Consider the following 244,845-nt stretch of genomic DNA (forward strand, 5'->3'; position numbering starts at 1 on the left):
AATTGGAATCCCCTGGTATGTTTCTAACTCTACTGTTTGAGGTAAGTCAGCTTGAGCATGTCCTGAATTGCACATCTCTTCCCTCTCTTATTCCCACTATTATATTTAACAGTGATCACTTTTCAGTTAAGTTTCAGCACTTAAGAAGAATTGTGTATTGATTACAGTATTCAACCAAAAGTATTAAGTAGAACTGTCCAGTTGCCCAAGGAACACCCTGGGAACCTCCCTCTATGCCTCCTCTCTCTCACTGCTTTTAAGCTGTGACAGCTATTCCACCACTGCTGCTGCTGCCGCTGGCCCTGAAATGTGGTCTCTAAAATTCCCAGGAGGCAGTGTCATGGTCTTCCAATTTTCAGGAGATCCCATGCTCTCCAAATTTGAATGCTTCAGAGGCCAGTATGGGTAGATGGAAAGAGGGCTTCTCCCATTCAGGCACACTCCTGGTAGAGCCTAACAGAGTGTCTGTGCTGACAGGTTCTGTGTGGCTAACTTCCCTTCATCCTTTCATGTAGGAGAGGGGCTGGCAAGGGTTCTGGTTTCAGCAATGTCATTCAGGCATCTATAACAAGTCCCATGAGCAGAGTAGCTCATAAACAACAGAAAGTTAATTCTCACTGTTCTAGAGGTTGGGAAGCCAAATCAGCGAACCAGTAGATTTGGTGTCTGGGAGGGTTTTCCCATCACAGATGGTACCATCTGGCTGTGTTCCCATATGGTGGAAGGGGCTAGCTAGCTCTCTGGACTCTCTTTTTATAAGTGCACTAATCTCATTCATGAGCCCACATGACCTAATCACCTCGCAAAAGCTTACTTGTTAATACCATCACGTTGGTGAACAGGTTTCAAAATACAGCTTTTTAAGGGGACATGAACAAGTACCATCATTGGTCAGAAATTTCATATTCTATTGTTTCTTCTTCTATGTAAAGCCCTGGGAAGGCCATCATAATATTAATCTTTTATTTCCCTTCCCATATTGTGTTAGGAGAGGAAACAGTAAAAGTTGTAGGCAGCTGGGGCTATTGGAGGTTGAAAGGCACTTGCTTTCCAAGATGAATGTTAGCTCTTCAGTTTGATCAATTGTCAACTCCTTCCAGGTTTTCCTTCTAAACAGTTGACCCGTTTCTCTTCGTCCCCACTGATACTACATCCAGTCGCCTTCATCCCTGGCATGGACTATCTGTAGCCTCCTACCTGATCACCTCTCAGCACCCAAGTTTGCTCATTATAATCCATTTACCACCTACATTCACAGTGGTCCCATCCACCCATGCCACTCCTCTACTTACAATGACAAAATTTCCCTGTTGCTTTCAAATGATGACCAGACTGTTTTCTGTTCACAATGACCTTGGTGGAAAGGCTCCAGTCTACTGCTACATTTCTCACCAACATCTTTTGCTTGCTACTCACCAGTCCTCATGTAAGCAATGCAATGTTCTGCAACTCCAGGACTTGGCAAATTTTGGTTCTTCTCATGAATATTTCCATCCTCTCCCTCCTCCCCATCATCTTCCTAATTCCTATGGTACTCCAGGCTGCAGTTGAGATGCCACCGTCTCCAGGAGACGCTATCAGAGTTCCAACACAAAATGAAGTTCTCTCCTTATCAACTCCCTGAGCACCTTGAAATGAACCCATGCCTGAGAACATGGGCACTGACTCAGAAAGACTCTAATGTAAATTCAGGTTTGGTTATGTGCTTGCTTTGTGATAATGGATCAGTTATCCCTTTTAGATGCAATTTCTAAAAAATGAGCATAACAGTAGTAGCCACCTCTATTTCTGCTATGTAAGTTAAACAATACATGTAAATTCCTATGTTCCAATGAATGAAGCACAGTGAGTGTTCATTAAATAGTTTCATTATTGAAAACCTTCAACATGCAGGCGGAGAATGTGTCTTCTTCACTAGAGCAGCATTAATGCCTAGCTGTAGGCTGAAAACATAATATATGCTCAATAAACCTTGCTCGAAAGGTGTTAAATTATTGTCACCAGAGAAATGCATCCTCCTTGAGGCAAATCCTGATGAGGATGGAACCATGTGGAAGAACTTAGTCATACCTCATGGTGGTATTTCACAGCTTTTTCTGGGTGACTGCAGAGCTGAGGACATAGTCATGGTTCTTCTGTGATTCCTTCATCGGGCCTATTTTAAATATTTTTTTAAAAAAATTTTATGTACTGGAGAGGCAAAGAGATAGAAACATAGACCGACAGACAGAGAGCTCCCATCTGCAGGTTCACTCCCCTAATGCCTGCAATATAAAGCTGAGGCTGCGTCAGGTCAGACTTGGGCTGGAAACTCCATCTGGGTGTCTTCTTTGCTTGAAGTGTTTAAAAAGGACAGGTACTGGCATTGTGATATAGCAGGTAAAGCTGCCATCTGTGATGCTGGCATCCCATTTGGGCACTGATTCATGTTCTAACTGCTCCACTTCCAATCCAGCTCCCTGCTAATGGCCTGGGAACACAGTGGAAGATGATCCAAGTGCCTGGAAGAACAAGTGGGAGATCTGGAGGAAGCTCCTGGCTCCTGGTTTTAGCCTGGCCCAGTCCTGGTCACTGGGGCCACCTGGGGAGTAAATCAGCAGATAGGAGATCTCTCTTTTCCTCTTCCTCTCTGTAACTCTGATTTCCAAATAAATAAATAAATCTTTCAAAGGAAGGACAAATGTTGGTCAAAAGTATTAAATGTATTGAGATATCTATATTTACCTATTTAAGACATCCATCTTTTGGATACTAAAAATCAAAGCCTACATTTAGTTTTCAATCCAATGAAATAATCTGACATGATTTTAAAAAAAATACAGGACACCCACTTTCCCTCGCTTCTTTACGTTTCCTGTTTCTCATTTAAACTAGTGAAAAAGAAATTTTCAACTGAATGAATACATAAGTATCCGTAAGTGATAATGTAGTTTACTTTTTATGGCTTGAAACGTTTGCCTTTATTGGATTTCCTTCGCTCCCTGTGTGAACGAGCAGATGCGTTGTGCCGGACCTGCCTCCAAGCAGAGAAAACAGCAGCGGTCATCTGAAGCATCTTTAACTCCCACAGGCTATTTCCTAGAGCATTTGCTTACCAGTTCCCTCTTTGAAAAGTTTTAAGAGAGCACAGCTCCAGCAGCACGCACCACGGAGGGTCCTAGCTGAGACGCAGAGGAGACAGGCAAAGGTTAACAAAAATACAAAGAAAGAAATTTAACTCATCCCATTTTACTGAAAGTAATTTCCAAGTCGTTTATCTGTTATGACGATAACTTCATCCAAGCATTTATTTAATAGTTAATTAGCAACATCTCCTAAAAGATTTCCGCAGCCTTGAAAACACCAGGCCATAATCCTAGCTAATAATATCAAACTGATGAGCAAAGGCACAGTACCTACGTTTTCAGCTGATGATGTGGCAAAGATCATGAAATTCTACAAAACTCAATCTAAAGAGAGTTATAAATTGCACAAATACCAGCTAATGGATAATGAGATTCTGTGCTAATGTTGATAATGTGCAATGTAAGTGTTTCCTGTTTCTTAAATAGGGTATCTTTGACCATTTAAACAAGTCTTTAGCACCAAGCATCCACAGACATGAGTATATTAAAAAAGCCATTTTGTGCATGCCGCTTAGAGGTAATGAGAAAGTGCTTCTCGATGGGACACGCATAGGAGGAGACATCAATGTCTTATTAATAGGTGAGAGCACGCTGAGTTAATAGTGCGTTGATAACTTATTTTTATTGTCCCCTCTTCACCACGCTTGTGTGATTCAGTGATGTAATATTAGCAAGAAAACAAAAAGCCAAACTAGCACAATTACTGTGTCATCATATTCTGCTATAAAAATGTGCTTGCCTTTCATTGGAAACTTTTTTTTATCCTTGAGAACATCATTTGGCCTTTTTCACAAGTATTCTGAGTCTAATGCATTAACCCCATACCACAAATTCTCTTGCCTATCTCTTTTCCTCCCACTCTTCTATCCAGCACCAAGTTCCAACATTGATTGAATGAAAAATCCAACATTAAACACCCTAAAAAGAATCCTGGCTCTTTATTGTCTAAGTATCCCGGTCACCAACACTATTCCCCCCCGTCTTTCCATTGCATCATCCGAGCAAAGGCTCAAAGACCCAGTGGAACCAGAGGAAAGAAGTTGGAGTGCCTTCATCTAAGGACTTGCAACTGGCAGGTCTTTACCCACCAATAACCCTGTTCCTCTTGATGCTGAACCCTTGGGGGAAACAGTAGCTGCCTTTCTGTCTAGTTGTAGAGTCACATGAGAAAAATATACCCATTAAACATGCATTTACTAAATACTCCATGTGGAAGATCTCCGGGGGCACTTGGTGGGCTGGGAAACTCCCTGGCTAATGGCAGTGCAAATTTCCCAGTTCTGCCAGAAAGGCAAATTACCTGACCAAGAAAACCCACTGGACTGCAAGAAAAGCAAAACCCACTGAGCAATCAAGGCTGCCCATCATATGTGAACCTCTCTGACTGTAGTCCTTGTGCCGCACACAGCCTCTCGCCATCCTTGTGTTCAGTAAATCTAACTCTGCTCGCTTGATCTGACTGCTCTCGTAGATTCTTTCATCCCCTGTGACACCAGCCCCAGTCAGTTGCTTCTTGCCATACTGGGTACTGCCAGACACTGATAGAACAAACACTGGATGTCACAAAGCTTGTCCTCGAGGGACTCACAGCAGAGAACAAAGGGGTAGACGTGTGAAGGAAGTGCATGGAAGTACAGGCAGAGGAGGCCAGGCGTGTGGCACCGTGGGCGAAGCCACCATCTGGGACACTTGCATCCCCTGTTGGAGTACTGGTGGGCATCCTCGCTACTCTGCTTGCAGCCCTGCTTCCTGCTAATGCATCTAGAAAGGCAACAGATGGTGGCTCAGGTGCTTGGGCCCTGCCACCGTTATGGGAGACTGGGATGGAGTTTTCCAATCCTGGCTTCAGATCTTTCTCTCTCTAAGTCTCTCCCTCTCCCTTTGTCACTCTACCTTATAAATAAATAAATAGATAGATAAATAAAGTGACTTTAGAAAAGAAAAAGAACAAATGAGAATTAACAGAAGGCAATAGCCGAAAGGAAGGAGGTATTCAGAAGAGGAAGATATCACACAGGTGGGAACGGTGGAAGTTTCCAAAGGTAGGATTTTGGCTTCTACCACTTCCCTTGAACGGTCACGTCAAGAACCCATAGGAAATATTCCTAAAGCGCACCTGTTCCCAAAGTGTTCTTCAGTAGCTCTCACATCTCACATCTGGTGCTGTCATTTATTTAGATGTCTACTTACTGTCACTGACTTGACTTCCCACAATAGAGTAGCTACCAGGTCACTTGCTTTCATTTAAAATTATATATAATCCTTTCCCTAATGTTGGTCAATATCTAGTGTTTTCCTTATGTGTTTTTTTGTTTTTGTTTTTGTTTTTTTGTTTTCTGTAAACTCAAAGAAAGCTGGACTTCAATTTGTTCACTCACTGCCGTTTGCCCAGTGCCTAGAATAGCACCATGTTCATCAAAGGTACTCAATAACACTTTGGAATGGATGAATGGTAAGTCCCAGGCTGGAATGAACCATTTTCCTTTTCTCAAATCTCCATATTCCACCCATCTCTCCACCACCCTTGCCAGTCTGGATTGACATCCAGTATTGTCCTCAGGGAAATAGTTTAATAGCTGGGAATGCACATCACACCTTCCCTAACCCCTTCTCAACGTGCTCTGATGCCTCACACAAACTGTGACAACTATGGCACTCAAGCTAGGTCTACACAAACAGCAAATTATAATAACACAATTTTAAAAATAAGTAATGCAGGGGCTGGTGCTGTGGCATAGTAGGCTAAACCCCCGCCTACAGTGCTAGCATCCCATATGGGCCACAGTTCAAGACCTGTCTGCTCCTCTTCTGATCCAACTCTCTGCTATGGCCTGGAAAAGCAGTGGAGGATGGCCCAGGTGCTTGGGCCCCAAGCCACCCATGTGGGAGACTCAGAAGAAGCTCCTGGCTCCTGGCTTCAGATCAGCTCAGCTCTGGCTATTGTGGTTATTTGTGGAGTGAACCAGTGGATGGAAGACTTTTCTCTCTGTCTCTTCCTCTTTCTGTCTGTAACTCTACCTCTCAAATAAATACATAAATAGTCTTTATAGATAAATAATGTAAACTAATGAGGAAATGAATTCTGGTATTTAGGAAAGTTATTTTGCTGTATACTTATGGTATTTTAGTTCAAATTTTATGGGGATTTAAAGTCTGGGTGACATGTTTTGTTAATTTCCCAATATTTTATGTCAAACAGGAGGACTGCCATTCTGAGAAGAGGGAAAATGGCACAATTATATTTCATATGCTAGTGGCAAATGTCCCCTGAATACTATTTAAACCTAACTATCTAGCAATAATAATCAGCATTACAAATGACATATTGTCTGTGCATTAAACTATCTTTCTAAAAATTAATCCTTGAAATGTATTGCTATTTTTATCATATTTTTGATTGTGCTTATCTATCCAGTTGGATTTTGCAAATATTTAGAGTACTCCCAGACATTCTTAGGTGGCCAAAAGGGACATAATGTGTGTGTGTGTGTGTGTGTGTGTGTGTGAGAGAGAGAGAGAGAGAGAGAGAGAAGGAGAAGAACAGAAAGATAGGGTCTGGCATTGTAGCATAGCAGGTAAAGCCACTGTTTGTGACCCCAGGCTGTCATACAGGCACAAGTTCAAGTTCTAAGTTCCCCACTTTCCATCCAGCTCCCTGCTAACGGCCTGTGAAAATCAGCTGAGAATGTCTCAATTGTTTGGGTCCCTACACCCATGTGGGAGACCTGGATGAAGCTTCTGGCTACTGGCTTCAGTCTGGCCCAGCACAGGCCATTGCTGCCATCTGGGGAGTGAACCAGTGAATGCAGGATCTCTCTCTGTCTCTCCCTCACTATTAACTCTGGCTTTCCAAATAAATAAATACATCTTTTTTTAAAAAATAAGAAAAAAATAAAGATGAATAAAATCTCTGGTATCTTCCCATGTGTTCAAAATGTTGTTTTATAAACATCCCAATATCCAAAATGAAATGGGGCGGGGGGGTTAGCTCTGTGCGTAGTGGTTAAAGCTGCTGCCTGCAGTGCCAGCATCCCATATAGGTGCTGGTTCAAGTCCCAGGTGCTCCACTTCCAATCCAGCTCTCTGCTATGGCCTGGGAAAGCAGTAAAAGATGGCCCAAGTCCTTGGGCCCCTGCACCCATGTGAGAGACCTGGAAGAAGCTCCAGGCTCCTGGCTTTGGATAGGCACAGCTCCAGCTGTTGCAGCCATCTGGGGAGTGAACCAGCAGGTGGGAGACTCTCTCTCTCTCTCTTTCTCTCTTTCTCTCTCTGCCCTTACCTCTCTGTAATAATAAATAAAATCTAAAAAACAAAAACAAAAAAAACAACAACAACAACAAAAAAACAACGAAATGGGGTAGAGAAAGCTGTCCCTTAGAAGCAAAAACACACGCTGCCCCATGCACACTCACACAGCCCCAAAATGGCTGTGGCTCTACTTTGCCTGTTTGTCTTCTCTATGGGAAAATTAGCTGAGCATCTGTTGCACTGAGCTCACCCACAAAAAAATGGCCTCTCCTGCTCCAAGAGAAAATATCCACAGAAGGCTGGAAATTAAAACAACTAAAACGAAGACTACAGAGTCTTCGAAGTAGCCTACATTAACGCCGACGACAGTCAGTCATTTAACTGTTAAATTAGACTGGGGCTGCCATGGATTTGCAAGGACAGATGACTGAATGACAAGTGTTAATAAACCAGGAGAGGTGTAAAGTGAGCCATAGGGAAGCAAAGGAATGCAAAGCAGATGGACAATTGGGTCTGAACAGAAGGAGAAAAATAAAATTTTCGATTGATTTTTTTAAAGCTTTCTTTCAGAAAGCTTTCTATTGTCCTTCTCTTTCAAGTTTGCTGTCAAAAAAATAGGGAACAGTGGCGGCTGCTAAGATGCTACAGATAAGAAACGCTTGGTAAGAAGGCTACATGTTTTCCAGAAAACCTCAGAAAGCATTGCATCGCTTTCAAAGCCGAGTTCCATACACAGGCATAAGATCCTTTTTTCTTGTAATTTAATTTTCTTTTTTTAAGATTTTATTGATTTATTTGAGAGGTAGAGTTACAGAGATGGGGAGAGACAGAGATAAAGGTCTTCCATCCACTGGCTCACTCCCCAAATGGCCACAACGGCTGGAGCTGAGCCAGTCCAAAGCCAGGAGCCAGGAGCTTCCTCCAGATCTCCCACACAGGTGCAGGGGCCCAAGCATTTGGGCCATCTTCCATTGCTTTCCCAGGCCATTAGCAGGGAGCTGGATTGGAAGAGGGGCAGCCAGGACTCAAACCAGCACCCATATGGGATGTCCGCACTGCAGGCTAACAGCCTACTACACCACAGTGCCAGTCCCTGTTATAAGATTCTAAACCCAAACCTAGGCCAATGAAATTAGTCAATTGACATAGCCTACATGCAGTTTGTTAAAATTTTTTAAATTATTATTCATTCACTGCTGTGCAGATATGAATTATCTAAGGGACAGTCCCATAACAGCAAGAACAAACTTCTCAATTTGAAACTATGTATTGAATGGATGTACAAATATTAGTTGAATGAGTGTAAGAATGAAAGTATTTGTTGACTGACTGGATGAAATGGGTCATGCAATTGTATTCAGCAGTAGAAGCTGAAATTAATTTTTTGATGACATGGTAAACCTCATATACAATATTACCATTGTACAAGGACACCCTTAGGGGCTCAAGTATGAGTGGAGATCACAGCTTCACTTAGGTATTCCTCACCTGGGGCATGAGAAATAACAAAGCAATCTTCCTGAGGTGCCTTAAAGCAATGGAAGGTACTCCTGCTAGCCACGTGGGAGGCCTGGATGGAGTTTCAGGCTTCTGGCTTCAACCTGGCCCAGCCCTGGTCTTTGTGGGGAATGAAACAGCAGATGGAAGACCTCTCTCTCTCTCTCTCTCTCTCTCTCTCTGCCTCTCTGTCTCTCCCTCCCTCTGTAACTCTACCTTTCAAATAAATAAAAATAAATCTTAAAAGAAAAAAAAAGGGGACCAGTGCTGTGGTGTAGTAGGTAAAGCCGTCACCTGTGGCACGGGCATCCCATGCAGGCACCAGTTCAAGTCCCAGTTGCTCCACTTCTGATCCAGCTCTTTGCTAATGTAGAAGATGGCCCAAGTCCTTGGGCCCCTGCAGCTACATGGGAGACCTGGATGAAGCTCCTGGTTCCTGGCTTTGGATCAGCCCAGCTCCAGCCATTGCAGCCATTTAGGGAGTGAACCAACAGATGGAAGATCTCACTCTCTTTGCCTCTGCCTAAGCTATGTAAGACCAAAGCTGTTGGAGGACTGTGTTCTCTGTCATGTGCTTGGTCTGTGTGCACACTGGCAGTTGGCCACCTCTGAGAAGTCATTTCCCCTTGAATAAATTCATCTTGGCTGTGAGTTCGTATCCTGTCTCTTCTCTGTTCTGCTTGTTTTCCTTACACTCCCACACCAGTAACATTGCTTTGAAGAAAGAGGCGCCCTTTGGTTTTGTCATAAAAGGTAGCATCATGTCAGAGCACGTGGGACAGTGCCAGCATGGGAGCTACAGCCAGCTGGTGCACGTGGGAGCAGGCAGCCCAGGCACTGCCAACAGCAGCACGAGCAGGAGCAGCTCGCCATCAGTCAGAAGACACCCTCGTGACAGCCCTGGCCCCGGCATGGCGCAGCCTCCCGGCTTATTCACCAAGCCACAAGTGCAGCGCCAGCAGCCCGGGCACCAGCAGCAGCGGCTGTGCGGTACGCTTTACTCCACACAGTGTGTTAGTCTCAGGGCTGTAGACTCTAGCGACACATAACACGCATGGTACACGTGGTCTCTGTCCTTGTGGCATTTGCATTGGCAGGTGAAATAGTATTCTAGGGCTGCCGTAACGAAATGCCACAACCTGGGTGTCTTGAACAAGAGGAACCCACGTCTCTCAGTTCCGGAGGCTGAAGCCCCAGATTAAGGCGTCCGTAGGCTGGCTGCCTCTGAGGCTGTCACAGTCTCTGCCACGCTGCGCTCCTAGGCGGGACGCTGCAATGCGGTGCTCCTCAGCATAGGGAAGCAGCAACTGATGTCTGCTTCCACCTTCTCATGATGTTCCCCACGTGTGCATATCTGTGTCCACATCGCGCCTTCTTGTAAGAACACCACGGGGCCAGCTTTGCGACACAATAGGTTAAGCCCCCACTTGTGACCGGCATACCGCATCAAACACCAGTTCAAGTCCTGAGTGCTCCGCATATAACCCAGCTCTCTAATGATGCATCGGGGAAGGCAGCAGCTCAAGGCCCTGGTACGTGGGCCCCTGCCAGCCATGTGGGAGACCAGGATGGAGTCCCAGGCTCCTGGCTTCTGCCTGGTCCAGACTTGGCTGTTGTGGCTCTTGGAGGAGTGAACCAGCAGGTGGAAGATCACTCTCTGTCCTTCCCTCTCTGTTGCTCTGCCTTTCAAATAAATAAAAGTAGCTTTAAAAATATACACACACACTAGTCATTGCATTTAGGGCCTACTCTTCTCTAGTATAACCTCATCTTAACTAGTTACATCTACGAGGACCCTACTTCCAAATATAAGGTCACATTCTGAGTTACTGGGGTTAAGACTTCAACAGGTGAGTGGGGAGGAGAAGCACAATTATAAAGAAGGAAAAAATGATTTCCCCTCTACCTTTCTGAGTTCTTATCTGAGACCCATTTTTTTAAAGATTTATTTATTTATTAGAAAGTCTACGTTACAGAGAGAAAGGGAGAGACATAGAGGCCAGAGCTGGGCCAGACTGAAGCCAAGAGCATGGAACTCCATCCAGGTTTCCCACATGGGTAGCAGTGGCCCAAGTACTTGGGCCATCTTCCACCATCTTCCAGGTGCATTAGCAGAGAGCTGGATCGGAAGTAGAGCAGCCAAGACTTGAACAAGTACTCCGATGTGGAGTGGCAGCCTTGCAGGCAATGGCCCAGCCATCTGTGGCTCCTTACTGGCCAGACCCTAGGACCTGTTTAATAAAAGAGAAAAACTGACGGAGCTCTAGCAGCATGCTTATGATACATACACAAAGGAGAACACTCAGGGAAAGAGTAACTCAAAAAGGTGCCTTGGAACTCCAGCTATGCTGCATCTTCAACAAGGACTATAAACCCCTAGAGAAGAAAACAAGACAGAAGAAAAGGGCCTTAAGTCTCGCCGGCGCCGCGGCTCACTAGGCTAATCCTCCGCCTTGCAGCGCCGGCACACCGGGTTCTAGTCCCGGTCAGGGCGCCGGATTCTGTCCCGGTTGCCCCTCTTCCAGGCCAGCTCTCTGCTGTGGCCCGGGAGTGCAGTGGAGGATGGCCCAAGTGCTTGGGCCCTGCACCCCATGGGAGACCAGGAGAAGTACCTGGCTCCTGCCATCGGATCAGCGCGGTGCGCCGGCCGCAGCGTGCTGGCCACGGCGGCCATTAGAGGGTGAACCAACGGCAAAGGAAGACCTTTCTCTCTGTCTCTCTCTCTCACTGTCCACTCTGCCTGTCAAAAATTAATAAATAAAGAAAAGGGCCTTAAGTCTCTAAGGGCAGTGAACTGTGGGAAGGCAGACCTCTGGGAAACTCATGGTAGACACAGGCCAGTTTAAGCTTGCTAGGTAAGTGTCCCAGGCTGTCCCCAGGCAGTCACAAGTCTAGAGCTTTCTCCAGCAACCAAGTTTTGCCTTTCCTGGTAGAGAGGGGAGGATGGACTCCTTTGTCACTTATGCTCTGCTGTGAGGCAGACGGGAGAGGGCACAGTGCTTTTCTCACATCCTATTCTTCTCAAGTGATTCCCACTCAAAATATCCCGATGCCAATGTGGCATATTTTTTAATTAAAAAAATAATTTCCTTTATTTGAAAGTCAGAATAACAGAAAGAGAGAGAGATTTTCTATCTACTTGTTCACTCCCCAAATGACCCAAACAGCTAGAGCTGAAACAGGATAGTGCCAGGAACCCAACACTCTATCAGCATCTTGCACAGGGGTCTTAGGGACACAAGGAGTTGAGCCATCACCTGGTGCCTCCCAGAGTGAGCATTTGTAGGAAGCTGGATCAGAAATGGAGCAGGGACTCAACCCTAGGCATTCCAATCTTGGATGTGGACATCCCAAGCAGCGGCTTACCCGCTGAGCCACATGCCTGTCCCCAGATTTTTGGATGGGATTTCCTACTACCTTCACCACTCAGCCCAGGAGCGTAGGAGAAACACTTGAGGATCTGTAGCAGGACAGGGGGAATGGTGGCCACCACATGAAGTCCAAGGAGGTCCTGTGAAGAGGTCCTACGAAGCATATGAAGCCAAAAGACAAAATACTCTTTATTGCTCTTTTTCATTTAAATATTTACTCATTTATTTGAAAGGCAGACTTACAGAGACAGAGAGGGAAAGATAGAGAGAGAGAGAGAGACAGAAGTCTTCCATCTGCTGGCCACAACAGCTAGAAGTGGGCCGATTAGAAGCCAGGAGCCAGAATCTTCCCCTGGGTCTCACATGTGGATGCAGGCATTCTCTTGGGCCATTTTCTGCTGCTTTCCCAGGCCCATAGGCAGAGAGCTGGATCAGAAGTGGAGCACTTGGAACTTGAACAGGTGCCCATATGGGATGCCAGTGTCCCAGAAAACAGCTTTACCCTCTGCACCACAGTGCCGGCCCCCTAGCTAATTTTTTTAAAACTAGGATTATTTTTTTAAACGTTCCAACATCAGCTATTTGTAGCAGACACAAACTAGAATAGAGCGGCCACTCGATCCACAATCATTTCCCAAGGGCCATGTTTCCTTCCCTGTTCTTGGCCACAGGGGTGTGCAGTTGAGCTAAATTTGGTTAATCATGAACCCCTCACCCCTGACCAAGTAAGTGGACACATAACCTAAACCAGAGCAATCACAATCTCCCCCACAGAGAGCGGGCACTTGGTGCAGCAGTGGAGATGCCGCTTGGGATGCCTGCATCTCCTATCAGAGAGCTTGAGTCGTGGTTCCACTCCCAACACCAACTTCCTGGGAGGCAGCAGGTAACCAGGACTCAATTTGGTCCCTGACACCCACACCTGGACTGAGCTCCAGGCTCCTGGCCCTGCCTCTGCTCTTCAGGGAGTGAACCAGTGGAAGGGGAAAAAAATATCTGTCCATCTCTGTCTCTCCGTTTTTCAAATAAATAAAAATTTTCAAAAATCGCCCATCATGTATCAAAAGAGGGATGGAGGCAGGAAGAACAGCATCCGGTGTGTGGCAGAGCTGCCAGGACCTCCCTTCGCAGCCACACCCTAGTCACCTTAGAACAAAGGTGGCTCTCAGAGAGAGGTGGAGGAGGGGAGCATAGGGGCGGGAGGAAGTCCTGGTAGCACAAATGTTTCTGATTCCCGTCATTCCTGGAGCCAGCTTGAGCCCCGGCCTTCCCAAGGTTCAGTTTCGCAAGCCAATAAAGTCTCCAAGTGCTTAAGCAAACTCGTAAATTCTTTACTTGTAACCCAGGGTCCTGAGTGTTACAGCCAGCAGAGTCAAGTTTAAACTCAGCTATTTCTGGGTTTTCTGTCCTGTTTCTCTGAAATTCCACTGGGATGGCTATGATTCAACCAGCAGTGATTGGACTGTCTTTAAAGACAGCTACAATTTCACATTCCTCGTAGACTCCAACTGGTAGCAGTGGTGAAATGTGTGGGCTCTTGAGTCAGAGGCCCCCATCAAATCCCAGCTGGAGCCCTTCACGTGAGCATTAAACCCTGTGTGACGCCTACAGAGAGGGGCCTGTTCCAATGGATCCTCTTGACCCTTTTTGTGGACTGCTTGTAGGTTGACATGTCACTAGTCAGCGGGTCACAGAGTATGATGTCAAGATGTCAAGCAAACTCCTATATTCCCTTCAAGGCCACCATTCCCCAGTTTTCCCCCCTCCTGTCTTGTCCCTTCTGATACTGTTGTTAAACTTGATCCAAGAAGCCACAAACACAAGAAAGAATAATGCAGAGGCAGGTCCAGCAGAAGACACAGACTGGAGGGACATGACAACTGCGTAAGTTTCTTGGGACTGTTAGAACTTCCAGGAAGAGAATTGAAACTGGTTCTTTTCCGATAGGAAGAGCTTTTTAAAATATTTACTCTAATGTTGGCTTAGCAGTTTTCAGAGGAAAGTTTTCAGGAAATCCTGCCCAGCTGTGGACACGCAGAAGTCCCCCATGAGTAAGGTGCTGTGTGACTGCGGTGCACAAATAAGCACAAGTGGGATGTTGCCGACAGGCCCGGCTGCCCTATCGCACCTGCGGCATTATTAATAGCGTCCTGACAATTCCACGGGGTTATCACATGTGATGGGTTTCCAAGGCCACCTCTGAGACCCGAAGGTTTCACAATCCCAGTTAGCAGGCTGCACCGAGTCACTGCCATCAAGCTTTATGGTGACTGAGTCATCTCTTAGGAAGGAGACACCTGATGGAACAGGGACATAGGCCTCAGCCAGTCCAGCTCCTTGCCCGAAAAGAGATGGCATCGCAATTTACCCCTGACTCCTGCATCCTTTCAAGAGACCAGTTCAGTCTCACCCCTGTACTGTTCCCCACCCCACCCCTGCATTCTTCTCCAGGTCTGAAAACCAGCGCCAAACTTGAAAAACCTGTATGGAGAAACTCAGCTTCCCTCCAGACACCTAGCATGCTCTGAGATAAAAACGGGCCCCGCCCGCTGAGGACTGTGCCCTCACAGAGTCCTGCCCGAGAGCACGCCGGCCGCTAGACACTCCTGGGCTGTGAGCGTGCGTCCTGTCTCCTCTCCGTTCCGCATCCCTTTTTCTACAATATTTTTGACCAGAAGCTTGCAGAAAAGTCTAGGTCTTGAGGGCCTGGGATGATTTTTTTTGTCTTGTTTGTTATATAATTATAAAAAATTTAATTAACTCTTTATTGTGGCCTTTGGAGTATGAACACAAGCATGTAGTACCTGACAGTACTCAAAAAAGGGAAACTGCCCACACGATCTAAGCGAGGTGCCTATATGAGGAACTTAGAAGTAAGATCCCTTTAAAACAAATTCCTCTCCAAATTAGTTGTCCTAATTAAAATTACTGGAATAAATGTGAAAAAAAGGTCTAATTTACAAAATTAAAAATGAGACTCCATCATTTGTAGCAAAATGGTTGGAACCGGAGGACATCATGTTGCGTAAAATAAGCTCAACCCAGAAATGTATGGAGTCAGACGGGTTAATAGTCAGGGGGTCGCAGTGGAATTTGGGATGTAAATATTTGCTTCCTTCCACAAAAGGTTATCTTTAGCAAGAACACAGGGCTCCCTCCCTCCTTGGAGTCTCCAAATTGACCATGAGAATAGCAAGGGAGCTCCTCGTGAGCTCAGGGCTTATTGTGAAAGCAAGTTACCTACCCAACCCTTAGCAGGCCAGACAGGATGCAGAATTGATAATGAGGTCTTCTGATGTTTTGTTTTGTTTTGTTTTTGTCCTCTCCTGGTACCTAAATGCCAAGCTAATCGTTAAGTTGTTTTTTTTTTTCTTTGAAATTGTACTTAAATTCCGACTGCCACCAGTCCCCCTGGGGTTTTCCTCTCTTGGAAGCCCCCTCCATTCTAACCCAGGCCCTGGGAGGTAGCAGTGATGGCTCAGGTAATTGGGTCACTGCCACCCACATGGGAGACCTGGATAAAGTGCCCAGCTCCCAGCTTGGGCCGCTGCCCAGCCTTGGGTGTTGCAGATATTTGGGGAGTGAACCAGTGAATGGGAGCCCTCTCTCTCTCTCTCTTTCTCACTCTCACTCTCTCACTGTATGCGTGTGTGTTTTAAATATATAAAAATAATTTAAAACCAGAAAGCAGGTATTAGAAAGGCCTTACACAGGCCGGCGCTGCGGTTCACTAGGCTAATCCTCCGCCTGCGGTGCCAGCACTCCAGGTTCTAGTCCTGGTTGGGGCGCTGGTTCTGTCTCGGTTGCTCCTCTTCCAGTCCAGCTCTCTGCTGTGGCCCGGGGAAGGCAGTGGGGGATGACCCAAGTGCTTGGGCCCTGCACCCGCATGGGAGACCAGGAGGAAGCACCTGGCTCCTGGCTTTGGATCAGCACAGCGTGCCCGCCGCAGCGGTCATTTGGAGGGTGAACCAACGGAAGGAAGACCATTCTCTCTCTCTCTCTCTCTCTCTCTCACTGTCTGACTCTGCCTGTCAAAAAAATAAAAAATAAATAAATAAATAAAGAAAGAAAGGCCTTACACAGGTCCAAGGACAGGTCCTTGGATTGGCAGGTCAAATGACACACCTTGGCAAAGCAAACTGCTCAGTCCGAGGAACTTCTTCGGACTCTCAGTCAAATTGCAAGACAGATGTTTACCTCCCTTCTTATACTTCCCAGCATAACTCTCTTCTTTCCCAATTGTTCTGGGGGTGAAGGTTTGCTTTTGCTTGGCTATGCTTGATAACTCACCACCTTACAGCTTCCCATGTGGGTTCAGTGGAAGTTGTATTAAAAAAAATTCTTTTTATTTATTTGAAAGTCAGAATTACACAGAGAGAGGAAATACAGAGAGAAAGGGGTCTTCCATCCAGTGGTTCACTCCCCAAATGGCCACAATGACCAGGGTGGGGCTAGGCCAAAGCCAGGAGTCAAGAGCTTCATTGGGGTCTCCCTCGTGGGTGGCAGGGGTCCAAGCACTTGGGCCATCTTCTGCTGCTTTTCCAGGGCATTAGCAGGGAACTGCATTGGAAGTGGAGCAGCTGGGACAAGAACTGGTGCCCTTATAGCATGCCAGCAGGCAGCAGCTTTCCCACTGTGCTAGAACGCTGACCCCATAGGGGTATATGGAAGGTCCTCCAGCTGTGCCACCTCCCACTGCTGAATCAGGGTTCTTCTTAGCGGGTGACTCGCTGAGTGCAAGCAGAACAAGGTGAAGGCCAGACCGACCTAATTCTAATACTTGTCCTCTGTCAAATAAGGAGAAACAATATCACCCATGACAAAAACTGCCTAGAGGCTTAAACAAGAACAAACATAAAATTCTTTACATGGAGTCTTAACACACACACACCCCACCCCCAAGTACAGCACCTTCCTTCCCCTCCAAAAGCTCTGGGTTCCCTTCTGAGCAGTGAGTAATGATCCCAAAGCTAAAGCACCGTCCATCTTGCGTGCTCTGTTTTCACCTTCCAGACTAATTTGCAATCCAATCTCACAAGTGTTTAGGTGACCAGTGATTAATGATGCTTTTCCAAAACAGCTTTTCCAGCCATCTGAGAGCTCTAAAGAACACTCCCTGTAATCAGGAACTCTAAGGATGGCAAGCTCCTTTCCAATGTGAGCTAGATCTCTGCATTGGAATCAGCATTAGGAAAGGTTGCTAGTGCAGTGGCTTTGACAATCAAACTGCAGTGGTGGACTTTGGTTTTATGTTCTAGGTGCCAAAAATAACTGTCCTTTCTGCAGTCCACATTCTTATTTAAATACCATTAGTGGTACTGAAGATAGTCTAATTGGAGCCCTATTCTTCCCAAGGCCTAATATCAGTAGAAATGCAAGAACTTCAAGGTCATTTGAACGTTTAGATTAAACAATGTTCAACCTCTTAGCCAATATTTGAGAAAACAGATTATCATTAATATTCCCAGGTACCAAAAAAGAAAAAGGGAAAAAAAGGAGTTGTATGAGAGTCTGTGAGTATCTACCTAATAGCAAACCATTTTGTCCATGAAATGTGGTGTGGTTTGAAATTCTATGTAAGAAGTGAAATTTTAAATTGCAATAGTGCACTACTGTTATGGTTAGGATAATAGTTGGATGTCCTCTAAGGATCCAAAAGTTCTGTGTCCGTGGTTATTGGGTTAATTATAGATCCTAGGCAGAGGAACCAGTGGGAGATCCTTGGGTGAGTGGGGTTTGGCCTCAGAAGGTGTTCTCTGAAGAGGGCCACTTCTTTCAGCTGTTTTGCCCAGCTTCTTCCCTCCCTCCTGGCTCACCACTTGGTCCTTCCTTTGTGCCTGCTTCACCAGATGCTGGACTGAAAGGCGAGCTGACCTTAGAATGTGAACGTCTAAACAGGAAGCTAAAAGAAAACTTCCCTTCTAAGTTGCTCCTCCAGAAGCAACATCTTAAATAATGTACAATGTCCCAAACTAAAAATTCTTCAAGAATCTCATAATTTTAAAGCAAGTGGCCCACATGAATTGAAAACTGTCATCGTGCTGTAACCACACGGAAGTGCCACTTTAGCTGGTTTCCAGAAATACCCACTGTTCCTTTTCAGTCAGAACTGGTAGAAACAAATGGCATCAGAGACTTAGAGCCATATGTCTCCCAAGCACAACTTAACAGCTTGCTGTGCTGTAAGGAACCACAAAGCACCAGTGTGGGAACAGGTCTGTAGATCATTCAGACCCATCCCCTCATTCTCCAGGGTGGAAAAATTCCATTGAAAGGGTCTAACCTCTGCTTTGAACTAGATCAAATGTTTTTGAAGTTCACCCACTAGGGAGGCAGTTACTGAATTACCCAAGGACATGTATCTTGAATAATCACAGGGAACAGAGACTATAGAAAAAGTAATGGAAGGAAACTCTACCGGTGCTATATCCAAGGAGGCACTGGTCATGATAGGCAGGAATGCCTCCACTTCCACTCACTTTGAGGATAACTGGATGTGGGATGAGAGCTCTCATGGAACTGAAGAAATATTCACTACCAATCAACATTACTGTAAACTATTATATGCTCTCATCATAACCTTTGGAAATAACTATAAAACAAATATCCTCATACCATTAAAAAGCTTAAAATCTGAAACTAACAGGTAACCAAAATTTGTACTCAATATAGGTACATGACATTGATGAAAATCATTTTACTAAAACAGATAAAAATATATATGGGCCTTCAAAATATTCATGGAAATATGCATGGATATCAGTTTTCCCACTAAAATAAAATCTTACTAACCTGTTACAACACGTCTGAACAGGATGTAGCTTGAGGCACTAAGAACAAGACGATAGTTTGAAAACAGGCTCTATCAACATGAATTCTGCTCAAACTGAAATAAGAACAGACATGCTTAGGTGGAATAATGGTAAAATCATTAATGTTTTATGAAAAGCACAATCAAAACAATGGCTGCCAAGAGGTAGAAGTGGTCAAGTCAAAGCAAAAGGAGTTGGTCAAGAGCAAAGGTCACAGCCACATTTTCTTCGGGATGCACGAGGCATTTTGCTTATTGACTTTCTGAAGAGCTGAAAGATGACAACATCTTCCTGGGGTGACAGTGTCTGTAGACTGGTAATCAGCATTTTAACAGAAAAACGCTTGGGCACGCTTCACCAAAGAGTCAGGACAGGACAGCTCTGCTACTGCTGAGATTCCACATGGAAGATCATGTTTCTGGGGACTCACTTGACCCCCAGAGAGAAGGATCAGTAGTTTGGAAAGCTGTCTCTAATTGTTGTGCTCTCTTTTATTGACAGCATTACCCTCCCAGTGGAGTCTGAATTGCTTCCTCTCATTAAAAAATACAAAAGAAACACAAGCAACATTTCATCAAATTGACTTTTACCAAAATGATGATTTATAGTCCATCCAACTATTGACAGAAAAGATTCATTTTTAGAAAAATGAGGTGGTTGTGATGTAACTGAGATGAAGTCCATGAAGAAAGATCTTCGTAAATTTCATTGGTTGGCTGTATTGTTGAGTTAATCTTCAAAAAGCATGTTGCTAAAAGGGAAAGAACAATTGATGACTTAATTTCTAAATTTAAAACCTGTCATTTAAATGAATCACAATGGAACAGTCTGATTTTTAAATGAGGTCCCCACCAACAGTCTCCTGGCCTCCCTCCCAGCTAGCAAGTGACTCCTGTTCCCAGTCTCCAGGAAGATACTCTGGCCTTTCAGACTCACATTAATCAGATGCTAAGACATCAGGGTGAGCACACATTTTGGTCTCATAAAAGTCAGTCTAAGTCTGATCTGAATCTGGAGGCTCTGTTATCAGCAAATTACTGTGAAAAATGCGTAGGCTAAGGAAAACATAAGTTGATTCCTTGCACCTGGGGGTATCTTTCAATGACTCACAGGCAAAGCAGTTCTCTTTATGTTATGGGGTGAGTGTGTGTGTATTTTCCACTTGATATCCCTTCCAAGTCCCTGACATTCTGAAAGCACCCCCCAACACCCTTATTGACTTAGCTCCCTTCTTTCTCTCCTCTCTCTCTCTAACCATTTTTCTTTCATTTCTTCCAATTTTCACTTACAAAGTCAGAGCCCTTGTAAAGCTCTCACATTTTCCAGTTTCCAGGAGAATATTCTGGCTGTCCCATCAACCCAGATATCTGGTCCTTTCCTACCTACTTGTCTACTTGCCTTATACCAATTGCTAGCTTACCACTATTGGTCTAGGAGATCAGGTCCACAGGTACAGCTTCCATTAAGTTGACAATCCACTACATAGGTTGACCTATTTCTTTTATTTTTGAATCATAAGTTTTAAATCACTGTTTAAAAATAAATAAATGGGGCCAGTGTTGTGGCATAGCAAGTTAAGCTGCTGCCTGCAATGCCAGCATCCCGTATGGCCTCTGGCAGATCTGGCTCTTCCACTTCCCATCCAGCTCCCTGGTCAGGAATCTGGGAAATCAATGGAGGATGGCCCAAGTGCTTGGGCCCCTGCACCCATGTGGGAGCCCTGGAAGAAACTCCTGGCTCCTGGCTTAGCTTGGCCCAGCCCCAGCCATTGTGGCCATATGGGGAGTGAACCAGCAGATGGAAGATCATCATTTCCAAAGGAAATTCCATGCAAATTAGAGGGACCAATGTGGAGAGTATGGACATGCACAACTCAGGACCCCATCAGCCCAGAGACTCAGCACAAGCTTTTGAGTGAGGTGAGTCCAGACTGCAGCAGCCCAAACCACTGGTGATAAAGCTTGTGGGAAGAGCCTGGTGCAAGTCTGGCTTGGAGCCCTGGGGCAGACAGTGCACCTGCCAACCTAGAGGGGAAAAAAAGCAGCACCTTTCTCTCTCCCCAACCACCCTACACCAGTGTCCTATGACAAGTTGAGAGTGTGCCAGTGCCATTTTGGACATACTTAACAGCTGAGCCAGCTAGTGTCTACACACTCAGTAACCAGCTGAGAAGAGACCTCTGAGTCTGGCTGGGAGCATTGACAGGGAACTAGCTACTTGTGACTATGGGAGGCTTGTGCCTGGACTGAGAAAACACTGTGGCTGCATGGTGGAGTGCAGGGTATGGCTGGGACTTTGGGCAGTCACTGTAGGTGGTTCCACATGCTCAGGGATCCCTGATTCCCTGGTGAGGGTCATTGCTGTGGGATCCATGCTCAGACCAAGGACTGCATGGATCCTTTGTGTGGTTCTTGTGGCAGCATGGATGAATATTATACCCAGTGGGGCTAGTGCTCCTCATTTGAGGAGAGGATGTGAGTGTGAGAATATACCAACAGAGCAGAACAAACCTCCCCTCTGATTTAAAAAAAAGGGGGGGGGAGTTTACCATGCCTAACTTGGGGGTCACTTTAGGATATTCCACTCACCCTAGAGCACTACACAGAGCTCCCTGACCACACCCAGCACATCCCTCTGGGAATTCACTGAAAGAGGGGACACTTCAATAAGCCACAGAGGCATAGTCCAGAGATAAGACATCATAGGAGAAAAAAAAAGTATCTCCACAAATACCTAATAATAAATTAAGCAATTCAAGAAACAAGAATAAGGAAGACAACATGACGTCCCCAAAAGAACACAACACTTCAATACTAGAATGTGTAGATGAAGAGATTAAAGAAATGCCAGAAATGGAATTCAAAGAATTGATTGCAGGATTACTTAGAAGTAATCAGAAAAAAATTAATGAACTAAGGAAATCTGTACATGACATGAATGAAAAATTTTCTCAAGGAATTGAGATTTTAAAGAGAAATCAAAATGAAATATTGCAAATGAATAAATCCATTGAACAAATAAAAAATGCAGTGGAAAGCCTTAGCAACAGACTCAGTGAGGCAGAAGAAAGAATATCCAAATTAGAAAACAAATCTCTGGGAAATTTACAGTCAGACCAAAACAAACAAACAAACAAACAAAAAAAAAAAAAAAAAAAAAAACAAGGAATTAGAAAACTAAAAAAGTAGTGTTAATTTAAAGGATACTATCAAATGACCCCAACATATGGGTCTTAGGAGTTCCTGAAGGCATGGAAAGAGAAAAAGGATTAGAAGGCCTTTTCAGTGAAATAATTATAGAAAACTTCCCATTTGGAGAAAGAAAGGAATGTCCAAGTACAGGAAGCACATAGAACTCCTAATAGACATGACCAGAAAAATCTTTACCACAACTCTCCGCAGTAAAACATAAAGAAAGGATTCTAAAATGTACATGAGCGAAACACAAGATCACTTTCAGAGGATCTCCAATTAGACTCACAGCTGATAAATGGAACTACATCAAGTTGAGAAGTTTCTGTATTGCAAAACAAATACTCAGCAAAGTGAAGAGGCAACTGACAGAATGTGAGAAATTATTTGCAAACTATGCAACTGATAAAGGATTAATAACCAGAATAGAAAAACAGATCAAGAACTCCACAAGAACAAAACAAACAACCCAGTTAAGTAATGGGCCAAGGACTTAAACAGACATTTTTCAAAAGAGGAAATCCAAATGGCCAACAGACACATGAAAAAATACTCTGGATCACTAGTCATTAGGCAATGCAAATCAAAATCACAATGAGGTTTTACCTCTCCCCCATTAGAATGGCTTACAAATGTTTGTAAGGATACATGGACAAAGGTACCCTGATCCACAGTTGGTTGGGATGTAAACTAGTACAACCACTGTGGAAGACAGTATGGAGATACCTTATAAATCTGAATATAAACCTACCTTATGACCCAGCCATCCCACTCCTGGAAACTTAGCCAAAGAATATGACATCAGCATATGAAAAAGTTCTCTGTATCCCCATGTTTATGTTTATTGCAGCTCAATTCACAACAGATAAGATATGGAATCAACCCAAATGCCCATAAACCGAAGACTGGATAAAGAACTTATGGGATATGTACACCATGTAATACTACACAGCAGTGAAAAAAAAATGAAATTCGTTGTTTGCAACAAAATTGATGAAACAGTACACATCATACTTAGTGAAATAAGCCAGTCCTAAAAGAACAAATACCATATGTTCTCCCTGATCTGTGATAACTAATAAAACAACAAAAAGATAATCTATAGAAGTCAAATTGACATTTTGTGATGCAATTTCTTTGAACAGCCCTTGTCTCGACTATTGAGGAAGAGGTTTTTTTTTTTTTTCATACTATTTGTTGAACTCTTTACTTAGTATAGAGTTAATCCTATGTGTATAAAGTTAATTAAAAATAGATCTTAGTAAAAAATAAGAATGGGAATAGGCGAGGGAGGAAGAAGAGGGGTGAGAATGCAGGTAGGAGGGTGGGTACAGGGGGAAGAATCACTGTTTCTAAAGTTATGAGATGCATGAAGTTTATAGTCTTCAAATAAAAGGCTTCTGGTGAAAAATTCATCTGCTATAGATTTATTGAACCACGAATCCTGCCTGCAGTTGCCTTGGCAGGGCCAGACCAAATTATTTTACCTGCCTCATATGACCCAGGTGCTAGACTTGCCTACTCTTGCTAACCCTGTATTTGGAAATCTTGCCTTAGAGTAACTCCACATGAAACCACAAGTAGTTAGAACTTTCTTTAATAGAAAATTTCTCCAAACACATTCGTACCCCTTTCCTACAGGTCTGACCTCAGCCACCTCTCTAAGACATTTAGAGCAAAGCACTTATAGGCCACCTCTCCTCAGCTTCGAGAGGGTTGGGAATTGTTGGAAAAATCAATTGTGCTTTTCAGGAAGGTCAAAGACTACCCACATTCCAGAAATAAAGCACATAACTATATACAATTTGGGATTTGGTTCCAGGAGGATTATGAACTGCCCCGGAAGACTCCATGGGCCCCAGTTTCAGAATCACTGATTTGTGCTGCAGACAACAGGAAATAATAGTCACAAATCAGTTCCAGGGTAGGAAACAAAAAGATGAAGATAGGGGCGAAAAACTATATCAAAAAAGTCCTAATTATTCTCCATATGATTTTATCAATAGGTTTTGAATAATCAAATATCAGAATCAACTTACAGTTTCCAGAGTCATAGCTGTTGTGTTAGAACTCGTCTTCTTACGATATTTCTTCCTGGTACAGTAGACACTGACAAGAGTGACTATTAGCATTGCAGCAAACACAGCGGCAGTAGAGGAAGCAGCAATGACAATGGTGTCTCGGGTTGAACCTCTCTTTTCACACCTTTCTCCTGAGTACCACCAATCCTTCCCTGATGGACACCTACACGTTGAGAACATGACTCAGTTATGAGTTGACCTAACTTTGGAAATCATTAGCACTAAAGGTGCTGATTATCTTTAGTCTATTTGATCACCAATAAGTCATTGACGCATGGAACTATTTCACCCACTCTGGACCAGAGGGAGACTGTTAGACTGGCACCAGGAGGCCATCAGGTGAAATAGAAGGGAAAAATAGAATTATTCCTAAGCTAACTCCAGAATAGCAGCTCCAAGGTAGAAAAGGGAACAAGCAAAGGTAAAAGAGAAAGTTTAGTTCTCCATTTTCTGGCTTTACACATTGGCCAAGATCTTCTCAGAACTTGTATCTTCATGTAAAAAATGGGACAGTCACACTTAAAAATCCCAACTATTATGATGACCTAATCATATCTGTAACTCATGAGGACTTTTCCTGGCAATTGGAATGAATGTGCTATTTTTTCATAAATAAGTTCATTGGACTTGTGGTTATCCAATGTCTCAAATGAAGAGCAAAAAATTAAATAATTTATGAATGGCTCTGAGATGAGAATCCACTGATGTCATTCATATGAATTATCAGTATTTAGTCCTACATTATGGGAATAAAACTTTTAAAAAACGTATTTTATTTATTTTAAAGGTAGAGTAATAGAGAGAGGGAATGAGACAGAGATCTTCCATCCACTGGTTCACTCCCCAAATGGATGCAATGGTTGGGGCTGGGACAGGTTGAAGCCATTAGCCCTGTACTTCAACCTGGTCTCCAACATGGGTGGCAGGAGCCCAAGTAATTGGGCTATCTTCTGCTACATTCCTAGGGGCATCAGCAGAGAACTGGATTGGAAGTGAAGTGGTCAGGACTCCAACCAGCACTCCAACATGGGATGCCAGCATTGCACGCAGTGGCTCAACCAGCTGCACCACAATGCTGTCCCCAGGAATACAACTTCTAACAAGAGAGAAAGCTTGCTTCTAAGTGACCACTTACCTGCACTCAGCTTTGCCGTTTCTGACAGTGCAGATGCCGTCATTCTCACATGTGATTTCTGAGCAGAGGTCATCAACGCTAGAGGTTGGAACTGGCTGATTTTGTGTGGAATTGAGATGAGAGACGTCTAAGAAGGGGAAGAGAAGAGCATGGATGGAAATCAGCCTTTGCTTCAGCAATCATTTGATTTTTAAGTTCAAAAATAAAAGGTGTTTGGGTTTCAGGTGTGTAAGAAATTCAGTTAACCTTAAAACTTAGTCTTGCAGCAGTCACAGGCAATGAAATTTCAAGAAGTAGGCAAAGGGAACCAAGGCTGCTGCAGCTAGAGCTTAACCACACACTACCTGAGCTGTCAGAGTTCTCAGGGGCACCAGCTCCTGACAGCAAAGAAAACTAAAGCTCAGAAGTATAAAGTAATTAAGGGTCTTGCTGAAGGTCATGGGTCTCTTGCCTAGTGGAGCAAGTTGGAGATTTCAAGGAAGACACCCAGCGTCTTGCCAAGTATGATGTTTAAACAGTGTTTTTGTTGCTTCTGATCAAAATAGAATCAAAGAAAGTTAATGAATCTGTGACCTTTTCCCTGTTACATAAAATGTCTTCTCTGTTATTTTCAAGAGAAATGAAGCCAGTATACAGAAGAGCAGTTACGTTTATTGCAGTACAATTCCCAATAGTCAAGAAATGGACTCCTTCTAGGTGTCTGTCAGCTGAGGAATGGATAAAGAAAATGTGGTTCATATGTGTATACACAGTGAAATATTACTCATCCATAAAAAATGAAATCCTGTCATTTGTGACAACGTGGATGGACCTAAGGGATGTCAGGCTAAATGAAATAAACTGGGCACAGAATGACAAATTCCACATGACCTCACTCATATGTGAATCTAGAAAAGTTGATCTCACAGAAGCAGAGAGTAGAAGAGTGGTTACCAGAGGTTGGAGAGAATGGAGGAGAGGGAAGGATGGAGAAACACTGGTGAACAGGGAGAACGCTACAGTTAGATAAGAGAAAGAAGTTCTGGTGTTCCTGTGCACAGCAGGGTGACCACAGACACAGACACGGTATTGTATATTTCAAAAAGTTAAAGGAAAGAATGTTAAATGTTCTCATCACAAAGAAATGATAAATGTTTGAGGAAATGAATGTGCTTATCCTGATTGGTATGTGTATTAAAACATCATATGGTAATCCATAAAAATTTCCAATTGGATGTGTCAATTAAAAAATACAAAAATAAATAAATAAATGTTTTTTTCTCTTGACTGAATGTGTTTTCCAAGAAGTGTAATCTAGATTTACTGTAATGGACACTGAAATAAAGCTTTCATGATTTTTAATTATTACACTTTTCATCACAAAGAAGATTCTGATTCCATAAAATACAAGTGGGTCTCTAAGAGTAAATGAACGAAAATCCTACTACATACAATATGGAAGCAACCATAATTCTAGAAAATATGCTTATTTGCTGCCACGGGTAAGAAATTACCATTATAGAATAGGTTATAGAATAGATTCATATTATTACTGTCTATATTTATGTATAAATGTGTGTCTATGTGTGTGTATGTACATGTATTTGCATGTATGTCTGTATATGTGTGTATTTCTGAAACAGATTATAAGACAGTCCATTTCAAGGTTAATTTCATGGCTTGTGAGATATTTTTATTTCTGTAATCCTGGAGTATAATCCTAGGGAGGAACAGCTGCATTTTAACTTATTTCTAAGTAGATTTTCCTATCTCAAGTATTCTACCACTGTTCCACATGTAAGTAATTAAATTATTTATCCTAGGACTCTCACTGCTTTAAATTAAATTATTTTCATATTGTTAATGCTTCATACCAAAGGAAAATTCATTCATGTCCATTTTCTCCCACATCTCTACATGATATATCTAATAATGAAGCCTAGAACACAGTGAATAATTAATGACTATTATAATAATGAAGCCAGCGCCGCGGCTCAATAGGCTAATCCTCCGCCTATGGCGCCAGCACACCGGGTTCTAGTCCTGGTCGGGGCGCCGGATTCTGTCCCGGTTGCTCCTCTTCCAGTCCACTCTGCTGTGGCCCGGGAGTGCAGTGGAGGATGGCCCAAGTCCTTGGACCCTGCACCCGCATGGGAGACCAGGAGGAAGAACCTGACTCCTGGGTTCGGATTGGTGCAGCACACTGGCCGTAGCAGCCATTTAGGGGGTGAGCCAACGGAAGGAAGACCTTTCTCTCTCTCTCTCTCTGTCTAACTCTGCCTGTCCAAAAAAAAACAAAAAACAAAAAACAAAAAACAAAACAAAACAAAAAAACAAAAAACAACCCAATAATGAAAAGGACAAACTTTTTTTCTTGACATACCTTCTACCGTCAGTAGGATAAAAGCATCATCTCCTTTTATAAAATCTCTGCTTCTCAGCCTCTCATAGGTTATAAAGGCACTGGTTCCATAGCCTCTACCTCTGCTATATTCTGTTCCATTAGGGAAAACCACCACTTGTCCCACTCTGGAAGGCCTGTCCCACAAATAGTTTCCATCATCTGAAAAAGCAATTTATATTAATGGACCATGTTTAGCATCATCATAGCTTTTGGTGGCAGGAAAGAACAGATGATGTGAAGGATAGAGCCCAAAATAATTAAGTGATGCTATTGACTTGTGATATATTCCCTGTAAACTACGGAGGATTGGTCATTTCAACTGTCCAAAGGAAATGAAATTGCCTGGCAGGGAGGGGCACACTCTGGGACATAAGTGAAGAGATACTCACACTTTCCTAGGTTTCCAAGGAGGGATACATTACATCTGTACTTACTGGCCAGTATAAAAACACTCCTGACTATTAGAATCTTTCCTTAGTGACTTCTGAGTTACAGATAGTCCTTTTAACTGAGTTAAAGCAATGCATTGATGAGAGACTATTTAATATTAACAGAACAATTTATCTCATTAACTGAATTATTAATATTACAAAGTCAAGTTGTTCAGGAGTAGAAGATAACAAGAAGCACGAATTCTGGGAAAAGGTGATAACCTATTCAACTCTGAACCATTTTCAATGTCATTCAAGAAAAAACATTTTGGGAAAAAACGTGAAGAAGTTCTGTTTGTCAAATCCCTACAACTCCCATTGTTATTATTATATTTTTCCTATCAGATGGTTATTTTTCTTTATCAACTTTCTCATACATAGAATTCATTTTGGCATGCTAGTCAATATGCCATAACTTCATTTTTTTCCTTTATTAGGTTCACATAGATAAAGATTATTGAAATTAGAAGTATGACCATTGCTTTCTGAAACTGTTTCCTTTTGAGATTAGAGAGTCAGGGCATGATGTCATTATTTGCAAGTTCTCTAGGGTTCTTCAATAAAAGGTTGTAATCCATTCCCACACCCTTCCCAATAACACTCCAGTGCACCTGCCCAACATCTTCCTTGTAGTCAAATATCACCACCATTCCAATAACTGATTGTTTCAACAATCCCAGCATATGAACAAGGCAGTATGCATGAGAATTCAAGATCTTAAGCTTCCGTACTGACCAGCACTAGTTCTCATAATAAATCTATAGGATTACTATTACAACTAAGAACACTGGGGTTCCAAAAGATTATTTTTTCAAGGTCATCTTGAACCTAGGCATGTCAGACTAGACTCAACTCTCCTGGAAGAACACTAGGAATTCAAGGATCATCATCAATGCCTAAAAATACTGTCAATATCTTCCTTATTTTCAGAGACTCTGTCCTTAATCATTGAAACCTTTCCCCTAAATATTTTCTATGTTTGGGATTCAGAGTTCAAAATTTCCTAGGTAATTGTGCAACCTTTGTTCCCAATTAATCTGATCCTCCTAGAGCAATGGTCCTATCAGAGCAGTAAAGAAAATGAGTCACGAACCGGTGGTCATAAATGGATCTGTAGTTATACTCCGCTGGTTGGACATACGCTGTTGAATATCAGGATTTTGATCCAAAAATGTCATTGTGGCTTGCTGCCAAGGACATGGCCACTGTAATTGATCATCATTGGCTCCAGAGATCAAGTGGAAATATATCCCTACATTAGTTGTAGATTCTAAATTTAAGTAAATTTGATAGGCATAACCTTTAGGAGAATAAAATGGAGGGCTATACAGACTTCCATTTGGGCTGCCAATGAACTGTGTGAAATTCCTTATATGCCATATGTTATGAGGACATCGTGTTTCTGAAAGATTGATGTCATCAATAGACAGACCACCCAATGATGCACCAGAGCCTCTGCGTCCTTCAAACACCACTCTAAATGTGTTGGCCACGTTCAATGTTACATGGTAAAGTTGCCAGCTCCCAACTGGTATTTCTGCAAAAGAGTTATCATGTTAGTTCAAAGAAGACAAAATACTATGAATTATGTGCAAATCAACATTAGAGTTCTAACCTTGGTAGACAAATGATCACCCAAGGGCTGCTGAGTCCTACAGGTTAGAGGTACGATTTTCTCCCTCTTTTGGCTAAGATTCACTTACTTCAAAGTATTTCTTTCTGCTCAGACTGGTCTCTAGATTATCTGAATTCTTTCCTAGTTGTTTCTCAGAGAGGTCACCTTTTCCCAGAAATATGTGAGCAAACACCAGTTTAACTCTTGAGGACTCTACGTTCTGCTTATGAGCTACCAGCCATCCTATATTAGTTAAAAGTCAAGCAAACCCAATATTCTAACTCCTATACCCAAGATTCCTGTGATGCTCCACCAAATCTTCATGAGCATTTTTATAGTTTGACTGGAATACATTCCTCACATGTAAAATTTTCAATTAACTTTTTGGCATTATTAAACAAGAACCCACCAAACTCTAGAAAGCCTATAATGTATTCCTTAGATCATTTACCAGGGACTCAACATCACAAGTATTTATCTGATATTTGGTACCACTTCCATTATCTCCAATCTACACTTCTTTAACCAATATCTCAATTCATTCAACCCAAAAGGTCTCATGGGATGCCACCTTTTTTTTTTTTTTCATCACATACTAAAATAATCAGTACACTAAAAATCTTCAGAAGCCTCTAGGTAAATAATATCTGAGGAATTCATGCCAAGCTAGTTGTTAATGCAATGATTTAAAACTTAAATATATCAGCACTTAATGCAAAACAAAATTGGTTGAAAACAATAAGAAATTTCCAACTTATGTAAATGCTGTTGTCTATGTACAGGTTCTAGACTGAACAAGAACCTTCCATGAGAACTTCCACCAGTTACTATCAGTACTATCAGTTTAAGTCCTGAACTCCTAAGAAAGTTCCTTGAGTGCCTTTTATATTGTTGTCTATTAAGAATAGACTACAGGGCTGGCGCCACAGCTCAATAGGCTAATCCTCCGCCTGCAGCACCGGCACACCGGGTTCTAGTCCCGGTGGGGGCGCCGGATTCTGTCCAGGTTGCCCCCTTCCAGGTCAGCTCTCTGCTATGGCCCAGGAGTGCAGTGGAGGATGGCCCAAGTGCTTGGGCCCTTCACCCCATGGGAGACCAGGAGAAGCACCTGGCTCCTGGCTTCGGATCAGCGCAATGCGACGGCCGCAGCGCGCCAGCCGCGGCGGCCATTGGAGGATGAACCAACAGCAAAGGAAGACCTTCCTCTCTGTTTCTCTCTCTCACTGTCCACTCTGCCTGTCAAAAAAAAAAAATAGACTACAGATTACTCAAGGAAAGATCCCTCTTCTAAGCCTGCACAATAATAAATAAGTATATAATTTTTATGGTAATATACATTTAAATACACAATAATATAATGTTTGTATTACTATATATGGCTTATCTATAGGGCTTCTATATATAAGAATCATATTTGATGCATAATGTATATCAAATATAATAGTATATTATATAGGATTTCCTATATAATAGATACACAACATGTGTATAGTGTTAGTGAGAATGAAGAACCTTATTGTTCACAGGTATTCACAAACAAAAATATTAGATATTTTTCTCATTGTTAAACAGAGGGAAAATGGCATGATGTATTATACATTATAGATCCATTTTTAATATTTTATAATAGATTTTACTCAATTCGTTCAACCAGAAAGGCCAATATGTGGAGGAGGCAATAGTCTATTTACCAGCCCACACCTCCCCACTTGTTCACCACGTGCTTTAGTAGGTGACCATCATGGCCTACCTCTTTGACATGAGATTGGTATGCAAGATGGGTGACTACTCTCCACTCAAGAATCACTACACAAGTTTTATTTAACTCAAATCATAATGATCATAATCCTTCACTGGTATTTATTTTTTTAGTTGTAAATTAAAAGAACAGTCCCTTTTCCAGTCTGAGGAGATACTAAGAGGTAAGCTTGTAAAACAGCCAAAGGACCTGTCTATGTGGACAAAACCATTTGGGATAAAATAAGAGGTCCCCAACAATGTTCAGGGATAGGCCCAGTACTATTAGTTCCTCTGTTCTCTGCTACATAATGGAGCTACACTGAGCCAGAAACTCTGCAGATTTTGCCTAAGCCAGTTCACAGTGTGTTTTGATTACATGACAAAGTGAACTCCATGATACCTGAGACTGAGTTCCAGTTTCTTAAGCAAGTGTCGGATAACACAGCCTACAAAGACTCCTCATTTGTGTTCCATGGCATAGTAATGATTTAGTGGTCCAAATCTCATTGTAAGTTGTTGTATTAAAAAAAAAAAAAGCTGAGATCACCTCATTCTGAACTTGAACAATAAGAATCTTGATCATGGGGCCAGCATAGCCAGTTAAGCCACCATCCGCAGTGCCAGTATCCCATATGGGCACTGGTTCCAGTCCTGGATGCTCCACCTCAGATCCAGCTCCTAGCTAATGTACCTAGAAAAGCAGTGGAGGATAGCCCAAGTGCCATGGGAGACCCGGAAGAAGCTCCTGGCTCCTGGCTTCAGCCTGGCCCAGCCCACATGGTTGCAGCCATTTGGAATTGAAGACCTCTCTCTTTCTTTCTCTCTCTCTCTCTCTCTCTGTAACTCTGTCTTTAAAATAAAATAAATCTTAAAAAAAAAAAAAAAAAAAGGAACGTTGATCTTGTACCTTTCAGTTCTTCCACAAGGGTTAAACTACCATCCACATTGCCTGCAGGATACTCCCTGACGTAGATGTTCAGTTGATCATCTTCACTTCCACTGTTATATAAAAAGAATTGCAAGCACTGAAATCCTCTTTTTGGGTACAGTGTTCTACTTTCCAGCCTTGCTGTGGCCCCCACATTTACAGAGCTACTGTCGAAATGCATGAAGAAACCAGAACCTGTTCAGAGGGTAAAAGCAGAATTGAGAGAAAATAGATACTGGGTACAGCAATGTGTGTTTGCAATGGCAGTGGGAAATTCTTTACATGAAGTATAACTAGCATCAAGATATAAATCACAAGGTAGAAAGTTCAGAAGCCTAAGCTATATGTCTGGCACTTGGAAAAGCTAGCTGGTTGACATAATGGAATAAAACTGAACATTTCCATCATTCAGAAATTGTTTACTTACAGTAATTGGAGTTTTCAGGTGCATGCTGATTTTTGCTTACCTTGATTTCTATGAGCTGTAAAGATAGAGCAAGCTTAAGCATCAATTGCTATTTAAAAAAAAAAAATCCAGCGGTGAGCCTTTGGCACAGTGGTTAACATGCCAGTTGGAATGCAATTGGAGTGACTGAATTCAGTTCCTACTTCCAGTCCTGATTCCAGCCTACCACCAATACAGATCCTGGAAGGCAGCAGATGATGGTTCAAGAAGTTGAGTTTCTGCCACCATGTAGAACTACGCTGAGTTCCTGCCCCCTAGCTCCAGACCCAGCCCAGCCCTCCAGCCATTACAGGCACTGGGGCAGTGAACTGGTGGATAGGAACTCTCTCTTCTCTGTTAGTCTCTGTTTCCTCTCTCTCTTTCTGCCTGTCTCTGTGTCTCTCCAGTGTGAGACTTCAGGTTGTGCCTAAACAGCAGACAAAAAAGGAGACTCTGCAAGGAACAGTTTTCAAATTTTCTCAATCCTGCTCCAGTTCCCAGCTGAAATAGCTCCCACTTGCAAATGCTAAAGAGTATTCATCTCCCTCCATAAGCATGAAAACAGAATTGGATATTAATTCAGAAGGAGGGTGTGAAACTTTTTTAGGTGTAGTTTTGTACACTGTAATTAAAGGTGAAGTTGTAAGTATTTCTAGAGAAGTAAACACCCTTTGTGAGGGCAGGAGAAAAAGCTCAGCCAGAAAACTAGGGCCTTTGCTGCCATGCCCATTGCTGAACATTTTTTATTTTTATTTATTTGAAAGGCAGAGAGACAGAGATAGACAAGCAGAGAGATCATCCATAAGTTGGTTCACCCTCCAAATGCCTGCAACAGCTAGGGCAGGGCCAGGCCAAACCCAGGAACCCAAAACTCAATTCAGGTCTCCCACGTGGGTAGCAGGAACTCAAGTACTTGAGTCGTCACATGCTGCCTCCCAAGAAGCGCAGTAGCAAGAAGCTAGAAGTGGAAGTGGAGCCAGTACTTGAACCCAGTCACTGATATGGGATGTGGGAGTTCCAAACAGCATCTTAATGTATCAAATTTTTAAAACAATTTCTAAGTTGTTTTTGCATTAAACTACCAAAAAGAAAAGTAACTCAATTTTCAGTAGATATTGGAAGACTAGCATTATGGTGCAGCAGGTTAAGCTACTGCATGCTACTCTGCCATTCCATGTCAGAGGGCTGGCTCAAGTCCTGGCTGGTTTGCTTTCAATCCTGCTTCTTCCTAATGTGCCTGGGAAGGTAGCAGATGATAGCCCAAGTACTTGCCCCTGCCACCCACTTGGGAGACCAGAATGGAGTTCCCGGCTCCTATTTCCTTTTAAGATTTACTTGTTTGAAAGGCAGAGTTGCAGAAAGGCAGAGGCAGAGAGAGGGAGAGGTCTTCCATCTGCTGGTTCACTCCCCAGATGGCTGCAACAGTCAGAACTGAGCCGATCTGAAGCCAGGAACCAGGAGCTTGTTCCGGGTCTCCCATGTGAATACAGGGGATCAAGGCCTTGGGCCATCTTCTACTGCTTTCCCAGGCCATAGCAGAGAGCTGGATTGAAAATGGAACAGTCGGGACTTGAACCCGCACCCATATGGGATGCCCGCATTGCAGGTGGCAGCTTCACCTGCTATGCCACAGGGCCGGCCCCTCCTGGTTTCTTTTTGGCCCAGCCCTGGCCATTGTGGCCATTTGGGGAGTGAACTGGTGATTGAAAGATCTTTCCCTCCCTCTCTCTGTGTTACTCTCCTTTTCAAAATAATAATAATAATAAAGTACAGCAACAACCAGGTAAAGTCCACATTTTAATATTAAAATTATATTCATTAGATTGGGAATAACTAGAGTTGGTAATTTCAAAGGTTCTTCCCAGTTCTTTGCTTCCTTTGTCTGGAAACTCAAACTTTTAAAACACCTCTAAAGGAAGGCAGAACTAGCAATTCTGACCTGAGTTCTTTATTCTTCAAATTTGTTTATTTGATTTTAAATATTTTTTTATTTTCCACCTTAAGCAGGTGCTATGATTTCAATAGATTCCCCTAAAGTTCCCGTATTGGAAACTAAACCTCCAAATTCATATGCTAATGGTATTGGGAGGTGGGGCCTTTGGGAGGTGATTAGGATTAGATGAAGTCTCTACCCTTCAAATAAAAGAAAAAAATTTAAAAATTTTAATGAAAATAAAATGTTTATAAACAGAAAGACTAATAAAAATGCATGTGCATTGAAACATGAAAATGAAAGCAAAAGCACATTTTAATTATCAAAGACCTCAACCCCCAACTGGATCATTTGAACTATCAAGCCTTATATACATGCCGTCAGAAATGAGGAAATAAAATAAAATCTGGTACTTGTAGCCAAAGGACTACTTAATTCAAGACAAAATTAAAATGAGAAAAAGTATTCATCTGAAGAAAATTAAATAAACTGTGCTTCCTACCTTCAGAACATGTAATCACAGTCAACTACAATTCTGACACTGAATAATACAGTCTAGAGCTGTCCATTGGGAGGACATTGTATTCTGTAAGCTACTAGAAAACACTGCTACCCGTGAGCTAAAAGTCCTTCCAAGAGGTACTGTCCTCTCATGCTGTGGTCAAGAACTGACAGAGGCATCACAGAACCCTGCTCAGACATGCGGAAAGAAACAAACTGAGAAAGTAAAAGCAAAGAAATTAACTATGTTCTTTTAAGGCACAAGACCTACCTATTCCCTAGGAGCAATCTAATGGGTGATCGGTAATAATTCTGGTAGAAATTAGAGATAAAACCCCCATCTTTCATAATGAGAGGAAAGGCTCGAAGCACTAAATGAGAAATCTAGAATTAAATCACTCCTGTTACCTTCACACTGGCCCATGTTGGAATGATCGGTCTCCGGCCCCCCAGAAGCCCGAGAAACGCGTTGCCAGTCAGCAGCATCTCCTGAACCTTGGATCATGCCACACACATTTTCCAGTTCAAAGTTGCACGAGTCCATAAAACTCAGGGAAGAAGCTACAAAAGGCAGAAAACAATTATTGATACTCATACAACATTATCTGCATGATACCAGTGAGTGTGTCACAGGAGTAATAGGACAAGCCAGGATGGTGCTAAAGGTGATGATAGCTTCAACACCCCTCCTTGTTTGCAAAGGCTAACCTAGGGATGAGTAACTGTGGATCTGAATAAACTGCCCACCCCCAGTCTATTTTTAATTAATTGTCTATTTCTGTAAGTCTGCACTCCCCTAGTTATCTTTCTTTTTCTTTAACAGGCAGAGTGGACAGTGAGAGGGAGAAACAGAGAGAAAGGTCTTCCTTTTTCCATTGGTTCACCCCGCAACGGCCACTGCGGCCGGCGCACCACGCTGATCCGAAGGCAGGAACCAGGTGCTTCCTCCTGGTCTGCCATGCGGGTGCAGGGCCGGAGCACTTGGGCCATCCTCCACTGCCTTCCCGGGGCACAGCAGAGAGCTGGACTAGAAAAGGAGCAACCAGGACAGATTCTGGCGCCCCAACTGGGACTAGAACCCGGGGTACCGGCACCCCAGGCGGAGAATTAGCCTATTGAGCCACGCCGGCCATTCCCTAGTTATCTAAATTATTAAGCCACAATCCAGATTATTTGATCCCATTTATATTAAACTATAGATCACATTTTAGCTGAAAAGAGGTTTGGGTAACAAGTTGGTGTAAATTTGCATTAGTAACAACTTTGAAAACCTGCCTGGGGCATATTCTTACAAGGCTTAAGTTGTTTTTAGATCGCAAAGCCAGACCTTGTGAGAAGAAAGGTAAACTTCCAACTTGCAGTTGGAATCTAGGTGCTATTCTAACTCAGTTTTTTTTTTTTTTTCTGGATATTAAACTTCTATAATCTCAGAAAACCCCAAATGGCACAGATCATCATTTTTCCTACATAGTGGAGGAAAATCAAAGTCATTTCAAAGAACCTGTCACATACTGCAGTTATACAATCGATTCAGCTTTAAGAGATCATAGTCGCTGAAGTCCATTCGTTGGCCAATCACATCCTCAAAGTCTGAGATCCTTGTTACAATGGTTGGCTCTGTTCCATTCTGGAATGCAGTTTTACTGTAGTGCATTACTGAAGTGTAATCATAGGGGACATTCAGAGAATCTGATACTTCGTCATCATAGATGTTAAAATTGTGTTCTCTGCCTACATAATACATTAAAAAATCCAATTACTTCATGTACACAAAATTCAATTTCTCTTATTCAAAATGCTGTTTACTTAGAAATGGAGACTATAATAAGCTAGAGCAACCTTTGCTATAACTGATCCACTGTATTTCAAATGTTTTGTATATTTGTATCTTAGAATATAATACCCAAACTTAGAATTGCAATGCCAGCAGTCATATTGAACACATTTAAGGTTCCATTACAGCCCAAAGTTCATACATTAGCATTTGGTCTAAGGCTCTAAGAACTGCTAACACGAAGGAGAAATCTAAAAATGTGATTGAGGGGCAGGCATTTGGCCTAGTGGTTAAGACTGGCATCCCATATCTGAGTACCTAGGTTGGAGTCCTGGCTTCACTCCCAATTCCAGCTTTTTTTTTAAGATTTATTTTTTTATTAATTTGAAAGGCAGCAGTACAGAAAGAGGAGGCAGAGAGAGAGAGAGAGAGAGAATCCTCCATCCACTGGTTCACTCCCCAAATGCCCACAAGGGCCAGGGTTGGGCCAGGCCCAGAGCTTCTTCCAGGTCTCCCACATGGATGCAGGGGCCTAAGCACTTCTGCTGCTTTCCCAGGTGCGTCAGCAGGGAGCTGGATCAGAAGTGGAGCAGCTGGGTCTCGAATTGGCACTCATATGGGATGTCAGCATTGCAGGCGAAGGCTTAACCTGCTACTCCACAACGCTGCTCCCCCACCCCCTTGTTCCAGATTCTTGGTGAAGCACACCCTCTGAGGCAACAGTGATAGCTCATGTAATTGGGCTCCTGCCACACCCCTAGGATACTGAGTTGAGTCCCCAGGGCCTGTCTTCAGAGCCACTGCAGACATCTGGGGAATGAACCAGCAGAGATCTCTTTCTCTCTTTCTGTGTGTTTGTGTCCTTCTCTCTCTCTCTCTCTCTCTCTCTCTCTCTCTCTCTCTCTCTCTCTCCCCATCTTTCTCTCTGCCTCTTAATTCACAGAAATACATTTCTAAAAAGTGCAGTTGAGAATAGTCAGGTTCACTGGCCAGAGATGATAGAAGATTGGGGGCATCCACAGCTAATAGAGATTAAAGTCAGAGGATGCTGGGAGGGTAGTGAGATGGGACCTGGTAATGACCACATAGAGTAGGAGGCATTGGAAAGGACTGACATAATCAGGGCTTTTATGGTTATTGGAGTGGGTGTACTTAAAGCATGGTGACTGTTGTATGATAACGTATTGTATATTTCTAAGCTGGTGAGTGAGTAGATTTTAAATATCATCACAAAAAATGGTAAGTAAGGTGCTGTATATATGTTAACTAGCTTGTTTTAATAATTTCATAGTATGTACTTATTTCAAGACATTATATTATATCCTATAAATATATGCAATTATGATTTATTAATTTAAAATAACTATTTTTAAAATAAAAATGAATTCATTTAGAGAAGATACCAGAATTCTTAGCACCCTACCAATGGGCAACCTGAGAAGGGTCAACATTGTGAACACCGTGAGATGGATCTGATCTCCAAATCATACATATTATCAAATGTGGACCTAAGTTTCTACCGAAAATAAGACTGTGGGAATCCTAAAGAATGAGGTTGTGGATGAAAGCCAAACACTTCTTTTGCTCTAGAAATCTGTTAGCTTGCTGCTATACAGCAGTATAAATGTAAGTTGAATTTCCTTAACCTAGGGTTTCCCAAGCTAAATTGACCACAGATTCCTGGTCACCCATGAACATGCCTTGGGACAGCACACCACAGGACATGCTCTGGGAAACCAAAAATCAGTTTCTAAGATCATATGCAGTTCAAAAGTATGGTACTAGAGTTCTGGGAAGCTAGTATCCCAAGAACTTTAAGGCACTTCAACTCATTGAATTAGAGCTAAATGAAGTGGGACATTGAAACATCTGAACTTATCAAGCATTAACAGGTGGCCCAAATGGCAGAAGAGAATTCACAATTAGAAACTCAGTCTTCAAAAATGTAAAAAAACCATGTATAGACCTGGCCTGGTCCAGACCTAGCTGTTGTGGGCATCTAGGGATTGAAGAAGCAGATAGAAGCTCTTTCTTTGTCATGTCTCTGTCTCTTTGCTTTTCAATATGAATGCCTTAGCATTCATATCTCAAGAAAAAAAAAACAAAAATATACTTGTTAATGTTATCACTATTGAGCAATTCACCAAAAAATATATTGCTTATCTTGAGTTAATCCCATCACTTATATTTAATATTTTTTATAAAATTTAATCACTCAGTAAAAACTATCACAAAACAAGTATTTGATTATTCTCGATATCCTTAATTTTAATTTTTATCCCTAATCATAATTTTTCAAATATACATTATGAATATAAGAAAACAAGAGAAATGTACCTGACAGAATTCTGTCCCAAATTATGCTGACATAGTCATCCCGATCAGAACGGGATTGCTCGTGCCAGAATCCCAGCGCATGGAGAAACTCGTGCTGAACTGTAGCTATTCGGTCACAGTTGGCCCCAATGGAAAGTTCTTGCCTCCCAACATGCCTATTTCCTACATAGGACCAGCAGCTTTTAAGAGCATTTACAGGAGAAGGGGGAGAGTTGTTAGAACGATGTGCATTGAGGTCTTAGAGCAGAATCCCCACTGCCCAGTCCACTTGGTCACCCAACTAAATCCTTTCCTCAAGTGGACACTGCGTTTCTCTCATAACCTGGGTGAGCGAAGAATACCTCACAGACCAGATAACCTTTGGAGAACTTTTACTAACACCAAATATGTGTAGGAGCAAGTCATCCCCCAGTCAGCATAGCCCTGTTTTTTCCTGGAAATTTCAAAGGCTTTGAAATCAGCCTTGGTATGTCTCTCCCCATCCACAGGTGTCTTACAGGGAAGCCACCACTCGGAGTTGCTGAGCTTCAGTCAAATGGCTTGTTACGTTCTTAACTCAAGTAATAAGAGCAATAATTTATTTAACAGCTAAAATAAATTTAGATATATGTGCACAATAAACATACATGTGTACATATGTATTTTACTTGAAGGGGGAAATAAAGACCATGTAAATTTCAAGCAGCCTGAAACTCACCAGGTTGGGTTTATAATCCCACTCACCTTGTCTTCATCTTGGTAACGTGGTTGCATATATGATAATATTCTTTTTTCTTTTTTTGAGATAACCTATTTGTAATTTATATTATTCTCAAAGACTTAAAGTCTCCACTAAATAAAGAGTTCAAATAAAAAATAAAAAGATCATAGTCCAGTAGGAAAATAGGCAAGGGTTATAAACAGTAATCAAATGAAAAGATGTTCAATTTCACTTATACAAAGTTTAAAATAGCAACAAAATATTAAAACTATTGTGATATAATTTCTCTCAATTTGTTTGACAAATTTAAAACAAAGTTTAACAAAACACTGTATTTGCAGCAAAACTGATATACACAGACTTAAAATATTTTTTGTATGGCTAGAAAAACCATATTCACTGTCTTTCACTCTCCAGAAAACAAGAGGAAGTCCCCAGCCCATCCTAAAGGTCAAGGTCTTGGACAATTGCTGTGATATAATACCCCTTAGCACCCTCAGGAGACAAGCTCATCAACTTACCCGCTGCCCTTAATCACTGATATATAGTTAGCTTCTCCAGACCAAGGCTTGAAGTCAATGCATGTTTTTAGACGGTAGCGTTCAAATGCATTAAGGATCACTCCCTTAGCATTTATATCTAAAGGAAAAAAACAAAAAATACCCTTGTTAAAGTTATCACTATGGAGCATCTCACCATGTAATATGTTGCGTGAGTTAGTCTCATCACAAATATTTAATATTTTATTTTTATAAAATTTAGTAACAGTAAAAATTAAATATTGTGTAACAAGTATTTGACTATTCTTGATATCCCTAATCTCATTCCCTATTCCTCTCGAGCCTATTAGTGATATATACCTAAAAATAAACATTTTTAGGAATGTTTAGGAGTTTCCACTTTTTAATTTAAAAATTCATTTATTTGAAAGGCAGACAGAGTTAGAGAGAGAGAGAAAGGGAGAGAGAGAGAGATCTTCTATATGCTGGTTTACTCCCAAATGGCTGCAATAGCTGGAGCTGGGCAGATCAGAAGCCAGGAGCCTCTTCTGGGTCTCCCACGTGAGTGCAGGAGTCTACATTTTTGGGCCATCCACCACTGCTTTCCCAGGTGCATTAGCAGGGAGCTGGATCAGAAGTGGAGCAGCCAGGACTCAAACCAGTACCCATATGGGATGCCCACAAACCCGTGCCCATAAGGGATGCTGGTGCAGGCAGCTGTTTAACCTGCTACAGCACAGAGCTGGCAAGGGAGTTTCCGCACCTCAGGGAATATACAGATAATATCACAGGCAATCAAAATATAGTCACCATCACGTGCTTCATCCGAGAGGCTGCAATACATACTTAGAACCCTACAGCATGGCTTTTAATCTGAGAACTTTGAGATGGGAGGGTCATGAGTACCCTGAGATAGTACGTAAAATACATCTCTATCTGTACACCTGCAAACACAAAGTGCATTTTCCAGGGATCATTTTGATGAGATTCACAAGTAAGTTCAGGGCTCCAAATAGGGTTAAGAGCAATTGCTTTGGAGACAAATGTGAAGCCATGGGGTAGATGGATGTGGGCCTCAAAGAAGGCAGGGTTATGAAAACAACAACAACGACATGCAGGAAAAGAATCTCCAGGGGTGATGGAGAGGAAGAGGTGCATGTGGAAGAATCATCACAAATAGTGATGGTGCTGGTGAGATGAGGCAGGGCTGCCTGCCAGGAGCTGGCAGATGGTAGGACACAGCGGGAAGTGCTTTGGAGCCAGGCACACCTGAGTCCTGCCCCAAGCTCCCCACTTCCTTTGGTCCTATAATCTTTGCCAGTTTTATTAACCTTTAGAGCTCTGGTGTTATCATCAGTTTAGTGAGGACATAAATCCCCCTTTCAGGGGTAGTATGAGGGAAAAAAGAGTAAGGAAGGTAAAGCCCCAAGGAAGTTGAGCACCTGTTGAGCACTAGCACCTGTTTACTCAAACCACCTTCTTCTTGATCTCCTGCAATCAAGCAACAAATCTAACACCTGTTTCCTAAATCTTTTTTTTTTTAATTTTTTTAGCGATTTATTTATTTATTTGAAACTCAGAGTTACACAGAGAGAGGAGAGGCAGAGAGAGACAGAGAGACAGAGAGAGAGAGAGAGAGAGAGAGAGATCTTCCATCCAATGGTTCACTCCTCAATTGGCCGCAACGGCTGGAGATGCAGCAATCCGAAGCCAGGGGCCAGGAGCTTCTTCCAGGTCTCCCACACGGGTGCAGGGGCCCAAGGACTTGGGCCATCTTCTACTGCTTTCCCAGGCCATAGCAGAGAGCTGCATCAGAAGTGGAGCAGCCGGGTCTCGAACTGGCACCGATATGGGATGCCAGCACTTCAGGCCAGGGTATTAACCTGCTGTGCCACAGCGCCAGCCCCCTAAATCTCCTTTAGATTTATCCACTTTCTTCTATCTCCACTGAGAGTCTTCATTCCAAACTTTTCATTTCTTCTTTGATTTTCCCCAATAGTTTCCTAACAGGTCTCTCTACTTTTTTTTTTTTTTTTTTTTTTTACTCCATCAATTACATGTCTTCTATACTGCAACTAGTGTGATTATTCTAAATGCAATTATAGGGGCTGATATCGTGGCACAGCAAGTTAAACCACTGCCTATGATACTGGCATCTCATATCAGAGTGTCAGTTCATGTCCAGATTGCTGCTCTGCTTCTGATGCAGCTCCCTGCTAATGCACTTGGGAAAGCAGCAAAAGATGATCCAACTCCTTGGGTCTCTGCACCTACTTGGGAGACCAGGATGGAGTTCCAGGCTCCTGGCTTTGGCTTGGCCCAGCCATTTGGAGAGTGAACCAGTAGATAGAAAATTAATCAGCCTCTCTCTCTCTCTCTCTCTCTCTTCTTTTCCTCCTCCTTCTCCTCCTTCTCTTCCTCCTTCTCCTCCTCCCCCCTGCCTTTCATATAAATAAAATAATTTTTTTAAAAAATGCAATTATATTGGGGCCAGCACTGTGGCATAGTAGGTAAAGCTGCTACCTGTGGCCCCAGAATCCCATAAGGGCACTGGTTTGTGCTCCAGCTGCTCCACTTTTGATCTAGTTCCCTGCTGAGGCACCTGGGAAAGCAGTAGAAGATGGCCTAAGTGCTTGGGCCCCCAAGCCCATGTGGGAGACCTGGAAGAAGCTCCTGGCTCCTGGCTTCAAATCAGCCCAGCTCTGGCCATTGTGGCCATTTGGGAAGTGAACCAGAGGATGGATTCCCTCTGTTTCTTTCTCTCCATCTCTCTCTCTCTCTCTCTCTCTCTCTCTCTGTAACTCTGCCTTTCAAATAAATAATCTTTTAAAATGCAATTATAACAATCTGACTCCCACAACAAAACATTTGGTCATTCTACCATCAGTACACATTCCAAGTTCCTTACTATGGGAAGGTCATTCTCAATCTGGGTCACACCAACCTGTTCATTTCAGTAGCTCCTACTCCCAATCAAAATCCAAAGTAAGGTCTCCTTTCTCCATGTTCCATAAGCCTAGCACACCCTTCCCTTGCTCAGACTGTACTAAACCTTATGGTGCCTTTATGCCAGTTAGAAAGATACACTCCATCTGGGCAGACACAGCAAGTGCTGGCTGGCCGGAGGGATGAACAGTGCTTTCAAATGCCTATTAGTGAACAGAACACAAACCGCAGTCCACTTGCCCCACCTTGTAGGCACCTATGTACATGGGTACAACTTGCATCATCTCCATGGCAGCCCCACCACATGGTGTCACCTGCTCCTGAATGCCTATGCCTTTACATCCAGGTTGAGACAAATATCCCTCCAGCGTGCTCCTCTGGCTCTTTGAACATACCATGAATCATGATATTTTTCCATATTATTTTAATTCATGTTCAGTTTCACTTAATGTCCTCTGGAATGCATAATCTTTAAGGAAAACACTGTTTTCCCCCCAACAAATGTTTCCCAAAGATCAATTCTCAAACTGATGCTAGTCAGTGATTTCATTGTCACCAGTCACTAAATAAAATGACAATCATGTTTAGAGTTACCCATTACAATGAAATTTTTTCTATAGAAAAACATAGCTTTAGATTAGATTCTTTGGACTTTTGAGAAATTTAATACTAAACTTATAACATTATTTTATGAATTGATGGTAAAATGGAGGAAGTTCTTGTTGTCATTTAATAAAATAAACAAAAAATAAATCTTGGCTTAATAAAATCAAATGTTGGTAAAACAATACCAGTCCCTAAACTTAGTTCTTGATTAACTATTTTGGATATTTTTAAATCATAAGTAAAATCTGAACAAATAGTAAACACTGCTTTAAAATAAAAAGTAACTCCTTAAACTATATCCCTTTTGTCTAGCATAGAGTAGAATCTACATAAATGTTGGTTGAATTAATCACTGTGTTGGTCAAAATGCAGCAAATATTTCAAACACAATCATTAAGGTTCTTTTCATTTTTCATTTTGTTTACTTTTTAAATGAATCTGCAGATCCACAAAAAGGAAAAAAACCTTAAATTTCATACAATCCTTCCCTTAAAAACCACTGTACTCATATGCTGTCAGGAACATCCACTAGTTATAGATACTTCAAGGTGCATACTAACCCAAGCTGTCTTCTAGAACATATGGAATGGTGTGAGGCCATCTATACATTTCTCCAATGATGGAATTTCTGTCTTGTGCCTGTTAAATAAATGTTGAAGAGGGCTAGTTAAATGAATTAGGCAAAAACATACAAAATAATCAATAGTTAATCTAGAAATAAATGGGGTTTAAAGCTCACCCAGTTCAGTCAAAACAAATTTTGTATTTTATCGTAATCTAACAAAGTTTCTAGGGAGAAATCACTAATTTCATTAATTTAGTTGATAAAACTGGAGAAGGAATCATGTAAAAAATGATTATTGAAAACTGAACTATCAATATTTATAGACTCATAGGATAGAGTTTCCTACACTAGAGATTAAAAATATATGAGAAGGAGGTGATAGCAAAGAATCAAAAAATCTATAATTCATAATATTAGAAAAAGTCACCTATGAGCTAGGTCAATTTTCCAAATTTTCAGGAGATCTTAAATGCTCTAGAAAATGAATATTTCATTACTGTGTCTGTCCCATCAACAAACTAAATACTATTCTATAGAATAGGGATCCCTTGGTAATATAGCTACCAAGATCTCTACCATCATGGAGCTTATATCTAGAGCAGGAGACAAAGAATGTGTAAAAAAGTGAAAAAACCCAAGGTGAATTTAAAAGTTGCAGAGAAAATAGAAAAAAAGGATAAGGGGAAGAGTAAAGGGACGTGGAGCAGAGAAGTGGTCAGCACTGGCCTCCCTGCAGGGATGACATTCAAGATGCAATGGGAACCACAGGAAGGAGTTCGGATGGAAAGGGGCCTTGTGGTGGGAATGTGCTTGGAATGTTGTGTGTGTTGGGCCCAGGAGCCTAACTCATTAGTTAGGAGAGAAAATGTATGAGAGGAAAGAAGAGCAGAGATGAAGGAGAGGGAGGCAGGAGTTAAGGGCTAGGGTTATGTGTGGAATTCCTCTGACTGTGATGGGAGCTGTAGAAGGGTTTCAAGCTAGGAAGTGAAATGGTGTTACTGACTATTGAAAAGATGACTTTGCTGTGGAGGGTAGGGACAGGTATAGGTTAGAAATGATTAAAGAAGAGCAATGTTTAAAATAGAAAAGACAAATTAGGAGACTATTAGAAAAACCCAGGCAAGAGAGGATGGAGCTTGAATTAGGCTAACAGAATGGTTGGAGATGTAGGGTATATAGTGTGTTGGAGACAGAAATAACAGAACTTGCTGATGGGCTGGACAGAGAGTGAGGAAAGGGAAGACGTGAATGGGACTCATTTTATTTTTTCCCATGGGGTGGGGGTGAGGAAGGAACATAGAACTTACAAAGGTGAGAAGGGAGAGAGGAGGAAGGCTTTGTCGGACAAGTCAGGATACACTCCATCAGAGGATATCTTAGGTCTGCCATCTTGTAGACATTGAAATGGCGCTAGCAAGCTGACAGCCGGGTAGATTGCTCTGGCGCTCAGAAAAAGGACAGGACCAGAGTTATGCTTCTGGAGTCAGTGGCATAGAGATGGCATTTAAAGCCCTAGCCAAGGTGAGATTGAGAGGAAGAGTACACAGATCAAAGAACATGATCAAGGGGCTGGCATTGTGGCATAGTGAGTAAAGTCAGCATGCCATATGGGCACTGGTTCAGGTCCTGGCTTCTCCACTTCCAATCCAGCTTCCTGCTATCCTGCCTGGGAAAGCAGTGGAAGATGGTCCAAGTCCCTGGGCCCCTGCCACCCATGTGGGAGACCTGGAAGAAACTCCTGGCTCCTGGTTTCAAACCGCCCACCTCCAGCCTTTACGGCCATTCAGGGAGTAAACCAGTGGATGGAAGATCTCTCTGTCTGTCTCTCTCTTTTTTCCCCAAAGAAACCTTTTATTTAATGAGTACAAATTTCATAAGTACAACTTTAGGAATATAGTGATTCTGTCTCTCTTTTTCTCTCTGTCTCTCCTCTTTCTCTGTAAATCTGACTTTCAAATAAATAAATAAATCTTTTTAAAAAATAAAAGAACATGGTCAAGACTCAGCCTCCAATCCCACAGCTGTTTCTTGCAGGGAAGCTCCTGGTGAGATTTGGGGTGATATAATTGTGCTTCAGGTGTGGAGATGTAAGGGACTCAGGTGTGTATCTGTGGGACAGTAGAATTTTACAAAAACAGGCTATTTGATTATTGTTAGATAAAGAGTGTATAAATATTTAAACTATTTTTAATGTGTAGTTCTTTTTAAAAATGTTTATTTTAAAGGGAGGGAGGGAGGGAGGGAGGGAGAGAGAGAGAGAGAGAGAGAGAGGTTCTATGTGCTAATTCACTCCCCATATGCCCACAATAGCAGGGCTGGCCAGGCCAAGACTGGAGCCTAGAATTTCATCAGGATCTCCCACATGGGTCGCAGGAACCCAAGTACTTGGATCATCATCTAATGCCTCCCAGAATGCATTAGCAAGAAGCTGGATAAGAAATGGGGGAGCTGGGACTGACGCTGGCACTCAAATATGGAATGCAGCTGTCTCAGGTGGACAGCTTAATCCACTGTGCCAAAGTACCTTCCCCAAAGGTGCATTTATTTTTAAATTAAGTGGTTCTTGTCAAATTGTCTTCTCTATTTTTTAAGGTTACATACTCTCCCATGTAATAACATAAACACATTCGTAAACAAGCCCCTTTTTCTCTCCATCAGCACCAAAAGTGATAGTAAGTTTTTAGATCTTTTCAATCTGGCGGACAATGAACTATATCACGTCTTTAAAATAGTGTTTAGGAAGGCAAACACTTGTGCCCCTTGTCTCTACACATGTGGGCCATGTTTGTCCGCGGGTCCTGGTGACTCTGTCAGGTTCAGCACTCCGTGCAAAGGTTTGGGAGGACCTTTATCTGGCAACACTATTTTTAGCTGAGTTCAAGGGAGAAGTCACAACATGTGTTTCTTGTGGTGAAAAGCCTAATTCAATGCAAATGTTCACAAAGTGAGTTTAATATTGTTTCCACTAGGTTGAAATCAGTGAGGTTCTATTTTAAAATGAAAAGGCTATGTTACTCCAATAATGAAAAATCAATCAAATCAATAACATTAAGACACATGTAGTTAAGTTAAAATTTGAGTAATGAAAGATGAAGTCATTATTATATGAATCCCGTCAAGTACAATGCACTTGAATAAATGTGCCACCATGAGTCTGTGCTTGGGCTGGGCTTATCAAAATCCATGCTGTCCAGTCATCCTCAACTACTCTGTATTTAGCTTGTAGTGATTAGTAAAAGGATCTTCCTTGCACTGTTTCAACTCACCCCAAGTTTGATGTCTCCCTCAAAAAGATCCAGTCCCAAATCTAGAAGTGAAGTTAAAAATTCAAGTTAGCAAAATGCATTCAAATTCTCCATTTAATATAGGATATAAAAAATAATCTACAAACCTTCATTGATATCAAATATGTCCTGGTCAATTCCACCATCTATATCTTTAACTAAAAAAAGGAAAAAACACATGATATTATATTTATGAAAAGAGAAAATGTTTGTAAATTATATAATCAGAAATAAGCAAATTTCTTTTACCTCAGGTAAGTAACTACTAGATTCTAAGTCAATATACATTGATTGATTGATTGAGAAACATCCATGAATAAGGTTGGGGGAAAAGGGCTTTTGCATGTGTGATCTGTCCTATCCACATACCTTGAAAATCAAAATTTGATTTCAGCGATAAAATATCGATAACTCAGTATGTGAATAAGCCTAATTTGGGAGACTGGACTGGATGACTAAATTGAATAGGAAATAAATGTTTAAATTTATCAAACCAATTTTCTCATTTATTTCCCTTTCTAGTAGTATACTTAGAACTCCCAAGCAAAATACTTGAACTAAAATTGAATTGTTCTCCTAAGTTGCAAGGGGGTAAATCACATGGTATGCAATTAATTAGGAGTGGACTCTATTATCAGGTTTATCTGATTTGACAAACAAGCAGAAACAGTAATAGCAAGCACAAGTAGGATGTCTATGTGTCAGTCACTGTGTTTGGCCTTTCTTATAACACTGTATGCATAGTTTTCTGCTATGTGTACCCCAAAACACAGACAATAAAAAGCCCCTCAATAAATGAAAAGAAGTCCGTGTTTGATCAAAATTCAAAGCAATATTATGCATATGAAATTATGCTTAACATTAAACATGTCCTAGCTGCTTTTGTCGTTCTGTTACCCACACAACCTAGAGAAAAACTCAAAATATACTCACCAAAGTCTTCTGGAGTTGGCTGGGAGATAAACAAATTTTAAAAAAAAGATATTATCATTATGTCCATGTATAAATGACATTATTGGTTCCACTTTATATCTAAACAATGATTTTCTGCCATATATCCAAGACAGCTAAACTGGAGACTAACATGACTTTTTGAACAAATGGCCTCCTCATTTCATACAGAAAATGAAACTGCCCATTAAATTAATTTGAAGGTAAAGAAAGTAAGAAAATTACTTCAAAAGTAAGAACCCAAAACTAGCTTTCAAATAAGTGTTCACTTTAAACATGATATTCCATGATTTTTTTTTTTTAGTTTTTTAATGTTTTGAAAAGTAGAGAGACAAAGAGAGAAGAGACAGAGACAGATCTTCCATCTGCTGGTTCGCTCCCCAGTGCCTGCAACAGCCAAGGCTAGACAAGGCCGAAGCCAGGAGCTGTGAACTCATCCAGATCTCTCACATGGGTGGCAGGAATTCAAGTTTGAACCGTACCTGCTGAATTGGAAGCAAAGCAGGGACTTGAACCCATACATTCTGATATAGGATGTGGGTGTCCCAAACAGCATCTAAATGGCCTTGCCGAATGCCCACTCCTACACATGATTTTCTAAAGAATTCATGAAGCAACATTTGAAAAATCTAATACACTCACAATGTTGAAACTTTATTATAATGTATAACAATACTTTTAAAAGAAGTTTTATTTAAGAGATAATTGATCTTGTTCTACTTTCATATTTTTCCCGTCTGCCTGCAATGATAGTATCAAATATTTAAGAAAAAAGGTGAGAATAGTTTGTGATTGAACTTTTTCCCCTGAAAATAGACTAATGAAACTCAGACAACATGCCTAATGGAAAATCTAGGTAAACCTTGGAAATTTCTTAGTGTCATCTAGTAAAAAAGTTAATGATACCGACAGGCAGTAATCTGGGTTGTATTACTGGTTCTAGTAATTAATGCTGGTTCAGTGCACCTTCCTGGAACTCAGACTATCTATAAAATACAGTCAATACTTGCTCTGTGTGAATGCTATGAAGGTTTTATGATATAATGTGAAAGTCCTCTGTAAACAGTAGTAACTTTTCATGTAAGTGTAAAGCACAGTTGTATTCAAATACAGCTTATGTATCTAAGTACTAGAGTCATCCAGAGTATTTAGCAAGATATGAGGATGAACTGTTTGGATAGTTACTATTATTTTTGACACCAACGAGTGCCTTGGTTGTCTCACATTATAGCCATGCATAAGCCTACACTCACAGAGGAATGTCATTGTACCCCTAGAATAAGGGTGTCATGCATTTGTTCCCAATTACAGTTTTAATGTGCATTAAACGGTATCTTCCTGGCGCCGCGGCTCACTAGGCTAATCCTCTGCCTTGTGGCGCCGGCACAGAGGGTTCTAGTCCCAGTAGGGGCGCCGGATTCTGTCCCAGTTTCCCCTCTTCCAGGCCAGCTCTCTGCTGTGGCCAGGGAGTGCAGTGGAGGATGGCCCAAGTCCTTGGGCCCTGCACCCCATGGGAGACCAGGATAAGTACCTGGCTCCTGCCATCGGATCAGCGCAGGGCGCCAGCCACAGCGCACCAGCCGCAGCGGCCATTGGAGGGTGAACCAACGGCAAAGGAAGACCTTTCTCTCTGTCTCTCTCTCTCACTGTCCACTCTGCCTGTCAAATAAATAAACAAATAAATAAAAATAAACAGTATCTTATTTGCAATGTTCTAATCCCTATTCATGGAATATCAGCTCAATCTGATAACTTATTTCTAAATAACTAGAGGATTTGTCCTCAGGCACTTGAAACTTTATTTAAAATCCCTGGTTGGTTTGTGGTAAAAACTACCTGTCACTGTGGAAAGCTTAGTCTAAATTGATGAAGAAGCAGAGAGAAATCACATTCTACCCAAACATATACCGACTGCACCTGTGACACCCATCTGTCTCTTCACGTATGACTCAAATTACTCCAGCAACAATCTACATTTCATCCAGCAGTAAAAACAGAAGGACTCAAAACTCATGTTTCCTATCTCATCAAGAGAAAAGTTGCTACACAACAAGGAAACTAAAGAAAAGCATAACTTGTGGTCAACCTCTCTGATTCTCTCTGGTTAGGCTACTTCTTACTTCCCTATACACCCTACCAGCCCCTATTCACCAAAATATTCATCATTTGAAATTAACATTTTGAAATTTATAAAACACAAAACATAAATAAACAGTCGTCCTTTAACAATCAGAATCAACTGCTCTAAATTTTCCTAATATAATAAAGTAACTGTTTTCTATACATTGATTCCTTACCAGGCCAGAAGCCACCAGAAGAGCTGCAAAGAACAGAAGCCAAGCCAAATACCATGAATCCATGTTGTAGCTTCCAGATGAAAGTTGCAAACTGACATTCAGCATAGAGCTGACTTTTTAAAAGGCAAACATCTTAACTTATAGCCTTTGATCTCCATGATCCATTTTGCAAGTCAGCTCTTTGCTGTAATAATACCTCCAATCACAGAGTTAAAGTCCAGGATCCTTAACACAGGCTGTAGAGTGGCATTGGGTGTTTGTTTGTTTTTTAAATTGTCAATAGTCTTTATCCATCTATCTATCTATTTTCATTTTACTTGGAAGGTAGAAGAGGGAAGAGAGAGAAAGGGAGAGGGGAGAGAGATCTCCCATCCACTGGTTCATTCTCCAAATGCTCGTAACAGCCAGAGCTAAGCCAAGCTGAAGCCAGGAGCCCAGAACTCAAGGACCCAAGTACTTGAGCCATCACCTGCTGCCTCCTGGGTATGCACAAACAGGAAGCTGTGTCAGAAGTCGGGGAGCCATCCCAAGATGTGACTTAGCCACTGTAACACCTGTCTCCATGTCAGCCTTCAACAACTAACTGCCTTGCTGAGACCTTTTAATGAAATACATTCTCTAGTGTTTATGTACTGATCTCCAAGCTGTTAAATACCATTTGAGCAAAAGATAATATTGAATTACCTTCTAACATTGATTCTTCAAATAGTAAACATTTATGCAGTTCCTCCTGTGCACATAACCCTGCACAGCTTTACTATGTCCAGTTATGTTAACTGCTTTTAATCATTCATATAAATTTATTGTCTATAATTTATCGAGCTATAAAATCCATAAAACACTGGAAATTGGGCACACTCATGTTCAGATACAAAGTAGCAAAATGGCAACGTATCTCACTTCTGAAAATTCCCACAAAGCAAATACAGGTGGGAGTTAGAGTGAGAAGGGTAGAAATGTTCACTGGTCTGTGAATGAAATATTCATAAATGTTCCTAAGGCACCTCTCAACTTTTTCCTTCTTTTCTTTGGGTATTTCTCTTTAGAGACAACATATTCTTTAACTCAGTTTCCAACTTCTCACTTTCAACTTACTTGGGGTGCAGGATAGTATTCTTGAAATACTAATCCTCCCCTCAACATTTTCCTTCTCGCCAGATTGGTTTTTATCCCATTTTAACTAACATAAAGGATACAAAAAGACATGGAACATAGACAAAGGACTTGAGAGGATGCTTCTCAAGTACAAGCCAATCCCACCTTCTGAGGGCAGGAGGAGAGTTGACAAGGGAAAATTAAAAATGGATCAATTTGGGGCTGGCGCTGTGGCACAGCAGGTTAGAGCCCCCAGGATGGAGCTCTGGCATCCCAAATGGGCGCAGGTTCGAGTTCTGGCTGCTCCACTTCCAATCCAGCTCTCTGATATGGCCTGGGAAAGCAGTAGAAGATGGTCCAAGTCCTTGGGCCCCGAATTGGTTGTAATTAAATTTCTACCACCTGTGCGGCTGGAGATGTAAAACAGTAACAGTCATAGAAATATAAAGAGATTTGTTATGCACATCTGTTTCTGCAAACTGAGATTTGTAACTGTGATGTCTGTCTTCAGATCAGCTCAGCTTTGGCCATTGCGGCCACTGGGGGAGTGAACCAGTGGATGGAAGACCTCTCTCTTTTTCCCTCTGGCTCTACCTCTCTCTGTAACTCTTTCAAATAAATAAAATAAATCTTTTTTTAAAAAATGAATGAATTCCTCACTTACTCACTGACATCCTCCAGATGACTTGTAGAAGTCAAAATCAGGTGGGCCTCTCTCTCCTGGCTAGAGGCAGAAGGAAGTAACAGAAGCAAGCATGTCTTGGGAGGAGAACAATAACACTGGTGTGGTCTAAAATGGCACAAAAAATATCAGAGAAACTGCCAGGCCTGAAGGGTCATGTGGCTGGGAGTAAGGACGACTCCCGAGCAGGCTGCATGGAATGGCTACCAAGCTGGCAGCTGGCGAAACTTCTGCATCCTCTTGAGATCTCCGTTTTTCTCTTAAAGCTTTCAACTGATTGGATGAGGTCCAAACCACTCGCAGATGCTTTAGAGGATGATGCCCAAGAGGCTAGATGCCCTCAGGCATCAGATGGGAACTTGAAACCTTGAGACCATTAAGCTTAGGCACACACTTACAGATAAAAATGGGAATCCCAAATTGGTTGTAATTAAATTTCTACCACCTGTGCGGCTGGAGATGTAAACAGTAACAGTCATAGAAATATAAAGAGATTTGTTATACACATCTGTTTCTGCAAACTGAGATTTGTAACTGTGGTGTCTGACTGCATTCTGTGCTGGGGCAGACAGGTCATATTTGAAGTTAGGGAAAGTGGAACCAGGGAGAGCAGAAAGCAAGTGTTCCTGGGATGTCAGCCTGCTCGGAACCCTAGTGACAGCGCATGGGCAGGGCCTCCCTTGAAATCTCATGGAGAGTCACTGAGGTTAGCAAGACTGAAATCCAGTAACAAAGCTGCCTTTTGCCTACAATGCAAGGACACCCTCTGCATTTTCCTCTCCTGTGGGCTTGTCAGTGAAGCTGTGACACAGAAGCTAAGCTTGACTAATCTGCAGTATCACTCTCTGGCTTCCACCTCACAGCCTGCCCCAGGAAGCCTTCACAGGCTTCTTCCAGGCTTTTGGAGGCTGAACCCAGGAGCTCCTCTTCGCCTCTGGTTGATGGCCTACTTCTGGATTTCATTTCTCGGCTTGAGATATTAACCTTTTTTAATGTCCTGAGATCCCCTGGAACCTTCCAGAAAGCATATTTCTGTTAGGTTGGAATTCTTCAAACACCCCTGGAATGTGAGTATGTTATAGACCTGAAGACAGGAGAACATGAATGTGAAAAGCTTTCTAAGAGGAAATAGTACAGGCATTGCAACGAAAGATCAAAAAACTTTATATAGTTCTTTTCACAATGCCCATTTGCTGTATCTGATTCTCTCAAAAAATAAATAAAAAGTCTTTGTAAGTTATCTCATGAGTTTCTCCTTGGCAGCTCTTTTTGAAATCTTGTAACATATTGAGAAGGCACACATATTTGAATGTAACTTAAATTAAATGGATCTGGCAGAAAGGAAAGAATGAAGCTGGAGTGATTATAGAAATCTCTGGGCAGCTGTGTGAGCACATATTCAACAGGGGTCCTGTCATGTGCCTTCTGCCAGTGACATCTGCATTGCCTGGCATTGAGCAGACTAACTCTCATTTTCCGCACAGATCTTCCAAGCCCCCCCCCCCAATTACCATCTTTCACCCATTTTTCGAAATTGTGGAATGTTACTATATTAGCGTTCTCCAGTAAAGCAGAACCAATAGGATTTGTATATATATATATATATATATATATATATGTATATATATATAGGCATCAAAGACGTATTTTAAGGAATTGACTCACATGGCAGCAGAGGTGAGCAAGTCCAAACTCTACAGGGTGGCCTGCAGGCTGGTGGCTCAGACTGGAGCTGGTGCTGTAGCCAGAGCACGGAAAGCTGGCAGCTGGCGAAACTTCTGCATCCTCTTGAGATCTCTGTTTTTCTCTTAAAGCTTTCAATTGATTGGATGAGGTCCAAACCACATTATGGAGGGTAATCCATGTTACTGAGTCTCTGATTTAAATATTAACCTCATCTGTAAAATCTGCACAATGACATTTAGACTAGGGTGTGACTGGGCACCATAGTTTAGCCAAGTTGACACATAAAATTAGCTGTGAATCACTTTCTTTGCCCGTTTTATTTACCAAACTTTCGGTAATCACCTGTTTATGGACAGCTCCTGCTCAACCTGAGGTTCTTATCCTAATCACTCAAGACAATTCGCTTGACTACCAGTCACACACCTGGCTTAAGGCACAGGCTCTATCTATTGTTGTCATATCTATATCTATACTTCAAGAACCCAGTTGACCAAGGCAGTGAGGAAAAATTCTGTCCCTGCATAGGATGAACCCCCTTCAATTCCTACACTAACATTACATAAGGAGCTGTTTTGCTGGGAGCCAGGCCACAAAGAAACAGTGGGAAAAAATTCCAACAGTTTGCAAAGGCAAGCAGCTTCCCCCAGCACTTACAGAAGGATCACCAGGTAGCCTGTGAAGTTTGATGACCTTAATCTAGTTGAGCTGTCTTCAAGCTGTTCCGCATTTACCCCAACCTAAACAGGTCTAAAGGGAGCAGGAGATTGACTCTATGGGAAATAGTGGCAATTTTGGCTGTTCCCAAATTGATACCTCTGTGTCTGCCTCATGGGACTGTTAAACTCCTTCAAACTCAAGTCGAGTTTACTCCCTCCAAAACCTAGACCTGCCAATACCTGGAAGAAGAAATTAATTACTCCTGCTTCTGTGCTGTGATTGCCTTTTTATAAGGCACTCATTACTCAGGACTATATTTATTTATTTACTTATACATTTGCCTATTCCAGTATTTAGGAACCAATCTCATTGAAATTTGTTACCCCAGTGGTTGGCACATGTTGGGTAGCTGTTCACTGAAAGAAATGGGAATGAACTTTGAAAGTCAGTATCTTCCTATGAATTTTTTCATCACCTACCTCATCTCTGCTAGACACATATACCCTAGAAATAAGTTCTAACAACCAAGAAAATAAAATAGTTTGGTCTGTCTGTTTGAATTAATATTTCCCACAGGGAAGGAACGCAAGACTATTGTGATGTATTTTTATGGCCTTCCTGTGTATTCATCACTGCTTACGTTCCACATTGTGCCAAATCAGACTCATGTGCAAACATTCTCCAAAGGTTGTGCGGATGACTTCCTGAAGGCAAGAACACGAAGCACAAAAGTAAACAGAGTGGCACACATGGTACCAGACCAGGCTGCTGCTCAGGAGATGAACTTGACTCCTGTACGATGTGTTCCTAAAGCGGCAGAGGGTCAATGGCATTGTCGAAGCACTTGTCATACCTAGCAAGAGAAAATCACTGATGAAAGCAAAGGAAATTTGAGAGAAGCATCATCTGCTTTCCCCCTTTTCTTCTCTGGGAGCCAGGTATTAAACTACAGAAGCACTTAACCGGGGCCATTTCAACCAACAATACAACTGGGAAAGAAAAGACTGAATTTGTGGTTCATTTCCCTGTGGTCTACATGAGTACAAATGGTCTCCCAAATATTCTGACGTGTGTGTGTTTGATTCTGTCCTTTCTGGTCACCTATGCATTCTTCTGCTTGCCAATAGCTTAGAATGCAAATGCTCAAACTTTTTTCTCTTGAGGACTCGTTTCACTCTGAAAAAATAATTGAGGACCCTAAGTGGTTTTTTTTGAAAGATTTATTTATTTATTTTAAAGAGTTACAGAGAAAGAAGGAGGAAGAGAAAGAGAGAGAGAGATTTTCTATCAGCTGGTTCATTCCCCAGGTGACCACAATGGTCAGGGCTGGGCCAAAGCCAAAGCCAGAAGTTTCATCTGGGTCTCCCACATGGGTGGCAGGGGCCCAAGCACTTTTTCCATCTTCCACTGCTTTTCCCAGGCCATTAGCGAGGAGCTGGATTGGAAATGAAATAGATGGGATGTAAACCAGCACCCATGTGGGACGCCAGCATCTCAGACAGTGGCTTTACACACTACACCACAACACTGGTTCCAAAAAACTTTACTTTGATAAAAATTAATGTACATTTTAGTGTACTTTTTATTATCAATTTGTAATCAATATTGACTGATAAGAAATTAAAACAGAAAAAATTTTAAGATTATTTATTTGTGAGTCAGAGCAAGAGAGAGAGAAGAGGGAGAGACACAGCAAGACAGAAAGAACTTCAATCTGCTGGTTTACTCAAATGGCAGCAACAGCCAGGTCCAGGCCAGGCCAAAGCTAGGAGCCAGGGACTCTAGGAGCCCAGGTACTTGGGCCATCTTCTTCTGCCTTTCCAGGTGCATTAGCCTGAAGCTTGTTCCGAAGTGGAGTAGATGCAGCTCGAACTGGTACTCAATATGGAATGCCAGCATTGCAAGCAGCTGCTTAACCTGCTGCACCACAATGCTGGCCTCTAAAACAGGAAAATTTTCAATATTTATTTATTTGTTAAAAATAGCAACTGAAGCCAGTGCTGTGGCACAGAAGGTTAAGCCTCCACCTGCAGTGTCAGTATCCCATATGAGCACCAGTTCAAGTCCTGACTGTTCCACTTCCGATCCAGTTCCCTGCTAATGACCTGGGAAGCAGTAGAAGAAGGCCCAAGTGCTTGGGCCCCTGAATACATGTGGGAGACACAGAAGAAGCTCCTGGCTTCAGATAGGCCCAGCTCTGGCTGTTGCAGCCATTTGGGAAGTGAACCAGCAGATGAAAGACTTCTCTGTCTTTCCCTCTATCTGTCCATAACTCTGACTCTCAAATAAATAAATAAATCTTTAAAAATATAGCAATTATTTGGGGTCAGTGCTGTGATGTAGTAGTCTAAGCCTCTTCCTGTGGTGCCAGCATCCCATATGGGAGCCAGTTAGTGTCCTGGCTACTCCTCTTCCCATCCAGCTCTCTTCTATCATGGGAGACATGGAACAAGCTCCTGGCTCCTGGATCATTTGGGGAGTGAAACAGAGGATGGAAGACCTTTCTCTCTGTCTTTCCCTCTCTCTGTAACTCTATCTCTCAAATTAATAAATAAAAACTTCAAAAAATGTATCAGTTATAAACCTATTATACCATAATATAAATAATACACTATAATTAAAAATAAAGTATGCATTCAAAAATAAATCTAATGAGAAGAATGGTATTATTTTACATTTTTACAAAAATTTTAAAGTCTGGCTGAATAGAAGACAGATTTTCACATCAATCTATGTCAAGGTGTCATGATTTAAGTGGCTGAAGAAAATTTAGCCTCAAAGAGAAATGTAGGTGAAAAAGGGAAGAGGATTCTAACAGCGTTTTAGACAGTTGGCTCTTCTGCTTAAGTTCTACCCAGCAAGCGTGGATTGTTAAACCAAGAAAGGAACTGTTTGTATTCTGTTACATTCAAATCCGGACTCTCTTGCATCTGAGTGCCTCTTTTCTCCATGTAGGATTTTGTAACATCCTCCATTTGTCCTTAGAAAACCTAGATTCACTGGGTTGTACAGATCTTCCAAATGTTAACACATTTAATGACACCTCATCAGATAAGCCACTTGGTAAGTATCACCACCAATCTCATCAGAAAAGTTTGTAAGGACTTGGGCAACTGTCAAGTTCATGGTGACAGATACAAGTTTTCTAAAATTCTAACTTTCTCTGGAAAGCTCAACTCTTATCATTGCCAATAAATACTGTCAGTTGGATCTCCTGACATTTCAGGCTCACCCATTCATTTTCAAGAAAATATCTGCCAAGTGCCTAACAACCATAGTTTGTCTGTCAGTTGTTCTTTCAGTAAATATGGCATTCCATGAAAAAGGCAGTTTGCTCAGTCACATCTCAATTTAACAAGTGCGTTTCCTCCAAAGATCGTACTTTCATATGCAGCACAAGTGGTTTCTGTGTACTTCCCATTTAGTCACACAGAATATTAAAAAAGATGTGCACTCAAGGATCTAGATTTAATAAAATTAATTTGTTTCGTTTCATCAGGACAATTAAAGCAAGATCAGTTTTTTAAATTTTTTATTTATTTTAATTTTATTTGAAAGACAGAGACAGAAATACAGAAAGAAGCCTCCCATCCACTGGTTTACACCCCCAAAACCCACAACAGCCAGAGGCAGGCCAGACCAGACCATGCCAGAACCAGGAGCTGAGAACTCAAACTGGGTCTCCCTTGTGTGAGAGAAAGGGACCCAAGTACTTGAGCCATCGTCTGCTGCTGTCCAGGGCACACATTAGCAGAGAGCGGGAATGGGAAATGGAGTTACGACTTGAACCACATCCCCCAATATATGGGACTGAGGATATTCCAAGCAGCAACTTAACTACTGTGCCAAACACCCACCTCTGAGCCTGTTTCACTGTCATTTTTACTAATACATGGCTATGAAAAATACAATGACTGCGATTGACACAGCATTTTCACCAAGAAGTAATTGTCAACAAATTTAAAAGGCCCAAATGTCAGTATTGCCATTAAGATAAGTTTGACCTGTGTCCCCTTGAAAGAATCTCAAGGACACTCAAGGGGTCTGTGGGCCACATCTTGAAAATGGTTTCATTCTGGGGATGGGAGAAATAAAACTGGATTCAAGCAGTCTAGGATTAGAACACTTAACTAAGAAGTTCAGCAATTTATTTGCTGAGAATAGGAAAGTTAAACCCACAGAACCTCAACTTTCTTATGTGTTAAATAGGAATAATAAAATAAATAGGACTAACATATTAAAAATTATAAGGTAAATACCTAGAATATAGATCAAATCCCACAATACGGACTGGGGATATAGATGTAAGGGAATTCATGTGCAAGGGAGTTATTAGAGAAAACTAACATTCTTTAGTTAACATATTCATGTATCCAATCAAAACTATTTACTTTGGGGGCAGGCATTATGGCCTTGCAGTTAGTACACCAGTTAAGATACTCAGATCCTATATAGGAGTGCCTGGGTTCTCTACCTTCTCCAGTTCCTGACTCCAGCTTCCTGCTAATGCAGACCCTGGAAGGCACCAGTGAAAGCTAAAGTAGTTGGATCACTGCCACCCATGTGGGAGACCTAGACTGAGTTTCCAGCCCTCGGTTTCAGCTCCAATGGCTGCAGGACTGAGCGTGTGTGTGCTCTCTGCTTCTCAACTTACACACAGATGCATGTGCATGCACGCACACACACACACACACATGCAGAGCACACCTGGCACTATGCAAATGAAGGAGATACAGAAACAAATGACATGATCTCTGCTCCTCAACAGATTTCAGGGGTACAACATTTAGTTTGCCTGTAAGGACTCAGTGCACCTGAGAAAGGTATACGCAAAGTTCCAAGGTCAAGCAGGAAATACTTGCTTATAGTAGATCTGGATCTAGGAAGTCTGTTTAAAAGAGAAGATGGGGGCTGGTCTTGTGGCACACTGGGGTAAGCCACAACCGTGACGCTGGCATCTCAGTGGAGTGCTGGTAGTAATCCTGGCTGCTCTGCTTCTGATTCAGCTCCCTGCTAACGTACCTGGGAAAGCAGCAGAAGACGGCCCCTGTACTGGGAGCCCTGCCACCCATGTGGGAGACCTGAATGAGGCTCCTGGCTCCTGGCTTCAACCTGGCCCAGACCTGGCTGGTGCAGCCATTTGGGGAATAAACCAATACATGAAAGATATCTTTCTCTATATATCTCTTGCTGTCACTCTGCTTTTTCAAATAAAAAAAATAAGTCTTTGAGAGAGAGAGAGAGAGAGAGAGAGAGGCCAGAGGGACAGAGACAGAGAGATATGAACTCTTGGGCAAAGCCTAGTTTTGACAAGGTTGACTGGGTGCCAAGGTGCCTGATGGGTTAAGGGGGAGAGAGGGAGCCCCACCATTGTGAATGGCACGCTGTACCCCGGATGGGAAGTGGGTTGTGAAGATAGTGTCCTGAGTACGGGATGTTCAGATCACCACCACCATGGTAAGAAGCAGCAGCTGATTCCTCTGTGCGTGCACCATGGGAAGCCCAGGATCTCTGACAACATTCAGCTGTTGGATGACTGAGGTGCCGCTGTGAGGACTGGGCCTTTGAGTTGCTGACTTTTCTCTGAGTGGTCAGAAAGGCAAGGTGACCACAGAGCAAGTGAGATGCTTTGGTAGAAGTATACTAAATTCAGCCATTGGTAAGGGCTTCCGTGGAATTTGCTACCAGATGAGAGAGCTGAAGGATTATAGTAGGGCCCAGAGCATGAAGAACAGACACGGGAGGTTAGCTCACCATTTTTTTCTGACAAACAAGAAGCACCGGCTGCTCCTCCATCTTCATCTGAGAGAGGAAAGAGGGAAAACAGAGACAACGAAGAGCCACAGAGAAGGTAAACACACTTAGAGGTAGAGAATTTTTTCTAGCACTACCGGACATTTCAGGTCTGAGAAGGTAAAAATAAACATTGGCCTTCACAAATGGCCTAAAAACAAGTGCTGTATAGTGACGTGACTCCATCTGCTTCACTGTGCTGAAAGCTTCTGAGGACAGCTTTACCATAGATGATCTTGCACTAATGTAGGTATTTCCCAACATGGAGTTGTGAGAAAGGGGAGGATTTGGAAAGGGAGGTAGGTTTCACGTTCAGACCTTTTTGGCAGGTGAGCCATTATCAAATGTTTGGATAATGTTTGGGGGAATGATGGATAGCTGCGTTAGTGGGCGATTTGTGTGAAATGTGAACTTTAGAGCCAAAGATGAAACAGATTTTAGAATAAAATGTAAAATTTCCATTTAGGGTGCTTCAGGAGAGCTGACTGGAGGTCATTTTATCAGCAAATGGAGAGCACTAATCAATTATGGCTTTGGTTTTGAACAAGAGATTGGAAATCACTGTGAACATCTCAGTACTCTGTTTGAGGAAAAGCCTCTTTCCTCAGGTGCCTGGCTCCACTTCTGATTCCAGCTTCCTGCTAAGGCATACCCAGGAGGAAGGAGATGATGGCCAACTAATTGGGTGCTTGTCACCCACATAGGGAACCTGGATTGAATTCCTAACTGCTTTTGGGAGAATGGACATTTTGATGATATTGATTCTTCCAATCCATGAGCATGGAAGATTTTTCCATTTTTTGGTATCCTCTTCTATTTCTTTCTTCAAGGTTTTGTAATTTTCATCGTAGAGATCCTTAACGTCCTTGGTTAAGTTTATTCCAAGGTATTTGATTGTTTTTGTAGCTATTGTGAATGGGATTGATCTTAGAAGTTCTTTCTCAGCCGTGGCATTGCCTGTGTATACAAAGGCTGTTGATTTTTGTGCACTGATTTTATACCCTGCTACTTTGCCAAACTCTTTTATGAGTTCCAATAGTCTCTTAGTAGAGTTCTTTGGGTCCCCTAAGTAAAGAATCATATCATCTGCAAAGAGGGATAGTTTGACTTCTTCCTTCCCAATTTGTATCCCTTTAATTTCTTTTTCTTGCCTAATAGCTCTGGCTAAAACGTCCAGAACTATATTAAGTAGCAGTGGTGAGAGTGGGCATCTCTGTCTGGTACCAGATCTCAGTGGAAATGCTTCCAACTTTTCCCCATTCAATAGGATGTTGGCCGTGGGTTTTTCATAAATTGCTTTGATTGTATTGAGGAATGTTCCTTCCAAACCCAGTTTGCTTAGAGTTTTCATCATGAAAGGGTGTTGTATTTTATCAAATGCTTTCTCAGCGTCTATTGAGATAATCATATGGTTTTTCTTCTGCAGTCTGTTAATGTGGTGTATCACATTGATTGTTGTGCGCACATTAAACCATCCCTGCATACCAGGGATAAATCCCACTTGGTCTGGGTGGATGATCTTTCTGATGTGTTGTTGCATTCTATTGGCGAGAATTTTATTGAGGATTTTTGCATCTATGTTCATCAGGGAAATTGGTCTGTAATTCTCTTTCAATGCTGCATCTTTTTCCGGCTTAGGAATTAAGGTGATGCTGGATTCATAGAAAGAATTTGGGAGGACTCCCTCTTTTTCGATTGTTCTGAATAGTTTGAGAAGAAATGGAGTTAGTTCTTCTTTAAATGTCTGGTAGAATTCAGCAGTGAATCCATCTGGTCCTGGGCTTTTCTTTGTTGGGAGGGCCTTTATTACTATTTCAATTTGTGTCTCAGTTATGGGTCTGTTTAGGTTTTCTATGTCTTCCTGGTCCAATTTAGGTAGGTTGCATGTGTCCAGGAATCTATCCATTTCTGATAGGTTTCCCTGTTTGCTGGCATACAAGTCCTTGTAGTAATTTCTGATGATTCTTTTTATTTCTGTGGTGTCTGTTGTTACGTTTCCTTTTTCATCTCTGATTTTATTGATTTGGGTCTTTTCTCTTCTTTTTTTAGTTAGTTGGGCCAATGGGGTGTCAATTTTGTTTACTTTTTCAAAAAACCAGCTCCTCATTTGGCTGATTTTTTGTAATTTTTTTTTTATTATTCAATCCTGTTGATTTCTTCTCTGATTTTAATTATTTCTCTTCTCCTACTAGATTTGGGTCTGGCTTGCTGCAGATTTTCTAGATCCTTGAGATGAATTGAAAGCTCATTTATTTGGTGCCTTTCCAATTTCTTGATGTAGGCACCTATTGATATAAACTTTCCTCTTAACACTGCTTTTGCTGTATCCCATAAGTTACAGATTCAATGCAATACCAATCAAAATACCAAAGACATTCTTCTCAGATCTGGAAAAAATGATGCTGAAATTCATATGGAGACACAGGAGACCTCGAATAGCTAAAGCAATCTTGTACAACAAAAAGCTGGAGGCATCACAATACCAGATTTAGGACATACTACAGGGCAGTTGTTATCAAAACAGCATGGTACTGGTACAGAAACAGATGGATAGACCAATGGAACAGAATAGAAACACCAGAAATCAATCCAAACATCTACAGCCAACTTATATTTGATCAAGAATCCAAAACCAATCCCTGGAGTAAGGACAGTCTATTCAATAAATGGTGCTGGGCAAATTGGATTTCCACGTGCAGAATCATGAATTAAGACCCCTACCTTACACCTTACACAAAAATCCACTCAGCATGGATTAAAGACTTAAATCTATGACCCGACACCATCAAATTATTAGAGAGCATTGGAGAAACTCTGCAAGATATAGGTACTGGCAAAGACTTCTTGGAAAATACCCCAGAAGCACAGGTAGTCAAAGCCAAAATTAACATTTGGGATTGCATCAAATTGAGAAGTTTCTGTACTGCAAAAGAGACAGTCAGGAAAGTGAAGAGGCAACCAACAGAATGGGAAAAAATATTTGCAAACTATGCAACAGATAAAGGGTTGATAACCAGAATCTACAAAGAAATCAAGAAACTCCACAACACCAAAACAAACAACCCACTTAAGAGATGGGCCAAGGACCTCAATAGACATTTTTCAAAAGAGGAAATCCAAATGGCCAACAGACACATGAAAAAATGTTCAAGATCACTAGCAATCAGGGAAATGCAAATCAAAACCACAATGAGGTTTCACCTCACCCCAGTTAGAATGGCTCACATTCAGAAATCTACCAACAATAGATGCTGGAGGGGCTGTGGGGAAAAGGGGACACTTAACCCACTGTTGGTGGGAATGCAAATTGGTTAAGCCACTATGGAAGTCAGTCTGGAGATTCCTCAGAAACCTAACTGCTGGTTTTGACCTGGCCCAGCTCTGGCTATTGCAGGCATTTGGTGGGTGAACCAGCAGATGGGAGGTCTCTCACCTCTCTCTTTCTCTCTGCCTCTATGCCTTTCAAATTGAAAAGAAAAAAAAAAAAGAAAGAAAAAGAAAAAAATCTCAGAGGTTTGAGAGTCATTGATGCCTATAATTCTCTCACCAGAATAACTCACAATGGTGGAGCCATCCCTCACCTCCACTGATCTTAACTAGGTATCCACAGCCATGGATAGAATTCACTGGTTCTGTACATTAGCTAGAATAAATAATTACATCTTAATTTCATTAACCTGTAATTAACATGTAGCATTTCTATTCGTTGTGAAAACAGGAGGCAGGACATGATAGCAGTATAAATATCTGTGACTTTGTCATGAATAAAAATAACAAATATTTTCCTATCAGATCACAGTAGGTACTGACATCTCAAAATATCATTGATGTTAATTATTGCTCTGAGATTATGCTGGTTATTAGACTTACAGCTGTTTAATATAATACTTTATTTGTGATATTACTATGTCACAAATTTATTCTTTTTACTAATGGTATTTCAATGTGATTCACTTTCTTTGTAATCCTATCTATTTTGTGCATTTAAGGCATTATTCTGGGACTGGTGTTTGACACAGTGGTTTTTGTTTTCTGGTTTTGTTTTGTTTTGTTAAGGTTTATTTATTTATATGAAAGGCAGAGTTATAGAATGAGAGCATCCACAGGTCCGCTCCCCAAATGGCCACAGTAGCCAGAGTCTGGGCCAGGCCAAAGCCAGGAGCTCTATCTGGAACCTTCACAAGGGTGGCAAGGGGCATAAGTACTTGAGCCACCTTCCACTGCTCTCCCAGGTGATTAGCAGGGAACTGGATCAGAAGTGGAGCAGCTGGGACTTGGGATTCAAACTGGTATTGTAGGTGGTGGCTTAACCCGCTGCACCACAACACTGGCACCCTTGACACAGAGGTTTAGACTCTGTTAGCAATGCCTGCATCCATATTGGAAGTGCCTATGGGTCCTGGCTTTGCTTCCTGTTTCTGCTTCCTGCTGATGCCTCAAGTGAGGGCTCAAGTAGTTGGGTACCTCCCACCCACTTGGGAGGCCTGGGTAGAGTTCCAGGTTCCTGGCTTCAGCCTGGCACAGCTGTGGACATTTGAGAAGTGAGCTAGTAGATGGAAAATCTCTCTATTCCTTTCTCTCTCTGCCTTACAACTAAGTAAAACAAGAAATAAAAATAAATTAAGGCCGGCGCAGCGGCTCACTAGGCTAATCCTCCACCTTGTGGCGCCGGCACACAGGGTTCTAGTCCTGGTCGGGGCGCCGGATTCTGTCCCGGTTGCCCCTGTTCCAGGCCAGCTCTCTGCTGTGGCCAGGGAGTGCAGTGGAGGATGGCCCAAGTGCTTGGGCCCTGCACCCCATGGGAGACCAGGATAAGTACCTGGCTCCTGCCATCGGATCAGCACGGTGCGCCGGCCGCAATGTGCTGGCCGCGGTGGCCATTGGAGGGTGAACCAACGGCAAAGGAAGACCTTTCTCTCTGTCTCTCTCTCTCACTTTCCACTCTGCCTGTCAAAAAAATAAAAAAAAGAAAAAGAAATTAAAAACACATAATTCTGATAAGAGATCCATGGCCCAGACACTTTAGGGTACCTCTTTCCAGTGCCCCGGTATTCCCTGGATCACACTGAGTTCTCTCAAAGCTCTAAGCATTCTATGTGTGTGACAGTTCTAGGAAGCAGCCCAACCCATCAAGAGCAGGACCAAACAGGCTGTTTTCTCCAATAGGCACCATAGAAACAGGCAGAAGGCCAGTGAGCTCCAACAATGCCATCTACAGAAATGCTTGAAACAGACCTAGGGGAAAGAAATCATTTGCACTAAACTAAAAAATAAAGCTACAGATGTGAAAACAATAAATGTCTAATTAAACATTCTAACAATATCGCAAGTCAAGCTCATCTGTTGCGAAATGTAATATTCATAAATATGTTTGTATTTGAAAAAAATTAGATCTGATTTTCTCACTTTTCAAGAAGTCTCAAAGTAAACATGATTATGAAGAAAGGCAATAAAAAATTAAAGGTTATTCATAGCTAAATATTTGCCAAGCAGAATTATGAAAATATACCCAGTGTTTTATGGAGGAATAAAATGTATTTATGATTGTGGAACGTCATGCATTTTAGAATGTTTGAGAGGATGAGGGGTGGGGATCCAAACCGAGAGGGCAGGTCCCAAGTTTCCAAGGTCTCAAAACCACACTGATGGGAAGTTGTTACCTGTTCCCTCTGCCCCGGTGAGGATCACAGCCGGCATGCCGTGGGAAGATTCCTGACATTGGCGTCCCTTCCTCCTCCCTCTCATGGCTTTCCTAATCCTCCAGCCAGCCTGCCTCACCCCGTTCCAGGGCACCCAGCTGAGACAGAGGCAGGAGTCCCAGGCTCCACTGTCCTTCCCAGGATTGCGATGGTGGGCGTTCAGGCTTCGGTGGGAGGGTAACTGGGACTTCTCTGACCATCGCTCCACTTGATGGAGGGTGCCTGGACCAGTGTGGCCTAAGACTCCTCTGTGTCTGCTTGTCTTGTTCTCTTCCCATTAGAAACGCTGCGTGTCTGAGCCCCCTCCTGCTCACCTGCCTAAACATACACACACACACACACACACACACACACACACGCTGTGCTTGTCACCTGGAGTACTCACAAGTTGCACTGAGGGGAGAAATTGTCCTACCTGCTCTTCCATCCACCTGTGCCCATTTGCTGTGCCCAGTTGCTAGCCTTGCTGCTCTTCTCTTTCTGGCTTTACCATAATAATATAATAATGCTTTCTATAGTTATTTATAGAGTACAACTTCTATCTAAATTGCTGCTATAAAATATTTATTTATTTACTTATTTGAAAGTCAGAGCTACAGAGAGAGAAGGACAAAAAGAGAGAGTCTTGTGTCTGCTGATTCACTCCCCAAATGGCCACAATGGCTGGCCAGGGCTGGACCTGGCCAAAGCCAGGAGCCAGGAGCTTCTTACAGGTCTCCCACATTTGTACAGGGCTCAAGCACTTAGGCCATCCTCAGCAGCTTTCCCGGAGTATTAGCAGACAGCTGGATTGGAAATGGAGCAGCCAGAACTAAAACCAGTGTCCATGTGGGATGCCGGCATCACAGGCAGCTTTACCCACTACACCACAATGCCAGCCCCTCATGTGTTTCATATATACAGTTTTAAGAACATAATGACCTCTCTCTCTGTCTCTACCTCTCTCTGTAACTCTGTGTTCCAAATAAATAAAATAAATCTTTAAAAAAAAAAAAAAAGAAGGGGGGGGGCGGGGGCGGCGCTGCGGCACAGCAGGTTAAAACCCTGGCCTGAAGCACCGGCACCCCATGTGGGTGCCGGTTCTAGTCCCAGCTGCTCCTCTTCCAATCCCACTCTCTGCTATGGCCTGGGAAAGCAGTAGAAGATGGCCCAAGTGCTTGGGCCCCTGCACCTGCGTGGGAGAAGCTCCTGACTCCTGGCTTTAGATCAGCGCATCTCCGGCTGTTGCGGCCATCTGGGGAGTGAACCATTGGATGGAAGACCTCTCTCTCTGTCTCTACCTCTCTCCTGTAACTCTGTCTTCCAAATAAACAAAATAAATCTTTTTTAAAAAAAGAACATAATGACACTTCCCATTGTGTCCTCCCTCTCTTCCTCTGTTGCTGTCACCCTTCCTCCTCCTTCCTTTCTTATTTTTTTTTATTTTTTGCAATGACATACTCTCAACTTACTGCATAATCACAAGCTTAATCCTCCACTAAATAAAGAATTCAACAAGTAATAAGTAGAAAAACCACTGTTCCAGAGTATAGACAAGGGCTATAAACAATAATAAAATATCAAAATATCAATTTCATTCGTATACATTGCATTTTTTTGTACTCTGTATTTTAGTTACCACAAATCAGGGAAAACATATGCTATTTGTCTTTTTGGAACTGGCTAATTTCACTAAGCATAATGGTCTCCAATTGCATCCATTTTGTTGTGGAAGATGGGATTTCATTCTTTTTTATGGCTGAGTAGTATTCTATAGTGTATGTGTACAATTTCTTTATCCAGTCATTAATTGATGGATATCTGGGTTGATTCCATATTTTAGCTGTGGTGAATTGAGCTACTATAAACATGGGGGTACAGATAACTCTTTCATGTTCTGATTTCATTTCATTTGGGTAAATTCCCAGGAGTGGGATGGCTGGGTCACATGGTAGATCTATTTTCAGATTTCTGAGGAATCGCCATCATGTCTTCCATGATGGTTTAGATTCCCACCAACAGTGTATTAGCTTTTCTTTGGCATATTCATATTGTCATATTGTGCTTTTGAGCCACTAATAAATTTAAAATAAGGGTAATTTGAACACAAGCACCATGATTCTGAAACAGCCAATCTAATCATTGAGATGTCTAAGTGACTACCAGGAGGAAAGTGTCTACGGTGTGATGTGCTGTACAAAGGGATGAAGGATCAAGCAGGACAGCAAGACTTTATCATGCTACTCAGAATTGGACAAAGCGGGTCTACAGAGGATAGAAAAGACATGGAAGTTGTTGGCACAGTCCACATGAGTGAGAATTTGGGTGGTGAGAGGACAGGAAATGGTAGGATGGAAACTTAAGCAAGTCTAACAGGAAAGAGAAAGCCTTAGGCATGTTGGCAACAAAGATGAAGCCAGTGACCATGGGGAAGAAGAAAGTAAGGGTGGGAAGACGCAGGAAGGTGGGGAATAGTGGGGAAGGGAGGGACTGGAGGAGCTGTCAGACCATTTGTTGATCCCCACAGAAGGGGAAGCTGTCAACTGGTGGAAGATCTCTCTCTCTCTCTCTCTCTTGTTCTGCTTTTCAAATAAATACATACATAAATCTTAAAAAAAAGAATGCCTTTCAACAGGAGGTATTAGAAAGAAAAGAAGTACAGAGTGACACAGAGAGGAAGAGAGAGGGGAGTGGAGGGAGAGAGAGAGAGAGATTGAGATTTTCCATTCACTGGTTCACTCCCCAAATGCCCACAATAGCCAGGGCTAGGCCAAGCTGAAACCAGGAGCCCAGAACTCCATCCTGGTCTCCCAGGTGGGTGGCAGAAGCCCAGGAACTTTGGCCATCTTCTCCTGCTTTCCCAGGAGCATTAGCAGGAACTGAATCAGAAGTGGAGCAGCTGGGACTCAAACTGGTACTCATATGGGATGCCGGTACTGCAGGTGGAGGCTTAACTCTCTGAGCTACAATGCTGGCTTCTTTTTTTATATTTCTTATTTTAACATTTTATCAGATATATGCTTTGAAAACATTGCTTCAAGAGTATAGATGTATTTACTTACTTGAAAGGCAGAAATACAGAGAGAGAAGGGGAGAGAGAGAGAGAGAGCACTTCCACTTGCTGATTTACTCCCCAAATGGCCTCAATGGCCAGGGCTGGGCCAGGTTTAATCTGGGAGCCAGGAGCCTCTTCCAGGTCTCCCACGTGGGTGCAAGTTCCCATGTACTTAGGCCATCTTCAGCTGCTATCCCAGGCACATTAGCAGGGATCTGGATCAGAAGTAGAGCAGCCAAGACTCAAACCAGAACCCATATGGGATGTCAACGCTACAGGCAGAAGTTTTACCAGCTATGCCACAACACCAGTCCCCAAGAATATAGAGTTTTAACAACAGCCCTGTCTTTAAGATTCTACTGCCCAAAGAGATGGTTGTCAAGGAAAAAAATTAATTGTGTCACATAGCTACAAGATACCATGGCCAAAATGCTTTGGGAATATAATATCCAGAGAATGGAACTTCTCAGAGGAAGGCCCCTATAGTTTTTTTAATCCCTCCATAAAGGGGTTACTTTTCAATCACTTTCTTACTCTCCATTGTGTAGGTTTGCCACTGTTGAGTATTTCCTCAATTTTGAAACTCTCTATTGTCATTCATTACCCTGCAAATGATTTCTCTCCCTTTTTCTCAGGCCTTGCTGAATTCCAGCAGATCCATAACCATGCCTTATTCTCTCCCTGTGCCCCGCAGCTAACAACATATGCCATGTGATAAGTACTCAACAAATATTTGTTGAACTGAACTGAATCAAACCTGGCACCACCTTGACAAAGTTCTAACAGTTCCCACTTGTGTTCTTCCTCTACCAGATCCACAGTTCTTTTATTGCCACATTTTTCCTCCCATGCTCCAATTCATTGCTGCAGTATACATATGAGACAGCTCTTAAATGCCAGTACTTGTTCTGAGAGCCAGGATTCAGCAATGAACAAAACAGGCAAAAATCACTGCTTTGATAGCGTTTACATTCCAAGGTAAGAGGCAGATAACTAAAACATGTAGCATGTTAGAAAGTACTAAGAGCCATGGGGAAAAAATTGGTAGGTTATGAGACAGAATTCAATAAGAGAAGAGTGGCTAGTGTTGTGGCACAACAGGATAAGCCACCATTTGTGATGTTGGCATCCCAAATGATCTCTGCTTCAAGTCTTGGCTGCTCTGCTTCCAATCCAGCTCCCAGCTTATGCACCTAGGAAAGCAGCAGAAGATGGCCCAAGTGCTTGAGCCCCTGCCACCCAAATTGGGGATCCAGATAGAGTTCCAGGCTCTTGATTTTGGCCTAGTGCAGCCATCTGAGGAGTGAACCAATGAGATCTCTCTCTCCTTCTGTGTGTGTGTGTGTGTGTGTTGTATAAATGCCTTTAAATAAATAAATAAATAAATAAATCTTTAGGAAACCAAATTCAATAAGAGAAGGCCATAGGAAATACTCACGGTGGTGTCCTGTAGCCACAGCTATCAGTAGCTACAAAGAGCTAATTGTTGGCACACCTTCACTGTTTTCCATCTAGTGGTAGATTGAAATTGGCCCTAGTGAAATATTGAAAACAAAGAAATTGTCAAATGCTGCATATCAGGATTCCAACACCCCAGAAAACTGGTGTTTAAACATCATTAGCCTACTACACATATACAAGGAGTTATTATGGGATTTACCTTTATGCAGTTGTGGGGGCTGGTTAAACAGTCTACAGGAGGCTGTTGCTTCTGTGTCTGGTGTTGGTGCCTGAAGTTGGCAGGGCATGTGGTCAGCAAAGGAAGATGGCCATGAAGTAAGGGAAGAAAGATGGAACCCACACAGCTGAGCTGAAACCTTAGAGAATGGACTGGAACTCTCATCAATCTCTCACCATCTCCAAGCTCCAATTTCAGTAATGGGGGGAAGAGTCCTGTGGTAGAAACTGATGCCTTTATCATGGAAACAAATGCACCCATACCTAGCAGTCTGAGAAACTAAATTGGGAGCCTCTGCCAACCAAGTGACTACTAACTGAGCCAGCAGTCAAGCAGCAATGCACTCAGCTGCACCAACACCTTCCACCAGTAAAGTCATCTAAGCATCAACACAGTGTGTCTGTTCCTCCACTTCGGCCTCCTAGGTCTTGTGCAACATGTTCCTCTGGCCCACTTAGCCTCAGAACTCTGCAGAGAGGAGAATCTAGGATGCATAATACCAGCTCAGTAAGGTGGGCACAAGGCAAATACACCACAGTTATGAAAGAGGATGAGGGAGGGATAGAATATTTCATAGCATTGTCAGAGAAGGATTTCCTAAGAAAGTGACACTTGAGTCATAATCTGAAATAAGTTAAGGAGCAAGCATTGGGAATTTTTAGGGGTTATGAATACCTAGGCAAAAGAGATAGTAAATGAAAGGCTCTGAATTGATGGCACAGCATACATGTTGAAAGAACAGCAAGGGAACAGGTGTTTGGCCTAGGAGTTAAGACACTGATGAGACAGCTGTGTTCCATTTCAAAGTGTCTGGGTTCAATACCTGGCTCCAGTTCTGACTCCAGATTTCTGATAGTGCAGACCATGGGAGGCAGCAGACATGGCTCAAGTAGTTGGGTCCCTGACACCCTTGTAGGAAACCTGAATTGAATGCTCAGTTCCCAGCTTCGGCCTGGCCAAGCCCTGGCTGTTGTGAGAGCATTCGGGTAATGAAACAGCAGATGGGAGAATTCTCTCTGTCTCTAAAACTTTTTTTTTTTTTTTTAAAGAGAACAGTGGAGATGATATGAGTTAGTGAGGAAGAAAATAGCAAGAGTGGAGGTTATATCATGTGGGGATTGGCAAGAAGGGGCTTGTAGGACATTTCTAAAACCCTGGTTTCTGGGGCTGGCACCGTGGCTCACTTGGTTAATCCTCCGCCTGCGGTGCTGGCATCCCATATGGGTGCCGGGTTCTAGTCCCAGTTGCTCCTCTTCTAGTCCAGCTCTCTGCTGTGGCCTGGGAAGGCAGTGGAGGATGGTCCAAGTGCTTGGGCCCCTGCACCCACATGGGAGACCAGGAGGAAGCACCCAGCTCCTGGCTTTGGATCGGCACAGCGCCAGCCGTAGCGGCCATTTGGGGTGTGAACCAACGGAAGGAAAACCTTTCTCTCTCTCTCTCTCTCTCTCTCTCACTGTTCATAACTCTACCTGTCAAATAAAAATATTTTTTTTAAAGTTTAAAAAAACGCTGGCTTCTATTACGTGTCAGGTAAGGATCAAGTGGGTGATTTTGAACAGAATAACAAGACCAATCAAATTTTAGCAGGATTATTCTGGCTGCTCTATTGGTAATACACTGCATGTGTGGTCAATGGAATTTGGATTGGATATGGGGTATGGGAGAAAAAGAAAAATCAAAGATGAGCACAAGTTTTGGAGCTGAGTGTGGAGAACAAGAGAGCTGCAGTTAACTGCAATTGGACAAACTGAAGAACAACCAAACTTGAATGGAGTGGGAGGAGATCTGCAATTTAGTTTAGACAAAGTTGAAGTTTTCTCTTGGGCATCAAGTTGGAGACAATAGTTGGATCTATGAAGCCTAGAGGATCTATATACCCTAGAGTTACCAATTTGAGATTACAGCCTGCAAATAGTATTCAACACTATGAAATTTGATGAGATAATCGAGGTGTAAACAGAGAAGAGAAGAGATACAAGGACTGATCCCTCAGGCCCTATCCACCAAAAGCTTAGAAATCTGAAGAGGAATAAACAAAGGAAACTAAGAGGGAGTGAGCAGAGAGGTAAGACAGGAACTGAGACTGTCATAGCCTCCAAAGCAAGTGACGAGAAGAGTGAAGAGGTGGTCAGCTGTGTCAGGTACAGCAAATAGGTCAAAGAGCATAAGACCTGAAAGCTCACTGTTGAATTTAGCAAAGTGGAGAGCTTCAACTACCCTGCGAATGACAGTTTTGGCAGACTACGGTAACAGGAGGCAAACCAGAGTGAATTCAAATGAGAATAAAATGCAGACGTTAAAGACAACAAGTACAGAAACTCTTGAAATGGAAAAGGAAGGGGAAAAAATGGGATGGGAATACAAGTCAGAATGGGCTCAAAGAGTTTTGGTTTTGTTTGAACTACCAGAAATAATAACATGTTTGTATGCTAACAGGAATGATCCAATAGAGGCAAACTTTTATTATGTACAGAGAACAGACAATGGCTGAAACAATGTCTATAGGAGTGAGAGAGGATGGCAACTAGTACAAGTGGAGGGATGCACTCCAAGAAAAGTGCATTTTCATCCACAGTAGACCAAGTACTTGAGATCAGTAGATTGAGTACATGCTGCAGGTAGGTAAATAGGGAGTGGGGAGGCTATAGCAAGTCCCTCCTTTTCCTCTACCTCTACCTCTTCCTCCTACTCCTTCTTCTTTAAATATTTTATTTATTTATTTGAAAGACAGAGTCACAGACAGAGAGGGAGAGACAGAGAGAAAGATCTTCTATTTCTTGGTTCACTCCCCAAATAGCCACAACAGCAGGAGCCGAGCAGATCCGAAGACAGAGGCCAGGAGCTTCTTCTGGGTCTCCCATGTGAGTGCAGGGACCAAGCATTTGGTCCCTCTTCCACTGCTTTCCAGGCCATAGAAGAGAGCTAGATCAGAAGTGGAGAAGCCTGGACACAAACCGGTGCCCATATGGGATGTTAATGCTGCAGACAGAGCCTTAACCTACCATGCCACAGCATCAGCCCCACAAGTCTCTTTTTATTGTTTCTATTCTCTCATTGTTACATAAATGGGATAAAAGCATCAACTGAATAGATTTGTTGGGAGAATGAAATAAGTTAACACATACAAAGCCATAGAATGAGTAAAACAAATGCTAGAAATTATTAGGTATCATTACATGTTAGTCTGGATGATCTAACATATTGTCATGGTTTCAGGCACTGCTTCTCCCTCATCTTAGGATTCGATATCCAATTCCTGCTGGACAGCTGTCAAAATCAACAGATGTGGCACTCAAATCACCATGTTCCTCTCAGGGAGAATCTGTTCCTGCAGTAATGGTTTCCGCTTCTTCCCAGGCTCAGCAGTAAGAGAATACTTGTTTTCTGGGGACTTCCCCTTCCCCATCACAATCACATCTATGTCATATCAAGTTTAGCTCATTTTTCTTCTGCAACACTTTGGAATCCTCTTCTCTCCCCACTCCATACCATCATCCCTATCACCCTAACCTTCCAGACTCAGCATTTCTCTCTTCTGAACTTCAGCCTCCCAACGGGTCCCATCTGCTAACATGGTTCTCTCTTCCACACAAACAGAATAATCTGCCCAGAATGCAAAATGCTCTCTCATTTTCTGAGTAAGGCCTTCAGCGGTAATCTGGGAGCTACAAGATTAAGTCCAAGCTGTGCACCATAGCACTTGCGGCTCTCCATGCTCTCTTTACATCTTTCACTTGATCTCCTGTTCCTTCCACCATCACACTCTAAATGCCAGTTACACCAGGCATTAGCAGTTTCCCTGTACATCCCTTACCAAAACCACATCCCCCAACCTCTTTCATTCTCCATGCTAGTTACCCTTCAACTCTTGGGTTAGGTACCATCGTCCACTTATGAGTGAAAAACCTCCTGGATCTAATATGTTTGGATATTCTTATAAGCACTGTAGCTACAGGTTATATTTTATGGTATTTGGAGGATTTTTAAAAACAAAAGAAACACTGTCTATAATTATACCCAGACCAATAGACCCTGCATAATATTTTCCAAGCTTATTCTCTACCAGGTCATTCCCCTGTTCAAAAACTTTTAGTGCCCCTGGGTGAAAGAACAGAATTTTTTACAGATATTAATATTTTATGTATTTATTTTATTTATTTGAAAGGCAGAGAGAGAGAAACAGAGAAAGATCTTCCACCCATTGGTTCGCCCTCCAAGTACCTACAATGGCCAAAGCCAGGAGTCTGGAATTAAATTTGGCTCACTCACATTGGGTGGTAGAAACTCAAGTAGTTGAGCCATCACCCTCTGCCTCTCAGGAAGTTAAATCAGAACCAGGACTCACACCCAGAGTCTCCGGTGTGGGATGTGGGCATTGCAAGCAAAGTTTCCACTGCTGTGCCAGGGGCTGCCCCAGGAAGACTCGGAGCTTGGCTTCCAGGAGTCCTCCCTGTCTGTCTTATCTGTAGCTTATGCTTATCTCCCCCACACCCTCCATGACTGGCCACCCTGCTTTTCTCAGTCTGTCCTGAACACGCCCTCCTGAGCCTGTTTCTTGGCCCTCTGCACTGCTTCACCCTCCTGTTATTATCCAGGTATGAGTCACCTTCCAAAGTCCAGGCCAATGTCAGTCCCCTCTTGGAAGTCTCCCTTCCTCCTCTGAAATTCTACAGCATTTGTTCTCACTGTATTTCATTGATTACTTAAAGGCCTCTCGTCTTTTCCTGACAGGTTACAAGTTCCTTGAAGACAGGAAGATGTCGTACCCCTTACCCTATATCTATGGTTTTTCAGCCTAGAGCTGGTCTGAGAAAATATGATTTTATTAAAATACCATTTTTATTTGTAAGCTACCTAACAGTTAAATTCTAAGGAATGTATATGGTTTACTATTAATAACATTCCAGCCGGCACCGCTACTCAATAGACTAATCCTCCACCTAGCAGCGCCGGCACACCAGGTTCTAGTCCCGGTTGGGGTGCCAGATTCTGTCCCGGTTGCCCCTCTTCCAGGCCAGCTCTCTGCTGTGGCCAGGGAGTGCAGTGGAGGATGGCCCAAGTGCTTGGGCCCTGCACCCCATGGGAGACCAGGATAAGTACCTGGCTCCTGCCTTCGGATCAGCGCGGTGCGCCGGCCGCAGCGGCCACTGGGGGGTGAACCAATGGAAAAGGAAGACCTTTCTCTCTGTCTCTCTCTCTCTTACTATCCACTCTGCCTGTCAAAAAAAAAAAAAAAAAAATCCCTTTCAATTACTTCAATAGTTCCTGCTTTCACTTGATTCTGATGTCACGCTTTTAAAAACTTCTTATTAAGTGGGTTGAATTTGGAGTCAGTCTTTGGTAAGTTCCTTATCTGTGCAAAGTACTGCTAAAATGATTCAGTTCAGACATTGTGTTTGTACTTCTGAGAGTTGCCTTGTAGCAATCTGAAGTTTCACAATCATCTTATAAGAACTGGTGTTCAAATAACAAGAACATGTTGGACATGTTCACAGTATGGATAGGAACTGGGAGGGGACCTTGAGTTTCCTGCACCTCTGAATAGTGCACATTTGCTCTGAGAAGTGGGCAGGAAGGGGACATTCATATATGAAAATATATATTTACATGTGTGCATTTTTATAAGCAGAGTAGAGTAGTGATTTATAACAGTGTGAGGTTCTAAAGTAAACAGGCTAAGTGAAAAATCAAATAAAAGTAGAATTGCCCTCAAGAAGTCCTTAACCAACTATAAAAGCATACCACAAGAGGGATGAAGGAAGCGGAGGCACCTGAGGCCAAGGCACACTGGCATGGCAGACTCACTGTTTTGCTGATGTTTCTTGAGAAAGACTTGTTAATGTTACATTTGATGAGGCCATGCTGTCTATGTGCATGTGCATGTGTGTTTGTCATTTTTCTAGGGAAGATAAAACTATAAAGATGTGTGCAGTGAATATCACATACCACGCTCTCCTTCCCCGCCGCTAATTGTGCCTAAGCTCCTTTCCCCTCCCTGGCCATATTGCAAATGGTTGGGTCTAGGAATGTTCTTTCTGTAATGTTATAGTTCTAAGCTGCCACCTTGTGGCTGTTACATGTATGTGTTTAATCAGCCTATAACAGACCACTGGTTTAGCTACACTGATAATTTGATGCCATTCCTTTTGCCTACTGCATTTTCACCACTACCGTTAAGTCCCTCTGGCATTAGGAACAATACGTGGCTTATGTGATAGATAAATGGCAGAAATGTGTGTTCCTTGTCCCAGAGGTGCTAGCTTTCCTGTCACAGAATCCTGAAAATGGATTACAATATAAACAAGTGTCCCCAAAGCTCAAAATTGTGGCAGGGTCACACAACATTTGGAGTCTAGACATAATTATAATGTTCTTCCAAATTACCTTGTGATTTCTGTTTTAAAGACTCCCCACTCACAAGAAAGCACATTTCTTTACAATTTTTTTTATTAAGCACCTATTAGCATTCAGGACCTCCCAGCCTCAAGATACAACAGGTGGGACCACGTGGCGATCATCATAATGAAGGGGAAACTGTCCACTGGGGGCCTGGGGAAAAGCACTTAAGCATTTCTGTATGGATCAACAATGTCTTCATAGAAAAGTCCAGGCTGACGTCCCCCAGCAAAGTTTTAAAAGAACCCATTCCTGAACAAGTCTCTCTCTCTCTCTCTCTCTCTCTTCCTCTCTGTCTCCTGACCTCTCTCTCTGTCTCTGTCTCTCTTACGCTCTCCTTCTCTCTCTTTTTCTTTCTTTGCCTCTTCCCTCCAGCCTGTTGAGTTTCCCCCAATAAACTCTCTCCCTTAAAAAAGAAAGAAGAAAGAAGAAAGAAGAAAGAAGAAAGAAGAAAGAAGAAAGAAGAAGGAAGGAAGGAAGGAAGGAAGGAAGGAAGGAAGGAAGGAAGGAAGGAAGGAAAGAAAGAGTCCAGGCAGAAGGTCAAGTGGCCAAGGTCGGGGGCTGGGCAGACATTCCAGGCAGAGGGAAAAGCAGAGCTATTTTGGTGAGAAAGCACACACAACACCATGCTGGGACTTCACTCCAAACAGCACTTGGCTCTTGCTTGTAAGATTGTATTTAGGAGCCAGCACTGTGGCAAAATAGGTTAAGCCTCCACTTGTGGCGCCGGCATCCCATATTGGTGTCAATTTAGGTCCTGGCTGCTCTGTTTCCCTTTCAGCTCCCTGCTAATGCACCTGGGAAAGCAGCGGAATATGGCCCAAGCGCTTGGGCCCCTGCACCCGTTCAGGAGACCCAGAAGAAGCTCCTGGCTCTTTCAGACCTGCTCAGCTCTGGCCATTGCAGCCATCTGGGAGGGGAATCAGCAGATAGAAGACTTTCTCCATCTGTAACTCTACCTCTCAAATGAATAGATAAATCTAAAAAAAAAAAAAAAAAAAAAAAAAAAAAGGATGGTATTTAAACATTTTTAGGAGAGCGCGCTCCTTTTTTCCAAACCAATGAAAACATAGGGGATTTCTGAAATGCAGTCTGACCAATCACTGTGTTCTCTTTCCTTAATAGAATTTTCCCAACCTATTCTAAAGCAACATTAGATTTTTTCACAGTCCCCTCCCTCTCTTGAAACTGGACTGGAAACTGGTTGTCATCAATGTTTCCAAGAAGCCACTGGAAAATGCACTGTGGGTACCTAAGAGGGGAGGGACATGGTCTTGTTTTCCCTTGTCCCGATAGTACATACCCACCAATTTGCTCAGGGATGGTGAATCCATGAGCACCAAACCCTTAGGGACCTTTTGAGGAGGCCACATGTTCTAACAAGTATCATTTATATGGTAATACAGTCACTAATATCCTGTAAAAATTTAAAACATAGTTCAAATGTATCTTTTTTATTATTTACTTGAGAGAGAAAGAGATCTCTCATCAGTGGGGTCACTTTCCAAATGTCTACATCAGCCAGGATGGGGTCAAAGCCAAGCCAGGAGCTGGGAATTCAATCTGCGTATCCTACATGGGTGCCAGGGATCCAACTATTTGACCCGTCACAGAGGTAGGAAGCTGGAATCAGAAGCTGGAGTCTGGAGCTGAAGGCAGGCACTTTAATACAGTTCATGACATCTTAACCAGTGTCTTTTAAATTGTTTTACTTATTTTCATTTTTGTTTGAAAACAGAGAGAGAGAGAAAGATTGCACCACCTGCTGCCTCTCAGGATAGGCATTACTAGTGGAAGCTGGATCAGAAGCAAAATAGCCTGGACTCAACTCCAGGGATACAGGCAACCCAAGTAGTGACAGCCGTGCTGCACCAAACACTCACCCCCATAGTTCTTCCCGATATTGTCTACCTATTAATTTTTATTAAGATTAGGTGCCTTAAAAATTACCTAAGGTGAACCCAATGTCTCAAAGGGCCTTTGCAGCTACATATATCAGCACCATAGTAGCTCAGTGGAGGAAGAGACAACACCATTGCTCCCTGCTGTTGAAAACCAGTCAAACACACACACGGGTCAGGTGTTAGGCATTTCCAGATGAGTGGTATAACATCGCAGCCTTCAGGAGCACGTGTTTGGCGTTTCATGTTGCTGGCTTTGCCCTGGCCCAACCCTCGTTGTTGCAAGTATTTCAGGGATGGCATCAGTGGATAGAAGCTCGCTCGCTCTCTGCCTCCCAAACACAATAAAAATAAATAAATAAAATCCAGCCTGCAAAAATTTTGCAGTGGTTCTTATCCACGTCTGTACATTAAAATCATTTAGGTCCCACACAGACTAAGGAAAATCTTTGGAGGTGGCTTCTGGGATATAGTTATTTTTCCAAAGAATCTCAGGTGATACTATTGAGTTGAAAGCCACTGGTCTGGAGTTGCCACTGTGGCACAGTGGGTTAAAGCCACAGCCTGCAGTGCTGGCATGCAATAAGGGTGTTGGTTGGAGTCCTGGCCACACCACTTCTGATCCAGCTCCCTGATAATGCACCTGGGAAAGCAGTGGAAGATGGTCCAACTGCCTGGGCCCCTGCACCCACATGGGAGACCCAGAAGAAGCTCCTGGCTCCTGGCTTCATCCTGGCCCAGCCCTGGCTATTGCAGCCATTTGGGAAGTGAACCAGTGGATTGAAGAGATCTCTTTCCTTCTCTCTTTCTGTAACTCTGCCTTTTAAGTAAATAAATCATATAAAGAAAACTGCCAGTCTGGTCCTGGCACTGTAGCACTGCAAGTTAATCCACTGCCTACAACACCAATGCCAGCATCCCATATCGGTTCTAATCCCAGCTATTCCACTTTCTTTTTTTTTAAATTTTTTTAAAGATTTATTTATTTATTTGAAAGTCAGAGTTACACAGAGAGAGGAGAGGCAGAGAGAGAGAGAGTCTTCCATCCGCTGGTTCACTTCCCAGTTGGCCACAATGGCCGGGGCTGCGCCGATCCGAAGCCAGGGGCCAGGAGATTCCTCTGGGTCTACCACACGGGTGCAGGGACCCAAGGACTTGGGCCATCTTCTACTGCTTTCCCAGGCCATAGCAAAGAGCTGGATCAGAAGTGGAGTATCTGGGACTCGAACCGGCACCCGTATGGGATGCCGGGACTGCAGGCAGTGGCTTTACCTGCTATGCCACAGTGCTGGCACCTATTTCACTTCTAAACCAACTTCCCTGCTAATACACCTGGGAAAGCAGCAGAAGATGGCCCAAGTGCTTGGGACCCTACACCTATGTGGGAGATGCAGATGTCCAGGCTCCTGGTTTCAGCCTGGCCCAGCCCTGCCTGGTTGTTGCAGCCATTTGGGGAGTGAACAAGTGGATAGATCTCTCTCTCTCTCTCTTTCCATGGATATGTGTGTGTATGTGTGTCCTTACTCTATATATAACTCTGCCTTTCAAATAAATAAATAAATCTTTTTTTTAAGATCCATTTATCTATTTGAAAGTCAGAGCTACACAAATAAAGGACACACACACACACACACACACAGAGTTCTTCCATCCAATAGTGATTAATTTCCCAAATGGGTGCAAAAGCCAGAGCTGGGCCAAGCCAAAGCCAAGAGCCAGAAGCTTCTTCCAGGTCTCCCACGTGAGTACTAGGGGCCCAAGCACTTGAGCCATCTTCTGCTCCCTTCCCAGGCCACCAGCTGGGAGCTGGATGGGAACCGGAGCGGCCAGGACTTGATCCAGTACCCATCTGGGATACCATACTACAGGTGGTGGCTTCACTTGCCACATCACACCACCAGCCCAATAAATAAATATTTAAAAAAAAAGACAATGGACTGATTGGGAAAGAGATAGATTAATTGTATTGCTGTGATACAGGTCTGTGGGTCCTGGTGACATGATAAATTGTGCTTGGGGCTTAAGTAGAGAAAAGCTCTATGAGGGCAAAGACCTTTGTTTTGTTCATTGATAATGTCGAGCACTTATACATGTGTAGAAGAGCCACTCAATTTATATTGTTGAGCTGCAGCTTTAAGAGGGAACACACAGAACTTCATCAAGATAAGATATGGGAAGGGCATTCAAAGTAAAGTATTTAAAAAAATTTTTTTAAAGATCTATTTAGTTGAGAGACAGAGTCACAGACAGAGAGAAAGGTCTTCCAGGGGCCGGCATCATGGCTCACTTGGTTAATCCTCCGCCTGCGGAGCCGGCATCCCACATGGAAGCCGGGTTCTAGTCCCAGTTGCTCCTCTTCCTGTCCAGCTCTCTGCTGTGACCCGAGAAGGCAGTGGAGGATGGCCCGAGTGCTTGGGTCCCTGCACCCACATGGGAGACCAGGAGGAAGCATCTGGCTCCTGGCTTTGGATCGGCACAGTTGTGGCCATAGCAGCCATTTTGGGGGGTGAACCAATGGAAGGAAGACCCTTCTCTCTGTCTCTCTCTCTCTCTCATTGTCTATAACTCTACCTGTTAAATTAAAAAAAAAAAAAAAAACTGGCTTCTATTATTAAGAAAAAAGCAAGAAAAGAAAGTCTTCCATCCACTGGCTCACTCCCCAAATGGCTCCAATGGATGGAGTTGGGCACATCCAAAGCCAGGAGCCAGGAATCCCCTCTCTGGGTCCCCCACATGGGTGCAGGGGCCCAAATACCAGAGCCATCCTCCACTGCTTTCCCAGGCCACCAGCAGGGAGCTGGATTGGAAGCAGGCTGGGACATGAACCAGCACCCACATGGGATGCCAGCGCACCGAGAGACAGAGGCCCAACCCACCACACCACAGCACTGGCCCCTAAAAATTTCTATAAAAACATGGAAGCAAGTGCAGTACATATGGGGAGAATTTGAAATAGGTGGCTAATGCTAGATTATATCAAAGAGACTAGTGAAATCTGCTTTGATTTCTATGCTAAGAAATGTATCCTGTAGTGTATAGAATTTGGTAAAGTATCAAAAACAAAACAATATATAATGTATAGTTTTCAAAAGCAACAAGCAAGTTGTAAGGCTATCAGGTATTTTTCTTCATGGACTTGCATTCCTGTAAACAAGATGACTGCTTCCATTTTTGTAGTGGAAGCAAGTTAGTTGTGGGGAGCAACTCGGACTAGACTAAGTTACTGGAATGAAGACTTATTCTATGCATCTGCTCTCCCACAATATGGCGCTGGGAGAGGAGTAAACAGCTTCTACGCAGCTGCCTCCAGTTCGACCAATAACCTGCAGGAGCTGATCCTGCTCCTGATTGGAGGAGAGCAGCGTGTTCGGCGTGTGGGTAGCAGAGTTGGGATTGGTGGAAGAGGACTATAAAGGAGGAGAGAGACAACATACACCAGGAACATCTATCTGAAGGAACACCTGAGCAGCCCCTGAGAGAGCCGGCTGGCGGTGTGCCGCTCCCCCGCGGAAGTGGGGAAAGTGGCAGGGGGAGCCGCCCTTCCATGGAGGTGGAAGGATCGGCAGCCAACCCGGAAGGACCAGCAGCAAACCCGGGAAGGGCCGAGCAGACAAAAGAACAGTGCAGGGTCCTGTGTCGTTCCTCCGCGAATGGGGAAGTGACAGTTAGTGAGGTTAATTTGCCTGTGTTCAAAACTCCATTCATAGTTAGACCACAGAAGCTAAATTGGCAGGTGCCTGGCTTTCATTGCAGAAGCATAGACACAGAGATTAAATTAGAGATGCAAGAGTCCAGGGATTAAGCAGCAGCTGCCCAGCTCCTCACTCTGCATTTTGCATAGAAACACTTACTTTGTTCCACCTCCCTGGTGTCAGTGACTGGCTTTATGCATATCAGGCAAGTGGATCCAGGTTTGGGAGTGCTATAGCACTCATGTCGGGGGTTTGCTTTGCAACAAAATGGTGACCACAAAGGCCACCCAAGGGTTTTTAGGTTGTTGGGGCATGCCCTCAGAGGGTGGTTCTCACAAGAGGGCTGATTTTGTCAGTTCAGGTTCCCTCCGGGTTCTCTCTTTCCCTTCCTGGTTCACTGTGACCATGTCTCTGCAGCCACTATGCACAGCCTCTGCCAGGTGTAGACTATGGGGCGCCCCAAGCCTGTAACCTTTCAACAATGAGCTGAAATAAATCTATTTCTTTCCCACAAAAGCTCCTCTCAGGTAAGTTAGTCAAAGTCACAAGAAGCAGACTAACACAACATTTGAAACATGTAATATGCTGAGAATAAATATCTTGTAAGAGAAAGTGAATTATCAAATTATTCAGGTACAACCATAAAGAATTCTGAATTCTCAGAGATCCTGGGATGGGCCTTGAAAATCTTCTCTTCCAACAGGTTCCCAAGTAATGCTGAAGCTATTCATCCAGGCACATACTCCAAGACTGGATTTAGTGCATGTCTTGGTTTGAGTTCTTGGTTTGAGAATAAGTAGACCACAGGACAAATATGCAAGCGTAAATAGTTTATTCAGGAGGTGCAGAAAATATCTGCAGGGGAGGAGGGAAATGAGGCAGGGAAGCAAAGGCAGCCAGCCCAGGGCGCATTGTCAAGCCAGCTCATAGGGAACAACTAGAACTGAATCTGCTGCGAAAATTCTGGGAAACAGTAGAAAGCAGACCTCAGAGCTATCCCATGCAAAGAGCGTGACAGGTAGATTGTTGAAACTTCAACTTCTAGCAGTTACTGAGTGAAGGCTGTTCAGGGAAGACAGTACAGACGAAAGGGATTAAATTCTCTAGCACTTCCAGTCTACAGGGCTTCCAGGGTTTTGAAGAAAGTCCTCATCAGAGGCAGATGTGTAGATTTTGGCAGCTGTCTGGGAGGGAGCACAGTATTGACCCCTACTGTGTACAAGCCACTGCAATGTCTCCAGCTCTGAGACTAGAATAGGGCTGGGCTTTCTGGACTGTCTTGGCCAAGTAAGGTGAGAACTGTGCTTTCAGTTGAATAGATGATGGCTTGATAGGGAAAGAAGAGTTGGGAGTGTCCTATGTTGAGAAAATAGCATGTGTGAAGACCTTCCGATGGGAATGGATATGGCAACTTTGTAGGAATAGAATCTATAACTAATAGTGCCTTCATCTCTACTAAAGAGATGAGCCTAGGAAGCTTAAGCAAAAAGCAGATCATGTAAATCTGTAGGCTGAGCTAAGAACTCTTGTTTTCTTTCTTTTTCTCTTTTTTTTAATTTTTTTTATTTTTTTTTTATTTTTTGACAGGCAGAGTGGACAGTGAGAGAGAGAGACAGAGAGAAAGGTCTTCCTTTGCCACTGGTTCACCCTCCAATGGCTGCCGCGGCCGGCGCGCTGCGGCCGGCGCACCGCGGCCGGCGCACCGCGCTGATCCGATGGCAGGAGCCAGGAGCCAGGTGCTTTTCCTGGTCTCCCATGGGGTGCAGGGCCCAAGCACCTGGGCCATCCTCCACTGCACTCCCTGGCCACAGCAGAGGGCTGGCCTGGAAGAGGGGCAACCGGGACAGAATCCGGCGCCCCAACCGGGACTAGAACCCGGTGTGCCGGCGCCGCTAGGCGGAGGATTAGCCTAGTGAGCCGCGGCGCCGGCCTCTTTCTTTTTCTCTTGAGAACAGTGGAAGTCATTAGATTATTTTAACCAGAACAATAATGTGCAACTTGAAGATCTAAGAAGGTAGATCTAGAAATGCTGACAGCAGTCCGGAAGTAGATATAATAGCTTTAAATAATGAAATGATAATGAACAATAAGAAAATCAAAGAGATTTAAGAGATATTTAGGAGATTAAAGCAACAGGACTTGTAAAAGAACTGGATATGTAAGGTAAGGAAGAGAAGAGCACCCGGAGTGACTTCTAGTCTTTTGGCTTAACCAAGTGCTGGAAGGCACTACAATTACTGAGTTTTGAACATGGAAGAGAACCAAATGTGAACGGAAGATAAGTATAGTCTTAGCAACTATGAGTTTGAGACACCTGTGAGATAATTTGAGCAAATCATTGCAAAGATCTCATGTTCAGAGAAGAGATGCAGAGGAATAGTGCAGAGTGGTTAACATTAAAATGATGCTTGAGGGGCCAGCGCTGTGGCGTAGCAGGTTAATGCCCTGGCCTGAAGCACTGGCATCCCATATGGGCGCTGGTTTGAGACCTGGCTGCTCTACTTCCGATCCAGCTCTCTGCTATGGCCTAGGAAAACAGTAGAAGATGGCCCAAGTCCTTGGACCCCTGCACCCACATGGGAGACCTGGAAGAAGCTCCTGGCTCCTGGCTTCAGATCTGCACAGCTCCAGCCATTGTGGCCATCTGGGGAGTGAACCAGTGGATGGAAGATTCTCTCTCTCTGCCTCTCTTCTCTCTGTGTAACTCTGCCTTTCGAATAAATAAATCTTTAAAAAAAGAGATGATGCTTGAAACCTCTATGAATATGGCCATTAATGTACAATGAAGGGGAAACTCCTTGATGTTGGGAGAAAATCAGAGGAGGAACAGGACTGAGCCCTGAAGAGCCCTGATACTTAAATTCTGGTCTTAGAAAGTGAATCAGCAAAGAAGCAGTAGAAAGGAAGCTGAGAGAACCAGTAGAGAAAGATGCCACATATGCCAAAGAGAAAACAGCAGTGCCACCCAATAAACAAGTACAAACTACCAATGAAATCTCATAGCTTTTCAGTATTACAGTCCTCAGCATACAAATCCTGGCTTCCTTCATGCCTGAGAAAAATATTTAACTGGAAAGAGAGGCATAGATATAATTAATAGAACATTAAAACTTGTGATACAGAATAAAAGTAAATAGTTGCTTCCGATGAATTTGTATTTCTTAGGTCCAGAAAAATCACACCCCAGTATGGTAAGGACAAGAGTGAAAACTCCATGACAATGACAGTAACTATTCACTGGGAATATTCCACTCACAGTCACATCCAACCTCTAAGTGGCATGAAAAGAACACAAGGGGTACCTGTCTTCCAAGGGTCTACTTCTAGGACAAGCCTGAACCACAGCCATACCACAGAATCCTCATGCCCCATTTCTTCTTTTCCTGCTTTGTATCTGTTTCTATCAACCTGCATCTCCATTCCCCAAAACGTTCATTGCCATTGATTTCTTTCTTCTTGATCCAGTACATTTCCACTGCTCACAAACTGACTTCCTGTTTCACCTCAAGATTTCATTTTTTTGGACCCGGTCTCAGAGACAACCCATGATGCATATCCCAGGAGACTCAGCCCTGCCACATTCTCAAGTGGGCTGAATGGCAGTCTATTGCTAATACGCTAACAATCATCTCTAGGGGAGCTGGTGTTCACTCTATGGTTAAGATACCCATGTCCCACTTCCGAGTGGCTCCCGACTATAGCTTCCCAATGAAGCAGATCCTGGAAGCAACAGTGATGGCTCAAGGATTTGTGTTCTGCCACTCACATGAGAGATTTGGATTTATTCCCACTTCCTTTCATCAGGTGCAGCCCCAGGGCATTGTGGGCATTGTGGAGTGAACCAGCAGAAGAGTACTCTGTCTGCCTGTCTGTCTGCCTCTCAAACAAATCATCATCACTTTAAGATTTGTGATAGTATCACAAAACCACTGCATATAATCCTTGAGCAATGATGATGGCATGTTTCACCAGGAAGCCCCAGGGTTAGAATAATGAAAATACAACTGCATTGACTTCATGTGTACATTTTCATCATGGGATTAAATAATGTGATCACTCAAATCCAATTAAAGTTATAAAATAATAAATCCTTCCCTGTAGATTTCACAAACCTTACATCAGCTGGCCCCTTTTTATGATATTAGCCCATATTAAATAAAGAGCAGCAGAATATTTGGCAAGAATATGAAAGAAATAAATAGAATCTGCAAATAAATCTTTAGCTTAGACATGTTAGTCCTGAGTTTCACATTCAAGTTGCCAGAAGCCCTCAGTAAGCACAAGTCACTCAGTATTGAAGAAATACTACTTGGCTCCAACTGCTCTGATTTCTTGCTATGAGAAATATTTTTACAATCAGACAAGTCCTCCCTAAAATTAATGGATTAAATAACAAATGAAGGAAACCAAAACTTCCAGCTCTGTTGAAAAAATATGCCTAGTACCAGTGAAGACTATACAACACCCTTTATGTCGTCATCTAGTAGACATGTTGCCTGAAAAATTCTAGACTATCTGACTGGTAAGCAGTTAGATAAGAAAATATGGCCAGGATATATTTGGTTAGTCAAATCAAACTAAACACATTTCACATTTTAACACCTTTAATGGGCCAGAAGATTAAGAATCATTAGTCTTGTGAACAACTTGCAAAGAAGGAAGGCCAGAATATTTAAGCATAAACATTAAGTAGTATTTGAGATTAGTAACTGCATCAAAAGATTCATTTTTTATTTATTTATTTTGATTTGAAAGGCAGAGTGACAGAGGGAGACAGAGAAAGAAAAAGAGAAATATCTTCTATCCACTGGTTCACTCCCCAAATGCCCACAACAGCCTGGGCTGGACCAGGGAAAAGCCAGGCGCCCAGAATCTCATCCATGTCTCCCACGTGGGTGGCAGGGATCCAAGTATTCGAGCCATCATCTGCTGTTTCCCAGGGTACGCATTCGCAGGATGCTGGAATTGGAAGAAGAGCCAGGACTTGAACCTCGGCACTCTGATATGGGATGTGGGAATTTCAAGCAGTGTCTTAACCCTTAACCAGTACACCAAACAGCTATCCTTACTCTAAAATTATTAATAGATGGATGCTAGTCTAAAGCAGTTTTCTTTTTCTTTTTTAAAGATTTATTTATTTATTTATTTGAAAGGCAGTGTTACAAACAGGAGAGTCAGAGAGAGAGAGAGGTCTTCCATCTGCTGGTTCACTCCCCAATTGGCTGCAGTGTCTGGAGCTGAGCCAATCCAAAGCCAGGAGCCAGTAGATTCAGGTCTCCCACATGGGTACAGGGGCCCAAAGACTTGGGCCATCTTCTACTGCTCTCCCAGGCCATAGCAGAGAGCTGGATCAGAAGTGGAGCAGCCAGGACTCGAACCAGTGCCCATATGGGATGCCAGCACTGCATGAGGTCACTTTACCTGCTATGCCACAGCACAGGCCCCTAAAGCAGTTTTCAGTGGTTTGTTCCTAGACTGGGCTTGGTCCTGTACAATAAGGTCAGAGTCTCACTGATCAATCTGCAAATGAATCCTGGAGTAGTGGCTAAAATATTGAATGCCAAAATCAAACTTCAAACATGTTCATTGATGGGAACAATTGGGCCCAAATTAAAAATGACGAAATTCAACAGCCACAGGCAGACATTGTGGCATAGCAGGTTAAGCTGTTCCCTGCAATGCCATCATCCTATATGATGGGATGGTTCAAACTGGTTCAAGTCTCAGCTGCTCCACTTCTGACCCAGCTCCCTGCTAATGCTCCTGGGAAAGCAGAAGAGGATGGCCTAAGTGTTTGGACTCCAGCACCCACATGGGAGACCCGGAAGAAGGTCCTGGCTGCAGCCTGGACCAGCTTGAACTGTTGCAGCCATTTGGGGAGTGAAACAGCAGATGAAAGACCTCTTTCTCTCTCTCTCTCTCTCTCTCTCTCTCTCTCTCTCCCTCCCTCTCTCTCTCTCCCTCTCTCTCTCTCTCTCCCTCCCTCTCTCTCTCTCTCCCTCTCTCTCTCTCTCTCTCTCTCTGTAACTGTGCCTCTCAAATGAATAATTAAAAAAAATAATAGTCATAAATATCATAAATGTAACAAATATTTTAGGGATTGTGATTAATACAAATTATTATCAGTGTTCACATAGTGGAGAACAGTTGTGATAAAAATATAGTTTCTAGGGGCTGGTGCTATAGTGTGGCAGGTAAAGCCATCTCTTGCAGTGCCAGCATCCCATATGGATGCTGGTTCGAGTCCCGGCTGCTCCACTTCCCATCCAGCTATGGCCTGGGTAGGCAGTAGAATATGACTCAAGTCCTTGGGCTCCTGCACCTGCATGGGAGACCTGAAAGAATCTCCTGGCTCCTGGCTTTGGATCAGCTCAGCTCCAGCCATTGTGACCATTCAGGGAGTGAACCAGCAGATAGAAGTCTGCCTTTCAAATAAATAAATAAATCTTATATATATATATAGTTTATATATAGTATAAATAAATCATATATATATAGTTTCTAATAATACATCGCACATAATCATATCAAATTGTTCTCCATTGGTCAGAAAAAAAAAAAAAAAACTGAAGCACTAGATTATGATCAAGGAGCCAGCAAGCTAGATCATTAATCAAACTGATCTAAGACCAGCCAATGAAGTCCAGAAAGATAAGTGATCCTGAAACCCAGTCCATGAAGTGTGATCAAAGAAAATAAACATTTTCACCTGAAATGAAGTAAATTTTGCAAATATTGTAAGAGTCTCTTATGCTTCAAAGAGGCCATAATTTTGTGTTATTTACATTTTTATCAGGCATGTGAAATTAGGAAATTGCCCTACGGTGATCACTGGGTTTGGATGGCATCATGCCACAGCATAAAACATCCTGTGAAAGTTCACCTGCTCTGAACATGCACCTCTCATCTCCTCTGCTCCACTTCCACAGGCTTAATTACCACTTCTGCACCACTTAATCCTCCTCATAACAGGCTGGTGTGCTGTGGCTTGTCAATTGGAGACCTAGTTTAAATTTCAAAAGGCACAACCCAAACTTTTTTCCCTGATAAAGTACTTTTTAAAAAATTACAGGCATTTGTTATTTTGAAAAAAACTCAAATAAAATTTGCAAAACAATTACAATAAGTTCTCAAATAACCTTCATCTATTGTCTCCATGTGTTATGTATCGTTCCAATTTTAGTATATGTGCTGCCGAAGCGAGCACTCTCCATGTGTTACAACTTACCACATTTGTTTATCTCTGTGTTTGTCTTTCCTTTTAGCTTAACTGTCTGAGAATAGTTGCAGATATTATAACCCAGCATTTTTTAAGTGTCCCCTAAGAACAAGGACATTCTCTTCCATATCCTCTATTATACTGAAGGAGGGATAGACACATAAAGCAAATGGTGCTGCACCAATCAGATGTTGACAGGTCCATGTGCACATACATGTGTGCGATACACACACACAAAGAGAACTTCAGCTTAGATGTTACCCATTATACAAAAATCAACTTTAAAGGGAGTAAGATTTAAATGTAAAGTATAGAATTAGAAAACTTTTGGAAGAAAACATAACACTAGCTGAAGGGTCCTCTTAGACATGATACCAAAAGTGTAATTCATAACAAAAAATAATCAATAAATAGGACTTCACCAAAATTTTTAATTTGCTTTGTGGAAACCCCTATAAGAGGAAGCAAAGCTACAAATGGGGGGAAAAATGTCTGCAAATGATATACTCCTGTCTGACAAAGGACTTGGAATTAGAATATATAAAAATATCCCACACTCAATAGTAGAAAAACAAGTAATGCAATTAGAAAATGGGCAAAGGATATGAACAGATATTTTACTTCACAGAATATACATATGGCAAATAAACATGTTAAATTATATCTGACTGGAGGCCAGCATTGTGGCACAGTGGGCAAAGCTTCCACTTGTGACACTGGCATGCCATATCAGAGTGCAAATTTGAGTCCTGAGTGCTCCACTGCTAGTTCACATCCTGGCTAATGCACCTGGAAAAGTAGTAGAAGATGGCCTAAGTACTTGGGTCATTGCCCCCCATGGATGGAGTTCCAGGCTCCTAGTTTCAGTGGGCATTGGAGAATTGAACCAGGAGATGGAGGATCTCTTTATAGCCACCTTTCTTGCTATCACTCTGCATATGAATGATAAATAAATACATGCTTTTTAAAGAAAAGTCCCATATATTAGCATTAGAGAAACATAAATTAAAACCACAATGATACATCATTATGTATCTGTTTCTTTATTTTTAGATTTAATTTATTATTTGAAAGGCAGAGTTAGACAGTGAGAGAGAGAGAGAGAGAAAGGTCTTCCTTCCGTTTGTTCACCCCCCAAATGGCCACTACAGCCCGCGCGCTGCGCCGATCTGAAGCCAGGAGCCAGGTGCTTCTTCCTGGTCTCCCATGCAGGTGCAGGGCCCAAGCACTTGGGCCATCCTCCACTTCCTTCCCAGGCCACAGCAAAGAGCTGGACTGGAAGAGGAGCAACCGGGACAGAATCCAGCGCCCCAACTGGGACTAGAACCCAGGGTGCCGCTGCCGCAGGTGGAGGATTAGCCTAGTGAGCCATGGCGCCGGCCTCAGGTCATTTTTAAAAAGCAGTTTCAGGGCTAGTGCTTTGGCCCAGCAGATTAAACTCCAGCCTGCAGTGCCAGCATCCCATATGAGGGCCGGTTCAAGTGAACCAGCAGATGTAGATCTCTCTTTCTCTATATCTTCTCTCCATAACTCTGCCTCTCAAATAAATAAATAATCCAAAGTAAACAATAGAAATATTTATGGAAAAATGGCAGGACCAAGTTGTTATTTATCAATAGTCACCTTGAATATAAATGGCCTCAACTCTCCAGTTAAGATACAGACTGGCTGAATGAATTAAAAAGCAAAACCCATCTATTTGCTGTCTATAAAAAACACATTTCAATAACAAACATACACACAGACTAAGTAAAAGGATGGAAAAGGATAATCTATGCCAACAGAAGCCAAAAAAGAGCTGGTGTAACCATCCTAATATCAGACAAGATAGACTTTAACATAAAAACTGTTAAAAGAAATAAAAAAGGGCACTATGCAATGACTCAGGGATCAATTCAACAGGAAGATGTGACTATTACAAATGTAATTAGGCCCACCTGGAAAGCTACCGGCCTATGTTCCCTTCAAGCTGATTGGAGAAGCATAGTGGTGCCAGTATCAGCTTCATCCTATAGAACTAGTATTGCCCTGAATTAATTACACCCCTTCTGCCTGCCCTTTAAAAGGTGTGCTTGCTCATTAATAAAGTGGACATGTTCACCGAAATTGTCTCCGGTGCTTCTTGTCAAAGAACGCCATCACCCCACCATGCCGAAAGTGTGTGGGCCTCAAAGGATGAGCCCACAAGAATTAATATAATTAAAATGTCCATACTACCAAAAGGAATTTACAGATTCACTGTGATATCAATCAAAATACCAAGGACATTCTTCTCAGATACAGAAAAAATGCTGAAATTCATATGGAAACATAGGAGACCCCAAAGAGCTAAAGCAACCTTATACAATAAAAACAAAGCCAGAGGCATCACAATACCAGATTTCAAGACATTCTACAGAGCAACTGTAATCAAAACAGACTGGTACTGGCACAAAAACAGATGGGTAGACCAATGGAATAGAATAGAAACACCAGAAATCAACTCATGCATCTACAACCAACTTACTTTTGACAAAGGAGCTAAAATCAATCCCTGAAGCAAGGATTGTCTCTTCAACAAATGGTGCTGGGAAAACTGGATCTCCACATGCAGAAGTTTGAAGCAAGACCCCACCTTACACAAAAAAACACTCAAAATAAAATGAAGACCTAAATCTAGGACCCGATACCTTCAAATTATTAGAGAACATTGGGGGAAAGCTGCAAGACATTAGTATAGGCCAAGAGTTCTTGGAAAAGACCCCAGAGGCACAGGCAATAATAGCCAAAATTGACAAATGGAATTATACCAAATTGAGAAACTTCTGCACTGCAAAATACACACTCAGCAAACTGTAGATACAATTGACAGAATATGAGAAAATATTTGTACCATCAACTGAAGACTGGATGAAGAACTTATGGGATATGTACAACATGGAATGTTACATAATAGTAAAAAAAAAATCTTTGCAATCAAATGGATTATATTGGAACACATCATACTTAGTGAAATAAGCCAGTCCCAAAAGAACAAATACCATAGGTTCTCCCTGACCTGTGATAATAGAGCACCAAAAAACAAAACAAAACAAAACAAAACACCACAATCTATAGAAGTCAAAAGGACACCTTGATATACAGCAGAAGGCATTTAGTTACTCTTCACCTAATTTTCCTGTCACTATGAGCAGACCAATCAGTATTTAGTTTCTACCTACATTTGGCAACCTCCCTCCCCTCCTAACTGTGCTGGCATACATGAAAGAAGCACTTGAAAGAAGGTACATACAAGGTGATGGTGGTGGTTGACTGGAAGTAGGAAAAATGAGGCTTACAGGATTCTAGTGTTTTGTCTTGATCTTAGTACTGATTACTCGGGTTCTTGTACATTGAACTAATCATGTACCATTACTGCCCACTTAGGAAATTTCCTCCCTCACATCCTGTACATTTCTACTTCCTTCTATTCCATATCCTCCCTTGAATGGCTGTAATTCATCTGGTTTCTCTTCCACATTCACCCTCCTATCCAGCTTTTTTTTTTTTTAAGATTTTTATTCATTCGAGGTAGCATTACAGACAGTGAGAGAGAGAGACAGAGAAAGGGCTTCCTTCCGTTGGTTCACTCCCCAAATGGTTGAAATGGCTGCAGCTGCGCGGATCCAAAGCCAGGAGCAAGGTGTTTCTTCCCAGTCTCCCATGAAGGTGCAGGGGCCCAAGCACTTGGGCTATCTTCTACTGCTTTCCCAGGCCACAGAGTACAGAGCTGGACTGGAAGAGGAGCACCTTGGACTAAAACCAGTGCCCATATGGGATGCTGGCACCACAGGCAGAGGATTAATGTACTGTGCCAACGCGCCAGCCCCCCCAACTCACCTTGAATTCTGCATATCTACTTGCCATTATACTCTTATGAATTCCTACTAGAAAACTGTATAGCTTCAGGCAAGTTTGTCAACTGAGAACACTGGACTATACTCACCATTCTCCTTTCAGGGATGCAGAGTCCAGTGACTGTCACCTCTCAACTTAAGGACTGGAAAGTTGCTGTTGGGGTAGGGACATGCAGTTTTACCTATTCTGAGGTTCCTGTATTCTCCATTAATTTCTCAGTGTAACTCATCTCCAGCCCCTACCCCTTTTCAAAACCATACTGCAGAATTAGAAAATTACAGTGCCCACTAGCGATACCACAATGCTTCACATTTCTATTTTCAGTTTTATACTACATATATTTACATGTTTTCTGGGTCACCCCTTCTACAAAGTGTATACTATAATAGGAGTTCTAAGGGGTTTCTAAAGAAGTTATGACTCACTGATACTCAAATAGATACATGACATTGCATTTGGCAATATATCCCTATAGTCCTTAACAGTTTAAGATTTATTTATTTGAAAGACCAAGTTAGAAAGGGAGAGATCTTCCACCTGCTGGCTCACTAGCCAAATGGCTGCAATGGTTGGGGTTGCACCAAGATGAAGTCACAAGCCAGGAGCTTCATGTAAGTCTCCCATGTGGGTGCAGGGGCCCAAGCACTCCAGTCATCTTCTGTTCCTTTCCCAGGTGCATTAGTAGGGAGCTGAACCAGAAGTGGAGGACCTGGAACTTGAACAGGCACCCATAAGGGATGCTAAGACCAAAGGCCATGCCACAACACTGGCCCCCTGTCCCACCCCTGGACAGCTTTATGTAAGGGTAACTTTTTAAAGTGTTTAGTAACCGTTAACTTGCTTGCTGCCTGGCTAGGAGGGCCTGAAAATCTTGCTGTATGAACACATCATAAAGTAGCTTCATAAAGTATTTAACATTTGAAATAGGTAATAGGCTTAAATATATCACATCAGCATGTGACAGCTTTTCACTGCTTAAAGTGCAAAGTAACAGGTTATCTCCTACACGTCTTTCAGGATGAGTTATAGAAGTTGTTTTCCTCTTGACAAAACTGTAATTAGACATACAAGAGGAGAAAACAACTTTTAATTGAAAAATAAAGCAATACATCTCAAGACTATGTTTAACACCATAAACTCTTAATCTGCTGAAATAGCTTGCCTTTGTGGTAGATAAATTTAGGTTCAGAGTATCATTACAGTTTCCCTCTGCTTTCTTAACTCTGCTATAAACAATATTAAAAATAAGGACTCTTCCATGAATTAAATCTCTAAAGCTTATCCCTAATCCCATTCAACTAACAAAAGGAGGGGAGATTTTAAACAATCATTTCCGCACCAAGGAGTTCCTAAAGTAAATAAAGTCACTATTTTCTTTATAAAAAGGGTCATCAGACACAAGACTATTTTTTTTTTTTTTTTTGACAGGCAGAGTGGATAGTGACAGAGAGAGAGAGAGAGAGAAAGGTCTTCCTTTTGCCGTTGGTTCACCCTCCAATGGCCGCCGTGGCCGGTGCGCTGCGGCCGGCGCACCGCGCTGATCCGAAGGCAGGAGCCAGGTGCTTCTCCTGGTCTCCCATAGGGTGCAGGGCCCAAGCACTCGGGCCATCCTCCACTGCCTTCCCGGGCCATAGCAGAGAGCTGGCCTGGAAGAGGGGCAACTGGGAAAGAACCCAGCGCCCCGACAAGGACTAGAACCCAGTGTGCCGGTGCCGCTAGGTGGAGGATTAGCCTATTGAGCCGCGGCGCCGGCCCAGACACAAGACTATTAATGATATGTAAGTCATCCATAAAATTTCAAAGCAGTTTCATCAAGATGATCTCTGCTACAACTTTCCTTTAAAGTTCTTAAGTACAAGAATGGTTTAATTTGGCATACTGGACTGGACATATCATACTTTGAAAGAAGCTACTAAAGTTATTGCTTTAAACTGGTAAAAACTATAGTCATCACTTTAAAACTACAGCTATTCTTAAAATTATGCTCATGTAACTGCAGGGAAAATGTTCAAACACATAGTAAGTTTCACTCTTTAGAATGACAGAACAAAGGTATGTTCATTAAGATGTATGGCTTTTGTGATTGTTACTATAATGCATAAAGTCATTACTGTTAGACTGAAAAAGGGTTTTACAAAACTCCACTTCCAAAATTAACATTTTTATTAAATCAAGTTAAAAAAAGTTCAATGTAGAAAAGTCAACAAGGGTTTTAACAAAACCAAAATATACCTTTTTATACAATAAATGTATATATTAGCAGCAAACTACTGAGATTTTCTTTTGTATCTAGTTAACGAAAGCATAAACAACGCATATGTATGGAATGTCAGCTAATCCACTCTTCATCATTTAGTATGTGATTTGCCTTCCACAAAATACTTTATGAGTCCCATTAATTAATACGAAAAACTAACCCAGTTTTGATTTAAAAGAAGTGAAACAGTGACTGGCAGAATCTGTCTCATTATTATCATAGTCATATGTTACCTTTGAGAATAACAAATGAGCACCATTGAAACAGATCATTTGTGTGTGTAAACTGATTTTAAGGTGTAATACCAGCCCACCAGACCATGTAGCATTTGACTAATTTTAAACATTTGGTGATAGACAAAATTTGTATCAAATCTGATAAACACTCAATCCCATATTGCCTGCTCATTGTTAAAATCTTTAACAAAAATTCTACAAAACTTGACAAACTGCATGTATGTATGTGTATGTGCATATACATATGCAGTATATGTATATACACAATATTTTTAACTTTGAATGACTTTCTAAAGTGAAATGAAGACAAACTTGAATTTTTCTAATAAATTTGATCTTAGCCAATCAGAAACACTGACTTGAAAATTCTGAGGCCAAAGAGCTGTTAGATAGCTTAGTAAATTTCAGATTTACAAACGAATCAAAGAAGATTGAAATTACTTGTTCAAAGAAATGTGTATCTTGGTATTTTCTACTAATAGGAAAAGAAACTACCTTTATAATGAGCTTTCACTTTTTTAAATAGTTAAAAATTATTAAAGAAATCTCACTATTCTTGAAAAATACTAATAGTTTTATATAAATACAATTTTCTAATACTTGAATTAGCTAGAATATGTATTTAAAAACTTTCCTTTGGATCATTTCATTTAGCACTTCAAGTCTGCATTCTGCAACTCCAGTATCTGGCTCAGAATTGTTTATTTATATCAATTGTATCTTTCAGAATTTCCTATTGTGTGTTACCTGTGTAAATAAAGTGAGAGGAAACTGCACCAAATTTTAAAAACAACATAATAATGAAAAATTTAAGAATATGTGTAATATAAAAAAGTACAATAGGGATTCCCCCTTTCACAACATTAATGAAATGTAATCTTTTATGCTTTTCAAACGAATGTCAAATTTTCAATTTTTACTTATCCAGAAGATGAAGTTTTAGATGCCCACCTTTATTTTTCAATCAAAAAACTAAAACAATAGACTGAATTATTTTTATTAATATACACATCAAGTTACTGAAAACGATGACTTCATGTACTTTTCTCTTAAAAGATGGCACTTGCAGGTACAAAGATGCAGAGATGACTACAATCTTCAGATATTTACTTGAAAAGATTCTTCAACAGCAGTTTGATATTGGGTCTCCTCATCTAGCTGAAGATTCTAAAAACAGTAACATTAACATATCAGTAGGGAAAAAAATACTCCACTAAATATTTTGGCCAATACATTATACATCTTGATACATAATATCCACTCCGTACAGTTTATGTGCAACACACTGTATTTTTAACATGTAAGATTTAAATACGATTTTATTTAAATTTACTTTAATACAAATTAAGTTGTTATAATTATTTGGTAATAATGAACAAACAGGAGATCAGTAATGAATGAAATCTGAGTTATTATCATTAATTAAAAGCACAAGAGGCCAGCGCTGTGTAGCAGGTAAAGCTGCTGCCTGTAGTGCCAGCATTCCTCATGGGCACCAGTTCAAGTCCTGGCTGCTCCATTTCCTACCTAGTTCTCTGCTATGGCCTGGGAAAGCAGTGGAAGATGGCCTGAATCCTTGGACCCCTGCACCTGCGTGAGAGACCCAGAAGAAGCTCCTGGCTCCTGGCTTCGGACTGGCCCAGCTCTGGCTGTTGCAGCCATTTGGGGAGTGAATCAGCAGATGAAAGACCTCTCTTTCTCTGTCTCTGCCTATCTGTAATTCTGACTTTCAAATAAATAAATCTTAAAAAATAAATAAATAAAGCACAGGTAATTTTAACTCATCTTTAGGAATGAATGTCAAGTATCTGAAAGTAAACTGATTTTAAATAACTATTAATAATAAATGTCATGAACTAAAAACTGTAGTTTGCTCAGAAAACTATTCTTTAAGTTTAAACATTCCATTCACTCTTAATTTTAGGACCTAACAACAACAACAAAGTATCTATCAAAGCTAGGGCCAGTGTTGTGGCACAGCAGATTAAGCCACTGTCTGTGACACTGGCATCCTATATGGGCACCTGTTGGGAGTGCTGGAAGCTCCACTTCTGACCCAGTTCCCTGCTGATGCACCTAGAGAAACAGTGGGAAGGACCCAAGTGCTTGGGTCCCTGCAACCATGTGGAAAACTGGGATGAAGCTCCTAACTCCTGCCTTCAGGTCTGGCCTAGCCCTGGCCTTGCAGCCATTTGGAAAATCTCTGTCTCTCCTCTTTTACTCAGCCTTTCAAATAAATTAATAAATAAATAAATCTTTAAAAAAATATATGTATCTCAAGGCTTCCACTTGACAACTTCAACTTATCATAATTATATATTTTTCTTTGGCAAGGTAAAACAATCTGACAATTAGATCAAAAGCGGTTCATAAAATGCAATTTTCCAAACACAGCTCTCTATGCACAGTAACCTTTCATATGAGAATAATCTACTAAATTATTTCATAAAATTACTAAATACATAAATTTTATACATTTGAATTATTTTGAAATAAAATACAAAATACATATTTGATAAAATTAAAAAAATTTATCAAGAATGATGTGATCTCAACACTAGAGAGCAAAGACAAATGCAAATTTGGTTCATGTCATTGTGAGAACTGCATATGCCTTTGTTTACCTAAACTGGAAAACAATTATCAGCCATTCTTTGCAAGGATTAATCTTGAAGTAAAAAAAAAAGTCTTAATTACACTGAAGCTGAATGAAATGTAATTTACCTATTAATAAAACAGAAGTCATCATCTAGTTAGAAAAATTATAACATATTTGGGAAGTAGAAAGTAACTCTACATTTTTGCTTTAGGGATCTTTTTTTTTATATTATGTAAATTCCTCACTCAGTTAAACCATCAACCCAGTTTTGCCTGATAATGAAGCTCCCTCATTTTTAAAAAAGAAAATGTCTCATGCTAGAAGTGAGAAATTACAGTGGATTTAACAAGCACTTTACATTACATGAGAAATATATCATTCCTTTATATGTTGTACCGATTTTACTTTTCTAGTAAGTATAATTTTTCTTTAAATCTAGACAGGGTTTCCATAGAAATCATCATTTTGTTGATGTGGGAGTTTGTTCTTCCTCTATTAATTTTCTCCCTAGTATAGAAGTGAGCATTAAATTCAACAACTAAAGTTCACCAATATTATTAAAAACAATTTGCTTTTAAGAAGAATTTGCGGTATATCTAATAGTATGATACAATAGCTTGTCTCAAAACTCAAGTCTAGATTGAAAAACATAATTTAACTTGACTATTTAAACAGTACTTTCTTAATCTTGAAGAATTCACTTACCACAAATTCTCCATAATCAAACTGATGTCTTTGATTTAGATGACTAACGAAATTTCTAGTAATCTGGCTAGGATCTCCCCAAGGAAGAGACACACAAATAGGACACGTCTATGAGAAACAGATTGTTTTACATAAAAAATAATGAAAACTAAACATTATATAATTACTAAGAGTATTAAAACAACAGGCTCATGTTACCAAAAACATCAGGCATACCTTGCTTTACTGTACTTGGAAGTTTTTTTTAATTTGTTTTTAAACAAATTGAAGGTGTGTGAAAACCCCTGCACCAAGCAAGTCTGTTGGCACCATTTCTCCAACAGCTGAAATGATGGTTGACATTTTTAGCAATAAAGTATTTTTTAATTAAGGTATGTACATTGTTTTTTGATATAATTCTATTGACACTTAACAGACCACACCATAAAATCTAACTTCCATATGCACTGAGAAACCAAAATAATCGTGCGGGTTGCTTTAATCCAATATGCACATACTAGAGCTGTCTAGAACTCAACGATATTTGAAGTATGCCTGGTATATGGAAAGCATTTCTAAAAGCTAAATTTATGACATATAATACAGTGTAATGAGAAACATTCTAGTCACATAAATCAAGTTTACAACATTCCACAGAAACACCACATCCAACCTTTAAAAATGCCAGCTGTAATGACAGTTACCATTACCCGCCTGCCTATAACATGCAGTATACACTCACTTGATCTAGACAACAGCAATATAATTACTAGTTTCATTTCATATACACTGAAAATGCAAATGAAGTAAATTCTAAAATATACTTTCAATTGCATCCTTAGGGTTGGTGTTGTGGTGCAGTGGGTTAAGGTACCATCTGTGATGCTGGCATCCGATATGGGCACCCATTGGGAGTCCCAGATACTTCATTTTTCATCCAGCCCCCTGCTAATGCAACTGGGAAACAGAAGATAGCCCACTCTTTGGGCACATGTACCCATATGAGAGACCCAGATGAATTCCCAGCTCCTGGCTTCAGCCTGACACAGCCCTAGCCATTGCAGCCATTTGGGGAATGAACCAGCAGAAGGAAGATCTCTGTCTCTCACTCTGCCTTTCAAATAAACAAATCCTTTACCAAAAAAACAAAACAAAACAAAAAAAAAACCTGCCACCTTAAAATTTTAAAGAAACTGTACCTAAAAATGTTTGTGGATGACAAACTGAAATAATATAAAAAAGAACTTCACTAATTATACTCTAGCCAGTGGATGACATATTAAATATTATCCAGAGAAGAATAAAAATCTGGTAATTCAGTATAAAACTGAGTGAAATTTCCTAGAGACTGACACTGTATTTGCTTTTTTAATGAGCGAAGTAGCTGGTATAACTCCCTGGGTGTTATGCAAGAGTTTAAAAGCATCCTCAATATTTACCAAGGCAAGTTCTTTTCAAAATTATTTCTAGTACATTTACTAAAACAGCTTTGAAATACCTACAGTTTTTATTGGTAACACTTTCCTCCTATTCTGATTTCTGAAGGTAATTTTTATGTATAAAATGTCAGCTGAAGGCCCGGCATTGTGGTGCAGAAGGTTAAGCTGCCATTTGTGATGCTGGCAGAATTCTGGTTCAAGTCCCAGCTTCTAGTCAGCTTCTAGTATGGCTTCCAGACAATGCACTTGGGAAGGCCACAGAGAACAGGCCAACCACTGGGAGACCAGGATGGAGTTCCTGGTTCCTGGCTCTGGCCTGAACCAGACTTGGCTGCTGTGGTCATTTGGGGAGTGAACCAGCTGATGGAAGCTATCACTCTTTCAAACCAATAAATCAATCATAAAAAAAAAAAAAAAAGGTACAGCTGAAAGCGATGTATGTCTTGCAGCTCAGTTTCTCCTGTTCTATCACCTAAATAAGTTGAAATCACTTATCTGTTAAACTTATCTTTGAAACAAAGAGTTCTTAGAGCATTGACACAATGTTGGAATCTTATCTCTCTCATCCATCAAAAAGGTTTCACTGCTTTCTTTTCATTGCACTCTTAAGATGGCAACAAGGGGGGCTGGCGCTGTGGCATAGTGGGCTTAAGTCTCAGCCTGCATGCCGGCATCCCATATGGGTGTTAGCTTGAGACCCAGATGCTCCTCTTCCAATCCAGCTCTCTGCTATGGCTTGGGAAAGCAGTGGAAGATGGCCCAAGTCCTCGGTCCCCTGCACCCATGTGGAATACCCAGAAACTCTAGGCTCCTGGCTTTGGCTGGCCTAGCCCTGGCTGTTGCAGCCATTTGGTAAGTGAACCAGCAGAAGGAAGATCTCTCTCTCTCTCTCTCTCTCTGACTGTCTCTCCCTCTCTCTCTCTCTGTAACCCTGACTTTCAAATAAATAAATTTTTTAAAAAATGCCATCAAAAACATGCATGTGTATAAAAAACAGTATGATTCTTTTTCTTACTTGTTTAATGCATTCATACACCAGATTCTGCAAGGACACAGTTAAAATATCTACATAGTGTCTTTATTCTTATAAAGGTTATTTTCACCTACAGCAAATCCACCTGACCAGATCCAACTATTTGCATCCTATGGAACTATAGTGTTAGGTTTTGCCACTGCTCAATAAAGAATCCTGGCTCATCTTTAATTATTTCACTCTTCTTCAAACTGTCCTCTTATATCACCTTCCAGTACGCATCTCCAATTTTGTGATGTAAGTTACTGAAATTTTAAATATCTCCTTTTGCTGGGGCCGGCGCTGTGGTGTAGCACCAGCACCCCATGTGGATGCAGTGAGATCTGGCTACTCCACTTCCAATCCAGCTCTCTGCTATGGCCTGGGAAAGCACTAAGATGGCCCAAAAGTCCTTGGGTTCCTGCACATGTGTGGGAGATGTGGAAGAACCTCCTGGTTCCTGGCTTTGGATCTGCCCAGCTTGGGCTGTTGTGGCCATTTGGGGAGTGAACCAGTGGATAGAAGAGCTCTCTCTCTGCCTCTGCCTCTCTGTAACTCTGCCTTTCAAATAAAATAAATAAATAAACCTTTAAAAAAACTCATTTTGCTTCATAGTTATTAATCATTTGTTGACAAAAATTGACTTTACAGATAATGCCCCATCCAAATTTAATTCACCTGCATTCCCTTGTTGTACATATAAAGTAAAATAAATGGAACAATATGCTTTAATCTGAGCAGCTTATAAATATTTACTTACCACAGGAACTATCTGAAATAGGTGATTACTGTTACAGTGATCCAGTAAACGTTGCCTGGTAAAATTTGATTCTTGACACAAGGGACATTTAAAGGTGGGATGTCCAGAAGAACTACAAAACAATTTTACATGAAGCATACTTAATTCAAAATTTTAACATAGAAATGATGTTCTACTATTTTTTGACCAACTATTCTAATTTTTCTTTTAAAAACTTACAGTCATAAGATTATTCAAAGATGCTCTCATTTTGGAAATGTATTTTCAACAATGATGTAGAATACAATCTCAGTTACAGTACTCTTAGTATCTCAGCTAATTTTTTTCATGGTGCCTCTAAGATAAAACAAACAAACAAACAAAACCCTAGCTGTTTTTAAGAAGTTAGGATGAAACTTAATATAGTCATTGATGTGATGCCATCAGATATTACTGTAACTCCCTTGAAATTTTCAATTATCCTGTGGAGTCCCAAAGTCCTCACATCTTAAAACATCGAAAATTTTAAGCCGGCGCCGTGGCTCAATAGGCTAATCCTCCACCTTGCGGCGCCGGCACACCGGGTTCTAGTCCCGGTTGGGGCACCGGATTCTGTCCCGGTTGCCCCTCTTCCAGGCCAGCTCTCTGCTATGGCCAGGGAGTGCAGTGGAGGATGGCCCAGGTGCTTGGGCCCTGCACCCCATGGGAGACCAGGAAAAGCACCTGGCTCCTGGCTCCTGCCAGGATCAGCGCGGTGCGCCGGCTGCAGCGGCGGCCATTGGAGAGTGAACCAACGGCAAAAGGAAGACCTTTCTCTCTCTGTCTCTCTCTGTCCACTCTGCCTGTCAAAAAAAAAAAAAAAAAAAAAAACATCGAAAATTTTAAAAAAAACCTCGATTAATATTACAACCTTAGTCTAGTCCAGGTCCTTGGAATCTAACATACAAAATTCTCAAGAAAACACCAAAGCAATGTTCACTAGAATGCACTACTTCAAAATATTTTGAGGATCAAGCATCAACTGGATTTTATAGCTTTGAATTCCAGTAAGACAGTTCAACAATGACAAATATACCTGAATCATGCAGGAAGATACCTGAACACAGTGAGAGAGAAAAGCTCTCCTCATCTACCGTGATTCTTAAAAGCAGAAAGTGTATTATTCATTTCTAATGAGCTAACTCCCAGCACTGTTCTTAGAGACTTAACTGATTAAAAAGGCTTATCTATTATTGTTTGATAAAGTGATGAATATTATTTCCTAAAATTTTTTCAAAAGCTTACCTTGTATTCTCTTGGTAAGTTTCTGTGTTATCAGATGTGGATGTTTCACTCCTATTACTTAAGAAGCAGAGGGGGAAAAGTTAACACCCTAAATAAATAACAAAATACATTAATAGTTCATTATCTTGAACTGTTAATGAAAAAGACTAGTCTTACTTGTTTTCATAGTCTGAACTTTAAATTATAGCATTAATTACTTTTCCAATAAAATAAGTCCACTTATTGGGTTCTTCAAAATAAATATTTGCAAAGTTACAAAAGCATAAATATAGAATTTTGCAGAACTATGTTAAATTCTATTCCTTTATCTTTAGCAGTAAGTTTATAAACTCTGGACTAGACTCAAGAATTTGTGAACTTCTTGACTTCCAACTAGGATATGGTTTAAGATTGTGGCCTCCAAAGTGAGTAAGTTTAAGAAAATACTTGAATGCTCCTTTTATTTTATAGCCTAAAAGGAACAAAACTAGGCTTCACTAACATTTATTATAAAGAATTTGACATTTTCATTTGACAGATTCATATGTCATGAGGAGTATCAGAGGAGTCCTGAGGGAAGAATGGGTATTTTATAAAGCGATTTTCACTTTCATGTTACAGCACCTCATCAATGTGGTCATAAGGCCATTCAATAGAATACACATAGTATATGCAAAGGCAAGCAAGCAAACTTCATTGTTTAGCTACATACCCAAATATAAGAATACTAAACCACTATTTGATTCCTTTTCAGCAGTTATTAATCATCTGTTCAGGTAAAAGTGGTATTTAAACAAAACTGGAATTAAAATATTTTAATTCGTAAAATAAACTATGGAGAGAACATTTATTAAAGGGTTGTTATATGATTCTGTTAACAAAAATAGTATGTGACACCTATTTAAAAATTTTTCATATCCATGCAAATGGTAACAGATTTTTCAAACCAGTTGAAAAATCTTCCTAATAAACACAATCACTGGGTTTTGAATATGCTTTTTTTTTTTTTTTTTTTTTTTGACAGGCAGAGTAGACAGTGAGAGAGAGAGAGAGAGGTCTTCCTTTTGCTGTTGGTTCACCCTCCAATGGCCGCCGTGGCCGGCGCACTGCAGCTGGTGCGCTGCGGCCGGCGCACCGCGCTGATCCGATGGCAGGAGCCAGGTACTTATCCTGGTCTCCCATGGGGTGCAGGGCCCAAGCACTTGGGCCATCCTCCACTGCATTCCCTGGCCACAGCAGAGAGCTGGCCTGGAAGAGGGGCAACCGGGACAGAATCCGGCACCCCGACCAGGACTAGAACCCGGTGTGCCGGCATCGCAAGGCGGAGGATTAGCCTAGTGAGCCGCGGCGCTGGCCGAATATGCTCTTTATTATACTATTATAACTTCTGATTGGTTTGTAAGAACAATTATATAACATCATCAGTAAAGATGAAAATTTCATTAACAGCCCTCTTGATATTTAAAGAACAAGACAGAAAAATTTCAACCCCTGGCAGACATATTTCTTCATTTGAATTACACATTTTGTTTGGTAGGTTATCTTTCTTAGCTACAAGAGTAATAATCAGGGTTCCAACGCTATGGTGTTGGTTCGAGTCCCAGCTCCACTTCCAATCCAGCTCTCTGCTATGGCCTGGGAAAGCAGTAGAAGATGGCTCAAGTCCTTGGGCCCTGCACCTGTGTGGGAGACCAGGAAGAAGCTCCTGGCTGCTGGCTCCAGCCATTGTGGTCATTTGAGGTGTGAACCAGTGGATGGAAGACCTTTCTCTCTCTGCCTCTGCCTCACCATAACTCTGCCTTTCAAATAAATAAATAAATCTTTTTTTTTAAAAAAAGAGCCATAATCAAATAAAATGAATCCAGATCCAAATTTTTGAATTACTGAGTCAACAGTGTTAAAAAAAACCTTTTATAGTCAATATTGTTTTCAATAAAAAATAAAACATTAAGAACAAAACTTCTACACTATACCATTAAAGAAATTATTTTTAAAATAATTTATTTATTTTTATTGTATTTCAACTACTGATGCTTTTAGATGTACATGAAGGATGAGTATTGTAGAGGACAGGCATAGGGGCTGGTATTGTACAGCAGGTTAAGCCTTAGCCTGCAACACTGGCATCCCATATAAGCAAATTCAAGTCCCAGCTGCTCCACTTCTGATTCAGCACCTTGCTAATGTGCCTAGGAGAGCAGCAGATGATGGCCCAACTACTTGGGCCCTTACCACCCACATGGGAGACCCAGATGGAATTCCTGGCTCCTGGCTTTAGCCTGGCCCATTCTCAGCCATTGCAGCCATTTGGGTAGTAAACCAGAGTAAGAAAGATTCTCTCTCTCTCTCCTTTTCCCTCTAACTCCATCTACCAAATAAATAAATGTTAAAAAAAAGAAAAGATTTATTTATTTATTTGAAAGATAGAGTTAGAGTTAGAGAGCCATTCACTGGTTCACTCCCCAAATGGCCACAATGGCCAGTGCTGTGCCAGGCCAAAACCAGGAGCTTCCTCTGTGTCTCTCACATGGGTACAGATGCCTAGGGACTTGGGCCATCTTTTCCCAGGTGCATTATCAGGGAGCTGGATCAGAAGTGGGGCAGCCAAGACTGGAACTGGCACCAATATGGGATGCTGGCACTGCAGGCCATGGCTTCTGCACCACAGTGCTGGCCATCATGTGTGGTTTTTAAATAAATAAACACATAAATACTGCGAGTACACACTCAATTCTTTCACCAAAAGGGTACATAATAACAAAACTTCTAGTTACAAGATTTTAACATCAAAGTTAAAGCACTTTATAAATGCTTTCCCATCACAACTCTGTACAATCCATTATTACTGTAATTCTGCCCTTCTAGTCCTTCTGAGTAACCCTTGTATCATGCCTACGCTACTATTCAGAAATGGATAAAAGATTCAACAATGAAAAAATCTATTACTAACACCATCTTGTAAAAACCAAACCAAACCATAACAGAAAAGCCTTATGATCATTTTCTGGATGCAGAAAAACCATTCAATAAAATTCAATCTCTATAATGGGAACAAAAACAAAACCAAAATACCTCTGGTACCCACAATGTTTTCTGAAAACACAAATGCTTAAACTGTAGACATCAGAATAGCTGAGAATCAACCAGATTCATTATCTTTTTAATTCTATAAATGACTCTGGTTTGATTAAAATCATTTAATGGAAAATTCAGGGTAATATCATAAAATAGATATTTACATAAAAATATTTTAACCAAAGTCTAATAAATAGTATGTTAAAAAATTAAACATCACATTTAATAGTAAAATTTTAGATGGATTACCATTAAAATAAGGAATAACAAAAAAGTCTGCTATTTAATATTAGACAGAGATCCTATTTAATTCAATACACCATTATGTAGCATTAAATTAAGACCCAACCGACAAAACTGGTTTTGGGAAACAATTTTCTATATAATTATCTAAAAGAATATCACATCTAATAAATCACCAAAATTACTGTATATTATATTAACATAAAACCCATAACATTTTGTAAAATAAAGATTTATTTATTTGAGAGGCATAGAGATAGAGAAGGGAAAGAGAGAGAAAGAAAGAGAGAGAGGGAGAGAGAGAGGGAGAGATCCATCTTCCATCCACTGGGTGTACTCCCCAAATGGCTGCAACAGCTGGGGCAGAGCCAGGCTGAAGCCAGGAGCCGGTGACTCCATCTGGGTCTCCTATAAAGGTGGCAGGGGCTCAACTACTTGGACCATCTTCTGTTGCTTTCCCAAACGCATTAATAGGGAGCTGATTCAGAACTTGAACCGGTGCCCCAGTGGGATGCTGGTGTCACAGATGGGGCTTAACCTGCTGTGCCACAACACAGGCCCCAATAAACCTTTTAAAAAAAGTAAGGAGCACCGGTTCAAGTCCCAATTGTTCCACTTATGATCCAGCTCTCTGCTATGGCCTGGGAAGGCAGTAGAAGATGGTCTAACTCCTTGGGCACCTGCAGCTGCATGAGAGACCCGGAAGAAGCTCCTGGCTCCTGGCTTTGGATCAGCTCAGCTCTGGCCATTGCAGTCATTTGGGGAGTGAACCAGCAGAATGGAAGACCTCTCTCTCTCTCTCTCTCTCTGCAACTCTATCTTTCAAATAAATAAAATAATTCTTTAAAAAAAAGGTAAGAAGATCATACTTTCATATGGAAAAATCATCATAACAATGTCAATTTTCACTCAATTAATTTATAACTTAAATGAATTAAGCTTCCATAATACTTCTGATCAAAATTTGTATAGGAATTCTGGGGAATCTCAGAATCTGATCTTAAAATTCACATGGAATAATAAAGGGCAGAGAGAGAGAGGTCTTCCATCTGCTGGTTCACTCCCCAATTACCCAAAATGGTTGTAACTGTGCCGATCCGAAGCCAAGAGCCAGGGGCTTCTTCCGGGCCTCCCACAAGGGTGCAGGGGCCCAGGGACTTGGGCCATCTTCTACTGCTTTACCAGGCCATACCAGAGAGCTGGATCAGAAGTGGAGGAGCCAGGACTTGAACTGGTGCCCATATGGGATGTCAGCACTGCAGGCAGCAGCTTTACCTGCTATGCCACAGTGCTGGTCCCATAAATAAAATCTTTAAAAAAAAAAAAAAAGTTCCTGAGTTTGATAACTAGCTCTGTTCCTGGCTCCAGTAACTGAGTCCTTGTCACTCATGTGAGAGGCCTGTATAGAATTCTGGCTCCTGGTTTCAATATGGCCCAGTCCTAGCTGCTTTGGTTATTTGGGGAGTGAATCAGAGGATGGGTACCTTCTTTGTATTTTTCTCACTCTCTCTCCCTTAGATTAATAATTTTTTCTAAAGTCTCACATTTTGGTGGCTAGCTTAATTTTTTGTTTCATCTACTTGAAAGGGAGAGAGAGAAACAGATCTTCCATCTGCTTGTCTACTCCCCAAATGCCTGCAAATAGCCAGGATGGGGACAGGCTGAAGCCAGGAGCCCAGAACTCTATCTGAAATCTCCAAAATGGGTTGAAGGAGGCCAAGCACTTGAGCCACCTTCTGCTGCCTCACAGATGCATTAGCAGAAAGCTTGTCTGGAAGCAGAGTAGCCAGAGCTAGAAACAGTACTCCAATATGAGCCAACACCTACCCTGCAACTTTTTCAGTTTTTAGAGTTACAACTATATGAATCCATTTATATTTAGTGGTTAATGTTTACAGTCAAGAAGGGTCTGCAAACAGAACAAGTAATTTCCAAGTAAGATAAATAGAAATGTGTTCTGGAATCATAATTATTACAAAAATTCTCCTTACGCTTCCTCCTTAATTCTAATGGCTAAAAGAACCCCAAAAAGTACATACATATCTTATATAAAAAGCACAATTTTATTGTTATGAACTAGAAATAGCCTTAGTAAAATAGCAAGCATTGCTAACTATGAGAAACCAACTTCACACCAACACAATAATTTTTCTACCAATCTCCAATATTTACTACTTTATAGTGAAACTGTGGTATTCAGTCCTAGCCTAAAATATCTGCATTACTGTTTATTCAATAACATGCAGGGTGTTCCCACAGCATTTTAAAAGGTATAAGAAATATATACTGAATTAATTATGATTGATATGTTTATTTTCTCTTCCTCTCTCCTTTCTCTCTCTCTTTCTCTCTCTCTCTCTCTCTAACTACTGAGACTGGAACATGCGAATACAACCTTAAGAATTTCCAAAGCCATGCTCTGAATTCAGACTTTAAATTCCCCATTTGTAGTTAAGGAATACTGTGAACTATATTCTAAAAAAAAATTGGGCTCCACCCTGAAGTGACCCCTTGTCCTATTTTGCTACAGAAGTTGGGTCACATTAAAGGAATACTAATCCAGACTGTGAAAAACTCCTGGAAGAAAAGCTTTATATAAATTATAATAAGGCATTATGATAGTCTACACTGAAAATCTTTAAAGTACAGCCTTATGTAACTTATTATGTGAAATTATGCTTACTATAATTATTTCTTCTCCTGGAGACCTATTAGCAAATCACTTTTCAGTGTCATTTTTGTATGAGGATAGCTGTGTTTCTCATAGAAACTATTTTGTTTACAGTATAAAACAGTCGTTATTGGAGGTTTTCTTCTTTGTACTAACAACTTAGAAGCTCTGAAACAGTATACAGGATATTATATTATATATAAAACATATATATATATAACAGCATATAGGATGTAATATATATTATATTATATTATATAACTAAAATCTTTATGTGCTAATCATCTAACTCCTCCGAATTTACCCTCCTCCATTTTATAACATACTCTGTGTACTGAGAGACTAACTTGCATCAACAGGTCCCCTTGCTGTCTTCCAGATGAGATCAGCCCAGCAGGAAATTTTGAAGGAGAAACAAGATACTACGTCCCACATACCACTGTAAAACTGCTTTAACTATCTGCATCCTTTAACTGTCCTCTCCATACAGATTTTTTCTTTTACTTGAGAGACAGAGTTCCCATCTACTGGCTCACTCCCCAAATGGCCTGCAACAGCTCAGGGACAGAAGCCAGGAGCTGGAAACTCAACCTAGACATGGTGGCAGGAGCCCAAATACTGAGACATCACTGCTGCCTCTGAGAGTTCACATTAGTAGGAAGCTGCAACTGGAGCTGAGATTCAAATCCGGGCACTAAGTGAAATAAAGGCATCTTAACTGGTATGTTCAAACACTCACCCCATACAGCTTGCTTTCTCCAAGTTCTGGTTATTCCTTCCCCTTCCCTGTTTTCAGTAGACCCAGTACATCATCATTTCTTATAATTTCCTATACTCCATCAAACAGTTTATCCATCATACAGTTTATCCAATACACTAGTTTTTAAAAATAGTACCTTTACTAAATTCTCAAATTGCCTAGAGCATACTATTTCCTGACAAGATGTTGACTGTACTCTGGTATATCTTATACTTCCTACTATTAAAAAACTTCCCCTCCTTCACCCATATCCTTACTGACTAAAAATTCGCATACTCAACTCAATTCTTCCACTGCAATTAGAAATTTGTATAGGATATAAAAATAAGTATGACTGAGAGGGTTATTCTGGGTAAACAGATGACAGATAAGTAAACAAATAAACCCAATAAAAAACAAGAGGGGAGCTGGCGTTGTGGCATAGTGGGTAAGGCCACTTGACTCAGTTGAGACTCCAGCATCCCATATGAGTGCCAGTTCGAGTCCTAGATGTTCTACTTCCAATCCACCTCCTTGCTATTGGCCTGAGAAAAAGCAGTGGAAGATGGCCAAGTACTTGGGCCCTTGCCACCTACATGGGAGATCCATAATGAAGCTCCTGACTGTCTTCAGACTGGCCTAGCCCTGGCCATTGTAGACGTCTGCAGAGTGTACCACCCAACAGATGAGCTCTCTGCCTCTCTCCCTCTCTCTCTGTAACTCTTACTTCCAAATAAATGAATCTTTACAAAATAAAGTACAAGAGGGTACAGAACAAGCACAAAAGGGTATAGAAGAGGCTCAAATAATAGTTCCATCAAGAAGAAATTCTAGACATCAGGAAATACTTCATAGAATAGTTAGAATTGGGTCTAAGTCTTCAAAGAAAAAAGAAGGTCTACACATGCAAAAACTAAGGCACAGTTTCTTGACAAAGTCAGACAGTTAATAAGTGCTGGGATTTCCAGGCACTCTGGCACCAAGCTTCATTTTTAAGTACTAAGTTAAACTGTTTCTAAGAATGGCAAGGATATAGCTAAGGCATGATATATTGATGAGTGGCCAAGAAGGGAAAAAGGCTGAAGAGAGGAAAAGCCCAGACCAAAAAAGCTCTGGGATAGGGGTTTTGTCTTAAAAGTCAGTTGCTAGATTTTAGTTAATAAAACCCTTGAAAATCTTGAACCCTCTTTCGTAAACAATGTACACACACACAAATTAGCAGTCTGGGGGTGGAGGGTGTCATTTAGCCATCAAGTTGGTTCATGGAACCCAGGATGAGAAACAGTGCTATGGGTTGATGGGGAGTCACTGGCAGGGTATAAATAGGGAGGTTCAGGGACAGTGAAAAAGAGATTAGAATTGTTTCTTAAATAATACTATAATACTTGGGACAGAATACGGTAAAACTATCAACTAAAAGACTACCATAGCTGTTAAAGTGAGAAACAATACATGCTTGAGCCAGGGAAGTGAGTGGTAACAGGCTAGAAGAAAAGCACAGATAAGGGATATTATTAGTCATCAATAGTGTCTATAACCAGGCCCAGCACTGTGGCACAGAGGGTTAAAGCCCTGGCTTGAAGTGCCGGCATCCCATATAGGCATGGTTCAAGACCCGCTGCTCCACTTACGATCCAGATCTCTGCTATGGCCTGGGATAGCAGTAGAAGATGGCCCAAGTCCATGGGCCCCTGTACCCACATGGGAGAGCCGGAAGAAGCTCCTGGCTTCGGATTGGCACAGCTCTGGCAGTTGCATCCAATTGGGGAATGAACCATTGGATGGAAGACCTCTCTCTCTCTGTGTAACTCCAACTTTCAAATATATAAATAAATAAATCTTTTTTAAAAATAATGTCTATAACCAAGTATATCTAAAGAATACACACAGGAAGGCCTGTCTCCCGAAAAGAAAACTTGGTCAATTAATAAGCAGTCACTGCACAAGTCACATATACCAGGAAGTCTGATAGGAGCTGGAGGGTCAATGTTGAAACAAGGCAACATTTAAGAACAATCTATTGGGTAAAAGATGGATAATTTTAATACAACAGAAGCACAATAATAAAGAAAGCACAGATATGAAGGAACTCAAGGGATTAAAATAATCACAAGATGAGTGAATTTCATCCAATGATAGTAAAGTGAAATGAAAATCTAAAAATAACTTTGCACTCTAGGCAATGAGAAAATTACTAAAAATTTCAACCAAAGAGGAGGAGAAAAGCCTAATGCAGTACGATGAATATAGAGTGCTTAAGGGTGGTTAAATTACTGAAAATTAGTAACATGTAAATGAAAAGCTAATAAAATAAAATCTTAGAGACTTTGCTTGATATATTGTCTCTAGGGAATCTTTCCATAATAATGACAATATTGCCTTTCCCTATATGGTTATGTGCGTTTATTGTTGAGTTTTTGAAAATTAAACAATGTATTGTTTAGAATAGATATAGGGATGATAATACATAAAGGAAAACAATGGAATGAATAATCCAAATAAGAAGACAGTCAGTGATCACCTCTAGGAGCACGAACTTCAAATGTGCAGTGGTTTCTAAAGTTCTGAAAAAGTTCTATTTCTTGACGTGGGTTGGTTAGTGGGTAACTAGGTATTTGTTTCACACTATGTTTCAAACAACACATGCATTCTGTGTGAAACATTCTTCCTAAAAATGCTTTATGTACATAAATTTGAGACAGTAAGACATAAATCAAGTCAAAATGTAGTTTAAAAATGTTGAGACTAACATAAAACTATTAACAAGTCTAAACTTTAACTTGATAGTTTATATCAGAAAAATTCAAATAATTCTATTTCTATGTAGCAAATATTCTAATTTTCACATAAATGACTGAAAAGAATTTTCTCTAGTTTTCAAATCATTTCAGTTCCAAGAAACAGCTTTCTACTCTCTGAAATGTTTTTTATTCAAAGAAATGTAGATTCTTAGAAACCGTTGAATAACATAAACTTAAGCATATCATGAAGTCAATCTTCCAGATGCAATCACACATGTGACAAACAAACTTTGGATGTCAATACTGTAGTTAAGATACTTAGCAAGTTAAATACAAAGAAAAATTTATCATAATTCCCCAAATAATTTCCATTTCCATTACAAAACTTTTATTTTTAGGAATAAATATTACTTACCTGTTCCCTCCTGAATCTTGAGAAATCTGAAAGTTTGGAATGACAGAAGAAACACCATATTCATCCTGATACTTCTTACAAGATTTGTAATGATGTCTCATGCGATAGAATTTAATCTGTAAATTATTGATCAAAATGTGATTTTTAACTTAAAATTTACAAGATTTGAGATACTGTCAACAAGAAGAAAAAAGATTAAAACCAGATCACTAAATATATCACTTAAAAGTTTTTCTTAAAAATTAGCAAATGATTTTATCTGTGTGAGTTAAAACAGGTAATATTTTTTGTTTATTAGCTTCAGAGACCATGGAGAAGAGCCTATATGTCCAAAAACTCACAGCAAAAAATAACAACAAATAATTTTGCACTTCAAGTAATATTACCGATAGTCAAAACAAAAAAAAATTAACAGTACTAAGAGGTTAACTCATGCCAATGAAGTATAAGTTCCCAGGTTAATATTGGAATATAACTCCGTTTCTCACAGGAAAAAGTCAAAACCTCTCAAGTACATTTTCTAGCTTTACTTCATTGCCCTATCAGTTAAACACCTTCCTCAAAGAAATGGAAAAGCAGATCTAGCTGTGTGAAAGCATGAAAAAGCAAATGGTTTTGCTCACTGAACTCTAGCAAGGGGTAGGAAAAATGTCTGATAAATCCAGACACACAGATATATTCAAAGCCTAATAACCCTCACTATTTCACCGAACAAAAGAACAATAAAATCTGGACTAGAATTGGATTTTCCTAAAACTAAGTCTTTCATAAACTATTTTGCAGGGTCAGCATTGGGCATAATGAGTAAAGCCACAGCCCATGATTCCAAAATCCCATATGGGCACTGGTTCGAGACTCAGCTGCTCTATTTCCAATCCAGCTCCCTGCTAATGTGAGTGAGAAAGCAGCAGAGGATGGCCCAAGTGTTTGGGGCCCTGACACTCAACGTGGGAAACCCAGAAGCAGCCCTGGCTGTTAAGGCCATTTGGGGAATGAATTAGCGGATGAACGATCTCTCTCTGTCTATTCCTCTCTCTGTGTAACCCTTTCAAATAAATAAATAAAATATTTTTTAAAAATATTTTGTGATTTCTTAGATAAACACTAAGTAAAGTGAGCAGCTAGAGTTTTCTGGCTACATAAACCTATTTGGCTAAACTAATTAATATTTCATATGCAAAGTTGTAATAATAAGATACAAAGTGTCAAAGTTTACTGTCAGAAAAACTATGTAAGAATGGAATGTAAGGGGCTGGCGCAATGGCGCAGTAGGTTAATCTTATGCCTGTGGTGCCAGTATCCCATATGGGTGCCGGTTCTAGTCCCAGCTGCTCTTCTTCCAGTCCAGCTCTCTGCTATGGCCTGGGAAAGCAGCAGAAGATGGCCCAAGTGCTTGGGCCTCTGCACCCACATGGGAGACCCTGAAGAAGCGCCTGGCTCCTGGCTTCAGATCAGCACAGCTCCAGTTATTTTGGCCATTTAGGCAATGAACCAACAGAAAGAAGACCTTTCTCTCTGTCTCTCCCTCTCACTGTCTGTAACTAACTCTCAAATAAATAAATAAAATCTAAAAAAAAACAAAAATAGAATGTGGACCAGAATGTTTAATGCTCATTTAATTAATCAATAATCAATAATTAATCAATGAGTGATTGAGAAAAACACCATGCCAAAAATTAAGGCAAAATCAAGGATTTTACCTTTCAGTCCCTGTTCTCGGTAAGTTTATAAATTAGTAAGACTTGTAAATCACAGCACTTTTGGCCTAAATTCTTTTTTTTTTTTAATTTATTTATTTGACTGGCAGAGTTATAGACAGTGTGAGAGAGAGACAGAGAAAGGTCTTCCTTCCGTTGGTTCACTCCCCAAATGGCCGCCACAGCCGGCTTTGTGCTGATCCGAAGTCAAGAGCCAGGTGCTTCTTCCTGGTCTCCCATGTGGGTGCAGGGGCCCAAGCACTTGGGCTATCCTCCACTGCCCTCCCGGGCCACAGCAGATAGCTGGACTGGAAGAGGAGCAACTGGGACTAGAACCCAGTTCCCATATGGGATGCTGGCACCACAGGTGGAAGATTAACCAAGTAAGTCACAGCACCGGCCCACTGGCCTAAATTCTAAACTAATCTAAATAACTTATTTCTGTTCAAAGCATCACCCACCAATAAAATTCAAACAGGAATTTCAGAGTAGAAATTTGGTTTTCAAAGAAAAGCTATGTCACATTTACTCTACCTGTTTTGCACAGCATCTGCAGCTACCAGAAAACTTCCTCATGATATTTTCAAGGTCTAAGGCCCGTTCAGGACATGCTCTCTCTCTTCTAGTCACATTTCCACGACACAGGGGACAATGTATTCCACTTTCTCTCATTGCTGTCAGGAAACACTTTCTACAGAAACTAAACCAAACGTTTGTGACACATTAATTACAGAAAAAATTATGCTTTTTACATCTATTTTTAAACACAGGTAATTACAGATTTGCATTTGCACTAAATAAGTTAGGCTAGTCCAAATTTTAAGAACATGTATGTATTTAATAGAGGATAAAACAAATAAATGGACTAGATGAGAATATAATAGAAAACACACAAATCTGCTTTATAACTTTTTAACACAGTATATTAAAGACAAACATTAATATTATATAACATTATCAGAGGAAGCATGCTTCAAAGGAAGAACTGGATCTGATCCAGCTCTGCCATTTAGTAGCTATCTGAAGCTATATTCCTAAATATATTGTATCGCCATCCTCCCCTTACAAAGTTTGAGGATGGATCAAATTAACTTTTCTCAAACTATATACATTAAATGCTGTTCTACAAAATCTGATTAAGTCTACCAAAAAAGAGTACACAAACTAATTTGGAAAGTTCTATAATACATTTAATAGGTTTCTCTGTTAAGGAAAAACATAAATTTTACCCAAACTTATTTGTTCAGGAAATATGAATATTTTTGTAACAGTGTGCAAGAAAATAAAAGTTTGAGAAACAATTAAGAACACTTCCAACTCTAAATATCTGATAACCAACACTCTAATTAGAACCAAACTATTCAAAATATTTATTTCTTCTCTAACCCTACCAAATATGACACTTGATCATTTGGCTTCTAAGAGAGTCAGGTGATCACAGATATCTTCAACAGAGATCTAGAATAAGCATATTTAATCCAATCCCCTATAAAAACAAATGCATCAGTATTCCTCATTCATACTAACATAAATTGAAAGATAATAGTATAAGGACAGATCCCAGAATCTGAGTTTCCTGTGTAGCACTGAACAAGTCACTTTTTCCTATATCAGTTTCCTCACCCGTTAAAAATATCTACAACTGACTGTGTTGTTCACAGGCTCAGGAGGTAGTGCATGTAAAATGTTTATCTTAATATTTGTGACAGGAAAGTGTACAATCAATAGTAGCAAATGTCATCAAAGTAGTATTAGAAGTGACTACCAATTAAGAACATAAAACATTAAAAATATTTACCATAACCAGGAATCAAAGTAATATCAAATAAACAAGACCAAGATACCAGTTTTCACTTATCAAACTAGAAACTATAAACATCAAATTGTACACTATAATTATGTACAAAGTGCCTATTTAAATTTTCAAATGTCAATTCTATATCAAAGTACTTAAAGAGAGAGGATCCCAAAATCTTAGGGCTATTTCAAGCTTTGTTTTCCCCAACTACTTGCATTACCCTATTTTATTTTTCTATGTTTTAAAAGTCTATTTACAAAGCAGAGACATACACCTACATCTCCTATCCACTGGTTCACTCCCCTAAATGCCTACAACAGTTGGGACTGGGCCAGGCTGAAGCCTAGAGCCAGGAACTCCAACCACATTTCCCATGTAGGTGGTAGGGACCCAAATATCAGAGCCATTACCTGCTGCGTCCCAATGAGAAGGGCAAGCAGGACTCAAACACAAGCCCTGCGACATGGAATGCAGTTGAGCTAAGCAATGGCTTAACTCACTGCACAACACCTGCTTCTATTTTGAGCTTTAGTAAATGTAATGCTTCCACAAAACACACCAAACATATCGTCAGGTAGAGGAAGCAAGACAGGCCAGAGGAGGGGAGGTGAAAAAGGAAAAGAGAGAGTCACATGTCCTGAAACAGGTCTTAATATCCCTTTCTTGGGGGGTGGGGTGGGGTGGGGAGGGAAGTAGGAGTAGTGAATCTCATTAGGTTGGGGGTGGAGCTGACACCAGTGGTTGGACCGTGAGGGTTAGGACCAAAGCCTACTGTGCAACATGGCAACGGGGGCCAGGACCTAAGATGGCGTCTGGGGCATAGATGGTGCCACATATAAGATGGCGCCATTTTACTAACAGCAACTTTATAAACATTCAAAATTCTACAACCATAATTTTTAAGTTTGTTTAAGTAAAAATCTCATTAACTCTTTATTAGAACTTTTTACAAAATTTATTTGAAAGGCAGAACAACAGAGAAAGATCTTTCTCCACTGGTTCACTCCCCAAACGCCTACAACTGACAGGGAACCAGGAACTCCATCTGAGTCTCCCATGTGGTTGGCAGGGGCTGAAGTACTTGAGCCATCATCTGCTGTCTCCTGGGCTAAAAATTAGCAGGAAGCTGTCTCAGAGATTAAAGTGGGGCTCAATTGCAGGTACTTCAATATGGGATGTCAACATATCAAGTGGCAGCTTCACTTGCTGCACCATGATGCCTGCTCCTTCGGTATTTTTTAAGACTATTTTTCAGGGTCGGCACTGTGGTGTAGTGGGTTAAACCTCTACCTGTGGTAGCAACATTCCATATGGGTGCCAGTTTCAGTAGCAGTTGCTCATCTTCTGATCCAGTTCTCTGCTATGGCCTGGGAAAACAGCAGAAGATGAACCAAGTGCTAGGACCCCTGCACTCACCAGAAAGACCAGGAAGAAGCTCCTGGCTTCTGGCTTTGGATGGGCCCAGCTCCAGCAGTTGCAGCCACTTGGGGAGTGAACCAGGGATGGAAGAATTTTCTGTCTGTCTGTGTCTGCAACTCTACCTTGCAAACAAATACATAAAATCTTAAAAAAAAAAAAAGACTAAAAGACTATTTTCAAATTCTACTCAAAAAATCACATTGGGACTTTTACTAAAATTGCAGTTTTACAAACTACCTATGAAAACCAACATCTTAATTGTATTGAACCTTTCTATCCATGAATATGTCACAAATCCACATACTAAGTTCTCTTATCTTTTTCAATAAAATTTAACAGTTTTCTTTAAGAAATCTGCATTTTTTACTAGACTTATTCTAGATTCTAGGTTTTATTATGTTAAGTGTTATAAGAGGATTTTTGTTTAAAATTTTTATCTGATTATTGTTGGCCTACAAATATTGATTTTGTCTTTTCTTGCATTAAGAAATTCTATAATATTCTTATTTTAATAGTCAATTACTTCCCTTCAATTTTATACATAGATATTTTTATCCACAAATGACAATTTTATCTTTTTTTTTTCCATTTCTGTATATCTTATTTCCCCTTTTCTCACCAAACTGCCTAAAATCTAAAAACATAACGTTGAATGTTAGGACTGATCCTGACATCTTTATCTAGCTCTTGATCAGAAAAGCATCTAAAGTTAACTACTCAGTATATCTGCTATAGTTTTAGGGATACTACCTTAGGATAAAAGTCTACTCCTAATTTGTTATGGTTTTATAATAAAAAGGTTGAAGTCTATCAAATACCTCTGGTATCCACTAGAGTGATAATATGCTTACTCTCCTGGATCTATTAATGTGGTCTAGTAGTTGAACATCCAAATCTATTCTTATTTTGAGGGTCCTCTCTATTACATATTCTCCAGTGAAAAGCACGTCCCCCAAGAGGTGAATTTAAATATACCATAATGATTGTGGTTCTGTTAATTTCCCCCTACAATTTTGTCAATTTTCACCTATGTAGTTTAAATTCCTTCTTTCTTTCTTATTGAAGAGGCAAAGAGACAGAGCAATGACCAGAGCTGCTTCGGCCTGCTCACTCCCTAAAAGGCCTGCAACAGCCAGGACTGACCCTGGCCATAGCCAGGAGCTCAATCCAGTACCATGCAATTACTTGAGCCATCACTGCTGCCTCTCAAAGTGTGCATGGACAGGAAGCTGGAATAGGGAGCCAGAGTGAGAAACAGAACCTAAGCACTACAATATGGCACACAAGTGTCGAATACCCATCCCCCTTTATATAAAGTTATGATGGCTATTTCTTTTATCCATATGAAATGTCTCTCTCCTTTGTAATGTTATTTGAATTAAATTTTGTATGATATTAGTTTTCTACCAGCAAATGCTACTGAAAAAGCAGAGCCGGCGCCATTGCTCAATAGGTTAATCCTCCGCCTTGTGGCACCAGCACACCAGTTCTAGTCCCGGTCGGGGCACCGGATTCTGTCCCGGTTGCCCCTCTTCCAGGCAAGCTCTCTGCTGTGGCCCAGGAGTGCAGTGGAGGATGCCCCAAGTGCTTGGGCCCTGCACCCCATGGGAGACCAGGAGAAGCACTTGCCTCCTGCCATCGGATCAGCGCGGTGTGCTGGCTGCAGCGCACCGGCCATTGGAGGGTGAACCAACAGCAAAGGAAGACCTTTCTCTCTGTCTCTCTCTCTCTCTCACTGTCCACTCTGCCTGTCAAAAAAAAAAAAAAAGAAAAAAAAGAAAGAAAAAAGAAAAAGAAAAAACAGAAAAGTCAGCATTTACAGACTCTCTGAAATATCTATTAAAGGATCTGTTATTATACACATATATATTTCTAAAAATCACTATGCAACAAAAAATTATCCAATAAAAAACACAGGCTGGGGCCGGTGCTGTGGCGTAGCAGGTAAAGCCACCACCTGCAGTGCCAGCATCCCATATGGGCGCAGTTCAAGACCCAGCTACTCCACTTCTGATCCAGCTCTCTGCTATAGCCTAGGAAGGCAGTAGAAGATGGCCCAAAGCCTTGGGCCCCTGCACCTGTGTGGGAGACCTGGAAGAAGCTCCCGGCTCCTGGCTTCAGATCAGCGCAACTCTGGCCGTTGCGGCCACTTGGGGAGTGAACCAGTGGATGGAAGACCTCTCTCTCCCTCCCTCTCCTCTCTGTAACTCTGAAATATTTCAAATAAATAAATAAATCTTTAAAAAAAAAAAAACACCACAGGGTTTATAGAAAAATGGGTTGGTGTACAGCACTCAAATGTTACACACTTAAAGCAAGCTCTATATTGGTTATAGATGCATTCACATTTAAAAGTTCAAAGGTAGCTTAAATAAACATCATTCATAAATATAGATTGGTCTCACTGATAATGTTTTTTATTCCTTGTGGGGGGAATTTAAAGCAAATATAATAAAATATTAATACTATGAAATTTATAGTATGCTACCATTTGTGTAAAACAAAGAGGATAGCAATTTAGGAGTATATCTGCTTATATGAATACATGTATAAAATGAAAAGACAAAAGAAATCAATAATGAGATACCAAGTAATCTGGGGTACAGTAAGGATATAAGGAGTGACACTTTGTGATTTTTGAATCATGCATATATATTATTGACTAGCAATTAAAATATAAAAATTTTGATCATTAATTCTGGGTGATAAAAACATAGAAGTCAATTTCTCTAATCCATGTTCTTTCCTATAGTAAATTTTTCAAAAGAAAAAGTCACATAAAAGAAAAAAAAGGAAGATACGAAATTAAGAGATGTACATTCCTTATAAACTACAATATTTTGTTGAATGAAAAAATACCATGTCATGTTATTTGTGTTATATAACCATATTTATATTTTTTAAAATTATGTATATGTTTGTAAATGAATCAGAAAAAGAACATCAACCAGTGTCTTAACATGGGTTATACCTCTGACAAGAGAAATAGAAATAAAGGGAAATCCACTCTTCTTCTAGTTTGAATTTTTTTTAAATTTAATACTGCTTTTATAATTTAAAACAATACTTTAAAAAAGATTTATTTCACTCCAGAAATGGCTCCAATAACTAGGGCTGAGCCAGGTCAAAGTCAGGAGCTTCTTCCAAGTCTACCACATGGGTGCAGATGTTGCTTTCCCAGGCATATTAGCAGGCAGCTGCATGAAAAGTAGAGCGGCCAGCAACTGAACCAGTGCCCATATGGGATGCTAGTGCTGCAGGTCCTGGCTTAACCCTCTATGCCACAGCAATGGTACCACAATATACTTTTAAAATGACACAGAGTGCTTAGACCAGGAAGGAAATTGGAGCTGTAATCATAATATTAATTATGAAAATCTACCAAGTATTATTTCAACAAATCCCCCATAAAAGGTAATTGTTTTCATTTTAAAAAGTTAGTCATTGGGGCCAGTGCTGTGGTATAGTGGGTTAATTAACACCTTGGCCTGAAGTGCCCACATCCCATATGGGCACAGGTTCAAGATCCGACTGCTCCACTTCCCATCCAGCGCTCTGTTATGGCCTGGGAAAGCATAAGATGGCCCAAGCCCTTGGGCTCCTGCACCCACATGGGAGACCCAGAAGAAGCTCCTAGCTCCTGGCTTTGAATTGGCACAGCTTTAGCCGCTGTAGCCAACTGGGGAGTGAACCATCAGATGGAAGACCTCTCTCTCTCTCTCTCTCTCCTCTCTCTGTGTAACTCTTACTTTCAAATAAATAAATAAATGAAAAGTAAATAATTTTTTACAAGTGAGAAAAAATCAGAAAATTTAGTGTTTCTGAATGATAATTCACTACTAATTCACTTTTCAAAACTTCAAGTATAGTGTTGACTGTTACAAAATGAGTATTATCCAAATATAGCACAAATCTCAACAGTTCAATTTGTGGTAAAGAGATTCAAAACTTACAAGGCAAGCCAGGAAAAAAGGTGTATAAATTCATAAATATTACTTACAAGTAGACATGTAAAAGTCTTAAATAAGATACAAGAGAAGGATTATAGAATAGGCTTTAAAAAAAAAAAAGTGCTAGAGGGAGGTGTTTGGCCTAGTGGTTAAGATACCAGGTTCTGGGGTGGGCATTACGGCTGAGTGAATTAAGCTATTACTTGGGACACCTGCATTATATAACAGAGGCTGGTTTGAGTCCCAGCTACTCAGCTTACTGCTAATGTGCTTGGGAAGGCAGCATATAATGGCTCCAGTACATGGATCCCCAACATGCAAGGTTTAGATGGAGTTCTGGTTACTGGCTTCTGCCCAGCCGAACACCAGCTGCAGCGGGCATTTGGGGAGCAAACCAGCAAACAGATCTCTCTCTCTCTGTCACTCTGATTTTCAAATCAACAAATCAATCTTCTGGGGAGGGGGAGATGCTAGACTGTAGACCACATCCTGGTATCAGAGTGCCTAGGTTTGAGTTCCGGCTCCAATCCAATTCCAGTTCCCTGCTAATGTGCACCCTTGGAGACAGCAGATGATGATTCAATTAGTTGGATTCCCACCTTGTGGGAGACCTGGATTGAGTTCCTAGCTCCCAGCTTCTGTGTGCCTAATCCTGGACATTGCAGGCATTTTGGTAATGAAATAGGGGATGAAAGATCTTTCTGTCTCTCTCTATGTCACTCTGCCATTCAAATAAAATTATTCTTTTTTGTTTTTAAGGTTTATTTATTTATTTGAAAGGCAGAATTACAGAGAGAGGGAGAGACTGAGAGAGATTTTCCATCTACTTGTTCACTCCCCAAATGGCTGCAACAGCCAGCACTGGGCCAGGCCAAAGCCTGGAGCCAGGAACCAGGCGCCTCATTTGGGTCTCCCATGTAGTGGCAGGGGCCCAAGAACTTGGGCCATCCTCTGCTGCTTTCCCAGGTACCTAAACAGAGATGCTGGATCCTAAGTGGAGCAGATAGGATTCTAACCAGCACTCACATGGGACGCTGGTGTCACAGGCAGTAGCAAAACTCACTGTGCCACAATGCAAGCTTCGAACAAATTAAAAAAAAAAAAAAACCACTTCAAAGGCAAAAAGATAGAAAAATCACTTTCAGTGACAAAATTCTTGTTAGAAAATACTAAATTGACATCCAAAATTATGTATGATAAATTATTTGAAAAATAAAACTCTTTAAATATTTTTAAAAGATTTATTTATTTATTTGAAAGAGTTACACAGAGAGAGGAGAGGCAGAGACAGAGAGAGAGAGAGAGAGAGAGAGAGAAAGGTCTTCCGTCCGCTGGTTTACTCCCCAATTGGCCACAACGGCCAGAGCTACACTGATCTGAAGCCAGGAGCCGGGAGCTTCTTCCGGGTCTCCCACACAGGTGCAGGGGCCCAAGGCCTTGGGCCATCTTCTACTGCTTTCCCAGGCCATAACAGAGAGCTTGATTGGAAGTGGAGCAGCCTCGACTCAAACCAGTGCCCTACGGGATGCTGGTGCTGCAGGCGGTGGTTTTACCTGCTATGCCACAGCACGGGCCCCAACTCTTCAAATATTAATGCATCACTATAGACCAGAAGTTATCAAAATTATTAACTGCATTACTATGGACCAGTACTATCAAAACTACAATGAAAATCATTCATTTAAAAAACTATCAGGCCTAAAATTAACTTAGAACTGCATAATTAATATAATGTCATTAAGGAAGATTCTAGCTGAAAGAAAACAACAAATATAAAGCTAATTGTAAAGTCTCTAAAGATGATTGCTGGGGCTGGTGCTGTGGGGCAGTGGGTTAAAGCCCCAGCCTGCAGCACCAGCATCCCCTATTGGTGCCAGTTTGAGACCCGGCTGCTCTTTTTCCAATCCAGCTCTCTGCTATGGCCTGGGAAAGCAGTAGAAGATGCCCCAAGTCCTTGGGCCCCTGCACCTGCATGGGAGACCTAGAAGAAGCTCCTGGCTCCCGGCTTCAGATCAGCTCAGCTCTGGCCGTTGTGGTCATTTGAGGAGTGAACCAGTGGAATGGAAGACCTCTCTCTCTCTCTCTGGCTATACCTCCCTCTGTAACTCTTTCTTTCAAATAAATAAAATAATTCTTTAAAAAAATAAAATAAAAAAATAAAAATGACTGCATTATAGGCCTTTATTAAAAAGATGCTAAAAATTATTAAGGAAGGTTCTCAGCTGGTAAGAACATAGCTTAAAAGTAAAAAAAAAATGTGTAAAAATCAAATTAATGGAAGAAAGACTTTTAAATAAATGCCAATGGAGCAATTGGACTATATACGCAAACAAACCTTAATAAGCTTCCCATCTTAAAAATTAACTAAAAACAAAGCACAGATTGCAGTAAACTCAATGGCCATTAAAAATACATGTACTTTCTACTCTCGTAAAAGTGAATAGTAGCTTACATAGGTCTTAAATTAAGGATTTTGAGATGAGAGGATTTGGTGGGAATTATTCAAGTGGGAACTAAATGTAATCATAAGTGTCTTTCTAAGTGAGAGGCACAAGGAGATTTGACAGACACAGAAAACCCCTGTAAGCACAAGGGAGAAATCTGAGTAATATGGCTTCGTGGGTCTCAGGAGGGAACGTGGCCCTGACAACACCTAGATTTGGCCTAGTGACAATGACTGCAGACTTACAGTCTCTGTAAATGTGAGAAAATAAATTTCTATTGTTTTATGCTACCAAGTTTATGGTAATTTGTCACAGCAGCCCTAGGAAACATACATGGTATAATGTAAAACACAAAACAGCAAAACTTATTTTTTTAAATAGAAAATATTCACAATAAAGAGTTACACAGAGAAACAATATGAAATGCACATCCCATAAAAGGAAAAATTCATAGTTCCCTCATCCATGGTTTTGTTTTCCAGTTCTAGTTACCCATGGTCAACTTTGGTCCAAGAATATGGACCAAATTCTGGAAAATTCCAGAAACAAACAATTCATAAGTTTTAAATTGCATGCCACTTTTAAGTAACATGGTGAAATCACACTTTCCCACTTTATTGCACCTAAGACTTGCGTCATTTTTTGTCTAGTGTATACACGCAATATATACCTGCCCATCATTAATCACCTAGCAGCCATCTTGGTTATCAGATCAGCTGAGTATTGCAGTGTTTGCTTTATTTTAACAATGGCACCAAAGCACAAGACTACTGAACCTGGTGATTTAGATAAGGCAAGAGAAGTTGTAAAGTGCTTCCTTTAAGTCAAAAGGTGAAAGCTTTTAGGGGCCAGAGTTGTGGCAAGGCAGGTTAACCCACCACCTGCAATGCTAGCATCTCACATAGATGCTGGTTCGTGTCCCTCAATCCTGCTCCCTTCTAATGGCTTGGGAAAGCAGCAAAGAATGGCCCAAGTGCTTAGATACCTGCCATCCAAGTGGGAAACCCAGATAAAGCTACTGGTTTCAGCCTGGCCCAGACTTGGCTGTTGCAGCCATTTGGGGAGTGAACCAAAAGACAAAGATTGATCAATTTATCAATCTCTCTCTCTCCCTCTCTGTAACTCTTTCAAATAAAGAAAAAAAATCTTAACAAAAAAGGGCCAGCGCTGTAGTGCAGCAGGTTAAGCCACGGCCTACAGAACGGACATCCCATATGACCACTGGTTCAAGGTCTAGCTGTCCCATTTCTAATCTAGCTCCCTGCTAATGCGCCTGGGAAAGCAGCAGAGGATGGCCCAAGTCCTTGGGCACCTGCACCCATATCGGAGACCCAGAAGAAGCTTCAGGCTTCCGCCTGGCCCAGCCCAAGTGGTTGCCACCATTTCGGAGTGATTCAGTGGATGGAAATCTCTTTCCTCTCTCATTGTAACTCTTTCAAATAAATAAATAAATCTTAAAAAAAAAAAGGTGAAAGCATTAAACAAGAAAAAGTGTGTATTCTGAAGTTATTAAGATCTGGTAAGAAGGACTCTTCTATCTGTGAAACTGTAAAGAAGGGAAATTTGTGCTCATTTTGCTATCTCATCTCAAACTGCAATATGGCCACAGTGCATAAGTGCTTAATTTTAAGAAGGAAAAGACATTAAGTTTATAAATAGAAGAAAATGAACAGAAAATGTGTTTTGACTGATGGTAACAGGTTGCACCTCAAAACAGGGTTCTGTACTAACTGCAGTATTGGCATACACTTGGGGTCTTAATATTCATGATTCCTTAAGCATTAAATACCTAGACCAAAAACTTGAAATAGATTCCTTTTTATTTACAATAATGATCTTTTTATTTTAGAACCTATAGTTATTACACAATAATTTTATATATATAGTTTTGAAAATTATAAAACATAAATACAAGATCATTATTATTAAGCACAAACATAAAAACATCTCTTCATCCTTGCAAATGCAATTACTCTATGAAATTTCTATACCTGTTTTATGTACAAGAAAACAGACAGAATAAGGTTAAATGATTTGACCAAGTAATATAGTTAGTAAGCTGTGGTCTCTCAACACAAACCCATCATTCCTTTGCCCAATAAAACACTAAGTGTGTATAGAAGGTTCATATTAATTAAGGTTCACATTAATTAAGGTTAATGTGAATATGGGTTGCAGCCTTTAAAGCTTATAATCTAACCAGATACTCATAGTTGGTCAAATTGAAGTAAGCAGGCATACAGGTTAAAATTGTTAATTTGTGAACTGGAAGACCATGCCTTTGCCACGCTCCTGTGTGACCTTATGCCCCTACCTGATGCCTTTGCCACGCCCCTGAGTGGCCTCATTCCCCTACCTGGCCACACCTGGGTGCCCACCAGCCAATCAGGTTAATTAACCACTCCCCTTTGGAAGTGGCTTAAAAGCCGGGGAACACGGTGTGGCCCAGGTGGCTCTTCTTCCCTGGCCTCTTGTCAGGAGGGGGCTTGCTGTAGCCCCGCGCCTCCAGGGCGCATGGCCTTCAGGCCATGTGCTCTAGGCTTCCTGTCCCAGATACAGGCCTAGATGCTCTTCCACATGGCTGGTTCCTGGTACTCGGTATGAACTCCTATTCACCCCTCTCTCTCTACTAAATAAAGCTCTCACTCTCCTATGCATCTTTCTCAATCAAAGCTTAAAACATACCATGCTGCCTTGTTTATCTGTGCTGATATTTAGAATTCTTCTCTAAATATTAGGCAAGAACCCTCTTGGGCTTATTAATATCGGGGATTTAGTAATAAGCCTGTGGTGAAATCGTAAGGCACCCCAAATTCCAGTAGCACATGTGGCACTCCAGATAGCATTTCTAGGGAACTTTAAGGGGCCCCATTTCAGTATAAATTTTAGGAGGTCTTGTCCGATTTCAAAATCACCTAATTCTAAATAATGTTATGATTATAAACTGTAGTAAGAGGTATACAATCAAGTTATTCAGTTCTTTTATCTCCAGTTTTACTGTTCCTTCCTCTGTACCACCAAGCATTCTTTTTTTTTTAACTTTTACTTAATAAATATAAATTTCGAAAGTACAACTTTTGGATTATAGCAGCTTGTCTCCCCATAATCTCCCTCCCACCTGCAACCACCCTATCTCCCACTCCCTCTCCCATCCCATTCTTCATCAAACATTTTTCTTTAAACATAAAAAGGTTTATCCTCATCTCACTTTGGGTTAAACTACATGAACTTGGGGCCAGCGCTGTGGTGCAGCGGGTTAACGCCCTGGCCTGAAGCGCTGGCGCCCATGCCGGTTCTAGTCCCAGCTGCTCCTCTTCCAGTCCCGCTCTCTGCTATGGCCTGGGAAAGCAGTAAAAAATGGCCCAAGGCCTCGGGCCCCTGCACCTGCGTGGGAGACCCAAAAGAAGCTCCTGGCTTTGGATCAGCGCAGCTCTGACCATTGTGGCTATCTGGAGAGTGAACCAGCAGATAGAAGACCTCTCCCTCTGTCTCTACCTCTCTCAGAACTCTTTCTTTCAAATAAATTAAATAAATCTTTAAAAAGACAAAACAAAACAAAACAAAAAACTATATGAACTTGCTAGATAGCTTATGTCACAAGAAAGGAGAAAAGGAAAGGAAAAAAGTGCAAAGAATTATTAAAACTATTTCAACATATCAAAGGAGTTTGCATCTTTAACATAGCATAATACCCTAAAACAACTTAAAAGATCATCTTTAAATTTCTCTCAATTTCAAACCAGCAGATGCCAGGTGAATTTCTGTTCTTATTTTTTTTACCCAAGAAAAAAAAAACGTCAACAGATATGGAGAGAAAAACAACATTCTCACCCATCGTGCTGCTGATTTACATCAGATAAATTAAAAATCTGGCACCATATATTTCCATATATATTTTAGTCTGTAATCAAAACCATTCCCCAAAAATCTTTAAAAGCAAATAATCGGGGACAGCGCTGTGACATAGTGGGTAAAGCTGCTGCCTGCAGTGCTGGTATCTCATGTGGGTGCTGGTTTGAACCTGGCTGTTCCATTTCCAATCCACCTCTCTGCTATGGCCTGGGGAAGCAGTAGAAGATGGCCCAAGTCTGTGGGCCCCTCCCCTGCACCTGCATGCGAGATGCAAAAGAAGCTCCTGGCTCCTGTCTTTGGATCAGCGCAGCTCCGGATGCTGCAGCCAACTGGGGAATGAACCAATGTATGCAAGACCTCTCCCTCTCTCTGCCTCTTTCTCTCTATGTGTTAACTCTGACTTTCAAATAAATAAATAAGCCTTTTTTAAAAAAAAAAAAAAAGGCAAATAATCAGAGATTTTAATTAGTGTTCAGGACTTAAAATTATGTCAACCTCCTATTACGTATTTTAAATACCACAGTTTTTTTTAAGTGATGCCGTTTTATAAGTAACTATAACGGTATTTCAAGAAGTTTGGGGGTAGGCATTTGGCACAGCAGTTAAGTCACCACTTGAGAGGCCTGAGTCTCAGAGCAGAATGCCTATGTTCAAGTCCTGGTTCAACTATGGATTCCAGCTTCTTGATAATGCACACACTAGGAGGCAATAGGTGATGTCAAAGTAGTTAGGTCGTGGGGTTGGCACTGTGGTGCAGCGGGTAAAGCTGCCGCCTGCAGTACTGGCATCCCATATGGGGGCCGGTTCAAGTCCCAGCTGCTCCACTTCCAATCCAGCTCTCTGTTATGGCCTGGGAAAGCAGTAGAAGATGGCCCAAGGCCTTGGGCCCCTGCACTTGCATGGGAGACCTGGAAGAAGCTCCTGGCTCCTGGCTTCAGATTGGGGCAGCTCTGACTGTTGTGGTCATCTGGGAAGTGAACCAGCAGATGGAAGATCGATCGATCGATCTCTCTCTCTCTCTCTCTGCCTCTCTGTAACACTGCCTTTCAAATAAAATCTTTTTTTAGAAAAAAAAAAAAAAAAAAGCAATTAGGTCCCTGCCCTACATGTTGGGGGACCCAGAAAGAGTTCCCAGATCCTGGCTTTGGTCTGGCCCAGACCAGGAGGCTACAGACATTTGAGAAGTGAACCAATTATTATCACCAAAAGAGATATAGACCTTACTACTGTGCCACTCTGTACTTTCTTCTAAGACTTTATTTTGAATATCTGTTCAACTTTAATGTTATTTTGTTTTTCAAAATATATCTGATTACTCATATGCGTCTAATATTGCTATTTCCTTAAAATTCTCAGTTTCCACTGGCATGCTCTATTCTGGTTTTCTTTCTATTCTTCAGTCCGTTCTTTCTCAGACTCCGCTTTTCTCTACTTAATATTTAAATCTGTATTCTCCAAGTACTTTGCTCTATCTGGTCCATCTTTCATCTGTCAATTTATACACATCCTAAGGGGACAACATGCACATGCACAGCTTTAGCTCCATGAATTCCAGATCTGCCTTTCACTACACACACAGTACTTTGAAAGGTTTATGGAAAAAGGGTATTATGAAAAAACTGCAGGGATTTCAATTTTTTTCATCAAAAGAAACAACTTTTAATTCTATTTTTCCACAAACTTTAAAAATTCCCTCATACTTTTAACCATTCGACATAGAATCACCAAATTTCTATATAATTTCCTTCAAAGAGCAGAAACCATTTCTCCATTTCCACTATCGTTACATTAGTTCAGGTTCGAATCACTTCTCTCCCTGACACATCAATGTGTCGCCAGCCTCTTCACTACTCTTACCAATACCAAACTGAGCTCTGCCACTCAAGTAAACTTTGTAAAATTGAAATGTGACCATGCTGCTTCTCTGCCAAAAATTATTTAATAGGTCTCTATGGTTTTCAGAAAAACATTCCAATCGTCTTACACAGTAAGTTCCTACCAGTATCTCTAAGCTACATCTCCAGTACACTCATTCTCTGGCTCCAGACAAACTTTGTTGAAGGCCAGAGTCATACTCAGTACCGTGCTCCTTGCCTCTCATACCATGCAAACCTAAACAGGGTATTTCCCAACAACCCCTATGTACAAATTTTAATCTCAAGTGTTACTTCATCCAAGAAACTGTCCCTATACTCACGGGTGATTTAGATCTCTGACCTCCCAATGCTCACAAAAAATTTTCTTGCTAAACTGCCTCCACATCAATCATTGCTCATTTAGAGGTCTTCTCCATTAGACTATTAACAGTCTCTAGTGAAAGAACACTTTGCATTCCCCATACTATGCAAACAGAGCAGTCAACAATGGCTTTTGGAAGGAATGAATAGGGATTAAATGGGAATTGATATTTAGATAAAGTTGTTAATGACAATGAACTTGCTCCTTTGACTTGAATAATCAGTAGGCAAACCTTTTCCTGTTATCCAGCGTTCAATGAAAAGCTATTTATTTATAGAGTTACAGAGAGACAGCAAGAGACACAAAGAGAGAGATCTTCTATCCGCTGGTTCACTCCCCAAATGGCCACAACAGCTGGGGCTGGGCCAGGCTGGAGCCCAGAGCTTCATCCAAGTCTCCCATGTAGGTGCAGGGGCCCAAGGACTTAGGCCATCTTCAGTGCTTTCTCAGGAGCATTAGCCGGGAGCTGCATCGGAAGTGGAGCAGTCAGGACTCAAACTGGCACTGCAGGCAACAGCTTAACCTACTGAGGCATAGCACTGATCCCTGGAAACTTACTTTCAAACCGACCTACAATGATTCAAAGTCTCACCTTGCTCCTCTCCATTTTTGAACTAGAAATTGATTGTTTAGCTAAATATAAAGTTGTTTAAAGGTACAGACCTCTCCTTCATGAAACAGAAAAAGGCAAATGACACAATACACTCTATTACTTGAAAAAATGATTCTTGGTACATGCATTTGGCACAGCAGTTAAGATACCCACATTCTTTATCAGAGTGCCTGGGTCTGAATTTCAGTTCCATGCCCCATTCAGCTTCCTGCTAATGAACACTGGGAGGCAGCAGGTGATGGCTCAAGTACTTAAATCCCTGTCATCCACTTGGCACATCCAGGATGAATTTTGGGCTCCTGGCTTCAGGCTGGCCCAGCCCTGGCAGTGGTAGCACTTAAGGAGTAAACTAGGGGATGGGAAACATATAAATGAATTAATATTTCTCTGCCTTTCAAATAAATCATAATTTTTTTAATTGGAGCAGGTGTTATGGCACAGCAAGTGAGACAGCCACTTGGATGCCAACATCCCAAACTAGAGTGCCTGGGATCAAGTCCCACCTCCACTATTGATCCAGTTTCCTGATAATGCACCTGGGAGGCAGCAGATGATGGCTCAAGTACTGCCATCAAGTAGCTGCCACCTACACGGGAGACCCAGATAGAGTTCCTAAGTTCCTGGCTCTTATGTGGCCCATGTCCAGCTGTTGTGGGAGCTTAGGGACTGAAACTGCAGATGGAAGGTATTCTCTTTCTGCCTTTCAAATAACTAAATAAATCTTTTTAAAACAAAGATTCTCTCCATCAAACTTCTTCCAGCCAACCAAGACCTTATTCTAATACCACCCCCTTCAAATAAAGTATTTTCCTCCCTTTACTTATTTAGATCATTCTCCAGCCAGAACTACAAAGTAACTACTATACAGAGGAGTGGGAATGGGAGGCCACTTGGTGACATCTAAACTCACTGAGTTGATCTGAGAAAGGCCCTGAATTAAAAACCAATCTGCACTCTCTTTTTCCATACTTCTGAGGTCAAGTCAAATTATAGTTCTTGATTTAAATAAACTACCCCACAAGGGAAGTGGACTAGTGCAATCTGCATGGAATTTTGAGGGGAGCTAAAAATTACAGTAAGTTCTGTGAGGTCAGTGATCCAAAGGATAACCAAAATGATTCTGTCCAGAAACAAACCTGTCACATATACATACTATTAGTAGCTACACTAACTCCTCATCTTGTCCTGCCTTCCTCCCACCTTTCCACTCACTGCCAGCACAGTACGTAGAATATTTAAATATTCTTTCCTAGACATCTTGGACTAATTCATCTTCCAATAGAGCAAACACACAACTGACATAATTTCTAACCTGAAAAAGCCACATATTCTTGGCTCGTACAACCAATACAGTTCAGGAATAAAGCAGACAGTGCACTTAAGATTAAGAGGAAAAAAAACTGTAGCAATGACATTTGTGATGAGGAACACAAAAGTCAATTCATGCTCCACAAACTCTTGGAACCCCACCTCTCCAAGAAAAAAATAGAAATACATTTAAGAATGGGCTCAATTCTCCTCAACTGTTTTCAAGCATGAGAACATTGAAGCCTGGGTATATTTTTTAAAATAAAGATTTCCAGCCCACCCCTGCCAGAAATTCTTTTTTTTTAAGTCTGAAGTGGACCCTGGGCCTTGGTATGTTTGCTTACAAAGTTACCAGGGCACTCATCCGCCAGGTTAGTCACAAGTCCTATCTGCCTTCTCAGGAAGGGCTCCCTCTAACTCTGGCACTTCAGCAAGTCTACAAAATTACAAGCACCCAGTTCCTTCACTCCCCTACAGTTAGTGCCACGGGTCAGCCCATTCCTCCTAACAGAACTCACCTCCAGCCTTGCAGTAACCAATAAGCAGAAGGGTAAAACAAAGGGCAACTATCACTTCAATACCCGGAAATCCTACCGGTGCCAACACAGGAGAGAATAAAACTCATTCTAGACCATTCTAACATACACTCAATTTTAAGCGAAGCCAAGCCCTTGGAGCGCGATCCGTGCAGCAGGATCAGAGTTAGATAAGCGCTGCTGGATCAAGAAGGGATGATGAACCAAGGCTCTGAAAGAAGCAAAAAGTTTAAGACACAGGGCAGGTGGGAGGGTAGGCCACTGGCCGGTTTTGACACTCGACACCTTAGCCTGCGCCTGGGTTGCTAGGAAACAAAAAGGCTCCAAGTTCCCGTCAATTGCTCCCGGGCCCGGCGGAGGCTGGAGGGGCCTCCAGGGCCCGAGGACTACCTCAGCGAGAGGCCCGCGGCTGGCCCCTGCCCCGGAGGCACGGAAATGAGATAAGCCCGGGTACTAGGCGCTCGGGCAGAGGAGCCCAGGCCCGGGCAGCGGGCTCCGAGCCTGGCGGAGGGGGTGACCAGAGCGACGATGGGCGGAGAACGGGTCCCCCCCACCCCCCAAGCAGGCCGCGACGGGCTCGGCTCCCGCCACGCCGCATCTGAGGGTCCAGGGCCGGATGCGGGGCCTAAACGACCACCCAGGTCCGCGCGGGGGAGGGGGCATCTACTCACACGTGCTGACAGGCCGTGGTCCGCACCGGCGTCTTGAGAACCTCCTGACACACGGGACAGTAGAAATCATCTTCGGTGTAAGACGTGGCCGCGGAAAGCTCCTCGGCCATGACAGGAGATGGGGAAACAAGGCGGCGGCGGGGGCAGCAGCAGAGGCCGAGGTGGCGGTGGCGGCCCCGGGCCCGACACCCTGCGCGAACCCGGAGGGGGAGGGGAATCACGTCAGGAAGCGGCTCACGCCAGGAAGGGGGCGGCGCCCGGAGGGCGGGGCGAAACGCACAGACGCCGGAGCCGCACGCGCCGCTGCGGGGCGGGTTCTCCCAGAGCTCCTCCCACAAAGGGCGTGGCCGGAGAGGTCGGCTTCGCCGTCGCTTCGCAGGGAGCTGGGCACCAGCCAAGGACCGGTTCCTTTCAGCTGCCTCCGAGCTCGCGGGCTGGGCTGCGGCTCCACACCCGGGCTCCGGCGCCGCTCGCGACCTTCCTCCTCTCAGCGGTTCCGCTTCCCCGCGCGCGGAGGCGGCTCCCTCCCGCCTCAGCCCCGCGATCCTCCTCCACCTCCTCCTCCCGCCCCGCCTCGTAGGGCCCCCGCGCAGTCACCACGCCGCCTTAGGGCGCGACCCTCACTTAGGAATCCCAGAGCGCCGCTGTGGATGGAACCGCTTCTCCGTCGCGGGTGGGTAAACACGTAGCCCCGTGTGGTCTTCCCGCGTCTGGACCGGCCGCTGCCGCCCTCGCATCCGAGACCTGTAGGTAAATGGAGGCAGCGTGCGCAATGCTCATCAGCCCGGAACGGCGAGGAACCTGAGGCTCATGGTGCTCCGGGATCCCAACGCCCCCGCCAGCAGCTTTCCCGCGGCATCGCGCTGTCCGCACCCTGCCCCGCGGGTCGCCCAACGCGGCAGGACCGCGGGCGCAGGGCCCGGGAACAGGGAGAGGCGGGGACCGAGGTGCACGCGTGCTGCCTAGCAACCGTCGCGTAGCAAGTTGTGACGTCACGAGCCGAGCGCCGGCGTTCCTGCTGCGCGCCGGCTTCAGCCGCTCGGTAGCCAGGGCTGGACTTTGACCGTTCCTGTCAGATAGGCTGGGTTTTTCAGGAGTTTTTGCTGAAATTTTTCCCAGTGTTAAAGATTGGGGCTTCGCCCTTGCCAGAATCTTTTGATCCTGTCAAGATGTGGTACCAAACAAGTAATATTGCGGAGAGGGATTAAAAGTAAGTTCCTTTGAGAAAGTTTTAAATTAAACAGTGCCACGCACTATGCCGACTAGTCACATTCGCGGATACGGTCTTCCACCCGTCCTTTTGGATTTTGCGAGGCTTGCGGGTTTTTGTTTTGTTTTGGTTTGGTTTTGGTTTTGGTTTTTGATAGCTTTGAAGAAAAAAAATGTAGAAGCATGAACCTAGGCCGTCTCATCAAGGTTCGTCACTAAAGGTTAAATGTTAGTCCTTTAAGGTTGGAGTTAATTCAATTCTGCCTTCCTTGCTCATGTTGCCTTGGCACTATTAATGTATAGGATGTCGTTAGTTTGGGCTGAACTCCTTCACTAGACCTAACAGATGGAACCAGAATGGAGTAACTCATGCTGAAGTTCCACAGCACCAAGCCTGAGTTTTTTATATGAACTTGGACGAGCCAGTAGAGTGATGGCAGCCAGATCCCTAAACAAGCAACTTTGAAATGACCAGTTCTGTTTTTCGTTCCGTTTCTGCTTTCATGAGCCCTTTCCTTGTGTGTAAGGCCAAACTCTGCTCAACTCATCAGAACACATAATTCTATTTTATGGGATAGCTGTTGCCTAATCCTAGAACCTAAAATAAAAACCAATTAAGATCTTTAAATTTGTTGTGCTCTTTGTCTTTTGACAGCACTATATATTAAGTGTTTTCCAAACGTCATGAATTTTGCTGTCAGCTAGTTTACACTCTTGGATCGCTGTCAAAATGAGAGAACAAAAAACAGTATTTGGGGCCTGGGTTGTGACAAAGCCAATTAAGCTGCCCCTTGCAATGCTGCCATCCCATATTGGAGCTCTGGTTTGAGTCTAGCCTGATTCTAATGCACCTAGGAAAGCAGTGGAAGATGCTCCAAGTACTTGGGCCCCTGTTACCCATGAGAGAAACCCAGAGAGACTTCCAGGATCCTGGCTTTGGCCCAGCCCTGACTGTTGCAGCCATTTGGGGACCTCCTTCTTTCCTCCACCACTTCCACCTGTCAGAAAAGTAAATCTTTAAAAAAATTAGTATTTGCCAAAGCATTAAATTTTGCATTAGCAGTAACTAGAAAGAGAATAGCAGTGGAATGTTTGGAATTACATGGACTTAACAGAGAAAACTTTATGAAGGAAAATGGGTCTTGGTGTGCATATTAAAACAGTGCTTACTGGAATAATGTTCAGTTATTTGGCTGATGAATAGTTAATTCTCTCTATCAAACTATAGCATTTTGTAGCTTTATTCTTTTTCCTTTTTAGCAGCAAGCGTAGTGGAAGCAGAACAGGAAAACTAATTTTAGCTTCAGATTTCCTGGGAGGAGGAAGAGCACATCATGGGAGGAGCTGCTTATAGCAGTACTCTAAGTTGATTTTAAAATTCGTTTACAACATAGTACTTGGATTCCAAATTTCACCTTTCTGATAAAATATTTCCACTCGATGTTCACTAGGGCCATTTTAGGGAAACAATGTATTTTGTATATAATAGTGTTTTTCTATATTCTAACCCTAACATTAATTTTGTGACTTTAATTTAATTTTATTTTTTTATTTATTTGAAAGAGTTACAGAGAGAGAGCTTGCATTGCTGGTTCACTCTCCAAATGGCCACAGTGACCCTGTGGGCGGGGCCAGTGCTAGGAGCCAAGAGCTTCATCCAGGTCTCCCATGTGGGTGCAGGGGCCCAAATACTTCGTCCATCTTTCACTGCTTTCCCAGGTGCATTGGCAGGGAACTGGATTGGAAGTGAAGCACTGGGGACTCAAATCGGCGCCTATATGGGATGCCAGGTTGCAGTCAGCTGATTAACCCACTATGCCACAATGCTGGCCCTGACTTTAATTTTATTTGCTTCATTCTTTCACTGTAACAGCAGCTGTATTTGTGCCTAATCCATAATTGTATTATGCCTAAGCCATAGTTGTATTACATCTTCATATATTCTAAAAAAGTATTTGGTGTACATGTAAGTATATAATTGGCAATATATAGAAATCTATCAAAAGTTAAGTATAAGGAAAATGTAGTTAACTTAAAAAAATAAATAAATAAATACCAAATGACATAATCTTATGTCTCAGCAGCATTTCATATAAAGAACTACTTGAAATTTTTTTGCAGATATCACAGATTTACTCAACAATGTTCAGCTGTGTAAATAAGATGTCCTCTATGTCTGGGATTAAACCCTAAATGTTAGACCAATTTGATAAGCTTATTTTATTGCAGTAATGTAAGCAGTTCCTTCAAGTTTAGGTTAAAACATTGAATCAATGTCAGCTTGCTTTCCACAAAATGGCATCTTGGAAGACAGAAGTCAAGATGATGGAGAGCTAACACCTACTTGAGCCACTGTTGGAAATCTGCGTCCTGGTATCTGTCAGTTCTCTTTTGGATTCTTGCTTGATTTTTCTGCCGCAAGGCAAATTTTGACTGTTCCTAGAGATACCATGAGTCCTGGATGTTCTGCGGCTAGAACCTGCTAATGAAGACCACAGCTGAGTGAAGGTATGCCCTAGTTCCGTAGTCCAGCCTCAGCAATATGATTTCTCTTATTACAAATTTTCAAAAGCTTGTTTTGTGGGTAGAAGTGGTTACCATTAAAGAAGTGAACTGAGAAGCTAGAGGATGGAATGGGAGGAGAGTTCATATTTCACTGTTTGCCTTTTGGTACCTTCTTAAATTGGTACCATGTGTGGTATTTATGTTCAGTTGATTTGCACCAGGACAGCATTACTAGGCCTTTTCAGCCTTGTACATTCTGATTGGTCAATAGTTTATTCTGAATGATCAGCATCAATTTGATTCCAGTTGGGAAATAGTTTCAGGATTACTCCTGAATAACCAATGAAGGCATATAGTTCTAATTGAATAAGCGTGTTTAAGAATTTTTTTTAAAGAAATGATTGATTTCATTTCTGTTGGATTCATGCTGATTTCTTTTTTTCTCCACTTTACCCCAACACTTATACTGGCAGATGGGATGTGTCAGGGTGAGTAGCAAGGAGGTCAAGTGAATAGGAATGTGAAAGAGAATCTGTGACAGACACCATCTTCCCATCAACAATCATTCATAAATCTCATTCCCATCCTCCACTCTAACAATTCAAGATTTTTGTTCTGATATCTTCTCTCTTTTTCCCAGCCATATTTTTCAGGAGGTAACAGCCATTTCCAGCTCAAGGGGTAAAACCTTGATTGACAGTTTGTTCTTGCCAGTGGTCTAAGCATGATCATGTGACTCAATTTTGATGAAGACATTTCAAGAGGAATTATTTGGGGGGCATTGGCAAGCGCTTCTCTTTTTATTCATAAAACAAGTGGGAATAAACAATTAGATTCCCATGTTTGGATTTTTTTGTGTCTATAGAGTATGCTGCTGCCTGGAACTGCTCCAAATTCTGAAACCATAAAGGAGCAAGTGAAGAATAAGCCAGTGTGGCCGGTGCTGTGGCTCGCTAGGCTAATCATCTGCCTGCGGTGCTGGCACACCGCGTTCTAGTCCCAGTTGGGGTGCCGGATTCTGTCCTGATTGCTCCTCTTCCAGTCCAGCTCTCTACTGTGGCCCGGGAAGGCAGTGGAGGGTGGCCCAAGTGCTTGGGCCCTACACCCGCATGGGAGACCAGGAGGAAACACCTGGCTCCTGGTTTCGGATCTGCGCAGCGCGCCAGCCGTAGCAGCCATTTAGGGGGTGAACCAACAGAAGAAAGACCTTTCTCTCTGTCGCGCTCTCTCTCTCACTTCTAACTCTGCCTGTCAATAAAAAATTAAAAAAAAAAAAAAAGAATAAGCCAATGTGCTGAAGATGGCAGTGTTGAAAGACACAGAGAATAGAGTTCCTTGATGTAGTTGAACCGTTTGGCTAATTCAATTAACCCTGGAACTAAACCTACTTCTATTTGTTAAGCATGATAATAAACCTCTTCTAGTTTAAGCCATTCCTCAACTGGTTCCTCTATTATTTGTAGCTAAAAGTATCTGAGCTACAAATGTGCTCCTCAGTAATCAGATCTGTTTCCCGCTCTTTGCCTCTGGGTTGCCAGAGCTGACCCTTATAAGCAGTTTCCCAGTTTCCATTGCCAGCTGACAGAAGTCATATATATTCAGCCAATGAGGAGCACTGATAAGATAGGAAGGAAGAAGGAGTTGTAATATTTCGCCTTCTCTCCTTATGTGTGTGCTTCTGTGAAGCTGCCTTTCCTCTCTGATCCCAGTTCCTGCTGAGATGGCCTTGCCAATCAGTGGCTTTTGCATCCTGTTCTATTTGTTTTTTCAGCTCTTCCAATGTCTTTGTAATTAGGCTCCCACATTAAACATCCCTTATTGAACTAGCCTTTGTTAGCTCTGCTTTCCTGATTGGACCCTATCCTATTTTCCTAGCTGATTCAACACTTTAAGAGAGAGAAGACAAGTAAGAAAGAAAGACAGACGTGGTTTCTTTTCCCAAAAGAGAAAGAACTGGGTTACTTTCCATTGCAAGCCAAGTTCTCTCCTTATGGGTGAGCAGTTGACCTACCAGTCAAGGCAGCCATGTTCCACTGGGTTCTAGTCTCAGGCTCTACTCCCAATTCCAGCTTGCTGCTAATGCACAGCATGAGAAGCAGTGGTGACGGCTCAAGTAATTATGCTCTTGCAACCCATGTGGGAAACCTGAATTGAGTTTCTGGCTCCTGGCTTTAGCCTGGCCCAGCCCCAGCAATTGTGGACATTTGGACAGTGAACCAATGGATAGGAGTGCTTGCTCGCTCTCTCTCTCTGTCTCTCTCTCTGTCTCTTTCACTCTCTCCCTCCCTATCTCTCTAATAATAATAACCTTTTAAAATTTTCCCTCTTTACATCTATGCAAATCAGCATAATGGAAATGCTCTTATTAGCAGCCCTGGTGTCCCTGTTCAGCCTATGAAATATAGCCTTCATGTTATAGGTGATTAGAATAGAGTTGTGTAGAGTCCCAATCTTTGACAGTCAGTCTCTCTCCTAAAATATGTGGAACTGAGATTTTAATATTCTAGTCATTTTGTATTAAGCACCTGAACTTGGACAATAAGTTCACACAGGAGCTGTAGGACAAGTCACCTTCTGCCTTGTCCAATGCCTCTCTTGTTTCCCTTTCTCCTTCCCTGTTCCTTTTTCTTTGTCTTTCCTTCCCACATTTATTAATATTCTTTGATTATGGCAACTATAACAAGATTACTTCTGATATCACAGTAGAGGCAAAAGCCTACCACCAGTTTTAAAAACCAAAGTCTTTTTTTTTAAAGATTTATTTGTTTATTTGAAAAGCAGTTACAGAGAGGCAGAGACACAGAGAAAGAGGTCTTCCATCTGTTGGTTCACAATCCAAATGGCCAGAATAGCCAGGACTGGGCCAGGCTGAAGCCAGAAGTCAGGAGCTTCATCCAGATCTCCCAAGTGGGTCCAATCTTCCTCTGTTTTCCTTAGCCAATAATAGGGAGCCGGATCCGAAGTAAAACAGTCAGGACACAAACAGGTGCCCATATAGGTATGGAATGCTGGCATCACAGGTGGCAGCTTTACCCACTACACCACAACTCCAGCATACAAAGTCTATTTTTTAGGGAAAGAGATGAACCCTCAAGTGTACCTTGAGTGCACAGATATACCCTTCTTTCTGTACATAAAGTTCAGTTACTCCAGGCTTCCCCCTCAATACCTGGGAATTTATGTCTTCCTCAAAAGGAGGCAACCCGAAATTCCTTTCAACTATGCTTCCAGAGGGAATGTCTTGAGGCCATTATATTTCTAGTACTGTAATTCCAAATAATTTACTTCTTTTCTCGCTTGAGTCTTAATCTGGTCAAGCTTTAACATCTCATGACACTGCAACCTTAGACTAAATCATAAATGTAATCAGCCACTTTTCATGTACTATAATAGAGAGCAAAAGAAAATTCGAATTAAAGCGAAGAAAGGGAAAGAAACCACAGGACATGTGCCATCTGCTGCTGGACAGAGTTAATACAGCAGAGCATAGGACCAGAGTCTCATGGGCATCGTTTGGTTGACTTTGCAGTGGTGAAAATTCTGTTGTCAACTAATGTGGCCCTTCTGATACTGCTTGTGATGTTATTTTTATTAGTAGGGGAACATCTAAAAATCTCATATACTGAAAGAGCTGAATCAGAGGACTGGACTTCTGTACTTCAGTCAATGATTATTTTCTTGATCTGGACCTCAGTATTCTAAATCCCAACTCTCCTTCCCTTTACCTACATCCAGGAAAATCTCCATAGGATCATGGGAGACTAGTAAATTTCTAATTGCGTCTTATTGAGGTTGCTCAAGAAAAATTCAGTCTCAGTCCAATCAGGAGAGAGAAACAGTACATTATTTGAACAAAGTTTAGTATAAAGATTTAAAAAAAAAAAAAAGGCAAAGCTCCAGAAACAGAGAGATGAGAGATGATCTACCCAGTAGTTTACTCCCCAGATGGCTGCAACAGCCAGGACTGGACCAGGCTGAAGGCAGGGACCCAAGGACTTGGGCCATTGTTGTCTTCCCAGGTGCCAATATGAGATGCCATTATCATAGGCAGCAGCTTAACCTGCTATACAAACAAGGCCAGCCCATTTCTGGCCTTATGGTGCACTGAGTTAAGCTGCTACCTGTGATGCCAGTTTGAGTCCCATCTGCTTCCCATCCAACTTCCTGCTAATGCTTCTAGGAAGGCATCAAAGATGGCTCAAGTGCTTGGACCCCTGCCAACTACATGGGAGACCGGTTGGAATTCCAGGCTCCTAGCTTCCACCTGGCCTAGCCCTGACTGGCACAGCCATTTGGGGAGTGAACAGGTGATGGAAGCTTGCTCTCTCTCTCACTGTCTGTCTCTCTGTGTCTTCTCTGTCACTCTCCCTTTCAAATAAGTACAAATAAATCTTTAAAAAAAATTAACCATAATGATTGAGCCCCTCCCATACGTTTTTTGAAGCCTGAACCATCAGCCCCTTAGAAAGTGACTATATTTGGACATAATGCTTTTTAAAAGGTAATTAGGTTAAAACGGGGATAATAAGACTCTGACAAGGAACTCCAGCTGAGAATAGTGGAGAGGCTATAGAATCATGGCAGTTGGGGGAAAGGTGACAAGCAAAGAAAGCTGTTTGCTTTAAAGTTCATCAGAAGTCTGGAAAGAGACGAGTGGGAGAAAAAAATAGCAACAGGAGTAGAGTTGTTCAGGCTATATTTAAATACTTATTTTGAAACCTCAAGTGTTTTGTTGGTGGGATGACTTTCCTTCTTTCCTAAATTTCCCTGACAATTATAATTTACCAGACTGAGTATCTGAGAACCATAAATACACCAAGGTCTTTGGCTTAAAATTTTTTTTGTTTGTTGTTTTTTAAAAATTATGGCAAAAAAAAAAATCTTACAGGGGCCAGCAGTGTGGTGTAGAGAGCTAAGCTTCTGCCTGAGGGCTGGCATCCCATTTGGGTGCCAGTTCTAGTCCTGGCTGCTCTTTCGATCCAGCTCCCTGCCATAGCCTGGGAAAGCAGCAGAAGATGGCCCAAGTGCTTGGGCCCCTCTACCCACATGCAAGACCCAGAAGAAACTCTTGTCTCCTGGCTTCTAATCGGCCAGCTCTGGCAATTGCAGCCATTTGGGGAGTTAACCAGAGGATGGAAGACCTTTCTCTCTGTCTCTCCCTCTCTCTGTCTAGCTCTACTTCTCAAGTAAATAAATAAAATATTTTTAAAAAGGAAAACCATAGAATTCACTCTGCTGGACCATTTTTAGGTCTAGAGTAGTGTTATCTTTATTCACTTTGAGGTGAAACAAGTCTCTAGAACTTTTTTACCAGTCTACGTGTTAGTAAGAGTTTAATTACTTAGTTTTTTATAACCAGAAACTTGTTTCTCATTATTTTTAAGATTTATTTATTTATTTGAAAGGCAGAGACAGAGAAGGAGAGAGAGAGAGATCTTCCATCTACTGGTTCATTCTCCAAATGGCCACAATTGCCAGGGCTAGACCAGGCTAAAACCAGGAGCCAGGAACTTCATCCATATCTCCCACGTGAATGCAGGAGCCCAAGTACTTTGGCCATCTTCCATGGCTTTTCTAGGCACACTAACAGGGAGCTGTATTTGAAACTGCAATAGCTGGTACTGGAACTGGCACCCAAATAGGATGCCAGCGTTGTAGGCAGTGGCTTATCCTGCTATGCCACAATGCCAGACCCACATTATCTTAGTTTTAAAACTAGCATGCCTTAGGCTAAAATTTCTGGAGAAATATCCTGGAAATACTGTAAAAGGACAGGATGATTTTGCATACAAAACTATTATCATTTTGGATACATTTTTTAAAAAGATTTATTTATTTGAAAGGCAGAGTTACATAAAGAGAGGTGGAGACAGAGAAAGAATCTTCATCTGCTAGTTGACTCCCCAAATGGCCATAATGGTCAGGGTGAGCCAAGCCAAAGCCAGGAGGTTGAAACTCTATCCAGGTCTCCACTTGGTTGCAAGGGTCCCAAGCACTTGGGCCATCATCCACTGCTTTTCCAGCATGTTAGCAGGTAGCTGGATCAGAAGTTGAACAGCCAGGACTCTAGCCACCACGCATGTGAAATTCCAGTGTCCCAGAAAGCAGGTTAACCTGACATACCACTCCAGTCCCTGCATACATTATTAAGAATGTTTCAAAGTGACAAAGTAAAATATACCAAAAAATGTAGGGCCGGCGCCACGGCTCACTAGGCTAATCCTCCGCCTTGCGGCGCCGGCACACCGGGTTCTAGTCCCAGTCGGGGCGCTGGATTCTGTCCCGGTTGCCCCTCTTCCAGGCCAGCTCTCTGCTGTGGCCCGGGAAGGCAGTGGAGGATGGCCCAGGTGCTTGGGCCCTGCACCCCATGGGAGACCAGGATAAGCACCTGGCTCCTGCCATCGGATCAGCACGGTGCGCCGGCCGTGGCGGCCATTGGAGGATGAACCAATGGCAAAAAAGGAAGACCTTTCTCTCTGTCTCTCTCTCTCTCTCACTGTCCACTCTGCCTGTCAAAAATAAATAAAATAAAATAAAATAAAAAAGATTTATTAGTAAAATATACCAAAAAATGTAGCAAATCATAGTGAATATAAGAACTAAATATTTTCTTCATTTTACCTGATTACCTAGGATAGTCAATTTTATTTGCTTAACCATGCTGACTGTAGTAGATTACTGTATAATCTTCAGCAAATTAAATTTATCAACTATGATGTGTAATGTGAAATTGTCCTTCAAAGCTAGCATCATATCTCAAATATTACTAGTCAAGCCGGCGCCGCGGCTCAATAGGCTAATCCTCCCCCTAGCGGCACTGGCACACCGGGTTCTAGTCCCGGTCGGGGCACCGGATTCTGTCCCGGTTGCCCCTCTTCCAGGCCAGCTCTCTGCTGTGGCCAGGGAGTGCAGTGGAGGATAGCCCAAGTACTTGGGCCCTGCACCCCATGGAAGACCAGGAGAAGCACCTGGCTCCTGCCTTCGGATCAGCATGGTGCGCCGGCCGTGGCGGCCATTGGAGGATGAACCAATGGCAAAAAAGGAAGACCTTTCTCTCTGTTTCTCCCTCTCACTATCCACTCTGCCTGCCAAAAAAAAAAAAATTACTAGTCAAACACAAAGTTATACTTCTTCTCTTATAAGAGCTACACTATTGGATTTCTAAACAGATGTATCTGGCTTGATGATGGTATTCATTAGTAATATCTTGTGTAAGCTTCTCAAACTATGATTTTTCATTCAATTGTTTATCAGATATTTATTGAGTACCTATAGAGATGCACAGCAAATTTAGACATAGTGCTGCTCTCTTTTGTAATAAATTTGTTCCCCATGTAGAGCTGATAATTGAGAAGAGTATATTGATAAGCCAACCTAAATATGCTGACTCATTTGTTCTCAAGTCATTCATTCATTCAACAAATATACTGTTATGGACAGAATGTTTGTCTTCCAAAATTGACATGTTGAAGCTTTAACCCACAAACTGGTGATCTTTTGAAATGAGCACAGTTTGAGGCAAGTCAGTTTCAAATTCTGGGAACAATTGTGAAGAAACTACAGTAAAATAATAGACAAACTGAAAAAGTGACATCAGCTGGAAGTATGAGAAAGTGATAAAGTTGCCAGTTGAATGATTAGATGGCAGTCCTGTGACACTCTGGAAAAGAACTATCCTAACAGAAGGAATAGGAAATGCAAATATGCAGGAGCCACTAAAAGACAGGGTAGCTGAAGTGGAGGGATCAAGGGAAAGAACAGGGTGAGATGTGATTGAAGAGGTAGGCAGGGACAAGGGCCTTTTGAAGGGCATGGAAAGGTCTTTGGATTTTATTCTACTACCAATGGGAAGCCCTTGGAGCCATTAGAGCAGTGATGACAGGTCTATGTGTGGCATAATCAGAGTCATGCTTTTGAAAACCACTCTGCTAAATGGCAAAGCCAATTAGATGGTTCTAGGGATCCAGACAAGTGATGTTGAAGACTTGGAGTACAATCAAAGAGGTAGAGACATTGATTGACAGATGAATAGATAAAGACAATGTAGTAAATATACACAATGGAATATTGTTCAGACGTAAAAATGGATGAAATCATTTTTCAATTAATTTGAAAAACAGAGCAGTAGGGGAGGGGGAGAGAGAGATTGTATCTGCTGGTTCACTCTTTAAATGGCTACAACAACTGGGGGTGAGCCAGCCCAAAGCCGGGAGCCAGGAACTCTATCCTGGTCTCTTACATGGGTGGCAAAGGCCCAATTACTTGGGCCATCATTCACTGCTTTTCCCAGGGAGCTGGATCAGAAACAGAGCAGCTGATACTTCAGCCGGCACCCCATATGGGACGCTGTTGCAAGCTGCTACTTAACACATTGTACCACAAGTCTGGCCCAAAAACAAATGAAATTCTGTCATTTGCTGCAATGTGGATGGAAGACATTATATAAAGTGAAATAAAAGTCAGGCACATGAAGACAACACCTGTTCTCACATATGGAAACTAAAAATTGATCATTAGGAAGTAGAAAACAGAGCCGTGGTTAATAGAGACAGAGTGCAGGAGGGGGTAGATGGAGATAGGATAGTTAATAGCTGCAGGGATGCAGTTGGATAGGAGCAATGACTTCTAGGTTTCTATCGTATAGTAGTACTTGTTGACAACAATTAATAGAATATTTTAAAGTAGATAGTAGAGTGGATTTTTAATATTACCAACACAAATAATACATGTTTGAGGTAATAGGTATCAGTTACCTTGATCGGATCCTTACACATTATATACATGTATTGAAATGTCATACCAATCCACATAAATATGTATAATCATTATGTGTCAATCTTTAAAAGTGAAATAAAATTTAAGAAAAGAAAATTTTTAAAAAGAATTGGAGATGGTGAGAAACTTTTTTTTTTTTGCTGTGAGTATAGTTACATATATACATTTTTAAATTTTATTTAAGGTATACAGATTTCCTCTATTTCATATATACAGATTTAGGAACATGGTGATACTTCCCACCCACCCCTCCCTCTCACCCATGCTCCCACCCTTCTTCTTCCTCCTTCTCCTATTCCCACTCTAAATTTCTACAAAGCTCTGTTTTCAGCTTACTTTATACTCATGAGGTTAACCCTACAGTAGGAATGGACAGATTTGAATATATTTGGATGACTTGCTGATGAATCCATGAGGATTTCAGAGGGATCGATTCCTTCCATCTAGGGAGGTCCCAAGAAAATGGCAATTATAACAAGTATCCTGAGTGATTCTGATAGAAGTACACAAGGAGTATATTAAGAAAATACAGTTGGCCAGCGCCGTGGCTCATTTGGCTAATCCTCCGCCTGTGGTGCCGGCATTCCGGGTTCTAGTCCCAGTTGGGGCGCCAGGTACTAGTCCTGGCTGCTCCTCTTCCAGTCCAGCTCTCTGCTGTGGCCTGGGAAGGCAATAGAAGATGGCCAAAGTGCTTGGGCCCTGCACCTGCATGGGAGACCAGGAGGAAGCACCTGGCTCCTGGCTTCGGATTGGCGCAGCGCCGGCCATGGTGGTCATTTGGGGAGTGAACCAGCAGAAGGAAGACCTTTCTCTCTGTCTCTCTCTCACTGCTCACTGTCTATAACTCTCTCTCTCTCTCTCTCTCACTATCTAACTCTGCCTGGAAGAAACAAACAAACAAACAAACAAAAAACAGTTGTAAGGGATTGAGAATGTTTATTTTATTTCTTGTTTTTAATGTCTTTTCCCTGTGGACCTCCCTGTCATCTCTCTCAACTCTGTCTGATTTGCATCTTTAAGGTTGGCACTACCATTCTATCCCTACATTCAGTCATTGTCTACATGAGAAGTTAGGACTTCCCCAAAGTCTTGAAATTCTATGTGGCCATATGACTTGTGTTGGTAAATGAAATATAGCAGAAATGACTTGTGTAGTCAACTCTCTAGCCTGTTATGATGGTGAAGAGGTGAGTGAGGAAGTGCATGATGATGTACAAATGCCATGCGATGAAAGCACCTGGGATTGTGAGGCAGAAAGCAGCTCTTCTGGAGAACAGCCATCCCTTATAGTAGACTCTGGGAGAGTGCTGGGTTTCAGAGGATAAACTGATCTATCCTGACCAGTACCTCTCCCTGTGGTCCACCTTCACTGGGCCTCTTCCATGGCTACTTTGTGGGTAATGCTTAGCCATAAGATCCAGTGATGGTCTTTTCTGAAACACCTAGGATTAAAACACCAAAAGACTTTACAATAATAAAACAAAAACAAGTATTTCTTAGCCTCAGGGATCTCAGACATAGGTATCTTTTGTCTTATTTATTTCAATAAGGATAATATAAGTCATAAAAGTAAGTCTTCTGGGGCCAACATTGTGGCGTAGCAGATATCACTGCCACCAGATTCACATAGGGGTACCAGTTCATAAAGCAGCAGAAGATGGCTCAAGTGTCGGCCCAAGCCACCCCTGTAGGAGAGTTGGGTGAAGATCTTGGCTCCTAGCTTCAGCCTGGCCCAGCACTGGGTATTGCAGCTATCTGGGGATTGAGCCAGTGGATAGAAATATTTCTCTGTCTCTATAACTCTGACTTTCAAATAAATAAATACATAAATCTCTTAAAAGAGAGAGAGAAACAGTAAGGCTTGCCTGCTGATCCCAAGTTTACTCTGTCTTTTAGGATGTCACTTAGAAAATGGAGTTATCAATTTAGTATATATTAAATAAAGATTTCAACAGCTTATACCCACACAGAAACATAAAGTGTAAAGTACTGTTTGAGTACTAGTTATAGCATTAATTCACACTGACAACACATTAAGGACAGAGATCCTACAAGAGAAGTAAGTGCGCAGTGACTCCTGTTGTTGACTTAACAAATTGACACTCGTTTATGGTGTCAGTAATCTCCCTAGGTTCTTGTCATGAGTTGCCAAGGCTATGGAAGCCTTTTGAGTTCACCGACTCCAATCTTATTTAGACAAGGTCATAGTCAAAGTGGAAGTTCTCTCCTCCCTTCAGAGAAAGGTACCTCCTTCTTTGATGGTGCATTCTTTCCACTGGGATCTCACTTGCAGAGATCTTTCATTTAGGTTGTTTTGTTTTGTTTTGTTTTGTTTTGTTTTCTGCCAGAGTGTCTTGGCTTTCCCTGCCTATAATACTCTCATGGGCTCTTCAGCCAGATCTGAATGCCTTAAGGGCTGATTCTGAAGCCAGATTGCTGTTTAGGACATTTGCCATTCTATGAGTCTACTGTGTATCCCACTTCCCATGTTGGATCGTTCTCTCCCTTTTTAATTCTATCAGTTAGTATTAGCAGACACTAGTCTTGTTTATGTGATCCCTTTGACTCTTAGACCTATCATTTACTTAATATATACTCAACTGATCTTCTTTATATAAAGAGAATTGAAAATGAATCTTGATGTGAATGGAATGGGAGAGGGAGTGGGAGATGGGAGGGTTGCAGGTGGGAGGGAAGTTATGGGGGGAAAAAGCCATTGTAATCCATAAGCTGTACTTTGGAAATTTATATTTATTAAATAAAAATTTAAAGAAAATGGAGTTATCAAAGGTTAACCTCTTCTCACGAAAAGTCTAATAAGCTTTCGTTTGTTCACATAGGTACATTTGATTTAGCATGAGTAGGATATTTGCATCTTACCTTTTTTTTTAAAGATTTATTTTATTTTTTTCAAAGAGTTACAGAGAAAGGTAGAGACAGAGAAAAAGAGAGAGGTCTTCCATCCAATGGTTCACTCCCCAAATGGCCGCAACAGCCAGAGCTGGGCTGATCAGAAGCCAGGAGCCAGGAGCTTCTTTTGGGTCTCCCACATGGGTGCAGGGACCCAAGGACTTTGGCCATACCATGATGCTTTCCGAGGTGCATTAGCAGGGAGCTGGATCGGAAGTAGAGCAGCTGGGACTTGAACTGGTGCCCATATGGGATGCCAGTGCTGCAGGCCAGGGCTTTCACTTGCTGCACCACAGCACAGGCCCCTGCATATTACCTTTTATAGTTCAGTGAAATTTTAATGAAACCCTTCATTAGTAGAATCAGTAACTGTATGGTGCTCAGCTTTAGAATGGCAAAATCAAGAGTTTCTAAACCACAGCACTGTTGACATTTGGGACAGGATAATTTTTGTGAGGTGTTGTCTTGTGCACTGTGGAATGTTGAGCAGCATCCCTTGCCTCTACCCAGGGCTCAGGCTAAAAACATACCTCATCCCACTTAGGACAACCAAAAATATCTGTAGATATTGCTAATAGCCTCTGGAAGGCAAAATTATCCATAGTTCTGAACTACTGACCTAAATGTATATTTTTGTGATAGGTGTTCCTAAATAGCAACTTTAAAAGTATACCAGGATAAACACCTGGCTCCTGCCATCGGATCAGCGCGGTGCGCTGGCCGCAGCGCGCCGGCCGCAGCGCGCCGGCCACGGCGGCCATTGGAGGGTGAACCAACGGCAAAGGAAGACCTTTCTCTCTCTCATTCTCTGTAACTGTCCACTCTGCCTGTCAAAAAAAAAAAAAAAGTATACTAGGTTAGTGTAAAAAATGATTAAGATCAATTTTTTTTAAATTTTTTTCAAGAGGCAAAGAGACAGACAAGACAGAGGGAGCTCCCATCCACTGCTTCACTCCCTAAATGTCCATGATGTCCAGGGCTGGTGCCAGAAGCCCAAAACTCAATCTGGGTGTCCCATGTGAGTGGCAAGAAGCCAACTACTTGAGCCATCACTTGCTGCCTCCCAGGATCTGCATGGCAGGAAATTGGAGTTCAAACTCAAACCCAGGCTTCCCAACTGGTGTCTTAACCACTAGGCCAAATGCCTGCCCCAAGATCAATATTTAAGAAAGACACGGTAGATATGTTAATGAAAGCAATGGTCCTGCCATTCTTTATTGCTCATAATAATACATATTTACAGAAGAAAAAGTATTGTACATTTTAAATTGTGATCATAATATAGATTTTTATGCTTGAATAATGAAAGAATGAATCTCAGTACTTCTGAAAATATCTTCAATGTTTGAGGATATAAGATATGATAAACATTCCATAACTGGAGTAAGCTCACTTCAAAATGAAAGACACTTAGCACCCAGTAAAAGTAATGAAGCAACATTACTGGAGATAGGAACTCTTAGAAGATCTGACCAGGATCCCTAACTTTACCATTGATTTACAATCGACCTATTTTTTTCCGCACACATTTTAGAAACTTTGGAAGAAATATATGAAAAGGAAATCCTCACAGGTTTTGTGCATTAGAAGGAATTTAGCTTTAGAAGGGTAATGTAAATTCATTTTTCCCTTACAAGACCTTGAAAAAGTATATCCTGAGGCACTATAAAGTGAGTGAAGCTTTTTATTGGTAGTCAACAGCTTCGAATATTGGCTTTCATTTTTTAAAACAATAAGTTAAAAAAAGTCCTTTTTATTAAAAGCTAAAGGCACAGTGAAACAATATTTTCAGTTCACCATTTTAGAACTCAAGATGATTCAGAACATAAAATAATTCAGGTGGCCAGCACCTAATTTGTCTTGTAGGTGGCAAAATTATCAAAAAAGGAATCTAGGGACAGGATCCAAATTGCTGTATTGAGGTTAATAGTGGTAAATGACTTAAAGCTTTACTTAAAATACTGTTTTCAAAGTTTAAAATTTCTTTTAAATTTTGCAGATCAAAAGATGTCTTTTCTATAGCTCTGGTCTGGATATTTAGTACTAATGCTTAGACATATTCTTCTGTTTTTCAGGGGCTAGATTTTCAGTCCAATGATTTTTTTCTAAAGCTTTCCTCCTCTCTTGCTCCTTTAGTCCAACAGATTTTGCTCTATTGTGTGATCCATTCAAATTGGAGTAAAAGAGGTTGTGAAACTGAAAATCTGTTGTTACTTCTTATCAACTGTGAAAAGGAAGCTTGAAACCAATGCCTACCTTAAAGGGAGGTCATGGGGGCCAGTGTTGTGGCGCAGAAGATTTGAGTGTTAGCTGTTCCACTGCCAGTCCAGCTCCTTGCTAAAGTGCCTGGGAAAGCAGCAGAAGATGGCCCAAATGTGAGGACCTCTGCACCCACATAGGAGACCCAGATGAGGTTCCTGGCTTTGGCCTGGCCATTGTGGCCATTTGGGGAGTGAACTAATCTGTCTCTGCCTCCCTCTCTTAACTGCCTTTCAAATAAGTAAAATCTTTTTTAAAAAGTAAAAGTCTTTTTTAAAAAGTAATAAAAGAGAGGCTATGAAGCTGTCCAGATTTCAGTCAGCTTTACATTTTTCTCAATTGCCTTGTACTGTATGGGAGAATAGTACCAAGACTTTTAAGAAGTTATGGATAATTTAGTACAGAAAATTTGGGGGCACCATTGATAATTACTATATGTACATATATTTTTACAAAATATTTATTTATTTGGAAGGCAGAGTTACAGAGAGAGAGAGAGAGAGAGCGCGCGCTTCCATCTGCTGGTTCACTCTCCAAATGGCAGCAGCAGCCAGGGCTGGGCCAAGCTGAGCAAGGAGCCCCATCCAGGTCAGCCACATGTGTGGCCAGGGCTCAAGTACTTGGTCCATCATCCACTGCCTTCCAGACTCATTAGCAGGAAGCTGAATGGGAACCTGAGCATCTGGACTCTAACCAGCACTCTGATACAGGATATAGGTGTTGCAAGAAGCAGCTTATCCCACTGCACCACAACGTTGACCCTGATAATGATTTAGTTTATGTGTAAGTAACAAGGGAGTTTACAAGTGATTTCAATTAAAAAAATGAACTCTGGGGAGGTAGCAGTTTATTAACAGGAGTTAATAGCACTAGTCCTCATAACTTTATTTGCTTCATGTCCTAAATTTGTCATTAGAGTCAGAAATGAAAAACAGACATCAAATAAAAACTGGTGGCAAATGTTCAATATATTGTTATTCAAAGAACTAAGAACAAATATAGGGATAAAATGGAGAAACTGTAGCATGTTATAGCAATATGTCATGAAAATGTCAACATAGTAAACTGATAAAAACAAAAAAAGGAGAAAGCAAATGAAAAAATTTTGATTGTTTTGGTTATCATATTGGTTTTGGTTGTGTTAGTACTTTTATTCTGAGATGGTGCGTGCACAAGGTAAATAAAGGAAAAAGTAGTGTAGGATATTCTAATTTTATCATGCCTGTGTTTCCCTGAAAGCCTAAATTTTCAGGATAGAACAGAGAAACAGTTGTAACAGAAAGGATAGGTTAAAACCCTGTAGTAATCTGCAATTATCAAAGGAAATTCTTGAAGCGTATACACATCCTTAGACATCAAATTGTGATTTTTGAAACATGGTTTATCCCTGAAAGAAACCAGGTTTCTTAGAAAAATAGTAGATTCCAGGTCTATGGCAGGAAACGTGCAGGTTGAATGTGGAGCATCTTGTCATATAAGATAACAAGGAATCTATTAAAGGCTGCTAGTCTGCTGTCAAAAGGACTCAGAGCAAACTTAATGAGGCTGTCATTCTTTGTCAAGATGAGACAGTCCGAACTTCTATAAAGTAATATTTGTAATGGACTGAATCCTATCAAATATGTTTAAATCCAAGATTTCATAATACTTTAATGAAAGATGATGGTAAGCAAGTTTATTATCTGAAAATTGGTAAAAGAAAGAAGTCAAATGTTCGTTTTCCTCTCCTATATAAAGTCTACCACTAGTTAACAAAATAGCAAATGTGGGAAAGTGTCCTTTAATAAAAATGTTCCCACAGGGCCGGCGCCATGGCTCACTTGGTTAGTCCTTCGCCTGCAGCGCCGGCATCCCATGTGGGCGCCGGGTTCTAGTCCTGGTTGCTCCTCTTCCAGTCCAGCTCTCTGCTATGGCCCTGGAGGGCAGTGGAGGATGGCCCAGGTGTTTGGGTTCCTGCAGCCGCATGAGAGACCGGGAAGAGGCACCTGGCTTCTGGCTTTGGATCGGCACAGCGCTGGCCATGGTGGCCATTTGGGGAGTGAACCAACGGAGGGAGGACCTTTCTCTCTCTCTCTCTCTCTCACTGTCTATGACTCTACCTGTCAAATAAAAAAAAAAAAATGTTCCCACTAATAAATGAAAAAGCAATGATGTAGAATATTCTTCAAGCCAAAATGAATTATGGATTTAGGCATTAAGTATCAATTTCAGCTAATGTCACAAAAAGAATTAAACATTATATGCCTTCTGATGAAAGAACACAACCATGACTTACAGTCTTGCCAAAAAGACTGAATCTAAGTCTGGTCAAACCTCTGGATCCAAGTGCCAATATCCAGAGGACAGAAGAATATGCTGAATTGCTCCATGAGTGTACAATCAGCAAATACAGACTGTGGGAATCTCTCTAGGTTCTTCAGGTAAAGGAAAGAAAAGAAAGAAGAAGGGGAATCTGTAAATTAATAAGAAATATAAAATATTTATCTAATAAAATAATTTTAAATGGGTAAGATTAAAATATTGAGATAGGGACTTGGGTGATAAAATGATAAAGAATTGTGAGGAAGTAATTACTGTTGAAATTAGTATAGTGGTTTTTTTGTGGAGTTTTAATTATGACAGGACACAGAGATGACAGGCAAAAATCTAAAAGAATATTTTAGAATATTTTCTATAATTATATGTTAAGCTCTAACTTTTGTGTCTGGTTTTCAGTATTTGTGTTTTATAACTTTTTAAAAGATTAAAATAAAAAAGCCCTTAGGGTTTTCCACAATTATGTATGTAAATACTTCTGTAAATACCAGATAATGATTCTTAAGTAATTGTCTATATTATAGAAATCTTTCTAGATAGTAAGCTAGAAATATTTGAAAAAAAATAAATTCTTATGTGTGCATAGTTATAAAAAGTAAAGAATTAAGTACACATTTCTAACACAAAATTTGTTTTGTTGCAATATTATATAATTTGGTTAAATAGTCTTTGTTGACTTCCAAAATTTTCCTTTCCTACTCCCATCCAAGATTATTCATGTTATTCTACTGGACAGTAGAAAAAGTGCATTGGAACAGATTTTGTATTTCCTTGAATGTCCACAGTTTCACTTCTCATCTTATTATATGGAGCACACAGTTTTCTTGCCTAACCATGATGGTACTTATTAATATGTGGCATTATACATAATGGCATCCAGTTTGCAAACAGAAATTCTCCATCACACACCGAGCCTGTGTCTCTTCCATGTATTAAATAGTGTAGGAGACTATTTTTTGTTATTATATATCTAAGAAACTCAAGAATGTAAAATATATTTAAACCATCAGAATGAAAGCAATTTTAAATGCGAAATAACAATAAACATGGGCAAACATATAACTGTGTTGTACATTTTGCCCATCAAACATTGACAGTTCCTCTCCACTTGTCAAGCAGCATCTTAAATGGTACAACTAAATGGTCCACTTCCCTTTCCCTTTAATAAAATTATGTGGTGCTTGAGTGATTCACATATTCAAGAAGTGACCGGTCCAAGACTCTTCGGATGAGAGCTTCCTCAATTATATTAAAATCCTATAATAAAGAAAAATAATTAGAACTATAAACAGTCAAGAGTGTTTCAGCAATTGAAGGATAAGGGTTAATGCAGTGCCCCCATTTTTCAGGAAACTACAGTGTTAACTGACTTGTCCAGGGTTCCACAAAGCCTATCACAGAACCTAGGGCTTTGGCTTTGGGGCCAGTGTATTTTTTTATTTCACTTTACTGTCTATCATTAAATTAGTTACTGTCACAAAAAATTGTTGATTTAAAATTTAAAGTCTTTATCTAATCAAATAGTTTTTAGTCAGCATTACAAATCCTGATCAAAGGGCTGTGTTTCACAAAAACATGTAACATGGAGCAAAATTAATTCACCGATAAATATCTATTTCTTAAAAAAAATGTTGAAAATGAAACTCTTACTCCTGTACCCCTGTGTATCAAAATGGAATTCAAAACTTTATGTCAATACTCTCTATAGGCAAAACAAAAACTACTGAGACCCTATATACTGCAGTGCCTCTCATCTTCCACAGTTAATAATGAGAACAACAAAAAGTGAAATTTTTATTGGACGTCTATTCTAAAACATAAACAAATAAAATCAAAAAGAAAGCCATAACACACAGTAGAGCACGAGGTTTGGGCTCAATACTGGTTTATTCTTCAGCAATTTAGTTAATCTTCTAGCTTTAGATATTTATTAGATTAGGATAAAAATACAGTATTCACCTCACAGAAGCTGTTGAAAGCAATAAAATGAGACAATATGCATAGAGTACTGAGCTTTGTACAAGGTAGCCTATGAAGTGAACAACAACAACAAAAAAAATGCAAAGTAGAACAAAGGCTACATGAACTTTTTGTTTTCTATTCTCATCTCTGAAAATGGGAAATAAATTCTTAAGTATTAAAACTATTTATACTATATATAATTTTTCTTCCATCTTAAAAAACTCTTACTATGAAGGAACTTCAAAAAATTCAGGGAAACTTGAAATAAAAACTATTTTGGTGGAAAAAGTTTTCAAAATCTGTACATATGCTGGGTTTTCAAAAAGTTCATGGAAAATGCCTGATTTTAAAAAAATCTATTCATGGGATTCAAAAATTTTTTGCATCAAAGTAAGCTTATCTTTGAATTCTGTTTTTCCATGAACTTTTCATATAATGAGATTGGACGTGAGTTGGTTATTGAACTAAGTCATCAGTAGTTATGATTAATTTTTTATATATTTATTATAAATACTACTTTGGTATATGTTTAAAATTTTTGTCATAATAAATTTCTTTAAAATTCCAACAAACACATTGTGTACAATCTCAATTTAAAAAATGAGAATGCCCACATGTCTTACTACACTGATAATGTCACTATCTGTTATTAGCCGTGCAAGTAACTGGATGCAGAACAAACTGAGCTATTTTATTACTGATATGATTTCATCTCAGCTATGTGAGTTCTCAATTCTATAAACATTATAAGCACACATAAAGAAAGTCTAGTGTAAAAATTTGATAATGTAAAGACTCCAACTCTTTCTGCAATGGCTGTTTATCTAAAGAAAATAAATTTATCCAAGACAGATAACTACTTTAATATTAACAGTCAAATTTATAAAACACTATTTTCATGACTTTCTACTTTAAGCTAATAGTTAACATTTTCAGCTATACACATTTTTCCTCTGTAATATTACTCACTTGTCCTAAAAGAGTAAGCTTAACACAGATAGCATAAAAGCATAATGTAAAAGTAAGAAAATATACTTACTATGAAATCATCATAAAACAAAGTGTGACTAACTTGCAAATGTCTTATTAAACTGCCATTGAAGCTGTTTGCATTCTCGTTAGGTACTAAACGGCAAAGTGGACAGAACTGGAAAGAAACAAGACCATGAGTTTAAGAAGAAATTTAAAATAATTACTAGTGTCAGAATTTTTAAAAATAATCATTCAACAAAGTGAATTTTAACTTTATGAATCCATTGGCCACACCTCAATATTATGTTAAAAATTATATTAACAAAGCGACATTAGATAAAAGTTCATTTATTTCTTCATAAATATGACTTATCCATTTGAATATATAATAGTATTGCTATTTATTTTATATTTATGAGTTTATAATTTAAATATTACAGTTGTCTATCACTTGGAATACTTTTTTTCTTTTTTGAAAAAAAGTTTATTTTCATCTACTTGAAAAGCAGAGTGACAGGGAGAGAGAAAGAGTGAGCTTTTCCACTCACTGGTTCACTCCTCAAATACCCTCAACAGCCAAGTTTGGGCCAGGCTGAATCCTGGAGTCAAGAACTCCACTTGGGTCTCCTATGTGGATTGCAGGGACCCAAATATTTCATCTCTTGCCTCCCAGGGTGCATTATTAGTAGCAAGCTGGATTGGAAGCCAAGTAGCCAGGACTTGAACCAGCACTCAAATATGGGATACAGGCATCCCAAGCAGCAGCAGAACCTGCTGTGCTACAATACCCATCCCTTAAAATAAGTTTTGCAAGTTTTTTGGCCACAACCAATAGATTACAACACATCAGCATTAGATATTCATATTTACCCATGTTTTCCTAATTAAAAAGCCATTAATGACTCTTTAAGATATTTATAAACTCACAAGAAATTATATAAATGTAGAGAGGTCCCATGTCCCAATCATCCAGCTTCCCTAAATGGTAACATCTCTCAAAATGATAGTACATTGTCAAAATTAGGAAATTGACAATTAACTAGGCTACAGACTTCACTCATTTCTCAGCAGTTTTTGGACGTATGTGTTGTGTGTATGTATGTAGTTCAATGAAATTTTATCACATATGTAGATATATATAACCACTAACACAATTAAGATACAGAGCCACTCTGTCCCTACAAAGAAACTCCATTGTGCTGGGATCTCTCCCTAACTGCTGGTATCCACTGACCTGTTCTACATCTCTATAACTTCATCATTTTGAGAATGTTATATGGCTTTTCCCACTGAGCACAAAGACCTTGAGATTCATCTAAGTTGTTTCTTCCTTTTTTTATGGTTAAGTAATATGCCATGGTATTGATATCCCATAGTTATTTTGTTCATTTACCTTTAAAAAAATATATATATATATATAATTGTTTTCATTTTATTTGAAAGGCAGAGAGAGAGAGAGACAGAGAGAGACAGAGAGAGAGATATCGAGATCTTCCATGCTCTGGTTTACTCTCCATATGTCCTGAATAGCCAGGGCTGGACCAGGCTGGAGTAAGGAGCGAAGAACTTAATCCATATTTCCCCATTTGGGTGACAGAGACACAAGTACTTGAGCCATTATCACATTAGCAAGAAGCTGGAATTGGAAGCAGAGCTGGGACTTGAACCAGGCACTCATCTATGGGATGTGGGAGTTTACCAAATACCAGCCCCAAATCCTTTCATTTATTATTTGAAAGGCAAAGTTAGAGGCAGAGGCAGAAAGAGAGAAATTGGGGTCTTCCATCCACTGGTTCACTCCCCAGATGGCCACAATGGCCAGAGTTGCCCCAATCTGAAGCCAGGAGACAGGAGCTTTTTCTGTGTCTCCCATATGAGTGCAGGAGTCCAAGGACTTAGGCCATCTTCTACTGCTTTCCCAGGCCATAGCAGAGAGCTGGATTGGAAGTGGAGCAGCCGGGACTCAAACCGGTGCCCATACAGGATGCTGCCACTGCAGGCAGTGGCTTTATCCACTACACCACAGTGCCCGCCCCTCCTTTTACCTTCTAAAAGACATTGGATTGGTTTTTGTTGTTGTTGTTGTTGTTGTTGTTGTTGTTTTGGACAGGCAGAGTGGACAGTGAGAGAGACAGACAGAGAGAAAGGTCTTCCTTTGCCGTTGGTTCACCCTCCAATGGCCGCCACGGCTGGCGAGCTGCGCTGATCTGAAGGCAGGATCCAGGTGCTTTTCCTGGTCTCCCATGGGGTGCAGGGCCCAAGCACTTGGGCCATCCTCCACTGCACTCCCTGGCCACAGCAGAGAGCTGGCCTGGAAGAGGGGCAACTGGCACAGAATCCAGTGCCCCGCCGGTGTGCCGGCGCCGCAAGGCGGAGGATTAGCCTATTGAGCCGCGGCGCCGGCCATTGGATTGTTTCTACTTTGTGACTGTTACAAATAAAGCTGCAGTGAATATTTATGTGCAGATATCTTCATAAAAGTAAGTTTTCATTTCCATAGGAGAAATTTCTAGGAATGTGATTGCTTGGTCATATGGGATGTGTTTAATTTTGTAGAAAGCTGCCAAATAATTTTCCTGTCTCTCCCTCTCTCTCTCTCTAACTCTTTGCTTTTCAGAGTCTGTTTGAAAGGCAAGAAGGAGAGAAGAGATCAATCTTTGATCCACTGGTTCACTCTCAAATGGTCACATCAACTGGGGCTGCGTCAGGCCAAAGCCAGGAGTCAGGAATTCCATCTGCAAATCTTAATGGGTAGCAGGGGCACAAGTACTTGGGTAATCTTCCTCTGCTTTCTGGGAGCTCCTTAGCAGGGAGCTGGATAGGAAATGGAGCAGCCAGGACATGAACTGTTACCCATATGGGATGCCAGCATTGCAGGCAGTGGGTGGCCTAAACTTCTCTGCCACAATTAAGCCCTCATAAATAAATAAATGTTTAAAAATAAAAGGTTTATTAATTTTAAATAAAAATAGAGGCCAGCGCTGTGGCGTAGTAGACTAAGCCTCTGTGTGTAGTGCCAGCATCCTACATGGGTGCCAGTTTGTGTCCTGGCTGCTCCTCTTCTGATCTAGCCTTCTGTATATGGCCTAGGAAAGCAGTGGAAGATGGCCCAAATGCTTGGGCCTGTGCACCCATATGGGAGACCTAGAAGAACTTGCTGGCTCTAGGCTTTAGACTGGCTTAGTTCCAGCTGTTGCAGCCATTTGGGGAGTGAACCAGCAGCTGAAAGAAAGACCTTTCTGTCTCTCCCTCTCTCTCTCTCTCTCTAACGCTATATCTCAAATAAATAAATAAATCTTTAAAAAATTCAGCCTTTTAATTATTATTGGTTTATAATCATTTATTACTCTCCTAAAGCTTTAGCTATCTTGGCCAATTGGCAACACTGGCCACTCCCAAGACACTCTGAGTCCACCCAGAGACCAATGTGTATCTTATGAACAGAGCTGACATCAAGAAATAGAATAGTCTTAATATTTTGTGGTGTAAGACAGAAATTTGCTCACATAATACTCTATAATGTGCCCCTAAATCATGAACTAGGCACCTGGAATATGGATCCCAGTAAGATACGCTGACATCAGACAACTTAGTGTTCAAATCCTAGCACCAGCTCTTAATTGCTGTGTGAGCTTGAGCACATAGTGTCCCCTTCTGTGAAATGAGTACTCTGTCATCTGCCTCAGAGTTGCTGTAAAATTTGAGGTGATGCCCTTAATGTGCCAAATACCCAAGGGTGACATTTGAAAACCACCATAGTTGCTACTGTTTGACCCCTGCCCTTGGGAGAAGGGACTCCACTAGTGAAGAAACTACATGTGTCCTGTAGTTTCTTCTCTACCTCTCAAAGGTTTTCTCTTGGCAAATAATGAATCTTAAGCAATAAAATGAGAAATATTTCTGTGTCTCAGGGCTGTTGATAGATTTAAAATAACATCATTTTGATATGGGCTAGGCAGGCCATGAGTCAGTTAGTGAACAAAGGATCTGGCAGATTTCCCACAATCTCTGCACCCTAATCCACCCCTTGCATACCAGTTAGGTACACCTACTTTCCCATGATGAAAAGACACCATAATGAACACATATGCTCTGAGCTCCACGTGGAAACGCCCTTTAACCCTCCCAGAAGATATCATGGGCACTGAAACTGAACTCTGCCTAAACCCTACCCTATTTGTATGTTCAATTAGGGCACCACCCCCTTTCCAATAAAAGTGACCACTGAATGTGTGCTGTCTCTCTCTCTTTAAATAAATCCTTCTCCTACCCTTACACTTTATCTATGTCTCTGCTTTGAATTCTTAGCTCATGTGGAGGCAAGAACCTGGAATAAATCAACTGGGGAACCTTTACAGATCTCCTTCCAACAATTTAATATGATGAAGCTCAGTCATTGTTAGCTTAGTCATTGGTATAGGTAATAAATGGTGGCCATTATTATCACTTTGAATACAGAGCAGCAAGCAGTACATTCAAGATATGAACAGTCTTGGAAAGGAACTAACTCTCATTTTGCCCCAGAAAATTTGGAAGGGTTTTAGCAGAATTGGTGGTAACTGAAGTGAGTCTTGAAGAATGAGCCAGCCAGGCCACAGAGGAAGAACACCAGAGACAGGAATTCATGTGGGAAAAGGCAGGAAATCCTAAATAGGCAGGGCCAGCTTAGGCAATGGAAAAAGCTCAGTGTAGCTGCAGGAAGGGCATGCTGGAGGAAGTGGTGGCAGATGACTTTGGAAGGATAAGTTGGAGCCAAGTTTGCTCAGTATTTATTTGAGCATGTAACATGTTTTCTGTAGGTCTCATGCCAAGAGTTCAGAAATACAGAAATGACTATGTTCTGCTCCCTACCATTAAGGAGCTTAAAGTCTAGTGGAAGAGAGATACAGAAAATGTGGAATTCTAAGCAAAGGATTTTTTTTTAGTCTGATGTTAATAGGGAACTCATCTTCAGTTAGCTGGTATACATAAAATTTAGTTGTGTGACTAAACACACATCTACCAGAAAATCAGTGCAAAAACCCTATTTTGTTTCTTAAATTGGCAGATTTGATGTGTGAGAAGAGAAGGTAACAATAAGAAGGGAAAAGAAATGATCAGTTAATGGCAGGCTAATCATTACCCAAGTGTAAGTATTCACCTTCACTTTGGCTGTTCCAATTTCTTAACATCAGTTCATCCTTTACTCACTGCTCCCTGGCCATGCTACTTACATTAGGAACCAACAAATCAGTGTTCATTCCAAAGATGTTGGCCTCATCTCAGTTGGTATTTCTTCTGCTGTGAATACAGTGGGTGAAAAACAGCCACCATAGTAGAAGTTATTACCAACTGCAGATCATTGAGAAATAATCTGAGATAGCTTTCCACTTTTCAGTTACACTGATTTCTGTCATGTCTTGGAACCCCCTGGAGGTTAGGTTCTTAGTGGATGAGTTCACCGCAGGTCAGTACACAGCAGACAAGGACATGGACATCTGTCTTCAAGTTTGCAAACTTTTTGATGCCTTCAGCTAATCCCCCTTTACCCTGGGGTTATAGTTTCTGGTCTTGAGTGTGTTTATTCCAGAGAGTCTCTTTCTATACAATGATTCTTCATTTGTTTTTGTTTCCTTTCCAGAAACTATAAAGCCAAAGACAATCAGCATCACCGAGTAGATTTTAATCTTCATTTGTTTTACAGGAGACCAGACAGAGGATTAAAGGAATTTGCTAGAAAAGGGAGACATATTTCCTGATGGGTGCTGCTTTAAGGAGATTTAAAAAAAAATGATGATCTGGGTGATGTTCCTTTCCACTTTTAATTAGATGAGGAAGAAGCTATCAAAAGGCTAATGATTCCCCAAGTGCTTTGGATGTAAACTGTTTAACGCTGGTCAACACAAAATCAAATAAAAAACATATAGTCCTATTTGTAGCTTGCCCTCTTCAATGTTTTCAACAAAGTAGTGGTTCTCAAGATGGGATCTTCAGACCCACATAATCAGTATTACCAGGGAAACTGGTTAGAGATGCAACTTTTCAGGCCTAACCCAGACTCATTAAATCTGACCCTCTGGGGGAGTAGAGTTCAATAATTTGAGCCTAAAGAAACCCTCCTAGTGATTCTGATGTATGATAAAGTTTGAGAACCACTGTCTTAACAAAAAAAATAATTTCTGTAAAAAAATTTTTATTTGAAAGGCAGAGACAGAGAGAGAGAGAGAAAGATCTAACATCCTCTGGTTCACTCCCCAAATGGCCACAACAGCCCAGGCCAGGCCAACCCAATAGCCAGGAGCTCCATCTTGGTCTTGCACATGGGTGGCAGGGGCCCACGCACTTGGTTAATCTTCCACTGCTTTCCCAGACACATTATCAGGGAGCTGAATCAGAAAGGGAGTAGCTGGAATTTGAACTGACGCCCCTATGGAATGCTGATTTTGTAGGCAGCAGCTTAACCTGCTGCACTACAAAGCTGGCCCCGAAAATATAATTTCTTTAGAGAAAGAAGATGGAGTAGAGCAGGATAAATAAAATATTCTTGACCTAATACCTAGATTGTAATAGAGAACACCTTTTGAGACTCCAGTACTTATTGCAAAAAAGTGTTCTGGGGGTTTTATTTTACTGAGAATCATCACTAGATGAGAATCATAACTTCTTTTTTTAGAAAAAGCTACTAAAATGCTAAATAAGGAACAGTGCTGATAGTGTTCAATTATTTAGAATAATGGTTGATGCTTCTCTCTGCACCACTGTCCACTCTTGCAGTGCTGTGCTCTACTTTAAGTGCTTGGTAAGGGAAGCATTAATAAGCTGTGGAAGGATAATTAAGATGTTGACAGGTCTAGTAATAAAACCCTTGTAGTAACTGGGTTATCATTCTGGAAAACTTGAAGCACCAACACAGTGTATCAGTCATCATATTGAGGGGGAGGCTGCCTTAGTTCAACACTAAGGACCCTTTTCTATGATCATACAAAAAATTAATACCATAAACAGTCCAAACATAATAAGAATAGAAATGCTGTTGTGTGACTAGTATGGATAGGCTTGGGATGGAGAGGTAGGGAGAAGGTTTGCAGCTCTTTGCTATGCAAATAGAAAAATCAATCATCGTGAAGCCAAGGTCATTGCATTCTTTTTGCACCTGTGCTCATTCTACAGAAATCCATGAGAATGATGGTGTGGGCATCTGGCCCAGTGGTCAAGCTATTAGGATGCTTGTGTCCCTTGTCTGAGTGACTGATTTCCACACCTGGCTCCAGCTCCTAATTCTAGCTTCCTATCAATGCAGACCCTGGGAGGTAGCAGTGATGGCTCAAGGAATCGGATTCCTACCACCAATATGGAAGACCTGGATTGAGTTTCAAATTCCTGGCTTCAAATCTCCCGCCCCCACCCCCACCCCCACCAACTCCCACCCCACAGCTGTTTAGGGCATTTGGTGAATGAATGAGTGGATGGGAGCTCTTTCTCTCTCTATCTCACTTTGTCTCCCAAATGAATTAAAAAAAAAATCTGAACTCTGTTTCTAAAGCCTGTGAGTGACTGATTCAACAAGGAATAGGAAAATAGGGGATGGAATTTATTATTTTTTTAATGATGCCCTTAGTTTCTAAAAGCACAAAGGCTGTGGACAATGTATTTTACTGCTCAGGGCTTTCAAGTGGCAAGTCCTCTTTATAGACCCAATCTTCTATCAATGATCTTTAATAAAGAAAGAACATGTTCTGTTACGTTATTCTGATGTCAGACGATAAATTCTAAGAGAACAAATGTAAACAGTTGAAAGATAGTGCACTGATGTTACAGACATCTCAAGATGCAAAGGATATAATCCTTCAGACTATGACAGTGGACATTCAGCACACCCTATGGCTTAGATAAACCACAGAAACTCAGTCGATTAGAGAACAGTGTCTATAAGATGGTAAATGCCATTGCAAAAGTCATTAAGATTACTAAATTCGATACCCAAAGATGAGAGAAGAGACATGCAGTGAAAATATTTCCAGGTTTGAACTCTGGTTCAAAATCAAGGAACCAGATTGCATACCTAATTTAGTAGAAATCTGAACGCAAATCTAATGAAGATATTTTGAGATGAGCACTTGGCACAGCAATTAAGATGCAATTTGGGACACCTCCATCCCATATCAGAGTGCCTAAGTTCAAGTCCCATCTCTACTTCCAATTCCAGATTTCTGCTAATACACACCTTAAGAGGCAACAGGTGATGGTTCAATTACTTGGATTCCTGATACTCCACAGGCGACATGAACTGAGTTCCTGGCTGCTGGCTTTGGAAAGGTTCTGGCCCTGGTTGTTGTATTTGGAGAGGGAGTAAACCAATGGATGGGAGATTCTCTCTCTCTCTCTATTCCTCTCTCTCTCTCTCTCTCTCTCTCTCTCGCTCTCTCTCAAACAAATAAACTTATAAAAAAGAAAATAAGAAAAAAATTTCTTGCTTCCAAAGACATATATGCATATATGTCCCCACTGCCCCGCAGAGTCACAGGTATTCTAATACTCATGGAAATAAACTGCTGTGGGAAGAAGAGAGGCTTAGGCTGTGTCACCACAGTTTATGTTTCAAGCCAAGAGAAATCCTTTCCCTTCCTTGAAAAGTGAATTTACAGAGCAAAGTAGAAAATAAAGGAACCCTGGAACCTTTAAATCTGGGAGAATGGAGATATGTTTTTCTTTAACATCTTCTTTCATGTCCTTATATTCTACTATGTGCTAGAATTCTGCCAAGAACTGGGCATGTGGTGTTGAACAAAGGACTTTGGCTCCATGACTTCATGAACCTAATAATTTAGAGGGAGAGACAGATATGAAATGGATATACAATTATAAATTATGGTGAATACTGAAAAAACAGGGGAGAAAAAAGCAAGAGCTGAAATTAATGTGTCAGGGAAGGTCTCCCTGAGCAAGTAAGATGTTGGCTGAACTCTAAAGGATGAGTAAGAGCCAACCAGAAGGGAAAGAAGAGCACACCCTGGGCAGCAATAATGGCCAGAAAGCACAGGTCTTGAAAAATGTCTTCCCATCCAAGATAAAAAAGCAAATTTCTCTTAATCTAAAGCATGTTGCTTGTGTGTCATTTGTCTCCTTCAAATATAAAATTCTGTAGGTAGAATTATTGAAAACAATGCAACATAGCAGAATATAATTACCACAAGACAAAAAGAGCTATTAGCTCTTAAGGCTGCGTATGAGAAAAGTCAGTATCTCCTGATGGTTCTTAACAGACTATATCACTCTTGAGCAGCTCAGAAAGAAAAGATTGGTTGTCTTGTGGCTTGAGCTCTGAGTTGTCTATTTTTGGAAGACAGAACCATTATTCCAAGTCTCTGCTATGAAACCTCCCATGCCAGGCAAGTCAGATGATGTCAGTGATCTTAATCTGCTGGCAAACCCAGCAACCCAGTCTTTTAAAGCAATAAATGTCCAGGGTGGATATTCAGCCTAGTGGTTAGGATACCAATTGAGAAGCGCACAGCTCACTTCCTGGCTTCAGCACCTTATTCCGGCTCCCCACCTTGGGAGGCAACAGGTGAAGACTCAAGTGATTGAGTCCCTGCCACCCATGTGGGACACCCAGATGACATTCCCAGCTCCCAGCTGCAGCCTTATTGGGTCACTGGAAAGTTAATTAGCCAATGGGAGCACTCTGTTTTTCTGCTGCTCTCTTTTTCTCTGCCTCCCCTGCCCAGATGCCCTAAAGCATAATAATTGCTTGCTAACTTTCACACCAAACCAGAGTAGGTGTTGAACTCAGCCTTCTTTGTCCCAGACTTCTGGCAGGTGTTTTCACCTATTGGGGATCCCTAAGCACATGAACCTCAATTATGCCACATAGACCCCATAGGCTATGTCATCACTTCTAGAGGTTCTAGGTCCTTTAGAACAACACCCATCTCCAGCTTCCACTCAAGAATGAAACACTGACAGGAAACCTGAAGATCTTCTGTTCTGGTGACTACTTCTAGATGATCCCAGAGTATTAACGGAAGCATGGACTTCTGAACAATTTGCTCCTCCCTCAAGGCAATGATAGCACCCTAGTCCAGCTTTCTGGAGATTTCACCACTTTAGGTCCCCAAAGTCCCTTCTCCCCAGCTCTGCATGGGTTCCCCAACAGTCAAAGTTAGTCAGTTCCTCTGAGAAATCTATCCTTGAGTTTTTCCATAGTTTAAAAAATGGTAATAACCCACCACCACCATCACCCTCTTTTCATTTAGGAAGTGATCACCAGGTGACAAAGAGTATTCAATTTATATGCCTGGTCCAATTATTCCTATCTTGTGAAAAGATCCCCATTTTACATATGATGAAACAGAAACAGAGAAAAGATACAGACTTGTTTGAATTTGATCCAAAGCCTAGGCTCTAACCACTAAATTTCAAGGGCAATCTGATTCCAATTTCTGTTCTTAGGTCTGCATTCCTTAATGACCTTGATGACACATAAATCACGGAGAACCTAGTTTCAAATGAATGGCCAGACTCTGCAGCACACTGATTGGATTTCTGCTAGAGCAGATGGACGATACCAGTAGACTGACAGGTATGTGGCCTGCCCCAGCTTGCTGCTATAATGCAGCCTAAGACTACGGTGCTCCAGAGTGTCCAACATCAATCCAGCCTGAGCAGCAGGCTGGGCACTAAGAGTCAGGGCTGAGGCTGGGTGATTGTCTTCATAGACTTGCTAGGAGGAGACAAGCAAGCAATTACAAGTCAGTAAATAGTAACCATTACCATTCCATCTTCACACTTTCTTCTAATTTCCTATAGCTCTCTCAGGACCTATTATAAAACAACTTCCTATCCCAGTTCCAACAGAGCACCTTGAGTAGGAAAAGCCTATAACAATATCCCTGTTTATTCAACACACATCAGGTTCCTACCTAGCCATTCCAAGAGCCAGACCCCTAAGCCATTAGAATCAGTAACTTATCATGTGTGCTTATATGGTCTTCCTCTGGAACTTGCTGTAGGCCACAGAGCTTCATCACACAGTAGCTAGATTACTGTGTTCAAATTCGGCTTTGCTACTTACCAGCTCTGTGACTTTGAATGACTTCCTTAAGCTCTCTGAGTATTAGTTTCTCATTTGTGAAACGGGAATAATAATCATGCCTATCTGTCAGGATTCTCCTCTCTCTGTCTCTCCTATATAATTTTAGTTTTTGTTTACTTTTTTTTTTTTTTTTTGGACAGGCAGAGTGGATAGTGAGAGAGAGAGACAGAGAGAAAGGTCTTCCTTTTGCCATTGGTTCACCCTCCAATGGCCGCCACGGCTGGCGCGCTGCAGCCAGTGCACCGCGCTGATCCAAAGCCAGGAGCCAGGTGCTTCTTCTGGTCTCCCATGGGGTGCAGGGCCCAAGCACTTGGGCCATCCTCCACTGCACTCCCGGGCCACAGCAGAGAGCTGGCCTGGAAGAGGGGCAACGGGGACAGAATCCGGCGCCCTGACTGGGACTAGAACCCAGTGTGCGGGGCCGCTAGGTGGAGGATTAGCCTATTGAGCCACAGCACCGGCTAGTTTTTGTATTTCTTTATTTGAAAGGCAGAGTTACAGATAGGAGAGGCAAAGAGACATAGAGAGAGAGAGTTCTCCCATCTGCTGGTTCACACCCAAAATGGCCAGAGTTGGACCAGGCCAAAGCCAAGAGTGAGGAGTTTCATCTGGGTCTCCCACATGGGTAAAGGAGCCCAAGTACTTGGGCCATCTTTCACTGTTTTCCCAGGCACATTAACAGCGATTACCCCTAAGTGGTATAATATTAAATAAATAATATAAAAATGTAAAATTATAAATATATTTCAGTTTCATGCATTTTCCAAAAGGGTTTTATGAAAAACTCTAAAAAAAACTCACATATGTATATAATAACACTCATGTTTGTATAACTATATATATTTACATATACTTGTTATACATACATATTACAACAAACTAAGATAACATTCAAAATAATCTCTAGGACCAGCATTGTGGTGTAGTGGGTTATGTTACTGCCTGCAATGCCAGCACCCATACAGCCACTGGTTCGAACCCTAGCTGTTCCACTTCCCATCCAGCTCCCAGCTAATGTGCCTGGGAAAGCAGGAAAGGATGGCCAAGTACTTGGGCCCCTGCCACCCATATAGGAGGCCCAGATGGAGTTCTAGGCTCTCAGGCCATTGTGGCTGTTTTGGGAGTGAACCAGCAGTTGGAAGATCTCTCTCTCTCTCTGTCTCTCTCTCTGTCTCTTCCTCTCTTTCTCTGTAACTTTACCTTTCAAATAAATAAAAAAGAACTTAAAAAAGAACTCTAAGGTATCATTTTATATCTGTTAAGCCACGGTAATTTTAAAACAAATATATATCTAATTTTGACCATGTTAAGATGAAAGTGGTGTATCCTTAAATTGCTGACACAGATATAAATTAACTCAGAGTTGCCAGAAAGCATTTTAGAAGTATATTTCAAGAACTATTAAAAAGTTCACATCTTGACCCAAGAAATATCAATCTAAGGAGTTTCTTCTTATGAAGAAAATCAATATAGAGGAAAGTTTAAATGTACAAGGATGCGGGGTGGGTGTTTGGTGTAGTGGTTAAGTTACTGCTTGGAACACTCACATCCCATATTAGAGTGCCTGGGTTCCAGACCCAGCTCCTCTGTTTCTGATCCAGCTTCTTGCTAATGTGCAGCTTGGAAGACACCAGGTGATGGCTGGAGAGAGTTACCTGCTACCCACATGGGAGACCTGGATTGAGTTCCAGGCTCCTGGCTTTGGCCTGACCCAGTGCTGACTGTTGCAGGTAATGGAGAATGAACCAGCAGATGAAGGATCTCTGTCTGATGCCTTTCAAACAGAATGAAAAATAAATAAGTTTTACAATCTATAAGGATATGAATTCAAATTTTAATAATTCTATTGTTCAAAATTAGTAAAATAGGAGGGAGCATTTGGTGCAGCAGTTAAGACACCCAGTTAGGACACCTGTATCCCATGTCAGAATGCCTGGCTCCACTCCTAATTCCAGCTTCCTGCTAATGTGCACCCTGGGAGGCAAGCTGGTGATGGCTCAAGTACTTGGGTTCCTACACCTTGGATGGCAGATTTCAGTCAAATTCTTTGCTACTAGGCATTTGGAGAGTGAACTGGAAAATAGGAGCTCTAAATGTCTGTCTCTCTGCTTCTCAAATAATAAATTTTAAAAAAGTAATGGTAAGATGGATAAAGAAGTGCTTTACCTCAAAATTACAAAAACATGAAAATTACTATAGTAGGCATTTGTTATAATAGTTAAGATGCTGCTTGAGATTCCCACAAACCATAGTGGAATCCTTGAGTTCAAGTTCTGACTATTTCTAATTAGCTTCCTGCTAATGTGAGGCAGTAGTAATGACTCAGTTACTTGGGCCCCTACTACCCACATGGGAGACTCTGATTGAGTAAAATGAAAATAACTAGATATTTTTAAAAATAGACATAGGTTATGTGTGTCTAATTTTAAAAATGTATAAAAACACAGCAGGGACAGTATTGTAGCGTGGTGGGCTAAGCAGCCACCTGTGATGCTGGATCCATATCAGAGCAACAGTTCGCATCCTGACTGCTCCACTTCTAATCCAGCTCCCTTCTAACACACCTAGGAATGCAGCAGCAGATTACCCAAGTACTTGGACTCCTGCACCCATGTGGGAAATCCAGATGGAGTTCGTGGCTCCTGGCTTCAGCCTGGCCCAGCCTAACCATCATGGCCATTTGGGGTGTGAACCAACGGATGGAGGGTCTCTTTCTTTTTGTCAGTATGTCTTTCAAATAGATAAAATAATAAAATCTTTAAAAATGCAAAAACTACATAGCACAGTGGAACTAAAATGCCAGGTTGAAAAGACAAAAGGCAGCATTAACAATAAATCTAGCCGGCGCCGCGGCTCAATAGGCTAATCCTCCACCTAGCGGCCCCGCACACTGGGTTCTAGTCCCAGTCAGGGCGCCAGATTCTGTCCCGGTTGCCCCTCTTCCAGGCCAGCTCTCTGCTGTGGCCCGGGAGCGCAATGGAGGATGGCCCAAGTGCTTGGGCCCTGCACTCCATGGGAGACCAGGAGAAGCACCTGGCTCCTGGCTTTGGATCAGCGCGGTGTGCCGGCCGCAGCGCACCAGCCGTGGCGGCCACTGGAGGGTGAACCTACGGCAACGGAAGACCTTTCTCTCTCTCTCTCTGTCTCTCACTGTCCACTCTGCCTGTCAAAAAAAAAAAAAAAAAAAAACAAAAAAAAACAATAAATCTAGGAAAGGAAGAGCCATATGCCATATGTATATCTACTAGGCATATGGATAAGTATTCAGATTAGGAAAAAAAACAATAGGTTAATCAATTAAAATGAGTGACTTCATTTCTAGTGTCATATCACTATTTGCATTACTTAAAAATATTTTAAACTTAGGGTATGACTACGGTTAGTAAACTAAAATTAGATTTTATATATGCATTTTGGATCATTTTAGTTGATTATGCCCTTGAGTATCTGTAAGAGATAATGTATAATTTCATAAATGAAAGAGCAATTGCACATTAGAAGTTCTTGTCAGTTTCAACTCAGCACTTTCACATATCATTAACATAGAATTATCATAACCTCAACATCAATTATTGTCCTTTATAACAAAGCTATAAATAGAAATCTATTAAATGGACTAGACTATCTAATGTATCCAGAATTAGGACATTACTCAAATACATAGTAGCAAAATTCCTTACCACAGGCCTCCTTTCTGATCTGTGATGAGTAATACAATGATCCAGCAGGCTGTCTTCATCCAACTCCCTCTGACAAAATGGACATACACACCTGAAAATCACAGAGAATCCAAATGTTACTCAAATTGCTGGCAATCAGAGAGTAGTAGCATAAGTAGGGATTAGAAAAATACAACAGAGGGATATCTGATCTCTGTTCCTAATTCTTTCTTTGATTTGGCATTATTTGTTCTGTCCTGATAATAGAGCTGATCCAGATGCCTGAATTTTTCTCCTAAGAAATATCAGTTAGTAGCTTCCCTGGGAAGGCAGAAAAACAGTTAATAGTACACTTTTTTTTTTTTTTTTTTTTTAGACAGGCAGAGTGGATAGTGAGAGAGAGAGACAGAGAGAAAGGTCTTCCTTTGCCGTTGGTTCACCCTCCAATGGCCGCCGCGGCCGGTGCGCTGCGGCCAGCGCACCACGCGGATCCGAAGGCAGGAGCCAGGTGCTTCTCCTGGTCTCCCATGGAGTGCAAGGCCCAAGCACTTGGGCCATTCTCCACTGCCTTCCCAGGCCACAGCAGAGAGCTGGCCTGGAAGAGGGGCAACCGGGACAGAATCCGGCGCCCTGACTGGGACTAGAACCCGGTGTGCCGGCGCCACTAGGTGGAGGATTAGCCTGTTGAGCCACGGTGCCAGCCTAATAGTACACTTAAAGCACTTTATTCTCTTTGGAAGGGAAATATAATCAGAGCAGCCATTAATTGAGAAACTGAGGATCACAGCAATCAACAGTTCTGTAGTTATCTTTTTCTTCCTCCCTTTCATAACAGATAACATCCAAATTGGGTGCTATTTGTTCTCCAACTCCACAAGAACAGGAGTACATAATTTCAGGTGTCAACTCACATTCTTAGTTTTCGGTGCAAAATAAAAACTGACTTGTAACTACCCCGTTAAATTTTTACACAGGTTAAGCTACTGCCTACCAGAAATCTAACAGTTCAGCATTCTATTTTTGGGTCTTCTCTAATATAAACTTTTCTAAGAAAGTTACCCTAATCTCTCCATTGCGTGGTCCGTTCCCTACACAGTTTTTAAAGTAGACAATGACAATGATTGCTATTAACAAATAATTAACAGTACCAGGTTTTATGGTGAAATGCCTAAACATAACTACATAAATATTTTCATAAGCGTTAAACTCTCCTACCCCTTAAATTCTTTATAGATGCATCAGATTTAACATCAAACTCCATTGTACTGAAACAAACCTTGTTGCTGTCTCCACAAGTTCTTGTAGTGGTCCATACTTATCAATGTACTTCTGACAAGTCCTTATGTGCGCTCTCATCTCACTGAGGCAAACCTATAGAAAAGCAAATGCAAAATAACTTTCACTGTTGAAAGAGGGCTTTATGTAACCCAGGTTATAACTTTCAAATAAGATCATACTATGAGCCAGCCAGTTATTTAAATAGATGCATTCATGACAACAGTATCACGAAATTAGGGCATCATCAAGAATAAAACTATTTTAAAATTTCTCCAATACTTAGTAGACCCAAATGTTAGTTCTTGAACTTGATTCTTCTAGAAAAATATAAAGTATATGTACTTTATATATATACTATATATTATATATATTTACTTTATATACTATACATTTATAGTTAATAATTTATATATAATATACTATATTATATATATTTTATGTACTATGTATAAAGTGTATAGAACATAGAACATATATATACATATATACATATATATATATACACTTTGAATTGGAACAATGGTTAGTAACTCAAAATTTGCATTTTGTGCATGCCAGAGAAAGAAAGGAAAGAAGGAAAATGAGTGAAGAAAAGGAGAGAGGGAGGAAAAAAAGAAAAACTTAAGAAGGAAAAGAAATAAAGAGAGATAAGACTAAATGGATAAAGATCTCCACAGTAAGTTAATAGAAACCTTGTGCTTTAGGGCAAGATAAATACCATGGTTTTATAATGTACGCAGTTAAGACATGAATTCACAATGCACAATATACTTAATGGCTCCATTAAAAGCAAACATAAAAGACGGCTCTTGCCATCGATTTTCATCAGTGCAGAATAAAGAGCCCCTATTCCTCCAGATATACATTCAGAGAGCTTCACCATGAGGGGTCTATTGCTAACACAGCACATATTCTACTAAATGTTTCATTAGACACTCTGATAAGATCTTGTACCAAAGGAAGCTTTGTAGAGCTGTGGTGAGGCAGCCCACCCGTTTTGCTTCATTTTGCCCAAGCTACGGAAATTAAACCTCAAACACGAAAGCAACCACGTCAAGGAAACAGTTTTAATTGTTTAACAAAAATAAAAAGAAGTGTAAAAGTAAAACCAAAAGCCTTGCTTTCCAAATATTTATCTAAAAGATGTAAAATGTAAAGTGATGGAGGGTGCAGTCTTAAATAAAAGTTTTACAGCCTTTTCAACTTTGCACATTAGGGTTCTTCCACGTCTTTACTACTTCTGCTAATAAGTATTTCTTTTCTCTTTGTAGTCCTTGTTCAACATAAATATCTGGGGCTAGATATGGACAAACAAATTGACAAATTCATGGCCTAGACACAAAATTATGTGAAACATTATATGAAAAGGCAGAAGAAAGGTGCACTGTATCTGCTCTAACGGTGCTTACAATCTAATAGAGAGAAAGGGATGTGTTGACAGCTATAGAAATTATTTAATGGAGGGACTGGAATACTAGGACAGATCTCATAAATGGAGATCTGACTTGGACTTTGAAGAACAGATCAAGTCTAAAACAGCTCTAGGCGAAATGGGCAGCCTTTCTGGCAAGAGGAATAGCATAGAAAGGAATAGGCAAAAGAAGTAGCTTAGAGAAAAAATAGATAAAAATCCTTAGACTATATGGGGAGTGAGAAAGGAAGGGGATCTCCATCCATGATAATGAAGACAATGCTCTTACTTGACAAACAACGAAAGTGGGATAAAGAACCAGATGACAGAATGATATGATGACTTTGATTTATGTGTTGAATTTTATATGATGACATAAATCTAAATAAAAACAATAATTGATTACTGAGAATATAAAACTGTTTACTATGTCCCAAGCACTAAACTCTAGATCAATAGATAGATAAAATTTACCTTCATAACCACCCATAGTGTGAACATTATCTTTTCCCTTATTTTATAAAGAGAAAAATACTCACATTAATAGCTTGCCCCAAATCACAAAGAGTAAGTAAGATAATTAGAGTTTGATTCCAGGATATCTGACTCCAAAGACCATGCATAAATTCTACAGCCAGGTGGCCATGAATAGATTGAGTCTCACATAACCATTCAAAAATGCAACAAGCTTTGACTAGTGTGCAAGTCACTTTTATTTTAAAAAAAATTTAGTTGTTTATTTCAAAGTCAGAGATGCAGAGAGGGAGAGACAGAGAGAGCTCTTCCCTCTGCTGGGTGGCAGATGGTTGCAACAGCCAGCACTGGTCCAGGCCAAAGGCAGGAGCCAAGAGCTTCATCCAGGTCTCCCAAGTGGATAGCAGGAACCCAAACATTTGGGCCATCTTCTGCTGCTTTTCCCAGGCCATTAGCAGGGTGCAGGATCAGGAACGGAGCACCCAGGATTTGAACCAGTACCATATGGGATGCCAGCATTGCAAGCTGTAGCCTTACCAACCCCAATGCTGGCCTACTGTCACTTTTCAAGATGCTAAGTACACAACTACTAATAAAACGTACACAACCTTTACACTGATGGGACTCAAATCTGATGAGAATAATTTAAATTAAATAAAAACCCCACAAAAGCATAATTAGAAATGGTAATAAGTCATATAAAGGGAAAGCACAGAGTGCAATGGGAAAATATCACAGGGCCCTAATTTATTTTTAAATTTTTAAAAGATTCTTATATATTTATTTATTTGACAGGTAGAGTTAGATAGTAAGGGAGAAAGACAGAGAGAAAGGTCTTCCTTCCATTGGTTCACCCCCAAAATGGCTGCTACGGCTGGAGCTATGCTCCGATCCAAAGCCAGGATCCAGGTGATTCTTCATGGTTTCCGACGTGGGTGCAGGCACCGAAGCACTTGGGCCATCCTCCACTGCCTTCCCGGGCCACAGCAGAGAGCTGGACTGGAAGAGGAGCAACTGGGACTAGAACCTTGTACCCATATGGGATGCTGGTGCCGCAGGCGGAGGATTAACCAAGTGAGTCACGGCGCTGGCCCCTTTATTTTCATTTTATTTATTTACTTATTAAACATTTATTTATGTATTTGAAAGACAGAGTTACAGAAAGAGAGGAGAAACCAAAAGATCTTCCATCTGCTGGTTTACCCCCGAATGGCCATAATGACTAGTGCTGGGCCAGTCCGAAGCTGGGTGCCAGGAGTTTCTTCCAGGTCTTCCATGTGGATTTAGGGGCCCAAGCACTTGAGTCATCTTCCACTGCTTTTCAAGGCACATTAGCAGGGAGTTAGATTGGAAGTGGAGCAGTAGGGATTTGAACCATCACCCATATGGGATACTGGCACTACAGGTGGCAACTTTTACCCACTAAGCCACAAGGCAGGTCCCATAGGGCTTTAATTTAGATGAATGATCAAGAAAGGTTTTCTAGAGAAATATAGATGCTCAGTACATAATTTCTCTTTTGGTTTCTAGACTAGGTATCTATCTACCCTTAACAAGTCAAATTTGTTCTGAAACTTCACTCTCTATTCTTATCCAAATTTACTCCTCATATTAGCACACTCATTTAAATGTTTGTTTATTTGTTTACTGTTTTCATCTACTTGGAAGGCAGAGAGACAGACAGACCGAGAGAGACAAATCTTTCATCTGTTGATTCACTCCCAAAATGCCTACAGCAGACAGGACTGGACCAGGTAAAAGCTAGGAGCCTGGAATTCTATCTGGGTCTCCCATGTGGGTGACAGGGACCCAAGCATTTGAGCCATCATCTTCTGCCTCCCAGGATACATTAGCAGGAAGACAGATTGAAAGTGGAGGTCCCAGGCCTGGAACTGGAACTCCCAACTAGGAGGTTAGTGGGGAATGTTATTGTTCTCGCTGTGCAATGACACCAATCCCTAGGACACTCACTTATGTGGATCAGAACCCCAATGGACAATTTTAATACTTACCTTTTACTTAACCCCATATACAGTGAGTTACCAATTTCCTTCAATTCTACCTTCTAAATAGTCCTTGAAACAGCCTGTTATTACACACCTAATGTTATCACCCTAATCCACCTTCCTTACCTCACCAGTCATAATAGTCACCTAACTGGTTTCACTAGTTCTACTTTGGCCCCTCCAAACCATTCTCCTTGCATATGCTAAACTGATCTTACAGGTATTAATTGGATCTCAGCACTCCAAAGCTTATACTTTCTATGGTTTACTATTGTGTTTAGGGTAAAATCTGGACTCTTTTCACATGGCCTCTAAGACCTCACACGATCTGACCAGGCTACTGTAGAACCAAATATGAAGGGCTGGTGCTGTGGCACAACAGGTTAAGCCACTACTTGCAGTGCCAGCATCCCATATGGGCATCAGTTCAAGTCCTACCTGCTCCACTTCCAATATAGCTCCCTGCTAATTCACCTGGAAAAGCAGCACAAGGATGGCCCAAGTGCTTGGGCCCCTGCCACCCACATGGGAGACCCGGAAGAAGCTCCTGGCTCCTGCCTTTGGCCTGACCAAGCCCTGGCCATTGCAGCCATTTGGGGAATGAATCAGCAGATGGAAGATCTCTCTCTTGCTCTCTCTCTCTCTGTCTCTCTCTTTCACTCTCTCCATCACTCTCTCCCTCTCATCTCTCCTTCTCTCTCTGTAACTATGCTTTTCAAATAAATAAATAAATCTTGAAGAAACAGAATCAAACATTTAAACTACAACAAGGAAGAAGCAATCAATAAACCCTAAGAAGTCCAGAATAGTATAGGTGGAACCACGTCACTGGATGATAAAACTATTCACTAGTTGGCTGCGATTGAGTAACAGAAATAGGGGCTACATAACAGGGAATCATGCAAGTAATGAGAGGAAGAAGAAAGGGAGGTGGTCAATGAAAATATTTGCTTCAAAAATTAGAAGTTCAAAGGCTCGTTTTTGGCAGCTTTTACAAATGACATAGATGAAGAGGATGAGGGGAAGCTGAAATCAAACACTTTAGAAGACATGAGTAGAGGAGTGGGTAATTGGAGCAGTAACTAATTCACAGTTTGGGACAGCTACATCCCATATTACAGTGTCTGGTTCAACAGCTCGCTCCCCTTCACTCTGATCCAGCTTTCTGCTAATGTGTACCCTGGGAGGTGGCAGATGATGGCTGAAGAACTTGGAGACCTGCATGGAGTTACGGGCCCCTAGCTTCAGTCTGGCCCAGCCCTGGCTGATGCAGGTATTTGGGAAGTGCTACAGCAGAAGGCAGATCTCTGTGTGTGTGTGTGTGTTTCTCTGCCTTTCAAATCAAGTGAAAATAAACAAGTAAATTAATTTTTTAAAAGAGAAGGTAGATAGGATGGGATCAAAAGCATAAGTAAAATGACAAATTTCTCAGGGATCTAAGCAGGTAACCATGAACAAGGGCAAGGTCACATACCAGGGTGTCACACTCAGTGCAGTTCTGGTATTCTGATTTCATTCTCTTGGCTACATCAGTTGCTGGAACTCCTTCTGAAGGCAGATATGCCCGGCAATAAGGACAGGTCCACTTATTGTTCTTTAGACTGGTAGCAATACAGGAACGGCAGAATCTGCCCAAAACAAACCAAGAATACATCAGTTTCCTTGCAAGGTATAAAGGGGTCGCCACCATCTGTTTCTTAACATTGTAACTTAATGACACCTTCTACACTCTGAACCATACTGTTAAATTACAGGTCCACTGCATCTTCCACTTCCCAGTGAATCACTTAGCTTTTCAGTAAGCCTTCTCTAGGACCACACATCCTCACCATGTACACTAATATGCATTTAAATAAAAGAAAGAACAGAGGTGGGCATTGCGATGCAGCGGGTTAAGCTGCCACTTGGGAGGCCTGCATCTCATAGAGTGCTGATTTGAGTTCTGCTACTCTGCTTCTAATCCAGCAGCCTGGTTAATGCACCCTGGAAGGTAACAGATGCTGGCTCAAATGCTTGGGGCTCTTCCACCCATGTGGGAGACCCTGATGAAGTTCTGGGCTGTTGGCTTTGGCTTGGTCGTGGCAGTTGTGGGTATTTAGAAGTGAACCAGCACATGACAGATCTCCTTCTCCCTCCCACTGCTGCTCTGCCTCTCAAATAGATGAAAATAAATAAGTAAACATTTTTAAAAAACATAAGACTACAAAGTGGGTGAAATAGCATTTCTATAAACTAAGTTAAAATTATCACTCAAAGGATATCTAATATTCTTCACTTTCTTTAATCTCATCTTACATCAAATTTTCTTGGAAAATAGGTCTTTGTGTGGTAGATAATAAAATAGCACCAAATCAAGGAAATAAAAATACCAGACACATTGTAATTCCTTATAAAATAATTCCATAATTGTTTCCAGATATAGAAAATTATTCCATCAACATCACACTACTAGGAATGTCCTTTAAGTCAATATTTATATATATATATTCTCTGGTTTATTTAAAGATGATCATAATAAAATCGCAACATGATCAACAGAATTCACTGAAAGTTTTGACCCATTTATGGAAGCTGTCAAAGGCTAAAAGTACATGGAATGAGCATTTAGATAGGATAGCACATCAGCATGATCTGCTACCTCTCTTAAGCTATTCAGCATGTAAAATCTACTCAAGAATGTTAACATATCAAAAGTTAAGCTTTTTAAAATTTACTTATACGGGGGGGGGGGGGGACTGGCACTGTGGTGTAGCCAGTAAAGCTGCTGCCTGCATGCCAGCATCCCATATGGGTGCCAATTTGAGACCCGGCTGTTCCACTTCTGATCCAGCTCTCTGCTATGGTCTGGGAAAACCGTAGAAGACAGCTCAAGTCCTTGGGCCCCTGCACCCATGTGGTAGACCCAGAGGAGGCTCCTGGCTCCTGGCTTCAGATCAGCCCAGCTCCAGCCATTATTGCCATCTTGGAAGTGAACCAGTAGATGGAAGACCTCTCTCTCTGTCTCTCTCTCTCCCTCTCTCCCTCTCTCCCTCTCTATAATTCTGCCTTTTAAATAAATAATCTTCAAAAAATCTACTTACATTATTTACATAATTGCGAAGTTCATATATCCTAGGCATATATTTCAGTGAAATCTCACAAACTGAAAACACCCATATAACCAGTACCCATAGCAAAAAGCTAGCTCTTAGAATTGCCCTTCCTATTTCCTGCCAGTAATGATTCTAATCTCTTTACTGACTTTTTAAAAAAAATAAGATATATTTTAATGCACAAAACATGGCAATGTGATTATGAAATGTTGTACCAGACCACAGCTTTCACATCACTGCTCACAATTCTTGATGGCTTTAATCACTGACTCCTAAAAACAAAGTGAGGTTTGCCTGTTTTTGTCCTTTCTATAAATGGAAGCTTCTGGCATTCTTTATCTGTCTTTACTTCAATATAATAATCAAGAGATTCATCCATATGGTTTTGTGTTGTTGATATGGTCTGTTCTAATTTTGTGAAGTCTGCTGTATGAATACACAATTTATTTCCCATTCTATTGCTAATGGGCATTTGGGAAGTATTATTTAAGTGCTTTCCAATGATAAACTTGAGTAATGGACAAGCACAGCTATTTTCCAAACCATTCTTGTTCATTTCCCCTTCTTAACTCCCAATTATATTAGCCTTAGTGACTCTTAAAAGTATTCTCTTCTGCATCTGCTATCAATTATAAGTACACAGAGGATGCTTCCATTTGCACAGTGCTTAAGGCAACTCTCTTGATGTTTACGCCTGCCCAGCATCCGTTGCCCCTTTTTCTTGCAGTAGCATCCTGTGTTTGCTCTGCAGGAACCACACTTCTCTTAGCAGGTCCCCAGTCAAGGTGCCTACCATCCCCTGCCTGCTGAAAGCATGAGCACCAAGTAGACCCGCCCCCTGGGAGCTGAATACTGAACAGAATGACAGAAGACTGATCCAGCAGCAACCTGACAGGACTATCCTACTCTTTACTCAGAACTCCCCAACTACTTGTTTCCTTCCAGCTGTTTCTGTTACTGTTTGATAACTTTTTGTTTAGACAATTTAAAGCTTGATATAATAGTTCTTTACAGAAATTTTTAACATTTCCACATACCGTAATTCATTTATCCTTAACGATCCCCTAAGAAAGATCATTATTTCCATTTATATATGAGGAAACTGAAGTACAAGGAGGGTAGGTTATAACTGCAAGATCAGATATATAGAAAGTGCATGAATGCAGTTGGTCTGAAGCTGGGGTTTTCAGACCCAAAGTTCAATAACTCTTCATTTCATTATCATAGCTGCCCCCCTTAGAAAGAGCAAAACTTTAGAATTAAGAGATCTAAAGTCCTGTGTTATCTTTTGTTTCTCTCTATTTTGACTGATTATACATTCCAAGGTATAATCTGCCCTTGCATGTCTTTATGTTTCTAAGAATGAGTCCTCAAACTATGGTCCTGAAGGGTTTTCCTTACAAATGGTTCTAATGTTCACCTCAAAATTAACATCTTGGGGGCAGGCGCTATGGCGCAGCGTGTTAACACCCTGGCCTGAAAGTGCTTGCATCCCATATGGGCAGCAGCTCTGGTTCCGACTGCTCCTCTTTGAAGCCAGCTCTCTGCTATGGCCTGGCATAGCAGCGGAAGATGGCCCAAGTCCTTGGGCCCCTGCACCCACGTGGGAGACCTGGAAGAAGCTCCTGGCTCCTAGCTTCAGATCAGTGCAGCTCCAGCCATTGCAGCCATCTGGGGAATGAACCAGTGGATGGAAGACCTCTCTCTCTGTCTCTACCTCTTTCTGTAACTCTGTCTTTCAAATAAATAAATCTTTAAAAAAAAATAACATCTTAGGGGCTGGCACTGTGGCATAGGAGGCTAAACCTCTGTTTGAGGTGCCAGCATCCTATATAGGTGATGGTTCATTTCCCAGCTGCTCCTCTTCTGATCCAGCTCTCTGTTGTGGCCTTGGAAAGCAGTAAAGGAGGCCTAAGTGCTTGGGCCCCAACACCCACATAGAAGACCTGGAGGAAGTTCCTGGATCCTGGCTTTGGCTCGGCCTAGCTTCGGCCACTGTGGCCATTTAGAGAATGAACTAGCAGATGGAAGGCTTCTCTCTCTCAAACAAATAAATAAAAATCTTTTTAAAAAATTAATATCTTCAACACAATACCTATGGGTTTTTAAAAATATTTATTTATTTACATATTTGAAAGATGGAGGGACAAAGAGAGAGGGAGAAACACACAGAAAGATATCTTCCATCTGCTGCTTTACTCCCCAAATGATCCCAAGAGCCAGGGCTGGGCCAATCTGAAGCCAGGATCCAGGAACACCATCCAGGTCTACCACATGGGTGGCAGAGACCCAAGCACTTGGGCCATCTTCTACTGCTTTCCCAGGAGCATTAGCAGGGAGCTGGATAGGAAGCAGAGCAGCTGAGACTTGAACTGGTGCTTCATATGAGATGCCAGTGTTGCAGGTGGTAGTTTATCTCGCTGTGCCATAGCACTGGCCCCAACACTGACAGTACTGACATGAATTATTTATTTATATTATTTGAAATCAAACAGATAACATTTTGTTTCTTGTCGACCGAAAGTTTTCCTCTTTTTCTCATGACTTATTTGAGTTTTATTCGAGTGCAAGCAGAAGATGATGAGTGATGCCTTGCCTGCAGTAAGCATTTTTACACATGATACAGTAGATCCCTAGACTAACTGTGAAACACTACTGTGCTTTTTCCTCATCCTACTGACGACACACTGAGGAACAGAGAAGTGGAGCCATGTGTCAAGCTTTCACAGCCAAGGGCCTCAAAGTTTGTTGTCTTTTCCAAGACACAATTCTCCCCATTGAAGTTGAAGCAGCGGAATATAAGATCATGGATGTGCTATATAAACCACTGGGTGGGCCTTTCATGGAGAACATTCTGTAAAGGCTTTGTATTACAAATGATAACCACAACAGTGGAAATACCCAGTAGATATTTATAAAATGTAGCACACTGGAGGCATTTTTCTTCATCAAGTCCCTAACTACCCCACCCACTTCTGTTCAGTGGTGATACAGGTGGCATGAAACTCAAACGAGCACAAAAAAGCATAAAGACATATTACTGCATAATGTGGGAATGTTAGTTGCAGATCTGGTAGACCAATCAATTAGCCGGATCCATTTCAAAAAAGTGATTATAAAATGGAGAAAACATACAAAGACCAAGGGGTTTAGGAAGAGACTGAGCTTGCTGATTGTGAATATAAAAATCATGACTTTTAAAGTGTTACTACAAGAAGAAATTGGATGTCCTTGCAGCTCAAATCTCACTTTGCAGGGCCATAAGAAACATGACTGAAAAACTGCTTAGTTCAAAAAGAACTGAAGTTAAAATTCTCTCCTTAGGGGTGGGTATTGTGATGCAGCAGGTTAAGTCTTTGGGAAGCCTGCTTCCCATATGGCAGTGCTGGTTCCAGTCTAGGCTGCTCTACTTCCCATCCAACTCCCTGCTAATGTGCCTGGGAAGGCAGCAGAAGATGGCCCAAGTACTTGTGCCCCTGCCACTCATGTGGGAGACCAGGATGGAATTCTTGTCTCCTGGTTTCAGCCTGACCCAGACTTGGTTGTTAAAGCCCTTGGGGAGTGGACCAGCAGATGGAAAAATTTCTCTCTGTCTCTCAGTCTCTCAGTCTCTCTCTCCATGTATCTCTCTCTCTCTCTCTCTGCCTTTCAGGTAAATAAATCTTTAAAATATTTTCCCCTTAGCAGTTATCAAATTCAAGTCACAAGAGCTGGTAAATTGAATATCCTGATCTAGTATATTAACAAAAAATTTTTGCAGGTGATCAAGGATTTTATGAATTTTCTAATTAGAATCCATATAGGGCTATCCAGATTTAGGTAATAAGTACCTATAAATTATATAACTACATAGAGAAGATAATTCAAAATCACTAAAATCTCATAGATAGTGAAGTGTATCGCAGTATATATATATGTATGTATATATATATATATATATATGAACCACTTGTTGGTTTGTAAATGTAGAAAAACATGTCTAAGGATAAAGAGCTAAGAATATTTGTTATCTGTTGGGGAAATGGGAACTGGAAAGAAGAAGAATGTGGGAGAAGAGTATGTTCATTCTCAAATTTTTAAAAAGCTTAGTATTAAAACCATATGATCACCGGCACCGTGGCTCAATAGGCTAATCCTCCACCTACCGGCGCCGGCATACCGGGTTCTAGTCCCGGTCGGGGCGCCGGATTCTGTCCCGATTGCCCCTCTTCCAGGCCAGCTCTCTGCTGTGGACAGGGAAGGCAGTGGAGGATGGCCCAAGTGCTTGGGCCCTGCACCCCATGGGAGACCAGGAGAAGCACCTGGCTCCTGCCATCAGATCAGCACGTTGCGCCGGCTGCAGTGTACCGGCCGCGGCAGCCATTGGAGGGTGAACCAACGGCAAAGGAAGACCTTTCTCTCTGTCTCTCTCTCTCTCTCACTGTCCACTCTGCCTGTAAAAAAATAAAATAAAATAAAATAAAAAACCCCATATGATCATATTACATAACACACACAAAAATGATTCTTCTTCTTTTTTTTTTTTTTTACAATAATGATTCTTTTAAAAGTTTACTACCTACAATCACTTTGGATAAATGGTCTGGGAGTTTCTAATAAAACAAAACACCCTTTGGCCCAGCAATACCAATTCCATCTATCTACTCAAAAAATGAAAACACATATAAGAAAAAGTTTTGGACAAGAATATTCTTAAGAAATATTTTCATAGTAGCCTATCAACAAGCAAGTGAATAAACAAATTTGTGGCATATTCATACAACAAAATGCTATAACTACAAAAAGAACAAACAACCTATAACATGCACCAATGACACAACAGAGTCCATTCTATATAGTTCCCCTTATCTGAAGTTCTAAAATAAGCAACACAAATCTATGGTAATTGCCTTTGGGTAGATATGAATGGGGATTGGCTGGGATGGGGCATGATAGAATTCTATATTGGTAGACATCTAAGCCAACAATTTGTCAAAATTCAGCAAACAGTATATCTAGGATCCATTCATTTCATTGCCTGTGTAATTTACTTCAAAAATTATCTATCTGGGGGACTGACATTATGGCATAGTGAATTAAGCCACTGCTTCCAACGTTGGCATCCCATATCAGAGCGCCAGTTTGAGTCCCAGCTTCTCAGCTTCAAATCTAGTGTCCTGCTAGTGCGCATTGGAAGGCAGTGGAAGATGGCCCACATACTTGTGCCCCTGCCACCTATGTGGGAGACCAGGATGGAGTTCCTGGCTCCTGTTTTTGGCCTGGGCCACTCGGAGCCACTTGGCAAGTGAATCAGCAAATGATGGAAGATGTCTGTTTTCTCACTCTGTCTGTTCCTCCCTCTCTCTTTCTCTGTCATTCTCTTTTCAAATAAACAAATCTTTAAAAAAATGTTTTAAAAATTAATGGAACATATTAAACTCATTGATTTTTATGCATGGTTATGTGACAAGGGATAAAGTGAACTGATATTTGTAGCTTACACTTAAATGCATAAAAAAACAAGATGGATAAATAGCTATATGATAAAGTAAAAGATAAAAGCAAACATATCAAAATATTAGCAACTATAGAACCTAGAAGATGATTATATGGGCATTCACTGTATAATCTTTTTTTGAAAGATTTATTTTTTTTTTGAAAGTCAGAGTTACACAGATAGAGGAGAGGCAGAGAGAAAGAGAGAGAGAGATCTTCCATCAGATGGTTCACTCCCCAATTGGCTGCAACAGCCGGAGCCAGGAGCCAGGAGCTTCTTCCAGGTCTCCCACACAGGTGCAGGGACTCATGCACTTGGGCCATCTTCTGCTGCTTTCCCAGGCCACAGCAGAGAGCTGGATTGGAAGTGGAGCAGCTGGTTCTTGAACTGGCGCCCATATGGGATGCCAGCGCTTCAGGCCACAGTGCCAACCCCTGTATAATCTTTTCAACTTAGAAATTTCTCATAATAAAACGGTGGGGAAATTAATCACTTTACTATTATGTAATATTTCTTTACTTAAGCATTTGTGACTTTACTGTTTTTTTATGACTTAAAATTTTTTTATACCTGAAAAAAATTTAGTTGGAAAATTAGAAAGGACAATATTTTCAGGATGAGATGCCTGAAAATCTTAATTAAATGTGAATTGAGCAGAAAAATATAACATATATTTAGAATTAGCCATCTTGACTCAGCTTAGATGATCCCAGTTTTGCTGGAGACATCCAAAGCATCATAATCAGGAACCAGTAGAACACATGCCTTCTTCTCCTCATTAGGCTACCTGATCAGGATATTGATCTTGGCAACATGAGTGTCATAGAGTTTCCTCTCAACTTGTTTGATCGGGTGCTTCCTGGCCATGACATGCACAAGGAACACGAGAGTGCTGCTGTCATCTATGTGTTTCACGGTGGTCAGGGGGAGTTTCGTGATGACCTAATGGTCAGCCTTGTTTCTCCTGGGAGTGTTCTCCTGGGATATTTGGGCTGTTTCTGGAGGATCCCTAGTGTCTTGGGCTGTTAGAAGGTGGGGACGTGGGGTTCTTCTCTTTTTTGTTGTCACTGTGAACTCCTTTTTGGCCTTCAAAACCTTGGCTTCCACTTGGGGAGGGGCAGAAGCATCTTTCTTCAGCACAGGCCCCATCTTGGTGAAAATGTTAAAAAATATTTTTGAGAGCATCCAAATCCAGTGAGAAAGATTATATTGCACTTACAATGACTTAATAAAGAGCACAGAATGAGTTGAAATGAAAACATAAAACCTTAAAATGGATTTGTATTGGTTTTACTTTTTATTTATTTATTTATTTATCTTCATTTTATTTGAAAGGCAAAGAGATAGAAAAACAGGGATACAGAGATCTTCCATTCACTGGTTCACTTCCATTCACCGGTTGTTTGTGTAAAACAAACAACAGCCAGGGCTAAGCCAAGCCAAAGTCAGGAGCCTGGAACCCCATCCAGGTCTCCTATGTGGGTGGCAGGTGCCTAGCTACTTGGGTTATCACCTGCTGCCTCCCAGGGTATACATCAGCAGGAAGCCGGATTGGAAGCAGAGGAGCCACACTCAAACAAAGCACTCTGATATGGGATGCAGGTGTCTCAGGTGGCATCTTAGCCACTGAAGCAAATGCATGCCCCTTTATTTTTTAATAAAACAATTATCCATAGTTACAACAAGGACCCTATTTGGAAGGTGAGGGAATGCATCAATCAGCACAACTTTCCCAAAACCCATCCATACATTCATTCATTCAAAGGCAAAATCTGTAGTACTAGCTGACATTGCCAGGCAGTGTTTGACATGCCTAGACAACACTGTGGCCTCACTTAAGGTCCCTGCTCTCAAAGTTCTGGAATGGGGAGAGAGGAAGTAAGCAGAGAAACAAGTAGATAGGTTAAGAAATAAATTATTTCTGAAGAAACAGAAAAAAAGAAAATGAATGGGGTTGAATGAGCAATGTACATGGGGTCCTGGAGAAGACCTCCAAGGAATGGTTTTCCAAATGCTGATAACACAAGGTGCAAAACATAAGGAGCACCTTAGCAAGCCATAGAAAGCCAGGTCATTGACACATAGGGAGCCCAAGGGAGTCAGACAGCCAGGGGACAAATCATAAGGCCAAAGCTAAGAGCAATGAGAAGGTGTGGGGGTTTTAAACAGAAGGATGTGATTTGATTGGTATTGCATACCCTGGATCCTACGTGGAGAATGGTTCACAGACTTACAAGAGCCACAGGAGTCTAGTTTTAAGTCTCTCATAGGAGTTGTTTCAAGAGAGGATGGTGGCACAGATCAGCAAAGCAGCAACTGACCGTGGAAAGTGGGCAGAAAGATTTAGGATTTAACATGGAAGCCAAGCCAAAGGGACTTTCATCATATGACACAAAATATATGTCCCATTATTCTAAGTGAAAAATCTGCTTATTGTATAATTCCTAAGCTTGGTGACAGAGGAGGTGGGGTAGCTCAGCACCAGACACTGGGAGAAGAGAGTGACTACAAAGAGGAGAGATCTTTTGGAGTAACGGAACTAACTCGCTAGATCTTATATGTGGTGGTGGTTACAGGGCTGTGCACAATATCAACCCATTACATGTTATGTGAATTATACTGTATCACCTCAATAAAACTGAAAAAATGAAATAAAAATGCCCCCATTAACAACACGTCAGTGACAGCACCACTGGGTGAAGATCACAGAAATGTATACAGCACAGGACCACTCAGAATCCTGAACTCTGACTCCCCACTACAAAACCCAAGAACACAGTAGCTACACCGTAAATGGTCAGTAAGTAAAGTAATGAAATCATTTATGAGGACTGTTCAAAAGCAGGACTTTCTGGGCAGAGCCCAAAGTTCCCATTAATGAATAAGAGTGTGGTGTCCTGACTAGAAAAACTCAAGGAATGGAAATGGATGCAAACCTAAGGAGACCAGGAGATTCCTTTATCTGCCCCACTTGTGGCATAAGGTGGTTGAGAATGAGAAATCATAAAAGACAAGATCAGAATAAAGAAAACTGAGGTGAAAGATAAGAGCTAAGGATGGGAATCAATTGCAGTTTGTTAAGGCCGGATCAAGGTCTTTGAAAACCCTGAATGAGGTGCCATTGCTTTAAGATCAGATGTCCCACACAAATCCCAATTTCCCTCTGGCTTCTCTTGCAGAGCTAGTCCCTCTGGTCTCTGCAGCTCTGGTCTCCATCCTCAGGGGGCCACAGGCGTTGGTGCCCCTTCCCGTGGGTGCTCGTCAGGTTCTCACTCTTCACACTCATTTACATCACTTCCCTGTAGAGTTTCAGTTCCAGATGAAATCAGTCAAGAACCAGATAATCACTCAAAGAACTCTGAAGCCAGCTGGGAACTTAGTCACCCTACTCCCATTTCTTATTTCATTAACTCCTATTTCCCTAAGTTAAGTTATTAGCAATAAAATTCTTAGAATGAAGAAGTCAGCAAAGTATTTGTAAGGAAACAAGAAAAGATAGCTGAGGATACTGAGTAAAATGCTGTGCTCAATTTCATAAGGTGCAAGTGAACCCTAAGTTGATTTAAAAAGAAAAGGGAAGCATTAGGGAGGTCATGGAGTCTAGGGTTAGACAGGCGCAGTAGGCAGAAGTGGTCCCCAAGTATGTTTCTGGAAGAAGCTGTTGGCAACATGTGGCAGGTCTGAGCTTTTATGTAGGTTCGCAACATAAAACAGACTCACTGCCAAGATAAAACCGAATTAAAGTTTTTTTTTAAAGATTTATTTATTTATTTGAAAGAGTTACAGAGAAAGAAGGAGACACACACAGAGAGAGAATCTGCTTATTCACTCCCCAAATGGTCACAACGGCCAGGGCTGGGCCTGACCAAAGCCGGGAACTAGGAGCTTCACCCTGCTCTCCCACATGGGTACAAGGGCCCAAGCACTTGGGCCATCTTTCGCTGCTTTCCCAGATGCATTAGCAGGGAGCTGTGAAGCATATGAACTGGTGCCCAAATGGGATGGCAGCATAGCAGGTGGCGGCTTACCACACTATGACACAATGCTGGCATCCGAATTAAAATCTTGAGTTGGCTTGGTAAGGATGAAAATGGAAATAGAGTAAAGGGTATAATTCAATGGGATAATTAAGAGCCTTAGGCTAGGGCCGGCGCCGCGGCTCAATAGGCTAATCCTCCGCCTAGCGGCGCCGGCACACCGGGTTCTAGTCCCGGTCGGGGCGCCGGATTCTGTCCCGGTTGCCCCTCTTCCAGGCCAGCCCTCTGCTGTGGCCAGGGAGTGCAGTGGAGGATGGCCCAGGTGCTTGGGCCCTGCACCCCATGGGAGACCAGGAAAAGCACCTGGCTCCTGGCTCCTGCCATCGGATCAGCGCGGTGCGCCGGCCGCAGCGCGCCGGCCGCGGCGGCCATTGGAGGGTGAACCAACGGCAAAGGAAGACCTTTCTCTCTGTCTCTCTCTCTCACTGTCCACTCTGCCTGTCAAAAAAAAAAATAAAATAAAATAAAAAAAAAAAGAGCCTTAGGCTAAAATATTCCATTATGGGACAATAAATATATACACAACCTACTCCCTCTTCTGCAAGGATGGGTCAGTCTGGATGGGACCAAGTCCAGCTGATCTTGAAGCACAGGGCCTCGCACTATGAGCTGCCTTCAAGATTTCCTTGGATGTGTTTATGTATTCAATTATGTTACACTCAAAGTCCAGTCTTGGAGCCTTTCCATTTCCAAGATTTGCCTCTGCATTTCTCCGCATTCTACTATGTGTTTATTTTTTATAGAACATGCGTTTCTTCTGATTTTTTAAAAAATTATTTTCATTTTATTTGAAAGTCAGAGAAAGAGGCAGAGAGAGATTTTCTTTCTGCTGGTTCACTCTCCAAATGCCTACCACAGTCAGGAGACGGCCAGGCTGAAGCCAGGAGCCTGGTACTCAATCCGAACTGGCAGTTGGAAAGCAGCAGTGGCCCTCATGAGGTTGAGGACTGCACAATACAAACAACCTCACTCATCTCCTCTCATTTCAAGCAACACTTACCCAAGTACACTGGGAAGTGAGAGTGTTCTATGTACTCCCTTCAGCAGCAGGGGTATAGATGACTCATGTTTAAGCTGCAGAGTTTCACTCAAAGTCATGGTCAGAAAATCATCGATTAAATGTACGAATGATAATTTGAAATCGGGTGAAAACTTCCACAAACTCCTACTATTCTTTACCACTATCTTGGATTTGGGCCAATTTAACATTCTTAATTTTTTTTAAGATTTATTTATTTATTTGAAGGTCAGAGTTACTGACAGGCAGAGGTAGAGAGAGCAAGGTCTTCCATCCGCTGGTTCACTGCCCCAGTGGCTGCAACAGCTGGAGCTGTGCTGATCTGAAGCCAGAAGCCAGGAGCCAGGAGCTTCTTCCAGGTCTCCCACATGGGTGCAGAGACCCAAGCACTTGGGCCACCCTCCACTGCTGTCCCAGGCCATAACAGAGAGCTGGATCGGAAATGGAGCATCTGGGACTTGAACCAACGTCCAATACCAGCACTGCAGGCAGCCCTAACATTCTTCATTGTGTTAAATGGATGGATGAACTGTCTGAGCTAAAGGCATATCTTCCTTAGCCCACTAATTCCTAGTTCTCTATCTTAATGCCTTTCTTCCTCTCTTAAGTTTTTATCTATTTATTTATTTTCATTTTATCTCAAAGGCAGAGACAGAGACAGAGACAAATCTTCCATCGGCCAGTTTATTCCCCAAATGACTACAACAGGCATGGCTGGGCCAAGCTGAAGCCAGATGCCCAGAACTTGATCTGGGTCGCCCACGTAGGTGGCAAGAACCCAAGCTCTTGAGCCAACATCTGCTGCCTTCCAGGGTGCACATTAGCATGAAGCTAGATCAGAAGCAGAGAAACTGGGATTTAAACCAGGCACTCTAATAATGGGATGTAGGTGTCTGAAGCAGCATCTTAACCACTGCCCAAATATTGGTCCTCTGTTTTTCAAATAAAATAAATAAATAAATAAATAATTTAAATAAAACTCTCAATTCCACTTTCCTTCCAGCTATTCCCCTCCCCCCCTTTTTGGTTCAGTTTACTTCCCAATTCCATGAAAGGGCTTTCCATGCTCATTGTCTTGAAGTCTCTCCTCTGGTCACTCAGCTCAGTTAGGCTTTGGAACATAACAGTGGACTGGAACTGCTCTTCTCAAGATCACCAGTGGTAGTCAAAGTGATCAGTTTCAGTTCATAATTGATCATAACAATAGGATTAAGAGTCAAAGGGATCACATAAACAAGACCAGTGTCTGCTAATACTAACTGATAGAATTAAAAAGGAGAGAACAATCCAACATGGGAAGCGGGATACACAGCAGACTCATAGAATGGCAGATGTCCTAAACAGAATCAGCCCTTAAGGCATTCGGATGCAGCTAAAAAGCCCATGAGAATATTTCAGGCATGGAAAACCAAAACACTGTGGCAAAAAAAAAAAAAAAAAAAAAAAAAAAAAAAAAACACCTAAATGAAAGATCTCTGCGAGTGAGATCCCAGAAGAAAGAATGGGCCATCAAAGAAGGAGGTACCTTTCTCTGAATGGAGGAGAGAACTTCCACTTTGACTATGACCTTGTCTAAATAAGATTGGAGTTGGCGAACTCAAAAGGTTTCCATAGCCTTGGCAACTCATGACAAGATCCTAGGGTGATTACTGATGCCATAAACAAGAGTGTCAATTGTTAAATCAACAACAGAAGTCACTGTGCACTTACTCCCCATGTAGGATCTCTGTCTTTAATGTTTTGTACTATATGAATCAATGGTATAACTAGTAATCAAACAGTACGTTACACTTTGTGCTTCTGTGTGGGTGCAAACTGTTGAAATTTTTACTTAATATATACTAAATTGATCTTCTGTATATAAAGATAATTGAAAATGAATCTTGATGTGAATGGGATGGGAGAGGGAGCGGGAGATGGGAGGGTTGCGGGTGGGAGGGAAGTTATGGGGGGGTGGGGAAGCTACTGTAATCCAAAAGCTGTACTTTGGAAATTTATATTTATTAAATAAAAGTTAAAAAAAAGATCACCAGTGGCCTCCACACTGTGAATCCAGTGGTCAATTCTCTCTTCATCCATTTGACCTTTAAGTGGCACTGGTTTCAGTGAATCCCCTGCTCCTCCTTGAACACTTCTTGTGCTCATGTGGCCTCCAGGATGCTACACTCATTTGGTTTTCTCCCACCCCTTTCACAGGCTGTTGTGTCCCAGCCTTTAAATGTTGGTGTACACCAATACAGTCCCTGGACTCTGTTCTTTTCTATCTACACCTACTCCTTGATAAACTCATCCAGGCACATGGCTTGATATCAAACATACACTATGTCTCTGAATTTTATTATCGACAACCTAGATCTTCCTCTGAACTCCAGATTCAGCTCTTACTGCCTACCTAATATCACTTGGTTGTCTTACACTGTGAAGCCATCCTTGAGTTCTCACTCCATCTCACACTCTGCATAGTCTATCTTCTCAGCTGCAGCTTCAAACACATCTAAAATCCTACTATTCTGAGCACCTCCACTGTTCCCATCCTGGCCTTGGTCTCTCTCTCCTGGATTATTACAGTGGCTTCCTAACTTGTTATGCTGGTCCTGCCTTCTCACATGGTCTAATCTATTCCTTTTTTTTTTTTTTTTTTTTAAGATTTGTTTATTTGAAAGGCAGAGTGACAGAGACAGACAGAGACAGAGAGAGACAGAGAGATCTTCCATACATTGGTTCATTTCTCAAATGCCTGTAACAGTCAGAGCCAGGTCAGGCACAGAAGATTGGAATTACTTTTGATTCTCCCACATGGGTGGCAGGAACCCAAGTACTTAGACCATCATCCCTTGCCTCCCTGGCACATTAAAAGGAAGCTAGATGGAAAGTATGGAGTAACTGGCACTTGAACCAGGTATTCCAACCAGGGATCCAGATGTACCAATCAGCAGCTTAACCACTGTCCCACAATGCATATTCCCAGGTCAATTTATTTAAAACCAGGTCATGTCCCAAATCTTCCCCCCATGGAGAGAAAAAGCCAAACTTCTTATAATGATCCCACAAGTGCCACTCAACTGTGTTCTAACTCACTTTGGTGTGGCCAAACTGGCTTTCTCACCCTCCACTTTCTTTTAAAACAAGGCTGCATGAAATGAAGCCCCATTTATTAATGATTCATTGTTTAATTAAGTATAAAAATCATGAGAAGTATTGAGAAATTTGTATAGCAACCTGACAGTAATTTTATGTCTGTTGAATATTATAATTTTTCAATATTTATTTATTTATTTGGAAGGCAGAGTGATAGGAGTGGGACTCCATCCACATCTCTTATGTGTGCGTAACTAATTGGGCCATCTTCTGCTGCTTTTCCTAGTCCAATGCAAGGAGCTGGATTGGAAGCAGTGCAGCCATATGATTTGAACCAGTGCCTGATGGGATGCCGGTGTTGCAAGCAGTGGCTTCACCCACTTCCCCACGATGCCAGGTCCCCATGATAATAATTTTTTAAGTCAGGACTTGTATCTCATATATATGAATCTCTTAAAATTTTCATTTTTCTGTAATGTTTTATACTTCATAAGATGACCTAGTTATAATAGGCTAGAAATGTTAGAAAAATAAGTAAAATAAATAAAACACAACAAAATCTCACTGGTCTTCATAACATTTTCGGAGAAATGCTGCTCTAAACACCCTAAAATTGCCAACTCTCCCACACACTTCCTATCACATTCCTTTGCCTTTCTTAAAAAAAAAAAGTATTTATTTATTTATTTGAGAGGCAGAAACAGAGAGCACAAGCTTCCATCTATCGGTTCACTCTCCAAATGCCTACAACAGCCAGGACTGGACCAAGCCAAAGCCAGGGGACCAGAACACAGTCCAGGTCTCTGACATGGGTTATCACCTACTGCCTCTCAGGATCTACATTGGCAGGAAGCTAGAGTCAGGAACAGGAAGCAGGCATCAAATTTGGGGGCTCTAAATGCCCAGCCCTGCCATGTAGATATATATATTCATGACACCCATCACTGCATAACACACTACCTACTTGCACTCATGTCTTGTTGGCTGTTCATCCTTCCCATGAGAACACTTGCTCTACGAGGGTGAAGATTTGTGTCAGTGTGCTCAGTACACAGCAGATGTTTGCTGGATTAATAAACCAATGCATTCCATGCAATCAGAGACCAAAGCAAACAATCCACAACAAACAAAAGTGACAGTGATGAACCTAAATGAAAAATAGGGGCTGGCATTTGGCCTAATGGGTAAGATGCTTCTTGGGATGCTCACATCACATATCAGAGTGCCTAGATTGGACTCCTGGCTTTTCTTCGATTTCAGCTTCCTGCTATTGTACACATTGGGAGGCAGCAGGTGATGGCTCAAGTAGTTGCATCCCTGCCACCCACTAGGGACACCTGGATTGAGTTCCGGTCTCCTGGCTTTGGCCTGCCCCAGCCCTAGCTGTTGCAGCATTTGGGGAGTAAGTAAACCAGTGGATGATCTCTCTCTCTCTCTGTTTCTCTTTGACTTTCAAATAAGCAAAATAAGCAAAAAATTTTAATGAAAATAATTTTCATTTAAAGAAATTGTGGGGAGGGCAGGGAAAAAAAAAGATATTGTGTGAATTCCCATTAGCAACATGTATGTGTGTGCATTGTTTCCTGACAGACTAATTTCCTAGTAGAATTTTGAAGGCTCCTCTGTAGTAAAGTGCAATGATGATTAATTTTTAATGAATATTTTGGTTTCTTTTTTTAAAATATTTATTTATTTATTTGAAAGTCAGAGTTACAGAGAGAGAAGAAAAGATAGAGAGAGGCAGTTCTTCCATCAACTTGTTCACTCCCCAGCTAGCCACAATGGCCAAGGCTGAGCCAGGCTAAAGCCAGGAGCTGGGAGGTTCTTCCAGGTCTCCCACGTGGGTGGCAGGGGCCCAAACACTTGCCAACTTCTGCTCCTTTTCCTTGGCCATTAGCAGGGAGCTGGATTGGAAGTGGAGCAGCCAGGACATGGACCAGAATCCACATGGGATGCTGGTTTCCCAGGTGGCAGCTTTACCCGCTACACTCCTATTTTTTGTTTCTGAAAACCAGATTTTAAGAACCCTTAATAACTCATTGAATAGTAGTGATGGTTCATCTTATTAATTTAGGTAGGCTACAGTACTCATTTAATCAAATAGTTATCTAGATGTTGCTGTAAAGAAAGTATTTTGTTGATATAGTTAATATCTACAGTTGACTTTAATTAAAAACATTACCCTCCATTGTGTAAACAAACTCCTTAATATCTCTCTTTATATATATATTCATGAAAATCATACAAATTAAACTACAGAGGTAAATAGGTAAATGTATATATAGTAAGGACTCATAAAACAATAATCCCAATATATAGTGCTTTGACTTGCTGAGTACTTTCAACTAAACATGTAGTTTAGTGGTCTCTCTGACCACTCCACACCCCTTCTGAAGCACAGAGAGGAGCTTTCTTGGAAGTTCCCTTAACCACTTAAAAAACTAGTCTCCCAGAAGAAAGAAGTCTAGAGTTGAGTCCACATCCAGAACCCAGGTAGCCTAGCCCCAGACTGTCCCATCTGTTCTTGGGGACCATTCATCTCCCCTAATCATCTACTTTTCCTCTAAAAGTTTCTAGAGCTCCCACTTCTGTCTCCTTTATGTAGAGAATATATAAGCTTCTAAAGCTCATTGAGTTACTGAGTATTTACTCTCCTTTGATACCACACATGTAATAAATTTGTTTGCATTTTCTTCTGTTAATCTCTCTGTTGCCTGTTTATTTCAGCACTCAATTATCCAGCCTTAACAGGAGAAAGAGATGGTGCTTTTGCATATATATATTTGAGAAGCGTAGAAACAGGACAGACAGAGAGCTCCCATCTGCTGACTCATTCCCTGAATGTCTGTGACAGTTGGGGTATATATTTATATATAATTTATATCACTTGTTGGTTGTTTCTCTAGAGAACCCTTACTAATAAGACGGTACTTCAAAAAGTTTGTGGAAAAATGGAATCAAACGATCAATAAGCTGATGGGGCGTGCATTGTGGCAACAGCTGACGCTCAAGTACTTGAGTCCTAGCCACAGACATGGGAGACTTATTTGGAATTCCTGACTCCTGGTTTCCCCTGGGCCAGCCTCAGCTGCTGTGGGCCATTAGGGAATAATCAGTGTGTGGAAGAGTCTCTCTCTCTCTCTCTCTCTCTCTCTCTCTCTTGCTCTGGTTCTAACATGAATAAAAATACAGGGCGGGCATTGTGGCACATGTGTTAATCCAACATCAGCATTCCCAGCTGCTCCACTTCTGATCCAGCTCCCTGCTAATGTGCCTGGGAAAGCAGCAGAAGATGGCCCAAGTAGTCGGGCCCCTGCCACCTATGTGGGAGACCTAGATGGAATTACAGGCTCCTAGTTTTGGCATAGCTCAGCCCCAGGCACTGTGGTCATTTGGGGAGTGAACCAGCAGATGGAAGATTGAGCTCTCCCTCTCTCTCCCTCTGTAACTCTTTCAAATAAATAAATAAAATAAATCTTTAATAAACATATAAATAGAAGTAAACTTTAAAAAAAGATAAGCTTATTTTGGTGTAGAAAATTTCTGAAATTCATTTACAGTATTTTTCATTATACACATTTTTCATGAACTTTTTGAAGGCCTGTGGTATACACAGATAAGCAGAGAATAAATATTTGTAATACATTATAGGATAAGAAGCTTTAATCCTAGGTTTAAAGAGTTTTTGGGGTGGTATGTCTTATGTAAAAATGAAAACACAGATATATATTTCTGGATCAGTTTAAAGCTCATCAGTTTAAAAACACTTAGACTTTAATAGAGAACCACCAATTTGGTGCAAGCTTTACTGCTAATACTTGATCACAGATGGAGCATTTTAATCCATTTACCTAAAAGCACTTCAGAATTATCTTCAACAGAGATTCATTTGTAAAAATTAGACACACTTCATGACTTCGAGCAGTTACATCCAACTAGGTTCAATGGAGATGCAGCTCTTTCTTTATACCCCAGTTAGTATTTAACTCTCTGAGATGCAGTCTCAGTCTCTAGATCCTTTTTAGGTAATTTCTCTGGCCTCCAGCTCTGGCTTCTTTCCTGCTCTCCCAGTGCCTTTGAAATATTTCTGTTTGCATAGCTCCCTATCAGATTACTGCACATTCAACATGTCCATTCATAAGTTCACTAACTTATCCTGAGTCAGTTTCTCTCCCTCCTTATCACCTGACTTAAAACTTAGAAGGTGGGACAGGCAAGGGATGTCTTCACCCATTTCTGAGTATTTGGGATTGATTCCCAGCTCCACTTCCAGTCCAGGTTCCCACCAATGTCACCCTGTGACGCAGCAGATGATGGCTCACATGGGTCCCTGCCACTCACATGTGAGACCTGGACTAAGTTCCTGGCTTCAGACTTCAGCATGGCCCAGCCTGGGCTATTGTGGCCATTTGGGAAGTGAACCAGAAGGGTAGAAGATCTCTCCCTCTACCTTTCAAATATAAATAAATAAATTTTAAAAAACCTAGAATTTTTTAATAGATTTTATTTTGCTTTTTAAGATTTATTTTATTTATTTGAAAGGCAGAGTGGTCCGTGGCTCACTTAGTTAGTCCTCTGCCTGAGGCGCCAGCATCCCATATGGGCACCGGGTTCTAGTCCCAGTTGCTCCTCTTCCAGTCCAGCTCTCTGCTGTGGCCCGGGAGGGCAGTGGAGGATGGCCCAAGTGCTTGAGCCCCTGCACCCTCATGGGAGACCAGGAAGAAGCACCTGGCACCTGGCTTTGGATCAGCATAGCTCCGGCCTTGGCGGCCATTTGGGGGTGAACCAACGGAAGGAAGACCTTTCTCTCTCTCTCACTAACTCTGTCAAAAAAAAAAAAAAAAAAAAAAAGGCAGAGTTAGAAAGACAGGAAGAGACTAAGAGAGAGAATCTTCCATCTGCTGGTTTACTCTCCAAATAGCCATAATGGCCAGGACTAGGCCAGACAGAAGCCAGGAGCCAGGAGCTTCTTCCCGGTCTCCCACGTGGGTCACAGGGGCTCAAGCACTTGGTCCATCTTTCACTTCTTTCCCAGGCCCATTAGCAGGAAGCTGGATTGGAAGTGGCACCCATAAAGGATACTGCATCGCAGGCAGCGGCTTTACCCACTAGGCCATAACGCTGGCCCCTAGAAATTGTTTTTGGTAGCTTCCTTGCTTGTAGCTGGCATATCCAATCTGAAGACAAATTTCTTTGAATGTTACTTTTAAATGTAAATCAGATTCCTTTCTAATTGCTCTCATACAGATTCAACTTATCTACCATATCCTTCCCCAGCTCTACTGTTACATAAGGTAGAGGGGTAAGAAGCCTTTTCCCAAAAAGCTATTTTTATATCTGATACTGATACAAATAAAGTAAATTTAAAATTATGAAATTTTATAAAATACTACAGGGCAACTTAAAGTCCACCAGAGGAAAAAAAGCTAAGCTAAAAGTAAGGCTTTCTAGGACATCTTGGAAATGTCATAGATCTACTTTTTGTGGCCCAGTTTTCCTCAAAAAGAAATGCTGAGATAAGAAGTAATACCTGTTTATGGGAGTTTTGCTGTGGAATGACTGAAGGAAATGGAAACCATGTTTTGAGCCTTTATTATGGCCTGTTTGTACATTTTAAATGCTCATAAAAATTGCATTATTCACCCCATTTTACAAATGAAGAACTGAGATTCAAAAAGATTTAGCAACTTGGTGGCCACACAGCTGGCTAGTGGCAGAGTTAAATATCAAATCCAGCCCTCTGTAATACTCAGTTTTTGTTGCATCACAAGATGATTTACAAAGTGCTATAGGTGTATTAATTCAAGGTATTGTTCTTATTATTGTGTTTCACTTGAAATAGGTGTATAAACAGAAATCAGCATAAACAACTAGTTCAACAAGTTTAGAAATCTAGTTTCATTATGGAGTAATAAAATAGAAGGGTTTCAGTTGCATTTCTTCATTTTCCAGCTTCAGTTCAATGGAAAGGAGTAATTCATTTAGAATATACAAATGGTGTCAACACTCCCAACCCCCAGTGCAAAATGGACTCTGGTTAACATTTATAAAGTGGAAGGGGCCCAAGTACGTTGCCAAAAGGAGGCATATGGAAATTCTGCCCACAGCAGAACAATGGACATAGATTTGTCAAAACAAAGAACAGTAAAGTGAGGGAAGGCAGTTTGTCCAGCCCTTGTTAGGCTATTTTACAACTATTTTCCAGTTGCTTGTTTCCTATTCATTGTAACAAAGAAAAAGATTAAACCGAAAAGTTAACATTTTGCAAAGGCATATTATCCTTTAGTAGAAGCAAAAACATTCTAAACCGAAAGTTAAGTATTCAAATGCAAGCCCCGAAAAACAATTTTCAATCTGTTCATTACAGCACCAAAGCTGCCCATTCCAATTCTACAACAGGACTCTTCAAGACTCAATGCCCACTATTCAACTTTGGCAAAACTTTAAAGTTTTCAGGCTAATAAAGATCAAATTTAAGTGTACCCATCCTGAGGTTATTACTGCCCTGAACTAATCAATGTATTTTATCCCATTACACAACAGCATTTTGGCTTCCATCTTGACTTTGGGTCATTGAGTGACATCTGACAAGCTAGGAAACATCAGTCATTAGAATGGAGGCAAATTTAAGCCTTGCGTGTAAGGGCAAATTTGAAACAGCAGGCCCTGTAAATACAGCCACAGAATAGTGTCCAGAGCACTCTTCACTTAAACATGTGTGGGCTGCGCATTTTTCTCCCTTGCTCACTGATGGGCATTGGAGAAAACTGCGCCTCACCAGTACTAAGCTGAGGGTGTCAAGGCCCCTGTAGGCCGGCTTAGAAACGTTTTGTGCACTTTCGTTTATAATATGGTACTTCTTTTATCCTGCTAAGCCAAAAGCCTACAGACGCCACTGTGGCATCGCCCTGGGGCTCCACCATAGTACAGTTGGTCCACCGTCCAGAGAAGGCATTAAACGTGCATCCTGCTCCTGATTCACGCACACACACATGTCCAGCCACACACTGCGTCGACGTAGCCACAAAAATAAAGTTAACAGAGAACACAAACTCATGTTGCCAGTTCTCGCCTCCAGTTACTCCAGCTCACATTAAGGAGGTGCCCATTTTATAGACTTTTAAAGCTTTCCTAGAAACCACCATGGCTTTGCACTGCCAGTGAGTTTTAAATAGCGCCTGATTTTTAAGCAACCCTTAACCAACATTTTCTATCGCTTTAGGTAGTCAGAGACCTCCTGTCGCTGTTGTGCCTTAAACTGCTTCATTCACGGGCTTGCGACTGTAACGTTCAAGCCCCGAGGCCCACCCCAGCAGGTTGTTAAACGCTAATGACCACAGAAAGTCCCTGGGACGCTCCAGTTGCACGTGAGGACCTTTGTGAGGCCCGGGTGTCTGTGCTGGGAAAAGGATGCGGGGGTGGGGGTGGAAGCACAGTTTGCACAGATCCTTGTTTGCTCCAGAAAGGAGCCCCTGCAGGCGTCTAGAGCACGTGCGCAGCTCCAGCAAAACAAAACCGGCCCGGGGTTCTGGGGGAGACGGCAGCACAGCCCCGCCTGACCGAGTTCAGCAGGATGCGTGTGCTTGGCCCGAGCCCACCTTCTCGTCGCCCGGCTCTCGCCTCCTTTCGGTGCCCGAGCGGGTGCCGTTTCTCCAACCAAGGCCCTGACTGTCGGCGAGTCCCACGCCTGGATGCCCATCCTTGGAGTTCCGCACCTGTGCTTCGGGAGCGAGGCAGCTCTAGCAGGCTGCAGGGTTCCTACTGGGCGTGTTCCCCGAGACCCGCAACGGATGGGTCCAGGTTTCTCCATGAAGCAGTTTCCTAAAGCGCTGGTTTCTTTTACAAGCCCCCCACCCCCAAGCCCTCGGCTCCCCAACAGCTCCCTCCCCAAGTACTGGGCGCGCACACCCAGCTTCCCTGGCACTCACACGTGGCCACAGCGAGTCCGGACAGGCTGGTGCAACACCTCAAGGCACACCGAGCAGTCGAAGGACGTGACGGGCAACTCCGGGTCCCCCTTGCGTTCCAAGGCCCGAGGGGTGGCAGAGGAGGGCGCAGACTTGCCGCTGTCACTGCTCAGCACGGAGCCCATCGCTGCGCCTCTCGCCCAGGCAGCCGCCGAGAGCTCAGTGCCTGCAGGCGGTTGTTTGTTGTCCTGCGGTGGAGGAAGGAAGTCCCAGCCCAGCTGTGATCGCCGCCTCCCAGCGCGCTCAGCTAGCGCAGCCCAGCAACAGCCTTCGCTGCTTCGCCTAACCTCGGTCTGGGGCAGGCTGAGTGCGCGGCCGCCGTTCTGCAATGCTCGCTCGGGAGTTGCCTGGGTTGGCGCGCGGAGGCGGAGGCAGCAGCGGCGCGGTACACGCTGCAAGGTCTCGCGGGCCTGAGAGAATTGAAACCTGAAACCTCAACTGCAGAACAGAGGACCTGGGCAGGCAGTGAACCTTCCAGGCGATCACACACAGCCTCCTTCTGCACTACGCCTAGTTCAGGGAAGTACTGGCCTGGTCTTGCTCCGCCTGGTTGCCAGTCATGTCAGTCCTCCGCGTTGTAACTGTAGTAAGCTATAAAAATGACCTGTGTCCAGCTGAGAGTCTCCTGAGACACTGCTAATTGCTGCTTAGGTCGTCTAATCAGTGTATCTTCCATTAATGCAGAAGCAGTGGAAAGGGTTCTGCAGGCCCGGATTTAAATCTTGACCCTGTTGAGTGCTCCCTGCATGCCAGAATCTGGTGATGAGGGCATGGTTTTCCATAAACCCACAAAATCCCAGTTCCACAGAATTTAGTACCAAAAAAATCTTTTGAGATAATTACAAGTTCGAATGCAGTTGCAAGGAATAATGCATAATGATATATAATAAACACACGTGGTGTATATGCTTAAAATGCAAAATAATATGTGTAACACATGGTAATGCCATAAGCTTCATGCACGTTCCCCCAGACTACTTTAAATGAGACAATATGGGTAATCAACAAATAAATAAATGAACAAGATCACTTCAGGTGGTAAGAGCCCTGAAGATAAAACAGGGAGGACTAGGAAAGGCAAAAAGGCCTGAGAAGACTTTTTGGCGGAAGCGATATTTGAGCAGAGTAGTGAATCATGAAAAGCAGTCGCCCTTCAACAATTTAGGAAGAAGTTTGGTGAGCAGTAAGAGCAACAAGTGAAGCAGGAACTGAGAACACAAAGAGGTGTGGAGCTGGAGCTCGCCCGCAGGAGAAACAGAGAGGCAACCATTCCTCTCTTTAAAACAGAGAGAAAAACCTCTCCATCCATCCTTCTTGTTCTTCAGCTCCTGCCCTACATCCTCCTCAAAGTCAAATCTCTCCATCAGATTCTCCCTTATGGCTGGCTCCATTCAAAAATTATTCATGCCTTATCCAGTTCATTCTGGGTTCTGAACCGACCACTCCACCTCCATCTTTCCTCAAAGGATGCCATCATCATTGTCGCTGGTGACTTCCATGTGGCTAATTCCAACACATTCTTTTCAGTCCTTTTCTTACTGTCCTTTCAACTCTGTCAGCCTTCGCCACTCTCTCCTCCTGGACACGCTCTGGCTTGCCATCTCTCTTTCTCGTGGTTCATTCTTAGCCTCCTCTCCCTGGCTATGTCGTGAGATTCTGTCTTAGGAGATTTTCTTCTCACATCTCTTTACACAGCACACCACTTCCATTAACAGAATGCAAAGGATCAGATATCTTTCTTGTAGCTATTTTTTTTTTTTTTTTTTGACAGGCAGAGTGGACAGTGAGAGAGAGAGACAGAGAGAAAGGTCTTCCTTTGCCGTTGGTTCACCCTCCAATGGCTGCCGCGGCTGGCGCACTGCGGCCGGCGCACCGCGCTGATCCGAAGGCAGGAGCCAGGTGCTTCTCCTGGTCTCCCATGGGATGCAGGGCCCAAGCACTTGGGCCATCCTCCACTGCCTTCCCGGGCCACAGCAGAGAGCTGGCCTGGAAGAGGGGCAACCGGGACAGAATCCGGTGCCCCAACCGGGATTAGAACCCAGTGTGCTGGCGCCGGAAGGCAGAGGATTAGCCTAGTGAGCCACGGTGCTGGCCAACTCTCTCTTCTTTTATGAGGAAGATAGACTTCCCTTTATATCTCATTGGTTGAAATTAAGCCACATGACCATCCCTAAATTCATCACTAGGAAAAGAGAATGAGAGTGTTCCGTTTGCCCTAAAATTTTTTTAAAAGATTTATTTATTTATTTAGAAGGCAGAGTTACAGAGAGGCAGAGGCAGAAAGATCTTCCATCCGCTGGTTCCCTCCCCAAATGGCCACAACAGTCGGAGCTCATGCCCATTGGAAACCAGGATCCAGGAGCTTCTTCTGGGTCTCCCACATGGATGCAAGAGCCCAAGGACTTGGGCCATCTTCTACTACTTTCCCAGGTCATAGCAGAGAGTAGGATTTGAAGTGGAGCAGCTGGGACTCAAACTGGTGTTCATATGGGATGCTGACACTGTAGGCAACAGCTTTACCCAGTATGCCACAGCACTGGCCCCAGCATGGCGATACTTCTAAAACACTATTAACTAAAATGAATATTACTCATGAATACAAAAATCACTGTGAGATATTTTTCTTGCAGAAAAAAACCATTATATATTTCTCACTGGAAGAAGCAGGTGCATACTTGTTCAAAGTCATAGCTCTCTCTTGTTGAATAACCTTGGCAAGTATCTTCTTTGGTCTCAAGTTTCCTTACCTGAAAACCCAAGGCAGGGTTTACTTGTGGAACTTATGCGAGAGGTTAAAAAAATAGCAATGAAAGCCTTGGCTCATTGCCTGGCAGGTAATGTGAAATGTGGTAGTTCTCTCCCTGATTTCATTCATTCTGCACTCATTCAATGAGAGTCTACTTTGGATCAACTAGCTCACTAGACACAATCAACAGCAAGGCCCTGTGGAGGAGACAGCTATTGTGTCTGGCTGCCAAGCATCTCTTCACCATCCTTTTCTGTAACTGCACCGCGTACCCTTCCTTTAGAGGAATTGTCTTTTTTTCTTTGCGGTATTTAACAGATACTATTTTTATGGATCACGGTGTGATGTGCCATGGAGATGTACGTGTGTGTGTGTGTGTATGTTTTAGTGTTATACTGATGGGGCTGTCTCATCCTCTTCACTCTTTATCCATTGTGGCCCCCGCCTGGCATCAGTGGGAGTTCCTGTCCCTGCGATCTGCAGCTTCCCTAGTGTCTGCCCTTCCTGAGCATGGTTGATGCGCTTTCTTTTATCTCCTGCAGCATCTTACCAATACTTCCTTCTTTTTTGTTTAACTTATTCAGAGTGAGTTCTGTTGCCTGCAACCAAGCTGACACATTTATCCTGTCTTCAAGGCTTTCAGGGCTTCATAGGTAAGATGGATAGAAAAACCACATATATTTATAATTCAGTATGATAACATCAATGATAGAGATCTATACAAAGAGTGGTGCTGCTAAATTTGCCCTGGGCATGCAATGAACAGGAGGAGAGAAAGAAAGGACACTGCAGATAGAGGGAGCTGAAAGAGCATCATTACACATATAGAAGTCCTGGTCAGTACAGACGAGCAGACAAGAAGCAGTAGCTGTTTGGAGAATTAGCAAGCAGTTTCTTGTTGCTGGGCTTTGAAGCACAAAGGGAGTGGGAAGAGAAGAAACTGCAGACCTCGGCCGAGATGGGGTCATGAAAGCTTATTTGACAGGCTAAATGTTTTCAACCTGCTTTTGTGGCTTCGTGGAGTCAATTAAAAGTTAGCATAGGAGAGTGACATGGCCATACCTGCAATTTTGCCATCTCATTCTGTTTATGTCCAGGGTTTTCACCTGAGGAGCTTGTTAAAATGACCTCACTCCAAGATCTTTCAACTCAGTGGGCCAGGGTGAGCTGTTAAAGCTGCATTTTTCCCTCCCTCCTTCCCTCCTTCCCTCCCTCCTTCCCTCCCTCCCTCCCTCCCTCCCTCCTTCCCTCCCTCCTTCCCTCCTTCCCTCCCTCTTTTCTTTTCTTTCTTTCTTTCTTTCTTTCTTTCTTTCTTTCTTTCTTTCTTTCTTTCTTTCTTTCTTTCTTTCTTTCTTTCTTTCTTTCTTTCTTTCTTTCTTTCTTGATTTAGAGAGAGAAGGAGAGGCAGAGAGAGAGAGGTCCTCCATCCACTAGGTCACTCCCCAGTTGGCCGCAATGGCCAGAGCTGCGCTGATCGAAGCCAGGAGCCAGGAGCTTCTTCCGGGTCTCCCATGCAGGTGCAAGGGCCCAAGGACTTAGGCCATCTTCCACTGCTTTCCCAGGCCATAGCAGGGAGCTGGATTGGAAGTGGAGCAGCCAAGACCCGAACCGGCACCCATATGGGATGCTTGCTACACCACAGTGCCAGCCCCAAAAGCTGCATTTTTCAACAGCTCTTCTCTTTACCTCCCCCAACTGGTTCTGATGCAGGGATCAATGGACCATTTTCTGAGAAATACAGCTCTGCATCGTGGGAAGACTCTCCAGGTTACTTTAATAACCATGTAGCTGTCAGATGCCAAGAGAGAATTACTTACAAAAACATTCTAATGCAAGCTGTCCACAATGATGCCAGCTCACTACTAGATATCTAACTAGTATAGTTAGATATCCTCATTCTGAAACAGATTATTTCTGACTTTTTATTTTAAGATTTATTTATTTGAGAACCAGAGTCAGAGAGAGAGAGAGAGAGAGACAGAGAGAGAGAGAGAGAGAGAGAGGTCTTCCATCTACTGGGTCACTCCCAAAATGACTGCAATGGCTGGAGCTGGCTTGATCCAAAGCCAGGAGCCAGGAGCTTCCTCTGGGTCTTCCACATGGGTGTAGGGGCCCAAACACTTGAGCCATTCTCCACTGTTTTCCCAGGCCATTAGCAGGGAGCTGGATCAGAAGTGGAGCAGCAGGGACTCAAACTGATGCCCATATGGGATGCTAGTGTTGCAGGCAGAGGCTTAACCTACTATGCCACAATGCTGATCCCTATTTCTGACTTTACAAAGGTATAGTAGTCCCCCCTTATCTGAGGGGTGGGGGTGGGAAGGGACATTGTCAAAGACCTGCAATGAATGGTTAAAATCATGGCTAAAACAGAGCTCTGTAAGCACAGTATTTGTATGTGTATGCCCTGTAGTCACATAGTTAATCTGTCCTTTCATGTTGTATGCCCATCACTAATCCTGCACTATGGAGCCATTATTAAAGAGGTTGCTTGAACATAAACAATATCATAGTGATATAGTTGTTTTGATAACTGAGACCACTACCAAGTAATAAAAAATGGGTGGATAGCACATACAGTGTGGACAAACTGGACAGAGCTGACTTGTATCACAGGCAAGACAATTTTATCACATTGCTTAGGATGGCACTCAGTTTAAAAGTTATGAATTGTTCATTTCTGGAATTTTCCTTTTGAAACTTTGGATTGAGGTTGACTACATGTAACCAAGCCAGGGAAAGTGAAATCATGGGTAAGGGAAGACTACTGTAATCTTAAAAATAATCTATAAACCTACCCAGAGTGATAAAGATTCATAGTAGCCTACAGAAATACAAACACCCGCAATGTGATCGTGAATAGTGTGTAGCATATCTCCACAAATTGAAGCATCATTTGTTGATAAAATGAGACACCATTCTCCTTACTGGAGTGCTGGTTCAAGTCCTGGCTGCTCCAGTCTCCTGGGAAGGCAACAGACAACATGTCACCCATGTGAGAGAACCAGAGAGATTCTGGATCCTGGCTTCAGCCTTGCCCAGCCCTTGCTGTTGGTAGCCACTTGGGGAACCAGTAGATGGAAGATCTCTGTGTGTGTGTTTATATCTCCCTCTCTTTCACTTTGCCTCTCAAATAAAATAATCATATATATATATGCAAATATGTGTGCCAGGGTTCCAACAACTAATCCATATATATATGTGCATATATACATATACATATACACATTTATAGAAACATATGAATATATAGATCAATGTCTGCTACATTGCTCAAACAATCCCTTTTTGATTGAGCAATGTTTGCTATTCCATGTTTTAGACTCCTAAGTCTATGCCTCTGACCACTATATGACTATACAGGTCCACAGTACCATTTTTCCCTATTATTCCTTCAAATATATAAGCAGGTTTGAGTCTTTCCTATTTGTGTTGCCTATTCCCCATAATGTGTTTAAAATTTTGTGCTCTAAATTCCCAAAACTTGAAAGTAAAATAGAATATGGTGAAAACAAGCAGGCTTGATTTTTGTAAGGCACAGTATAGATAACTTAAAATATAATAATAAAGATGTCCTAATATAGTTGTTAGAAATCTTATTACTATTTTATAAATGGAAAACTCAACTATATAAACAAGTCCAGCACACCATTTGTTTCTAACTTGTGTCTCCCTAATTAAAAATGAAGGGCAACTGAGAGATAGGTACCATAGTGAGAAATTATGGGTATCAGTTAAGTCCTAATGATATAGAAATGATGACAACAACTATGTACAGATTTTCACAGAAGTTTCTTGAAAGATTAGTGTTAAGAGCTATTTTTCTGTGCCTCAAACCTAGAAGGCAACTTGTCCTCTTAAAATATAACAGTGTTAAAGAGTTGTGGCTGTTGCTTTTTCATATCAAATTCCCAATCACTTACATATATGGAAGAGCCCTGTTATCCTCAGATGCTGAAATAGACAACAATTTCTTATATATAAAAAAGCACTAAATACATTTTGTGCAGTGTCTATGGACTTCTTTTTTTTCCCTGTGAATATGTGATCTTTTGGCTGTTTGCATGAGCAATAGGAAAAGTGGGACAGAGTGGAGAAGTGGAGAGACATAGTTCATCTAGAGACTATGGGACATGGGTAAAAGTAGGTGCACACCCAAGGGCCGGATAGAATGATGACATGCTATGTGACAACCCTCTATTGTGCTAAGAATACAAAGTCTTCTCATGGATGGTGCTTTGCCATGTAAAGTGATGTGATGGCTAGATGGGATCCCTTTGCAACTGGCAACAGATGTTGAAAGAAGAGATGTGAATCAGTGGACACTGGAATTAAGCTCATTCATTTTAGAACCTCAACTAAGATCATCAAAAGAAAAGTGTAGCATTTTTCCACTATAGTGAAATATACTAAAACAAGATATCATCACTGGCAATAGAAGTTTATTAAAAGCACAATATCCAGGGGTATACAAAAACATCACATGAAAATAATTAAGGTAAATCCATAAATCCTTCTTCAGGAACTGGGTGATTGGACCCAGCAGGAAAAATAACATGCCACAATTGTTTCTCAGTTTATACGTATAGAGCTAATGAATTGCATTAGTCGATTTTCTTCTTCTATTGATACAAAACTGTCTTCCCTTCCAATGTGTTGAGCCAGATACTTCTACTGTTGCTGTGATGAACAACTTTGTGATTAGAAGCACTCTTTAATACTATCTGTTAAATGGAGGCTATAATTTTTTTTTTTTACGTAGGAGCCTGATCAAAGAGGATTCTACTTAAAGAAAAATAAAGTTCTAGAAAGTTTGATTTATCTTTAAACTGTATAATTGTTGATCTTGATACAGAAACTGACAAGCAAAAGGCTTCATGACAATGCTACTTGATTTTTTCAGAGAATCATCTGACTGCCATTGCCAATGGAGAATGAATCACCAAAATGTTAGTAAAAAATGGGAGTTATTATCAGTGATCTTTACAGTGGCAGCAATACAAAGGACAGGCAGACTTTAAAGGAAACATTTTTATGTGAGGGTAACATAAAATTAACAGTAGAGGTTAATTCTACTCTAAACAAAGTATTTACAGGAATAAAAGCTGAACAAAGATTTTCCAGTGAGGGGTGGCTATTAGGTATAGTGCTTAACATGCCACTTAGGATACCCATATTCTGCATCAAAGTGTCTGGTTTTCAGTTCCAGATTCACTCACAGTTCTGGGTTTTTGCTCATTCACACCCTGGGAAACACTGGTGAAAGCTCAGGTAACTGAATTGAGTTCCCAGCTCCAGGCCTAGACCTGGTTCAGCCTCAACTGTTGTGAGCATTTGGTGAATGACCCAGTAGATGAAAGAGCTCTCTCTGCCTGTCTTTCTATTTTTCAAATACATACATACATACATACATAAATTTAAAATATTTAAATTAAACCACATGGCTCATAGCACCTACAAGGGCTAACTTGAAAATAACGGCTTTTTAGCTGTTTTTCTAGGTTATGACTGTGTCATCAACGTGAATATAGAGGGATAGGCATTGTGGTGCACTTTCAACACCCCCATCTGTCAGAGCACCAGGCTGTTATGGTTATTTGGAGAGTGAACCAGTGGATGGAAGGTCTCTCTCTCTCTCTCTCTGTCTCTGTCATTCCCTCTCTTTCTGTCTCTCCTCTCTGTCACTCCGTCTTTCAGATGAATAAGTAAATAAATAACTGTTTTTAAAAATGAATCTAGAAAAATCAAGTGATTCTAAGCCAACGGCTGCAGAGGTAAGAGAGGAATCGTTGTTTCCTCCCCTTTCAGGCTCCAGAGAGTTATCCTTCAGAAGTACAGTGGAAAAATCAATGCCAGATGGCTCTCAAGGAGATGCTACTAATGGTTCTGCTATTGTCAAACCCCTGCAGGGAGAATTCCTTCACAGTTAATCAATATAGCAACGCAGCACTGCAGACTTTCCGTCTCAGGAACCGCTGGCCTCCCCCAGAGGAAACCACCCGATTCAGCCTTACCCCACAGGCCCAAGCAGCTCTCATGGTACCCGTGATTTATGACTTGGTGCAGACAAAACAGCAGAAATTCTGTTTATTTGTTGTTCAAATGGTATTCGGCCAATTGAGGGAAATTCAAAAATAACATCAGTTACTATTTTTATAAGGTATTTGATATATTTAGTATGATGCTGAGCATATGACATGGGTTAACTCATTCATCCTTAACCCTTGGACCAGTATTGTCATCCTTACTAGATGTGAAGTAACTGGCACAAGGCCAGCTTGTCAGTTGCATAGCTGGAGTGTACACACCAGTTTGTGTGCACACTAAGTCTCAGTAACTGCTACACTGGATTTTCTGTTCTGCAAAATAAAATCTCAAAGGATAGCTTCCTAAATAATCCCGTAAGGTTGCTTTCATTTTCTTGTATTCCCTGCTGTCCCTGTGAATGTTGCCAGCAACTTCTTTTCCTTTTATTGTTGTCCCCACCCACTCTATCCTTTCTGTTCAGCAAGAGTAACCACTTTCCTAGAAGTGGCCTTAGATCCAACCCCCAAGCCTCAACCCCCAGCCACTGTTTATTAGTTCAGGGCTGGCTCGCTACTTGACCCACACTGGGCTAAGTCTGTTCTGTAAAGATTTCGAAATCTGGACGGCAGAGATTTGAAAAGATAAGACGGGAAGAAGAGAGGGAGGGAGAGAAAATAAATCCATTTCTTAGCTGTAACATGTAACATTCAGGTTGTGGACTGAAGAACAAAGAAAGCCTTTTGGCAGTGAGGAAAAAAAGCAGAAGCACCAGGAAAAGACAGAACAGGAGGAATTCCCTGCAATGTTTAGGTTTGGGCTTTTTTTTCCCTGAGGCCCACCTGTGACTCTCCTTGGATTCTGCGAAATGTCCCATTTTGCCAAAAGGTTCTCTTTTTGCTTAAGATAGGTTAAGTTTGCTCTTGTTACTTGCAACCCAAGAATCAAAACTAATACTTTAAAAAATAAATTGCCTAGGCATTTCCCCAGTTGAATCTCTGGTAAACACATTGATAGGTCAGGAGGGGAGGTGGCTTGACTGCAATCTGGAGATTTTTCGGATTTTGGCTCTCCTCTGACTTCTTTCCTGTCCTCAGCGGCAGCTGCCCTGTCACTTTCTTTTCTGAAAGAAGACCAAAGTCTTTGGACTGTGTGAAGGAGCTGTTGTTTCCCAGTGACCTCGAAGCCTGTCCCCCCCTGAGACAGCCTAAGAAGCTAGGGATGAGTCAGGGAGTTCCTAGACTTGCTGGTCCTCTGCAACATGGGCAAGCTAAGCCCATCCCTTAACTTGATCTGGGTTCATTTGGTTCTTGTAGTAACTTGATCTTTTCCTTGGCGCTGAGTTTCTCCACAGTGGTGCTGGGTAAAGAGGTGGCTGGAATGTGGTAAGTAATGTTCAAATTTTTAAAAAGGGTACAGTTAAAAGAAAAGAGCTCTGGGGCTGGCATTGTGGCACAGTGGGTTAAAGCTCTGGTCCGCAGCGCTGGCATCCCATATGGGTGCCAGTTCGAGTTCCAGCTGCTCCACTTCTGATCCAGTTCTCTGCTATGGTCTGGGAAAGTAGTAGAAGATGGCCCAAGTCCTGGGCCCCTGCACCCACATGGGAGACCTAGAAGAAGATCCTGGCTCCTGGCTTCGGATGTGGAGCTCCGGCAGTTGCAGCCATCTGGGGAGTGAACCAGCAGATGGAAGACCTCTCTCTCTCTCTCTGCAACTCTGCCTTTCAAATAAATAAATAAATCAAAAGGAAGAAAGGAAGGAAGGAAGAAAGCAAGCAAGGAAGGAAGAAAGAAAAGAGCTCTGTAAACAGAATGCCTCAGCTTAGACCCCAGTTTTGGCACTTCCCAGCTGTGTGAACTTAGTCTGCTTAAGCTGTCTCTGTTTTATTCTTTCTCTCTCTCCCTCTCTCTCTTTATTTTTAAGATTTATTTATTTATTTGAAAGGCAGAGTTACAGAGAGAGAGAGAAAGAGAAAGCGAGAGAGAGAGAAATTTTCCATCCACTGGTTCATCCCTCCAATGACTGCAATGACCTTGGATGGGCCAGGTCAAAGCCGGGGGTCCAGATCTCCATTTGGATATCCCACATATCCCACATGGGTAGCAGGGGCCCAAGCATTTGGGCCATCTTCTGCTGCCTCCCAGGCACATTAGCAGGGAGCTGGATGGGAAGTAGAGCAGCTTGTACCTCAGTTGGAGCCCATATGGGATGCCGGCACTGCAGGCAGTGGCTTACCCCACTGTGCCACAACGCCAGCTCCTCTCTGTGCTTCATTCTTTTTATCTCTAAAACAGGATTGGCACCTACCACATAGGGAGGTGAGAACTGAGTGAGATTTTTTGATGTAAAACATTTTAAAGGGTGGTTGTTCCATAACATTGTCATCTTTATCATCTATTATCATTGGTTGGATTCCCAGGAAATAGACTCTGAGATAGGAATTTGGGTGCACAAAAGTTATTACATAGTACTCTTGCAATCAACCCCTGTGAGTGAGTGAAGGCAGAGGGATTGGGCAAGGGGAAGTTGAACTGTGGTTCTTACAGAGGCTGATATCAACCTATCTGGTAGGGAGAGGTAGAGCAGGGACGATCTTCTAGACTTGTGCTTTATTGAGGCTTTTTTACACTACCTGCTGCAGCTGTGAGTCATGTCAGGTCCAGGTTTCCCCCTGAGGACTGGTATAATTTGTAAGCAGGAAAATACTAAGAGTGGGAGTTGGCTGTAAGCCATTACCAGACATCACTCCTGGCAGCTGGCAGGGATGAGTGCCTTGGTCTTGCGGAGAGATCTAAGTAATGCACTGTGGTTTCTATTGAATCCTCAGAAATGATGTCACTTTGATAAAATGCAGTCACCCAAGACAACTCAAGAGTCATCTCCTTGTGGTACTAGAACCAAGATTAGTAATCTGGACATTTTGTGGTCATCTTTAGCAGGGGGCCTGTATCTGAATAAGTCACCTCCCAACACCCTCATATTCAATTAACAAGATCATTGGTTAAAAGGATAGAAAATGGGGGGCTGGTGCTGTGGGATAGCGGGTAAAGCCGTTGCCTGCAGTGTCGGCATCCCATATGGGCGCCAGTTCGAGTCCCACCTGCTCCATTTCAGATCCAGCTCTCTGCTGTGGCCTGGGAAAGAAGTAGAGGATGGCCCAATTCTTTGGGCCCCTGCACCAATGTGGGAGACCCAGAAGAAGCTCCTGGCTCATGGCTTCTGATCGGCGTAGCTCCGGCCATTGCAGCCAATTGGGGAGTGAACTAATGGATGGAAGACCTCTCTCTCTCTCTCTCTCTCTCTCTCTCTCTCTCTGCTTCTCCTCTCTCTGTAACTCTGAATTTCAAATAAATAAATCTTTTCTAAAAAAAGATTGTAAATGTGAGACTCTTTCAAAACACATATCATGTCCTGTTGGACAGGAATAGTCAGAGCTCTGTGCCATGCAGAGGGGTGAGGACATTGGTGAACCACACTGCCAATCTCTTTCATCTAATTCCTCCTTGACCGTATCTGGGGTCAGTGTCAGCAGAGTCCTCTCCTATCTCTTATGCAACCTATTTCCAGATGGTAAACTTTCCAGGCCACGGGGATCACCTGAGGATTGAGCAGTCACAACATGTCCAAGTGAGGACACTGTCCAAAAATCCTCAAGAAATTTCCTTATTGGCCTGAATTGAGTCATATCTATTCTTGAAATAAGAATTATCAAAATAGCTTAGACCTGAATCCTGAAGTAACAACTGGGGAATAGGTTGTATTTATTGATTTGGGGCAGCTTTCACCAGTTTCTTAACTATTTGATTCAATAAATCATAAATGAAGTAATGGATGTTAGGGAGTGATCTATTAGTACTTCAACTGTATTGACTAGTTTTACAGGCAAGATATATATATAATGCCTGATGAATTTGAAAACTTTTTCAGACTAATTTCCAATCCTACTGAAGAATCTCATAGTATATTTTCAGCCCAAAGAATTGCGTAAGAGAGATAATCAATTGTAGAGTACAGTTTAGAGATAAAGGCTAAACAGGAGATTATGTCAGTGGGGGCAGGGGACAGCCAGCATATTTATTTATCTTTATTTATATTGCCATCATAATGGTGACTCATTGTTCATTTATATTAGATGTGCTGATTTTGAAAATGTTAATATCAAGAATTAAGTAAAAGTGGGATTTTATCTGTTTCCCCAATTAGGGACACAATCTCATTCAACTTTAAAGACCTAACCTTCTAGCACAAAGTTTAAAACATGGTAGGAAAAAGATAAAAGTGCACGTTCCTTGTAACTGGTGTCTCATAACTATTCCACACTAACTGGTATTTTCTCAACTCAAAATCAAACTTTTACTTCTCTCACCTATATATGTACTTAGCATACATTCCAGGAATTTAGTAAATTTTTAAGAAATGATTAATAATTGCTAACAATTCTAAATTATTTGAAAGTGGTAGAAAACAATCTACTTTCCGAAGGTGTATAAATATATCATTTTGGGGTGGGGAGGCAGGTTAAGCCACTATTTGGGACACCTGTATTCTGTATTGGAGTGCTAGGTTGAGTTCCAGCCCTCTGTTTCTGATACAGCTTCCCACCAATGGTCCTGGGAAACTGTGGGTGATGACCAGTTCCTGCCATTCAGGGAGGAGATCTGGATTAAGATACTGGCTCCTGGCTTCAGCCTGGCCCAGCCCTGGTTATTGGGAGTATCTGGGGAGTGATGGAAGATGGAAGATGGAAGACGGAACATCTCTCACTCCATCTTCTTGTCTGTTTCTGTCCTTTCCTCTGTTTGCCTTTCAAATAAACAGATCTTTTTCTAAAAACACCATCTGTGTTTATACAGTAAAAACTGTTCTTGGGGTTGGCATCATGGCATTAAGCTACCACCTGCAGTGCTGGCATCCCATGTGGGCACCTGGATCCTTCACTTCCTATCCAGCTCCCTGCTAACACATCTGGGAAAGCAGCAGAGAATGGCCCAAGTGCTTGGGCCCCTGCACCCATGTGGAAAACCTGGAAGAAACTCTTGGCTCCTGGCTTTGGCCTGGCCCAGTCCTCCTAGTTGCAGTCATTTAGGGAGTAAACTAGTGGATGGAAGATCTCTCTGTCTCTCCCTCTCTGTAACTCTGCCTTTCAAATAAATAAATAAATCTTTAAACCATCCCTCACCAAAAAAACAAAAAAAAACAAAAAAAAAACAAAAACCTATTCTTCATGGGAAAAGTAAGACTAAGCCATTTTCCAAGGCCTTATCTGTTCTTAGAACATACTGAAACATAACAATCATCATTCAAATTTCACTGATTCTGAGCAGGGGTTTGGCCTAGTGGTTAAGATGCTGGTTAGGAAGCCTGTATCTCATTTTGGAATGCTTGGGTTTGATGCCTTCCTCTGGCTTCTGACTCCATCTTCCTGCTGATGGGGTGCTGTGAGGCAGTGGTGATGGCTCAAATAATTGGGTTCCTGCCACCCATAGAGGAGACCTGGAATTTCGGAGACCAGGATTGAGTTTCCAGCTCCTGGCTTTGGCCCCTGGCTGTGACTGTTGAGTGCATTCGGGGAGTGAATCAGCAGATGAAAGAGCTCTCTTTCTCTGGGTCTCAAAAAATTAATAATTTTCTTTTAATTTTACAAACTCAGCGCTACAACCTACTGATGCAGGATCTCCTCCAGTTCCTTCAGTTTAAGCAGAAGTCTTTCTGGTGGTTATCATGAGGTAGCCTACATATGCTTTCCAAAGAGTTGATTCCCCTGGGGAGCTGTTACTACTCCACAGTAACTGCTTCAGTAAGCTTTACCACACTTTGTTAGGTACTGCTGCAGACCCTTACAGGGCTGTCCTAATTCTCTTTTAAAATATGCATTTATTTGGCCGGCGCCACAGCTCAATAGGCTAATCCTCCACCTAGTGGCGCTGGCACACTGGGTTCTAGTCCTGGTCGGGGCTCCGGATTCTGTCCCGGTTGCCCCTCTTCCAGGCCAGCTCTCTGCTGTGGCCCGGGAAGGCAGTGGAGGATGGCTCAGGTCCTTGGGCCTTGCATCCCATGGGAGACCAGGAGAAGCACCTGGCTCCTGCCTTCGGATCAGCGCGGTGCGCCGGCCGCAGTGCGCCAGCCGCAACAGCCGTTGGAGGGTGAACCAACGGCAAAGGAAGACCTTTCTCTCTGTCTCTCTCTCTCACTGTCCACTCTGCCTGTCCAAAAAAAAAAAAAAAAAAAGAGGCAAAGAGAGAGAGATTTCATCCTCTGATTCATTCCCCAGTAGCCACAACAGCCGGGTCTGGGCCAGGCCAAAGCCAGGAGCCAGGAACTCCATCCTGATCTTCCATGTGGGTGTTAGGGGTGCAAGCACTCCAGCCATCTTCCACTGTCTTCCAAGGCACATTAGCAGGAAATTGAATTGGAAGTGGAGCAGCTGGGATTCAACTAGGCAATCTGAATGCTGGCATCACAAATGGTAGCCTAACTCACTGCTCTATAATGCCAGCTCCCATACCATATATATATTTTTAAAGATTTATTTATTTATTTATTTGAAAGTCAGAGTTACACAGAGAGAAGAGTCAGAGAGAGAGAAAAGACTTCCATCCATTGGTTCACTCCCCAACTGGCCGCAACAACCGGAGATGTGCCAATCCGAAGCCAGGAGCCAGGAGCTTCTTCCGGGTCTCCCACACGGGTGCAGGGGCCCAAGGACTTGGGCCATCTTCTACTGCTATCCCAGGCCATAGCAGAAAGCTGGATTGGAAGTGGAGCCGCTGGGTCTCGAATGGGAGCCCATATGAGATACTGGCGCTTCAGGCCAGGGCATTAACCCACTGTGCCACAGCACCAGCCCCCCATACCATATATTTTAATGGCATTTTACACATGGACCATAATCGATTTAACCAATTCTCCATTTTTGGACACTGAGGGTTTTTTTTTTTTTTTTTTTTTTGCTATTATAAACAGTGCTACAGTGAACATCCTTGTAGTCAAATCTTGCATATTTTCTAAATTTTGTTTTAAGGTCACAACTGCAAATTTAATCTCTTTTACATACTTCTTAAAAGGAAATGACTTCATAAATATTCAAGGACTGAATAGTTTTCAGAATTTACAGGCAAACTGATAAAAATAGAAAACAGTAACAACCATCCCATGTACACCAGTTTAATTACCAGTTACAACAATTCAAGGAAGAACTGTCCAGTGGCCTAGAGCAACTATCTTCCTGGTTACCTTGGTTTTGTTTAAAAACTGCTCAGCAGCAAGTAAACAATGTGGTTTTGGAATAGTTTTCAGATGTTTTTATTGCTTTGCTTTAAATACACAATTAGGCCACTTGACTCTTTAAAAAAACATACAACTGAATAAGAACTACATGAACTACTTTAATTTTACTATTTTTCATCTGTTTAAATAGTGTGACCATTTAAACAAAAGAAGTAGAGTTTATGTAAGAGTGCCTTCCAGTGAAACAAATAATGGAAGTTCTATTGAGAGCAAGGAAAAGAATGTAATGAAGTTTCTAAGGTAGAACTGGCTGTTTGGTTTATTAGGGCCACAGGAAAACTTGGAGCTGAAAACCGGAAATTAGGCAGGAGCTCACTGCTGTTGGCATTTATGTCAATTCTGCTTTGTTTCTCCTGCTGGTCATGTTCCTGTCAACCAGACTCTAAATCTGACTTGGATTTTTTTGACCCTCGTGGGGAAACTAGAAATGTTTAAGTAAGTCTGAGCCCTCTCTGCCTTGCACTGGCTGAGTGACCCAGGACAAGCTGCGGAAGCCCCCTGAGCTTCAGTTGCTTCCTTCATACACTATGGACCCTAAGGCCTACATCACAGGGTTGCTCTGAGAAATAAGACTCCTTTCATGAATATGCCTGACAAGGAATACATATATAATAAAGGGGAAGTTTTTCAAGACCTGATGCTTCTCTGCCTTCATAAAACTTCTTTGATCTTCTCAGGTCCGAAATGGTTACTCTTTCTCTTTGAACTTTCATAAAAATTATAGCCAGAGTGTCTGGCACAGTGGATAAGATACTGCTTGGAGCTGCACATCTCATATCAGAGTGCATGGGTTAGAGTCCCAACTCCTCTTTCAATTCAAGTACCATGCTAATATGCACCCAGGTAGTCAGCATGTGATGGCTCAAGTATTTCAATTTCTGCCACCCAGATGGGGGACTCATATTTAGTTCCAGGTACCTCATTTAGGGCTGGCCCAATCAGGACCCCAACCCTTGCAGGCTTCTGGGAAGTAAGTCATAGGAATGGAAAAATCTCAGTCTATGTATCTCCCTTTCAAATAGAAATGAAGATAAATAAATAAAAATAAATTATAGTTAACACAAGTGGTTTAACAATCAGACACTATGTTTCTATAAATATGCCATTTTAAAACTTATTTAGCTATCTAACTTTACAATTAAGTTATAAGCAATATGTGACCTCTACCTTGTAGAGTGCCTTATCCATATGTTTGGGAAGAATACCAGTGTAAAACCTTCTGTTTTTCAGGGATAGTAGGCACTGTTTTAAATGGTAAGTAAATAGTGGACATTCTGCACTATGAGGCTGAGAATAGAAATATTGATTTAGGAAGACATATCCCCCTGTGTTTTAGAGGAGGATTGAAGGGGTTGTTGTGAGTAAAGACGTGGCCCTCATTGTCATTCTGTGTGGGAAATGGCTGATAGTGTCATGGAAATTCCTAGTATCTGCAGGGGCAGCTTGCTTGTCCTACCCAATGGTCCTAGGTCACAGTTCTTACCTTGATCCCTTCTGCCCCAGTTTATAAAGCTGGTCTTTAACTTGGTTCCTATTGCAAAAGTTGTTTTTCTGGTATCCTTCCAATTCCCTACCCATTATCACATAAAATTTATTGTCCTAAACAGGATCCTGCTGAGGATGAAAGGGGATGTTTTTTATATCAAGGCGCCAAGCATCACAGAACGTTATCCCGGGCCAATGTTCCATAATTCCGGTATGCAGGCTTTGTCTGGCATTGTGTGTTCTTTCCCTGGGAGTAGAGAGCCTGTTCCTGAAATCTGGGCTGGTTGGTAAGTGGAGATTACCATCCAGAAGATCTCCCAGATGCTGATCGCTTACCTGGGGACTCTGTCCTTTGCCCTCCTGACTGGACTTCTGTTGTCAGCTGAGTCAAACTCTCCCAGGGCCAAGTGAATCCAGGGCCAAGTTCATGACTGCTTTACTCTCAGAAAACAGCTGTGCTTCCTGTGATAGGGCAAGAGCTGCTGTTAATCTGAGTATCTGGTTAAAGTACAAGTAGTCCTCAAACAAGTGCACATGGCCATGGGGTGTTTTGCACTTACAGACCCTGGCAGTTGTGCTGTGCTGTAATCTACAGCAGTCAGCCCTGCACGAAGTAGGTCATTGGGTCAGAATGCTCTCAGGAGGTGCAGCCAACAGCAGCTTCGCCTTGGTGTGACTCCCAAACAGCTTCCTTCCCACCCTAATCTTTCTCCTGGGGGGGGGGGGGGAGTCTCCCAATTTCTTCACCAGGTCATGGACTTGAGTTTCTCTGACTCCCAGCCTTGTACAGTTGCCCCCCATATACGTTCCCAAAACATCCCTGCCTATCATTTCTCCTTTTATTCAAAAATGCTTCCCATAGAAGGCTATGTCTAAAGTACACAGTGACTTGAAAGGAAAAGAATGCTAATGATGACACATAAAAAGATGTTGCTGGGGGCCAGCATTGTGGCACACTGGGTTAAAGTCCTGGCATGAAGCACCAGCATCCCATATGGGTGTTGGTTCTAGTCCCAGCTGCTCCTCTCCTGATCCAGCTCTCTGTTATGGCCTGGGAAAGCAGTAGAAGATGGCCCAAGCCCTTGGGCCCCTGCACCATGTGGGAGACCCGGAAGAAACTCCTAGCTCCTGGCTTCAGATCGGCTCAGCTCCAGCCGTTGCGGCCATCTGGGGAGTGAACCAGCAGATGGAAGACCTCTCTCTCTGTGCCTCTCGTCTCTCTGTGTAACTCTGACTTTCAAATAAATAAATAAATCTTTAAAAGAAAAAAAATGTTGTTGCTGGGGCTGGTGATGTGGCACAGCAGGTAAAACCGCTGCCTGCAGTACTGGCATCCCATATAGGTGCCGGTTCTAGTCCCAGCTACTCCACTTTTTTTTTCTTTTTTGACAGGCAGAGTGGATAGTGAGAGAGACAGAGACAGAGACAGAGAGAAAGGTCTTCCTTTGCCATTGGTTCACCCTCCAATGGCCACCGCAGCTGGCGCGCTGTGGCCGGCGCACCACGCTGATCCGATGGCAGGAGCCAGGTACTTCTCCTGGTCTCCCATGGGGTGCAGGGCCCAAGGACTTGGGCCATCCTCCACTGCACTCCCTGGCCACAGCAGAGAGCTGGCCTGGAAGAGGGGCAACCGGGACAGAATCTGGCACCCCAACATGAACTAGAACCCGGTGTGCTGGCGCCGCAAGGCGGAGGATTCGCCTAGTGAGCCGCGGCGCCAGCCACTACTCCACTTCTGATCCAGCTCTCTGCTATGGCCTGGGAAAGCAGTAGAAGATGGTTCAAGTCCCCTGAACCCACGTGGGAGACCCAGATGAGGTTCCTAGCTCCTGGCTTTGGATGGGTGCAGCTACGGCTGTTGCAGCGATCTGGGGAGTGAACCATTGGATGGAAGACCTCTCTCTCTCTCTCTCTCTTTCTTTCTCTCATTCTCTCTCTATCTCTGCTTTTCTGTAACTCTGCCTTTCAAATAAATAAATAAATCTTAAAAAAAAAAAACAAGAAGTCATTGCTTTCAGGCTATCAGAATATTGAAATTCTAGAGGCAGAACTTCTAAGATGAGCTGGACATAATTAACCAAAATGTTTTCAGTTTATTTCTTCTCCTTGAGAGCATTTCTGGAAGGCAAGAGGACAATACTAGAAGAGTCTGGTTCAAAATCTTCCATTAAGTTCAATCCCCGTTTATTTGTACCCTTCTTTGGTGGTCTCTCCATTTCTGGAAACTCAAGTAAATTCAGTTCAACAAGCATTTATTGAAGATAACTTTGTGCATAGTATTGGTGCACTGGGCATCGGTGAGACTAAGAATAAGCCGGTCCTGGCCTTCAAGCCAATCAACACCTTGTGGGTCACTCAAGGAAGAAAGCATCCTGCAGAGTATGTATCCCCATTCAGTCAAAACATCAGCCCTAGGAATGCTATTATTTTATTTTAACTTTGCATATACACACATATGAAATAATCACAGTCAAATTATCTATTACTCAAGTATATCCATGAAAAAGAATAAATCACACCTACCTCTTTTTTAAAAAATATTTATTTTATTTATTTCAAAGAGTTAGAGAGAGAGAGAGAGAGAGAGAGAGAGAAAGATGTTTCACTACTGGTTCTCTCCTCAAATGGTTGCAACGGCCAGGGCTGTGCCAGGATGAAGCCAGCTCCTACGTAGATGCATAGGTCCAATGACTTGGGCCATTCTCCGCCACTTTTCCAAGCACATTAGCAAAGAGCTGGTTGAGAAGTGGAGCAGCCAGGACTCTAACCATTGCCCGTGTGGGATGCCAGTACTGCAGGCAGTGGCATAACCTTCTAAGGCACAATGCTGGCCCCCACACCTACTTCTTTTAAGAAGAATTTCTCAGCAGGTTGCAAATGCATTCCAATTCTTATGCCTTCTAGAGATTTTGTTTGTTTAGTCTCTCTATAAAGTACATTAAACACAGCCAGATTCACATTTATAGTACATCCCAATATGTGACTCACATCCAAGCTTTCCAGAGCCATGCATTGTATGGCAATTTTATGTGCAATTCCTCCAACCTCTTTCTGGAGTCACAGGGGGGAAGATAAAGAGAATACAGTGAGTTGCTGGTTGTCTTCCTGTGGTGAGAAGGGGCACCTGGGTGAGGAATCTTTCACTCTGCTTTCCTCAAAAGACATGTGGGCCTGGGTAAGCACCAGTGGTCATATTTGGAAGAAACATGAACAAGAGCCTTCTAGTGATGAAGAGTTTCCTAAAAAGAAAGGAGGTGTCTTCCAAGGTATTAAATTCTTCTTTATTACCTTTAAACAAAAGAAAGGCTAGACAACCTCTTCAAAGTGAAAATGGGGCTGGAATTGTGGTGTGACCAGTTAAACTGCTGCCTGTGACACCAGCATCCCATACGGGTGCCGGTTCAAGTCCTGGCTGCTCCACTTTGATCCAGCTCCCTGTTAATGAGCCTGGGAAAGCAGCAGAAAATGGCCCAAGTGCTTGGGCCCCTGCACCATGTGGGAGACCCAGAAGAAGCTCCTGGTTCCTGGCTTTGGATTGGCCCAGTTCTGGCCATTGCAGCCACCTGGGGAGTGAACCAGTGGATGGAAGATCTCTCTCTCTCTCTCTCTCTCTCTCTCCGCCTCCGCCTCTGCCTCTCTGTAACTCTGCCTTTCAAATAAATAAATCTTTAAAAAAGAAAAAAAAAATGAAGTTGGCTATATTTTTTTACAAAACTTTTACGACAGGCACTCAAGGAAGAGAGAGCTCCCAGGAAGTGGTTGAGCCCGTTTGAACATCACTGAACTGTCAGACCTCCTTTTGTGTTGTCCCCTAATATCGGAGTACAGAATATTGATTGAAGGGTCTTCTTTCTCTTGAGAGTAGAGAAAACTTTGTAAAACAAGGTGCCATGCACATAAGCACACAGGTTTGGAAATTCCCAAATTCTCAAAGAGAAGTTCACACTAGGATTGCTAACTGGGTCCGTAGCCTTTGCCAACTTAGAAACTCACATCCGTTAGAGTGACTGACTCACTTTAGGCTGAAAGGCTGTTGCTTTAAAAACGAGACATAATCTGGGCCATTATTCAAGCATTTAGAAAAAAGCTGAAGCCCAAACTGGGATCAGAGCCTGGGTATTCAACAACTTAGCACATGAAAGCAAAAATAAAATTGAAAACAATCTGTTGAGATGAAGTAGGGGAAAGATTCATAGGTAAATTCACATAGATTTATGAAGATACACATTTGTTATGTTTTTTTTTTTCTAAAATTGTTATTCATTTCAATTTTATTAGGAAGACATTGAGATCGAGAGATAAGAAACAGACAGAAAGATTTTTCATCTGCTGTTTCATTTGCCAAGATGGCCAGGACCAGCTGGACCAGGCCAAAGCTAGGAGCCAGGAACTCCATCTGGGTCTTCCTTTTGGGAGGCAGACACAGGTATCTGAGCCATCACCTGCTACTTCCCAGGATGTGCATTAACAGGAAACTGGAATTGGAAGTAGAGCTGGGACTCGAACCCCAGCATCCAGATATGGGTTGTGGGCACCCCAAGGGATAGCTTAACCACAGTGCCAAACGCTTGCCTCCTGAAAATGTACTTTTAGGAATGTTGCTGCTTGTCTTGTGCCACTAATGACCACTTCAACAGAAGCTTTAAACAAATTAAACTTTTTTTTCACAATTGTTTTAAACAGGACTGTATCATTAATTTCAAAAACTGGATACTGTACATCTCAAGTATTTGCTTAGCTCATTGTATATGAAACAAGCATTCTCAGACCCAGATCTCAGTTAGAAAGAAATATTTCTTGTAACATGAGACCTCACAATCCATCCTGTATATTTTTTAAAAAAGATTTATTTGTGTATTGAAAGAGTTACAGAGAGAGAGGGAGAGGGAGGGCCAGAGAGAGAGAGAGAGATCTTCCATCAGCTGGTGAACTCCCCAAATAGCTACAATGCTGGTTGGGACTAGGGTAGGCTGAAGCCAGGAGCCTGGAAAGCTATCTGGGTCTCCCACGTGGGTGGCAGGGGCCAAAGCACTTGGGCCATCTTCCATTGCTCTCTCAGGTGCATTAGCAGGAAGCTGGATGGGAAGGGATGAGTGGGGACTTGAACTGATGCTCATTGCTGGCTTAATCGTTGCACCACACTCAGGCCTTGCTGCTACCCTTCCTGAGTTACCCCAGCTCCTTTCTTTACTTCCCCACTTGTGCCTTGCCCCTCAGAGCATTCCTCTGCTTCAGTTTCTCCTTTGTTCTCTGCCACTGGCACTTTTACTCCATTGCAGGTAAAATGGAAAAGTGACATTGTCATACAAACACATACTTGGACCTCCCCTAATCTCCTGTGATTTTCATGGAAGTTGTATATTGAGGGAGAAGTGGAATAGAGGATACATTCAAGCAGGGGTGATTCTTGTTAATAAAGTCAAGACAGCGGGTGCCATGGCTCACTAGGCTAATCCTCTGCCTGCAGCGCCGGCACGCCGGGTTCTAGTCCTGGTCGGGGCACTGGATTCTGTCCAGGCTGCTCCTCTTCCAGGCCAGCTCTCTGCTGTGGCCTGGGAGTGCAGTGAAGGATGGCCCAAGTCCTTGGGCCCTGCACCTGCATGGGAGACCAGAAGAAGCCTGGCTCTTGGACATTTGGGGATTGAAGCAACAGAAGGAAGACCTTTCTCTCTGTCTCTCACTGTCTAACTCTGCCTGTCAAAAAAAAAAAAAGAAAAAAAAGAAATAAAAAAAAAATAAAGTCAAGACTCCAGTGAAAGAAACAGAATGCCTAACAGTTGCTGTAATACATACATTACATATGCCTTCAAGATTCAAACCTATAGATGTCTTTTTATTTCCCAGAGATATTACCACTTGCAGTGGCTTACAAAACCAAATATTGAAAATCTCTTTGTTTTCCAATATCTCTTGAAAGGGGCTTACTTATCCACCTACTAGTACATTACTGTTTTTAAAAACTAGTACAGGTCTATGGTGAAAAATCGAACCATGCAAAGAGATACACAGTGAAAAAGCAGTGTTCTTCCCATAGTAACTCCTGTCAGTGACACAATTAGGAGATGTTCTCCAGAATGCAAGGCAACTTCAGAAAGTTCCTGGGAAAATGGAGAGAAAAGGCAGAAAAAATACTTGAACTTTATTTTTCTTTTTTTAACTTTTATTTAATGAATATAAATTTCCAAAGTACAGCTTATGGATTACAATGGCTTTTCCCCCCCATAACTTCCCTCCTACCCACAACCCTCCCCTTTCCCTCTCCCTCTCCCCTTCCATTCACATCAAGATTCATTTTCAATTCTCTTTATATACAGAAGATCAGTTTAGCATACATTAAGTAAAGATTTCAACAGTTTGCACCTACACAGAAACACAGTGAACAATACTGTTTGAGTACTAGTTATAGCATTAAATCACAATGTATAGCACATTTAGGACAGAGATCCTACATGAGGAGTAGGTGCACAGTGACTCCTGTTGTTGACTTTACAAATTGACACTCGTTTATGGCGTCAGTAATCACCCTAGGCTCTTGTCATGAGCTGCCAAGGCTATGGAGGCCTTTTGAGTTCACCAACTCTGATCATATTTAGACAGGGTCATAGTCAAAGTGGAAGTTTTCAGAGAAAGGTACCTCCTTCTTTGATGACCTGTTCTTTCCACTGGGATCTCACTCACAAAGATCTTTCATTTAGGTTTTGTTTTTGTTTTTTGCCACAGTGTCTTGGCTTTCCATGCCTAAAACACTCTCATGGGCTTTTTAGCCAGACCAGAATGCATTAAGGGCTGATTCTGAGGCCAGAGTGCTGTTTAGGAATCTGAGTCTGCTGTGTATCCCATTCCCCATGTTGGATCGTTCTCTCCCTTTTTTATTCTATAAGTTAGTGAACTTTATTTTTCAACACTAGCTCCATCAAATTATAGAGACTGTTGTAAGTGATGATGCAGCTGTTAAGTCCATCCCTAGAAGACTGAGGCTCCTGGAAATTTAATCATAGCAAGTGCAATCTTTACTAATTGAGGAAAAATTGGTGCCCTTTAAAGACTTTTTAGGATCAGAAAACAAAAATAAGTTCAAAGGAGCCAAATCAGGACTGTAAGGCGGATACCTTTGATTTCTCATAAAAACTCCTGCAAAATTGCCCATGTTTGATGGCAGGAATAAGCAGGAGCATTGGCATGGTGGAGGAGGACTCTGGTGGAGTTTATCCTGAGGGTTTCTGTGCTGACGCTTCGGCTAACTTTATCCATTGAATAATAGATCTTGGAGATTTTGGCGGATACGGTAGGTCAGAGCATAACACAGCTCTGCTTGCCCTTCCTTCCCTTCATGGGTCAAAGTGTCTTGCCGTGACACTGATGTCTGTTTGATCTCACTCTGTTTTGCTGCTTTCTCAACTATGTTCCCTTATAGTATGCTTCACTATAACTGTAATGAAATAGCAGGGGATTACTTTACCCTTTTCCATTATTTAGATTAAGCTTGGGTAGGTCTTAGGCTCAGCCAATGATATGACACAGCTCCCAGGTAAAAGATTAAAGGGATACAGAGGAGAAGAAACTTCTACATCATATAGCAGTATTTGCAAATGCAAAAAAAAATGTTTTTCAAACTGTAGGTTATGACCCATTTATGAGGTGTGAAATCAATTCCATGGGTTAAAGAATCTATCATGTGTTAGGAAAAAAAAAGGAATAAAAATAGAATAGAAGGCATGTGCAACACATGTAGAAAAGCTGAGTATCATTTTATGAAACATTTGTGTCAGTTTCACATTTACAAGTATGTATGTAATTGTTTGTGATAGGAAATGGAAATCTCAGTAGAAAGAAAAAACAAAAAAGGAATCCATTGTCCCTAGGTATATTCCCTGAGAAAATAAATTTTTCAACACTTAAGGAAAAGAGAGGGGCTTATGGTCAAATAAGTTTGGGAAAGTGCCTGAGAACCAACTGGCCTTTTGGATAGTCAAAAACAACAACAACAACAACAACAAAAAACTCATACCAGTATTTTAAAAATCCTGTAAATGTCTTGAATGGAAGAAACCTATTTAACTCAACATTTTCCAAAGATTGGAGGCAGAACTTTCTCCTGTACTCTAGATGGTCTCCACATCCCACTGGCAAATTGTCATCTGTGAGAGCTACCTCCTGACCCCAAGTTTGATCTCGTGTGGTCTAACCCAGAATATTACATGAAAAAACTATGGGGTGTATGTAGTGAAGTACAGGCCTGGAGCAGACATTTGGCTTAGCGGTTAACAGGTTCTTGGGATGCCTGCAACCCAGGTCTGAATGCCTGAGTTCGAGTCATGACTCCTCTCCTGATTCCAGCTTCCTGCTTAATGTACGCCTTGGGAGGCAGCAGGTGATGAGTCAAGTACTTGGGTCCTTGCCCCCATGTCGGGGACCTGGATTGAGTTCCTGGCTCCTGATTTCAGCCTGGCCCAGCTCTGGCAGTCGTGGGCATTTGAGGAATGAATCAGTACATAGGAGATATCTCTTGCTCTATTTCTTGCTCCCTTTCAAGTAAATAAGTTTTAAAAAGTTGTGTTTTTTGTTTTTATTTTTGTTTTTAATGTACAGGCCTTTGTAAAGAAAAGACAGTGCATGTCACTTTGCTCAGTCTTAGTGTGGTTTCTGGGATTAAATTCCTCTCCCACATCTTGTTTTTGATCATTCATTTAAATCTCAGGGCCCAGAGTTTTGCACAGTCATTAAAAAGTTTTTTGAGGGCTGGTACTGTGGTGTAGTGGGCTAAGCCTCAGTCTTTGGTGCCAGAATCCCATATGGGCACCGATTTGAGTCTCAGGTGCTCCACTTCCTATCCAGCTCTCTGCTATGGCCTGGGAAAGCAATAGTAGATGGCCCAAGTCCTTGGGCTCCGGCACCTGCATGGGAGACCAGGAAGAAGCTCCTGGCTCCTGGCTCTGGATGGGCTCAGCTCTGGCTGTTGTAAGCATCTGGGGAGTGAATCAGCAGATGGAAGACCTTTCTCTCTGTCTCTCCCTCTCTCTGTCTGTAACTTTACTTCTCAAATAAACAAATACAATCTTTTTTTAAAAAAAAAAAAAAAGTTGCTTGAGATGCCTGTATGACATATCAGAGTGCCTAGGTTCAAGTTCCGGCTCAGTTCCTGGTTCTAGCTTCCTGCTAATGTGCATGTGGGATGCAGCAAATGATGGTTCAAGTACTTAGGTCCCTGCTACCTATGTAGGAGAAACTGGATTGAGTTCCCAGCCTCCTGGCTTTGGCTGGCGCAGATGTTGCAGGCATTTGGGGAATGAATCAGCAGATGAAAGATACTCCACACCTCTCTGCCACCATCCCTTTTCTCTGCCTTTCAAACAAATAATTTAAATCTCAGAGTTTCTTCTAAGCCTGTGGCTATATTAGTCTATTTGGCATCACTACAACAAAATACCTGAGACTGGGTATTTTTCATAAAGTAAAGAAGTTTATTTGATTCTGGTGGCTGGAGGGCCCAAACAATAGGACACCAATGTCCTGGTGAGAGTCCCCTGGGTGCATCAGAACCCGGTAACAGAAAAGGGAACCAGCCATGTGTGGAAGAGGCACATGTGTGAGCAGCCAGGAAGCACGAGACTGAGGAGGAGCCAGGCTCGCTCTTTTACAACAACCTGTTCTCTCTCTCATCTGCTCATGTGAGACCTAAACCACTCCACAAGAACAGCTTGCTCCTTCAAAAGGCCCAATCCCCTCCCACCCCTCAACACTGCCGCACTGGTGTCCAGTTTCAAGCACGTGAGGCTTTGGAGAAGAAAGCACATCTAAACCCCAGCAGTGACTACGACCTCTTCTCCCACACTTCTCCGATTTGAGCATGCTTGTATGACTAATCTGGAGCCAGCAGCCCCTCGTTAACCAAACCTTCTGTAGCTTCTCTGGTGTTACACAATAAGCAGTGATTGAGAGTCAAAGTCCTAAAGTCAAAACATGATTCAGTAACTAACTGGACTGAGATATTGGAATTGGAACCTTAGAAATTTAGTTAACCCCTCTGTGTCTCTATTTATATAAAAAGAAGCTTGGTATTAAATAGAACAAAAATACTCAAAAAAATAAAATAGTAAGTTGTTCCTCGACAGTCTGGACAAGGGTTGATCAAGTCATTGTTTCTCATAGTGTCCAATTCACTTCAACAGGTTTCCTTTTAGGTGCTCAGTTAGCCCTTGTCCTGACTGTCGAGGAACAACTTACTATTTTATTCTTTTAGTATTTTTTTATTCTACTTAATACCATTGGTTGAACTCTTTAATTAACACACAATTATTCTTAGGCATTTAAAATTAACTAAAACACGATCCCTGTTAAATATAAGAGCTGGAATAAGAGAGGGAGGAGATGTACAGTTCAGCACATGCTCACTCGGACTTACCCCTAATGGTAGAACTAGAAATGTGCCAGGGGATTCCAATTCAATCCCATCAAGGTGGCATGTACCAATGCCATCTTACTAATCAAAGTGATTAAGTTCATGACTCATCATAATGATAGGATTAAGTGTCAAAGGGATCACATAAACAAGACTAGTGTCTGCTAATACTAACTGATAGAAATAAAAAGGAGAGAATGATCCAACATGGGAAACAGGCCACACAGCAGACTCAGAATGGCAGATGTCCTAAACAGCACTCTGGCCTCAGAATCAGCCTTTAAGGAGTTCTGGTCTGGCTAAAAAGCCCATGAGAGTGTTTCAGGCATGGAAAGCCAAGACACTGTGGCAAAAAAATTACCTAAATGAAAGATCTCTATGAGTGAGATCCCAGTGGTAAGAAGGGGCCATCAAAGAAGGAGGTATCTTTCTCTGAAGGGAGGAGAAAACTTCCACTTTGATTATGGCCTTGTCTAAATAAGATCAGAATTTGTGAACTCAAGAGGCTTCCATAGCCTTGGCAACTCATGACAAGAGCCTTGGGTGATTACTGACGTCGTAAATAAGAGTGTCAATTGTTAAATCAACAACAGGAGTCACTGTGCACCTACTCCTCATGTAGGATCTCTGTCCTTAATGTTTTGTACTATGTGAATTAACGGTAAAACTATTACTCAAACAGTACTGTATACTTTGTGTGTCTGTGTGAGGACAGTCTGTTGAAATCCTTACTTAGTATATAGTAAGTTGATCTTCTGTATGTAAAGATAATCGAAAATGAATCTTGATGAAAAATGGGATGGGAGAGGGAGTAGGAGATGGGATGTTTGTGGGTGGGAGGGAGGTTATGGGGGGAAAAACCACTATAATCCAAAAGTTGTACTTTGGAAATTTATATTTAATAAATAAAAGGTGAAAAAAAAAGAAGCTTGGATACTGATTTTAGAGATCCCACCTTGCACCAATAGTTGGATCTTTATCTGGTGGCTTTTCAAAAATGACTTGTATTTTATTTATTTGAGAGTAAGAGAGACAGCCAAAGAGAGGAGGAGAGAGAGAGAGCGCGTGCTGGTGCTATGGCCTAGTGAGTGAAGCTGCTGCTATGGTTCAAGTCCTCGCTGCTCCACTTCCAATCCAATTCCCTGCTAACACACCTGGAAAAAGCTCAAGTGCTTGGACCCCTGCACCCACCTGGAAGACCTTGAGGAGGTTCCTGGCTCCTGGCTTGGGATCAGCCCAGCTCTGGTTGTGTGGCCATTTGGGTGGTGATCCAGCAGATAGAAGACTTCTCTCTCTGTCTCTCAAAAAAATATATGGGGGGGGGGGGGGAAGGGAGGGAGGGAGAGAGAAAGCGAGCACTCCTATCTACCGGTTCATTTCCCAAATGCCTGCCATGGACAGGGCTGGCTGTGCTGAAGACAGACCTGGAAACCCAATCTAGTCTTCTACATATGTGGCAGAGATCCTATTACCAGCTGTCACTTTCTGCCTTCCAGGTGCGCATTTGCAGGAAGTTGGAGTAGGAAGCAAAGTCTGGATTTGAACCCAAGTACTCACTCTGATATGGGATGCTGGTGTCCCAAGCAGTGTCATAATCACTAGGTCAAACACCCACCCCTATCTAGCGTTTTTGAAACTTCTTCCCACTGCTCTCTTCAGTACTTCCTCTTTTCTTCCTTTCCTTACTGTCTGAAGTTTTGTTTGTTTTTTAGGGCCTGCTATTTGCAGGCATAGTATCAATTACTGGAGATGTGATAGCAAACAAGTAATTTTTATATCCTGCTCAGTGGATCATTTCCTTGGACAAATGGTGATTCCTAACTCTGATGTTGGCAAAGTGTTTTTACATCAGGCCATTCTTTTACTTGGTCACTGTAAAAAAATCATTTTTTCATATCACAAAAATATGTACCTTGCTGAAAAAAACATGACTCATATTTACTTTAGAAAGTAGGTCATGCCAGTTTCCTCTTTGGGATGCTTCCCCAGCAACATGCCCTTTGGCCCCTTGGAGAAAAGCCATGATATCATTAACTGGTACCAGCACACAACAAGAGCTGACCAAGAGTCACATTGTGGTCATGGCTGAATCAAAGTCCTATCTAGTGCAACTTTGTCTGAGTAAGAATTGCTAACAAGCTGAAAGATGACTTTAACATTGAGTTAATTGAAAGTGATTTTTGATGCTAAGCAGGTCATCAAAGAGCATGTGATATCCATGTTATGCCTACATACCAAATGACTATCATTATTCAAGGTTGTCTACTTGGAGTTCTAAGAACTAACCCAAAATTCCTTAACCTTATCATCATTTTGAAGAATAAGGGAAGAATTCCAGGTCCTTAGGTCTTTTTAGAAAGTATACATATTCCTGTACTCAGAATTTTAAATCAATGGGCAATATTACATATATTTAGATATTTATCACATTTTTGTAAAAATTAGAGAATGTAGGTATATGCATAGTAAGGACTTGCCTGAGAAATCCATAAGGAAGACTGGATCAGGGATTCTGTCTGCTGATAATCTCTGGAGAATTACTTAAATATGTGAACCATGATCTGCATTGAAAGTAAGTGGATACACAGAGCCAACTTTGGAACATAGCTATTACTAACCCTTATATATTCTTTGGTGTTTTTGTTAACAAGTTTTTAAATGCAAGGCCACTTGAAGTCCAAAATGAACTTATATGAGTGAGTTGAGTCATCTCATCTCTCAGCTGCTTTTCCATACCTTAATATAGTATCTAAAGATCTAAGATAGGACCCATATGTAGTAAGGAAGAATGATTAAACTGTGGAAAGCTAACCATATAATTCACAGTAAATGAACTCCCTTGGCCTGATCTATCCAAATACTTGATTAAATTGATTTTTGCTTTATTTTGTACTAGGGGATTAGCAGGAAAAGTAGACAAAGAAAGAACTAAACTGTCCAAACTCCTGCATCAATTTCCAGTCAGAGACAGTCAGCTTTGATCTTTAAAATAGACAATAAATGGAGCAGGTATTAGGCTAGCAGTTAAGATGCCTGTGTCCCACGTGGAGTTCAATTCCCAGCTGCAGCTCCTGACTCCAGATTCCTGCTAAAGATGACTCTGGGAGGCAGGAGTGATGGCTCAAGTAAGTGGGCTCCGGACACTCACATGGGAGACTAGGATTGAGTTTCCTGATCCTGGCTCTGTCCCAGCCTCAGGTGCAGTTATTAGGGGCATTTGGGGAGTGAACCAGCAGAGGGGAACTTGCTGTCACTGCCTCTTAAATAAATTAAAACATAAATACATTAAGTAAACAGTAGGAAGTGCAATAAGGCATTCTACTAAAAAATAATAGCCCTGATTTTATCATTTCATGATATAGCATAACTTCAATTTAAATCTTTATGTTTTAGGAATATTACTATTATTAAGATTTTTCCCTTAAACTGCTAGCAGCCAAAACTGAAATTTGCAGTGTCACTGTTGCCAGTCAGCAGAAAACAAGGCTAGTACACTGATTACTAAATGTTTATCTAAGAAAGGAAAAAGGCTCAGAAACAAGATGGACTTGATTTTCCAAAGTGCATGGAAATGTAAATGTAGAAAGATGTGTTATGGTACAGTGGATTAAGCAGATGCTCAGGATGCCCACATCCCACGGCAGAGGGTTTGAGATATAATCTCACCTCTGCTTCTTTTTTTTTATTTTTAGAAAGCTTTTATTTAATAAATATAAATTTCCAAAGTACAACTTTTGGATTATAGCGATTCTTCCCCCCATACCGGCCCTCCCTTTCCAACTCCCATCCCACCTCCTACTCCCTCTTCCATCCCATTCTTCATTAAGATTCATTTTTAATTATCTTTATATACTAAGTAAAGATTTCAACAGTTTGCACCCACACAAACACACAAGGGATAAAGTACTGTGTGAAGACAAGTTTTACCGTTAATTCTCATAGTACAACACATTAAGGACAGCGGTCCTACATGGGGAATTAGTGCACAGTGACTCCCGTTGTTGATTTAACAATTGACACTCTTATTTATGATGTCAGTGATCACCCAAGGCTCTTGTCATGAGCTGCCAAGGCTATGGAAGCCTTTTAAGTTCACAAACTCCATCATTATTTAGACAGGGCCATAATCAAAGTGGAAGTTCTCTCCTCCCTTCAGAGAAAGATACCTCCTTCTTTGATGGCCCCTTCTTACCACTGGGATCTCACAGAGATCCTTCATGTAGGTAATTTTTTTGCCACAGTGTCTTGGCTTTCCATGCCTGAAATGCTCTCATGGGCTTTTTAGCCATACCAGAATGCCTTAAGGGCTGATTTTGAGGCCTGAGTGCTGTTTAGGGCATTTGTCATTCTATGAGTCTGCTGTGTGGCCTGTTTCCCATGTTGGATCATTCTCTCCTTTTTAATTCTATCTATTGTTATTAGCAGACACTTGATCTTATTTATATGATCCCTTTGACACTTATTCCTATCTATATGATCAGTTACACAGTTAGAAATCATCACTTTAACTAGAAAGATGGCATTAGTACCACCTAGCTTAATGGGATTTTAAGTCCCATGGCAAGTTTTTAGCTTTACCCTTAGGGGTAAGTCCATGGAAATGCGTGCTGAACTGTACAAATGTCCCTCTCTTATTCCCATTATTATTTTTTTAATGCGATCAATTTTAAATTGGATTTAAACACTCTTAACACAGAATTATTCACACAGAATGAATTCTGTGTGGCATAATGGGTAAAGCCGCCACCTGTGACTCTGGCATCCCATATGGGCACTGGTTCGAGTCCAAGCTGCTCCACTTCTGATCCAATTCCATACTAATGTGCTTGGGAGGGCAGCAGAGAATGGCCCAAATTCTTGGGCCCCTGCCACTTAAATGGGAGACCAAGATGAGGCTCCTTGCTCCAGGCTTCAACCTGGCTCAGCCATGGCTGTTGCAGCCACCTGGGGAGTGAATCAGTGGATGGAAGATCTCTGTCTTTCTGTCTTGTCTGTTTCTCCTTTTCTCTCTCTCTATAACTCTGCCTTTCAAATAAAATAAATAAATCTTTTTTAAAAAGGATAATGAATTAAGAATAATAATTAAGAAAATTTTATCTGACTGCAACACTATTAAATTGGAAATAAAAAATAGGATACTTTGGTATTTTGGGTTGCTCAGGACACTATAACAAAATGGATTGTGTGACTTAAACAACAAAACTTTATTTTCTCATAGTTCTGGAGCCTAGGAAGTCCAAGACCAAGTGCCAACAGGGTTGCTTTCTGGTGAAGAAATGGAGCCCTATACAGTGCCTTGGATGCAAATGCTAAATACATTCATGTCCTAGTCTTGCATGGTCTCCCTGCCTCCCTCTCTTAGCTTAAAATGTCCTTGCCCTGTCTTTGTTATTGCAAATAAATCTTGTACTAAAATCAACTCACTGAGGAAATGGTGTAGCAGGCCCTCCATGGTTCCTGATCAAAAGACCCAAAGGGTCATTTATCTTCTCTATAGACAGTATCTTGATGTTTGGTTGATTCCTGATCAAAAGACCCATGGGGTCATTTATCTCCTCTATAGACAACATCTTGATGTTTGGTCTTGTCTTGAGCTTTTCGTTTCTAGGCTTTGAGCAAAAAGTAGCAACCACCTGATTGACTGAAGTCTGCTTTGCCATTATCAAAATTCCCAGAACGTAATATCACTGTTGAGTGAAAGGAAGGTTACAAGCATTACAGATCAACAAGGAACATGGACAGAAGCTGAAAACGCACCTCTCAACTCCAGCATCAATCTACAAGTATCCCTAAGCGCGCAGGGATCCTAGGATTCAAGCAATACCTGCCTGGCTCCTTGCTCTGCACTTTGAAATAAATACCTACTTCCTTGGTTTGCTGTGTGTTGGGTGAGCAGACTGAGTTTTGGGGGTGTTCTGTAACAGTGAGTGCTCTCTTCCTGGCTTGTAGATAGCTGCTTGCAGTGTTCACACAAGGCCTTGCTTGGGTGTATGTATTCCTGGAGAGACAGCAAGTGAGTCTCTGGTGTCCCATCCAGAACCACAACTGCATGATCAACCTTAATTATGATATAGAGAATCCCCCGAAACTGGTTGGAGGAATTTACTATAGAGCTCCCAGAACTGGGTCCACTTGCCTGATAGGCAGAAAGCCAATCACTAAAACCTGGGCAGTGAAAGAAAAGAGGCATAGATTGCAAAGTACCAAGCATGGAGTTGGGCAGTGATCACTTATTTCCTGGGCTCCCCCAACAGGTTAGGGGTATTTTTATAGACTGAAGTTGGGGCTGAGAGGCACATGTTCAGATGGGGCCGGGTTCCTGGTTGGTTTGCAGGGCTCATGGCCCTCCTTCTATGGGCCAAAAGTGTTGTGTACTTTAGAGAATTTTTCTTGAGGGCTACATACAGGTGGTGGTTTCCTCTTGCTCCAGGCCTGCAAAAGAAACCCCTCTAGATAAGATGGAACATTAAGATGTTATTAACAAATGACCTCCTGGTGATTACTCCCTCAGTTCAGTGAGTTAGTTTTAGCAACTAATGGCCTTGTAGTCATAAAAGCAGGTGAGGAAACTAAGGTAAAGGAGAGAGTCTGGGAGGCTGGGACCTTACCGAGCGTCTGCATTCATTGCAATGTATAGAGCCCCTCTTTCAGCCCTTGGTGGAAGCCCCAAGTTCAGTCCAAGTCCAGCTGCACTCAAGGGTTGATTTCAACTTATGAAATTTTGTGAGAACACAAATATATAGTTCATAATGTTAGGTAACAAGGTAGTCATTAGCCTGTGTGTGTAGGAGGGGCCAAAGCACAGTCTGTAATCAGACCAGAATTTTTATCCACCCCTAGGTATATAGGATGGGGGAGATTCTCCTAAACTGACCCCAGAGAGAGGGCTGGAACCCACCTAACAAAGCTATTGAACAAGAACAATACTTTAGATGTGTAATTGCTGGTCAGGCTTGCTTCCTCATTTTCCCCCATTCTACTACATAAAATTCCCATTTTCTTTAAAAATTCCAATTTTGGGGGCCAGTTCCCTGCTAATGGCCTGGAAAAGCACTGGAAGATGGCTCAGGTGCTTGGGACTCTGCCACCAATGTGGGAGACCCGGAAGAAGCTCTTGGCTGTGCCTGACACAGCCTGTTGTTGCTGTTGCCATCTGGGAAGTGAACTAGCAGATAGAGGATCTCTCTCTCTGTCTTTTCCTCTCTCTATCTGTAACTCTGCCTTTCAAATAAATGAATAAATCCTATGAAAAATAAGAAATCATAAAGGAAATCAGAAAATATTCTGAACAGAATGCAAACAAAAGTATAAGCTATCCCTTGCAAGGTCAATACACTTATTTGCCCTTCCTCCTATTAATCTATTCACAGTTCATTCCAGTGATTCCTCCAAGAGTAGAGGAAAAATCCTGCCCCCTTCCATGCCCCTAGAATAGCTTTGAAGTCTCATATTAAGTAGAAGACAGAGGGAGCTTGTGCTGTGATGCAGCAGGTAAGCCATTCTCTGCTAGGCCAGCATCCTACACCAGAGCGCTGGAGTGGTGGTGATAGGAGTCAGAGCAGGAACGGTGAGAAGGGCCAGAAAACCTAGGGGTCCGTCTAGTAATGTGGCTTAGCCTAGCTGGGAAACTGGCCTGAGCTAGAAAGCAAGTGTGGTAATGAAACAGAAAAAGGATTTCATTGATTAGTTGGGAGAAAATCAGGCTCTGCCATCAGCGTCCCCCAGAAAGCCAGGCGGCTGGAATCCGGGAGTGAGGTAAAGCTCCTCCTGTGCGACAGGCCCCACAGCAGAACGTTTTCTCTATTCTGTGAAAGTCACAACCAAAGGGAGGGATGGGAGACAAGAAGGCAGGCAGAGCGCACCACAGAAGAAATGGTTTTCTTAAAGGAGCTTGGGGGCTGGCGCTGTGGCACAGCAGGTTAAATGCACCGCCTGCAGTGCCAGCATCCCATATGGGTGCTGTTCAAGTCCCGGCTGCTTCACTTCTGATCCAGCTCTCTACTATGGCCTGAGAAAACAGTAGAAGATGGCCGAAGTGCTTAAGCCCCTGCACTAACATAGGAGACCCGGAAGAAGCTCCTGGCTATTGGCTTTGAGCCAGAAGCTCTGGCCTTTGTGGCCATTTGGAGAGTGAACCAGTGGATGGAAGATCTCTCTCAGCTCTGTCTCTCCCTCTGTTTTTCTCTGTAACTCTGCTTTTCAAATAAATAAATACAAAAAATGTCATTTAAGATCTCTCCAGCTTGTTCTGGACATTAAGTTCAGAAAATAGGAATCCTATCAATATTTTTGGGAAGAAAACCAACAAAATATGAGAAATTTCTTATTCAGATAAAATGTACTAGTACAATTATATATGGTTGAGACATAAATCATCACCTTAGTTTCTCAGAAAATTTTAAACATAGATATTAAAGATAACTAGCAATCATTATGATGGCCCTTCAGTTAATATATTTCTTTTTTTTAAATAATTCATTGTTCTCATCTAGGTCCTTTTTTAAAAATTTATTTGACAGGTAGAGCTATAGACAGAGAGAGAGAGACAGAGAGAAAGGTCTTCCTTCTGTTGGTTCACTCCCCAAATGGCCGCCACAGCCGGCACTGCGCCGATCCAAAGCCAGGAGCCAGATGTTCTTCCTGGTCTCCCATGCGGGTGCAGGGGCCCAAGGATTTGGGCCATCCTCCACTGCCCTCCTGGGCCACAGCAGAGAGCTGGACTGGAAGAGGAGCAACTGGGACTAGAGCCTGGTGGCCATATGGGATGCAGCGCCACAGGTGGAGGATTAACCAAGTGAGCCACGGCACTAGCCCCCAGTTAATATATTTCTAAATATTCTGTTATTCTCATGATTAAACTTAATTATTCATTTTAAATCTTGCACAGATTTGCATTGCTTGGTATGCAGTTATTTTTCTTCAACTGTTCCTTTTGTTTGTTTGTTATTTGTTGAAACTATTTGAAAATTATCTCAAAATCAATTTTAATTTAAAAAAAGATTTATTTACTTGAAAGGCAGAGTTACAAAGAGATACAGGGGAGAGAGAGAGATACAGGGGGAGAGAGTGAGTGAGCAAGTGAGCTGCACCCATTAGGCCATTCCCCAGTTGACTGCAGAGGCCAAGAACTTGGACCATCTTCTTCTGCTTCCTCTGCTTTCCCAGGCACATTAATAGAGAGCTGGATCAGAAATGAAGCAACTGGGACTTGAACCGGTACCGATATAGGTTGCCAGAGTTTATGAGGTGGCTTGACTCACTGTGCCACAATACCCGCCTTATCAATTTTGCTTTTCTATCCATATCTATGAGTGTCTATACCTGTAATTATACTTTTTCTTTTGCCTTCTTCACTTCTCTTTTTTAACTCTCTTTTCTTTGCTTCCTAACTCCATGAAAATTCATGAACGAGGCATGTGTCTTCTTCATGGCCAAATATAGTTCAGAACCATGGAGAGCAGCCCACCTGCTAAGAGTCCTAACCCCATTATGGCAGATCTGAGGTGGCCTTGTTCAAAACCACAGGGTTTAGAGCAGAACCTGAAATAAATGTTGTTGGATGAAATAGAGCCTCTGCAGTGGAATCAACAGAAGTATGATGATGAACAATTTCAGAGCTCTCGATACATGGCACCAAATTGCTTTCCAAAGGTAAAGCATTAAAGAGCCACTGACAGTTTAGGTACGAGGTCAGGAAAATCTATCTCAAGAGAAGGTGACACTTGAGCTAAAGTTTGAAAGGATAAGAATTGATCAGGTGCACGTGGGTGTTGTGATACAGCAGGTTAAGCCCATATTCCATTTTGGATGGACTGGTTCAAGTCTTAGCTGCTCGGCTCCTGATCCAGCTTCCTGGTAATGTGCCTGAGAAGCAGCAAGTGATGGCCCAATTACTTGAGTCCCAGCCATCTACCTATGAGGCAGCAGGTAATGATTCAGATAGTCGGGTCCCTGGTCCCTGCCACCCACATGAGAGACCTGGCTGCAGTTCCCAGTGCCTGGCTTCGGCCTGGCCTGGCCCCAGCTGTTGTGCTGTTGTGGCTGGAAGATTTCTCTCTCTCTCTCTCTCTCTCTCTCTCTGTCTGCTTTTCTGTCTCTCTCTCTCTCTGCCTTTCAAATAAATGAATAGGAATTAATCAGGGGGCTGGCACTGTGGTGTAGTGGGTAAAGTTGCTGCTTGCAGTGTTGGCATTCCATATGGATGCTGGTTCAAGTTCCAGCTGCTTCACTTCTAATCCAGCTCCCTGCTAATGTGCCTGGGAAATTAGCGGAGAATGGCCCAAGTTCTTGGGCCCCTGCAGCCACGTGGGAGACCTAGAAGAAGTTTCTGGCTCCTGGCTTTGGATCAGCACAGCTCTAGCCTTTGTAGCCATTTGGGGAGTGAACCAGTAGATGGAAGACCTCTCTCCCTGCCTCTCTGTAACTCTGCTTTTCAAATAAATAAATAAATATTAAAAAAAGAATTCATCAGGTGAAGAGATGACATTGTAGCCAAGTGGGTTAAGCCACCACTTTGGAAGCTGGCATTCCATATTAGCGTGCCAGTTCCAATCCCAACTACTCTGCTTCCAGTCCAGCTTTCTGTTAATGCATGTGGAAAAGAAATGGATGATGGCCCAAGTCCTTGGGTCCTTGATACCCATGTGGGAGACCAAGATGTATTTACAGGCTCCTGGCTTCAGCCTGATCTATCCCTGGCTGTTAAAGGTATTTGGAGTGTCAACCAACAGATGGAAGACCTCTCTCTCTCTTTAGGTCTCCCTCTCTCTTCCTGTTCCCCTGACTGTACCTTTCAAATAAGATACATAAATAAATATTTTAAGGAGGAATTAATCAGATGAAAGGAGGGTGATGAAGTGATGGTGACAATAAGGGGAAATTTTACACAGGGCTCATTGCTTGCCTCTCCCATAGAACATCCAATGGTATGTGACTGTCACTGACCATGGATATTGAAGCAAGGATAGGCATTTAAACCAGCTAATCACCTTATCTATTTTAAGAAATTAAACCAGAAAAACAGAGATTATGGTTTATTATCTCTTGTAGAGCTGAGAATTCGACAGCCATGTTAATATGTGTGATGCAAAAATTAGTAAAGGGAGAAAGTCCAGGGATGTGTGTGTGTATGTGTGTGCATGGGCATGGGCACATACAAAAATAAATATATGGAGGAGGAGGAGGACTTCGAAAAAAAGATTCCGTAAGAGAAGAGGCTGAGATGAAGCAGACAATAATAACCTTGATTCAGGAAACAGCTTTTTAAAAGAAGATTTATTTATTTGAAGGGCAGAGCATGAGAGAGAACGAGATAGAGAGAAGGAGCAAGAAATCTTCCATCCACTGGTTCTCTCCCCAGATGGCTGCAACTTTGGCCATGCCAAAGTTAGGTGCCAGGAATTCCATCTGTGTATCCCACATGGGTGTCAGGGACCTTTGCACTTAGTCCATCATCTACTGCCTTCCAGGCACATTAGCAGGAGGCTGAATCAGAAGTGGAGCAGCTGGGACTTGAACAGGCACTCTGATATGTGATGCTGGTGCTGTAAGTGGTGGTTTAACCCCCTGTGCCACAATGCTGGCCTCATATTTATTAATGACAAATAATATTCTGCTGCATGGATGTAGTACATTGTATTACCCATTTATGCACTAATGAACATTTGAGTTATTTCCATTGGTTGGCCATGATGAATAATGATGTTGTGAATGTTTGTGTATAGCTTCTTCATGGACATAAGTTTTTTCTTTCCCTTGGGGGTAGAACTGTTGGATCATACAGTAACTATGTTTAACAGTTTGAGGAACTCTATGTTGGGCACTCTTTATGTTCCCACCAGCAGTGTATGAAGGTTCAAATTTATCCATGTCTTTCCATATTTGCTCTTCTCTTTTTGATTATAGGTATTCCGCTGGGTATGAAGTGGTATCTTACTATGGTTTTATTTTCATGTCCCTGACAGCTAATGAAGTTACTCATGTGCTTACTATTTGTATATCATTTTTGGAGAAGTAGGTTCATATCCTTTGGCTATTTTTAATCTTTTTGTAATTGTTTTAATAATTTTTACATATCCCAAATCTTTTCTTCCCTTATGTACCTATGTTTTCTGGTATAGTTTTTGGCAGTATTTATCATGTTTTTGGTAGTATTTATCTAGTTTTTGGTAGTGTTTATCATGTTTTTATGAGATCATATAAAATACATAATTTGCAAAAATTTTCTCCATTCTATTGGCTAGCTTCACTTTTTGATGGTGACTTTTGGAGCACAATTTTTAAAACCTGGTGCTGTTTAGTTTATTTCTTTTTCTTCTGTTGCTTGTGATTTTAGTATCATATTAAGAAACTGGGATAGCAGTACAGTTTTATTTTTAAAAAATATTTATTTATTTATTTGAAAGACAGAGTTACCTAAAGAGAGGAGAGACAGAGAGAGGTCCTCCATCCGCTGGTTCATTCCCCAGTTGACCACAATCAGCTGTGCTGATCTGAAGCCAGGAGCCTCTTCCAGGTCTCCCACACGGGTGCAGGGACCTAAGGATTTGGGCCATCTTCCACTGCTTTCCCAGGCCATAGCAGAGAGCTGGATTGGAAGTGGAGCAGCCAGGACATGAACTGATGCCCATATGGGATGCTGGCACTGCAGGTGGCAGCCTTACCTGCTACGCCACAGCACCGGCGCCAAGTACAGATTATTCTTTTCCATGTAGCTATCCAGTTGTCCTACCACCTTTTATTGAAAAGACTATCTTTTCCTCGTGTATTTTTCCTGGCAACCTTTTGAAAATCAATCACCCTTACAAGCTGGGGATTATTTGGGGGCTTTCAATTTTACCCCGTCAGCTTATGTGTCTACCCTTACGCCAGTACCACACTGTTGCTACTGTAGCTTTGTAGCAAGTTTGTAAGCAGTGTGAGTTCTCCAACTTTGTTCTTTTTCAAGATTTCTTTGGCCGTTCTCATTCATATAAGTTGTCATACTAGAGAGGGTTTCAAAAAGTTCATGAAAATGCTCACAATCTTACATCTATTATCCATGAACTTTTTGAAGCTCCATCATATATTTTATGGTCAACTTGTCAATTTCTCTTTTTTAATTTTTAAAAACGTACTATTTTATTTGAAAGGCAGAGAGGTGGACACACACACACACACACACACACACCCAGGAGAGACTGAGAGATCTCCCATCTGCTGGTTCATTCTCCAAATGCCCACAACAGCCCAGGCTGGGCCAGGCCAAAGCCAGGAGCCTAGAACTCAATCTGGGTCTCCCACATGGGTGGCAGGAACCCAACCACTTGAGCCATCATTGCTGCCTGGTAGGGTGTGCGTTAGAAGGAAACTGGAATCAAGAGTGGCACCCACACATCAACTCAGGCACTCCAATATGGGATGCAGGTGTCCCAAGTGGCACCTTACTGTGCTGAACACCTGTCCCAATTCGTCAATTTCTATTAAAAAAAAAGTCACCTGGAATTTTGCTAGCAAATGCAGTGAATCTATGGATCAATTTAGGATATTGCTATCTCCAGGATGTAAGTCAGCTTAACAATATTAAGCCAACCCATAAACAAGAGACATCTTTCCATGAGATTAGGTCTCTTAAAATTTTTAAAAATCGCGTATATTTTTAACTTCTATAGTAAGTTGCATAAAAAGTGCACAACCTGGGGCCAGTGTTGTGGTACAGAAGGTAAAGCTGCTCCCTTGTAGCGCCAGCATCTTACATGGGCTCGTTTGTGTCCTTTGTGTCCTGTATCCTTTGTGTTGCTCTACTTCCAATCCAGCCTGCTGCTAATGTGCCTGGCGCCATGGCTCATTTGGTTAATCCTCCACCTGTGACGCCGGCATCCCATATGGGTGCCGGGTTCTAGTCCCAGTTGCTGCTCTTCCAGTCCAGCTCTCTGCTGTGGCCCAGGAGGGCAGTGCAGGATGGCCCAAGTGCTTGGGGGCCTGCACCCGCGTGGGAGACCAGGA

The 244,845-nt window shown here is 41.8% G+C and overlaps 3 protein-coding genes across 25 annotated transcripts; all 3 read right to left on the reverse strand.

The window, feature by feature from the left end:
- Positions 1–19,148: 19,148 nt before the first annotated feature.
- Positions 19,149–55,023, reverse strand: MEP1B (meprin A subunit beta). Of its 5 annotated transcripts, XM_089305204.1 has the most exons (16): positions 54,839–54,977; positions 53,156–53,215; positions 49,082–49,100; positions 48,256–48,306; positions 48,131–48,171; positions 44,860–44,938; positions 40,769–40,886; positions 39,548–39,726; positions 36,949–37,167; positions 35,845–35,997; positions 32,537–32,752; positions 29,368–29,811; positions 27,823–28,002; positions 25,461–25,587; positions 24,284–24,488; positions 19,149–19,804 (listed from the first exon to the last, which is right to left on the reverse strand). In XM_089305204.1, the coding sequence occupies exons 6-16, from the start codon at positions 44,906–44,908 to the stop codon at positions 19,790–19,792; spliced, it is 1,905 nt and encodes a 634-aa protein (XP_089161330.1). In that variant the 5' UTR covers positions 44,909–44,938; positions 48,131–48,171; positions 48,256–48,306; positions 49,082–49,100; positions 53,156–53,215; positions 54,839–54,977; the 3' UTR covers positions 19,149–19,789. The 5 variants fall into 5 exon arrangements, with proteins under 5 accessions (XP_089161330.1, XP_089161329.1, XP_069906446.2 ...); XM_089305203.1 differs by lacking the exon at positions 53,156–53,215 and having other exon boundaries at positions 54,839–55,023; XM_070050345.2 differs by lacking the exons at positions 53,156–53,215; positions 54,839–54,977 and adding an exon at positions 51,397–51,554.
- Positions 55,024–55,171: 148 nt separating this feature from the next.
- On the reverse strand, positions 55,172–136,387 carry RNF138 (ring finger protein 138). Of its 18 annotated transcripts, none has more exons than XR_016214063.1 (8): positions 136,068–136,387; positions 135,444–135,633; positions 117,149–117,314; positions 114,918–115,033; positions 105,055–105,142; positions 103,792–103,903; positions 100,602–100,709; positions 96,945–98,464 (listed from the first exon to the last, which is right to left on the reverse strand). XR_016214063.1 is itself a non-coding variant. In XM_002713490.6 (8 exons), the coding sequence occupies exons 2-8, from the start codon at positions 135,551–135,553 to the stop codon at positions 98,396–98,398; spliced, it is 738 nt and encodes a 245-aa protein (XP_002713536.1). In that variant the 5' UTR covers positions 135,554–135,633; positions 136,068–136,387; the 3' UTR covers positions 96,945–98,395. The 18 variants fall into 18 exon arrangements, 15 of the variants coding, with proteins under 15 accessions (XP_069906452.2, XP_089161333.1, XP_089161340.1 ...); XM_002713490.6 differs by having other exon boundaries at positions 105,055–105,111; XM_070050351.2 differs by lacking the exons at positions 96,945–98,464; positions 100,602–100,709; positions 136,068–136,387 and adding exons at positions 55,172–56,369; positions 71,481–71,576 and having other exon boundaries at positions 105,055–105,111; positions 135,444–135,645.
- Positions 136,388–152,028: 15,641 nt separating this feature from the next.
- RNF125 (ring finger protein 125) lies at positions 152,029–203,422 on the reverse strand. 2 transcript variants are annotated; one of them, XM_051852045.3, is made up of 6 exons: positions 202,883–203,422; positions 179,728–179,881; positions 174,361–174,455; positions 173,106–173,196; positions 158,419–158,526; positions 152,029–156,674 (listed from the first exon to the last, which is right to left on the reverse strand). In XM_051852045.3, exons 1-6 carry the CDS (start codon positions 203,044–203,046, stop codon positions 156,588–156,590), a joined length of 699 nt encoding a protein of 232 aa, XP_051708005.1. In that variant the 5' UTR covers positions 203,047–203,422; the 3' UTR covers positions 152,029–156,587. The 2 variants fall into 2 exon arrangements, with proteins under 2 accessions (XP_051708005.1, XP_089161344.1); XM_089305218.1 differs by lacking the exons at positions 152,029–156,674; positions 158,419–158,526 and adding an exon at positions 169,543–171,199 and having other exon boundaries at positions 202,883–203,260.
- Between the last annotated feature and the right edge of the window lie 41,423 nt (positions 203,423–244,845).

Source organism: Oryctolagus cuniculus, chromosome 10 (genome assembly GCF_051225735.1).
Source record: "Oryctolagus cuniculus isolate XC-2025 breed Fujian yellow rabbit chromosome 10, ASM5122573v1, whole genome shotgun sequence".
NCBI classification, from domain to species: domain Eukaryota; kingdom Metazoa; phylum Chordata; class Mammalia; order Lagomorpha; family Leporidae; genus Oryctolagus; species Oryctolagus cuniculus.

What these genes read in the sequence shown, in the direction of transcription:
- MEP1B (XM_070050345.2), bottom strand. Translation starts at nt 51,501, where the DNA reads ATGCTGAATGTCAGTTTGCAACTTTCATCTGGAAGCTACAACATGGAT. An exon ending in TGTTCTAGAAGACAGCTTGG is followed by an intron (nt 40,887 to 44,859) that starts GTTAGTATGCAC and finishes TTTTTCCTTTAG; the next exon opens with ATATAAATGCTAAGGGAGTG. An exon ending in TCAGTGATTAAGGGCAGCGG is followed by an intron (nt 39,727 to 40,768) that starts GTAAGTTGATGA and finishes TGCTCTTAAAAG; the next exon opens with CTGCTGGTCCTATGTAGGAA.
- RNF138 (XM_002713490.6), bottom strand. Translation starts at nt 135,553, where the DNA reads ATGGCCGAGGAGCTTTCCGCGGCCACGTCTTACACCGAAGATGATTTC. An exon ending in CAAGATTCAGGAGGGAACAG is followed by an intron (nt 105,112 to 114,917) that starts GTAAGTAATATT and finishes CTGCTTCTTAAG; the next exon opens with TAATAGGAGTGAAACATCCA. An exon ending in TTGATTATGGAGAATTTGTG is followed by an intron (nt 98,465 to 100,601) that starts GTAAGTGAATTC and finishes TACTGTTTTTAG; the next exon opens with AATCTTCAGCTAGATGAGGA.
- RNF125 (XM_051852045.3), bottom strand. Translation starts at nt 203,046, where the DNA reads ATGGGCTCCGTGCTGAGCAGTGACAGCGGCAAGTCTGCGCCCTCCTCT. An exon ending in CTTGTGGAGACAGCAACAAG is followed by an intron (nt 173,197 to 174,360) that starts GTTTGTTTCAGT and finishes TGTGATTTTCAG; the next exon opens with GTGTGTATGTCCATTTTGTC. An exon ending in GATCAGAAAGGAGGCCTGTG is followed by an intron (nt 158,527 to 173,105) that starts GTAAGGAATTTT and finishes GTTTCTTTCCAG; the next exon opens with TTCTGTCCACTTTGCCGTTT.